This window comes from Parasteatoda tepidariorum, chromosome 12, assembly GCF_982258835.1.
Source record: "Parasteatoda tepidariorum strain Cologne lab strain chromosome 12, Ptep-v5.0, whole genome shotgun sequence".
NCBI classification, from domain to species: Eukaryota; Metazoa; Arthropoda; class Arachnida; order Araneae; family Theridiidae; genus Parasteatoda; species Parasteatoda tepidariorum.
This window is the reverse complement of record NC_141766.1, coordinates 24,031,481-24,301,480: the sequence shown is the minus strand read 5'-3', so window position 1 is coordinate 24,301,480 and position 270,000 is coordinate 24,031,481. Positions and strand designations below refer to the sequence as shown.

At 28.6% G+C, this 270,000-nt stretch overlaps 1 protein-coding gene across 2 annotated transcripts; it reads right to left on the bottom strand.

Moving 5' to 3' along the window:
• Positions 1-34,809: 34,809 nt before the first annotated feature.
• LOC107436206 (glutamate receptor 1-like) lies at positions 34,810-182,030 on the bottom strand. 2 transcript variants are annotated; one of them, XM_016047817.4, is made up of 16 exons: positions 181,756-182,030; positions 141,702-141,854; positions 125,453-125,704; positions 94,017-94,267; positions 88,805-88,969; positions 84,560-84,760; positions 76,868-76,975; positions 75,712-75,822; positions 64,403-64,618; positions 61,637-61,992; positions 56,463-56,661; positions 52,876-53,126; positions 51,029-51,137; positions 41,913-42,050; positions 39,661-39,735; positions 34,810-36,164 (listed from the first exon to the last, which is right to left on the bottom strand). In XM_016047817.4, the coding sequence occupies exons 1-16, from the start codon at positions 181,943-181,945 to the stop codon at positions 36,084-36,086; spliced, it is 2,856 nt and encodes a 951-aa protein (XP_015903303.3). In that variant the 5' UTR covers positions 181,946-182,030; the 3' UTR covers positions 34,810-36,083. The 2 variants fall into 2 exon arrangements, with proteins under 2 accessions (XP_015903303.3, XP_071044235.1); XM_071188134.2 differs by having other exon boundaries at positions 35,119-36,164; positions 39,637-39,735.
• Between the last annotated feature and the right edge of the window lie 87,970 nt (positions 182,031-270,000).

Here is a 270,000-nt window from a genome sequence, read left to right as displayed (position 1 = left end):
CTGTTAGAAATTCCATTCTAACATAACAATAACAGGCAGTAGTTTGTTCTTCTGATTAACCACAAACTTTACGGTTAGGTAGAATTGTTTATCTCTACATTTTGAAACCATTTTCTGATTGTTTCTAGAAATCGCGAATACAAAAATGTATGGTTCGTCACCATTTGCAACGAAATGGTTTAAAAAACGTGAAAATGTAATTTTGGTGGACATTCAAGTTGGGTTAAGCATGGTTTTTCGTAAGTAACAGACATCAGAGTTAGTGTTGTGATCGGGTTGTAGTTAGGAACCCTGGAATGTGGCTGGATTATTTTATCAGGTGATGTCAACTATAATGAGAGATGTGAAACACTATAAATTTTTTGTGTTGATTGGCTCTCTGGTCCTATCATTTACGCGTGAATATTATGTGAGTTTCCTATACCAATTGCTCCGGGTACCCAATAAATACTGTAGTATAAATGCTGAGGTTCAGCTGGTCATGAGAGCGACAGATTAGTCCTCTCGGCTGAAGTATGTACCGCGCTACATAAGGAACAAAGTGGCTTAACATGGTAAGCCTAATTGGCGCAAAGAAAATTCTAGTGTTAGGTAAAAACCATCAATATACGATTTATCTCACTGTTCACAGTTTTAATACCTTCTTTTTGCAGTATTTGACTGTCTGTGTTGAATATGGTAAAAATAAAAATTAAATAAATCATTATTTAACCATTTTTTCGAAAAATTATATATATATATATATATATATATATATATATATATATATATATATATATATATATATATATATATATATATAATGTATGTATATAAATGCAGTAATTAAGCGAAATAAATATTTTAGCATGAAAAATGCATATATTTAAGGCATTCTAAATTCCATTAAGAGTTATTTCATAATGAATTAAAGGTATAATAATAAATACTGTTAAAAATTTAAAAAATTAAATTCCTCTCTTTCAAATTAAGAAGTGAGACTTACTAAATATGCAATATTTTTCAGAAAAATTAAAAAAAAAAAATTCGGCATCGGAAATTTCTTTGCTATAAAATTGCATATCAAAAGTCTTTAAACAAATACAATTGAGTTTAAAAAAAAAAAAAAAAAAAAACAAGAAAAACATTCGTCGTGCTCGGTATTTTTTTTTATTTCTCTTTTCTCATTTTCATATTTCATTGCTCTCCTTAAACTAGATTCAATATTACTCTGCATCAATTTTTTTTTATTTAATATCAGCGCTGATACATTAATAAAATAGTCATTTGAAATTAAAGAAAATAAAATTTTTCTTATAAAAGGAGATCAATGAGCATTTATTCTAAGAATTAAGCAATAAAAACTGAATTTCGAATAAGAAAAAAAAAACTTTCTAGAAGTTGCATCACTTAAGTCATCTAATAATTTTTTTTTTCATTTTTTAATTAAAGTTCTTTTAATTAAATAAATATTTCGAGTCTTCTGTAAATTAAAATTTGGATTTACAAATAAAAAAATGACTTATTTTCGATACGCTTTTACCTTCAATATAACATCCCTAATCTAGTTTTCTACGGGAACGCAATGTATTGACTTATGTTTATTAGTTTGCAGCCATATTATTTGCTTTCCTATTTATTCTCAGACTTATATTTTTTTAAAGAATTTATTACAGCAGACTTGCACTTTATTATTTAAAAGTGTAATTAAACAAGAAAGCTTATATTTACAGAAAGCATAAAAATCAAAACTTAAACTATACAATAAAACCTAATTTAATAATCTATATTTAATTTACAATATTCCGGGTACTGTAGCTTAAAATAAACATATCGCTTTGAATTGTCGAATGCTTCAGTTTATTTCGTTGAAAAGAAAATAAAGAAAATAAATATTTAATTTTTGCGTCGGTATAGAACATCACAGAGAGCTAACAGCTTTTTACGTCCGTAAAGGTTTAGTGTAGAAAGTCCATGAAGTATTTGTAGAATAAAGAATAAAACTTTAATAATAAATAATTCTATACTTCCCAATAGGAACGGAGAAAAGAAATTCTAGTGCATTCAGAAAGTACTTTGAAATAAGTACTTCTTCAGAAAATTCAATGATTTCGAGTTTAATAACGTTGTTTGAAGTGCTTATAAGTACTAATGATACAAAGAAAGATGTAAGCAGTTTCAAAGAGAATTATTGAACATGGAATGAAAAAGCGAAAAGACTCATTATTGGTTTAAAGAAATGTGAGAAGTTAAAGTCAATTTTTTAAACGAACTCTTTAGGAGTTTATAAATTTTGTCATTATTGAACAAAAAATACTTAATTTGATGCAAAATTGCGAAAAGAAATGTGATTCGTGAAATTTTGAATATCCTAATCATTTTTGAATCAAAACCTAAGAAACTGGTTTATAAGAAGCAGAAAAGTTTGAGAGAAAAAACATATTTTTTATTCTAAACTGAGAAAACTAATGAAACATTGAAAGACAGAAAAATTCAAACGTTTACGTTAAAATTTTGTATGCCAGAATAATATTAATATAATATATATATATATATATATATATTTACAAATTACATTTATTTTAAACTCTGTTTATCCAAATCGCTATTTTTTTACACCCATTTCTATTTTGATTATCAGTTTTTTAATTTATATAAGGGCGAACAACGTAGTAAAAATTTTAGAAAATGGGAAAAAAAATTTTTTATATAGCTGTACCTATTGTGCCAAAATATTATTTTCTTAAAAATGTAATATATGTGTTATAAGTATTGTATAGTTTTTTTCATATCCTAATATCTCGTATAAACTTTGCTGTATACAAGTGGTAAAAATATATCGGAGAATTTTACCATAGGTATTGCACAGCAGAAGTAGAAACTCAAATATTAAAATTTTTTTGACAAAACCGTTTCCTAGTTTATACTCCGAGCAAAAATTTCGTCAAAGTAATGAAATAACTATCGTCATTTCTTCAAGGATACGAATTTCGTCAAAATTAAAGAAATATTTTGTCATTCTATTTTTTCTCAAAATAAATAAATATGACCTAGTAGTGCCCAATGTATTTAATTATTCCAATTATCACTTTATCGTGGTTACCAAAAAAAAAAAAAAAAAATTGATTAATTTTTCCCAAACAACACAAGGACAGATAGAAGAGAGTCAGTCTTCATCCGTCACCATTCTAGTTCATAATCTCCCACAATGCACTACGACGAGATTTGGAGTTGAGAATATATTTTTCCGTCATATATTTGAGAATTCGCATTTCGTCACAATTAATTAGAGACGAAATGATTCTCAAATTAAACGAAATACGACTCAAAGATTTGCTGAGTCGTCAAAAGGGAAAGTATCATTTCGGTGAGTTTACCCTCATAGAGAAATCCTATGGGTTTCTTTAATTTCACATCTATGACCTAAGGGTCACTCAAATCTTAGCACTTTCAGGTGCTGTTCGTTCACTATCACTATTTTTTCCAAACACTTAAACTTGCATTATATCATCAATATCGGCATTATTATCGCTTATTTCCGTCATTGTATTTTTCCCTAAAACGGAAAAAACGCTTCACCAGAAATTTATGCTTTTTGATCCCTTAGTCTGCATGTCCATGACTACTAGTGTAGGTTATTGTAAGCTAATTAGCGTAATCTTAAACAAATAACTTGAAACAGAAATAATCAACAGCACGTGTTTTTCGGGTTTGTACAACTCCATAGCCTTGTAATTTTGAACCATATCCAGAAGACTAGGGAGCACCTGGATCAAGTATTAGAAAAAAATTTACCCTCGTGGGGGACTTTTTAATGGAACTAACCAGAATTTGTGATGTTGAAAAAATCCATGAAAATCTCCCATGCTTAGCTTGACGTCAAGGGGATTCTAACCTATAACCCGTCTACAACTGAGGATATTTTACGTCAGCACTGTGGTCGGTGAGAGCCGGGTGAGTAATTCTTATCACACAGCCATCACTGGGATTCGAACCCCGTTCATCTCATTGGATGGCGAACGATCTTTCCTCTCAGACACCTCGTCCCAACAACACTTATTCTCAACGTCTGAATTGAGATGATTTCATACTACCTTCTAAAACAAGAGTAATTCAAATGGTATCAGCGAAAGGATTATTGAAGCGTTTGAGTCAATATAGTTTTAAATCGCATTTTTTTAAAGAGGTGCAAATTTTACATGAAACAAATCATTTGCATTGTTTCCAGATAGGTATTTAAAAATTTGCGAAATTCCCTTTAGGTAACACCAAAATAGACAAAAACACTTTAAAACGTACATGGAAAAAGGGATATGTTTCGTCTAACACGTTATTTGAAGAGCGCCTCAATAGTTTCTAAATGCTGCTTAGCATTATTGATCCTTTAATTTGATTTGATTTGATTGAAGCATTGCAATGCTTAAGCAAGGATGCTAAGTTTCAAGGCGTTAGTTTTCAAAAAATGGTGAATCCAAAGTTTGGGAGGCAACAACACTTAAGACCACAAAGTGTCAATACTTTCATATTTATATACATAGTGAATCAGTAATTTAATTTTTATTTCAATACTTAATCATTTACGTTAAGTATCATTGATTTAATGTATAAGCAGTGAATTATTAGAAAAGCAATTTAAAAAATTCTCCTCTATCAATGCTTCAGCAAATTTTATAACAAAATTTAAACGTGCAATGTACATAGAGAATACGTTATTACCAGATACTAGTCGCAATTTATTCGCTAAGGAATACTTAATTGAGAAACATTAAAATTAAATCGATTTAAAATTTATTTCCAGACTCAAAGGCATAAATTTTAAGAGTATGTTCCTTTAAAAGTACTGCATTTAATGTAACTAACTCAGTGGCGCGACAGCCCATTAAGAGGGCCAAGGCCGACTGTGCCCATCTCAGTTTTCTTGACCTTGGGCTCTGGGGTGCAGGAGCATATGTTCCGGTCAGGTGGTCAGCCGAACGCGGAACCCCCAGTGTTTAGTTCCCAAGCATGCTTGGTACTCATTTATCGACCCACTGAAGGTATGAAAGACTGAGTCAACCTTGCCCGGCCCGAGGATCGAACCAGGGACCTGTGGCACGACGGCGCGAAGTGCTACCGCTCAGCCACCGGGCGTGATATCTTTTATCACCTCTATGAATTTGCAGTGTCCTTTCTATTTGTTTCCCAGCGTGACATCAAAACTTTCATATTTATATACATAGTGAATCAGTAATTTAATTTTTATTTCAATACTTAATCATTTACGTTAAGTATCATTGATTTAATGTATAAGCAGTGAATTATTAGAAAAGCAATTTAAAAAATTCTCCTCTATCAATGCTTCAGCAAATTTTATAACAAAATTTAAACGCGCAATTTACATAGAGAATACGTTATTACCAGTTACTAGTCGCAATTTATTCGCTAAGGAATACTTAATTGAGAAACATTAAAATTAAATCGATTTAAAATTTATTTCCAGACTCAAAGGCATAAATTTTAAGAGTATGTTCTTTTAAAAGTACTGCATTTAATGTATTAAAACATTTTTTAGGAAATAATTAACAGTGTTGACGCTCCATTGCTAACATTTTTTTAAAAAAAATACAGAGTAAGTATTAGTATACATTAAGTATTCTGGAGAAAGAATTTAATCTTAGAATTATATAACTGAAGTGAAGCAAACAAAATCCCAAAGTCCCTTTCTATGTGATTTTTTTAAAAAACTTTTACTGTAATGTAATATTATTCATAATAAATTATTACTGAATTAGCTAAATTTAGAAGTTAAGACGTACATATTAACTCGTCTAATTCATAAAACGCTTTTACATATCTTGCTAGTAAAATATTTTTTTCTATATTTGTTAATGAATTAATTTAAAATTTATATTTTCTTTTGGGGTACTAAAAATTTTTCAAAAGCAGTTTACATCCTTTTTTTTGTTATAGTTGACAGTAAATGAAATATCTAAAACAGAAAAGATGATATTCTACAGGAAAACAATTTTAGTGATGCAGCTAGGAGAGTTGCATATGAAATTAACGTTGCAATAATATGTTCGTCTAATTATTTTTGATAACTTATTTTCTCACAAGAACGTATACAGAACAGTACTTTAAGCTGTTAGTGTGATGTAAAAAAAAATAAGATGATAGAAAAGCAAACAGTTTTATTACTTTTTTTTTAGATTTTTTTAAAAGCTCGTATCCCTCCTTTTTGTTGAATATCTCTGGAATAATTTTAAAAAGTATGAAAATTTCCATCGGATAGTATTTAATTAACAAACTGCTTTGCTAACGAAAGTTTTTTATTTTATCATTAAGAATAAGGGCGGCGCGTATTACAAAAATTTATATTTTAGTTTAGGAAGTTAAATGTGTTGGAGTTAAAAGAAATTTCAGTTCAGAAAGAGATTTTTAAGTGAGTCTAATAACTGCTTTATTTATAATTTGTAAATTTGCAGCGAATATGCAAAAATAAATTGTTGACCATTTACTGAGATATTATCAAACACATAAATTATAGATATCTACAAATTGTCATAGCAGCGAAGAGTTTGGTTTTCAAGGTAGATCCTTTTTTAAACTACATATTTTTCCAGGTTGACCATTTTTGATTTTCTTTCTAATTATTTAACTGAGCAACAGACGGATAATATATTATCCTTAACTACTGAAGCGTTGTAAATATATATATATATATATATATATATATATATATATATATATATATATATATATATATATATATATATATATATATATATATATATATATATATATATATATATATATATATATATATATATATATATATATATACAGAGAGAGAGATATATATAGATATAGATATATAGATATATATGTCATGCTTGTAAAGTAATGTATGATAAACATGAAAAAGGTTTAACGTTATTTTTCAAATGAACTAAATATAAGAAAGCGAAAAATTCTTGCCTCAACGATTATATTTTGAGATAGGTGTGCCATCTGTTGACTGTTGTTACAACTAAAATAGGAGAATTCCATAAATTAATATATTTTCTTATTAAAATAAAATATTATTATAGCAAGTTTCTTAGATGGTTCGAAGATGGTTCTTATAGATGGTTCTTAGTTTTCTAAGATGTTTATTTGCAGAGTTAGAGTCACTGCTAATAAGGTTTTTTAGTAGCTATAAACACTAATTATTTATATTAAGCATTTCAAAATAATGAACAATTAATATTTCAGCAAAAACTAATTATCTTAATAACTATTTCTTTGGAAATTATAGAGTGAATATCTTAAACAAATGATGTTTTTTTAAGTGACGTTATTCTTTTCTTTTGTGAATATGGAATAAAATAAAAGTTAAAAATTTCTTTCTTGATAGTCACAAAAACAACAAACTTATTTTAGGTTGTAGAAATTGTAGAAATTTATTTTATGACAACAATAGATAATAAAAGTCAACAAAATAAATCAATAAATAAAAAATTAGATAAACTATATTTTACGATTCTAATAAACTACACATTTTGTAAGAAACATAGAGGAATATATCTCATAAAAATAATAGGAAATATATCTCATAAAAATAATATTGTTACTCCCAAGAATATAATTTTTATTTTTATTTTGTTTGCTTAAAAAGAAATCGCTGTGCGTCGAAAATTCTCGCCGTGGTGTGTTGAAGATAAAATATATTTTACAATTATTAATTATGTATTCATTTTTAATAAGTTTTATTAAATATTATTTTTTTAATTTCAGAAATTTAATAGTTCAGACAAATATTGTAAATGCAGATGCAAATTGAAAATTAAGGATTTATGGGCGGTCTGGCACACATTTTTGTTAACTTATTTTTAAATGCTTGATTTTCTTTTTTACTTTAGAATCGCTCGGTTTCTATCAGATGTTATCAATGGAAACGTTGTCTTCGGTTGCATCTGTGAGCAGCTAAGATGATTGTGTACTTATTAAAGGTTAAATCTACTTTTTGAAGGGAAAGTAGCCCGCCGACTAATTAGAAATGATGAGAGTGTTTCATCCCCCACCCGGGGACGACACTTCCTTTTCTAAAAAAAAAGTAATAAACCTTTACTGGTAGCTTTAATCAAATGAATTTCTAATCTATCTGATATTGAACTTGCCTTGATTTACGAATTAATTCATTCTAATCATTTTCATTAGAAATGCTTATATTTAGTTTTATTGCATTGGTAATTTAGTTAACAAAAAAATCATCATTATTTAAAAAACTTCAGTTTATGGAAATTCCCTTATTGGGGATTATTATTTATATTATCCTTTTATTGGGGATTTTGTTTGTAAAAGGTGAGTTTTTACGATTTCAACACAATTTTTACATGTCAATTTTTGTCAGTGCTACTTCTCAGTTAAAGACATCTGCCTATTTCTAATCAATATCATTTATTTAAGAGATTAATTAATTGTGACAAAACTTGTCTCTGCCGCGACACCGTATATTTATATTAATGAAAATTTTCTAAAAGTGCCACTGTGAACTGATCGAACACAGTTCCTGGTAGATTATCCAAGTCAAGCATTACTGGGAGCGGTCAGTGAGCTTTTGGGTGACCACTTTTATCAGTCTGCGTAAAAATTGATTGTCCGAGGTATAGGTCCTCTTTAAACTATTCTACAGTAAAGTACAAATTCATTTTCAAGCAAATTGCTAGCAAATGAATTTGAAATTAATTTTCTAGCTTTTTTTTCTTGTTCATTTGTTTCAAAAACCTACTTTTTTATGGGTCAGGTATTTTACTTTATTTTGCAACCTTCACTGAACAGTCGAACCAGCTTTGAGTTTATGACGATCAATGTTTACTTCTGTAACCTAGTAATATTGAACCCAACCTGGATGAAGCATAAGTACTATCTGACAATCGTGGAAGACCTTTTTTTATGGAATTAACCCGCATTTGCGTTACATGAAGAGGAAACGTGCGAAAACCTCCCATTATTTGCCCGATGACAAGGGAATTCTAATCCATCTACCACTGAGGATATTTCAATTAACACTGATCGGTGCGAAATGCGAGAAAAATTTATATCTCTGTTGCCTTGTAATATTGAACCCAATCCGGAAGACAAAAGATCTCCTGGACTGAGCATTAGGACTATCTTGTCGTCGTATAAGACTTTTTGGAACTAACTCACTTTTGCGTTACGCGCAGAGGAAAAATATGAAAACCTCACATGATTAGCCTAACTAAAAGGGGATTCTAAACCATGATTTGTCTACCACTGAAGATATTTTACGCAAACACTGAAGTAGGTGTACCATTCGTAACAACCAGTCCCCTCTGGTATTCGAACCTGAGTTAACTCATCGCGAGGAGAGCTCTCTATTCCCTGAACCATCTCGGTTCTATGAGTCAGATATGTAAATAGGATGTAAATAATATGACAAAAGAAAAAATATTGAAAAATTAAAAATATATTAATTAACACAAAATTTAAACTGCGCCGTAATTATTATATGCCTTCTACGCTTTAATTGTTTTTAAATAATTTCAATTTTTTACGTAAAAAACTGAGGTAAGTGTACTATTCGTAACAACCAGCCCCCTCTGGTTTTCGAACCTGGTTTAACTCATTGGGAGGAGAGCTCTCTATTCCCGGAGCCATTTCGGTTCTATGAGTCAGATATGTAAATAGGATGTAAATAATGTAACAAGATGAAACATATTGAAAAATTAAAAAGATATTAATTAAAATGCAATTTTAACTACGTCGTACTTATTATATGACTTCGACGCTTTTAATTGCTTTAGAATAATTTCAGTTTTTTATAGTTATCAAATCATCAAAGGTTTGGAAAAGCTTAATTTCAAATCTGTAACTCAATACAAAATAACGTGTAATTAAAATTTTTAGCTTTGAAATATTCAAATGAGATATTATAATCTAAACAAAAATACCAATCCCAAATCAAAAAATTACTTTAACAATATAAACTAACGAACATACCAAACTAGGTTTATTTGCTTACCTATCTCAGGTAAAAGATTAAAGCAAATTTATTGTGATACAATGTACAAACTTAAAATGCTTTGTAGTATTTTTAAGGACTCTGTTTAATTAAAAGAAGAGTTCGAAAATCTTTCTACAACAGAACAAAACCATTCAATTGCTAAGCCAGACAAAGTAAAATAAAAGGATCTTAAAAGAGTACGTTTTCCCAAGCGATTCAAACTGATTAACTGCTGAAACTTTTAAATTTTAATACTTAAATTACTACTTGTTCAATGATAAAATATACAATAAATGGAATCTTCATTAACGAGAGATTTTGTCTAAGATATTAAAAGGTTCTTAGTTTAGTTTAGGTACTAGCAAACAAATATGTAGCGAAAATGGTTAAAAAATGAATTCAATAAAGTATGTCTTGATTTATTAATTAAAAATGCATATGTATTAAACTTCTCTACTATGTTATTTTTTGGTTTGCATTATATATCTCCTTAGCGATTATAAGTATTAGTGCAAAATAAATATTAAATCGAATGCTAAATGAATTTTTGATATTTAGATAAATGAACTAATCGCTTTATAACATAAATTACACAGCTAACTGTAATATAACATATAATTTATGAAAAAAAAATATTGTTTTTGTTAGATAAGTTGCAGCTTTTTTAGAAATCTTATGTTATTGACTTTGGGTTAAGGCATCAGATTTTCAAACAATATTAATCATTCGAATTTCTAATCTTAAATATAATAAATTGTTCATGCTGATGATGCTTAACCTTCAAAAATCAAACTTTTAAAGAGCATTATTTTTCCCATTTATTTGTCTTTTTACTTTATAAAATATGGTCCAAAAAAAACTTTTTTAAACTTACAAACATGTAGTGAAATTGGTTAAAAAAATGAATTCAATACAGTATTTTTTGATTTTATAATTAAAATGCATCTTTATTAAAATAAATTTAACTTCTCTACTGCATTATTTATCCGAATGTATTACATATTATGATTATAAATCTTAGTGCAAAATAAATAACAAATAGAATGCAAAATAAAGTATTGATATTTAGATAAGTGAACTATTCGCTTTAAATAACAAACTGTAATATGAAATATAATTTTTAAAAATTATTTTTAATTTATATTATTTCATAATTTTTAAAAATTAATTACTTTGGGTTTTGTCATCTGATTTTCACGCAATCTTAATACTTCGAAGGTCTAACCTTAAATATGAAATATGATTAAAAAATCAGACACTTAAACGTATTTACTCTAAAAAAAAACATGAATTTTTTCCCAATGATATGTTATTTTTTTACTCATTAAATATGATGAGAGCCACAATTTGCAACATATGTTGCTGTAAAAGAGTTAGGACTGTTAATGTAAATTTCTATCGATATTCCTCGAGCTATTTTAGTGAATCAAGAACTATGCACTCAAATATAAAATTCACTTATATAATGTTAATTTCTGTTTAAAATTAGTTTTTAATTAATTTTATCATAAAGTTTAGTAACCTTAAAAAATTTAATCATTAGACACACAACTGTGTATGTTATTTTAAATAACAACATCAAAATTTTGAACAGTATCGGTTGATGGGAAATGAATAGTTTGAAGTAAAAAATTTTCTTAAATTTTGTTATTTAGAATCTATTTGACCAATGAAGCTTAAATTTTGTGTTTTGTCATTTTTCTTGTTTTCTTTTAAATGATAAATGATAAAATTTGACTACTTTACAATATGTAAATATGTAATAAATATAACAAAATATCAAAAAACATATTTTGATTGAAATTATCATTGAAAATTCAAGTTTTAAAATCGTTTATAAAATTATATAGGTTTCTTTAATAGATTTACAGCTTATTTAGAGAAAGCCTTTTTATTTCGTATGAAGTAGTAATCCAAAATATAGCTTGCACATATAGTTCGTACCACCTGTAAATATAGTTCGGATTTTGAATCGTTAAATTTGCATCGTATTTATATGTACAAATAAGCTCATCATAGTTATTAAATTGCTCTGTTTTTTAGCATGCAAACTATACTTGATCATGCAAAAGCATGCTCAATTTGTTGAAATTATTTATTGAAAATTCTCGACAAAAATATTAAATCTATTGCTTTCTTTCGTATACCGTTGTGTTTGTTAAACGATAATAAATTTAGCATTTTCTAACTTTTAGCTTATCATTCCGTTCCGCATTAAAATAGTTTACAATAATCTGTAAAAAAATCATGTAAATAAAACTTGTCATGTATACGAAACAATTTTTATGTGAAACTTAGATTACTAATTACGTACATTGCATCTGATCCGATAAAAACAAGAATAAGTAGAGTTTTCAATTACCACCATTTTATCTGTTTCTATATATATAAGACAGTGATTTACTCATTAGAAGTTAAGGAAACATTTGAAATAATGAAGTTAAATACACAATTAATAATGAATTAAACTAAGTTAAAAGTTATTATATTCTATAATTAAGAAAAATCTTCCAACCTCTAAATCAAAACCTTTATTATTATTGCTTTATTGAAATTGCATATATTTGCAGGCTTGTGTGCTCCATTTGGGCTTATAAACCTTTGTCCAATAGAAGGACATCACGAAGAATATATTGAGGGTTACGGCGGGGTTCGAATCCGCTACCTCCATGCTTTGCACAGCGTTTGGCATGCAATGCCGCTTGGCCAGAGGAATTTTTTGGTTTATTAATACAACATACATTCCCTGGCTTCCGTGCTTAATTAAGGCTTATAAACTTTTGTCAAGTAGAAGGACATATAGTGCAATGGAGGGAAGATACATCCAAAGTAAGAGTTGGATTCGAACCCGCTACCTCCTCTCTACGCGCAGCGTTTGGCGGGTGATACTGCTGACCAAGGTGAGCCCTTCAAGATTTATTTCTTTATAGTTGCACATATATATGGGGCAATCCATACAAAATTTACACCTATGATACAAAAATTATATAATTTTTTTTTTATTGTTCTTTATTGAAAATAAATCGACACGTATTTTTGCGTTTTTGTTTAAATTGCATATTTTTGACTATACGAATTTTTGAAACTTTTGCTTTTTTGAGCACACGACTTTGCAAGTTATTTTTTAACGTATTGCCATCCAACAACAAAAATATTTAAATACACTTTCTTGAAGTGATTTTTCTCAAACTTAAGAAAATTAACATTAAAATATAAAATTTTTTGTTTTTGACATAAAAAAATTCAGTTTTTGAAAAAAAAAAAACTTTTTTTTGCAATTTGGACATCTTTGATTTTTTTTATATTTCGCAGCGTGAAGTATAATCAATGATGACATTAATTACAAATTTATGGAATGGTAAGACACTTTGTTCGAAAGATATAAACAAAACAGAGAATATGGCTCGACTAGTTATAAACAAAACAGAGACAGTAGAATATGGCTCGACTGTTCTCGAACTCATTCGCTACCTACTAAACTAGAGCGCGGCGTGCGCGCCGTCACTGTTTTGTTTATATCTTTCGAACAAAGTGTCTTACCATTCCAAAAATTTGGAATTAATATCATCATTTATTATACTTCACACTGTTGAAATATAAAAAAAATCAAAGATGTCCAAATTGCAAAAAAAAGTTGCTTCTTTCAAAAAATGAATTTTTTTATGTCAAAAACAAAAAATTTTATATTTTAATGTTGATTTTCTTAAAGTTTGAGAAAAATCACATCAAGAAAGTGTATTTAAATATTTTTGTTGTTGGATGGCAATACGTTAAAAAATAACTTGCAAAGTCGTGTGCTCAAAAAAGCGAAATTTTCAAAAATTCGTATAGTCAAAAATATGCAATTTAAACCAAAACGCAAAAATACGTGTCGATTTATTTTCAATAAAGAACAATAAAAAAAATAAATTATATCATTTTTGTATCATAGGTGTAAATTTTGTATGGATTGCCCCATATGCAGACTTGAGTGCTCATTGCAAACTGCGGCTTGTAACCCTTGCTCAGTCGAGGAACAAATAGTACGAATTTGAGAAAAATAAAGAAAGGGTTACGGTTACATTCAAACCTGCTACATAATTAATTTTTAATTGGAATATTCCAGAAATATATAAAAAATGTGGTTTTAAAAGACAAAAAATTAATCAAACCAGAAAGTTATAATGCATCATATATACTATTTGAATGAAATGAAATTGCCTTCTGTTTCAATCCACCAAATTTAGTGTAATTGATGATTTTGATAACCCAAAATTTTGTGATTATTGTTCTTTTAATTTTCGTGTCCGATATGTTTTAATTAAATTAATTTCTTGAGAACATAATCGTGATGATTAAATTTAATATATTTTCAAAAAAAGATTTTGTAAATATATTATATATCCGATAAAGGTAGTATTTCTAAATCCCTTCGATATCTAGAGGCATCGTTTTCAATTGATTAGGTCACTTTTCCAATCTACTTTCAAGAGGTACTTAGAAATAGCCAAACAACGTCTACTATTCTGACGATGAGGCAATTGAAGAACTCATTTGATTGTTTGTGCTTTTATTGGGTGGATCTTAGGGGGATATTTTCATTTGCTAATGCTAACAACATTAGCACAAGGGGAGTTAAGATGTGCAGAGGTAATGGGTCTTTAAATAGACACAAGGTGAAACTATTCGCTGTTTTTAATTTACAACGCTTCAGTAGTTAAGGATAATATATTATTCCTCTGATGCTCAGTAAAATAATTCCTTTTACCTCTCTATATATATATATATATATCGTTATCAGCACTATTGTATTGATATATTTTGCTTTTGCTATATTAATACCAGGGATACCAACTGATCCGGACACGTCAAAATAATTAAAAAAACGGTAAATAACTACAAAGTAAATTTTGTAAATATTTGACTCTTTTTGCTTGCTTTTTAAAAGGTATAACATGATATAAGTACTATAAAGAGGAGAATTATATGTGCCTACGAATTATTTAGAATAGTGGTGGATAAAAATCTACTAAATTGAATTTATTAAACCAAGAATCACAATTGATAAACTACCACTTTAAAATATATATTTGCTGTCCGGTAAAAGTTGGCATCCCTGTAATACAATTTTAGGTAGCACTCCCTTTACCGATACAATCGTGTGAGCTGATGAAGAGGGTATTTCTCCTCATTGCTCTACTTTCGAAATTTAATTAATTTTTAATTTTTTTTTAAATTATTAATATTTTTGTAAGTTTTATTTTATTTTCCTTTAAAAGTAGAAAATAAAACAACGAAGAGATATCTATCGTCATCAGATTATATCCGCAAAAATAGTTCTACTATTGTATTAATAGAGTCAAAGCAAAACTTATCAATGCAATAGTGTGAGGAGCATCAGAAAAGGAAAGAAATCGATTTGAGACTAAAACATTATCAAGCAAAAATTACAAGAAATCAATAATAATGCCAACTGAATCAAAAATAGAGACACATAAAGCGAAAAGTGAGAATGGATTTGTTTTGAATTTTTGAGATTTTTACTTGATAATGTTTTATTTCCAGGTGAATTTCTATCTTTTTTTTCTGGCGTTCCTCACACTATTTTTTACATATCGATTTCGATTATATTTTATTTTTTAACTACCGTAAAAAGGGACGAGTCTACCCATTTTTTCAGTTTGTCAACTTTCAAGTGGTCAAACTTTTGTAAATATTAAAGAAAAAAGGCTTTTAATAGGTGTTTCAGAATCGCTATTTATCCCTTTTTAAAGCTGTGAAATCGATTTTAGAAAATATTAACAGTTACGCTGTTACTGTATATTTTTATAGAACTGCTGACAAATCTCTGGTATGGGGCGAGTCTACCCATTCTACTAAAATGAATGTTAACATTGTAAATAATCAAATTTTACTATTAAATTGTTATTTTAGTTACTAAATAGGATATTTATGAAGTAAAATTCATAACTTTATTATATATTCCTTTTTTTTATTCATAAAATAACACAAATTGAGTATTTGATCGATTATCACATTTTGATCACAGTTTTGTTTTTATAATCATTAACATTATAAAATAAAAAAATTTTCTGATTATTGTTGATAAAAATAAATTAAAATTAATATAAATTTACAATTAAATAATTAATAAATAATAATAATTAAAGATTATTAACAAAATCGAAATTCAAACATTGGGAATCATGAAAAATCCTTTTCCCATTCTTTTGGGAAGTAATAATAATTTATAAATAATAATTTATTTAACTTGCATTAAATAAAAAAAAGTTAATTTTGTAATATAAAAATTGAAAAAATAGGTAAAATAAACATATTTAGTATTTACATTTATATTTAACCTATAAATTTTCTTATTAATGATAAATTTATCAATGCAGAATTAAAATAATATACTCAAATTCATTTAAAATGACTTAATTTTAATATAAACAAAGTTCTAAATTATATTATTATGCTTTATTAAAACTAAATACGAATGGGTAGACTCTCCCCGCGAATTCCGGCTTTTTGCTTACATCAGCAAAACTTACATTCTTTTTGTTTTTTTTTCATATAAAATTAATGTAATCTTAGTCTTAGATAAGTTTTTCACTTAACCAAAGTGAAAATAGAAATAATAATAAAATACTTACGGAGCACCAACTAAAAGTTTGCTGATTTTCAATACAAATCTCTCAAAAGACGTTTGAACAGGACGGTTAAAAAGACACCAAATAAATAAAAACGGATCAAACAACTACAGCGCCATCTTCCTTAGAGTCTGAACTAAGTCCTCCGTCGGTAAAAAAAATTTATTTGCAATTTAAAGTAGTTAAAATTAAATAAAACTAAAATGGGTAGACTCGCCCCGGTTTACGGTAAAAAAAATGGTACGGAAATTTTCCTATTTGCTAATTCCGCTATATTTTGTTCAAACTCAATAACAAGTTTATTTTGTGTGGTCAGTTGAAAACGAATGTAGTGTTTTACATTTCCAACAACATCACGTTTATCGTGTGACCTAGTAAAATATTTCCACCTACCTCTGCTTAATTTTCCCATAAATTTGTACTTAGGTTATGATCAAGATAGATTACTTTGTGACAACTTCGTTTCTCGTCGTACATTCTAAGAAAGCTGTTTTAAAAAATCTATTCGTATAGTAATTTCATGAATGAAAATATCACGTCGTTGAATTTCGCCTTAATATTCATGTTAATTACAAATGTTTTGCACAAACTTTAAATTAACAAACTGTAGTTATATTCCAGTGTTAATTTCGAGTTTCGTACATTGCAAAATCTATTGCAAAGTCTAACGAAATTTTTATGTTTTTCAAGTTTAGTCCGTAAAACTCTTTTGAAGATTTTCGGTTTCAGCATCGAGGGTAAATGTTCTTATCTTGCTATATTTTAAAATTAAACTTAAACATAGAGTTTATTCTCCCATAACATTTTATTATCGGACTCCCTATAATTATTATGAACGAATTAAACTTATATCAAGAATTACTAAAAAGAACTAACTTGATGATAACGCCGAAGAGTTTTTTTTGTTTTCTTTGAAATAATCAAAAAATTAATATTTTGGGAGACAGAAGTCTATCAAAATTTAAAATTACATAAGAATCCATTAAGAGAAATTCTCACAATTACCGTAATTAAAATGCTTGTGGAATGCAAGAAAATTTATAATTCAATAATTAAACAAACTGAATAATATCGTAGACATAGTTTTTGATCTCAATTCAGCGTAATTTTCTTTTTGCAAAATAAATACTGATATTTGAAAAAACTTGCGCTACCACTATTAACTTTCTCTCAAATTTCCAGAACAGTTAGGCAGATTAATTTGACTTAATTCTCACTTACCTCGATAATGATTCATCAGGTTTAGTCCTACCAGTTGGAGAAATTTCATTTTATGTGAAACACGTTGAAGCCGTTGCGCAATGATGCGTTATAATTCTCGCGTTTTTCTTTATTGCTTATTTAAACGGTATAATTCTTATCAATTTTTATTAAACCAATATAATATTTAAGATTTATTATCTTGGATAGTTATGCTGTCAATTTCATAAATTATTTATTCATTTTTCTCATATAAATAAATAATATAATAAACAACTATCATAAAACACAAGATTGTGTTTTAAAGTAGAATTTAACGTCCCCAAACTACAAGGATTTTTTTTTATTTCATAACCGTCGTTGAACAGCCGACCAAATTTTGGGTTTACGATACTAATATTCAGCTAGATAATCTTGTAGTTTTGAACCAAATCCAGACGACAATGGAACTCCTGGATCAAGTATAATGTAAAATATCCTTTCGTGGAGGACTTTTTGAGGGAACTAACATGCATTTGCGTCACATGGAGAGTGCATCCATTAAAAGCTCCCACGGTTAGGCTGACGGTAAGGGGACTATAACCCATGATCAGCCTGCACTGTGTTCAACGCGAACCTGATGCGGATTTTGTATCGACCAGCTATCGCTGGGATTGGAGCCTGGTTCACCTCATTGGAAGGCAAAAGCTCCAACCCCTGAGCCACCAGGGCTCTAAACTAAAAGGATTAGTAGGCCTGAGTAACAATTAACTTATTTTATCCAGCATTTCTGTGTCATGCATGACAGCATTTATTTATTTTGCATGGAGCGCTAAATTTGATTCCTGCCACTTTCATATATTTAGTTTCATTCAATTGTTTTTTCTTCTGATATATTTAATGAAATTTGTTTTCTTAGTTCTGAAATTTTAGAAGGTATGGAATTTCGTCTTTACTCTCTGAATCTTTTAATCAGTGTTTTTTTTTTTTTTTTTTTTTTTTTTTTTTTTTTTTTTTTTTAACCTATGGTATATAGATTGTAAAGAACCAAACTCATTGAGTAATTTTAAATTCGCACCTTCTTTTATATGAAATTTCAAAAGTAAGAAATATTTTTAGAACTTGAAATTATTAGCTCAAAATATATATTTAAAATATTAATTTTCAAATTTCAGAATCAATATTTTGTACTAAATTTAACTTTCTAATTTCCTTTAAATAAATAAAATTAAATGAAAATAATATTTATATTCAAAGAATAATACATATATATATATATAAAATATAATATCATTTTGAAACTAAATTTAGAATAAAATATTAATTCTGAAAATTGAAAATTAATAATTTGAAATTTATTCATTATATATTTATTAAATTCAATTCGATGAAACGAAAAAAGTCAAGTGATTTTCAGTTGATTTTGTGATGCCACGTGCTAGTTGGAATTGACAATTGTGCCTTTTCAAATTGTATTGAAACGCTTGTAATATATATATATATATATATATATATATATATATATATATATATATATAATATATATATATTATATATATATATATATATATATATATATATATATTATATATATATATTATATATATAATATATATATATATTATATATATATATATATATATATATTATATATATATATTATATATATAATATATATATATATTATATATATATATATATATATAATATATATATATATATATATATATATATGGGTCATTCTCACGAAAACTGTCATTTTTCAGTTCATAAAATCCCAAAAAAGTAAAGTGAATAAAAAGCTCTGAAACTTTTTATATTAATAGAAATATGTAATGACATTATAAAGAAAGTATATATCCTATAAATTATACTTAATATTTAAATTAATTAATTTTTTAAATAATTAATTTATAATTAATTAATTTATAATAATTAATAATTAATTAATTAATTTAATAAATAAATTAATTAATTTAATAAATTAATTTATTAATTTTTTAATTTATTTTTCAAATTAATTAATAAGTAAATTAATTATTTTCACTATTTAAAAAGTGAGGGAATGACACTAATAGTGAGGGAATGATATTTTATTTTAATTCATGTTTTTATCTAAGTTACATCTACCTAAAGTTTGAAAATGATAACATACTAAGTATATCTAATATTTATTATAATTTAGTCTTATATATTTAATAGTTTTTACAGGTTTGGGAAATAAAATTGGCTGGCATGATTGAACAAAAAAAAATTTAATAATATACTCATCTTGAATCATTCCCTCACTTCAGCGTCATTCCCTCACTTTATACACAAGTGAGGGAATGACGAATTCAATAAAATTTCAAAATAACAGTTAGGCCTAATGAATTTCTGAAGTCAATCGCATACAATTATATTCATACAAGAAAGCAACATATAATTATCCACTTTCTCGATGAAGTTGTATTTTATTTTACTCTAAAAAATGACATGAGGGAATGACAAATGTAAAAAATTTTACCTGGTTTGATTCATTCAAATTTATTCCACAGCAAAGCTTCTTTAAGTTGAAGATGGAAACATACTGCAATTTTGTTCTATGATGCCAGTTGTTAACTTCTGAAGTTTTTATTAAAATATTTTTATTCTAAGAAGATTGCAGGTGATAAGAACATTGTTGTGAGGGAATGACGCGAAACACTGGGGACAAAGTTTAAAATAGTGCTGTGTTAATATTTTTATCAGAAATTCAATTTAAAATTGATTTTCTGAATTCTCTATTTCAGTATTCTGAAATAAAAAACACGAATTTGTAAAAAAAAATTTTGTATTTCAGAAACAATTTTTTTCTTCTTTTAAATCAGCAGTGGGGACAAGTGAGGGAATGACATATTGGTATATTTTAATTACCTAAAATAAATAAAAAATAAAAATCGATAATTTTATTTCTATTCTTTTGTTAGCTTGCATTCTGAAGGACACTTTCCCTGAATTTTTTTTCTTCGTAAGCTGTAAAACAAACATAAAATATACAGGGGACATGAAAATGACTGTTTTTGTGAGAATGACCCATATATATATATATATATATATATATATATATATATATATATATATATATATATATATATATATATATATATATATATATATATATATATATATATATATATATATTTTCGCTGAAATAATTGTGGGACATGATGAATGGATTATATCTTGCTTTACCCCGGATTTTTATTAATTTCCTCTTTTCATTATTCTGTGATTTTCTTCCACGTTTTCTCGACATTTTGTAAGCTGAACAAATAGAACTATTAACTATGTTTGATACAGAAAAACCTGATAGAGCCTGGAATTTGTAAAACCGAGGTGTAAATCCCTGAAGATTTTTTGTTAATTGATGTACACGAATATATAATTAAGGACTCCTTGAAGGATTTAATAAAAACACTTTCAAGTATAAAGTGAATCATTTTGTAGACTATGTAGTTAACTAATGAATCCTTAGTTAAACGTGTAAAATAATCAATACATCAAGATTTAATATTCAAATTATTAAATATAAGATTAAGAATTAATTATCGGGAAAAATAATCATTAATAAAATTATGAAGATTTCGACTTTTTTAATAATCTTTTTGAGTAACAAATTATGCTCAACAATAAGGCTTAAAAATTGTGCAGAATTTAAATGACAAACTTAGATTAAAAATAGTTTTTCGACAATGGTAAAAATTTTCATCAGTTTGTAATAGTTTGAAAAATTATAATTCTTTGTGATTTATCCATCTCTTCTTATTTTAAATAATTTATTAACCACACAAAAATAAAAGAACTGAAAAAAGAAAAACATTTGGAAAAATCTGTATTTTGTATATGCAACGTTTAATAATATTACGACAGGGGATCAAAAATGTGATATTTTTGTTTCTTAGGTTTGAAGAATCTCTGCTACTATGCAAAAATTATGTTTGGCCTTGATTTCTTTTGCTTTTTGGTTTTTTTGCTTTTTATTTAAATTCCTGTTTAAAATATTACGTTTATAATGTTAATATTTTAGCCAACACACATAAATTAATTTAACAATATGTTATAAGACTAAATAATAATTCTCTAATATTTCCTTATTATAACTATAATGTATATTAATAATTATCGTGAAATATAAGAATATTTTTAAGCATTAAATATATTTTTATTTTCTCAAAATGTTCATAGAGGGTAGCACATATTTATAACTACTAACCCCAGAATACAATTAACTTTTTCTAAAAAAGAAAGAAAGAAAGAAAATGGAACGAGTGTTAAAAACTTCGGCGCAAGGAAAAAATAAACATGCAAATTAATATATTTAAAACTGAACTTCTTCTTATTCATTACAAGTTTTTTAAAAGACAAAGATTCAGCAATGGAGATCTAAGTAACATTGTAAATTTATATAATATATACTTTCGATTTCAAGGGCTGAATATAGATGGCAGCACAATTTTTTCTCTCAGATGCTTTCCTTCAAAAAGTATCTTATAAAAACTTTTTTACTGACTGGACTTCGCTAATGCTTCACATGCTTTTTTTAATTAACTTTTTTAAATTTCTTTCCAATTAAATTTGGTAATTTTAAATGCACCTGCTTTTAATTTTATTAAAATTAATTGTTCATTTATAAATTTAATTCTCTATTTTTTTTTCTTTTTTAAGTTTTAAATTTTTTTTCTTTTTAAAGTAGTAGATTTTAGATTTGCTTTTGTTTGCTTTAAAATAGTGGAATTAAATTACACAGCATTTTTCGAAAATATATTATTTCAAATTCCTAAAAATTGCATAAAAAATTATATTATTAAATAACATGCTTAATTGACGCAACTAGTATAAGTTGCAGATACCTGCACGTGAAATTTTTTTCCAAACTACATTTGATTATTTTACGTAACTCAAAGCATTTATTTTTATTTAGAAATAATTAATAAAAGTATTATAAATATTCAAAAAAATTAAAATTTAAAATCTCTGAATCACCGACTGTAATGCACTTAGTTTCGTAAAATCCAAATAAACTTAATTTCTTATGTGAAATGATTTTAATTATTAAACTAATTCTAGTCATAATGATTTCTTGGAGAATGTACATAGTGATATTTTTATTTACTAAATAACTTTTTATAACTAATCTTAGAATTTATTTAAAATAATATTCATGTTTAAAAATAAAATAAGGATTCTCCCTTTTAATAACGTCTGTAAAATTTTCTGACTAATTAATTAATTTTCGCGAACTACAGTAGTCATTAAATTTGCGAACATGCTTTTTTTGATATTTAAAGAAAAATAGCTAATAAACCCAATTTAATTTTCAGATAACATTGGCAAAAAATATCAAACTTATTAATTATATTAAACGTAAAATTATTCACGTATCATGACTTGTATTTTCAAATAGTACAAGACGCGTGCAATATTAAGTGACTTACAATCCAATGGCATAGCGGAAAAATCTTTTAATTACATTTAAAAGTTTTTACTTCTATTTAGCTTTTACATTTTCATAAAGTATTATTTTAATATTTTTAAAAAGTAAGTAATAAGCGCGCTTTAATCTTCCGAAATCAATGCTGAAAAATATTAAATTTCAAATAATTTTAAATATATATCTTATAATATACATTTTATAATATATATTTTAGAAATGTTTAACTTATTCAAATTATAATAAATTTTCAAATAATTAATAATATTACACGTGACTTTTACTTTTAAATAATACAAATCACGTGTGATATGAAGTGATTTATATTATTTGAAACCGATGTCTCTTCCTTCTAATACCAAGTTGTAAAATGGTAACACACTTTACGTTTGATTCGAATCTTTTTTTCTTCAAAAATCGTAATCAAGTATAGAACTGTACCACAAAACCTGTATTGTTTCAATATGAATATTTTATAAGAATACTGATTTTTTATATAAATATAATATTCTATAAGAATATAAAAAGAATAAATAATGATATAAATATTCTATAAGAATACAATTTTATTATGGCGCCATAATTCTTAAATTTGAATTGTATATGTATATATATATTTTTAAATTAGATAGTATCCGAATATTAAGATTCATAGAAGAGAAAGGGCGAAATTTTTAATATTACAGCACTTTTGAAATAAGTTTTAAAAATGTACACATCAAAAACTTTCATTTTAAAGAGCCGTAAAATCATTTAATATTCAAATGCCTGTTGAAATTTTAAAATGCTTCTATGAGCTTCTGTTGGATTTATGTAGAAATCGATATCTATAGCGAAAAACATAAATATATATTTTTAAAATTACACTTCAGAGAAATATTGTCTCAAATTTGTTTCGCAGAATCTACAATTTTTAAGGAACATACACACTATTTTATTCCGTCACAAAATTAAGGATTCAACACATTTTTTTTTAAATAGCCTCAATTAAATTGTAATTTCATTTTTGGTAAGCAAGGGACCTAAAATTATAAATTGAAAGTAGACTTTAGAATATTTTTTTTTTCAAAATAAAGGCTAATTTAAGCATATTTTTTTATATCACGCTTACACATCTACAACAAGATGTGATGACCCTGCTAAAAATAAACTGCAGTTTTTCTAAACACAGAACTAGTTACGTAGTTTTTCTGTAGTTAACTGCAAATTTTCTGTAGTGCAATCTTAACTGTAAAGACACAACAGTTATTTTTCAGCTAATAAGAAGTAATTTATCAGTAATTTATTTAAAAAAAAACTTTTAGCTATTGTCTACAAAATTACTGTAATTTAAGTGAGATCTAAACTACTGTTACTTTGTATTGTTGTAAAATTGAAAGTTTTCGATGTCTTCAATCTTGCTTTCCTCGTTAATAAATCAACTTTTTATAAAGTTTACGTCTTTTTTCTCTTTTTTTTTATTATATATTAATTTTTTACATTTAAGTAAAAATTCTAAACATATATATTAATAACGGATCTAACGTACACTGTCTATATTCAATAAATGTCAATATTGAATTCCCAAAATACATACTTGATTTAATTGTAAATATTTATAGTTCAGAATCGTCGACAACTTTTAAGTAAGATTGTGACACAATTATTTTAAAATATGCCTAAAATTAGTTATTTAAATATTTCTATGTTCTAGTAATTTAATTACTAAATTAAATGTTTCATAAATTTTTATTATTTATTTACTTAATTTTTGTTTTACTAAAGCAGCTATTGCAGAAGGTAGGGTGAAAATAATATTAATGGAAAGATAAATAGTTAATGCTACTTGGTTATTTTTTTTTTCGAATTCATACTCAACTAGGATTATAACAGAAAAAGAATTATACTTATTTTGTCTAATAAAAATAACTTTTTAGTTTAAATTTTAAACAAACTTATATCTAAAGAGTATACAAAATAGAATTTGAAATGGATATTTAATTCCAGATCCCTTAGCTTCAAACCACGCCTTTAAAAATTTATTAATTTCAGTCTGTTTCTGAAATTTGTCTTAAATAAGTTTAGATAATTTAAAACAATATGCATTTTTTATTGCTGGAATATAAAGCTTTTTAAACTAAGCAAATAATTTTGTTCGATAAAAAACGTCATAGTATTTTTAATTGAATCTAAATGAGCATTAGATTTATAGAACTATTTACTTGAAAAATTAGCTTAGAGCTCCTTGTTTCTAAAAATTAAACTTAAAAGAAAAATAACAAAATAAAAGGGAAAAAAACTGAAATCCACATTGTTAGGAATTCTTGGTAAGAAACGGTTAAATAATAATTCATTTAATTGCTATTTTACCGTATACAATCAAAACTGTAGATAACTACAAAATGATGCTATTCAAACTGTTAACTTTGAGAAATTTTATTAGCTGTGTTTTCACCTAATACGATTAATCAAATAAAAACTTAATTCCTACCAATAAGACCCAGGACTTAATGTGTCGACATAGTTACAACATGGAAGCGTCATTAGTGCTATGTTCCTTAATTAATACATGTGATCAAGTATATATATATATTGATTTAATAAAAAAGAAATTTTTATTTCTTTTTTTTTTTAAACAAAACTATAGTATTTCTTATTGCTCACCATAGATGGCGCCATGCTGATATTTTTGTATATTTACTGTAAAAAATTTGAGGTTGGTAATACCACAAAATTACTGCAGTTTACAATTTGCAGTGTTTCCACATCAAAAATTCTGTAGCGGAATTGGCCAAATCACTAGTTTTCAAACTGCATTTTTTTTGTAGATTTTCTGCAGTTTATTCTTAGTTAGGACATATATATTAAAATATTTCTTTGAGATCAATAATTGAGTTACCTCTGTTTCAAATTAATATCTTTAAAGCATTAGAACTAAACAATGAAACAGAACTAAAGAAATTTTTCAAGATTGATTTCTTAAAGAAACATTCGAAAATTTCTAACTCAGAGTATGTAAAAATTCAGGAGTTCAATTTTAGACCTAAACTTTTAGTTCAAAATTTAGCTAACATTATACAAAATTTATATAAAAAGTTTCTGAAAATTCTTCATCAGACTTTTTTTATTTTTGCAATGTGTATCAGCTTAAAGAGATTTTCTCAAAATCCACGTTTTTCTAAATATGCATATGAAGTAAGTAATTGCAAAAAAACCTCTGTTAAGTCATTTCTAAAGGTTCAAAATCATTCTAAAGAGTATTAATGATTTCAAAATCTCGGTTTTGAGTTAGTACCTCAAAATTATTTCACATTAACGAATAAAATTCATAAGCTAGGATCGGTTGTTTACGTTAAAAGTTAAGGTTTTACTAAGCTCCCTTAAAAATTACTTCACTGTAACGATTCTTACTTAGTATTTTGCAAAAAAAATATTAAATCTTAAAAACAAAATGGTGGCAATGTATATTCTATTACATAACTTGGTGTAAAACAGCAGCCACCATTTTTGCATTTTGTTGCATTAAAATTTGTAATTATTGTAAGAAAAGAGACACATAAGAGTCAGTAAACGTGTTATTGCGATACAATATAAAGTAAGAATCGTTAATGATATATGCGCTAAATTCAAAATCAATTTGTAAATCAAGCATTTGAGTAGCACAGAGAGAAAATGAAGACGAACTCGAAAAATGCTTAACAGAACGAAATGATAGAAATTAAACATGTTAAAAACATTTAATACAGTTCACAGAGATTTAAGTAAAATATAATTATCTTTATTACGCAATTAGAAGCGTACGTACCTATTCTACCGACGAACAACAAAAACTATTTAATCAAATAACAACAAATCACTAACAATAACAAAGTCACGCCAACTAATTTCCGATTTCAAATGCCAACTTCTGGTGATAAAAAACCCTGCCAACACTCCGGTGTTGGCGCAAAGGATAATAATTCCTGATTTGCGAGAATGATGGAGAATATGATACAAGCTGATTCTATTATGATTGTTTAGATTTAAATTGCATACTTCAAATCGTATAAGAACATTCAATTTGGTATTTATTCGGAATAAAGTGTTCCTTCACACATCTTTTTGGTGTTGTTTAACATCATATTCGGAGAGACAATATACCTCAGTTCTTACAGTGTAAAGAAGTATGATCCGGCAAGCAGTTGAAAGATATTAATTTGCTCTAGTAAAACTGTATCACCACAACTCTAACTTTGCTAATAAGTATGCGATGCTTACGTAAGAAATTTCTTTACGTAAGAATCTTTGTGCTACAGATCTGAAACAAACGAAAAAAGAATGTGTATTTTAGTAAGAGAGTTTCGATAGACGATTTTGGCAATTATTGCGACCCTGTAACATTGCTCGTATTATCATAAGGTTTAATTTCTTTTCTACTCGGCGATATTGAGGCTATTTTTAGAATTGAAGTTCAATTTGTTGTTTAGAAAGTTACGGAATATTTTTTTCAGGAATATTATTCATATTCAAGTTTTTGAATTAAAATGAAAGAATTAAATTGAATTCAAGTTTTGAATGTTCAAGTCTTTATGCCCTTTCCTCACTACGTTGCAGAAATGCTGCAATCAATATTTTATTGTTTTGCAATATGTTGCAGAAACGCAAACGATTTTTTTAAAAAATTGATATTGTAATTACTTTTTTAAATTTTTATGCTCTTAAAACATATTAACAAATGTAATAAAATGTATTATGCTGATGTCTATGCATTTTTTTAAAATTTCGGATGTCTTGAAATGTAAAGGGTTGAATCCATCTCCTGTAAATCCACAAACCTGAAGTGATATTTTGTTTGCAGTTAAGTGAAATATGCAGGTCCCCTCTTGAAGGCGCAGCTCCTAAATTACCAATCTAAAAAATTTTCAGAGCAGAAATACTTACGCATCAGGTATGTATAGTGTGCAAAAGAAAAAAAAAGCTGACCATTCTTCAGAACTTTTGATCTAATGATTGGATTACAAGCTCTGGGACTCAGTCTTAATGATTTGAGGGAGTGACCTCAAATTTGCTAATTAATTAGTGCATACGATATTGAAACCTTCGAAATCATTCACTAAAATGCCTTTTTCTCAGAATAAGTAAGCCTTTCCTTTTAGATTCAGAATTTTGACCCCCAAATTATAGGGATTAGCCGCAATCTGTGAAATATTGTCCCTTAGTTCGGTTAAGAGAGAGATCAAAAGTTTGGACTTCCTAATGTTAGTTTTATTTTTTACATATTTCGACAGATCTCAAAGACTTTTCAAGAGAATTCAAAAGCTTTTGCACGCAATTATAAAATTCTTTATCCAAAAATAGTTCCATGCAAAAAAAAAAAAAAAAAAAAAAAGCGGTTAATATTTATTATTTTTTATCATTTTATTCAATAATAGTAAAAAAATGTTGAATTTTAATGTATAAAATTTTTTAGACCATTTTTAATACGTAATTTTATATGGAAAAATACAAAATTTGAGAGAAATCGGACAAATAGGGACCATATTTCTCTGATTGCGACTACCTCCTATATTTTGGGTTTTTCAAATCTTAATCAGTCGTAAAAAAACCTTGTTTATTGAAAGAACATTTTTACGCCTGTTTTCGTTACTTAAAATATCGTCTTCACTAATTAACTAGCATATTTAACTCCACCCCCTCGAACCATTAAGATTGAGTCCAAGAAAGTGAAGATCCGACCTTTAGATCAGAAGTTATTTATCGTAGTCAATTTTTTTATTTTGCTCACTATAAATGTGAAAATAAGTGTTCACCATTGAACCATGGCTGTTGGGAAGAAAGTTAAAAAATATTCATGATATGCCGTACATACAGCTTTTAAGCATTAGAATTTCAATTTTAATGAGTTTTATAAACAGAAATGTGACTACATTTCTGTGTTACAAAGGATACTTAACAAATTGAATTCATAGATTTTCACCACGAAACTTACATTTTTAGAAATAAATAATTTTGATGACTTCCAATCTTTAAAATAGTGTCATACACTTATGACATTTTCAAGAAAAATATAAATGAATAAATGCCTATATTTAAATAATTAAAAGAGTTTTAAAATTGTAGAATTTGTCTCATTGCTTTAAAAAATAGTACCAATTATTCTGCTATAGTTCTAAGAAAATTAAGCCTAGCTCTGAATAAGAGCACTAGATAAGAATTGTTTTAATATTTTTCTACCTATTAAATTTTAAGTGATACGTTTTTCTCAATGATCAATTATCTCAAGTTTCGTAACATTTTTAACAATATATCTCAAAAGATGAAAAATATAACTACTTGAGGGATGGAATAGGCTAATTTGTGATATTTTACGATAATTTATTTTTGAGAACTGGAAATTTTGTTCATTTTACTTTCAGGGGAAAAAAGTCTAATACTGTTAATTTTCTAAATAATACATATGTTTCACATTTTAGCTCTTATTATTTTAATTAAATATGACAGTAAAATGGCGAATTATAAGAAGAAATAGGAGCAACCACTCAAAGTTTGCAAAATGAATTTACTGTTTGCACTCTTTCCATATAATGCCAGAAAACCAGCAAGTACAGTGGTCGCTAAACATTAACCCTTTCGCGCCGACTGTCACAAATACGTGACAGCATGAAACTGTATCAATCAGGATAAAAAGATAAAACTGGTAATCAAAGTAATTCATTAGCAGTTTATTTGTGGGCGGAGTTATAATTGTTTGATTTATTTAATTCACCATTACTTTGTTCAAAATAAAACTATTTAGTTATACTTTGAACTAACATTGATTATATATATGATTAAACTAACAATAATTAAAGAAAAAGCAAAGTAAGTCTGTCAAATTAGCAACGACTACATTTAAGTTACCGCTTTTTATTTAATTGCAACTTGATTCTGATATTGTACAAATGCTTTTCTGAATCACCCGTCCCCAAGGGGTTAAGGCGCAAAAATTATAACATTAGTGTGTTAAAAAATTTAATGGTAATAGTGGTATCTGAGAGGCACCTTTGGAGTGATAAGGGTTACATCTAGGATGAAGCATGAGAAGCTTTTGTTTTTGTCACTATTAGTATCCTGTAAAACTGTTTCACCGCACTGATACTTGCTATGCAGGATTGCGATATATTTTGACTGACAAAGATTCCAAAGCTATGCAATATTTTTCAATGCGGCTTAGAAATTTATTTACCGTGGTTTAGAAATTCATTTAATGTGGTTTAGAAATTTATTTAATGTGGTTTAGAAATTCATTTAATGTGGCTTAGAAATTTATTCAATGTGGTTTGGAGATTCATTTATTGTGGTTTAGAAATTGATAACAAATAAGAAATTGATGAAATAAATAAGCAAAAACATATGGACAATAACAACAAATTATTCTTATTGGATAACAAATAACTTTTTGATAGTTACATTCACAAGTTAACGGTTGTCTACGCAAAATTTAGTTTTGGGCAATGATATCGATAAATTGTTAAATTCTCCAATATCGCTTTTTATTTTTGTCACTAAAAAAAAAAGAAAAAAAAAGAAAGATAATTGTAAATTTTGTAACAGTTTAATTTAGGACAAATATTAAAATTAATTTAACATGTACTGCAAATGCTGAAAGTTGCCACGATTACTTAGAGACTCGAAATCAGAATTATAACGTAGACATGACGTTAGTGTGGTAAATAATTTAAAGGTAACAGTGGTATCTGAGAGGTACTTTTGGAGTGATAAGGGTTAAATCTTGGATGAAGTATAAGAAGCTTTTGCTTTTGTCACTGCTAGTATCCTGTAAAACTGTTTCAGAGCATTGATACTTGCTATGCAGGATTGCACGATATTCTGACTGACAAAGATTCCAAAAATATGAACTATTTTTCAATGTTCTTTGAAAATTTATTTACGGTGATAAAATAATCAAATAAAAACACATAGACAATAACAACAAATTATTTTTATTGGATAACAAATAACTTTTTGAGAGTTACATTCACAAGTTAACGGTTATATACGCAAAATTTAGCTTTGAGCAATAAAATTGATAAATTGTTACATTGTTCTACTTTCCTTTCTATTTTGTTTGGCACTCCAAGGCTCTAACTAACGAAAAAAAAAGCAAATTCTACATCTTATTAAAGTTTAATTTAGAACAGATGTTAAAAATGATTTAACATGCACAATAATTGCTCAAAGTTAAAGTTGCGACGATTGCTTTTATTTTTGAAATCAGATAAAGAGCGTACAGCGAGATGACAATTGAAAAATATACTATTGCTGATAAAATACACGATTAAAAATTCGTAAACCAGCTTTACAAATAAATGCCTTCCGTATATAAGTACAGTATACAAAATGGATAGCATATTATCTTAAAATTAAACTCGTGTTACCGTTTCTAGTAATATATATAGTGTAGCTCTCTGCGTAGTTGTTTACATAGTGTGGATAAATATATAAAAGCACCAAGTGTTCGTGCAAGTATAACAAGCGTATTGATGATTAAAAAATAATAGTTGCATATTTATGCAGTTAATTAAGTTCCTATTTACGCACGCCGCAAAAAATTAAAGGATTTGCGTTTGCGATGAAAAAATACTACTATTCACTCTACTATTTACATGAAGTATTTACCACAGGTAAATAAAATTAAATTAATATGAAAAATCTGAGAATTGCTTTAAGAGAGTGCTGTTAAATAACTCTAAACTATTTATTATTTAGCATTTTAATACATTATTCAGATTAAAATAATGTCACAATTGTTAAAAATGGTTATTTAATAAATAACGGTAAAAATTACGTTATTTTCAAAACATTTTTGGTCAGTTTTGTTATAAAAAGCTCTCTTCTTGTCATTTATTGTGTCGCCATCTAGTGAGTAGAAAGAGAAACATATTTACAGCAAAATTTTATATCATAAATAATACTATATTAGTAATTTAAATGAGAGAGCAATTAAATAAATCACGCAATAATTCCGTTAAAACAAAATATTTCGCTCTCTTATTTAAATGATCATAATAATTAAAACATTAATTTATTTTTTATACATTATACACATTTTCTTTAAAAGTTTAATGAAGTGAGAACAATGACTTAACAAATAAATGAATTTAAACAGATTAATACATTTATTCATATAGATTAATCTTTTCATATTGATTTTAAACAAGTCAATAAATTATATTTAAATAATTGCAATTATTATTTTTAAAAGATTAATTAATCATAATACGTATACCTGATGCTGAGATGAAGATGAATAAAATGAAAATATAAGTTTGTTATAAAGATGAAGAATACATTTTTGAATATTAGGATTTGTCGAAAACTGAGAAGCTTCCAATAAATTTGTTTTCCATTAAACCAACAAAATATTAGTTTAATTTAAGAAAAGATCTTACACAGTTTGTTAAATCAACGGGATAAAAATGTTCTAAATCATTCAATGGTGTTAAAACTTAATGTGCATAAGAATACAATAATTAATTAAGTTGCTCACACGAAAATTTTACTGTAATAAATGTTTCAACTTTGATATCGTTTAAACATCCCATTCTTTAATAGAAGAAATACTGCATATTCTATCTGTGGAATTTCATATGTTTTATCACCGTACAAATATAAGCTACCAGGAATAAAAGTGCTAAGCAAATTGTAAAGAGAAATCAAAGCTTCTAATGAGTAATTTGTTTCATAATGTAATTAAAAACACAGTTTTGCTGCAGATACAGTGCACTATGAAATCATAATTTGTTACATTTAAGATATAACTTAAATATTTACACTAGAAAAATTAAGATTAATACATAGCAGATATTATTTCTAATTATTTTATTACTGTTTGGATAGAAAGTAGTTTGCCTTTTTCATGCTAGAAATTATTAGGGGTGCCGGAAAGTAATGACGTTTTTTATACATTAAATACAACAAATAAATTTCAAACAAACTTCTACTTTTCAGTGATAATGTAATTACCATACACACATAAGCCATTCAAAGAGCACATTTCCAATGCTGGATCACTAAAAATTAATACCTGGAGATGGCATTTTGAACTCTAACGATAATTTCACGCTTTTTGCCAACTAATCCATAGGCGCAATATCGGGTGAACATGGTGGGTGAGGTAATGCCTTCCACTTTAATTCAGTAACATTTTACAGGGTTTGGTTCTTCAGATCGATACGAGTTGGATAGATCAAAACCGGAATTGAACTTAAAAAATTAGCGCATTTACGAACGACTAATGCACTTGGATAAGCATCTCAAATGATTTTAGTAGCAACTGTAACTTGTGACTCGTTCGCGTACCTCTATGTACCTTCTTCTGATATTTGACAGACCATTATACCTTCAACTGCAGAAAAAAAAATTAAGATTTAGTTGTTTTGAGTCAACAAGTCATTCGTACCTCAAAATTTAAATTTTACGAATTTGAAGAGCACAATGAGCTATTAATTTGAAAAAGAAAGAAGAAAAGGAATTAATTAGAAAAAAAAAGATGAAACAAAATCAAAATGATCGGAAACGACATTACTTTCCGATACCCCAGTACTTAAACTTGAAAACTTCCTCGAAAAACATATTAAAGGTGTTTCAAAAACATTAGTATTTCTAGATTTAAGAACTTAAAGTCTAATGAAAGCATAGCACGTAATATAAGCTTTTTCCTCTTCGAATGCTTCGAATGAATGTTTCGAATGATTTTTGTACTATGCAATTTCGATGTTTTTTTAATTAACATTCTTTTCAATTTAACATATTAGTTTAATATGTTTTTCAATTATTATTTTGAATATAAGAGTTTTTCTCCTATTTTATGTTTTTTAAATGTCTTTCTTACGCATTTCTGATTCTATTTTTTAAAATTATTATTATTTCTTACAGAATTCCTTAAAACAACATACGAGAAATAAGGAGATGATAGTTTTTTGAACAAATTCGAAAATAAATTTAAAATTTCTATGATCATTTTTTCATCATAATTTTTATTTCATTTTACATTTTGATTTCTAGCAACATGCATTTTAAGGCATTAAAGCATAAAAAGGAGCTACAATAATTTTTGAAAAAAATTAACGAGTTATCTTATAGCAATTCAATTCGTAACATAAAACAACATAAAACGCATTTTTGGTTTGCAATGCAATTTGGTATACAACAATAAAAATGAAGTTAAATTGAACAAAACAAATATTTTTAAAATTTTAATTTTTAACAAAATAATTGAAATATTATTTTTAATAAAAATAGACAATAAGTTATAGTTTGTGTTTAAGGAAAAACAACAGAAAAGATGAGAAAGCGAATTCTTAAGAATACAAGGAAGTAATCCGAATGATTTCATTTTAATCCAGGCTCAAACTCTAGCAATAAAATCCTATTGTAGAAGTTTATGAAAGCAAAATTTAATCAAAATAAAAACGTATAGCATGAAATCAAAATAGGTTCTCAAAATCTAGCCGGATATAAAGTATTCATAAAAAAGATTGTGTGTATTAGATAAATCCAGTCTTCTATTATAATAAATGCTCGTAACATTTTCTCTTATTTTGCGCTGGTGTGTTTCTAAGTTTATAGAGTAGCACTATTGCTTTTTCGTCTTTGGGAGCTTTACTCGATGAATGTGAGGAAAATATTGATTCGGTTTTTTACGACACTCTTCGCAGCTAGGTCATCGTTTTTGCTTCAGTCATAAAACAGAAGATATGGTTTAGTGAGTTGGCGTTCATTATTTGCTCGTCTGGCTAAATTTACTTGTAAAGAACTCTTTTAGTTCATTTTAATAAAAAAATTGAAACGGATTAATTTGTCAGAGAAAATTACAACTAAAATTACGCATCAATTTAAAAAGAAAAATAGGTAATAATATTTTTTTTTACTTTAATCGAATATGAAATATGTTTTTTTTTTTTATCATTGACTTGTTTTTACTATGCATTTGTGAAAAAGCAATAAATATAACATGAAATATTTTTCGATGCTTTTGAAGTCTTTTTAAAGTTTATTTTTTATTTTCGTCCTTAAATCATAAAACTTTTACTGAAGTTTTATGATTTCAGTACTTAACCACATTTGCGCTACGATTTAAGTTTTTATATTTTCATAATTTGAATCAGATAAAACTGCTCAGGCAATGAGACTTGCTTTATGTTTAAAATATATAAAAATCCTAAATGAGCAATAAGAAGTTTATTTTGTTAATACTAGAATGAATTGAATTGCCATTTTCGATAAGTCAACCTATTTATGTGAGCATCTTTTCAATTATGTTTCCATGATTTTCAATGATTTTTAATATATTGATAAAGTTATTAATTAAAAATTTATTTCTATTGATCTCACTAACTTTATATTTTAATTCAACAGGTACATTAAAAATAACATTACTTTATACATTTTAGCAAAAAAATGAGATTTGTTTGGAAGGTAAAGTTTTACGAAAATTGATAAATTATGTTTTTCAAATACAGTGAAATAAGACAAAATGTTGCTTCGTGTTACTTTTATGTGTTTGGTAGAATAAAAGAAGTGCTTTTAATTGAACGAAAAAAAAATAACTAACGCTGATATAGCATCTTTTCCTTAATTCAATAGTATTTTATGCATGATATTTTCATACGTATAACAGCTGTATTAATTTAGTAAGAATTTTTAGCTGAAAAGTTAAATTTGCAAAATTTTAATAATAATAACAATTTGATTCCTCTAATAACCCATATATTCAAGAAATCTTTAAAAAAATAACACTTCTTTTTTGTCACTTTCATTTGACACTTTTCTCTTGATATAAATCCTAGGTTACTGAAATTATTCATTTAGGATTCATTTTGCAGTGATAACATTTTTAGCGCATTTTAAGCTTTCTTCACACTTGAGTATGGGTATTTGAGCTGGGTTGATCTGATAAACCTTCAGCTGTTATCAATTGTGTTGCAGCTTGGTAAAACTGAAAAAAGAAAATGAAAAATATAATAATTAGCTTTTTCGTGATAACTAATGTCATTTTTCGAGCATAGGAAAATATCGATACATTATAATGAAATTGCTTTCCATTTGTGCTCCAAATTAAAATAAACTCTTTAAGAAATAATTTATTTAATCACTTCAATTGTTTAGCACCATTACTAAGAAACTAAACGTTTTTTGTTGCTCTTAAAATAAATACTAGATTAAATAATGGTGATTTATTTTGGCATTATTAACTGATTTTCAAACTGAGGAAAAAATATGGTTAAAACAATTAGAATATAGTAAAGTTTACTGTGTTTCTGGCTCTTAAGGAATATTTAAAGCTCGGTAATTTTTACTGAAACGAATTGGTTTTTTTCAGAAAGAACAATAAAACATGCTTTCATAATATGAAATAATTTTGGAAAATGTTATAAAATATGGTAATATTATCGTGATACCTTAGAGAATTGTATGAAAAAATATATTTGATTAAATTTACTTTTCAATTTTGTATTCTTTACCTACTGTATGGAATTAAGAACTATGTTCTTGTAAACCTGAATTTGCGATAAACCTTTACCAGATGAGCGGATAAATTACCTAAGGAATGATTGAAAAACCGTATATTTTGGTTTTATTAAAAAGAAATGTCATTACCGTACAAGACGGCAATTTTACCAAAACTTCTGTAGCCGTGCAGCTACAAATCTCCATTTAATGCAATTTATTTTGTGAATTACCTTTACAGATATGTGGATAATATTTTTAAAAAAGTATTCTGGGTTCAAATCACGGGCAATGCATGGATGCTTTGTTTTCTCCTTCTCTGTACTATCTGTCCTTAATGTGGGAGCAGCGTTGGCCCGCCTAATATGGTGCCCCTGAAAGAGTGGCCAACAAAACTGCCCTTCAGATGCCTGTATGTCGAAAGGTTATTCTCCAGGTGAGCATTGGAAAATTATATTAAAAAAATATATATTTATGAAAAAAAAAGTTTTAACTTATAAAATCTTTTAGGAGCATTTTAGGAAAAAAAAGTTGTTTCCAAAGACGTATTGCATTATTCAAAATAAAAAAACTCGTTCCATATTTCCCCGGATTACACTGTCAGCAAATATATTATTTCACCAGGTTCTTCTGGCATTATTTTTACAAATAAATTAGAGATCTGCTTCATTATCATTAAGTTACTGCAACCGGGATGCCAGTAGTAAACCAAGTTGGATTATTTATTATATAAGCATTTTAAAATTTGAGATGGTGGAAAATACCGCTTAACAGACATGCAATTTCACTTTCCCTGACTGGAAAAAAGATGCAACTCAAAGAACAGACACTGATTATAAAGCTTATTGTTAAAGTGACATTGAGACCCAGAGAGTTTAGAATAAAAAATCAGTCCAACATGCACCTTTATAAGGAGTTTTGTAACTTAGTCCGATTTGAATAAACTTAAATAAAAAAAATGAACCATTCAAATCCATGCACTTTTTGGCTTGTGACCTTAATCCTGCTGGAATCTGATGTGACAACTAAAAACTGAAATTCAAATAAATAAATAAATATGTAAAAAAATGAAGCACTCAAATTTATGTACTTTTGGCTTGTGACCTTTCTTGCTGAAATCTGATGCGCCAACTTAAAACTGAAATTTAAAAAAAAAATGAAATACTCAAATCTATGTAGTTTTGGCTTGTGGTCTCATTCTTGAAGGAATCTGATACTCCAACCAAAACATGAAATTTATCAATTTATCACGGTCTAATATGTAGCCTTACTATTCAAAATAAAAATAAAAATTAGACTAGCAAAAAAGTTTCAAAGAGAATGAAACTTCTTGTATACAAATACAAGAATGTGAGGATTGACTTAATGTGAGGAAGTGTTTTTATTATTTTTTTAAAATGATCAAAAATTATAAATAGCTGCAAACATTTATATGTTTTGTCAAATATTCTTTTGCCTTCCTTATTTCTTGTTTTTTTCTTAATTTGTCGTAGTTCAAATGTAAATTCATTTGTTTAAAGAAAAATCGTGGTTTCAGTTCATGCCGTTTACATTGAAGATCTGGCAAAGTCATCATGTCTATCATTATTTATCCATTTCAACTGGTTGTCTAACAAGATAGTAAGCTGAATGTCTGAAAATATTGTAATTTCTCCGATTGTGTCTTATTGGTTCAAAATCAATTTGCAATGTCCCCAAGGATTTCAAAGCTTAAAAATTCCATGATATGATCTATTAGGTGGTTAAGAAAAATTGTATCGAAACAGCGTTGTTTCGAAAAGCCCCCCTTTGCTTTCAATTCTAAATAGACAACGTGTGATGACAGAGAATTCTTAACTGTCGCATTTTTAATGAAATGGCTTAAGTAAACAAAATCCGGTTTGATTGTTAACAGTAATAAATTTCAATCCCTCTGTGCAGTATAACACGCCAATATTATAGCGTGGTTAATATTTACGATGAATCCTAAATCTTTGAAATAGCATATTAGTGTAGGTTTAGGGCGACATGTACATTTAAATTTGGCTTGCATAATTCAAAAATTTGACTAGGTTCTTGAAAGCTAAATACCATTTAGTATGCTTGCTCACTGTAATCCATACTATCAGTTAAAACTGACGATTGTCCTTTATTGGGCGGGTAAGCTTGATAAATAGATCACTTTTTTTCTCGATTTATCTAAGGTTTCTTGTGATACCTTTCTGATTCGTAAATTGTCTTTATATTGTACTTTCTAACTCTTCGCACTAAACTGTTAAATTAATCACTCTTCATTTATTCAAGGGCTAGGTGAATCATAGGACTCCAATTGTTCTCTAGCTAAACCTGGCTCGAAAGTTATTTGGATACGAAAATCGAACAATAAGAGCCTATGCAGACAAATACAAATTTGTTTAACTCGGAAATTTTTTACAGACGAGTTTGTCTCTTTACTTAACTCGTTCCTGTGAAAATGATGGGGTGAGGTTTCGCCCTCTATTTCTCGCTCCCGTTATATTTCCGGGAGGGAGTATTCAATAGTAACGTGCCAATAAGAATAAAACTAATTCATTTCTTTTGACCGGAAAACATTTTATTTCTCATTTCACACACCAGATGGCAGTACCAGGATATTTTTAAGATAATTGTCGATAGTTAGTTTATTTTAAACTAGATGTCAGCACTAATCAAATAATTATACACTAAACGTGTATTAAAAAATATGCACTTTTATGACAGTTATCTTGAAAATTAACCGATCGTTAAGGGGTTAACTCAAGATGTTATATCTTCAGTTAGGTTCAAAATTGCAAGAATGCATTTGAGAACGTAATTGGGATAAATACACGAAATAGATATGCTGTTCATTAGGGGTGAATAAAAAAAACAGTCATTTAAATATTTTTAGATATTACTACTGTATTTTTGAAATATTTGGAGTGTATATGATTTAAATATCTATTATATGAAGAACTAAGTACCAATCAAAAAGAGCTGGTCCGTACCCTGGCGTGGTTAAGATCAGATTCTCCAGTAACGGATGTATGTAGTTTGCTAAGCATTACCTCACAAAATGAAACCTGAAAAAGATGTATTTAATTTAATACTTTTGCTTATGAATCACTGTGAAAGAAATTAAGAATTAAAAAATTCGGTTAATTCAAGAAAGCAATTATTAATTTATTCATTATTCTACTTTCTTAGTTAATTTGAAAATATTGTTCTTCTGAAAAAATTCACATGCAATATATTTATGTTTAAATAAGTGTTTTCTCTCAGCGACCACATTTGTTTCCAAAAATTATAGCAAATTAATAATCATATGTAGATTTTATTATTATTTATACATTGGCTCACTTGTTAATTGTTTTTTAAAATGAGTGCTCATAATAAAAGGAATTTTTTAACAGTTGAATTTTATATATATATATATATATATATATATATATATATATATATATATATATATATATATATATATATATATATATATATATATATATATATATATATATATATATATATATATATATATATATATATATATATATATATATATATATATATATATATATATATATATATGTTGCTGGCAAAGTATAAAATACATCTCCGATTCGTCAAAATGTCATTCAAAAATGACAAATTCAAAACGTCATCCGATTTTATATTAATTTATTCGTGGGTATAATTACATTTATTCGATATTTTAATACTTACTGACGATAGATTACATTTATTCGATTTTTTAATACTTACTGACGATAGATTCGAAGAAACATCAGTGTTGGGAGTATCGGGCAAATATATACCTGGCAATGGCAGTGGACCTTAAAAAATATCAGTGTAGGGCATACCGGGCAAATGTATACCGGACAGTGGTACTGAACCCTAAAAAAATATTAGTGTAGGGTATACCGGGAAAATGTATACCGGGCAGTGGCACTTGACCTTAAAAAACATCAGTGTAGGGTATACCGGGCAAATGCATACCGGGCCGTGGCACTGAACCTTCAAAAAACCTCAGTTTATGGTATACTGGTCAAATGTATACCGGGAAATGGCACTTGACCTTAAAAAAAACATTAGTGTAGGATACGCCGGGCAAATGTATACCGGGCAGTGACACTTGACCTAGTATATATTTCGGACATTTACCGAAGATCTAGTCATACTAGGTCTAGTTAAGTGCCATTGTTCGGTATACATTTGCCCGGTATATCCTACACTGATGTTTTTTTTTTTTTTTTTTTTTTTTTTTTTTTAAGGTCAAGTGCAATTGTCCGGTATAGATTTGCCCAATACTCCAAACACTGATGTTTCTTCTATTCTATCGTCAGTAAGTATTAAAATATCCAATAAATGTAATTATATCCACGAATAAATTAATATCAAATCGGATGTAATAAATATTTCGGACATTCACCAAAGTGACTATGTGATTGTCAACATTCACCGGTGAATGTCAACAACCACCGATTTCGGTCGTTCACAGTAACATGCACATCATTTGCATAATAACCTCATCAGGACGTCTATTTCCTACTTTGCCTAAAAAGCATTTGGCATTCTATAGAATGCCTAGGCATTTTATACAATGTTTAGGGAAAGTATGTAATACTTCTCACATTTCATACTTTGCCTAAAAACATCCGGCATTCTATACAATGCCGCCGTTTCATACTTTGCCGGTAACATATATATATATATATATATATATATATATATATATATCTATATATATATATATATATATATATATTGTCGTGATTTCATCCTTTTGCCAGATAAAAAATTTTGTCTATTTACTGATTACACAAATCTTGAGAATTTAAAATATTTTCATCTCTTCAATTCACACAAAGTTGCCTTAAATGTAGCGTGCATTCTTCTATAGCTTGTGTGTCGAATAAAGAAAATCTTAACTTTAAGAAAATCACAGTGGAAGAATTTTTTAAAATTTTTTTTAATAATAAATCATTATTGTATAAAAATATATGAATTTAATATGTGTTTTTTTTTAAATGTTATATCAAAATATTTTGTTGTTAAAATGAACTTTCCATTAGTTTTTTTAGTACACCACTTTTGTAAATGTTTCATATGCTGTGTTTGCGCGTTTTTAGCAAATAAATAATTATGACATAGGTTTCAAGCGCAACAACAGCTTTTAGAACATTTCAGCACATTTTATTGATAGTTTTCTTTGATTATTTTACTCCCTCTATCTATAAGTATTTAATTAATCATACACTACCTTAGTTCTGTTAGCTTCTACTTTTGACTTGTAACAAAATTCAAGGAAAGAAACCATTAGAGCTAGAGCACATCCTCCAATTAATATGTAAAAGCAACCAGCAACATTGCTTAGAGTTAATTCGTTTTGAGAAGATTCCTAAAAAAAATATTGTATAATTTTTAACACATTGCTAATTGAATGAAAAATATGAAATAAAAATAATTTTATAACACAACAGTGATAAATGATTTTTTTTAAATTTGTATTTTGTTAAGTCAATTAATTGTGAAAATATGTTAATGTTTTACTAAACCATTAGCTTTTTGTTGTTACTTTTAAATAATATACTTGTTTGAATAAAACTAAATCTGAATTGAGGACGAACATTGTCGTATGTACAGACGAAATAAAGAGTTTGGTTCAGTTATAAAACCACCTACAGTCTCAAAGTACGGAATGAAATGAAAGGGCGAAACGCAGAGACACGGAAAAATTACAAACCTGAGACAAACAAAAAGCGAGGATTCATTTGTAGGTCTGATAAACCATGTGGAAAAAGATAATGATGAAAAAGAAGGGGAGAACGAAAAGAGAGGGGTGGGGAGAGGGTGAGAATCCCAGACATTTCAAGAGGTAGAAATCAAAGGAAAATAGTCTTCTGAACATTTGAAAAGAATGGGACTTTAATTATTAGAATTTTTTTAAAATTCAAAATAACTCCCAGAAATCTAGATCCGTTGCTAAAGAACAGTGTTTGATTTTAAGAGATTAAGGCTCAAATGTTTGATTTTAAAACCAGCTATGTATGGCCATTGGAATAATTTAATACTAGCTTGGTTTTGAACATATCTTACCTCTAAGTAATCTCACGGAAAACAACGTATAGTGCGCAAAATAAAAATTTAACCTTCTTGAATAACTTTTCATCTAATGATCGGATCTTCAGGTTTTAGGACTCAATCTTAATGGTTCGAGGGGATGACCTCAAATCTGCTAATTAATTTTTGAATAAGATATTTTAAGTTGCGTAATCAGTTAGAAAAACATTATATGTTGAAGAAGACGTATTTTAAAAATTCTATTTCTCAAAAACTATTCACTCGATTTAGCAAAATTTTTTTTATTTTGTAAAAATAATGTGTTAATATTGAAATTTTATTTTGTAAAAAAATAATATTTTTTAAAATGATGCAAAAAATTGTGTAACTTGAGATTGAAAATTTCTTCGACTATTATTAAAAAAAATAATTAATATTCTAAAATAGTAAAAATTTATTTTTTGCATGAAGTTATCTCTGGCTAAATGAATTTTATAATTGAGTGCAAACATTTTTCAATTCGCTTAAAAACTTCTCGAAATATGGCGAAATACACAAAAAGTAAAATTAACATTAAGGGATCCAAACTTTGGACCGCTCTCTTGACTAAACTATTGGGACCATATTTCACAGATTGCGGCTACCCCCTATATCTTGAGTGTCAGAAACCCAAATCGATCTTAAAAATGATATGTTTATTCAGAGAAAGAACGTTTTTGTGTCTGATTTCGTAATTTAAAATATCGTCTGTACTAATTAATTAGTACAATTGAGGTCACCCTTTCGAACCATTAAGATTGAGTCTTAAAACGTGAAGATCCTATTATTAGATCGAAAGTTGGTCAGGGTGTGATATTTTTTACTTTGTGCATTGTACCTCTGAAGTGAGTTCTAATAGTATTTTTCACAAAATAGTGTTTCTTACCGGGAAGATATTGCTGTTCATCATGGATTTCCTTCTAAAGGATTTGATTCTAACTATGGAAAATAAATCACGCAAGCCAATATACTCGATAATCAGAGCTTTAATTTTATTGTTTTATATTATCCCACAAACATTACTCGAATTATTGCAATTTCGAATAAGTTTGACCTTAAAATTTTTTTTCTTCTGCTTACAAACTTCAACCTTAAATACTCCATTGCTGACATTAATTACTGGGGTATTTACCAAATATTTTGTCATTGTGATTTTGCATACATTAGCCAAACAAAACGCACCCTTTAACTTTGATTTTATATCTTAAAATGTATGTTCTAATAAAGACACTGAATGATAGTAAGTGTCTAGTAAGATTTTTGTGTTTTTCTTTGATAAACTAATAGATCATTGCTCCTCTAACCACTAACCAACATTTCTGCATATCATTTTATACTTTGAAATAAAAATATTAAATTAATGAATCATTTTTCTAACATCTCATTCTTTTTAAGCGATTGCAAGTCTATTTTCTTTTAATTTCTGCATCTTACCATATCTGAAGTTCTAGTTCCTTAAGAAAATATTGCATTTTAATTCTTGTTCAAGTTATTTCTTGTCTCAAAATAAATGATATTTTTACATTATCTTCATCCCTGATAGCAGATTAATGATATCATAGTTTGGAGATGTTTATCAACTAAGTCTTGTGGCATTTACTGGCAATAAATTAAAGTACTGAAATTATAATAGTTTTTTTTTAAATTATGAGATTTTAATAAAACTTTATAACTTTTAACTTTTAACTTAAAACTTTATAACTTTATAACTTTTAAATATAATTGCTTCGATTGCTTCATTCCGGATTTGATTGAGATGACCATGATTCCTAATTAAAATTTTGGTTGATATTTTATCTCTTGATTAAAATTTTGGTTCATATTTTTCTTCCCCAAAAGGGGTTGACTATGTTTAATAGATACCGATGCTTTAATTTTTGGCCAAAAGCCAGATGAAGGGCAACAGTTGAAGCGTTATAGAAAATTGCTAAAAATATTCCTTAATTGATATTGGTTATCAATAAAGGGGATTTATTTGTATGCTTCTGCTTTTGTGCGCCTAAGAAAAATAATATAGAATCAGTTAGTAAACCGTTTATGTCTGCAGTATTGGCACCAATCTGCTTTTACACTGATCAAATACAACATACACTATCTGGCCATTAATGACCGGACACCCCTCATTTCGGATACATGAGGTGCTAGTATGAAGTCAGTAGGGTTTAGGGCCGCCACGCGCCCGAATCACAGCTTTAACCCTTCTAGGCAGGCTATCCATTAGGTGTTGGTACACGGCGGCAGATATTGCCTACCATTTCTCCTGTAACATGGCGATGACTTGAGTGGTGGTTTTGGGACGTTGTGGTCCGGCTCTCAACCGGCGTTCCAACTCATCCCAGAGATGCTCAATTGGATTGATGTCTGGACTTTGGGATGGCCAGTCAAGCTCTTGCACCCCCATTTCATCAAACCAGTCCGTGATGGCATGTGCTTTATGAATAGCAGCGTTATCGTGTAGAAACACAAACTGGCCATTACCGAATTGTTGCCACAAGGTGGGAAGCAGCGAATTGTCCAGGATGTCTCTATACCCTTTTTCGTTCAGGGTTTCATGCACTAACACCAAAGGTCCAAGGCCAAACTATGAGAAACAGGACCACACCATAATTCCTCCACCGCCGAACTTCACATTGGGGACAATGCACTCCGGTAGGTACCGTTCTCCGGGCATTCGCCAGGTCCACAGCCGTCTATCAGAGTGCCACAGCATGTAGCGTGACTCATCACTCCGCATAACGCTTTTCCATTGCTCTTCTGTCCACTGGCGACGTGCTCTGCACCACTAAAATCGGTGGCGGGCGTTTGATGGAGAGATGTTTGGCTTATGTGCTGCTGCTCGTCCATGGAATCCTTGTGCAATCAGCTCCCGACGAATGGTACGTGTACTGGCAACACTGCCAGATGCAGCCCGGAAGTTGGTAGCGACAGTGTCCAACGACATTTGTCGGTTTGCCTTCACTACACGTCGAAGAGATCGTCGATCCCTGTCGGACATTATTTTGGGCATGCCGGGTCGGGGCAGCGGTTTTATCTCTCCCTCTCGTTCCCATTTCAACACGACGTCACCAACTGTTGACCGTGGTATCTGAAACTTGTCGGAGATGACACGTATGGAATGACCAAATCGGTGAGCGCCTATGATCATGCCCCTTTCCGCCTCATTCAGCTCTCGCCAGCTACTCATTTTCACTGTTAACGCTCGTATGGCCGTCGCCTGCTTGCGAATGGTCATTCCCCCACCACAGGTTCCGTATTTATTCCGCCAGGACGAGTCCAACTGCCGTTCCAGGGGTGTTCGGTCATTAATGGCTAGATAGTGTATTACCCTCAAACAAGGCATATTGCATTTTATAAGTTATGACACACCGAACTTCCAAAACTGCTTTTTACAGAAAATTTGAAATTTCCTCTTCTCTAAAGAAATTTATTTAAAAATTGGTATATAGACAATGGTTATTTATTACAGTATTGACAACAGTTAAAAGTTTATGCATCCATTTCTTCATCAGAGTTGCAAAATTTGCAAATTTGACATTAAACAATGTTTTCTCAAGAGAGTCATGGTCAGTGCACTCTCAAAAATAAAACTCACTTTTGATGACTCAGCAAGCCTTTAGCTGTATTTCGTTAATTTTTGAGAATCATTTCATCAAGAAATAACGTGATTTGTGTGATATAATGTTTAAAATATATGACGAAAATGTTTCCTCATCTCTTAACTTCAATGCCAGGCATTGTGGGAAATTGTTAACGAGAATTTTGACGAAATTCGTTTCCTCGAAAAATTTATTATTTCCTCGAAAAGTTATTATTAGTTATATTTATGTCATATCTGTAACGAAATTTTGGATTGGAGAATATACCACTAAATAGTTTTGTCAAAAACGAATAAACTTTTTCTATCTATTTGAGCATCCATTTTTTATAGTGAAGGCATAAATTTTTACAGTGATGAAAACGGCAACATCTGGTTTCTGATCAAAAACTGGTTTATTAAGTATTAAATAATTGCTTTCGATTAGTTTTTCAATAAAAATAGTTCTCATACATGAACGAATAAAATGTAGAATCTTTCGTACTAAAATGAAGAAAATATTGGGAACAAATAACCAAAAATATTATAAAACACGATTCTTGAAACACTTTATCCATAAAATGAGCGCTAAAAGCTTTTCAGTCATGAAATCGTTTACATCCACACTATTGGGACCAATTTACCTTTACACATGTTCCTTCAAATAAGACATATTGAACTTTATATGTCATAACCCACCGAACTTCCAAAACTGCTCTTTCCAGAAAATTTGCGAATTCTTCTTCTCTAAAGCGACTTAGTTGAAACTTTCTAAGACAGGGATTATGACCTGTACGTGTTCTATTAAAAGAAGTTTAAGTACTTCCAGGCCATTTTTTTCTGAAAGATTCGATGGAAAAAGTGTTTCTGCTTACGAATTGATTATTTTTCGAGTTTGACTGAAAAATATTTTAAGAAGTTTTGGAATTTTATGTTGCTTTTTTGAGCTTGTGTATCGATTGGTGATGTGGTGTAATTATTTTTATGTTTATTTTGATTGATTTATTTTAAATGGTTTTTCAAAAGTATTTTTTGAGAAATTAATAGTAAATAAAAAGAAATGAAAAAAAAAGACTAAGACTATTTAAATTATAAAAATTGTCATTAACAAATATGAAATATATTTATTTTTATGAATGAAAAGATTAATTTTTATAAATATTTCAATCGTCTTCACTAACTTCTTCACACGTATGAAATTGAGGTATGAATTTCCTTAAGGCTGCGATAGACCTTCAAAATAGAAAAAAATAGATGAAATTTTAAATTTTTTAATTTTGGCGCATTTCGATAATGTGTTGATTACTTTGAACACTTTAAAATCTATATATTTTTTTGAATTTTGATTGCATTTTTGAGGACTTATGAGCTAGTTTCGTTATCTTCATTTAAACCACGTCTCTTTATTTGCGTTTTCCAACACGAAGCGAAACTGAAGCACAGAAGTGTTTTTACCAACCAGTAAGTTTGAATTCATATCATTTTATTGAAAGGATTTTCAAAATTTAATTATTGACACGAAAAGTTTGTTTGAAACAGTATCCTAACCGTGTCTGAATTGTTTTGATTTCCTAACTGCATTTGTTTGTTTGCGTTTTCAATGCGTTAGTTTTGATATTTTTATGTGATATTTATCACACTTTCAATAATAAAACAAACAGGTTTTTTCAAAGCTAATTATATTTTTAAAGTTTACATTTGTTTATTTTATTATTGCTAATTTTTTATTTTCATATTTTATTTCTTCATTTACTTTTTAATCATGGATATGTTATCTTCAAAGAGGAGGAAAATAAAAGATCGTCGTTCTAAAAGGCGAAGGACCGCTATTGCCAATTCTAAGAAATGGTTCAGCTTCGAACAATGAAATGTTAAATGATTCAATAAGCCCTGAATCGTCTGCAACAGTGACACCAGAAGCCAACTAAAAGTTTACATATAAGTCTATGTAGTCAAAGTTGCTTCAATAAATTCAGTGCACAGCGTGAGGACAATGTGCATTAGATCTCAAACAGAACAAATCACAATTCATTGGTCAGTAAGCAGGTGTGTGACAACTTTGATCAGCCTGGGTAGTGTCCAAGGGTGGGTGGTATTGGTCCTCCTTTAACTGTTCTACCGTAAAGTGCTCGACTCCGCTTGCAGGTCATCGGGCTACCAAAGCAGGCGAGCCATCCTCTTTGCAAAGGATCAAAATTGCGATGGAATGTTTTCGGATCATCCTCAGGGATGTTTCCCTGACCGTCGCCAATATCTCATTGTGCAGTTCTACAGCGACGCCAACCAAGTACGTACTTTATTATTTGGCTTCTCAGTCAAATTAGATTTGTGCAATTCTTGGAACGAATCATATGGTACTACTTTTTCAAGTGTACAGAAAGACATTAGTCGTAGTTTTTACTTAAACTAAAAACATGATCAGGCATTTTTTTCTATGGGTAGAGGTCATGATTCCTTGGAACAATTTTAAAGCGTGCTAAATATGCCTTCTAAGATTTAATGACTAATCGATAATAATAACATGAGTTAATTAATATAATAGTTAATATAATCCAATAAAAGTATTGCATATTTTAGGTTTGATAAATGTTAAGTTTAAAACATGTATGATGAAAAAAGCAAAGGAGAATATTAATTACATAAGAATAAATTGATTCATAACATTATATGTTTGAAACAAAAATTAAAAAGAAAATATGTAACTAATTGAAAATGTTTCTGGAATAAAAATCTGAATACTAGTTTTCAAGAGAAAAGAGAATATCAGTACCTGGAATTTAATATAATCTAGCAAACATTATTAACTGCTTAACAGCTTGAAAGAATAACATACATACGAAGAATTCTTCGAAAATAAACCAGCTGTTTTCAGAATATTGCTTAGGAGAAAATAAAAAGCAAATGTTATAAAAATAAATTTTGTATGCGTCAATATTCGGTAACAACTTATCGTTGATGTCTTAGAAAGTAATTTTTAAAATATTTTTATATTTTAGGTTGTATGGGAAAAGTTAGTTCACATTATCTATTTTAACATTACCTAAATTTGGAACAATTTACAGACTGTTTCAATCCTGAAAATTTTATTTCAAATTACTTTTCGATTACTTAATTTCATTTATTGCAGTTTTAAAAATATTTTTTTAGAAATATTATTTCAAGAATTTCAAAAAATATTATTTAATTTTAAGTAATGCTTTAAATTGAGTGAATGAAACTTGTGTAATGAAACTTTTCATAGAATTGGTTAAGCAAAGGTATGGACAAAAGTGAGCAAACGAATATCAGAAATGTGAAAAAATAAATATTTTATATTAAATGTTTTTGCTGAATTAATACTGTTCTTGTTTTGGTGAAGTATTACTCTCATTGTTAGAAGGTTTGATTAACCGTTATGTTATTTAAATTAGTGGTAACCTTAGAGTTGTGCTATTTTAAACCATATTATCATGCATTTTTCCCTTGATTACACTATATTTTTCTTCAAACTGAATGGGAACATGGTTCAATTCAAGACGCTATTAAGATTGTAAAATAGCTGTACCTTATCATGATTGAACAATGAACTGGTTTTTCCGGGAGTGTACGGGAAAGCATATCATCAACTGCCACTATGTGCGAGGGTGGTTATAGATGTTAAGGCTCCTCAATTTTTCAAACAGCAACAGGATAGGAGCAGTTTGGTCAACATTACTCACCAATCGATTTCACTTCCCACACAAGCAGTTACCTACGGCTATAAGGCATCGCTGGGATTCGAACTCAGTTCACCTCATTGAAAGGCGAGTGCTCTATCCCCTGAGGCACTACGACTCTCTTAGATATATTGAAATCAAATATTCAAGCTACCATCTGGGATAGAACCTCAGTCCCGAACAATAGCAGCTCAGTACTTTAATCATTGCGGTTTGGGGCTCATTTTCTGGGAGAGCGAGAGTAGAGGCACTGCACATCTCATTCCGGTAGAAAAGGTCTATTGCTGAGTTCAACTGGCCACATTTCATTGAAATAATTGTAATTTATAAGGATGTATATTTCATTTTTAGGGGAGTATTATATTAATTTAATACACATTTCTCACTTTTGCAAAGGTATTTTTTTATTTTTACCTCAGTAAAATCAGTGGACTGGAAAAGATTAAAGTACTCGTTTGTCTTTGATATATTGAAGTCAGATTACAGCGCAGAATTAGTGACTAATCATAAAACTAATTTGTTAAAGCAATACTGAAATCTAATGTGCTTTAAAAGTCTTCTTTGTGCTAAAAATGAAAAAAAATATTTGTATTTGATTTAATTAATGTATAAATAATAAAATTTTTATAAATAATAAATTTTTTTTTCGTTTTCTGCATAAATTAGGGTGCGTTGTTCTTATGTTTATTTCAATTTAGTTGTGTCTCACAGTCAGTAGTGTAATTTTGTGATTGGACTTTTGTCTCAAGTAAGCTTTTGCGCGTACTATTCTTATGTATTTGTCTTGTGTTCATACTTTTGTATTTGCTTTATGTATTTTATATTTGGTATTGTATTCTCTTCTTGCTTTAAATATTTCGAATTCTTTCCTTAATACAATTTTAAAATTTTATTTTAATTATTCTTTATTTTATTTAATATGTTGTAATATATAAAATAAAATTGCATTGTACTTTGTTTACGCTGATAAATATATTTGAATAAATTTTCTTAACATTTTTAACTTACTTTAGATTCTCCATTTTTACATTCACTTCTATCGTACCACCATTTATTTTCCAGGCGAGCCAAGTCACCATTTTCCAGCATTGTCAAAACAGCAAGATTTAAACGGTCCCTGAAATATGTAGAATAAAAAAAAGATTGAAGTTTGGGAAAATGATATTCAACTTTTAATATTCAACAGAATGAAAAATGAGAAGAAATGTATAATCATTCAAATTGCGGGAAAAAGAAGAAATTGGATGCTAATTTTCTTGCTCATAGCGGTGTTGAATTATTTCTCGCAATTTTTAAAAGAGGATTTTTTTTTCAAAAAAGATTGAGTTGAATACAGAGTGTGTATGCTGCATTACATTTTCTTGGTTTGCATTAAATCAATCTTTGTATTTTTGAATAATTTTAGTTACATGGAAGATAAAAGGAAAATGTGAATCAAGTGTTTACCTCATTTGCATTAAATCTTTTGGTTCTGCTATTTCGCTTTTGCTTATTTTAGTTCACTTCGAAACTTGTATCCAAATTTTGAATAAATTTATTTCCGAATAAGAATAGGGGAATTAGTCTAATTTTTAAGCTGACTTATTTTAAGACATTTTTTTGAATTTTATATTTTTGTGCTCTTTTCAGTTTGTTTAAAATCATTCACTTGTAAAATTCTTATCTTAATTAAATTAAATTTATTTAAGAGAAATAAACATTATCAACTTGAAAATCTTTCTTAAAATAGATGGTGATTCAAGAATTTGCTGAATGATATCTATATTAAAATTAATGCGCAATCTTGAAATGTTATTTTTTTAATGAATATGTTTCTGAATAAGAATAGGGGAATTAGTCTCATTTTGAAGCTGGCTTATTTTTCAATTTATTTATTTTCCAATTTCATTTTTCAATTTATTTAAGATCACATAATAGCAAAATTCTCATCATAATTAAAATATATTTAAATAAAAGAAATAAACATTATCAGCTTGAAAATCATTTTTAAAGTACATGGTGATTCAAGAATTTGTTGAATAATATCTATATTAAAATTGATGCGCAATTTTGAAATATTATTTTCTCATAAATATATTTCTGAATAAGAATAGGGGAATTAGTCTCATTTTTAAGCAGGCTTATTTTAAATATTTTTGATAAATTTGCGTTTCTTTGTGAATTTTTCAATTTATTTGAAATTATATATATGTAAAATTCTCCTCACATGAAAAATACACTTTTAAAGGAAATAAACGCTGATCAGATTGAAAGGCATTCGTCAATTACACGGGGATTCAAGAATTTATGGAATAATACATTTATGAAAATTTATATGCAATTTTTGAAAGTTATTTTTCAATAAACTTAATTCTGAAAAAGAAAAGTGAATTTGCCTCATTTTTAAACGGGCTTATTTTAAGATATTTTTAAGAAGTTTGTGTTTTTTGTGTACACTTTTCAATTGATTTGAAATCACGTATTTGTATAATTCTCATCATAATTAAAATACATTCATTTAAGAGAAATAAACATTATCAGTCTAAAAGTAATTCATCAAATACATGATGTTTCAAGAATTCCACGAATATTACATGTATAAAAATTGATACGCAGTTTTAAAGCGTTATAAAATTTTGTTCAACAAAGAAACAATAAAAATAAAATGAAAGAAATTATAATAAACGAGTAAAATTCGAAAACATGAAGTTTCCACTTAAGGTAACACCTCATTCAAATTCAATCCCTAATTCATAAATCTAGTTTCAAAATTCAGTTCATAAATTTTATCTACTTCTTTTGAGAAAATGTTTGATAAATTAGTTAAATCGTTCAATATGCAAAATTATTTTCTCATGCATGAAAGAAATATTTACCTTAGGTTTGATCCTACGGGTGTTGCAACACCATAACCTTTAGCATCTAAATTCCTTCCCACTTTCATGGTATCACATGGTTTTCGTTCGTTAATGTATTCATTCTTGGTTGATTCCATTAGAAAAGCATATTTTCCTTTTGATTCTCGAACTCTTTGGATGCCTTCTTCATAGGTGCGCACAAATACATGTTTTCTGGAGTTCATGAATTCCCACATGCGGGCATACACAGGAATTTTCCCACTTTGTAGCTTTTAATATGAAATTAAACCTTAAATTTTCACATTTATCATACTAAAAAAAGATATGGTATATAAAGTAAAATATTTTATTGCTTAAAATTAATTTCGTGTCATGTTCACCTGTTAAGGTTTAAATTAAAAAAAAGGAAATTCATTTGCCAATTTAAACCATACAAATAATTTTTTGCAATAAAAAAAATTTTTTTAAACCATTTTATAAAGCTGTTTTGGGAATTAAATGGAAAGAAAAGTATCGACTAAAAGGTTTGTTGCAGTAAAATGATCAGCAGTGCTTTTGTAAAGATGATATTTTTGAATCAAATTTGCTGCAGATTTATTACATGTGTCAGTAGTTTCCAACTAACGGAAAATACACAAATGCATGTGATTGCTTACATAAAACTCTCTCCAGAAAAAGTTGAAACTATTGCTTTTTATTATATTACCACAAGCTCTAGATTAAGTACTAACTGTCTGAATCATTTCTTGTTAAAAGGAAATCATTTTCGCAACAGCCCTTTGTAGACCAAGGTCATCATGGTGGTTAGAAGCTATATATATATATATATATATATTCTTTTTTAATTGCATGGAATTCGAAGTACAGAACTATTTTTTTATTATTTAGTAATTAAATTAAATCCTTTAAAATTTATGCCAGTCTCATTAAAAATTTCACATCACTAAATATTTTTTTCTTATCGTGGTAACCGTGTTGATTTCTTAAGTAGTAGATTATATATATTTTAGTTGAGAATTTAAAACTTGCAATAAAAAGAAGATATTTATGATAATTCTAGATACATTTAAAATAAAACATTGAATATGAATATAAGTAACGTTAAAGGACAATTTATAAAAAAAATACCTAATCTAGTTAGTTTCACAATTTGCCTTTTTCTAAAGGCATAAGTAAAATAATTTTTTTATAAAAATGTATGCAGGTTTTAATATTAAGCGCTCTTTACATTATAGTCAGATCTTAGTTGAATAAAATACGTAAAAATTAAACACATTTAAATGCATTGTAAAATAATACTTACCAAGTTTTTTGATAGGTCTTTTAATTTTTAAAAAGTGGTGACGAAAGCAAAATAAACGTCGGCATTTTAACACATTTCTGACAAATGCGCAGTAATTTGTTAAATGTACAAGAAGTATATGCCGCCATATCTCAAAATTTCAAAATGGGATGGTCAAAAAATATCCTACAAGTATCAACGTAAATTTACTACCACTATTTTAAATTCCCTAGATCTTTGGTAAACCTGTTTCAATACGTGCAATTTATTTCATTCATTTAGTTATGTGCGAAAAAATCCACAGATAAACTTAGAAAATGAAAATATATAACATAATATTTCTTTTTACGCAACGTATACTTGCACAAACATATCAAATTCTTCAAATTTGCGCTTGAAACAGCACACATAATTTTGAATTATGAACTAGTGAAGCATGCAAACAAAATAAAAAATAAAACTGATTGAAAACTGAAAAGAAATCTCTTGATTCGAGAAGGGCTGAATTTGAGAAACTTCAATTTAGTGCAAAGGAGTATAAAGGGAATAAATTTTCCAATTTTGTGCGCTTAAAGAGTGTTATTTTCAGCATCTCAAAGAATTCCAACGAAGAATAAACTCCTGACATTTTCCTATCTGATGGCAATGGAAGAAAATCTGCAGGGGGAAGTCTGTGAGATTTCTAGATTAACAGTAATCCCACCTTGAGAAAAATAGTACAATATAAGACGACAGGAAGGTGCATCAGGAAGAAAAATTCTTTCAACTGTACGCACAGAGCACCTAAATATATTCTTCTATTTACTTTAAAGAAGAAAGGTTATTTTCCTTTCTATCTATAAATAGTAATTTAATGCAGTGGAGTGATAAAAACATTTTTGTTGCATAATTTGTTTGACGAAAAACGAATTCTATTTTATTTCTAAACTATCTCCTATTTTAATATTGTACAGTGTGCCAAAAATAAACGGATCACCCTGAATGACTTTTTATCTAATGATAAATCAATTTTGCAGCATTTTTAATACAGTAATAAGAAATTAGCGATCTTATCTTGCATATTGATCATTCTTGAACTTGCATCTATTGCATCGAATACATTGCATCGAATATATTGTATAAGATATGTATTGATTGCTTTGTAAGTACTCAAATTTAACATAATGGTTTGATTTAAAGCTTTAATTAAATTGTAGAAATGTTATTCGATATCAAGGAGTTAAGATTGATTAGATTTGAGAGTGTATCTACTGCTCAGTAAAAAAAAAATTCAAATGAAATTGCAATAAAAAGTTCTAGTACCCAGAGAGCAGCCTCCATAAAATCTATTTTCACCGTAAAATTTTATATTGTAATTTTTACAGTAATATTTATTTAATTACAGTGATTCTGTAAATATTACTGTGAAAATTACGGTACGGTACTTAATTAAATTGTAGAAATTTTATTCGATATCAGGGAGTTGAGATTGATTAGATTTGAGAGTGTATCTACTGCTCAGTAAGAAAATTCAAATGAAATTGCAATAAAAAGTTCTGATACCCACAGAGCAGCCTCCATAAAATCCATTTTCACCGTAAAATTTTATACCGTAATTTTTACAGTAATATTTATTTAATTTCAGTGATTCTGTAAATATTACTGTAGAAATTACGGTACATCAGATTTCTTTTGTTCCGTAAATTTTTTTCTTTGGAATGGATTTTACGGTGAAATGTATCGTTTTTCAGAGTGCCAGTACTTTTTACCGTACATTGATTCGGAATTTTTTTACAATGTGACTGTAATCGGTATTTTACATGGGGTGGCATGATAAATGTTGAACTATCAGAACAATAACTAGAAAAACGATTAAGACCGAGTGCATATTTTTTCTTCCAATATCACCTTTTAACCAGTAGTAAAAAGTAATTGCAGAACATACTAGTATTATTCATATCAAAGCTATGTCCATGAATTTTATAAATTTTATTACAACTGAACTATCTATTTTTTACGAAACTTATAATTTATTAATTAATATGTCTATCATCTCAGATAAAGGGATTCCATATCAGTGCCCAATCAAAATGTCCGTCAAAATAATACAAGATCCAGCAATAGCACACGAGAAACTAAAAATAAGTAAAAACATAAAAGATAGGCAAAATTGAAGTGTAAAAATCACGGCCACTTCTAGGTGAGTCAATAGAAATGTTTTATCAATAAATTCCAAGATTTTGTCAGTGATACGTGTGGCGATTTCAATTGACATAATTGGGAATAACCTTTTAATGAAAATGTGAATGCCCTTGATAATTATCTATCTTTGATAAATACTTACCCTGAAAAATTCCTGTGTCGACGAGTGCATTAGGGTTCCATATTCAACTTCTGTTTGTTTTGCTAAATCATCAGCTGAATTAATTGGAGTAACCATACGTTCTACAGTTAAAAAAGCCGCCAAGTTGGCTGTATAGGATGAAATAATTATAAGAGTAAAAAACCACCAAACACTTCCTACGATCCTGCCCGCAATAGACCTGAGAATAAAATATGACATTGCATAATCTATTTTTAATGTCTTTTAATATCTTAGTTTTTATAAATCTATTTGTCTTTTTACATCAAACAAAAAAAATCATTTGCACTTTGTCTCAGAAGAGTTTTTCAAATTTAGATTGCTATCAGGTTTTAAAATAAAGCGAAATATTTTCATAATATTTCAACTTCTGATTAAATGTAACTATCACAATTGAAACAAAAATACTAGTCTAAACTGCTCTAGTATAGAAATGCAATTTATTTCCGTTTGTTTTATGCTGATTTGGATTTATTTCCCCATGGCATATAAAAGAAGAATTATGTAAAAAAAAAGCATGTATATTTTTCTCATATTCGAGGATAAAAAAAAAAAAATTCCAATTTAATTTCATAAATTAGAAAAAAATTAAATCTGCATAACATCGATTGGTTTCTCATTCGTTAAACTGTAGTTATATGTTATACTTAGCATTTGGAGCGTTAAGAATTTTAGTTTCCTCATCATTAAATTAAAAAGATTGATTATGTCTTGTAGAAATATTGAGAATATAATTAAACCAACAAATTGTCTGGCTTTTGCTTTTATTCTGAGTTCAAAAGGAAATTTTTTTTAAATATAATTTGCTTCTATTTTGCGCAACATTTAGCTGTTTTGGTTAGAATTTTTGTATAATGGGGAAAAATTGATTTTCACTTAAATGATAATTTTCTTCTAAATGTTCAAAAAAATGATTCTTTTTGATCTCTAACATTTAAAACAAAACAAAATATTTCGTTATTTTTGTGTCGTACTTAATTCTAAAAATCTAGAAACTAGTACTCAACAAATAATGTTCATTTAATTCACTTTTGTTAATTAAATTCTTACAAAAATAGCTTCTTCAGTGCAAAACATGAAATTGCAAGTTCGGCTAGTTAACTTTTTTTTTAAGATTCTTTATGTTTTTGTAATAAAATTTCTGCAAAACAGCAGCAAATAAAATTTTTCCTCAACAGAAGCCTCAAAAAACCGCAATTTGTTTTCCTATAAATCCAATTAAATTAAATTATTTTAATTGAACTTGAACAACCAGATTAATTTCTTGAGTCTACTACGGATATAATTGCTTAAGTGTTCTTAATGTTAAAACTAGTTCAACGCTTCTAATTTTATGATCATTATAACACAAATAGGATAATACGACAACCAATAGATTTCATACCATGAAAATATTTGTAAACATTATTTCTATGCATAAGTTATTTTAATAATTTATGTTTGATAAACCTGTTTCTCAGATTCCATAAAAAGCCTACCTTTCCAGGTATTTTTGTCGACATTTCCTAAACAGTTAAACCAGTTAAGCTCGTTTGACGTATATACACGTCTTACCAATCTCTATTGTGGTGTGTTTGACGTCCATACACGCCGGACCAGATCTCTATTGTGATGCGTTTGACGTCTATACACGCCGGACCAGATCTCTATTGTGGTGCGTTTGATGTCTATACACGCCGGACCAGATCTCTATTATTGTGTGTTTGACGTCTATACACGCCGGAACAGATCTCTATTGTGGTGTGTTTGACGTCTATACACGTCAGACCAAATCTCCATTGAGATTCGTTTGATATGTTTACTTATTGTGTAAAAAAATACCATTGACTATTAAAAAACTCGAATATTGTTAATAAAAAAATTTAAAAAAATTATAAAAAGAACAGTTCTAAATTTATGATAAAACTGTTAAAAAAATCTTTTATATATTATATAAAAAAAAATTATTAAAAAAAAATTATTATAGGAATTCTGGCCTAATGTTCGACTTTCAAATACGTCATTGCTTGATTTTAATTTCGCACCGTGTGGGGATTTCATAGAATTAAATTCCGTGCTTAACTGGTTATAGATATTAATTTTTCAAGACAAATATTAGTTATAATGCAAAGACGGAGTTGCCTTACCTTTTGTGAACAACGATGTTACATTTAAGTGACTTATTTAAGTTATCACGCTGCTAAGTTTTTCAATTATACATGTTGTTCATTATTTTCAGTTTAAAATGTTCATTTTCTAACCTTGAATAATAAAAGAAATGCCTTTCTTACCTTTTCGGGGAAATAATTATGGTCTGATATATCTGGGTTATGATTTTAGAAATAAAAAAAAAATTCAAACCAACTTATCGCTATGACGCCATGACTGTTACATATTTTAAAAGACGTATGTGATAAACCTGTTACGTAAATAAAATTTTAGTTTAAAAATTTTAAAAAAAAATGCTCCCTCCGTCCCAAGTTAGGTCAATATTTAGATAAAAAAAAAATCCTAAATTAGTTGCTACATTTCAAGTAGATGGAGTCATAAATAATTTCCGATGCAGTTTAGAAAATCGACGCGAGTAAAATCATGCTACTAATGAAGTCACGATTCATTAGCTAGAAGATAGTTTTATGCGATTACTGGCGGAAGAGTCTTTACAAAATGGGCGTGGCTTAAGGCTGTGCGAACTCTGGATTTCTTAAACTAATTTGGTAATGATTTAGGATGAAATGGAGGCAATATATGGTAAGTAAATACTGTTGATTGATAGAATAGCGTTCTAAAATCTCTGATAAATATTCAAATAAAATCAGAAAATCATCAGTATCAATAATCAGTACAAAAGTATGAAAATGTAGCAACTAATTTAAGACGGACAGAGATGCCAAGTTGCTCCGGACAGCAAATATATATTTTAAAGTGATAATTTATTAATTGTGATTCTTGGTTTAATAAATTCAATTTAGTAGATTTTTATCCACCACTATTTCTAAATAATTCGTAGTCTTATATAATTCACCATTTTATAGTACTCATGTCATGCTATACCTTTTAAATAGCAAGCAAAAATAGTCAAATACTTGTAAAATTTACCTTGTAGTTATTGACCGCTTTTTTTAATTATTTCGACGCGTCCGGAGCAGTTGGAATCTCCGGACTGAGGGAGTGCATTATTAAATATGACTGAAATAATAAACCCAAATGAGTATTCTTTAAACAGAACTAAAAATATTTTTAATATTTTTTAAATTATATCACCTTTCTTTAGCATACTTACCTTTTATGCGCCGCTATTGATATTAGAGAAAAAATATTTTTCAAAGTGAGTGATGAATTTATAAAATGATACAACTTACCTGAATTTACTATAAATTTCATAATAAAAATTATTACACATGATTAAAAATAGTGACATTTGCAACATTCTCGATCTTCTTAAGACGTCAACACGTAACATTGAATGTGACGTCTACCCCATCAATACATATGGGAAATCTGCGATTGACACAATTGTGAGGATGATGTGCTAGGTTAAGAAAGCTGAGAGGGAAAACAGCAATTTTGAGGGGACAACAAAAAATGACATGCAAAGAGAGGGTTCAAAGTTCATAATAAAATAATTATGCTTTAAATATTTGTTTAGAGTTTAATTTGCTGCATAATGTGCAACGTTCTGTTGATTTGCCCATACGTGTATTGTTATTTACTTAAAGGAAAATAAAAAATTTTGCTTTTTTCGTATGTTTTGGATTTTAAAAATATTCAAAACTGTTTTTTAATTTTTTTAAATCTCGGGAGTGATGAAAAATTTGAAAAAAAAATTGTTTATAATAATAGTTAACGTTATTAAGAAATTTTAAATTCTATTTTGTTTTCGAAAATGAAATGCAACAAAAATATTTTCTTTCCGTTCTATATTAATTTTTTCATAAAAAGATACTATTTTCATTTATACTACTCAAATTCAGAGTGAAGTTTTAATACGCATTTCACTTTCTTTTTTGCAAAATATTTTAAAATTAAAAACTTTATCAAAAAAGAACTTTTAAAGATGACATATCTTAAAATTTAATTCTTTATTGAGACCAACACTGCCGCCGATCGAACAGCGCCGATAGAAGTATTTGTGCAAGGCACAAATTCTTCTATCGGAAAAGCTGTTGTGAATCTTCTTTTAACAAATTGAATGCGCAAAAGTAATTTTTTAAATTACATTAGATGAATTTTAATGCGAAAATTCTTTTTTAAATAATTATTATTGATGACAAAAATATGTTGGAATCATTTGTCTCACAAAAGCTTACATTAAAAAAATATAAATATCTACATTATTATGCTAGTGTATTAGAACTCTATTTTCGCATTTTTGCAATGGAATTAACAGTTGTGTATGGAAATGAGTTACATTATACAATTTTCTCCAAATACTTTCGTGCTCAGTGCTCGCTATTAGAGACGCGTTTGTTTTATTAATACTTCCGATAAATGTCTCACGTAAAACATAAGCGACGAGCAATGTTGATATTGAAACACTAAACTCAGATAGCTCAAATATTTCCTTTTTAGTATTTATGTCCGATACGCAATGAATTCGTGTTCACTTCCACGCATTATTACATAAAATATCATTACTGGGGTTAATAAAATTCTTAATCGAATTAACTCTTTTTAATGTATGCATCTTTATAGATTTATTGTTGTTAATGGTATACATTTAATATAACTGATTATTTCATACATTTTATATCCCGTTTAAGAAACTAATTTAGCAATTCTTTAATTACAAAGGGCATTTTTATATAACATATAAATTTATCAGGGCTATTTTATATCTTACTTGCAGACAAAATTTCCCTTTTTGAGAAAAATGTTTTAATTTTAATTAAAAAAAATATATTAAATGTAAACATAAGGGGATTGATTGATTATATATATATATATATATATATATATATATATATATATATATATATAAGGAGGGCACCACATAAAAAATAAGAAACAAAAACTGAGATGAAATTAAAAACAAATAAATTTAACTAAAAATGTCTTATTATATTTATCAAAAAAAAGCTTCAAATGAATACATCGAGGATTTACTTCAGAGATGATGAGGAAAAGCACAAAAGGTACACCAATACACTCATGCCTAACATCAAATTCCCTTGTACCTGGGGCAAATGTCACAACCCTGTTGCATGAAGGCGCCTAGAGAAAACCAAAGACTGTTATGCAAAGAAAAATCATTAGAAGCTGATGGACCCAAGTAGTTATCTTCATAACGCCATTCATGGGGTGAAAATCGGCTAACAAGAAATAGTACAACAGATACTCCTACATAAGCGAAGATGATACACATCCAGATTTCTTCGGATAGTGGATTCATGAAAGAAAATACACCTGGCTCCCTGTTCAAAGGTTTCTTGATCATTATACTGATTCCCATGGACATGAAAGGTTTTGTAAAATCGATTACATTCTCTCTGGCTGATGTAATTGTCAGAGGAGCTATTGCCATGTCTGCATCCTGAAATAGGAAAGAAACGGTTTCTCGGAATTAAAGTATACTATAAAATGAGAAATAATAAGAATAATAAAGGGATCGTCTTAAAAGCTGCTTTTAATGCAAAAGTAAATTAAGCTTTTAATTATCAAAGTTAATTAGAATGCTTATTGCGATCATAGATATATTTTTCATTTTTTGTTTTCTATGCGTAGTATAACTCATTATCACACGTTAAGTAGTATAACAGTATTTCTTTTTGTTATTATTTATTTTAATTAACTCTTACACTGGTGAAATTCCGGTTCAAATATGGTATAAGGAACAGAAACTTTGGTTGCACCATCCTTTAAATCCACTTTACCGTAAAATCTATTTTTACCCTAAAATATTATACCGTAAATTTTACAGTAATGCATATTTAATTAGTGTGATTCAGTGAGTTTACGTTAGCTATTACTGTAAAAATTGTGGTATAGCAGTTTTTTTGTGCCGAAACATGTTCCGGTAAAAATGGATTTTGCGATAAAAAAGTACCGGCAGCCAGAGTGCTGAAATTTTTTACCGGAATTTGATCCGGAATTTCTTAGAGTGTACTAGATTCTCCATTTTAACAAACATTAGTTTTTTTTTCAAATTTTTTAATTGTAAAATCCAATTTTCCATCTACTTAGTTTTATTTAAATGTTACGTATTACAGACGTGGGAAGTACTGAAAAAGTGACATAATGATAGAGAATGCTTGGATCTTCATGATTTTTTGCTAAACGAGCTTTGTACCTTTAGGGAAGTTTTTGTAGTACAATTCCTATACCATGGTATTTTTTTAAAATATTTTTGGCATTAATTATGTAAATTTCTTATAGATACTTTGGTCATCACATATTACATACATTGTATACATATTGTACTATTATGAGTAAAATAATAAAATAAATTAACTAGTTAGTAAACGCTGTGTAATGGCATCAGGCAATTTTTCTTGATTGATTTAAATTTTTTATTTATAAAAAAAAAAAGGAAAGAAAGAAAATGTAGTTATTTTTAACTTATAACCATGAGCTCTAAGCAATGAATCCTCTATCTATAAAAAATATTTTGTTGTAAGTCAGTAGGTTAGTATCTATTTTTGAAGTTACGTGATTAAAACTATTTTTTTAACTGAAATAATTCAATATAATGTGTATTAAGTATTTAACATAGAGTTACGTGCGTACTAGTAATGCTCCCTGGTGATTACTCTATTTGTCATAGAGTCGTCTGGCTGCCTTGCATTATTTGAGCTTTTGGATTGAGTTCATAATGGCAAGGAAAGGGCAGCAAATTTTGAAATGAAATCCCGGTGACTTTTACGAATTTAAAGCTGATCAAATTATAATTTCCACGATCTGCTGCTGTTGAGTAAGTTCGTGTTTTGACTTTACGTGATAATCTGCATGCTAATCTTTTTTAAAATCAGGTAAACTCAATCATCTATCGGGACTATGAAAAATTCCGGATCAAATGACAGTAAAATGTAACGAATTTCAGGATGCCGGTACTTAATTCCGCAAAATTCATTTTTACCGGAACATATTACGGAACAAAAAATCTGATATACCGCAATTTTTACAGTAATAATTACTGTGAAATCCCTGAATCCACCTAATTAAATAAATACTTTAAAAATTATGATACAATATTTTACGGTAAAAATGGATTTTGCAATAAAGTGGATTTTAACGATCAGGCACCTGTAAAAGGTATTCATTCTCGGGGAAATAATCACTTTTAAATTACTATACCGGTTTTAATAACACAACTTCATTGAGACAAAACACATGGAGAACTAAACTACATAATACATAAAATATAAAATAAGCATTTACTAATCACGTCACTTTGTGCTGCCATCTATATTTCATTTTGAAAACTACATTAAACAGAAACAGTACCCCTTGTGCCGGTACTTTATGCCTTAATTTGATCCGGAATTTCTTACAGTGTTCCATTATGTCACTTAATTCATTCCATGGATAAGAAGCATATTCTTCAGCATATGCACTACACTATTATCTCTATATTCCATTATTCGGAAATATTGGGAAGCCAAATTAAGGCTAATTGCTTAGTGACGAAGTGTCTGACCTTTGAATAGATGAATCAAACACATAAACACATTGAATGAGAAATTTCACAGTCACGTAGGGGACTCTCAGTCTGTATATTTTCTTGCAATGTTTGTTAAAGATGCTTAAAATTTCTCATAAATCTTAACGAACTTATTTAATTAAATCATATATTTCGGGCCAAGATTGAATATTTCATAAGAAAATCTAATATTAGGCACCTAATATCTATTTTTTTACCTGTACGTGACAGTGACATTACTCAGGTAACATAATTATTCATTTTTAATATTTTATATTTATAGAAATGAAATGAATTATTGTACCTTCCTTATGAGCTCGCCAACCATTCCATTCCATCCAACATTAGAAGTAGGGTCTTTTCCACCGTAAGCAGAATCATTTACTAATTTTATTATAAAACTGATCTTTAAGTTATCAGCTATTAAATCTGCTAAATCTTTACAATAACCTTCAAACATGTCATTGCCTTCTAAAATTACACCTGATTCCGCCACTTTGTACATCAAATATGGCTCTTCCTAAAAAGGTTTATCAGTTATGAGAAATTATTCAAAGAATATATCAAATATAATTTTAAAAATTGGTCGCATTACAAAGTTTCAGTTATTATTTCACATTTTGAACCTATAACCTGAAGGTCAAATAAAAAAAGGGACACAGTACTCGCTTAACAATAATGTGCCCCAGGTTCGAATTCCAGCTTCGACTCGTCACACGAAAGCTGTTTTCGACTCGCAGCGACTACAATCCTGACATAGCTATCTTATAGAGTCCTTTTTATTGAAATAACATAGTTTGTTTGTTAAAATAACAGTACTTGTCTGTTTAAAATAGGCACCTGTTTTTAAATAACAGTATTTTTCTGTGAAGTAAACTGTTTTATATTTACACACAAGTTGACAGTTTTTCTTTACTAAATTTAACAGATATTTCTTTTGGTGAGCATAATATGAGCTAATTAGTCAAAAATTGTCTAACGATACATTGTGGAAGTTTTCTGTTCTTCGATATTTAAAAATGACAATAAAAAATGATAAATTTGTTTTTAAAGTTCCACCTCATTAAGCTACACCATTGGAGGATTGTTAGAGAAATTTTATTAACAGATAAAGTAGTTATAATCAATTTGCCACCATTTAAACTCAATCCGTAATCTTTGAGTACGATTTAACTTTTTTTTTGTTTTAACTATCAATCTGCCATGGTCCATTTTGGAGAATCAAATTCATATAAATATGTTATAGCAATTATTCTTTCAGATTTGTTTTTGAGCAGTTATTCTTACAGATTTGCTATTGAACAGTTATTTCTATACGTTTCTTTTTATTCAACAGTTATTTCACATATTTGTTATTAAATAATCTGCTCTACTGATTTGTGACTCAATATTTTTTCTTTCAGATATGTTCTGCAACAGCTGTTCTCCAGCAGTCCAACAGTTATTCTACCACAGTTGTTATTCTACTATGTTTCCTGCTTATTGGTTATTCAAAATATAAAAGTATGCGTGTTTTGTATTTCGAATGACCAATAATGCGCTTATGTTATCGTGAGGCTGCCTATAACACAATTAATCATTATTATTATTTTTTTTTTTTTAATGGTGCGAAAATAAAATAAACTTTTGTTTCCATTTTGAAACGATTAAAAATTGAAGAAAAAAAACTTTATTTAAAATGGAATTTGATTAAAAACTTAATTGATACTGAATCTGATAAAGGTAGAATGAAATAAAGCAGAAAAAATTGAATCAGCGTTTAAAGGTCTTTTGTGAAAGATATATTATATATTTAAAATAACTTCACTTGGAAAAAAAAACTTCAGTATCTTTTTATTCATAGTTACTTCTATTCATTACTCTTTGATTTATGTTCGATCAAACGAAACACAACTATTAAAAAATTTAAATCTTGGAATATGCTTTGCTTCATTTTTCATTCACTCAATTTATTTCAATCATTTATTTCATTCATTTAGTTCTTTCAGAATTAGATCTGCTTAAAGTATATTTTAAATATTTTCTTATAATTAAACTTTTGCTTCCTTATTTCTTTTCTGATTATTTTAAATATTTAATTGAACTTTAAAAGGAAGAATGATTTAATTAATTTCATCGAAAAATCAACTCGTTAGTTCGTAAATCGAGCATAGTGGTTTTTTTAAAGGTTTCAGAAAACTTGAAAAAAAATTATCACTAGAAGTAAATAATGTTTTTGATTTAAAAAATGGAAAATTATATTTTCATTATTCTGTAGAGAGGTTAGCAAACTTTTTTGCTGACCTACGCATATGAACTTCTGTCTATTTATTCTACACTGTAAGAAAACTGCGAAAGTTATAGAAGAAATCCAATTTTTTACAGAAAAAAAAAACTGTTCAACCCTTTGACGGTTATGAACGAGTTCAGCTCGCAATCGAATCGTGCCTCATAATGCGCGCAAACGAGTTCCGCTCGGGTGCAAGATTTTGACCGTAATGAAGTAACGAGCACTACTCGCGTAGTGAAATTTTTCCCCAATGCGCGCTGACGAGTTGAGCTCGTTCGCCATTATTATTCTGCATTGACTATGTTAAAAACGAAAAGTACGTGAAAACTGTTATTTATATGTACTACGAATACTTTAAGAAATTTTTAAAACACGTGAGGCGAGCTATCTACCGCATCCAGAGAAGCCAACTTGCTCCGCTTTGTAAAATAGTATTTCCTAGTGATGGCGAAAGTCAAGTTACTTTCAGTTTAGCATTTCTCCTTTTAAGTAAGATTTTCACCACTAAATATCAAAAACTATTAGTAACATATAAAATGCACCGTTAAAGCAACAATCTACTGGTTACTCTATTAAAAAGTAGGCGTATAACTGTCCTTCTCCAACGAAATTTACTACATAATTTGCTTCCACTTTATTATAACAATTCCAGAAGACGGAGCAGTTGGCATCGCCAGAGAAGGGTGACATTTTCGGAAGAACGGAGGTGGAAAACAGATGCCACTTTCGACTACTGTTTGCACGTAATACTGTGCGAATTAATGAAACGAAAACTGCTCATTTCCCTGACCGTCAAAGGGTTAAAGAAAAGTACAGACGTTTTTTTAAAATATTTTTACCCATTATCCACGCACTATAAAAAATTTCCATCCTTCTTACAGACTTTCTCTGCATATTTGACGCTTTAAAGCTGTTTTGTTAACAAACCGATTAATCTCAGTTCTTCATCCCAATCATAAACAGATTAAAACCGTCATTTAACCTTCTTATCCTTTTTAGTTAGTCGCAGTTTTTCTTAGAATGCGATAACTCTACACATTTTTCAAATCATTTTACGATTATTACGAGTGTGGCTCGATTTGATTATCAAAATGATGCTCTGCTTGATTATTATACTTCTTTAGATATACTTTTTTGGCAAGTTAAGCTGCCGGAAATTTTTATACGGGTGAACCATTATTGTTTTAAACCTCTTATCTCTTAAATATTAAATACTAAATAAATTTAACTTTGAAGAAAAAAACTATTTTAGATTATTCTTCTTACTGAGACACTTGAGCTGCGGTTTTTCAGATTACAGAGCCCTCGCCTTTCAATGAGATCACCCAGGTGTGAATTCCTGTTTCAACTTGTCGTACAAATGCTACTCTTGGCTTACACCAACCACAAATCTGGCATAATTATTTAATGCCAGAATTATATTACTATTCATAATATTCACAATTATTTTATTTACAGTACTTATCTGCGTAAATAGGCGTCTGTTTTTAAATAACAGCATTTTTCTGCGAAATAAACGATTTTATACACAGTTGAATTTTTTTTCCGTAAATTTAACAGATGTTATTTTTATACACTGTAAGCTAAAAGAAATTTTTAATTTCAAATGCATTTTTAAATATACTTAACGTGATTCGATATGAAAAGCCAAGAGGGTGTATTATAAAAACACCTACCCAAATAACAAGAAATTGCAAGTTTAATCCATGAGAAAAAAAAAGCTTCAGCAAATTTATTCAAGGTGAAACTTTTTTTACAATAAAATCAATAGAATGCGCGAAAATCGCACACAAAAGGTTTAAGCTACTTTGAATTTCCAAGTATTTTGTAAAGAGCTTGTTAAAGTTCCTGAAAAGAACAATTTGTTTTTAAAATGTTATTCAAAAAAATTTCATAGTGAATATTAAAACCTGAAGGTGTTAAAACATAGAAGTCCTGAAGCATATTAACATGTACTACTAAATAAGAAAAATAATATTTGATTTTAATTACACATTATTTTAATAAAAACAAAAGATTTAGTTTTCTTTGTTATATATAGCTGTTAAACAGGCAGGCAATTGATCTCTAAAGCGTCTAATAATTTAAGAAAACGGAGATGAAGTAATTACTGCTTTCTATGATCAGATTTTTCTTACTTGCCCTCTACATATTCGAATTCACTCTTAAACGGTGAATATCACACATTATCACCAGTTCGTTCGTTCGTTGTAGTGGAACTGGGCGTCTGAGGCCTTACGCAGAGATGCCAACTTGCTCCGGACAGCGAATAAATATTTTCGAGTGGTAGTTTATTGATTGTGGTTCTTCGTTTACTAAATTCAATTTATTTGTTTTTTATCCACCACTATTTCTAAATAATTCGAAGGCCTATATAATTCGCCACTATTGTAATAGTTATATCATGCTAAACTTTTTAAAAAAAAGCAAATTTAGTCAAATATTTGCAAATTTACATTGTAATTATTCACCGTTTTTTAAATTATTTAGGCACGTCCGGAGCAGTTGGCATCTCTGCTTACGGCCCTTTTCCCATACATTTTCATCAGTATCTAAAAAGGTTAGTCACATATACTTTTATTGAAGTTTAAAGCTGGTAGCATAAAAAATAGTCCTTAAATTAATAAAAATTTTATTTTATACACAATTTTAACTATTATGAAAGTACTTTAGGTATTTCATTTTGCATGATTTAAATGCAATGAGATCTCTAAGTTCAAAATGACAAACTTAAGATCACATGCTCCTTTGACCAATTCTGTGAAGCATATTTTTAAAAGAAAGTTTCGTCAAGAAGTACCTACTGGTAGCACAAGTATTTGATTATTATTATATTATTATTTGTTTTGAAAGAAAAACGATTGTAAAACAAAAGTATTCCATTTATATTAAAATATAAGCAATACTTTTTATTCCAATGCCCACCTGGGGAATGACCTTTTGTCAATACAGGCATCTTAAGGGCAGATTTGTTGGCCCCTCTTTCAGGGGCACCACATCAGGTAGGCCAACGTTGCTTCCACAGTAAGTACAGATAGTACAGAGAATGAAAAAGCATCCATTCCTTTGTCCGGGATTCGAACCCAGAACCTTGTTGACTCAAGGCCAGTTCTCTGACCTTCACACAGGCCGATCGGCATATAAGCAATATAAATTCCTTATTTCGAAGTCAAGGAACCGAAGAATGTCTGACCCCAGCTAGAATTGTTGGAGACATATCCACACAGCATAAAAAATATGTACCAACACTTTGTCTTAAAGGTACTTTTTACTGTTTTTTTAATATTTGTGATGGTGCATTATGAATTTAAAATGTTGAACGTTTCTGAAACACTAATAATTAATAACGGTGAGGTATGTTTAATCAACACAATGTTTTGGTGCGTATATAAATTTTTGCGTAACCTTAAATTTAAACTTTTTGAGTATCGTAATATCGTATCTAAATTTATTGAAATTCTCACCATTGAAACACGAAGAAATAATTGTTTTTTTCGTATAAAGATGTTCCAAATTACATTTAACTATTTTTAAATCCTCTACAATTTGAAATAGCATATACACACGAAACGAGTTTAAAAAATCTAGTTCGTAAAATACTAAGTTTTCAGCAATATTTATATGACATCCTATGGTGCTTAAAATCATCAGAAAACGTAGAAATTGCCTTCAGGTCTGTAATTTAATTTTATTAATTTAAAACTGGGAAAAAATATTTATGAAATAATGAAATGTTTTTTTTTAAATTTTTCTCATCAAGCATTGGACGGATGAATTATAAAAATATTCATTTCAAAGATTAGACTATAATTGCTGAAATGAAAAGTTTTACAAATTATATTTTCCTAAGAAAGCAATTTTAAACATAACTAAAATTCGTTCAAATATTTTCAACACTAATTACTTCTTTTATATTACAATAGATAAGTTAATCAAAATTTGAAACAGTGTTCGTCACTATTTGGATTAACTTTTACTTTAATTTCTAAATTATAAGCTAAAATTAAATAGTTTCACAGAGTTTATTTAAGCAAAATAGAGTTAAAACTGAAGTAATCATGAAGAAAATAATTTAAAATGTATAGTTCAATATATCATTCAAAACTCGCTCCAAATTTCTTGGTTGCGTTCTATCTTTAATTACTGATTTCAAGGAATATAATCTAATTTTGATTTAAAATGGAAGAAGAAACCATATGCATGAAAAATAAATTAATTCCTTTTCCGCTTAGAACTCATTTATTCACGTTCATATTTTCCTTCTTTACATGAAACTAATTTAATTTATTCATTTACTTTAAGTCCCAGGGTTGTTTCGAATGTAATTAATCTAAGATTTGCGCAAAGAGTTGCGGAGAAGTTTGACGAATTGAAACTAATTTTGCACTAAGCTAAATCCTTTGGAATTTAAAACTTTCATTCTATTTTTAACTGCAATGTTATCGAGAAATATTTTGAACGAATATGGATCCATTTGTTGTAAATTTAATCTGAAAACTTAAAGTATGTAGCTATTAATTCCGCTAAAATGTAAATTATTTTCAGTCTGGACAACGTATAGAGTATATGCAGGGATTAAATTTATAAATATGTTTGTTAAAAATTAAATTAAATAAAGGGGACAGAAGAATTTCTAAATTAATTTTGAAAATCATCACTCTTATTTTACATTATATTACTTAATTTTTAAACTCATTTTGCACTAAGCTAAATCCTTTGGAATTTAAAACTTTCATTATATTTTTAACTGTAATGTTATCGAGAAATATTCTGAATGAATATGAATCCATTTGTTGTAAATTTAATCTGAAAACTTAAAGTTTGTAGCTATTAATTTCGCTAAAATTTAAATTATTTTCCGTCTGGACAACGTATAGAGTATATGCAAGGATTAATTTTATAAATATGTTTACTAAAAATAAAATTATCTAAAGGGCTCAGAGAAATTCTAAACTAATTTTAAAAATTATCACTCTTATTTTACATTATATTACTTAATTAAAGACAGACAGTAAAGAAATTTCAATAAAAGAAACGTTTCTGATATAAATATGAATATATGTTTCTGTATATAAATATTTTCAAAGGAAATTAAGAATCATAATTAAAAAATGCAAATTTATCAAATTTCTAATGTACGACAACTTTTTTTTTAAAGAATTACCTTGTTTGAATATCTTTTTTATCTTTTTATTTACATAGTAATAACCAATAAAAAAGTAAAGTATATATTTTACATATTAAAGTGAAGCATATATAAAAGTGAAGAATATATATTTTTTCAATATTTGCGATTATATTTAGTCAAAAAAAGGCACGTGATTTTCTTAGTTGAGAAATTTTATTTTAAATATAGTTTTCAACAGCTGAAGTTAAAATAATTATTCGCTTATTAAATATAATATGCACAGATTTATAGCAAAAAATTTAAAGTGCAAAGAATAATTTAGGCAAAATAAGTTTAATCTACTAGAAATATAAGAGCATGATAAAAAGTAATAAAAAATAACAGTACTCAAAAGAATTAATTTGAAAAGAAAAAACTAAGTGGGACAACGAACAGCCATATTCAGCACTTATTTTATTTATTTGATTAACTTTCTCATTTTTGTAAAATTGACTGCTTACTGAAGCTTTAATAAATTTTAAAAAATGACATTTTTGAAGCTTGGATACTCCATTACAGTAATTTTCGCCGGAATAAGCAAAACTGCACAGCGACTACTTTTATTAAAGAGCCTCTTCTAATATTTTACTTTTTTTCATTTCTTAGCTTTTTTTCTAAATTTTTCAGTTAAATATAAATAAATTTTATGATGCTTAAAATATTTTTAGCGAAAATTTAGTCTGACTTTTTTATTTCAGAAATTTTATTTTAATTGTATTTTAACAATTCAAATTCACATCATGCTTATTAATTTTGATATGCATTAATTTATAACAAAAAGTTTTAAATCTGAAGAATAAATTTAGCGGAACAACGTTAAGCTGCTTAAAGTACAAGAGCAAAACGCAATGAAAAAAAAATAATAAAGCGTGCAGAACTTCAAGAACTAAAGAGAAAAGAAACTACTTGGGATAAACTAAAAACCAAATTTGGAAGTCTTTTTATTTATTTAGGATTTTCTATTTCTTTTCTTTTTCTTTTTTTAAGTTTAAGTGCTCACTGAAGCTTTAATGAATTTATTAAAACATGAACTATTTTATGTTTAATTTTTTTAACATCAATGAAATTGTTACATTTATTGGCATTTATTGTATTAAATGACATGTAGTGTAGATGTTTCTTTCACTTCAAAAAAATCTCGTAAAATAAATTTTTGAATCATAATAACTCAATTTAGTTTCTTATCTGGATAAATTAAAAAAGATTAAATGAATAATTAGTTAAAATGTGATTTTAACGTTATAATAAATCCATGACTCAAATGATTTATGAGCTGAATCGCTTAATGGAAGAAATTGTTAAATAAAAATTTCGAAATACTCGATTTTAATGTTTCAAATACATGATTGATTGCGTTTATCATACCACTAACTGATAAAGTAATTTTCAATGTTATTTCCATAATAGTTTTAAGACATTTTGATGTATACTGAATCTGCTGCAATCAAGCTCATCAAAATATTGTTTTATAGGTTTATAAGGGAACTTTATAAGGGTTATACAAATACTAATAAAACGTGAATGACAGTGTTGAATAAGCGGTATTGCTATAATTCAGAGATTTAGAGAGATGTTGAAATTTTGCATGGCAGCACTCTAAAGTCAATTTTACATGGTTTTATACTTAGCTGTTTAATTTAAAAATTATATCTTAGAAATACTGCTGTGATTGCAGCGCTGTCATTGGGATTATAAATGAATGTAGGAATTAATTAATCATTACAAGTGACAGATTTTATAATTTTTTATACAGTTCTCCAGTTTTTAATATGTATAATAGTTACCCACTTGCAAAGGGTAAGCAAATGGTAGTATTAGAAATACCACAGTGAATGCAGTGACGTCATTCGAGATTATAAATGAAGGTAGAGACTTTCTTAAGCAGTTTGCCTGAGAGCAATTTCAGGTGAAATAAAGGATGCTAAAAATTATTGTCTGGGACAGAAAAATGTGCAAGATTACTGTTTCAGTAGCCGTGATTCTGAAACATGCAGGCAGATATCACTATATGAGCAGTTACGGAGAAAAAAGATTTTTTTTATTAATAGTGGGTATCACTACTGCCCCTAGACTAGAACCTTCCAAGACCAGAACAAGCAAACACCCTGGTTTCCAATAAGGCCATTTTAGCTGTAGATGAAATTAAAAGAGATACAGCTGGTGACATCTATGCTGTAATCTATCTGAGCAGAAAGATGACACTGCCAGCTTCTACTGTCCAAAACCGTACTGGTTTTCTTTTAAATGCAATATTACTGCTTCAGTGGTTGTGGGAGAGAGTAATACCCAGTTAGTTATCGCCAAACTGTTTATGGAGGACAATAAGTAGGACTTACGGCTGTGAACAAAGAGTGAGAAAGATTTTATTTAAAGCAGATATTAGTACTGTGCCAAGACCAGGAACTTACGAAATCAGGACAAGCAAACACCGTGATTTCCAATGAAGCTATTGCTGCTGTTGATGAAATTATAAGAGGTGCAAATTGTTGCATCTGAAAAGCAGAGGACGTCTGAGAAGGATGACCCTTTCAGTTACAAATCTGAATATTTTGTAACGGTCTGTTACAAAACATTCGTTTTGGATGTTCTGTTTTGTGCGTATTTATCTTTAGCAAGGTTTCGCATTCACTTAAATTCTTTTTCTGATTTGAACTAGCTAATTAGTTGCATCAGCGTGCGGTGAAATTCCTCTGTTTTCTTTATGACTATGGATGATGAGATTGCTATCATTTCAATTCTTCCGAATTTGTCACAGATACACACTTTTTATTTGACCCATCTTTATATAAAAAATTTTTTGAATTTTATTTAACTTTGATTATTGAAGGAATCTAATGATCTTTTGAACTGCGAGAGTAAATTTTGTAGTAGGTCATATTTCGCAAACACAAGTAATGGTCAATAATTCAAGAAAACCATCTACACCATGCAGGAAGACCATCCACTTTGTATTCCAGAACAATTAAACAAAGACATCTGAGTTATCCCACTGTTATCACACTCACTGTCAAGTTGTTGAAAGGGAGAGTAAGTGATAAGAGAAATACAATTCATGCTTAATTTCCCATATGGGGCCCAAGGAACAGTAAGTTCACTATAAACTACTTACAATGATTTTTTTGAATCAGATTTTGACAGGTGACATGTAATTATAGTGAAAAATGGTTTTAAGGATTACATTCCACAGAGAGAATCTATGAAGAGTCATAATTCTTTTCATTATGCATAATTTCATTACAAAATTTGAATAATTTATTTATTCTCATAAATTAATATAAGGTAATCATATTTTATATTTAGTGATACATTAAATAAATTTAAATTAATTAATGAAAGGGAAGCTGTAAAAAATAAAGAAAAGTTGCTCTTGTAAAGAGAACACACTCAGATATAAAACTTTCACTTTTGGCAGTTTAGTAATTCCTGATCTGCATTTTATTTACTTTGAGAATCATTTCGTCACGATATCATGCGATTTGGGAAGAGGCGAAAACTCTCAAATATATGACGGAAACGTTTCATCAACTTGGAACCTCATCACAGTGCATTGTGGAACATAGTTAACTAGAATGACGGAGTTAGAATTAAGACTAGAGAAACAAAATTAGAAAGATGAATGAAGCTGATTGGCTATATAGGAGTCAAGGATTTAGCTTCATAACATTGAAATCCAGAGTTCGAATCCCGCTTTGGGCGTGGAACAATTCATCTCTCTGTTCTATCTGTCTTTCTTATGATGTTGGGGCAACGTTGATCCAACTTTACGCAGATCAACAATACAGTCCGTTAGATGCCAAAAGTCTTTTAAAGTATTCTGCTTTTTGAAGGAAAAAAAGTAATGAAATATTTCTTTACTTTTAGTGAAATTCGTTTCCTCGAAGAAGTGTCAATTGTTATATTTCGTCACTTTGACGAAATGTTCACTCGGAGCATATGCCTGGAAACGGTTTCGTAAAAAGGAAAGAGAGTTTTGTGAAATTTGAGTTTCCATTTTTTACAGTGAACTGCTGCAAAATGGATTAAAATATATTCAATTCAAGGTTTCTATTGTGTGTTTCAAACGCAGTTACAGGCTTTCAGAAAACACTTGCTTGTTACTTTCAAGCAAAAAGTTTTTTCAAATCATTGACTAAAGTTTGTTAGAAATGATATGGATTAAAAAAATTAAATATCTTACCAAAATACTTGTAACAATATACGTTTTGTTTTCGAAACCAGTATTTTGAGGAATTCTCTTGTAGTTAGGAGGAACTTGTTGTAATCCTTCGTTATCCGACCAATACGCAATCTGGAAAGAAAATTATCACTCGCTTAAAAATTTAAATTTTGTCTGATAAGTTCTGCTGAATTAAAATATGAATTTTAGATGATGCACCAGCCATATGTATTTTCAAGTTTTAGCATTTTCTTTTAAAACTATGAATGCGTTATTAAATGAAATAATTCTGAGAAAAAATTCTTATCAAGGAAATAATTCTTAAAAAATTTAACTATAAGCAATTCAATGCTATTTAAATAGCATTTCAACATTAATTTGTTTAACAATTTTAGTTAGAATTTAAAAACCTTAGTTAATAAAAAAATACAGATTACCCATCCTGTCACAAAACTATAAATTGAGCACCATGAGACTTTAAACCATAAATTTATAACATATTTATTTAAGGGACTTATTATTTCTATCACAATATCTAATAAAACTAATTAATGAACTGCTTTACACTGAAAAAAAGGGGCAAATAAACCGGAATATGTTAAAATTTACCATGTTTCTGATTGCATGGGGATACCAAAAAACTATATTTTTTACTGAAGCGCCTTGGTATTGATTTTGGCAAAATTAACAACAAAATTTGGTCTTATAGTAAGTGATAAAATTTGGTAATTGTTGCATAGTTTGGTAGTTTTATAATGATACCTTAAAGCATGACATAAAACTATTTATTCGCTTAAATTTATTTTTCATTCTTGTAATTTGTACTAAATTTGTGGTAATAAAAACTATGAATTTAAAAACCAGAATTTCCGATAAATCATACGAAGTTTTGGTATGAATGGAAAGATTACCAAAATGAATGGTTCAAATATTGTATATTTTGGGTTTTATTATCAGAATTATTGTTTTTTTTTTAAATTGTTTTTTTTTTTATCAGAAACGTCGTTACCACACAGTAGGGTAATTTTACCGGATTTTGTTCCTCCGTGAATATTTCTTTCAAACAAGGTGGGAGTAAAAGCTAACAATTAAAAGTATAGCTAATTATGCAACAATGGAACATAAAATAAATATATTAAAAGAATCATTCAAACACTTGGTATCCATTCTCACTTACTTTGACCATTTCACTGTTCATTGACATTTCCACGACATTTACTGTGTAATTTTTACGCCATCCGTTGTCGTCAAATGTAATATTTCCTGTTAAACCACTTAAATCTGTCTAGAAAGACAAAACAAAAGAAAATAAATCATATTTCCAATTATTATTTATAAAATAATTAGAATAGGTTTATTTGTAACGTAGATTTTATTATTTATTTCAGAACAAATATGGTTTTAAGTAGAACTTCATATTCATTCAGACGAATTCAGTGTAACTTGCAAATTGTTGACTAAACTTTAGAATTCTGAATTATTAAGATTTTATAAATAAAAAGCAATAAACAGTCAAATTAGTACGTATTAAAAATGAACAGATCATATAATGAAAAGAAACAAATTTCGAAACCAGATATATTTTCAGAAATTTTAAAATCAGTTCCTGCAAATTTAAAATTAAAATCTAGCTTTATTATTTTCTTATTAAACTGTCATCATGTGCGAAACATATCAAATACAGGAACAGCTTAAAAAAGACATTAGATTTAAAAATAATTTATGTACAAGTATACGATAAGCAAGGACGGTTTATACATGAATATATATATATATACTAGCTGACCCGGCAAACGATGTTTTGCCATATATATATATATATATATATATATATATATATATATATATATATATATACTAGCTGACCCGGCAAACGATGTTTTGCCATATGAATTATTTCTAGAGTATGAAAATATATCTTATTTATTGTAAATGTGTGCGTATGTGGTATATGAGTGGAAGAGGCATGGAGCGCTGTGAACGATGACGGAATGTGAAAGTAACAACACACCAAATAATATTTTTTTTAAATTTATTGCAACTTTTTCTTATAAATTATATATACAACGAATTCTGAAAACATTAGTCAACAATATTAATCTCTTAGTGCAATGGAGTGTACAATATTTTTTGTCATTCCATCTTTAGCTAACACAAATAAGCTGGATGGTTTGCCCACTCGAGAGTATGCCACGTATCTGTGCGAAAAACATGGTGTGTTCAAATCTAAGACGCAAACAGACATTGTTTGGCCTTATCATTGCGAACGCCAATCTAATGTGGAACTGAATGAGTTTAATTTGAATTGGCACATCTGTGGGGGCATAATAGGGGGTATAATAGGGATTGGCACATAATAGGGATTCGTGGAAGAAATATACTTTCATCCCGGAATTTGTCATTTATAATAATGACTTCGATGATGTTGTTCATTAATTTTTTAATGACTAATCGCGTGCCGTTGCACAGTCAAGGTGGGTTCAAATTACGAAGCAAAATAACCGGAGATCCAACTTTGAGTATTAAATTATGCGGTGATATGCCAGGTAAATCCAATGAGTTTAAAAACTCTATTGGATTTTTACTATTACTTTTATTACTTACGCATATTTACTTTTAGTAGAACTTTTTCAACATTACGCCAAAGTGGAGATGATCTCAAGAAAGCATTAATCTTATCAGCGTACATTAAACGCGGAATGACGTGAAGTGTTTGTCTGAAATCACCTGAAAGGAGTAACAGAGTGCCGCCAAATAATTTGTCATTATTTTTTTATATCTTTCAATGTCCTGTTCAATGCCTCAAGCGATTTTTGTGTTCCATAGTGCAATCATCCCAGATGATAATTTTACTGTGTTTTAACACTGTGGCCATCGAAGAAATATTTGTTATGTTGCACACTGCATCTGGGTTGTTTTGAATATTTAGTGGCAGCTTGAATACTGAATGAGCTGTTCTGCCTCCGTCCAATAAAATTGCCGCAATGCCAGATGATGCAACGGCCAACGTGATGCCATTATTTGATCGTATTTCACCGAGAATTAGCGAAGTAATTAATGTTTTGCCAGTTCCACCTGGTGCATCAGGAAAATAATCCACACTGTCCTGCTGAAACTGCGAGCATAATGCGGTCATAAATGCTCCTTTGTTTCTCATTCATTAGTGGAACATTGCGAGTAACAATCGCTGCCATTTTTATCGTATTGTATTGAAGTTCACGATCCAGGTCAGTGTTTAATAAATCAGGTGCACTTCGATTTGGCAAAAGCATACCGAAATGACTGAGTGGCAATTTGGCAATAATAATGCGAAGATCCTCAATAGCAATCAGTGCTTCATTGTACATAGCATCGCTGAATACTATCGTTAGATCGTTGCAACGTGTGCGATATTGATACCGTATATCATCAGTCATCGAATCTTTGTGATATTCTCATAACGTTTCTATACGGGCCGGGAAACATGTAGCTAATACTATAGCAAATAGTAGACGATTTTGCATTGCAGTACAGTTCAATGCTGCTTCAGCAAGCACACATTCCCACTGGTTGTCGTCTTCCAGCAAGCCGAGTGCAAAGCATGCATCTTTATACGTTGGATGCTGATTTCCATCGACTTTACGTATGTCTTGAAATGACAATGAGCCGGTGTAATTAACCAACAACAGTCGAAAATTAAAGCACTCAGTCTGCCTTGGATTGACTGTAAATATTCTCCCCAAGGCGTTTGATTTGAATAAACCGGGACATGCATCAACCGGTGTGCCTTGCTTGTGGGGTGTCCAGTTTTTTTTAACCCATGTGAAATAGGGTGGTACTTCTGAGTAGAGTAATGTCCGTGCAAAGACGCCAAAAGCATCCGTACGATTACCCAATTCAAAAAATTTGGCGAGTGTAGTTTTTGGTGGATTTATAGCTCGGTCAATCGCTGTCTCGTTCGTGAAATATACGCTCTGACCGTTTTCAAGATGGACGGCTAAATGAATAACAATTGGATCCCGTTCATTAATTGGGAAACCAAAGATACGCCAAACAACTTCATTGCAGCTGATGTACCGGCCTATTTGGTGCAGCGTTATTTCTTCGTTGTTATTCACTGGAAGAGCAGTCACATTGGTATTTTCAACTCGAAATACTGCTATATCATTGCCTTTATTCACATACTTGCAAATATATTTGATGCTCTTCTTTTAAGGGCATGCATAAGTATTAGAGTTTAATATGACTTGTTGCAACGTGCGTGAATATTATTTTTGATTTATTATGTTTCAATGTCTAGTTTGGATCCAAATACGATTAAATAAAGATATATTTAAAATATACGTTAAATTTGTCCAAAAAATGAAAAAAAATTAGATACAAACCATTCTCGAATCCTTCTGAAGGTACACAGAAAATTTCATTTAAATCGGTCCATCCGTTTAGGAGGAGTTCAGTGACATACACACGAACAGACGAAATATATATATATATAAAGATATATATATATATATATATAAAGATAAAGATATATATATATATATATATATATATATATATATATATATAAAGATAAAGATATATATATATATATATATATATATATATATATATATATATATATATATATATATATATATATATATATATATATATATATATATATATATATATATATATATATATATATATATATATATATATATATATATATATATATATATATATATATATATATATATATACTCTCACTAAAATTCTGATACAAACTACAAATGTTCAATACATTCATTTATATTTCATGTTTTCCTCACTTTTCGCCTCAACGGCAGATGTAAATTCCTGCAATGTTGTTGACTTGGAGAATAAGTTCAATGTAAAAAGAGTACAGAAAAACGGCTTTTAATGTCAAAACAACTATTGCATCATTAGGTGGAAGTGGATAATTATTGGGTTGTGCTCTCACAGACCAAGGGCACATATATTGAAAATTTGTAGTATATACCTGAACTTAGTACATCTATATGAAATGTTTCATATATCGACCACATTTTCAGGTTTTTAATTTGTAAACAAGTGGTTCTTTTAGAACTGCTAATCCATTAAGTCTAATTTTGTTTGTCAATCCACCAAAACGTTTAGTTAGTTATTTTCACAAGAGCATTTGTGGTTATATTGCAACTACAGCCATGTATATAGATATTAGTTTTGTTGCTTGATAAAAGTTTATTTAATGAAAGAAAACCAATGTCTTTGAGGCATCAAAAAATTTGATTCCTGAATTTGTAAAGTAAAACATAAGTTTTAACTAATGTTCTTATAATAATGTTAATGAGTTTTAACTAACTCAAAGTTTTGGTATTAATTAAAAGTCTTCATAAGTTACATTGGCATTAATTAACTGACCATTAATTAGCATTAACATTAATTAACTTAATCTGATTTACGCGTAATTTCAAAATGGTTTACAGTAAATGACTTAAATTTAAATCTAAATAAAACTAAATATATTTATTTCTGTTTAAGAAAATCAGAATTTAACTTAAATTTAAAATTTCACTCTCTCTCCCGTAAAAGTACTAATGATAATTGTCAATGCTATATTCTACAATCTGTAAATAATATCAAATATTTAGGACTATATATCGATTCTAATTTGAAATGGAAAACACATATTTACAATTTAGTTGAAAAATTGCGTTTTGTTTTAGTTAAATTTTATCATCTTAAGAATAAAAGTAATTTTATTTTTGTGAAAGCACTCTATTATTCCTGGCTTCATTTTTTAATTAATTACGGTGCAATAATTTATGGCGGTGAATATAAAACTAATTTACTTCCTTTAATCTCAGTTCAGAATAAATGCTTCAAGATTATTAATTCTCTAAATATAAATAATTCAAGTATAACTACTACCAATATATATACAAGAATTAACCTATTACCATTTCGCCATAATGTATTTTTTCGTATTTTACTTTATTTACACAACAATAAATTAATATGCAAATTAAAAACTAATGTGTCTGAAAGGAGACCAACTAATATATAAGAGATTCCCCACTTTATAAAAGAAATTTCACGAAAACAGTTTTTTTACTTAGCACCTAAATTATATAATAAATTACCATTCCAGTTGCAAAATATCCAAATATATTTTTCTTTTAAGCGTGCTTTTTTTCAATTTATGATGAACATTGACGATTTAGATCTCTATTTTTCACTTAAAAGGAAGCATTTGATATTTTATACCAGTCTTGTGCCAATCCAAATGAATTTCTTATGTTACCTTTGTTATTTATTTTATATAGTTTCATGTATTTTTTTCCTTCTATTATTACAGTATTCAACAATATATGAAGTCTTATGATGAGCAAAATAATTTATGATTGTAATATCCCCCCCTTTTTTTTGAATTTCTAATTTAAATTTATTGTATTAGTTTTCTTTGTCGCCAGGACAGGATTTTCCTCTTGACGACGAATATATATTCTTTGTATTTATGTGTTTGTTTTTGTTCTCAATAAAGTTTCATTAGTTTGTTAATAAAAAAAAAATATTGGTAAATGTTCAAAAATGATTTCACTTAGTACTACGTTTAGCGGTTTAAATCCACTACCATATAAGGGGTATTTGACATCATAATTGAATCTAAAGTTTTATTTATACAGCATTAGATTTTTCATAAATATGAATAAACGAAGTTTTATGCATTTTCATTTGATAAAAAATACATTTAAAAATATTTTTTCCATTAAAATATATTATTTTATTTGCATGTAATGATTTAAATATTTTATACGTGTAAATTATACTTTTTTATACCAAATATCATCCAATACGTCCTAGTATGCAATACTTATTAAATAATGTTATTCCCTTTATTGCAATCTAGCTATTCAAAATGAATTTCAGTTCAAAAGGTTTAGGATAATATTAAAATGGATCTCGTTATTTTTTTTAAACTTTCATAAATAAAACAATATGTTCAAAAAATATGTATTTCACTCAAATATAAAAATTGCTTACATAAATTTTGTCTTTCAAAAAAATAAAAAAGTAAATTTTAAACTGCAAAAAATAATACCAATAGTTTTTTGCAGGAATTTTAATTCAGAAAAAATATGGTTTTGTTCAGTAAAGAGTATTTATTAAAAAGCAATTCCTGTTTCAAGCGTTTCCTAGTTATTAAAATAAACTTTAAATTATCTTTCATATTGAATTTCAATTTCAATTCATAGAAGAAGCACTCCAATATTTCTGATGATATAAATATATTAAATTTGTTTCTAAAATAGCAAATAGATTTACTTTCTCGCTAAGCTGATTGCTTTTCCATTGTATATTGATTAGATAAATATAGTTATAGTGAAAAGAAAAGTTTTTAATACGTTGAACAAAAATACGAGATATATGTAACGTCTGTAGAATACTTAGGCATTCCCAATACGTTTTATGCACTGAATTGATTAAAAAAGGTTTCTGATTCTATTTCAGAGAATTAAATTTCTTGCATTTATTTTATTATTAAATTAATATTATGTAAATTGAATGCTCTTTATTAATTGAATTTCTATACTACTGAATATTTTTATTATTTTTCATGCAAAGATAAGTTAATTCATTAGGTTAAATAATCTTTTTAAAATTTGGTCAGAGATGGAAAAGACGGAGAACTCATACAATTGTATATTGTATTGATATATTGCTTTATTAATACAATATTAGAAAGGAATATTTTTTGCGGATATAATTGTGAGAGCTGATGACGAGATTATATCTTTTTATTTAGTTTGTTTCTTGAATTTTTATTTTTTTAATTTAAAATTTTGGAATTTTATTTTTTTTAAATTTTTTATTATTTTTAAAATATTTTATTTATTATTTTCTTCTCTTGAAAATATATTTACTTTTTCTTTGTTTTTTCGCATTATTAATATATATATATATATACATATAGGGGAGTGTCGGGTACCCCGGCCCACTGTCAATTTCATTGTATATAGAATATTTTTTCATGTCAATGGGCCATCGGACGTTAATTGTAATATTAAAGAAAGATTATTTCCAAAGTTTCAAGTATTTATGCAGCTAGTAACATAGTAAATAATAGTTTTGAAAATATGTTGAATGCAGTAGTCAAATTTTTTAAATTTCTATTTTTTTAAGTTAAACTATTCCTTTTTCGGTTTATTCTTTTTGCATTACTTAATTGGATGATAGAACAATAGAGACATACAAAAATATTGATTATTACTCAATATTATACAGAAATATAAGCAATACTCCTTAAGTGGGCGGGGTTACCCGACTCTCCCCCATATATATAAGCTTGTCAACTACTACGTTATATTGCACAGTATTTTATAGAGTGGTAGATATTTAAAAACCAAAGCTTTTATAATTTTTAGTAATTTTGGCAACACTTTAAAAGCATCAGCATAGTTGGAGCAGAGTTGGGTTGCATATGAACTCTTAAATCCTTTTTATGTAGTGGTGAGGAAAATAAGTTGAAATAAATAAAAAATAATGCATGAAAACATTAACTTGGCTACCACTAGAATAGAGTTTTACAAAAATCGATGGAAGTTTGCTGTCCTATATATAATAGGACATTTCAGTAATTCGTTGTAAGGATAGATAAATTATTCTAATTTTTATCTGAGACATTCTTCCTGCTTAAATATTTTAAATTATTTTTTTTTCAAAACTTAGCACTCTTTTTATTTTAAAATATTTGTTTAATTTAGAACATGATATAAAATACTTACTGATATGGAGAAAAATTGACAAATTTAAATAGTTTTATTAGTTTTATTTTTTCCCCTTTATAGAAAATCATTTTTTATTTGACATTTAATTTTAAAAATAAGAAAGAAAGTTTACTTACCTTTTTTAAAAACCTATTTATCCGTTCCCCATGCTCCCAAGCCATTATTGGCGTTTGATGACAGTTGATGCCTTTGGTGCCATTATTATAAACCTCTCCCCTTCGAAAGTTGTTTCGAAAGATGTCAGGTTTTTTCTTGAGAAGGCGGTTAAATGCTTCCAGCATTACTCGAGTTGCATCATACATTTGTGCAATGGCAGTCTGAGTCAAAAAAGAAAATAAAAATTGTTTGAGACAGTGAAAAATTGTAAACATTAAAAACGAATGGATTTTTATTTCATGAAGTTATAAGTAACACTTGGAATTTTTACATTGAAATTACTTATTGCAGGGGTTTTATTCTAATTGCACTACATAATGTCCGAAGAAGTTTTTTAGATGAAACATAATTTTAAATTTCTCAGTTATATTGGTCTTAGTATAACAACATAGACTAACTATACGTGTTAAAAAAAATGCGTACGTCCTTAATTTTTAATTAGTTTTTATTATTAAAATAAAATTATGAAAAAAGTGTATTTAGTAATAATTAAATAGTACTACGTTTTTGGAAAAGGTTTTTTAATTTTTTTAGAAAAAAGTTCTTCATTAAATAAACTTATTGTAATTAATTCAAATAACATGACGACAATATCGCTATTTTTGCACATATTTAAATTGCTTTTAATGTTTGGTTCAATAAGTAAGTTTTAAGAAGAAAATTAGCTACAAAAATTATGTAGATAAAAATAATATACAGATTTTAAACTATTTTATTTCTAAACTTAACTAACCCATTAAAACTTGTTGCTCACATATGAACAGGAAGATATACTTCGAAATCGTGGTATATTCGTAACATAAATCTTCATCATCATCATCAAATTTTATCTGGGCGCCTGAGGCCGTTAGCGGCCCTTTTCCTATTCGTCTTTAAATGCTGTCTTTAAGGTGGCTCTTTCTGGTAATTGGAATGCAAATTGGCGTGAAAGGGAAATTAAATATTTTGTATTTTGGATAAGATTACGTTAATACAATAGTAAGCTGCCATCGGCCTGAGATTAATGTCCTCTCTTAAGTTTTCAAATTTAAAAATTTTATTGAATCCTGCGGTGTCGCAATTCATGGTTTTTTCAAAAAATTTGTTATTTAGCTTTTTGATATGATAATCTAAAAAATCTATGTTGAGATCGTGATGTATGTTCTTATTTCGAATAAACCATCTTGCTTGTGTTATTTTTCTGAGAATTTTGTTCTGGCATCTTTTGTGTTTTTTCAGAAGTGATGTGGTGATGTTGCACTAAGCACATAAATCTTCCTATTTGGGCCTGTAATCATTCATTTGTGATTTGTTTCAAAAGTACATGGCAGCAAAAAAAATACGAATTGACTTAAATAGTAAGTACTACCAGACTTTTGTAATAGCATTTTTTGCAAAAGAATAAGAGTTATATGCTGCATAAAATTTGTAAAAATTTAAGTGTTAATGGGTAAAAAAAAATTCTAGGAATATTTTTTCGCAAAGTTTTAGCTAGAAACTAATTATACTACCTTGTTAAAAAAAGAATTTGGAATTTTAAATGGACAAATATTTCAAACAATTATAAAATTATTAAAAATATATAAAAGAAAATTCACAAATTTTGCCACTCAGATGCAAGAATTAATGTTAATGAATACACGTATTATTTTTTGAATAATTTGTGAGGTCAGCTAAAATCATTTTTTCAAATACTAAGACTAGTGGACAAATGCATTTAATTTTTTTAAAGAAAAACTCTGTCCTTGTTGTTATTCCTACACAGTATATACGAGGTTAATTAGAGATTGACTAAACATAACTTAGCAGTGAAAACAAAGCTGTTTTAAAATCACAAATGTTAAAAAATAGTATATCATTTGTTTAAAAGCATTTTTTTTATAACGAAAGATTCTTCTAAAACCTCAGTCATTCTGCTATGAATAATTGTCAGAACACTTAATACTTAATCAGACCTAAAGTCTGCAGAAAATCAATGGACATTTTAAATTGAAAAAAAAAATATGTAATTCAGTATTTTTTTTTAAAAGTTTTTGTTCTCTTTTTCGTTTGACGAAAATGCAAATCACTGTTTCATATATACTAGTCTACATTCTAAAATACTGTCTGAGCTATCTATTTGTTTCCATGACAGGCGTAACTAGATACGCATTTGACAAAAAATTTGATAAAAAGCTTTGACAAACAATTTTTACTTAAGCAATTGAATTATATCACAGTTTCTTCGAAAAGTAAAACACTAATTTTACTTTCGCAAATATTTTTTTCAACACTTAAGTACATGTTCTACTTCAATTTTAAACAAATTAAATTATTTTTAAAACAGCTCATTTTGTGTAATGAAGAATGCTAAGAGTTTCCTAGTAACAATACCGTTTATCAAATTAACTCTTCAAGGACGTAGATTTCTCAAACTTTAATGCTTAAAAGCTTTTTACTTTTCAAATTTTTGTGCTGAAATAAGTTACATTTATCAATTAGTATTTAAACGTTAATGGATTTCCATGCGTATCAACGAAAACATTTGAAGCCATTTTTATTGATGTGATTTAATATATTGTTAGAAAATCAATTGTTATGAAACTGTATTAAATTAGCTTTGTATTAAGTTATTATTTCTCAATATACATAACACTGGTAAGAAATTCATAACAAACAGTACACAATATATACATTTTAAAAAAACAAAAAAAAAATAGTGGGTCATTAATTTGAAGAAGAAAAATGTAGATCAAGTCTAATTTGCTTATTAAAATTTACGATTTTTTTAAGCAAAACTAATTTAAGCACATATTTACAATAACAACTGTCTGATGTCAATTTCTTTTAAAGTTAGCTTAAGGAATAGCAACTAACATAAATAATAATATTTTAGGGTAAGAGAGGTTTTACTTTTGCAGTTTTTTTGTTGGCTTGTTGCTGCATTTGTTATGAGAGTCACATGTCATTAATATTTACAAAACAATTTGAGAGACAATTATTTTAAATATTGTACCGTTTTTTTATTAAATGTTTTACGTAAATATTCTCGCTAAATTTGAAAAGTAAACTTTTTTTTAATACATTTTAATCTTTTTTAAAATTTAAAGACAGATTAAATATTTTAATAACAATTTACTTAGAATGATAAATGTGATATACTTATATGAATGAAAGAGATATAAAGTATTTAATTTTAGAAAAAAAGAACAATTAATTAAAAAAATACATAAATGCTTTATATTTTAATAAACTAAAATAAATAAACATTTATAAATAATTTGTAATTGGGCAGAATATGCGGAAAAAAGCTAAAAAAAGCAAACATCGAATAATTAAGCAAGAACTATATTATACTGATGCAAAAGATGAAAAATGTTTTGTTAAAATGCCAACTTTTATTTTTTTAAAATAAAGATTAAAGACATTTTTAAAATAAAGCTAAAAGCATGCATTTTGTTTAAAATTATATTTTAATTAATCAGAACAATTTCATTGTTTTGATATATTTTATTAAATCAGCCGAATTTTGCATGTATTTTATTAAATCAACCTAAATTTTTTTTTCATATTTTAGTTTAAAAGAGACAATCAAAAGCACTTATCTGCACAATGTAAATGTAGCGAGGTAAGAAAATAGCAATTGAAAACTATATTGTAATCATGTAAAAGTCGAATTATGAAACACAAGGTTTTGTTAGAACGTAAGAAAATGCTAAGTTTCAAAATTTAAAGGAAATAGGTACTATTTTAGTATTAGTTTTTTATTATTTATTTATATATTTTTTATTTTTTTGTTTTTTCTTAAGAAAAGATCAGAAAAATTCTAAAATAAAAGGGAATGGAAAACATATTAGTTCCGATAAAATAATCTTATAAGCTTATATTTTTTAGTAATGAATGCATTTTCATTGTTTTTATCCATATATTTTGTGAAATTAGTCAAATACTATCTTTCATATTTAATTTTTTAAAAAAAATAATCTAAAGCCCATCTCTACACAGTAAAACAAAAGGTCTAAAATCTCTGACAAAATTTATGACTTTCCAAAAGAAAGTATCACAATATCATATTATTTCGTAGTCGCTGCTCCTTTATATTTTAGAAATTTTCTCAGTCAGAAAATCTACCTCACTAAGTGCTTGAGGCTTGAATAAAGAAAACCATTCACGAAAGAGCCACAGAATATCTCTTAAAAAAGGAAGAAAAGATAAAAATGTCGCCAAAGAAAGGAGAAAATTGTCACCGTAATGTGTTGAGTTCCTCCTCCAGGCCATCTATAAGGATCTAGTGACTTCCAAGCTGCTAAGAATTCTCTCACTTCAGGCCTTGTCTCTTGGAGCATTTGGAATCCAGTGATATTGACAGCTCCATGTGAGAGTAAAGCTGAATTCCAGTCATCTTCAATTATCTAAAAGGGAGACAAGTGTCAATATCTTTTGAAGCCTAAAGAAAATTTCTTACAGAGAACATAATTAATTGAACTAGCTTTAACTTCATTGTTTTCCCTTTTTGTTTAAGTGAATGTCTTTGTTTGAAAAGAATTTCGAAGCAACTGGTACTCGACGTAAATATTTATGAAGTTTAACTAGAATTTGTATTCCTGATTGGAAGATAAATGAGATAATGCTCTTGGAGGTTTTATTTACCGACAGAAATATTCTAATTGTTTCTCCGATGTAATGATACGTGCACGAGTTTAATTAGATAATTATTGATTGCTTGGAAAACATATTTGACTAAACTGTTTTATTTAAAAATCAATAAAATTGCAATTTTAGCAATGATTATGAATCAGTTTCTAGCTAAGTAATATTTATAAAAGACGAATGACAATTTTTTTATGGATTTCTGTACATTTTAAAGGAAAAGGTATGCATATGTGTTAATTTGAATAGTTAATATACTACGGGATAAGGTAATTGAAGCAATGCGATGTCTTACATTTGCATTTTATTTATTTTTTTAGATGGGCTTTAATGTAAAAATGCTGAGGTCACTTACTGTGAAAGCTTCAATGGTAATATTTAGTAACAACATCAATATCTTAATAAAGTATTAAGTAATGGAACTTTATTAAACTTTCATATCCATCAAAAAGGTTATTGGGGTTGTGTTGTTTTACCAAGACTTTTAGCAAAAAAAGAAAGAGAGAAATATGATTTTCACTAATTTCGATACAGCATTACACTCAAAAGCAAAAATATTACATATAAAGAATTGCGTATTTACAATTTGATACTAGTATATAGCAAAACTTTGAGATGTTGCATCTTTCATTAAATATAGAACTTTATGCATTCTAACATTTAACTTTTAAGGAAAAGATTTTAAATAACCTTGGATTCGGCATTTTATTCAGGCAAAGGAAAATTTGCTTGCAGTTTCCAACTTGCACAATATATATTTTTCAGAAAGAAAAATTTAACTATTCAACTATCACACTTCATTTGAAGCTCAAAATATGGTTCGTATCTGAGTGCGTTTTATGAATTCAGTTAATTGAGACAAGATTTTTTTCCCCGATTTTATTTTCTAGACAAAGTAATTATGTTTTTTTCTTAGATACAAAGTTATTTTTTATTAATGTTCTGTTATAATAGTTTACTTTTATAAGAAGGCAATAAAAATAAAATGCTTATTAGTTAAAAAGAAACAAAATGCTATATCTTCTTAAGCATTTTGAATGTTCAACTCCTTAGTGTTTTATTCATAACTATATGAAATTATATTCAGTTTAATCACTGAAGTGTAGGATTATAACTATTCCTCTTCTTCCTTTTTATGAAACAAAAATAAATTGATATGAATTTTAAACATTCTAAAAAGGCTCATCATGAGAATTTAACTACTATATTTCGAGAAAAGTGAAGCATAAAAAGTTTTTTTCTTCAAAATATTCTTTTATTTTGTATTTTAAATGGAATTTTCTTTATAAGTTTTACTTTCTTATACATTATCATATTACTTCTTTGCAAAATAAAAATACATTTTCAGCACACATTAATCTAGTTATTTTGATGCTGCGTCATTTTATAAAATAAAATGCTTGTTAAAAAATCACCTAAAATTTAAAAACGTGTCGACAACATTATTTTAGTGACATTTAAGCTTTTTAAGCTTAGTTATAGTTTCAAATTTAATATTTTAGTTCAGGTATAAAAATGCATTTATGCATTTTCTCATTTTATTGTTGTAAAACTTTTTTCCCTCTCAGATTATGCCCGTGAAGTTGATTTTTATGCTAAAGTGATTAGTTTTTTGAAAATATTACTCACTCTTGTATTTCCTTTAAAGTTAATTTAATTCAAATGCATATTCTTATTTTTTTTTGTTGCACTTTTTTTATGTTATTGTTAGTGCATTTCCTAAAACAAGCTTCTCAGTAAAAGAAAGAGGTAGAGAGAGGTTCAGAGGTTTTCAAGTCAGTGAAATCTAATCAAGTTAAGTTGTTCTTTCTTTTGTTTTTCTTTCTTGAAATCTGTTGTTAGGTAATTTGCAAACTTCAAAGAGATATATCATGTAAAACTCAGCCTATAAAAAACATTGAATTCAGAATTTTTCTCAAAGTTATTTATAAATAAATAAATTTTTCGGTGAAAAAAATAAATTTAATTCTTTTATGCTCTTTAAATAAATTTATGTACTAGTATGGCGGAAAAAGAATGTAAAAGTAAGAAAAAAATTTTTAATTTGTAAATTAATTATTACTATTAATTGTATTTTCATGCAATTGTAACTATATCATTGCAGATTTTTAAGAGAAGATAATGTAATTTAATAAAGAAATTTTGAGGTATTTTTAAATAGAAGTTCTCAATATTTGAATTTATTTTTCCTTATATTATGCCAGTTTTCTTTATGCTAAAGCATATACTTGAGTATATTTTTTGAAAAAATAATAGGAGGTTTCTGAAATAATCAATAAAATGCAAACAAGTTGATTCGACTTATATTTTCATTTTTCTTTCTTAAAACCTGTCGTTAGATAATTTGCAAACTTCAAACGGGTATATAATGTTTTACAGAGACTTTAAAAAACATTGCATTTAGGGTATCGTTTTTTCTTTTTACTAAAATTAATCTTTTACAAGTTTTATTTATTACTTAGTGTCATGCCATTGATAAACATTGCATTATTTCAAGATTTTAACGTCTTTAAACTCTAAGATTTATGTTCCATCCTTTTATTCTTTCTTAATAAATATATTTCTATAATCCATTTTTCAGAAATAAGCTCTTTAAAAAGGAAACAGTTATTCTTTATTTCGATTCCAACTGCATATTACTTATTAATGAATGTAATATAAATGTATGTAGTGACAGATGAGGCTTAGGTTTCTAGTAGTATGTTAGTTTTTTAAATTACCCTTTATGTTTTATTTTTGATCAAATAATTTAAATTAAACCATCTTTCTTAATCAAATTTGACCTACGTTTTGTTAAATAACCAAATGATGAATCTAACTCTTCGATGAGAGTTAAATATATTGATCATGATATTCCTTCCGTTTTCTCAGTTTTTTTCTGAACTAAAGAATAATAATTTTTTAAAAAAATAATATTTATAAGGAAGGTCATAGTAAAAAGATCTTCATTAACGATGCTAATGTAGCCTCAAAATCTGAAATAATAATTATTTATTTCGGAAAAATATTGTCATCGAAAAAAATGGCATTTTTAACATACTACGTAACTAGTGAATGAGTTCTATTTTCGAAGCTTTATGCTTTATACGATAAAATATGTTTGAAAACAGAGTAAGAAAAACCTATCTAATTGAAGAATGAATAAAAATGCAATTTTTTTCTACACAGTATGATAGTACAAGAAAATGAATATTTCCTCCAAATAGTTATACAACTGTCGGGTAAAATAGCTCTACAAGCTCCAGATCTCCGAAACAAATTAGGAGCAACACTTCTTCCTCACTAAATAACAAAACTTCTATATTACTAATTAACAAACTTCCAAACCAAATAACAAAAAATTCAGAAGAAAACAGTAAGAGCAAAGTTATTTTTATTTTAATTCGTTTATCTTTTTTTGTATTTTGATTAAGCGACACAAATTGGAATGGATTTGTCGTTTGTTTTTTTGTAAAAACTCTGGTTTCACAGTCCCTTTAAGGCCTTTACCTCACATGGTCTTTTAAAAATAATTCGAAATACTTGTTTTAAATATTTATATATGTACAGGGTCACAATGACATATTTTATATCTGAACTATTATAAAATACTAGTAGCAGAATATTGATGAAAATATTACATAGCTCTGGCTGTTATACTTGTAGTAGTAGAACTGAGGACATTTTCAAATGTCAACACTTGCTTTGCATATATAGGTGCTATTCTCACAAAAAAAGCACGTCAATTTAGAAATTTATAAGTACACTATTATTCGTATTAAAAATATCGATCCAACTACATTTCAGATTTTTTATTGTAAAAATGTTATCTCAACTAAGAAAAGGATTAGAAAATTTCACAATTCCGAGTCTAAAAAACTGTAGCCATTAACGAGAGAGCTAGAAAAAAAGTTTATAACATTATGCTTAAGCCTATAACCCTTAATACATTTGAAAAATATTTTATCTCACGATATCTAACAGAACGTTCACTAGAGAATCACATTGGCGAAAAGTAATCTTCCTAAGTACAGCAACCTAAAGTAATGTACAGTAAGCCACCCTCAATACATTTTGTTAGCAGTGTTATCTCAGGGAATAGAGCTCTCGCCTCCCAATGAGGTGACCCGGGTTCGAGTCCCATCGATGACTGCTCGATACGAATTCCGCACCCGGCCCACATAGACCACAGTGCATGCATAAAATATCGCCATCGGCAGACGGATCATGCGTTAGAATCCCTTTGAAATCAGACTAATTGTGGGAGGTTTTCATGGTTTTCCTCTCCATGCAAAGCAAATACGTATAGATTCCAGCGAAAAGTCGTCCGCAAAGCAAAATTTCTCCCAATACTTTATACAGGACTTTCCATGTCATCTCGATTGAGTTCAAACCTACGAGGCAACTGAGTTGATGATTGGTAATCGTAAACTAAAATTTGGGAAGACTGTTCAAAGATGTTCATTAACCCCTTCCTTCTCGCTCCCGTGGAAATGACGGGGTGAGGTTTCGCCCTCTATTTCTCGCTCTCGTGAAATTTCGGGACTGGAGTGTTCTGTTGTAATGCGTCAATAAGAATAAAACTAATTAATTTCTTTTGCCCGGTCTTTTTAAGGTAATTGTAGATAGTTAATTTATTTTAAACTAGATGTCAGCACTAATCAAATACGGGTATTTGGCAAAATAGGCACTTTTATGACCGTTTTCTTGAACATTAACCGATCGTTAAGGTTAAGGGGTTAAATAACTTTTGTTCTAGAGATCAGATTTTCACATACCAAGAAAAATATTAACAGTTCAATGTGTTAATAAAGGCTGTAAGATACTTACAAGACTCGTGACAAGAAAGTGATAATTTCTTCTATTAATATATGTATCTTTAATTTGTTGAATAACAATAGCTTTAGCTATTTCAGCTTCGCAGTCTAATATAACATATTTTTCTCCGTGTCTATCTTGGTCCTCTAATTTTCTAAGAAATTCACTGGCATCACTGGAGTTGGTAATTCTTCTCACAACTCTCATATCAATTTTGTCTTTTTCTGTTGTTAGATGAAAAATTTGTTGCAATTTTAGAAGGCCTGAATGAAAATAAAAAAAATATTAGTTTGATATAACAAATATAATATATTATTAAAACAGATCATTATATTACGTACAAGCAAAAGTTTGTATGATTAATAAATAAAACGAAGATGATGATTCATGTGGCCAAGATTCTGAATTATTGTCTATATACAGAATAGAATAACACAATATTAAAAAAAAGATAGAACTAAATTAAACTTAGTGGCATGACAGCCCATTTATTGCCAAGGCCTGCTGTACTCAATCCAGTTTTTTTGCCGTTGCACTCTAGAGTCTCTGGTGCCGTTTGTACAGTTTATGTGGTGCTCCTAAGGTGTAAGCACCAGTGCTTAGCCTCCAAGCAGTTTTGGTACTCATTTAATGAACCACTGAAGGGATGAAAGTTTGAGCCAACTTTACCCGGTCAGAGGATTGAATTCCGAACCACTGAACCTCCAGGCTTTGAATAGTAGACAAAGATCTTTATGAATTCAAAAGGGAAGCTAATGAACTTGTCCATTTAGTTTCTTAATCTACAATTTATAAAAACTGAAGCATTTTTTTTCACAAATAAAAATAAATACTAAATATAGAAAAAGATTTTCTTACAATTAAAAATATTTCCCATTTTAATTTTGAGTTATAAAAAAAATAATATTTAAGCATATAAATTCACAATAACGTGCCTAACTTTTACAAAATACTAAGTTAAATTATATTGTTGCGCAAGTTAAAATATAACTTAATTCAAATTAAACCTTATAAATGTTGTAAAAATTGTTCAGAGAATATATGTATATATATATATAATGCCTTAATGATGAATATATTTCTTTCAAATGGAGGAGGAAACAATAAATAAATTATAAAACTAATGCGTAGCTATGCAGAATATTTTTTATAAGCGTTCAGTTATACTTTTCAATTGCTTATTACCAGATGTCCCAAAAGTGGCAAATGGATTTTGAAAAAAAAAATAATAATAAAGCGAAAATAGAGTGCGGTAGAAATGTTTGGTTTGCGGCCTTATGCTTTGAAAAATTAGGGAATTTCATCCCACTACATTGCAGATTTAGTTAACTTCCCTTCGAAAGATGGTTGTGCAGGTTTGCCTGAGTTGCAGAGAAATTGAATCCGCAGCATCCCCAGTCGGTATTTTGCAACGGAATCAGTTAATGAGTGCATAATAAGACTAATATCTTTTCCGTAAAGTTAAAATTAAACGATTATTTAATTACCCCAATGAGTTATAAAATGCATAATTAAATAATAAGCTTTAATGAGTTGGTATTTTTCTTTCTCATTTTTTTATTTTTTGTTTCAATTTGATTTAAAAATAAAAGTATAAATAAAATAACGTGGAATAATTTAAAAAGTGAGCTTAAGATATAACATTAAATTTACAATTTAGCTTAAATGTTAGCATTTCCTAACATTGTAATGTACTTTTTTGGTTGATAAGGAAATTGGAAACTCTGAAAAATCAACGTTCCAGTATTTTTATTTGAAAAATGCAATTTTTCTTCCTTATTCTTTTTTTTTAAAGAAAAATAACTTAATGTATTTTTTGCACGCAACTCATAACGCTCAGCTTTCAGTATATGAAAGTATCCAAGAAATATATTCAATAAAAACCGAAAAGAATTTCAAATATAGTGAAGTGACGTAAAAATGTCGAAGTAAGGATGCGTTGAATTTTTTCTAACAAAATGCATTTAAAATATTCTGCTAAAAGCATATTTTTTTTATCTATTTTCTATTTTTCTTTTCAACTGAGATGAGAATTGAAATATGTATCTATTTTTTTTTGTCTGTTGGGGTGCTCAATTTTCATTTTTTGTCGTTGTTTTTTTGACAGCAAAAAGTTTGGCGAACTTGTGAGAAAAGAAAACGCATTTCTAGAGCGCGTGATATATGGAAAAGCTTCTATAAAAAACGAAAAACGTGAAAGTTTAGAGAAAATTCAAAAGTAAAGACAATAAAAAGAAATGAAATGGATTTTAGATTTAGAGGAAACATTTTTTTAACAAAAATATGGGAAGGAAAAGCAAAAAAAAAACCATATTAAAGTAATATTTTAAGCAGAGGGAAAGATTTATGTGGTTTCGCCGACATTTTTGACCTTATTTTCTTATGAAATATTTATTTTGTCGCGTGTTGAATTATCAGTGGAATGTTGTTGGCCGACCAATATTTATAATACGTAAAATGCTTCATATCTGCATTTTAAATACATTTTTTTCTCGCAAAATACCTTTCTGGGTTATATATATATATATATATATATATATATATATATATATATATATATATATATATATATATATTATCTAATCTGTTTTAAATTGATTTTTATGTAAATTTTATTATGGAAATTGCTAAATAATGCCTTATTAATTAGACTAAATCTGAGAAATTAGAATATGAAACGAAGAAATGGGAAACTAAACACGGAAAGTCCTAAAATCTCGAAATTTTACTGTGATTTAATATTTTGAGTTATAAGTATCCAAATAGAGCTTTTCAAAATCTTTAAAAAAATCCGTTATATTTTACTATAAAATATCTGTTTTGCAGTGATTCGTTAAACTCATATAAGTAATTGAGTTAAAAATAATATATTTGTTAAAAAAAACGACATTTAATTTTTTTAATTTGGTACAAGTGATAATACTGACGCCATTCTTATTATAATATCATTTTATGAACCAGAGACAAGAAATTAAGAAAATAACAGTGACTTATTGGTCCATAAAGAGCTATGTTTCTTGGTTGGAGTTTCTCTCACTAATCTTTAATTCAAGTCTGATTTGTTTTATTCCATTACTTTTTATGAATATCTAGATTTATATTGGATATTGTGTTTTAAGTACATGTTTAACTCTAATCATAGTCATGCTTTGTATATTACTCATGGATACAACCCTAAAAAAATTTATTCAATACATATTTGTAGACTTACAAGAATATTTTGAAATGTTTAAGCTTTTAACTTATAGGCACATTTCCTTTAATTTATAAATATACAATTTTAGTAAATATAAAATTGTTTATTTCATTTTTCTCTACCATCATAAATTTTTTTTCAGGTTGTGACGATACTACTAACAGTAATATTTATTACATTATCCTTTCTTTTATAAATACAATATTGTTTTTTGATGTTTTTTTTCCATATTATAATATTTTAAATTAAGTGTAGCTTTTTCATTTTATTCATAATTTTATTTAAGTGATTGAAAACCACTTATATAACTTAATTGGATATTTAGTCATACACATGTAAATAATAATAAGAAATAATTCTCATTGGGTCTAAGAGTATGTCTCTCAAATGCTCATCAAACATTTTTATGTTAAAAGAATTATATAGTAACGGAATTTTAGGCAGTTTGAGATAAAATTTCCAATTTTACTATTTTTTGCTAATTAAATACAATATTCTTTATTATTTATTATGCGACTTTTTATTTAAACTATTTTTGTTTGGCGAATCAGACGATAAATTTCATTAATGAGTTTTGCTTTCCAATAAATTTCAAAATAATACAAACATTGGAGTAGTGTAGGAAAATGTTTCGAATTTCATTTGATTCAACATACATTGTCTAAACAGAAAAGTCAAATATCAACTAAATAACAAAACGGTAGGTATTTTTTGTAGTTAACTATTAACCTCCTTTTGAGTTTCAAATATTTTAAGTATTCTCAATTTTTTTATCCTATTTAAATAGTGACTAATTAATCAAATGGTAGTAATTGCTTGTAGTCGCTATTTGCATTATTTTTTATTTTCAAATGTTTCAAGTATTTCTAAAATATAAATCTTATTCAAATGGCAATTATCTAATCAAATGCAGTAGCTATTTGCCGTTAATTAATTGCATTTACTAAGTTTAAAATATTTTAAGCATATTCAAAATATAGATCTAATTCAAATAACATCAAATTAATCAAATAGCAGAAATAACATTAAATATCAGAAATTGGATGCTTGCATAATTTTAAATAATTTAAGTATTTTCAAAGTGTAGATACTAATAAAATAAGAACTAATTTATAAAATAGCAATTATTGGGTGTCCTGGATTTAGAAAAAAAAATTAAGAAAAAAAAATTAAGAAAAAAAAAAGTACGGAAAGCTCTTAAAATATATGATTTCCAGAATATTTTATTCCACATTTTTGCAATATTTTATAGCAAAATTCAATATTTTATTGCACATTTACTTAAACTTCTCGCTAATAGGCGGCGCTGTAGAATAGGAATGATTGCAATCGAAACATTTGAAATTGCGCCTCGTATGTACACAGCTTTGATCCAGGCTGTGATGCTTCAAAACGATGAATATTTGCTGCTCTAATTTGCAAACCATCATCAAAATTCTTCAGAAGTGCTCACTAACTGATTTCGTTGCAGAATACTGACTGGGCATGCCACGGATTTAATTTCTCTGCAGTTCCCGCACGAGAACCACGCCACCTGTTGTCGGGAAGTTCAACTAAATGTGCAGTGTTTGTGATATGAAATTCTCCGTTTTTCCAGACATAATACCGCTAGTCATTTTTATCGCATTCCGTTCTTTTTCTTATTGATTTTGAAAATCCATCGGTCATTTCGGGATACTCATTATTTGTGGTTAAAAAATTTAACCATTAATTTAGTTTCAAATATTTTAAGCATACTTTTTTTAAATATAGGCTTAAATCAAATAACAATTAGCTAATCAAACAGCAGATATTGTTTAATATTGTCATTTAGTAGAAATTCAGCATCAGCATTTATTTTTCAAATAATTTGGAAATTTTCAAAATATAGATCCGAATCAAATAACAGCTAATTAATATTAGAGGAGCAAATATTTGTAGCTAACTATTTCAATTATTGTTTAGTTTCGAATGTTTCAAATATATTAAAGTATATATCTTAATCAAAACTAATTAATAAAATAACATCAATTATTAATAGTCAACTATTTTTATTAAGTTTCAGTATTTTTTAAAATAGAGACCATTTTTCCTTTTTAAAATCACAAAATACAAATTTTGTTTTCCTTAATAGCCACTAGAAACAAAGAAGTAAACCAACTGGGAAGGAAAATAACTTATCAAATAAACATCCGAAATAACTTATCAAATTTCATTAATGAGTTTTGCTTTCCAATAAATTTCAAAATAATACAAACATTGGAGTAGTGTAGGAAAATGTTTCGAATTTCATTTGATTCAACATACATTGTCTAAACAGAAAAGTCAAATATCAACTAAATAACAAAACGGTAGGTATTTTTTGTAGTTAACTATTAACCTCCTTTTGAGTTTCAAATATTTTAAGTATTCTCAATTTTTTTATCCTATTTAAATAGTGACTAATTAATCAAATGGTAGTAATTGCTTGTAGTCGCTATTTGCATTATTTTTTATTTTCAAATGTTTCAAGTATTTCTAAAATATAAATCTTATTCAAATGGCAATTATCTAATCAAATGCAGTAGCTATTTGCCGTTAATTAATTGCATTTACTAAGTTTAAAATATTTTAAGCATATTCAAAATATAGATCTAATTCAAATAACATCAAATTAATCAAATAGCAGAAATAACAATATCAGAAATTGGATGCTTGCATAATTTTAAATAATTTAAGTATTTTCAAAGTGTAGATACTAATAAAATAAGAACTAATTTATAAAATAGCAATTATTGGGTGTCCTGGATTTAGAAAAAAAAATTAAGAAAAAAAAAAGTACGGAAAGCTCTTAAAATATATGATTTCCAGAATATTTTATTCCACATTTTTGCAATATTTTATAGCAAAATTCAATATTTTATTGCACATTTACTTAAACTTCTCGCTAATAGGCGGCGCTGTAGAATAGGAATGATTGCAATCGAAACATTTGAAATTGCGCCTCGTCTGTACACAGCTTTGATCCAGGCTGTGATGCTTCAAAACGATGAATATTTGCTGCTCTAATTTGCAAACCATCATCAAAATTCTTCAGAAGTGCTCACTAACTGATTTCGTTGCAGAATACTGACTGGGCATGCCACGGATTTAATTTCTCTGCAGTTCCCGCACGAGAACCACGCCACCTGTTGTCGGGAAGTTCAACTAAATGTGCAGTGTTTGTGATATGAAATTCTCCGTTTTTCCAGACATAATACCGCTAGTCATTTTTATCGCATTCCGTTCTTTTTCTTATTGATTTTGAAAATCCATCGGTCATTTCGGGATACTCATTATTTGTGGTTAAAAAATTTAACCATTAATTTAGTTTCAAATATTTTAAGCATACTTTTTTTAAATATAGGCTTAAATCAAATAACAATTAGCTAATCAAACAGCAGATATTGTTTAATATTGTCATTTAGTAGAAATTCAGCATCAGCATTTATTTTTCAAATAATTTGGAAATTTTCAAAATATAGATCCGAATCAAATAACAGCTAATTAATATTAGAGGAGCAAATATTTGTAGCTAACTATTTCAATTATTGTTTAGTTTCGAATGTTTCAAATATATTAAAGTATATATCTTAATCAAAACTAATTAATAAAATAACATCAATTATTAATAGTCAACTATTTTTATTAAGTTTCAGTATTTTTTAAAATAGAGACCATTTTTCCTTTTTAAAATCACAAAATACAAATTTTGTTTTCCTTAATAGCCACTAGAAACAAAGAAGTAAACCAACTGGGAAGGAAAATAACTTATCAAATAAACATCCGGCTGTGACAGAAAAACAATCTAATGCGATTATATGACGATAATTCACAAAGGGAACAGTTAATGAGCTACGATCGATACTAAATGTCAAAATAAGCGAAGAAAATACCCCTCAAAAAGATAAAACTAATTTAATGGAAGAAAAAACTAATTTTTATGTGTCAAAAACGAAGCGTGATAAAATGATGGAGCGTTTTGTCGAAAATTATGAAAATATTCCGCAGTATAATGCATCAAAATTAAATTTATTATACTTTTTATTCGGAAAAGATAAGGTTTTCATCAGTTTGTAGCTGCAGTTCGTCGTTGCATTAAGAGATTAGATACGAGATCTATTTAATAGATATATTTTTGAAATATATTTCCATCACATTAATGTTGAGTTTTTTAAATAAGTTTGGTCTATTTATGCATGTTTTTAGTTACAATAAATGATTATATAATATAATATTTTAGAATTTCAGCATTATAAGTGAATTGATTTTTAAACGTTGGCTCAGTTTAAAAATTTATTCATTTATAAAAATTTGAAAAAAAATAATGCTTAATGGATATGAGATTAATTGCAACAATAGTAACATAAAATATCTAGTTTAATTTCTAGTGTTATTATCCCATTTGCGTCTAACCCATTTATGTCTAATTATCCATTCATGTGTGGAGTCATTTTTTAAAAAAAAGTTTTATTTTTTTTCAAAAATGAGAAAACGTGGAAGAGCAAGAGCAAAACTTTTATGATTTTGTACAAGATAGATAGATTTGACAATCATAATACGATAATGATATACAAACATTGTGAAAAACTTAATTTATTCTAGGAAAAGGAAAAAAATCAGAACGAAAAATTTTTTCATGATAATTTTAAATTTTAGTATTATAGAAGATAAACAAGTAACGAATGACGATAACTGCAAATAACGAATGATCTTATGTATGAAGTAATGAAAATATATGAAAGGAATTTTGGAGAATGTTGAATGATGATATCCTTCTAATTTGTCCAGTTTCGGGAATTATTAAAAAAGCTTTATTTCTATGAAAAAAAAATTATAGAATGTTGATTAAACAAAAAACTTGATATTCTAAGGCAAATTTTTTTTATTATTGTCATGTTCTATCCCTATTTTAAAATTCTTATCTACTTATAGTTATAGTTACTACCTATGTCGCGCTGCACGATTAAAAAATTTGTGAAAACCTTGGAAAGTTTATTATTCCTTTATACTCCCGTGAAATTTTAATACAATAAAAATTCTAAATATCCAAACTAGTATATATTTTAAAAATATTCCTTAATTTATGAAATTATTTTCGTTATAAATTTCTATAATTGTTAAGGAAATTCGTAGTTTGAAACGATTCGAATATTTATTTTTGAATTTCGAACTTCAGAGCATTTCAATCTATCCAAAAATCGCTTCCGACAATCTTGCTATGCTTACAGTACTTTTTAAAATACCTATTTAAGCATTTATAGAAACTTAGAATCTTTATGCAAAGCGCGCTACATAGTAGTACATTTAAAGTGTGGAGCACATTCTCCTGTTTGCAAAATTTATGCAAATAAATTCGAAAAGAAGCAAGCACATACGTGAATTGAAAATTAATCATAAATTATGCATTTCTGAGGAATCTGGATTCTAAATTAGAGTTTGAATACATTTCTCATGATGGGTTATGAATAGATTTACCATTAGATGATATCTGTGTTGACTTCAATAAAGTTTCATTTAATGAAGACCTGCAGAGATTTCAAATAATGCTTTTAACCTGTTAATTACATTAAAAAAAACCGCAAGCACGCAATTTAAAAATCATCTCGATATTACACTATTTATAATTTTATTCAATGAAGTATAATAAAAGGAAAATTTATACTGCAATGCTGATAAAAATACATTTTTAAGATAGAACGATTATTCTCTTGAAATGAAAGTTATCTTTTAATTCGTGAGATTATTTTCCACAAATGATATATTTACATTCCACTTTAAAGCAGCGACTTGAGTTAAGTACATAATAAATAGAAGGTTTAATGTGATGAAAGTTTCGAGAATGAGAAACTAAAGTAGATTTAGTTTTGACTTCTCCGTTTAGAGAATATGTCTATAGCTGTTGTAGCTGCGGCATTTACATAGGATCTGGATATGCAAATGTGAGATCTGTTTACGGATTCAAATATAAATTTTTAGACTCTTTCGTTGAGGATTTTGAGCTACATTGCGAAGTTTGCCTTTCAATTTCACTTACCAAGGAGAACTTCGAGTTCAAAGCTTAGTAAACAGATTAAATGTGAAGAATATTTAGAGAATGAGTAATTTAATTTTTATCAGCCGTTATTGTTGAGAAGATATCTAAAACTCTTGCAGCTAGGACATTTATTCAGATTCTTGGTAGTACTAATAGGAGATTTATTTGTGTGTGCATATATATATATATATATATATATATATACATACACACACACACACACACACACACACACACACACACACACACACATATATATATATATATATATATATATATATATATATATATATATATATATATATATATATATATATATATATATTTATATATAAGTTCAAAACGTAGGGAAAACAAGGGAAAAATTACAGAACAATGAAAAAAGGGGAAAAATAATAATAAAAATAACGAAAAACCGGAAAAAAAAGAAGAAAAAATTCAAAAAAATTTTAACAAATCCGGAAAATAAAAGATGTAATCTTTTCATCAGCTCACACGTTTATATCTGCTGAAAAGAGTGCTTTCTGATATTGCATCAATGTAGCCAAAGCAAAATATATCAATACAATAGTGTGAGAAGCACTCAAATAATTTTACTAAAAAATTACAACAAATAAAATAGAGCACAATAAGTAAAAATATCTGGTGAAAACAGAAAATGAAATATAAAAAAAAAACTGAATAAAACATTAAATGAAATCTATAAATCGAGTAGCGAATTCAAATGAACTTACATGAACGGGAAATTTTTCAAGAATGATTTATATTTTCGTCGCAAGATTGCCAGATTGCAAAAAATGACAACAAAAGCATAAATTGAGTTAAAAGCGTAACTAGGGGAGTTTTGTATTTAAGTGCGTTCTTGCTGCATTACTGAAGTGCGTTTGATTTGTTATTGTTAAACTTATTGTTTTTCTTAATTTCCTTCGTGTGTTTTGTTTACATTTATTATGCTATATATATATATATATTGTGTGTTAGATATAAAAGTACCTTATTTTTGCAAAATATAATTTATTAAATCAGATTATGGCTAGATTTGATATAACAATTATAGAAGTAATCAAATAGACTATTTCAATGTAATAAGATACATCACAATAGAGATATTACATCATGTAATAAGCTACACTGCGGAGCTCAATTTTTATTATAGTTAATTAGGTACGATTTATAAGGATTTCTCTGTTTTTTCCATTAATGCCCGGACACAAATATTGAAATGATGTAAAAAGAGCCTTCGCGTAAAAAGTGGCAGAGAATGCATGCATAAAACAAGTAGACATTTCCTTAAAATTTCGACCGCTGTTGCTTTATAAAGGTATTGTACTATTTTCCTTTGACTTCAGATCTGGATATAAATATATTTATTATATAATGGTAGACAAAATGTCCAGTGCCTTCAAAATAAATGCTAATGAAATATTTTCACTATCACTTTGTAATTTTTTTCCTTAAAAAAATTTTCTTCATTTTTAAAGGACACTACACATAAGCGGGTTGTATTATAGTTTTTTGCTCTATCGAAACTTTGGCATTGTAATTTATAAATTCGAAACAATTTTCAAATATAACAAAGCTGTTAAATTTCTCCCTCTGGAGTCAGCTTACGTGGAAAAACCAGTTTTGCTATGTGGAGAAGACTGCAGTTTAAAATACGACTTTTTATGCGCAGAATCGTCAGTGGGTAACATATTAAAAAAATATCAACATTTTATACATATTAGATCAATATTTATCATCTTAAAAGCAAGGAAGTTAAAGCAATTCATACTTAAGCTGCTTCAGTGGAATTAAATTTTTTAAACTAAATATAATACTGATGACAGTTAGATCAAGTTTTGCCTAGCTAAAGCTAGCGCAGTCTACTGTACTTTTAAAAATAGCGCAAAACGTCAATATGGAAAAAAGCCGCAGTTTTTTTAAAAATGAAAAGCATTTGTGGTCTAATTTTTTAATATTTAAAAACTTACTCTGATGCTGCATTACCTGGGCACTTAAAAATTTGCAAAAACTGAATAAGGTAGTGATTTTGATAATTCTCATCTTGGTGGAAAAATGTCACCCAATTGGCGATTTTTAAAAACGTTTGATAACTTTAAAAATATTTAAATTTTTTGTCCATTTTAAAGCCCTGATAATTCTTCACCACTAGATTATACATATAGTTCAAAATCATCTTATTCTTCAAGTACAAGGCACTTAAATTACAGGTTTTTTTTTAATTTTCCTTGGCGACAGACCTTCGAAAAGCAGTGTTGTGTGAAAAGTAGTAATATCCGCAAGTACTTTTTTCGAAAAGATGACGGCAGGCAACCCAATTATTTCATTGTGAGAATTAATTTTGAAAAAAAAAAGGTTTTTTTAAATTCACTATAATATATTAATATCATAAATAAGTTTGTTTTTGATTATAAATAATCATGCTTACTATAAATTGGCGAACCAAAACTAGAAGATATTAAATTAGTGTAATCTAGTGGACGGCAATCTCTTTCATAAAACCACGCTCGATCAGAATTCAATACAAACAGATCTCGAATTGAAAATACAACTCTTTTTGAAATAAAGATTTGTGATAATAGTTAAAATATTTGTATCCAAGAGTTATATAAGAAAACCTAAAAGTTAGTACCAGAAAAGTTTTATTCAAAACCACGTTAGATGACGCAAAAGTACATGCCTTCTCTCTAATGGTTGTGGTTTTTGAGAAATATAATTTACAAGGACTTAAAATTTAAGAAAAATATCAGTTTTAAATCTTATTTGAAAATAGACTTTAAAAATAATTTTCACGATCACTGTGGAAAATCTTTGAAAGTAAATTTCTATACCAATCAAATGCTACTTCATAAAATGTGTTACAATAGGTGATAATAACCTATCTATTAAAAGTTCGATAAAACCGTGATATATCGTCAAGTATTCATTCACTCATTTCAGCCCTCGACATGGAAACTAAATGCAAGTTAATTTTTCGTCTGTCTTTATCTATTCAAATTTCTGGAATAATAAGTAGAAGATTTTGAATAGTTCTTTTGGAAATATGTTAAATGTTTTCGTTCTTTCCTTTGTGACGAAAGCAAGAGCTTTCTGGAAATATTTTCTCATAGATTTGAAGAGAAACTATCTCACTCAAAATGTCGCATTTTTTTAGATATATAAACTAACTAGATATATAGACAAATTAGTGGCAAAAGTAATGTTTCATTTACTTATTACTTTGATTTTTGAAATTCCGGGGCAAGGCATGGATGTTCAATCCTTCTCGGTGCTATCTATGCTTACTGTCGGAGCAACGTTGGCCCTCCTAATATGGTGCCCCAGAAAGAGTGACCTACAAATCTGCCCTTCAGATACCTGTATAACCTAGGTCATTCTCCAGGTGGGCATTGGAAAAAAAACTTTGATTTTTAATTTGTTCATTTTCATTGAACCACTTATAAGGCTGTAGAAAGTATACATACTACCAAATTTATTGACATTTAATTTTCGACGTGAAGCTATTTTACCACTTATCATTTGTGCTACCATCTGTTGGCAACTTCAGAAAACACAAGAAAAAATAAATAAATGGTGCTTTATTTACGTAAGTGTGGGTAACAGTAAGGGTTTGCGTTGGACAAAGAAGATTGGGTAACACCAGGAAGCTATTTTCTCCTGTGCGTTATTCGTTCATCCATTTGATCAATTCTAATCAGGCTTATTTGTATTTATAAACGTCTTATTTATAAATTTGATTATTCGTAAGCTCAGAAGTTCAAATTTATGGTAAACTGCTTACAGTAGGTAAAATTTTGAAAAATACTCAAACAAAATCCCATAAGAAAATAGTCTTAAAAATTGAACTTATGCTAGGTAAAAATCAATGTGAATTCCTTTCCATAAGTCAAACATAATCCTCAAAATAGTAGTTTTAGTAAATATGGCAAAAAACTACGGATCACAACGAAATCTTTTCTTCCTAAATTCAATTTAAATTTTTATTATTTGTTTTAACATTAAAAATACTTATTTGAATTTTCATTAGAACTTTCCTGACATCCAGGGTTGCCATAGGCGACTATAAATGTGAACAGTGGCAACTAATAAAATTCAAAATCTTATTAACACCTTGAATGCCACACTAATTTTACATGGTTCTCCCGTCTGGCCAAACGGTAAATAACTACAAACTAAATTTGCAAATATTAGACAGATTTTGTAAGTTTTTAAAAGGTTTGGCATAACATATCTGAAGAAAAAGTGGCCGACGAATCGTTTAGAAATAGTGGTGGAAAAAAATCTACCAAATTGAATTTATTAAACCAAGAATCACAATTAATAAACTCAGTGTATATAAATAAAACTATTTTTGTGCGTTCTATATTGCATTAATTTCTTCAAACCATTTCAGTAACGATAATAATATTAAAAAAAATAAAAATTTACTCGAATTATGTGTTTCTAATAATCTTGAATTCGCCGGTCACCGGTGAACCCCGTGGTGCTACGAACAAACTCAGTGACGGTCACCGGTGACTAACATGGCATTCGTCTTGTTAAGAGATTTAGAAATTAATAACTTTCTCTAGCATATATTTTTTAGCTTACTTTGGAAAATGAATGAGGGTAATGTCTTAGTTTTAAGTATTAATAATATGAAATGTAAATCCTAGTGATAGTTCCGAGAGGATAATGAAAGAGATAATAAATAAACAAAAGTGGATTAAGTTTCAAACAGTTTTGGCAATCAAAGTCGAAGGTGGCATTCCTATAAAATCTCATTTTTACTTTAGTTTACTAACAATTTACTCAATTTTCTTTTGCTTTCTTGTTTCTTAAATCATGACGTAAATATTTCATTTAAACTCCATTGGTTACATTCGTCTCGTTAAAAATGCAAGAAATCTTAAAAACACGTAAACAAAATGAAAAAAAAAACAGTTGCGAAAAATTTAGGTGATACTTTTTCCTTAACGTGACTAAGAAAGTCTCGAATTTTAAGTTTTTTTCTTTAAAAGGAGTATCAAACGGTCTATCTTTTCAAGAATAAAGTTAGTAAACGCATTAGATACGTAACTCACGTGCTCTATTTGATATAGACAAAACTGTATGAAGTGGCAAATACGAATAAATATTTCAGCTCACAAAATAAAGAATTTTTTCATTCCCTTACGTAGGACAGAATCACGTTATGCACTTTACTACATCTAAGCGTAAGAACTTTGCTGTGAAAACTGCTTACGTGGGTCTCTAAAAGGAATTGATGGTAGAAATGTAACGGAAGAAAATCCCTTTTTATTTTGAAGAAAGTTTCTTTAGTTTACATGCAGAATAGTTGTACTATACTTTTTGCTATAAATTTAAACATATGAATTTAATCTGTATGTTTACAAAACATTACATATCTCTAAAGAGTAGTTTATAAATTAGGGAAAAATTAACGCTTTAGGACAATTTTTTTTTAGTTCCTGTTGCATGAGATTTTTGAGCGAATTAAATATTTACACGTCGCTTATTTCATCACTGCAATCAGTTTCTCCGTACAAGATTTAGTTTTTATGCAATTTAATAACGGATAACTAATCTGGATATTTTTTTTAAAAATTCATTCTCGAAAATACAAAATGTCTCCACTTCTCTGCAACGAAGGGAGTGGTGTGAAGAAAGAGATAATGCATTTAAGTTTATGATACGTTAAGGTTATGTGTTTTTTCAAGTGTTATTTTCAAAAGAGGAGACAAGTGTATATGTATGCTTATAATATTAGTCGTTCTCTGTAAACTTGTACAGTCACTCAAAATTAACTAAAACTATCATTTTCATTAAAATCTATACATTTCCGAAAAAAATTTATTTAAGATTTAAACTTCCCATATCCGAATTGGTAAGATCAAGTACTTGCACCAATGCATTATTTACTCCTAAGAGATAAATAATATCTACGAAACACTCTATATCATTTAGGACAAAATTATAAATTACAGGCAATTTACACAGGGGAGCATTCTTTCTTAGCATGTGAGTTTTGAAGGGATATTAGATATTTTCATGTAGTTGATTTCAAACCTGCAATTGGTTTCTCTATACAAGCAACTGTTTCTATGCAAGTTAATAATATATTCCTAAGCAGGATTTCTTAATTCACTCGAGTGAATACCAAATATTACCACTTCTCTGCTGCGTAGGGAGTTGTAGGAAATAGGAGATCATTTCTTTAGATTAAGTGCAGTATAGATGAACTATACTTTTTATAAATTTTAACATATGGATTTCATTTGAATGTTTACGAAACATTATATATCTTTCAGGAATAAATTATAAATCAGAGACATATTAAACTAGTTAACCATTTATTTTAGTTTCCTATTTCCAAGGAATTTTTGTACGGATTTTAGATGCTTTCAAGGCACTGCTTTCATATCTGAAAATAGTTTCTTTATAAAAGATACATTTTATATGCAATTTAATAATATATCCCTAACCAGGTTGTTTTGAAATTCAATCTAGAGAATAAAAACTGTTCCCACTTCTCTGATACGTAGGGAGTGATAGAAAGAAGGAAATCATTTTTCTAGATGAAATGCAGAATAAAGGAACTGTAATTTCTTATTATTTTAAACATATGCATTTCATTTGTATGCTTACGAAACACTATATACCTTTTAGGAATAAATTCGAGACAAATTAAACTGAGAAAAAAAAATTGTTTCATGTTGCATGAGATTCTTAACACATATTAGTTATTTTCAGGTCCCTGATTTAGAATTTTCAAATTCGTTTTCTCTCTACAAGCTACAGTTTCTATGTAATTTATTAATGTATACCTAACCTGGACTTTTTAAAATTCACTCAAGTGGATACTAAATATTACCACTTCTCTTATACGTAGGGAGTGATAGAAAGAAGCAAATCATTTTTCTAGATTGAATGCAGAATAAGGGAATTGTTCTTTTTATAATTTTAAACATGTGCCTTTCAGTTATATGCTTACGAAACATTATGTATCTTTTAGGAGGAAATGGTAAATGAGTGACAAATTAGACTGGAGAAATTTGTTTTTAGTTTCCCATTGCATGGGATTTTTGTTCGGATTTTAGATATTTTCAAGTCATTGATTTCAAATCTGCAAATGGTTTCTTTTTAAAATGCACATTTTCTATGCAATTTAAAAATATATTCCTTACCAGGTTATTTAGAAATTCGAAGTGAATACTAAGTGTACCCACTTCTTTGCTACGTAGGAAATGATAGGAAGAAGGATATAATTTCTTTTGGTTAAATACAGAATTATTAAACCATAATTCTTAAGAATTTAAACATATAAGCACTTATTCACTCTCATATAAGGGAACACCACCCCATAGACTGCTGACTCAAACTGTCTTTTATTTTAACTTTTTATACTATTTCATGATGTATGGTATATGGGCCTTCTGCGTGGTCCAGGTGCCCAATTTTTATAAATAAGGAAAAAAAAGATATAAGGGAACACTATTCAGAATAAGGGAACTGAACATTTTTATAATTTTAAACATATGCATTTTGTTTGTATATTTTCGAAACATTATATATCTTTTAGGAGTAATTCATAAATGAGAGAAAAACTACACTGAAAAACATTTTTCGTTTGTTTCCTGCCCCATGAGATTTTTGAACGAATCTAAGATATTCTTGCGTCGTTCATTTTAAATCTGAAACCGTCTATCCTTTACAAGCTACAGTTTCTATACGATTTAATAATGTATTTCTTATCAAGAGTTTTTAAATTCAATCGAGTGGATACTAAGTGTTCCCACTTCTTTGATGCGTAGGGAGTAGTAGAAAGAAGGAAATAATATACTTTAGTTCATGATGTGATGTATATAAGTCATTTATATACATATATATTTATATTTATCTTAGGTGTTTTTTTCAAAGGAGAAGACAAGTGTATATACATGTATATAAACCTCTTCGTTCTTTATAAACTACACTAAACGTTCAAAAATAAACTACACTAAATGTATCATTTTTAAAATCACCTTACCCAAATCGGGTGAGATTAAGTACTTTTATAACTGCAAAATTTTTTTTTTCCTTTGTGTTACTCTAGCTATTTACTTTTTCCTATTGGACAACAAACAGCTCTAGATATTAATCTTATACGATTTAATCTTTTTGAAGCAAGTTAGAAATGAAATAGTACAAACAGCCACTTCCTTTTCCTGACATGATTCTAAAAACTTTCAGTTTTGATTATGGGTTAACATAAAGTTTGAATTATTTTTCTAATGTGTTTAGTAGAAATGGTTTTGCTTCAAAAAATAAAAAAAAGATTAATATTGCCTTGATTATATCTAAAACTTTTTCGAAATAATGTTACGAAACTTTTTCGCACAAATCAAAAGAATAGTTTAGGAGGAAATGTTTTTCTTAACAAAAGTTGATGGCTAATTTTATCTCCACTGGATAAAAGTAGATTTTCGCTTCACTACTTAGAGCTGATTCCCTATATTTCCCCATCAACTACTACCAGAATGACAACTTTCATATTTCTCATTTCCGGGCGTAACACTGTTGCCATTTCCAGCGAAAATGCGATAGAAATCAAATCAGGGAGCAGAAGGAAAACGATTTCCTAAATCAGTCGTGAAAGTCACATCGTAAAACCGATTCTGACTTTTGTCGAATTCTGAATCATAGTCACGTGAATCCTTTTATGAGAAAATTGAGTTGGTTTTTCCCTGATAGTTATTTGAAATTCTGTATTTTTGTAAACTATTTCTTTTAAATAACTTTCCTCAAAACTGATTTATTTTTTAAAATTGCATTTATTGGGACAACCCTTTTCCTGTAAAAAGTTTAAAATTAAGTGATTTGAAAACACAGTTATTGTGAATATGTTTTTAACATTTGTGCGTTAATTTTTGATAATTTATCATGCGTTTAATATTGACAACACTGGGAAACAAAATTTTTGTTGCATTTATTCAAGCACTTAATCTTACCTAATTTTGATGTGAGAATTTCGAATCTGACAATAGTTTTGTTCCGAAAGCAACATATTTTTTTATTTATTTATTTATTTTAGTTTTGAAAAACGACATTTTTAGTTCAGTTTATTTTTGTACAAATGTACAAGCTTGTACAAGTAAATGTACTGGTTTATAAAGAGTGTATAGGATTATATACACAGTATGCTATGCATATAATCCTATACATTTATCCGGTCCTTGGAAAATAAAACTCACGAAATGAAACATATGACCTTAACATATCGCCTTATAAGCGACGCGAATACATCTAAGATCCATTCAAAAATCTTATGAAACAGAAAGCCAAAAACAAAATATGTTCTCTAGTGTTTTTATTTGTAAACCTCCACCCTTCTTTTCTGCGAATTACTTATTTCCGTGGCAGTATTGCCACGGAAGACTGAATGTAAAATGTAGTGACTTATAAAATTCAAAATTTTATTAAAAAAAATCAAAATTAGCAATTTTTCCCAGCATTGTTTTTCAGATAGATCTCGAGCGGCCCAAAAATCAAAGAGTTTCTGCCTCGGGTGGCCAAAAAATCAAAAGGTGGTGACTAATAAAATTCAGAATTTATTAAAATTAGCAACTCTTTATATTTTCTATTAATAGTCAATGTAAAGAACGTTTCTGCATTAAATGGAAATAATAATTCGAAATGTAAGTCATAGAATTAGTTATGATTGAGCAATTAATTACATAATGAATAAATAAAAATGAATTTGGTTTCTACCACTCTTAATATTTTTAGTCGACAATGGCATCCTTATGAATACGAAAAAAGCAGGAGATAGATGTTGGTGAGGGCTCGGTATTTGGCGGGATGCGCCCACCAACCGATTCATCTATTCTAGTTAATTATGTATTTACAGGTCATGAAGTCTACTAATCCAGAGATGCTAACTGCTCCGGACACGCCAAAATAGTTAAATAAACGAAAATAACTACAATGAAAATTTTGGACATGACATGAGCTATGGATATGAGCTATGTCCATTTTTTTCTTCAAAAATGCATTTAAAGACCTTTATGAAATGCTCAATTTATTTCTATTTAACCTTCTTGCATTGTTACACTTTTTGTGAAATGTTCAATAAATGTTAGAATCTTTGGCAGGCTTGGTCATCTATTATTATATTTGTCCATATTATTTAACTTGGTGTTAAAAAGTTAGATGTATTTTAACGCAAAGCTTACTGAATATTAAAATTAAATTCTTTTCATATGTTAAAAGAATCTTTGTAGTTTTATTATTTCGATGAAGATTAATTGAGCATGAATTAAACTTACAAGCAGTTTTAAAATAATTTTAATTAAAAAGTTAAAAAAAACAAACACTAAAATGAGATTTCTTAATTATAAACCGAAATCAGCTGTTAAACACTAGATGAAAAATATAAAATAATATTCTGTAGCATCAAATCGAGTAGAAATGCTGAACAAAGAAGAAGATAACTATCCAAAAATGAATGTTGCTCTTATCGCAGCAAGATAAACAAAACCTTGGAAATCACCAGAAGCCAAAAAGTCTATAGGAAACCTTTTCTGCGTCAGTGTAGTAAAAAAACTTACTGCTGACACTTAACAAATGTGGAAAAATAATGAAAAGACTGAGAAACAAAAAAAACAAACAAAAAAAAAATCGAAACAAATCTATGCAGAAAATAGAAAAACTTCTGTCTTCTAAGTGCTCTTTCTTCAAGTATTATTCTTAAAGTTATATAAGTATGCTTTCTATACGTGTACTTTTTTTCAAATATCCGTAGTGCTCCTACAGATTTGCTTTTCGTAAAAAAGTTATGTATTAAAACTTTTCAAAAGATATTTTTTAGTGATTAGTATAAATAAAAGAGTTATAAAGGAGATTTAAAAGACTTATTTTATACGGTTTTTTATTTTTTGAAAAGAAAGGTTTAATTTTTTTTAATGTTTCAGAGAAAATAATATGCAGGATTTTAAAGATTTTTATTTATTTAATATGGATTATTTCAAGCTTAAGAGAAAGTCAAAACGAAAAAATATGCTCATATTTTGTTAAAAAGTATACAATATTTTTTTTTTGTTCTAATGTTTTCGGAAACATTAACTTTTAGGATTTAAAAGCATCTTATAATACGGGAAGTTCCTTCGACAAAAATTTAAAGACTGATAAATCAATTATTTTATTTTTAAAATTATAAATGAATAACAAGTTAAAAAGATAAATATCTATACTCTATCAGAAACTATGCTTCCGTCAATTTTTTAAATTCAAGTTGTAGTCAACACTTGGAATTGTTAAATTGTCTGAGTTTAACGGCTTACTACTTCTTTCACAAAGGCATTTTTATGTCACAATAAAATTTTACATTAGTATGGAACATTAGTATAGAATTAATTAACAAGTTGATCACCCTACGGAAAGTTTAAAAAGATACTGGTAGAAAAAATTGTGATTATTTCATCTAATTCATAAATACAAAATTTTTCAACACAATAATTTTTTTCCTATTGGTACTTAAACATTTACAAAATATATTTATTATTTTTTTCAATGAAAAATATTTCAACTGCATAATTTCAGTTCAATTTATTACCATTTATATTACTGCTATATTTTATGGAACACAAATACATTTTCACCTCCAAAATTTACCCACCGTTTAGGAAATAATAAAAAAAAAACTGGTAGAGAAAGAAAGAGAAAACTATATCTATAAGTACTAAATTTTTTCTGGTTCTGCACAAACACTTTTTTTAATGGTTCAAAAATATATACAAAATATATTTACCTTTTCAGATGAAAAAATTCGAATGCAAAATTTAAGTTTAATTTATTACCACTTATACTGATATGTCATGCAAAACGCGAATGCGTTTTCGTCACCAAAAATTGCCCCCCGTTTAGAAAACACGGTAAAAAAATATCAAGAAAGCTAAATTTAACTTATAAGTAACAACCTTTTTGGCTCAACGCGAAGACTTTTATTCTAGTGTTTAAAAATTTATACAAACTATATTTGTTTTTTTGATGAAAAAAAATTCTGAATGCGACCTTTTAGTTGAATTTATTACCATTATTATAATTAATACATTTGACCTGGATGCCTTTGCTCCCCAAAATTTTCCCACTGTACGTAAATTTTAAAAAAGATGGTAAAAAAAAGTTCGAAAAACCAAAGTGTTTCATCTAATTCATAAGTACCAAATTTCTGCTTCAATAATTTTTATACAAAATATATTTATCTTTTGAATAAAAAAAAATTCAAGCGTACAATTTTAGCTTAATTAACACGTTGAGCACCGCGTCAGTCATCGGTGGCTGACACTGGACTTTCCTTTTAGGCCGCGTCAACCACCGGTGGCTGACACTGAAATTACATTTAGGCTGCGTCTGCCACCGCTTGCTGACACTGATCTTTCACATAGGCCGCGAAAAACAGCTGGCTGACAGCGTATAACATGATATAGAACTATAAAATTTGCACTCTTTTATGGAATTGCAGAAAATTTATTCGATATTTACTTAATTACTGTGATTCTTGGATTAATAAATTCAATTTAGAAGATTTCTATCCACCGCTATTTTTAAACAATTCGTAGGCATTTATAATTCACCTCTTTTTTCAGTTATGTCATGCTAAACCTTTCATAAACTAGCAAAATCTGTCTATATTTGCAAATTTAGTTTGTAGTTATTTACCATGTGGCCAGACGAACAAGCCCTGTAAAATTAGCGTATCATTCAGAGTGTTAATTAACCCCTTGGGGACGGGTGATTGAGAAAAGCATTCGTACAAAATCAGAATCAAGTTGCAATTAAATAAAAAACGGTAACTTAAATGTAGTCGTTACTAATTTGACAGACTTACTTTGCTTTTATTTTAATTATTGTTAGTTTTATCATATATACAATCAATGATAATTCAAAGTATAACTAAATAGTTTTATTTTGAACAAAGTAATGGTGAATTAAATAAATCAAATAATTATAACTCCGCCCACAAATAAACTGCTAAAGAAATACTTTGATTACCAGTTTTATCTTCTTACCCTGATTGATACGGTTTTTTGCTGTCACGTATTTGTGACAGTCGGCGCGAAAGGGTTAATCTCCATCTACATTACTGATATAGTTTGATGACCACAAATGACTTTGCTTCACTCGAAACAAATTAAAATATTGAAACAGTCGAATTACCAGTTTTTATATTTAAAAAGAGTATATGACACAGAAAGACAAAGCAGTTAAGAGTTAACAGTACCTTAGCAACAACGTTAAAAGTTAACAGAGAGAAATGTTACCTCATTTCTCACTGACGTAATACAAAGATTTAATAAAACGCTCTGTTTATGCATAAACGTGAATTTATTATCTTGATTCCTTTACCTCCTACATCAAAAAGCCTCCACACGGTCTTTTATAAGTAGTCCGCGCAGACTGTTTAAAAAGTGAACCAGTTGTGCGCATGAACCCAAAACCTTTTATAAAAGTAATTGAGAGAAATTTATCATATATATTTGAGTATTGAATCTGTAGTGGTTGGCAAGTGAATAAGGCAAACCAATAATATTCATAAATAAAACAAATTTTTAGCCATATACTTGCTACCACTATCTTATTTTAACTAAATTTTGTTTTAAATGACTCGTTCGGAAAGTGGATGTCCTTCCCAGTGGTCTGATCGGACTACCTATAAAAAACCGTGTGGAGGCTTTCAGTTATAGGAGGCGTTGAATCAGCCCTTTAACCATTCATCATGAATTTTACATTAAGGTACTAATGCATGCACCTTAAAAACAATCTGGAATGTTTAAATGTGAAAAACGCAACAAGAACATTAGTGGATGTGTGGTGCAGACACAAGGTACCCGTATTGTTGTTTTAAATGTTTAAACATACCTCTTAAAAATTAAACACAATAAAAAATCACACAAAAGATGAGATTATAAACAACAGTAATAAAGTCTCATAAACATAGCTTGAAGAAATTTATTATTTATTATTTTCACTCAAAAACTCGGTGAATCAGGAAATTAAATAAGAATATCAACGAAACCAAGTTTTGAAAAGTTAAATTTCAAACAGTTGATTTCCCACATTTTTCAAAAATCGCATTTTTATACCATTTTAAAATAGAGCGTGCATTTTAAAATAGTACATTTTAAAATAGAGTCAATTCAAGTACTTTTTTCAATGAATATTAAACAATGCATCAACTAAAATACGAAAAGAAATATATAGTGCATTATTTTTCGCAGAACAGTGTTACTAGTTCATAGAAATTATTTTTATTGTCTGTTACTTTTAGAGTCTCTTAGCACTCTTCAGGGCTTGATCAGAAGTAGTGTCAGACATTTTTGAAAACTCATGAATTAGAAGCATTCACTTTAAAATCAAAATTTATTTGCAATGACTTTATTTAATTCAAAAATGAAATGACTTATTACATGAACAAAAGTTAACTCAGAAGAAAGGGATACCTTATTTTTACTCAATCTTGATAAAAATAATGAACATGATGCGCAAAATAATGAGCGAAATTCTTCCAGCTTCTTGAGAGCCTCTACCAAGGATATAACATCTGCAAAGGCTTACCAAAATTTACGATCCTCGGTTCTAGCGGCAAGCGCATAGGAAGAAGGAACAATTGATTTCGATGAAAAGATCATTATTCTCACTCAACAACTGGGTGATTTGTAACCAGTCGTTGTAGAGACACTCGAATAATTAATCAGAAAATGAAACAAAAATATCAAAGAATTCAAGTTTCATTCGCTGAAGCTCGTAGAGTTAAAACGTAAATTCAGCTTAATAAATGACTTGAGTCTTTGACGAATTTTGCTTGGCCGATTATTTTACTTTAATTCAATGTACAGGTTTAGTTTGTTGTAAGCTTTAATTACATAATGCTAAAGAATATTTTTAGAAGTTTAATTTTAGCGTATTAAAATTTGTTACCTATTTTAAACTCTAGATGCCTAGATTATAAAAATACTTATTTACTTTAAATTGCACGTGTAACCCTTTATATACTTAAGACACCTCCTTAATATTTCTATAACTAAGAGAAAAGTACTTTTATCAAAAAATTAAAAGTACTACTTAGATCAAATTCTACTACACTGCCATTTTTATCAAAGGCATTATGAACATATTTTAAAAATGAAATTAACTCGGTAAACAAAAGATTTTTTTTCTTGCCATTGAAATAAAATATATAGCATGTTTTATATTTGATAGAGGCAATAGTTTCAACCTAAAAAGTAAAGCAATTCCGCAACAGTCCGTTGGGGGCCAGGAGGTCATGTAGGTCGTAAGGTTACCTCATTTCTGTAACCTTACGACGTGAATGTGGTAATGTGATCAGCAGTGATAATCAGCAATAAAATAATGCAATTTCACTACCAGTTTTTTACTCTTTTGAGGATAAATAACAACCCTGATTTATATTGCATACCTGGTAACTACTCCGGATTTTCCGGAGGATTTTATTTTCATATTTAAAGTGGTAGTAATTATATACTATTTTTTTTTTATAATCTTAATTTTTAAATGATATTGATCACCACTATTCTTACAAAAATTAAGCACATATATTAATATGCGTTACTATCATGGTTGTCAACTTAAGTTTTCTCAAATACAATGTATTTGTTTGATTAAAATTGAAGTTTTAATTCCATTTTAATACCACTGGGAAAAATGATAATGGAAGGGATTAAAAGTTACCAGGTATGATATTGCTTAAATTGACTCGTAAAGAAATATAAATACCGTAACAGAGAGAAATTATATTAAATGCTGCAACTATCTTGAAGAGTAAAAAATCTTATTTTGATTCCCCTGTTAATGTGCCATGGAAGTCACATATAATAAATAAAAAATTTTCCCGATAATCAGCTATAAATAAAACAAATTCGCTACCAGTTTTTTTACTCTTTTGAGGATAAATAGCAAACCTGATTTATATTGCTTAAATTGACTCGTAAAGAAATATAAATACGGTAACAGATAAAATTTTTTTTAAATACTGCAACTATCTTGAAGAGTAAAAAACCTATATTGATTCCCCTGTTAATGTGCCACGGCAATCACACATAATCAATTTTTGAATCGATAATCAGCTATAAATAAAGCAATTTCACTACCAGTTTTTACTCTTTTGCGGGCCCTGATATAGATATTACTTAAATATTTTAGCAGTCCTGATTTGCATGGCTATAATTGACTCTTACAGAAATATTAATACTATAAAAGATAAAAATTATTTTAGATACTCCTACTATCTTGAAGATAACAGTGAATAAAAACATATATTGATTCCCCAGTTAATATGTCATTACAATCACATATAATCAATTTTTTTCCCGATAATCAGCTATAAATAACGCAGTTTCACTACCAGTTTTTACTCTTTCACGGACCCTGATATATATATTGCTTAAATATTTTAACAGTCCTGATTTGCATGGCTAGAATTGACTCTTACAGAAATATTAATACGATAAAAGATAAAAATTATTTTAGATACTCCTACTATCTTGAAGATAACAGTGAAAAAAAAAACATATATTGATTCCCCAGTTAATATGCCATTACAATCACATATAATCACTTTTTTTCCCGATAATCAGCTATAAATAACGCAGTTTCACTACCAGTTTTTACTCTTTCACGGACCCTGATATATATATTGCTTAAATATTTTGACAGTCCTGATTTGCATGGCTAGAATTGACTCTTACAGAAATATTAATACGATAAAAGATAAAAATTATTTTAGATACTCCTACTATCTTGAAGATAACAGTGAAAGAAAGCGTATATTGATTCCCCTCATTTTCTCATCCACAAATTATGCGAAGAATTTTCTTGAATAAAAAGCTTGAACGTTAATTATGTGGAAGAGGTTGAAAAGAGGTTCGCTTCATAAATTGGTACTACCATTAATAGAGCCTTAATAGCTGTTAAAGAGTGCTTTGGAGTTTTTATGACGTGAAAATTTTTATCTCCATGAAGCTATTAGTGTAAAGATTTGATGCTTTCACCCACTATATCGTTAATGATGAGCTAATTTTATGTATCTAAAATTATTTCACATGAATTAAGGTCTCATAATATCCATGAAGTACTGGTAACATAATTATTTTCTCTGCATCCTTTTCTGCCAATCAGTTTAATGGTAGGTTATTTTATAAATATTCATTGCCGGGTGATGCGAGTTAGATGTGCTTTCATCTTTACGTAAATCTTGAAGCACATTTTTTTTTCCTTTGACGAATCCATTGCTACAAAAGCTCTGGAACTAAATTTTTCAGAAATTTCAATTTGTTTTTGTTTATTAATGTCAAAAAACAGCTCTAAGATTTTGGATTAGAGGTACTGTAAAACAAATAAGAATGAAAAATGATAATTATAGGTTATTTTGTTTATGCTGTAGAATATATTGCTGCAGATCTTGTAAAACTTGAATTTCTTGAAATTCCAGTCTATTTTTGTTTCTAAATATAAAACGAAAAAAAAAGCAGTTTTAAAATTTTATGGAGAACAGGTTCTAGAATTCAAAAAGGAAAGAAATAGTAATCATTATTCATTAAGTTTTATTTTTTGTTGTAAATTTGGCGTCCACAACTGTCGTTCCAGTAACTAATTTTCCTGAAATTTATAAATTCTCTTTGTTTTTACATGCAGAAAAAGAGCAGTTTTTTTGATTTTTTAGGTAAAAAGTACTGGGAAAAAACGCAGTTTTATATTTAAATATGCATATTATTTTATTTTTGCTGAAGATTCTGTAGATACAAATGTTGCGGTGCTTAATTTTCCAGATCGTTTTAATCTGTTTTTGTTTGTAAATTTTAAGAAATGGTGCTAAGATTTTTCAGAAACGATTTATTAAACCAAAAAAGAAAAGTAGGTTAATTAATTTTTTTCATAGAATCTGTAGCTACATATGTTGTGGTACTTAATTTATCAGAAATTCCAGTTTATTTATGTCTCCAAATATAAAATAACAAAAGACAGTTGAAGAACGGGTACTAAAAACCAAGAAAGAATAAATAAAAGAAATAATGATAATTATGCAAAGAAACGTGTTTTTTTTTTTTGCTGTTGTAGAATCAGTAGCAACTAATAAAGTTCCAGTGACAAATTTCCCTAAAATTCATAACTTCTCTTTGTTTTTAAACATCAAAAAAAAACTGTTTTATGACTAAAAATAAAAATAAATATATACTTTAATATGTTATTTTATTTTTGTTGCAGAATCTGTAGTATCAGATTGATTAATGATCTCCGGTTTATTTTTACTTCTTAAGATTCTGTTTGTTAATATAAAAAGAGAATAAATAATTTCTTTTGAAGAATAGGTGCTGAAAACCAAACAAGAAAGAAATTAATCATAAATATTTAAAGATACATGCTATTTTTTTGTAGAATCTGCAGCTACAAACGCTCCAGAGGTCAACTTTCCAGAAATTTATAACTTCTTTTTGTTTATAAAAGTGAAAAATAGGACTTCTTTTGGAGAATAGTTACTGTAAAGCAAAAAAAAAAAAAAAAAAAAAAAAAAAAGGAATAGTTGTTTAACCCTTTCGCGCCGACTGTCACAAATACGTGCCAGCATAAAACCGTACCAATCAGGATAAAAAGATAAAACTGTTAATCAAAGTATTTCTTTAGCAGTTTATTTGTGGACGGAGTTATAATTGTTTGTTTCATTTAATTCACCATTACTTTGTTCAAAACGAAACTATTTAGTTATACTTTGAATTAACATTGATTATATATATGATTAAACTAACAATAATTAAAGTAAAAGCAACTTAAGTCTGTCAAATCAGCAACGACTACATTCAAGTTACCATTTTTTATTTAATTACGACTTGATTCTGATTTTGCAAGAATACTTTTCTGAATCAACCGTCCCCAAGGGGAAAAGGAAACATGCTATTTTATTTTTTTTGCAGATTCTGTAGCTACAAACTTTCCGATACTCCATTTTCCAGATTTCTTTTAAAATTTATGTTTGCTTAGAAATGTTAAAAAGTAGAGTAATTTTTTTTTGTAAAAATGGTACGGTAAAGAAAAAAAAGCATCAATGATTATTTAAAGACAGAATTAGATTTTTAACCCTCTAAGTAGGGGCCGGTATAGCCTAGTTTGTAGGTAGCTGGACTCACGTTTGGGAGAACGGGAGTTCGAATCCTGCCTGCTGAAGACTTCCCGTGTAGTAAATGGGGACCGGTGCACGTTAAATATGTCGAGTCGCAAAGTCCTCCATGTTTCCATAACAAATTATACTTATGGGGGTACTGAATTGGAGATTGATAGTTCTCTGGTTCAGTTCCAAGTTATGATTTGTATATGAATGAATGCTTGTACGAATAGGCCCGCCCAATAAACGGCTGTGACGTATGGATGTGGCAGAAGTCGAATTCCTGGCCATAGATGGTGCCTCTGGGAAACAAGAACAATCATTCCCAGTTGCCTTAATGGCCGAGAAAAACAACAACTACAATCCGCCAAAGTATAAGGAAAAGTTGTAGCTTTAGTTTCAACAGAGACTTATCCTGCTATCAGACCTATTTATGTTATATGAGGTGTTGATAGCTAATTTAATTTAAGTTACATCCAAATGTAGTTGTGTTGAAGGAGTTAGTTATGTTTGTTTCAACCCTTCGCATTCCGAGTACTTTAAAATGCTGTAATTTAATATAAGCACTAAATCATTTAAAATACACAATACAATATTTTTATATAATTTTTAACAATATAGAAATAATGTGGTTCTTAGTTATTAATCCCTTGGGGACGGGTGATTCAGAAAAGCATTCTTACAAAATCAGAATCAAGTTGAAATTAAATAAAAAACGGTAACTTAAATGTAGGCGTTGCTAATTCGACAGACTTACTTTGCTTTTATTTTAATTATTGTTAGTTTAATCATATATATAATCAATGTTTATTCAAAGTATAACCAAATAGTTTTATTTTGAACAAAGTAATGGCGAATTAAATAAATCAAACAATTATAACTCCGACCACAAATGAACTGCTAAATAAATACTTTGATTACCAATTTTATCTTTTTACCCTGATTGATAATGTTTTATGCTGGCACGTATTTGTGACAGTCGGCGCGAATGGGTTAAAGGGCAAAGAATTTTAATTTTAGAGGGGCAACTGTAGATTGCGCCTTAGAGGTGACATCAGAGTGCAAAGGGTTAAGAACCTAGTCCTTTTCAGCTTTATGTAGGTCATATTTAAGAAGCATCAATTTGCCTCAAACAATTCATTAATTATTCGAATATAACCCCGAAATTTCCGAAAATATTTTTTCGGAAATTTCGAAAAAAATTTAGCAGGATAAGTCTCAGTTTTTCGGAAATTTCGGAAAATTCGATAAAATTTTAGAAAATATTTTTTCTTGTGGCAACGAAATGGTAAATATAGCAATACTTTTTTTAATTAGAAATAAAACTATTTTGTCCACCTCTACATATAAATAATTTCAACATATATTGTATATGAGATCAAACTGTCAATTGTCTGGAGTTCTATCTAAATATTAATAGAAATTCTATTAGATTTAGAAATATCAGCGGAATCCGTATCTCTAGTAAAAAATGTCTTGATAAAAACGTTGGTGTTGAAGGGTATCACTTAGATCTTTAAGATCAAAAGGTTTCATAAATACTTTTTTGCCTTTTCTTTCATCTATAGGAGATCACGAGACACAACGGAGTAGTCGGCAGGAGTGAAGTTCGATGTCTTTTGTTGTCAAGGAAATGAAGCTTTCAAGCGGAAATGAATAGAACTAGACCAACATGTTACTACCAACTGAATCCATATTAGATTAGATTTCTTGAAGGATGGCGTGCGTGATTTCCGTTGAGTATTTTATTGCTCCTGTATTGTAACTTTTGATGATTTTATTACCAAAGTAAGGTACACTTACTGGGTAACATTATAAATATAGTTAATAAATGGTTAAATTATATTTATTTGTCCTTTACCCCTTAACTTGGGCGCTCGAGTTAGTTCGAGAACTCTAAACAGGCTAAACTGTGCACACTCGAGATAATTTGAGCGGAGTTGTATTTTATGTTGTTATAATTTTTCTCACTCGAATATAATCGAGAATTGAAAATAACAATGTGAAAGCTAAGACAAAAAATCGTTTTATTGATATTTATCATTTACATAGGATTGTAAGCTATAACACTTATTTATTCACGGATAAAATATACAGAGATGCCAACTTGCTCAGGACAGTAAATATATATTTTAAAGTGGTAGTTTATCAATTGTTATTCATGGTTTAATAAATTCAATTTAGTAGATTTCTATCCACCACAATTTCTAAATAATTCGTAGGCTTATATTATTCACCACTGCTATACCTTTTAAAAAGTAAGCGGAAATTGTCAAATTACAGCAAGTTGCTCTTATTATTTTTATTTTCTTTCAGTTATGCAAGCAAGGTGCTTGTCTTCCTGTAACAGTCACCCCATAGACTGCTGAACTCAAACTTATTTAAACTTTTTATACTATTTCTTGATGTATGGGATATGGGCCTTCAGTGCGGCCCAGGTGCCCAATTTCTTATAAATCAAGAAAAAGAAAGAAAATTATCAAATATTTGCAAAATTTTCTTTGTAGTTATTTACCGTTTTTCAATTATTTTGGCGTGTACGGAGCAGTTGGCCTCTCTGAACATAGCTTTTTTCCATAGAACAAAAACGCAGTACCGAAAGAAAAGACTATGTTCTAAAGTGTATTCTTTTGCATAAAAAAACTGATTTTGTTTGTTTGTTTTTCTTCAAAAAATGTCTGCTTGAAGGGGTTAATGTTATTTAACATTCTCTTACAAAATGTTTAAGCTACCTGAAGAATTTTAATTTAATGCAACTATTTCAATTTAATTTTCCAATTATGATCAAATCTGACAACCATTTCAGACATATCTGCCCATTTTATACTGCATATCAAACAATACCCACAATGAGAAACCATTCTTTACCTGAATACTTTTGTAACTTATCGTGCTTCACCAAAATTTAATCCGATTAATTAACTTTGAATAACCTGATTGAAACAAATCCAAATGAATGGTGAACGGTTGAGGGGAATTCAACTGTATTCAGTGGTACAATTATCCAGAGAATTATTCATAACCTCCCATTTATTTTAAATTACAAACGCGAGCAATGATTAATAAATTACTTAAATACTTACCATTATCGGAGTCATAAAGATAGATGATCGTTTTCCATTTGTAGAAATTGATGATATCTACAACTGCTCTTAGATATTTAGGCCTCAAACTAACCCCAATATTGGCTGGTCTGTCGGAGCTCGTTTGTTGCGGAAATGCTGGACTAACAAATGGCATCTGGAATGTGTTTGAATAGGCAGCAAATGTGTCATATGAAGGATCACTTGTTGGTGCTATTAATGCAAATATACCTCTCTCCATTTGTAAGCACACTAAAAGAGAGAAGAGTACTTTTAATGATATCTATGTTCATGTATATTAGTGGTACAAGATTTATGAAATAAATCTGATTTTAAATTTAAATTAAAATAATTTTTTAAATGGCGGGTACTTGGGATGTATTGTCCCATTGTCCAGGAGAGCCAGAACTGTTACTCTTTTCTCGTTACCCAGTGGGCACCTGTGGTGAAGCCATGGCAGTGGAGCCGCGTCGCCCACTTCACACAACCACAAACCCGTTTATAGGGCGGGTCACATTCACACAATCACACAAAGGAGAAAGGACATAGAACACAGAGAGAAGGAAACATCCGTGCCCTGAGCGGGATTCGAACCCGCAACCATCGGCTCCGCAGTCAGGCACGCTAACCTCTCTGCCACCTGGTTGGCAATTAAGATGAAATAAAAAAGGAATAGTAATAATTACACTGGGAAACAAATTTTGTTAAGTTTTAAATGTCAAGATTTGAAATTTATTTTTGCAGAATACTCTATTTTTAATAATATTAGTTCGTAATTTTAGATGAAACATGTCTAGAATTTTAAATGATTCGGTTAAATTCAGATTGAGAAAGAGAAACCTCTGAGCAATAAAGCTGTGAAATGAGAAAAAAAGCACAAATAACAGTTTTGCTTTTGTAATGAATAACCTTCATAAATGTCTAAACTTAAAAATGTACAGAAATATTTTTATGTTGGATTGTTAAGTAAGAATATAAGTTTTTATGCTCACGAAAATTACAATACAGCATTTACTGACCCAAATCCCCTGGGAAATTGCATAAGAACTAAAACTGTAACTCCAGAAATATTTCACAAGACATAAAAGGAGGTATATAACACTGAGAAACTAGCTTTTGTTGCATTTATACAAGTACTTGATCCTATTTAATTCGAGTATGGGGTTTTCTAATCTGAAATTAGGTTCGCTTGGAACGCTAAAGATTTCTTTTAAAATGATATTTTAGTTAAGTTTATTTTTGTTTGAATGCAAGTTTATAAAGAAAGTATTGGTGTATACACATTCATATACACTTATCTGCTCCTTTGAGAATATCACTTAAGACGAAAAAACATATGACTATAACGTATCGCGTCATAAACTAAAATATATTATCGCCTTCTCCTTACTACTCCCTATGTAGCATTTAGTAATCACTCGAATAAATTTTACAGAATCTCGGTTCAAATTATGTTATTAAATTGTATAAAACAGTAGCTTGTTGAGTGAAACCAAATGCAGATTTGAAATCAGCAATGCCAAAATATCTGAGATCCGTTCAAACATATAATGCAACAGGAAAAAAAATGATCCCCAGTGTTATTATAATGCTCTATCCTTGTATTGTGTGAATTACATTTATCTTGAGTTAAAATATCGCTAGATTTCAAAAATGTTATACTAAGCGATTGTTATTAATGATATTTTTTGTAATTAAAACATATAGTAATCACTCGAATAAATTTTATAGAATCTCGGTTTAAATTATGTTATTAAATTGTATAAAACAGTAGCTTGTTGAGTGAAGCCAAATTTCAGATTTGAAATCAGCAATGCCAAAATATCTGAGATCCGTTCAAACATATGATGCAACAGGAAAAAAATGATCCCCAGTGTTATTATAATGCTCTATCCTTGTATTGTGTGAATTACATTTATCTTGAGTTAAAATATCGCTAGATTTCAAAAATGTTATACTAAGCGATTGTTATTAATGATATTTTTTGTAATTAAAATATATAAAAAAAACTATTGTTACTAAAAATATAATTACATTGATAAAAATGTAAGTGGTATACTTGATAAAGTAAGAAAACAGTTAAAATTCTGTAAATCATATATATGCTGCATATGTTAACAAAATGCAGCGCAAGATGCTTTAACTAAAACGCTCCAAAAATTTCCCTCAATTTACACTTCTAACCTCTGCGCTTCAATTTTCATATTTTGAAATCCGGCGAACTTATTGCAAAAATATTTTAAATTATTCTTGAAAAATTCCGGAGCGTGTAAATTTATTTTAATTCGCTATTCACTTTATAGATTACATTTTATATTTTATTTTGTATTTTTTTTACACTTATTTTCTGTTTTTCGCTTGGCATGTTTTATTTTTTTACTTAAAATGCTCTATTTTCGCTTCAATTTCTAAGTTGCTCCTCGCACTATTGTATTGATATATTTTGCTTTGGCCATATTAATACAATATTCAGAAAGCACTCTTTTTTGCTTATATATATATATATATATATATATATATATATATATATATATATATATATATATATATATATATATATATATATATATATATATATATATATATATATATATTTATTTATATATATATATATATATATATATATATATTTATTTATATATATATATATATATATATATATATATATATATATATATATATATATATATATATATATATATATATATATATATATATATATTTATTTATATATATATATATATATATATATATATATATATATATATATATATATATATATATATATATATATTTATTTATATATATATATATATATATATATATATATATATATATATATATATATATATATATATATATATATATATATATATATATATATATATATATATATATATATATATATATATATATATATATATATATTTCAAGTTTGTAAGAATTTATATAATATTTTGGAATATTTTCCTCGAGACTTCGACCTTACAACAACTTAGTATTTTGTTCCCAAGACACGAGTAAATATGTGTAAGTAATCTATCATCATTAAATTCGGATAAAGCTACCAACTCATCATGAAGAACTGAAGCATTCAATGAAAGGAACGTTGAAACAATGATAGCGTCCGTGCATATTATAATGAGATAGATGTATAGAAATGTTTGTTACGAAAGTTATTATGTGAGTTTTATATTATAGAGCAAAAAAAGTTTAAGTGAACCATTTCTGAGATTTGATGCAAGTTTATTGTTCAATAGACATTGCATTTTTATTTATTGTTCCTTGAAAGAAACATGTGCAGTTTAAGTGTTCGATTTACTAGCACGTTTTAAAAACATGCTCTTAATTTCATTTAAGGCAACATAAGCCTTCAAAATAGTTTTAGGAAGAAATATGCCTTTTTTGTTTAATTTTCTCTTGATAAAACTTTTTCGTTAAAATAAAGTAAGAATAAACTAAAGCGTGGAACTATTGACCACACTAAACCCTCCCAACACATTTCTGTCTCATAACACGGTCCTCTATTAGAATTGTTTTCTTTATGGTGCACGGAGTTATTTCCATAAAAGTTCTAACAAATGCTGATGTATGTATATAATTGTATGGACAGTACACTCTCGATATCTATCTCGAACTTCGATAACTCGAAAACCTTATTAGGTCAATAAAATAGTTTCCTCCTTGGCATTATGCATCCACCTAATGTTAATTTGAATTCCAATGTCAATGAGTTTCTTCTCAAAACCCTGCTTCGGACCTTGAACCTTGTTTCTTGTAAACGAATTTTTTTCGAAATAAATTTGACTTGTTTCGGAAAAACCACAACGTAAGTTTCCCGTAAGCCAATTGTTTTCTATTTAATGCATAATTATTTTTGTATTACTTTTAAAAAAGAAATTATATATATATATATATATATATATATATATATATATATAAATGAATATATAGTTCAAAATGAAGATAAAACAAAGGAAAATTACAGACATATGAAAAAGAGGATGTGAAGATAAATAATAATAAAAAAAAATAACAAACAACTGGAAAAAAAGGGATATAATTTTTTTTAAAAATCCGGAAAATAAAAGATATAATTTTTTCATCAGCCCGCACGATCATATCTGCAAAAAATATCAAAAAGCACTCTTTTTCGCGGATGTAATCGTTTGGGCTGATAAAAAGATTATATCCCTTATTTTCCGGATTTTTTAAAAAAAATTTATCCTCTTCTTTTTTTCCAGTTGTTTGTTAATTTTTTATTATTATTTTTCTCCCCCCCCCCCTATTATTTTCATATGTCTGTACTTTTCTTTTGTTTTATCTTCATTTTGAACTTATGTAATGAGTTCTGTTTACTTGAAGCTTATGCGTAATAAATGAAACTAATTGTTTTTCTTAATTTTCTTCGTGTTTTTTTTAGGAAAGTGTTATGATTCTGAGTCTTTTAGTGATTAGTGTTTGAGTGAATTCAATAATTTTCTGAGTGAATTCAATAATTCTTCTTCAATGATATTCAATAATTTCAATAATTCTGTAATTTTCTTTTGTTTTATCTTCATTTTGAACTTATGTAATGAGTTCTGTTTACTTGAAGCTTATGCGTAATAAATGAAACTAATTGTTTTTCTTAATTTTCTTCGTGTTTTTTTTAGGAAAGTGTTATGATTCTGAGTCTTTTAGTGATTAGTGTTTGAGTGAATTCAATAATTTTCTGAGTGAATTCAATAATTCTTCTTACATGATATTCAATAATTTCAATAATTCTGTAATTTTCTTTTGTTTTATCTTCATTTTGAACTTATGTAATGAGTTCTGTTTACTTGAAGCTTATGCGTAATAAATGAAACTTATTGTTTTTCTTAATTTTCTTCGTGTTTTTTTTAGGAAAGTGTTATAATTCTGAGTCTTTTAGTGATTAGTGTTTGAGTGAATTCAAAAATATTGGCAATCATCAATTGATTTAGGTGAAGTTGTTAATACTTTAATATTGTTAATACTTTGGTGAAATATGAAAATGCAACAACATTAAAATCATAAAAGAAAAAACAAAATAAACTATCAATTTTGACACAAATATTAACGGAATTAACTTTAAAAAAAGGCTCAAGTAATTGAAGTCCTTCCAATATAAATATTGCTTAAATTATTTACATGATGCTGATATATGTGACAAATCATTGTGAATCAAATTTAGTAAGAAAATGTAATGAAACATCATGAATGAAACATCATGATTAGTAATGAAACATCAAAATGCAACAATTATCATTAAAATATTGAGAAAAGAAAAAATAAACGAAATTTATTTCTAAATGGACTTGCTTTGCTTAAACGACTCAAATAATGTAAGTGACCCAACAAAGGTGTCATTCCTATACAGTTATTGTTTAATTTGTTTTTATAATATTGGTATATATTACTAATAATTGAAAATCAAATTTAATAAATCAAAAATGAAATGATTAATTTTTACCATTTTAACGTGCTAGATAGTTTAAAAATATTAGCAGTTCACAATAATTTTAGGTAATGTTTCTAACACTATAAATTTATGAAACCTTAAATTGTAACAATTAGTATTAAAATCATTAAAAGACAACAAAACAAACTACTTTTTAGCTCTGAATGAACTTATTCCACATTAAAGAAACAAAAATACGGTAAGTGATCCAACGAAGGTACCTAACCAATACATATATTGTTTAAAATGTTGAGACAAAGTGTATATAAGTCACTAATCATTGAAAATTAATTTTAATAAATCAAAAGGAAAATGAAAAATCATGAAACTTGCTGCAGTTTTAAAGTGATTGGGAGTTTAAAAATATTGACAATGGATAGTCAATCAAGATGATGTTTTAAACACTACAATTTAATAATTTGATGAAGCATCAAAAGGAAATAATGACTATTAAAATGACATAGAAAACTAAATAAGTAACTACATAATTTTTTAACTCTAAATTGACTTATTCCACTTTAAAGAAACAGCTTAAATAATGGAAGTGACCTACAGGAGGTACCTTTCTAATACACATATTGCTTATATATTAATATTAATAAATGTTACCTTCCTTGTAAATCAAATTTAATAAATCAAAAATGAAATGATAAATCGTAAAATTTTCTACCGTTTTATAATGATTTTAATCTATGTTATTATTGTAAATCAAATTTAATAAATCAAAAATGAAATTATAAATCGTAAAATTTACTATCGTTATATAATGATGTTAATATATGTCACTATCATTTTAAATCAAATTTAATAAATCAAAAATGATAAATCGTAAAATTTACTACCGATTTATGATGATGTTAATCTATGTTACTATCATTGTAAATCAAATTTAATAAATCAAAAATGAAATGATAAATCACAAAATTTACTACCGTTTTATAATGATGTTAATATGCGTTACTATCATTGTAAATCAAATTTAATAAATCAAAAATGAAATGATAAATCGCAAAATTTACGACCGTTTTATAATGATGTTAATATTTGTTACTATCATTGTAAATCAAATTTAATAAATCAAAAATGAAATGATAAATCGTAAAATTTACAACCGTCTTATAATGATTTTAATCTATGTTACTGTCACTGAAAATCAAATTTAATAAATCAAAAATGAAATGATAAGTCATAAAATATATTGTTTTATAATGATGTTAATATAGGTTACTATCGTTGTAGATCAAATTTAATAAATCAAAAATGAAATGATAAGTCATAAAATATATTGTTTTATAATGATGTTAATATAGGTTACTATCGTTGTAGATCAAATTTAATAAATCAAAAATGAAATGATAAATCACAAAATTTACTAATGTTTTATAATGATGTTAATATGCGTTACTATCATTGTAAATAAAATTTAATAAATCAAAAATTAAAAGATAAATCGCAAAATTTACTACCATTTTATAATGATGTTAATATATGTTACTATCATTGTAGATCAAATTTAATAAATCAAAAATGAAATGATAAATCGTAAAATTTACTACCGTTTTATAATGATGTTAATCTATGTTACTATCATTGTAAATCAAATTTAATATATCGAAAATGAAATGATAAATCGCAAAATTTACTACCTTTTTATAATGATGTTAATATACGTTACTATAATTGTAAATCAAATTTAATAAATCAGAAATGAAATGATAAATCATAAAATTTAAAGTTTTATAATGATGTTATTATAGGTTACTATCATTGTAAATTAAATTTAATATATCAAAAATGAAATGATAAATCACAAAATTTAGTACCGTTTTATGATGATGCTAATATATGTTACTATCATTGTAAATCAAATTTAATAAATCAAAAATGAAATGATAAATCGTAAAATTTACTACCGTTTTAAAATGATGTTAATATATGTTACTACCATTGTAAATCAAATTTAATAAATCAAAAATGAAATGATGCATCGTAAAATGTACTACCCTTTTATACATTCAAGAAAAATGTATCGTAAAAATGGTAGCAGTCGTCATGTATATTGCACTAGGTCACTAGTTGTATATTTGAAATGCTCTTTACTTGTTCGTGATATTATGTAACGGGTGAAGTCAATATAAGACGCTTATACTCTTTGCATATGTTAAATATTTTTTCTCTACATACTTATGTGTACGATGAAAACTCAGAAGCTCCCGAGATGAGACATATTTATGTGTATACTTTTAAGCAGTTTATTTTTTATTTCTCAAATATGTTTTGCTGTCGACAGTCTATGTTTGTAAGCAAGTAAACAAATGTTTTATTCATGCATTCATAAAAGTTTATTTCGGATAGAAAAAAAAAAGAAATATCGAATAACAAACACAATTCATATGAAACACATTTTGAGTTTTCGGATTCTATTTTTTTTTCAGAATATTCGCATATTTGCATTTGAATCTAAAAATATACTGATATTTTTTCTTACATGGATAGCATTACCTTGAAATACTAAAAACACTGTTTTAGTTGTTCTTATTTTTAACATTGTAATATAAAAGCTGGATTATTTTTTTATAACTTTTGATAATCGAAACTAATAAAAAGACGCATTATTCATTAACGCGAATTAAATTTAACTAAAAATATAAAGCTTTACGTTTCTTGCAGAAAAAGACAGTATTGTTTTGGTTATTTTTATAAAGAAAATTTCCCTTTTAAACGAAAAAGAGATTCATCATTTTTATTTCAGTTTTATTTTAATCCATAAACGGTGAATTTTTTCGATTAAATCTAATAAAAACATTGACTTCATACTTAATAACGGTTGTTTTTATTAAAATATTACCGATACTGAAATTTTATGATATGTTCTTAAATGCTTTTATAAATCAAAATTTGAATAAAGAAATCAGAAGAATATTTTTTTTTTCATTCTAGTAAATATAAATTTACATTATCCGTATTATGCCAAAGTAATACAAAGCATAACGTATCCCAGTAAAGTAGTGTCTATTTCGAATCCCATTATAATATTTCATTTTATTTTATAAACGTTATTGAACAGCTGACCCAATTTTTGGGCTTACGACTACTAATGTTCACCTCCTTATCCTTATAATTTCGAACTGAATCCAGAAGACAAGGGAACTCCTGGATCTATTGGTAAGGGGAACATCTACTGTGTAAACCCTAATTGAAAACAAACATCCACATTTTTAAACATTTTGACTGAAAAGGTATTTTTTTAGATTAATTAAAAAGACCGGTTGCTAAAATATTAAAGTAAAATACTTTATTTGTAAAAAATACCCATAAGCAACAGCTATATCTAATAATATTTTTTAAATATTTTTTTTATAATTATTGAGTTTACTAATTTGCTTGCAAGACAAAGCAAAATATGTTGGATAAAAAATAAACTGTTTTATTTTTTCAACATGTTCTGGAGATTTAAGGTTTAGTGAACAGTTAGTAAACACAAAAGAGCATTCTGGCTTCTACAAAAAGAACTCTTAAAACGAAAGACTTGAGCAACCGCTCTTTTTTTTTAATTTTAAGTTTCAGAGTGGTAAATTTCGATATTCCATTAGAAGGAATATCGGAGACTGAAATTATCGAGTTTACTAATCTGCACGTAAGACAAAACAAAAGATATTGTACAAAAAATAGTTTTTTTTATTTTTACAACATGTTCTGGAGATTTAAGGTTTAGTGATGAACGGTAAATAAACACAAAAGAGCTTTCTGGTTTCCGAAAAAAAAAATCTTATAGCAAAAAACTTGAGCAACCACTCTTTTTTTTCATTTTAAATTTCAGTATGGTGAATTTTGATATTCAATTAGAGGGAATATCTGAGACCAAAAAGTTAAAATCTTAGGTTATAAATATCATTATATCTCTCATGGTTTTTCCAAATACGTGAGATTAAGCTAACTTTCCAAAAGATCGTGACCTGAACTTATGTATTTCGAAGATGATTTTTTGTTGAGTTAAAATGTTAGCTGTAAAAAAAAAGAACTTTCTGCGTTCCTCCAACATAAATGTTTTCGTATGGATGTTTAAAATTGAGTAGAAAGTTTGCAACAGTTTTTCGTTTACCTGTGAAATTAAATGTTCGTCTCAATCTTTTGTAACTTCTAATCCGTATATTTTTAATGTTTTAATTAAAAATATATGGATTAGAAATTTAATAAAGTAATAAAAAGGGAGCATAATTTGAAAGTATCAAATTTTAAATTTTTTTATTAATAATAGAACAACTTATATTTTCACCTTCCTTAAAATACGTTTAAGTTCAAACAAAAAGAAATGTGTAGTTACATATGCATGTAAACAGTACTTTTTAATGAAAATATTGTAATTGAAAATTAAAATACGATACTTTAAATAGCTAAAAAAACCAATAAGGCATCACGGTAGCTAGATTTTATAACATTCGTTTTTTACGAAAGTACATGCACTATACAGAGTGTCCCAGGATTATTTGGAACAAACTTTAAGTGGAGGTAGGGGGCATCACAAAGGATTCAGAAGATTTGCATAACATCTCAACTTCGAAAAGGTCTTCGTTCACCGTTAAGTGGTGGATTGAACGAGGTAGACTGCTTTCCTGGCCACCACACTCTCCTGATTTACGCAGAATGGATATCTTTATTGGGTTGTACTGAAAAATACGGTGTACATAACACCTCTGAATTCCGAAATATAAATGTGGTGGCAAAAACCACCGGTGCTGTAGCCAAACGGGTACCCAACGAAGCTCAGGTGTATTTGAGGAAGCCCGCCAATCCATAACTCGACGGTTTAACACATGCATTGCTCACAATGGTAGAAACTTTGAAAAATTTAGTGACTTGTTCTAATATCATCTACCACAGCAAGTGTAATATTTTTGACCCATAAATATTTAAGATGATCTCTGCTTTCCCAAGTAAAATTGATGACATCAACGTCTATATAAAAAATTTAAACCAAAATTTCTACGATGAAGCAAAAACCTGTACCACCAGCAATTTTAACTCACTCCTAGATATTGAATTAATTGACGACAACACTAAATTTGGCCCAATCTCTGCCTTTTTCCTCAGGGATATGACGTTGCCCTAGCACACGAAATACACTCTCGATTTTTGGTGCTGAGCTCCACCTCTTCCTCCCACCTCCATTCCACCTCACTACTCCTCATCATCGAATTACTATTAAAGATGAATCAGTTAATGCCGCTTCGCAGCAGCGCACCGAGATGTATATGATTTCTACCATTCTACCATTCTGTTTTCCCAAGTCAAAACTCTTAATGGTAACATCAAAAAATTTTGATGATGTACGTTGGTTTCAGTGCGATTCATAATGGTGTCTGTAGATTTCTATGGAATTTTAATTCTGATGAAATGCTCCCATGATGGTTTTTCATTGATTGACTAGCATATATGTGATGGTTACCATCTTGAATTTCCATCAAAAACCATCATACAGCTTGATGAGATTAACAAATCTGCTCAACATCCCAAATTAGAAATTAGGAACTTTTCGTGTTGGGCCAACATAGCATGACCATCATGGTAGGATGGATTTTTATAATGATGAAGCATATTTTACTGGTTATTATTATAATTTTTTCAATACAAACTCACATGCTTTTTGTTGGGACCATCAATACTGCCCAACGCTTTGATATTAAAATTGGCCTAGCTTTCTGGTCAGCCAGTCACACTCTCTTCACTTGGGATTGATGGTCAGGCTTACATCAATTCAAAAAGTGGATCTTAGTTTTACATGGTACGTTAACCAGCGATGATCTTTTAACTGTTCACCGAAGCAAGCGAAGGGAGCAACTTTTATGCCACCTCTGCTCACGCATAACTTCTTAGCTTTACTCTTTTTCTTCCTTCACAGAAAAAAGTAAAATTTTTCTGGCAGTTTTCGTTAAATGAATTTTCAATTTATTTAACCGACAATTTGTATTTATAACCGAACAATTTAATATTCGTAAAATATAGTTGTTATGTAAACATTACTTCATGTTGAAAAATATTCGACACAAAATATTGTCAACATGACATGAAGAATACACCATTTGACATCAATGTGAAATGGTTTATCATATTTGAGTTTATTATATCATGAAATAAAAAATGAAGTTCCATTATTAATAGCAAACAATACTTGATAGGTAACTTGTCTAGTAATGGTAAATCAATACGTCCCATCATCAGATGATGGGTGTTGTTGGTTCGCCAATACCAAAAATCATTCGATGATTGCCTTCATAGTACTAGAATATCAAATCCGAAAATGATGGAAGTTGTTGTCCTAAGAATTTCAAGCATAACCCATTGATTGACCATCATAGTACTGAAGCAATATTTTTCATCATAAGATGATAGAATTTGTTGCTCAAAGAATTTCTGACATAACATGTTGACTGACCATCATATAGTTAAATATCATCCTCCAATATGAAATGATGGAAGATTGTTGACCTATTGAAATCCATTACCACCTGATGGGAATTGTTGGATGATGGTTACCATCAAATATTGCTGATAAATCAAGAAACCAACATAAACAGTTAAAACATCTTTATGGTCCCCTCAAGAATTTTTTCTTGGACTCAAACTCACATATAAGTTTTTCGGTAGACTTATGAGACCGCTTGTTACATATAGCGTTTTTAATCCTAATTCAACAAAAATAGTAAAAAAAAAGTGATTTTTTTAAAAAAACTTAACCTTAGAGAGATGAAAGTTTGCTGATTTGAAATTAAAGACGTGAAAATATCCAAGATTCAAAATATTTCATGGAACAGAAATGAAAATTAGTGTGTACTTTCTACTGTTATTTTCATTTTATTTCATTTTATATTTTTACCAGTTATAGTCACGAATACCTAAATCATAAATAAATTATTGCGGTACAAGATCTTTTAATCGAAAAACAATATTGAAACCTTTAAAATAGTGCAGTTTAAGAAGATAATGGGAGAGTCCTATCGGCTCCTTCCTCTTTTTCTCGTAATTCTAACATCAACGGCGAATCACTGCAGAGTATTCGAAATCAACAGCATACCCAACAACTGCATAATCAACAGATCCCGATCAAAATCGAACCATTTCAAGGAGGTCGAGGACCTATACAATGTTACAACTGCCGAAATTATGGACATACACAAAGATACTGCAATGCAACTGCAAGGTGTGTAAAATGCGCTGAAAACCATTGGTCTCATGAATGCAACAAAGACAGAACAACACCTCCAAAATGCTGTAATTTCTACACCGGCCACACAGCCAACTATACTGGGTGCGAGACCCGTCCCAGTAGAAGGAGCCCTCGGGCAACATCAAATTCGACGCCTAAACTTGCTCACCGATTAGTGTCATTAATCAACGAATTACAGGAATTGCACAAAAAAGAAGAAGTGCTCCGCCTTCTGCGGGGATCATCGGGGAAACATCTCAATCCCAGTGAGTTCTATTTTTATTTTCAAGAATCTCAAGTTAAATTCACTGAACTTTTCACAGCAGACTTTTAATTAAGTTAAATTAAATTACATTAAGATTTATTTTCTGATAATATAGCCAATTTATGCATACATATTTATCAACTTATGCACGATAAATTCTTCTGAAAATTCTATTGTATTTAATGAGCAATACTTCTCTGATAAAATATATTTACTGCATTTTCTCCAAATATGTTGTTATTTTATCATGTATCAAGGTATGATTTATCTATATTCATCAATTATGTGTTTCATTTTTCAAAAATCAATTATTTTACATACAAATCATGTTTTATCTTTATTTTTAATTTAAGTCTACAATCAATATTTCTAATGTTATATAAAACCGTCTATTTGACATATTGAATTCTTTCATTAATTTATTATTTCTCATGCAAACGAATCGATTTTTTATGGCAACCACAATGTTTACCAAATCAATGTATTTTACCTTACTGTATTGTTAATGATGTATGGGATAGGGGCCTCTTTGAGGCCCAGGTGCCCCGTTTATTTAAATAAAGGAAAGGAAAGATCTTTTAATTCTCTAAGAGAAGTAATGATTTTGAAAAAGAAATTTCTACCACATAATACGTTTTTTTTTTAAACAGCTATAAATGAGAAGGTAGGTGCCAACCTGTTTAAATGCTTTCAAAATCTGTATTTGCATTTCAATTCATTAGAGAAAGTACTTAATTTCGAAACGAAAGTATTGTTTCTGATCATTTATCTAGAAAATATTTGAAGCAAAATATTATATCATTAACATAAATGTCGGGGAAAAAAAAGCTTTCATAAGTTGATTGTAAAACAAAACAAATAAAGTCCAAGAGAGACTTACTTACTCCGGAAAAAAATATAGTTTTTTTCAAAAAGAGGAAAAAGTATGTTCTTTTTTTCAGAATGAATAAAATACGTTTTTTTCTTGTTGCAGTCATCGCATTGCATTTGGATTTCAGCCAACCGAAAAGATTAAAGAAATACATTATTGAGTAGTGCTCATTTAATAGAGTCTATTACTTATTCTGTCACTTGCTGTGCCAATATTCTTCTGTTTATACGAAAATAATTCTTAGTTATATACCAAGAAAAATAAACATATAAATATTCTCTCAATTGTTGGCAATTGCTCTTTTACCGTTTAGCAGAAACATAATTTAAATATTGGTGTAATTTTTTTCCAATCCGAATTTTTCATTTTAAATTTATTTTTAAACTCTATAAAATGTTTTGAACTCAACATTAAAAGTTTTTGACAATCTTAATGATTAATGAAAAACATTTTTAAGTAGTGTTCATTTAATAGAGTCTATAATTTATTCAGTCTGTTGCTGTGTTATTATTCTTCTGCTTACGCGAAAATGATTCTTACTTATAGAACAAGTGGAATAAATGCTTTAATTTGAAATTCTATTTAAATATAATTGTTAGAAAAAAGACAATTATTTAAAGGAATAAAGCTACTTAAAATTTGTGCATAGGAACAGAAGTAAATCTTATTAATTCGAGCAGTAGCACGTGTAAATTAGCCAACCAATAATTAGGAACAAAACTGTAAAATAATTTCGATGAATAAAATGTTTTATAATTTTAAAGTTTCACTTACAAAAAGTCAACGAAGAGGAAAATTTTACACATGAATACAGCTATTATCTAGTAAAGTATTACAAATAATTTTATCATAGCAGTCGAAACCAACATACCAAACATTCATTTAATTGCACTTGCTTAAAATAAAGCGAGAGTTAATTTCATACTTTGTTGAGTTTCAAACTTCATTAACCTGCGCAATAAATTAAATTTTGTAGAGATACCTTCATCACTTTCGCATTCGAACAATTCATTTTAGTAATGTGAATGTTGCTTACGCATAATAGAGCATGAAGAAGGCTGCTAGTAATGTAAATAAAACTTTTAGATATTTTAATTATTGAAGATTTTATCATAATTTCCATAGTTGTGCTTCATAATTAGCACTTAGAGTGTTTCAATAACTTTCCCTGTTTGCTGCTTACACGCAGGACCATCACCTCCTACATTAGAAATCCTCCACATGGTTTTTTATACGTACTTTGCGCAGGCTATTTAAAATGTGAGCCAGTGGTGTGCATGAAATTGAATTCTATATTAAAAGTAATTAAGAGAAATTTATCACTTACATTTGAAAATTGAATCTGTAGTGGTTGACAAGTAAATAAGACAAATCAATTATACTCATAAATTAAAAAAAAATTATAGACATATATTTGCTACCACTTTCTTAGTTTTACTAATTTTTTTATTAAATGGCTCTTTCGTTAATTGGTTTGCCTTTATAGTGGTCTGATCGGACTACCTAAAAGAAACCGTGTGAAGGCTTTCAGTTATAGGAGGCGTTGGCTGGACACACATAACACAATAATGAAATCTTACCTATATGAAAATGTGGTAACTCATCTGATTAAATTAAACATATAATTTATGCATTTAACTAAGTTTAATTTCATTATATTATAAGGATCAAGAAGTCCCCTTTCCACCAGGCTAACCGTGGGATATTTTTGTAGTTTTCCTCTCCCTGTAACGCAAATGTGGTTTAGCTCTGTCAAAAAGTTCTTCACGAAGGCAAATTTCTCCCAATACTTCATCCAAGAGTTCCCTTATCTTCTGGATTGGTTTTAAAATTGCAAGACTACGGAGTTGAACATTGGTAATCGTAAAAGTTGTCTAGAACCAAATATTAAGTTGACTGTTGAAAGACAATCATAAAAGAAAATAGTTTAAGCATGCTTAAAGAGAACCGGATGTTTACCTTGTTGTGTTTCAGGTAAAGGTGAGAGGTGAATTAGGAATTTACCTACATGAATGCTTTAATACTTATTTCACTACTATTGGAAAAAAAGTTTTTTTGAAGCACGTAAAACCTAAAGGATGTGAAAGGTGTAGATTGAGAAAAAAATCTGTTCCAATCATTTTTACCGTTTCTGACATACATTTATTGAAATAATACCATACTGAAACAGTGGTAAAAAATAGGTAGGGGTTTTATCTGTTATGAGTTATCTATAAAACTAAATATATTTAAAAATCCAATTGAAAAATAATAAAAAAAAAGATTTACAGTTCCATTTTAACGTCACACTGGCACATTAAAAAGGTTTATATGCGTTATAATTATTCCTTTGCAAATAAAAAATGGAAAAAGGTAATAAGAGTACAGATAGAGAATTATGCTAAATAATTTAATCAATTAATTTTTAACAAATATTATTTTTAATCAGAAAATTATTCTACTTACATGTTTGTCCAATTTTATAAGAATCATCACTATCTAATACTTCAACAACAGGCTCCACTTTAAACCTAGCTTGAGAGTCATTATTGTTGTGATATGACACTGCGTAATTAAACGCTGTTTGCATTTCTTCAGAGCCAGGAGTAAAAATAGCACCTAATAAAAATAAAAATAAATATTATTATCATCATTATAAGCTTTCTTAAGTGTTTTGATATTCATAATTTTTCAATTATCTCATTAAGAAGATGCGTGTAACATGGATAAATATTAAAATGACTTTTGTTTAACACTAGGTTTACGGACGTTTCTTATATACCTATCTCTACGAACACACGTCAATTTGACGCATGAACGAATACATATAACAGCAATTAGAGAGATGCCAACTTGCTCCGAAAAGCAAATATATATGTCAAAGTGGTAGTTTATCAATTGTGATACTTGGTTTAGTAAATTCAATTTAGTACATTTTTATCAACCACTATTTCTAAATAATTCGTAGCCTTACATAATTCAGCACTTTTTATTTGCAAAATTTACTTAGTAGATATTTGCCGTTTTTTTTATTATTTTGGCGTGTCCGGAGCAGTTGACATCTCTAAACTTAGAAAGGCTGGTAAGTAAATGCGACTGTCGGAGCAAAAGAGTTAATAATTAAGTAGCAGTACTCGGAAAATCAACCTACAATTCCGCAAAAAAATCCTCTAAAAAAAGAAGTTTGGAGCATAGAAAAAAAAGTTTTTCAGATTTACTTTTGATTGACATATTTTTGTTTTTAGCGTGCTTTTGTAGGCGGAGTCGTCACGTTCTTTCAAAATGAAAATTAACAAAGAAAAATGTGTGCTACCACTTAAACTTTTTTTTCAAAAAAAAAAAAAAAAAACTTCATTTGAAGAGAAAAAAACCCTAGGGACAAAATTAGGTTCCTATTTCGGTTAGTTCATACCCTCCAACTTATGAGGATTTTGAAAATAATTCTTTCTAGTGGTAGCAAACCAAAGTAGAAATTTTTAAAGCAAATGGATCTCTCATAAAACTTTTATCAGAACTTAAGAATCTAGCCATATAGCCTGCACTTTTATAAGTAATAGTGGACAAGTTACGCTAAAATTAATTTTTTTAAAATATTAAGACATTAAATTTGCTACCGTCAGAAAAGAAGATTTCTGAAACTACTGAAATTCCGCAGCAGTTGGAGGGTATGAGTATAATGATAAATTAAAACTTTTTACCTGTTACATATTTTGCTTCTTTTTTTATAGGCTTAGTTAGACAAAACTACTTTTCTACATAGATTTCCTTTTTCACAGATTGAAGAAATCTGTCAAAAATCATATGTTAACCATAACCTACTAGTAGTATTGTATAGTTTTTATAGTTTTTATATAAAATAAGGTAAATTACGAAAAAAATCGAAAAATTTCCTATTCTGATTAAATTTTCTGATTTAAAGTAATCTTGAAAATAAAATCGTATGAATTTGAATCAAAAACATTGACTTAGCTTTCACATTTGTTACAAAGTAATTGTTATTGGAATGAAAAGAAATAAACATGGTTAATGTTTGTACCTTTTGCAATCATGGCACTTATGTCAGGTTTTATTGTCTCAGTAAAAGTGTAAATATCACAGAGAAAGACAAACTGCTTCGATTTGAATGAAAGCCTTAGATTCAGCGTTAATCTATTGAAATTGATTTTTTCTCGACTTACAACAACATTTTATTATCAAGTAAGACTTTTTTCTACTACTAATGCAGAGATGCCAACTTGATCCGGACAGCAAATATATATTTTAAAATGGTAGTTTATCAATTGTGATTGTTGATTTAAAAAATTAAATTTAGTAGATTTTTATCCACCACTATTTCTATATAATTCATAGGCTTATATAATTCACCATCTTAGAGCACTTATGTCTTTCCTATCCGACGGAGTTTTGCATACCTGCCAACTTTTAATTCCTTCAATTATGGTTTTTCCCAGTGGTATTAAAACGGAATTTCAATTTTAAGCAACGAAATACGTTGTAACTGAAAAAACTTGAGCTGAACAAGGTGAGAGTAACGCATAATAATATATATGCGTAAGATTTTTAAAAATAGTGGTGATCAAAATCATTTAAAAATTAAGTTTATAAAAGAAAAAATAGCTTATAATTACTACCACTTTAAAGGTAAAAATAAAATTTTACGCCAAATGCGTAATATTTGCATAATTTATTTTGTACTTATTTACCGTTTTTAAACAATTTTTTCCCCTCCGGAGCAGTTGGCATCTCTGCTAATGCTAATTTTGTCCGCAATACCATTTCTTTTGATATGTACCGTTTGGCCACATGGGTGAAAGCGGGAAGGAAAAGAAGAAAAACTGGTAGTAAAACCATTTCAGTTAAAACTGCTTTTTTGGAGAAGTAAATCTATTCTCTTCTATTAAAAAATATCTACTTTTTCTTTAGAAAAAAAGGCATATTCATATGCATACTATAATTGCAAGAAAACTTTCAGTAGCTACAGAAATTAAATTTTTCTGGTAAAAATGCTAGAATGAAATGTTTTTCGTACCAGTTTTTTGCTCTTTTCCGTCTTGGTGTATGGCCCGTGTCACACTGATAGAACACGTCTTTTTTTTAAAAAAAAGAAAAGCAAATCGACTGTTAGTATCGAATGGATACTACAGCTGACTAAACATGTAAAAAGTGGTGATTAATAAAAGACACAAACCTATTGAAAGTGATTAAAATTAGCAACTTTTCTAGTATGTATCTTTTAGTTTATTACTGAAGGAGATTGCAGAAACATAGCTGCCAACTCTTCCGGTTTTCCAGGAAGATTTTATTTTCATATTTAAAGGACTAGCGAAGTTCATGTTATTTCACAAAACTTTCTGAATTACAATAATAATTTTAAATCAGTTTGACCACCACTACATGTAAATAATTACAACAAATATATAAAAGCATATTAGTCCTTACGATAGTGAATTTCAACTTGATTTGGATATAAATATATTTTTGAGGAAGATAGTTTTTCGGTAATTGTTTTACTACCACTTGGAAAATCCATTCTAGAAAAGAGTGAATGTTGGCTGGTATGCAGTTATTTTTTTTTGCATAAATATGAATAATTTTCAATGTATGTCATGATGGTAGTTACAATTGAATAATTAAATAAATTAAACATGTATTGAGTTTTCCCCACTTGTTAAATTTTTAGTCGCCTGTAGTACCCCTGACATTGCATATTTTGTTTTGGAAGGAATATTTTGCTCCAATGTCAAATTCTACGAGATATTAAACTTACTACATTTCTTTTTTATAATTTAACAAATACTACTATTTTTTTAATACTGCAGGACATCAGTAACACAATAACAAAAAGAAGACCGACAGTCTTACTTAGGAATGGCACAGATGCCTAAAAATGTAGAAAGTGTTAAAAACGTAATTCATTTTTATTTATTTAATTCAATAATCATTCAATGGTAACTGCCATCATGATGTACATTGCAAATTAGATATTTTCAAGCATATAACTGAAGCGGTTAGTACAGTGGTGAAGGGGGTATGCAACATTTCAGCGAAAATAAGCTTCTTGTTGATTTTGGAATATCAATCACCGATTATCAAGTACTAGGCAATTTTCTAGACTGACTAACGAAGAGAATCCAACAATTTGGAAGCAATTAAAGCAATCTTTTCACAATTGACACAGTTTTAGTTTTTCTCAAAAGTGCAGATTTGTAACATACCTCTTTTAAACATTGACCGTATCAATTAGAGATAATGCAAGCAAGATAAAAATATAGCTTGCATTCACTTTCAATAGTAATATGAAAGACATGTACTAAAAAGGTTACTAATTTTAATCTCTTTTAATAGTTTTTTAGTTTTTTATTAGTTACCACTTTTTACAATTTTAGGTGCCATTGGGACCCCTGCATACTTTAAGAGCTAGTAGAATGTAGAATAAAAGTTCTTTCAACATCAATTTAAAAGTTACAGAGAAATTTTCAAATGAAATTGTAGCATTTTTTTAGTATGGTAAGTATCTTAAATAAACAATACAATTCGAGTCATACAAAAATAAGTAATGGAATACTATTAATTTGGATCTGAAATTAGCTAGAGTGACAGTTTGCATTCGAGGTTCTTTCAGAGGTAAAAAAAATTGAAAGCAACCACTAAAAGTATACAGGAGGAATATTCATTATTTACACGCCAACCATGTAATATCTGAAGGCGACCAAATAGTCATAAAATTTGTAAAGGCTTTTAGACGCCGTAGATGTCTTTTCCCAGTGATATATTGGATCGTGTCATATATTCATCACGATTTCTGATGAAAATAAAGAAAAATAAAAGGAAAAATGAAAGGATACTATGATCATGAACTAGAAATAAGTTGCTGCGACCACAGTGCCTATAAAATCTAACGGAGTTTATACTAAGTAGACTGCAATGAGATTTTGATTGCAAAGGGTTACCTAATTAAATCAAATAAAGTCCTAAACCAAAGCATCTATCCAAACATTGTCCAACGCAATTACTTACCTTAAAAAGCAACATTGAAATTCCAAGAGACAACCGAGCGTCTCTAGATGAAGGTTATAAATCGACCAGACACTCTAACCAGACGCTACAAGTTTGAGATAATTAATAATAGTGTATAACAATATATAATAGTGGTAATCATGTAGGAAAAAAATAATTATATGAAGTTAACAATTTATATAATTATTTCCTTTTCCTTATGGTGAAAACTAATCTACAGCTTACGTTTTAATACAGTATATACCGATGCCACTTCTTAATGAATAAAACAGGCTAAAATTAATTATACTAAAATTAAAGTAGCTAAAATTAGAATAAAATTAAATAAAATATAATTTATTTTGAGGAAATTCAAAATATTTTTTCTAATTAAATATTAGTACACATACTTGATTTCCCGGATAACCGATTGCTACTGTGTTTGAAAAATATATTATAGAGTGGAAACAATTATAAACTACAGCTCTTGAAAATTTTGATAATTTTGCAAGCATTTTAAATGCCTTACAGAGATAGATCTGGAACAAAGTGGGTTTCATATAAACTTCTTAATTATTTGCATGCAGTGAGGAAAATAATTTTAAATCAAGGTTTCAAAACAATAAATAATACATAAAGACATAAAATTAGCTACAATTGGAAGAAATTTTCTCAAAAAGCACAGAAGGTAAGCAGCCCTGTGCTTCTGTGGATCATAATGTTTGTTTTAGTATGAAATCTTTTAAGCTATACAAGAATGCGAACTAAAACAAATTTTAAAGGATAGACAAATAAGAACTGAAAATAATACAGAATTTGGGTTATTATGCCAACAATTTAATGGACTCAACCTGGTATAGCTGGAACCACGTAAACGTGTATATTAGCCATCGTATTATTTATATGTAGTGTGAGTAAATACACTTTAAGCCATATTTACTTACCAAAATTATACATAAAAACACAAATTTTCCACCGCTATATATGCCTACAAAAACGAGGTATCTCTGAATATATGGTTCATTTATTGACATACATAAGTATGTCAATAAATGAACCATATTAAGGACTTTCGTGTTAAATACAAAAAACGACTTATAAATCGGAAACTGAAAAGATCATGTAGACAAACAGTGAGCAAAAAAGAGATAAAAACAAAGCAATGATCAGGAGTCGATGGGATATGAACCCGCTATCTTCAACCTTAAGAGTGCCGAATGTATGGTGTTTCAAGATTGAAATAAAGATTTTTATAATGCAATATGCTATGGGTAATACAAATTTTTTGTTTATTCTTGAAAAAATGTCTATATGGGATTGCATGACATACATACTATACAATATCAATTATACAGTAATATTACTATAACATGTAACTAAGATTAATGTGTTTCGTATTGGGTTTGTGATGCGACGAAGAAGCCAAAATTATGTTATAACCGCAATATAACTGAGAAATAATATCTCATTTTATTTCAGTTCAAATTTTTAAAAAAATATAACAAATTGGCTTTTCGCGTCATTTTTTAAACGGAGGTAAAAGTAGTAAGATGTGTATGAAAATGTAACACAACAGAGATTAAAAAATTCGAAGCACGACGAAAAATTCTTGGGGGTTGCGTGAATTGAACCTAAAAAATTGCATACCTGCTAACTTTTAATTCTTTCGAGGATGATTTTTCCCAGTGGTTGTAAAATGGAATTTAAATTACATATCTGCCAACTTTTAATCCTTTCAAGGATGATATTCCCCAGTGGTAGTAAAATGAAATGTAAATTACAATTTTAGGCAGAAGCATTTGCTGTATTATGAACAAGCTTATGCGGATTACTAGAACAGTATTACATATTAATGTATATGCTTAATTTTTTTAAAAATAGTGGTGAATTAAAAATATTATAAATTAAGTTTACAAATGCAAGGAATATATAGAAAGCATACATTTTACCACCACTTTAAACATAGAAATAAAATTTTACACCAAATGCGTAAAAGTTGTCAGGTATGAAATTACAATTTTAGGCAGAAACATACGCTGTATTTTATAATAGCTTATGCAGACAACCTCAAAAGTATTACATATTAACATATATGCTTAATATTTTGTAAAAATAGTGGTGGTCAAAAAAATTATAAATTGAGCTTATGAATGCAAAGAACATTTAGAAAGCATACATTTTACTACCACTTTAAATATAGAAGTAAAATTTTACGTCAAATGCGTAAAAGTTGGCAGGTATGAAATTGTCATGTTTTAATGTTGCCAAATGGCGATTCGTTTGTTACTCGCAGTTCTATTTGGTATTAAGTTTGAATTTTAAATAGAATTATTAGCCAAATATGTAAAGCTATAAAAAACGAGTAAGAAATGATTGTTAAAGGTACTCGATTAAATAATTTAAAAAATGAAATTCAAAAGAAAATGGACAAGGTCTTATTTAAATTTAATGTAGAGGCGCTTTAAAAATAGGCATATTTTAGGTTTAAGTGAATAAATATGTCGAGATATTATTTCAATGCAATAATATGCATATGCTTATTGATATGAAATATACATATATTTTTATACTTTGTATATAAGGAGTGCATTAATTAGACTTTTGATAATATTATGAGTAGAATTATTTAATGAATTAACAATAGTGATGAATATTTAATGAATAATGAATATTATGATAATGAATAATGTACGATAATGAATATTTAATGAATAAACAAGGCACTGAAAACTTATCTAATAATAAATATTTCTGCAAGAACTTAAAATTTAATAATGAAGACATTGCCTTGTAACATAATTTTTATTCAATAAGAACATGCACTTTTATTCTATTATTTCCAACTTCACTACAAAACATTTTGCCTTTCAATTTACTCCATTTTATGATTATTTGATTTTAAATTATTCAATTCCCTTACAAGAGACTGAATGAGAGGACGAAAAAGTAAGAAAAAAAAATTGAAAGTAATTTCGAAAGGACTTATGTTCTTTTTCTTGTTAAAGCCACCCCTAACAAGTTCGTTCCTTTAACCCTGAACACTCCTCTTTTTCTCCAACAGAAGCTCATGAATATGTAATTGTTTCAACCCAATTGATAAAGCAACGTGTTTTTGTAACCTTTTCTTTACTTTTTCATTGCAACTCAATAGGATGCTGGTTCTCTGAAATGCATTAATCACATTTAAATTTTAATAAACGGTTAATTTATGTTTATTATTTAGTTTTCTATATTTATATATTCCCTGCTAGAGGTTAATGTCAAGTTACAACAAATTTATAATATAATTTTACTATCAAACAGTTTTGATGACGTGGTCAACACCCGATCTGTTATCTACTTCTATCTTACACTTAAAATTAACACGTTGAATGCCGTGGGGGTCACCGGTGACCGGCAAAGCCAAGATTATGGGAGACCCATAATTCGAGGAAATTTTAATTTTTTTTTTATTGTTATCGTTACTAAAATGGTTTGAACAAATTAATGTAATATAGAACACACAAGAGTAGTTTTATTTATATACACAGAGATGCCAACTTGCTCCGGACAGCGAATAAATATCTTCAAGTGATAGTTCATTAATTGTGATTCTTGGTTTAATAAATTCAATCTAGCAGATTTTTATCCACCACTATTTCTAAACAATTTGTTGGCTTACATAATTCGCCACTTTTTTTTCAGACATGTCACGCTAAACCTTTTAAATATTAGCAAAATCTGTCTAATAATTTCAAATTTTGTTTGTTATTTACCGTGAGGCAGGGCGAGCAAGCCATGTAAAATTAGCGTGGCATTCAATGTGTTTACAAATTTCCACATTATATAACATTTATATTACCGAGTTTCTATTTCTAAATAATGTTATAATATCATTATGCTGACCAGTATTCCATGAAGTTTCTAGTAGTTGAAGTAAAAGTTTCTCAAATAACATTTGAAAACCCAATATTTTACCTTTCCAATTATTTATTTAAGAAAATATGTTAGGTATGTCAGCAAGAAAATTCTGCTATTAGAATACTGAATTAAAAGAAATTAAGATATTTCGAAAAACCTTTCAGAAAATTAATTCCGAGATATTTAGATACACTTACCGGGGCTCTGATCAACTTAAATATAGTTGGAACTTTAAATTCTTTTAGTTTATACAGGGGATGATCAAAATAATTTAAAAACTTCTATACTTACTCTTTGTAAACAATTTCTTTTTTTTTTGCAACAAACGTTTTTAAAAATATTTCATGGCAATTCTGATGTCACAATTCGAAACTTTATGCACGAAGCTTTTAGAAATGATGTAATTTTTGTCCATGTAAAATTTGGAGTGACCAAAACGAATGCTTGAAGTTTGAGCTTTATTACGTTTTGTTTGTCTTTCTAGCTTTAATCCCAGCAAATTCAAAATCATTCCATAGGAATGTTTTTTTTACTACAGTGGTAATGAAAAAATAAATCAGCAATTAATTCCGAACCTCATTTTGGTCAATGAAAATTTTGCATTGGTGAAAGAGACACCATTCTAAAAGTTTCAAGCATGATCTTTCAAACTATGCCAACAAATTTGATATGCTAAATCTTCCAAGAAAAAAAAAAGCGCTTGCTACTGAATTTTTTTTTTGCATAAAGTTAGTATACATGTGTTTCCATAGTTTCGATCAACCCTTGAACATTTGATTAATATATATCAATTGTACTTTACTTCCACAAGATTAAAAGGATTACCAAAACCTGCAAAAATTTAAAACGTGGTACTTGACTGCAGAAAAGTATAGAAAAATTTTGCATACAATTCATCACAAAAAATCATGATTTTTTCTTCTTAAATGAAAGCAAAGAAAATATCATGTTTGCCTTTTGTTAACAAAATTGATATTAGTGTTCAATTTCTGGTAAGAACTATACCTACTCCTTATTACTTTGGTCATATTTATTTATTTATTTAACGGCTGGCACTGAACACTCGAATTACCGAACGTCAGAAGATGACGGAAGTGCTACTCTTTAATGTTACCCGGTGGACATCTGTAAACCTAAGTCATGGAAACGAGCAGCATTATCCACGTCACACTGCTACAAATGCCCGTTCATACAATGAGCCAGATTCACCCATCACACAGAGCAGTATATAGAGTAACATCTATGCCCTGATCGGGATTTGAACCAACAACGAATAGCTTTGTAGTCAGTTACGCTGACTGCTTAACTACCCGGCCGGCGCTTAGACATTGCCCTATTCAAGGTAACAAAAAAAATTTGATAACTAAATTATCATGTGAATTAATTAAATTATTATTTGATTAACTAAATTAACTAAATTATTATTTGAAGCTAAGATTAAAATTGACAAAGAACTGTTTTTTTTTCGCTACCTCTCGCTACCTTGTATTCATTCTCCACCCCTGTTATATGTGTCTACTTTTTATTTACGAACATTTAAGGTTTTTGAGGAAAAAAATTGTTCTAGTGAAATAAAACAGAATGTTTTAACTAACTTTTATCGTAAATTTTTATCAAATTTAAGACCATTAGCCTAAATGTGTAACTGGCTTTTTATACAAATTTTTGAATTGTTTTTGTGTAGTGGAATGCAAAATTGTTTCGATTCCTATTTAATAAAATAATAATACATTAAACCTTCCAATGGAATGAAAATTCTTACAACACGATACTTCTGTATCTGTTGGTGGATATGGCATTATAGAGCAAAACAATAAGGGGAAATCAAGTTTAGTAAAAATTTTATAGATTTTGTAAATAAAATTATAGCTTTAAAAGCAGATTCTGGGGTTGGGAAAAACCATGTAAACACTTCCACACTGACTTATTAAAAACATTTTTTTTCTTTTAGAAGCAAATGTTTAGAAAATTTTAAAAAAAAAACGGTTGGCCTAATTTTTTTTTTTTGGACAGCAATCAAACATGTCTTTTTGTTCAATACACTTGCCCTCTTCTACTCTGCTTTGTTTGATTTGAAAAGTGTCTTCCTCCAATGCGCATACTTTTAGCTTTCATCTATGATAAGCTTTATAGCTTTCATCTTTCTGAAAATAACGATTAAGGGTGGCGTTTATGGAACACCCTATCTACCAGTGAATAAGATACGTAGTTTATATACAAATACGCATATAAACTACGTATTTGTATATAAACGTACTTGGCTTCATACGTAGTTTATATACAAAATCGCAATATTCCAGAATTGTTTTGAGCAGTGTATAAAAGTCCCGAAAAGCATACTTAAAAGTTTTCAAATGGTAGGCAGGTCTCCTTTTTTGTTTTTTATTTTTTAAGTAGAAAAACGGGAAGGCATTATTTAAAAAAATTACAACGGTAACTTTCTAAAATTCTTTATTTCTTTGGTTTCGTACCTTTATTCTTTTTAGTTACTTCATTTATTACTTTTATGTTAGTTGTCATACACATGGAGTTGATTTGAAAGAATAATAACTTGATAGTAAAATTTAAGATAAATTTGAGAAATTATTTGAACTAATTAATGTTACATAGTTATTCCATACGAGATTAAGTGGTGTATCTACAATTTTGTCATTAAAAAGTGATTGATTGTGAGAAATTGCAACATTAATTAATCATTTACTCTTCGCAGTAAAAATATTAACATTTTAATTTAAGACTATGTCACTAATTGGACAATTTATGCATGTTTGAGGTAAAATTAAATATTGTATCTAATATTATTAATTCATCTTGAGCAAATTTAGTATTAGAATTTAAAGTCATGGAAACTTTCATTTATGTATTTATGTTTGTGAAAGTTAAGAATGTTAAGTTGTGAAGATTTTATGAAATTTAAAGGCGGAAAATATTAATATTTTTTTAAATTTATTTATACTTTCGTTGCAAGGCTGTACCATAATTATTGACTCATAAAAAATTTAATTATACTCATTGAACTTTATATTAGTTTTTTAAATTATTAAAGAATTAAAATCCATTGATAAATAAATTGAGTTTATAAAGCTTTTTAAAAATTCCTTTCTAAAAAATTATATTCGTATACTAAAGTTAAAGTAAGAGTTATTCTAAATAAAGGATAATATTTTTTAATTGTCAAACTATTAAAATTTCATCACACTCATATATTAGTTGACAATAATATCGAAGATAATTCCACAATTCTAATTACTCGGAAATGATATGTAAGAAAACAATATAATTTTATTATTTGACAGTAATCTAGAGAAGAGTTACATAAATTAAATTATTTGATAGTGACACGAGGGAGAATTGTGTAATTTAAGTTATTTAACTACGATATAGAGGAGAGTAGCTTAACTTATATTTGAGAATGCTGTAAAGGAGAGTTAAATAATATGCAGAATTCACATTACTTGGAAAAGATGTGTAGGCGAATAACTTAACCCTATTATTTGGCAGTGATATCAAAGTGAGTTGTATAAACTGAATTTGGTGGCAGTGGCATGGATGAGAGTTGCATGATTAATTTATTTAGCTTTGATATGAAGAAGAAATGCGTAATTTAAATTGTTTGAGAATGATATAGATGAGAGTTGCATAATATTCAGAATTCACGTTACTTGAAAAAGATGTCTAAGAGAATAACTTGATCTCATTTTTTGATATTGAAATGAAAGGGAATTGCATAAACTGAATTTGGTGGCAGTAGCATGGAAGAGAATTGCATTATTTAAGCTATTTGGCTTTAATATGGAGGAGAGAGGAGTAATTTAAATTGTTTGAAAATAATATAGATGAGAGTTGCATAATATTCAGAATTCACGTTACTTAGAAAAGATGTTTAAGAGAATAGCTTGATCTCATTATTTGATATTGAAATGAAAGGGAATTGCATAAACTGAATTTGGTGGCAATAACATGGTATAACATAATAACATAATAACATTGTATATATGAAAGAAAAAAAATTTCACGTTAGAATTCACGCTACTTGGAAAAGATGTGAAAGAGAAGCACTTAATCTTATTATTTGACAATTATATGAACGTGAGTTACATAAACTGTTGATAGTGGTATGGAGAAGAGTTCCATATATGGCTGAAAGCCCTTATATAGCTGGACGGAAAAGTGCAATAATTGGTACGAAAGACATTTTATTTAAGCATTTTTTGGAGAAAAATAAAATATCTGTAACTATCAAGATTTCTTTTATAATTTTAGTCTATATATAAAACTGGTTATTTTCGAAGGATAAAGTAGATATTGTTGAATAGTTTTAAAAAGAATAAGTTAACTCCTCCCGAAAACTAGTTATAACTGAAATGGTTTTACTACCAGCCATTCCTCTTTTCCGTCTCGCTTTCACCCCTGGTTCCATAATTTGAATTATTTGACCATGATAAGGTGGGGTTTGCATGTGTGATAGTTGCCCTATTTAAGTTACTTGGCTTTGACATGGTGGAGGTATGCATTTTGAATTATTTTACTGTAATAAATATGTGATTTGCTTATTTTGAGTTATTTGGCAAAGATGTGGAGAGGTATGATAAAAAAGGAAGTTCCGGAGTTTAAACTATTAACCAATGACATAAGAAGAGTTGTATACATTTTTACATTGTTTTGGAAATTATATATAAGAGAATTATTTAATAATATTATTTAACAGCTACATGACTTTGAGTTACATAAACTGGATTCTTTGACAACGGTAAGGAAAAGAGTTGCATAATTTGGATTATTTGATAATGATATGGATGAGTTACTTATTTTCGAGTTACTTATTTTGAATTATTTGACATTGCAGAGGAGATTTTCTTTATTTGAATAACTGGATAATGAGATGGTAATAAGTTGTATAATTATTGAAAATGATATGGAAATGGGTTGTATAATTTTAGCTGTCAATTAAAATGTTCTAGTTCTATTATATATTTCTCAAGTTCTATAGGATTATTTGTAGATGTGGTCAATTATAGGGGTAAGCAAAATAATTTGCGTACGTGTAAGAGATTTTGCTTGTAAAACATGCCCTGTAGATAATACTTTTAAATATTATCAATTAAATATTCAGTTGAGGAAAAAATTGTATTTGTATTGATAAAGAAAAGGATGTTTAGAATTGTATTGCTGCTGGAGTTAAATCTTTTTAAAATTTTCTATCCGTCTATTAATTATATCTATGGGTTACTGAAGTATACTTATTTCCCAAAAAAGATTTTTATACCATATTAAAATATATTAATTAGAACTTCTTTCAAGATTTTCTTTTTACTTGTCTAATTTTTAGTTTTTACGTAGCTAGTTTAAGTAAATTTTTATAGGTCGAGAAAAAAAATCCACCATTTCTGTTTATAAGTTTCCCAAGATACTGCATTTAATATAATTAAAAATTTGCAAAACAGGTGTTTTTGTAGATTTCTTTACCTAGTGAAAGAAAATTTATCGTAAAATAATAGCTTATTTTTTCCTTCTTACTTTATTAGTTATTTTCGAAGTTTAATGTATTAGTATTACTACTAAATTACACTGAAAAATAGTTTTCTGAGATTCAGGCAATTTCTTTTACTGATCTTACATATCTTTATCTCCCTGATTTCAAATCGGTAATCGATTTCTTCTTCCAAGCAAAATTTTTTTTCAATAACATTTTCATGAAAGCCGTGAATGCTCAGGGGATATAGTGTTCATCTTCCAAGGAAGTGAACCACGTTCGAATCTCAGCAATGGCTGGTCGATACGAATTCCGCACTCAGGTCGCACTGACCACAGATCATGTGTAAGAGTCCCTTTGTGGTCAGACTGAACATGGAAGGTTTTCGTGGTTTTTTTCTCCCTGAAACGCAAACGTGGGTAAGTTTCATTAAAAAGTTATCCGCGAAGGCAAATTTCTCCCAATACCAGGTATGTCGATCCAGGAGATCTCTCGTCTTCTGGATTGGTTTCAAAATTACAGAGTTACTGAGTTGAATAATAGTAGTCGCAAACCAAAAATTCGGCTGTTAAATAACGATTTCAAAAGAATAATAATTTTAAATTTTTTATTGAAATGCATAAGTTTAAAATCGTTACGTATAATAGGGAGTTGCATAAATGCCGCAATAAATTTCTAGGAGAGTTGGGGCACATGATCATGATAACGATTGCAGAGAAACCCATGTTCGAAAATGTCACCATGCGTTCCTACGAACACTTTCCAATAATAAACCGTTTCTTTTTATGCTTTTAAACAATTCATAATAGGGGAGGACCTCTAGACGCGTACAGAGATGTTACCAGGAATGAATTCCTCTGCAATTTTAATTCTTGTGATGTTATCTAACGTCCTTCAAAGTTTGTTGTTGTATTTACAGAACACCCTGTTACATTTAACGTATTAAAAATTGTATATTTCAACAAAAATTAACTAAAAAGGTGATCTAAAAACCTGTAGCTTTAAGAGCAAAACTAATTTTAGAATTGAAATCCCCACATTCGAATTAGGAAAGATCAAGTATTTCCATAAATACAACCAAAAAATTGTAATCCAGTCATTATTTTTATCAAGACAAATAATGTTACTAGACAATGTCTATTAAACACTAGTTACATTTTCTGTGCTATTAATTTACATGATAATAAAGCCGCATTGCAAATTCCTTACAAGGTTTTTTTAAAACCTCTTCATAAAAGTAACAGTGAGCTTTAATTAATTACGAACCTTCAGCATTTTGTAAACTATGTTTTAATTAAAATACGTTTAATTAAAATGACAAGTTTGGACAAAAGTGTGAAAAACCCATATGAAGGTAAAATTTAACATTTCAGTTAAATGACAAAGTATGAGTTAGTGCTTTGCTTGTCTGTCGAATTCGAAAATGGAATGTTTTTAGTCACGGAAAAGAACATTTTTCTCGCTGGGAATTGAATTATAAAATTGCAAAATTCTTATAATGACTGCCCTCATGTTTACTCGTTATTTAATTTCGACATGCCGCAAATCATTTATGAAGGTTTTCACTTTTTCTAATTTAATTTTGACTTTCGAATTCAAAAGATGAAAATGAATTTCGAATAACTGGCAACAGTCAGAAGCGATCTAGAAAATGGAATTCATTATCTCATTCCGCTTGACTGACTTTTAAACGATTTTTGTTTCTTTCTGCACCTTTCAATCAATATTTGTAGAGAAATATTAGAGATAAACTTTGAAAAGAAAGAAAATATTAGTTTCATTAACATAAAGTTATTCTTTTAATCTATCGTTAACTTTGTTTCTTTCATTTCCTACATTCTACAGTAGGATATAGTTTTAGAAAACAAAAATTCATGCTATATTGCATTATGGAAGTTTAAGGAATTCTAAACGTAAAAAGTATTATTTAAACAAACAGTTTCCTTTAAAATATCTACACTCAGAAAAAAAAATATACCGTGTTTCTGGCTCCATGGGTACATAAAAAAGCACGATAATTTTTACCACAACTCTTCCGTAGTCATTTTGGTAAAATTAACAATAGAATATATTTTTTTAAAATATAATTTGTTTTTTTCGTATAATATTATTTTATAATAAAATTTGGTAAAATTTTGTTTTAAAATATATGGTAAAATTCAATAAATGTGGTAAAATTTGGTAATTTTATTATGATACCTTACGTCATGGTTTAATAAACATTTATTCGGTTTAATTAACTTTTCAGTTTCTTTAAAAAAAAAAATTCTGCTATATGTGTGGAAATAAGATGCATAATTTTGAAAACCAGAACTTCCAGTGAAGCATTATTATATGAACGAAAAATTACCAATTGAAGTTTTTAAATATTGTGCAATTTTTTGGTTTTTACTACCAGAAATAGGTCTTTTTTTATTTATTTTTTTCATCTGAAATGTCTTTACTATAAAGTGTGGTAAGTTTTCCAGAATATTCTTCTTTTCGTTGGAAGACTGGAGAGGCCAGCGCACCTAAGGTATTTTAGTAGGTACTTAATAACTCCAATTAGATTTTATTGCAAGGTACCCTTTGGTGATTATAAGGTATACCAGTTTCATTAAAAAACCAACAGTGTTTCAGTTCATTTATAATTAAAATTTTCTAAGAAAAGGTAGTTCAATTGTCAGATAAACCAATGTAGAAGAACTTATTGACTCTCCATATATTTTAGTAAATTAATTATGATTATATTTTTAGATTTTATCTTGCCATGCTTATATTTTTACATATTTTACTACTACATTAGCGGTTATGTTTAAATTTCCAATGATTACATTTAATTCACAACTTTTTAACTCAATCTCCACCAAACTCCCTCATACGCTTTTCCTTCAAAACAATTTTAATTTTATGCGTACAAATTTAATACAACTGTTTATTAAAATAGTCGCTTCAAAAAGTGCATTTTAATTTTTAATACATTTTAAAGCTTCTCCTTCCCAATCATTTTATTTTCATATCTTTTTTTGTTACACAATAATCAATTGGAGAAACTTTTAAGACTACACAGTACAAAAAGTCTTTGAAATAGCAATTACTTGCCTAATGATATAATTTTTTTGAGTTCTAGAGGCGACCACAAAGCAAGAGACCAAAAAAAAAAACCCATTTGCAAAATAGAAAAAAAGTCTCTTTCGGCATGATAAGAAAACTCATCTCTGAAACTTTTATTCGAAAATGGAAAAGTAGCTTACAAAGAGAGATTGTTTGAATCGTTATTGGGCAAAAAGTAATCAGAAGTAACAATAAAACTTATCACGTACAAATATTTCTCGACGTTCTTATTGAAATGGGGTTGAAAAACAAGACTAGGTCACAAAAAATAAACGAAAAATGTTATGTTTTTTGTTCAGTTAATAGTTTTGTAATTACGAGTGTATTAATTCAAAATTATTTTCCTTAAATTATTTATTTTTATTATCCTATTTTTGATTAAAGAGTATTTTTTGTATGCATTTATATTAGCATTTATTAAATAATTTTTTTTAAATGTTAATACCAATTACATATTAATACACAATTATACATAATAATACCAATTACATATTAATACAAAATTATGCATATTAATACCAATTACATATTAATACACAATTATACATATTTTACCGTTTTGTCCCGAATTTATATATTGAAATGATACAAGAAGTGGTTTTATAGAAAAAGTGGTATAATATATTATCGAAATTAATTGGTTTTTCTACTGTTGGGGCATTTAAAAAGTCTTTGACAGATCAAAAAGTACTTGCTCCTTATAATTCTAGATCTAATCAGAAATAGCTAAGTCATTCTGGTATCTGAGAATCTTTTAATTCACCCAGATGAATGGAAATGCTGAAAAAAGTTTTCCACCACAATTAATGTCTTTGAAAAAAGGAACTGTCCTAAATATATGACGCTGGGCGTTAACTGGTTAATACACAATTATATATATTAATACCAATTACATATTAATACACAATTATACATACTAATACCAATTACATATTAATTACTGTATTAATACAAAAATAAAACCGATTATTGGGGAAAAATAAATCTAAATTAGACGTATCTAATTAGCATTTTCATTGCTAGAAAAAGAAGCATTTACTCATATGGAACTATCTAAATTCTTTTCTTTTAAATCAAAATACACTTTTTAACATATAATTTGTCCTTAACGGGTGAAACAAAACACTCTGAATGTTTTGACGCAACGTGGGAATGGCGCGATGCTGGAATGATTGACTTTGATAACTGAAAAAAAGTTCGTTAGAGGCATGATTCCAATAGAGATTGTAGCAATATAATTAATTCTATGTTCTGTAATATATAGTTTTTAATATATCGTTTGATTTTAACGGGTGAAACAAAACACTTTCAATGTTTTGACGCAACGTGGGAATGACGCGACACTGGAATGACATCGAGACATGGTTATAATAGAGATTGTATGTAAGAATATAATTCTATATTCTGTAATCAGAATGATTAGTAAAATCTCTTTACACAATAATCTATTGCGTTGTTGCAAGCTATGCAAAAAATCAGCGTGGCTTGATGTTTCGGGTAATTTATGCAATGCATCCATATGCGTAATTTTCTTTTCAACCTATGATCTTAGTAACGGATCTTAGTATGATCTTAGTAACAAAGCTTAGTAATGGACCGAACCCCGCAGTAAACATCAAAGGTACCCTTTCAACATTGCAAATTCAATCTCCTAAGCATACATTGAATCATACTTTGAAAGCGTAAATAAGAACTTCTATTTGTAAGAATTATTTTTAAGATAAATATGAATTTTTCATAGGCAAATATAAATTGCTTTTAGATGTCAAACATTGGTAAAATCCTTTGATGCTTCGCTACTGCTAAATCTCAAATGATATCTTTAATCTTTAATGTTATATTTTTTAATGTTATATTAATAACAAAACTCACAATAATCAAATTTCTCAAAACGCAATACTTTTATACATTATTTTCTTAAATTAGTGAGCAGAGTTTTGACCTTGGGACGAATTTTCTTTCCGTTTGTGTCAACAAATTATTCATGGGCATAATTATTTTGTTCGTAAAAGGCAACTGGTCTTCTCTAGAAATTCTATCATTATTATTACTCATTTTTACAGCTATAAATTTTTTACCAAACTAAGAGGAAAACCCTCAAAAGATTTTTAGACAATTGATTGAGGATCTTCAAATCAGTACAGTTGAAACTAAAACGAATGATTTAAAAATGGTCTTCAAATGACAAGTAGTTTAATTTCTATAATTATAATATTATGTATGGGAATATATATGGGACATATGACAAAAAATTATATGTGTAAATACTGTTAGGAACTCACGTTTCAATTTACGGAACATCCAAAGCTAAAAAAGCAATATATGTGAATTAATTCACTATATAATATTAATAGTAAACACAGGTAACGCACTTTCGACATATGTAATTCTAATGAGTAAAACATTATGTCTGCATAAATTCATTACAACAAATGACTATCTAGACAGGGCATTTTCAGAAATAAACGATTTCGTGGAATCATTCAAATGACAGAGATTTCATCTAAATTACGAGTGAGTGTTCCATTAGTCGACTTCCTGCTTTCTCCTAAAGTCTTACTATAGTAAATTGTGAGCTATTAATTAAAGCGGTATCAGGCAATACGGGAATAAATTATATATATATATATATATATATATATATATATATATATATATATATATATATATATATATATATATATATATATATATATATATGTATATATATATATGTATATATATATATATATATATATATATATATATATATATATATATATATATATATATATATACATATATATATATACCTATATATATTCGAATCCCGTAGTGGACTGATCGTTAAGACACGGTTCCCAGCAGATCACCAAAGTCAAGCATCCATGGCTGTGGTCAGTGTGCGGATGGGTGACCGCTTGGATTAGTCTGCGTAGGGACCGAGGGTGTGTGGTATTGGTCCTCGTTAAACTGTTCAACCGTAAACGAATCTTCCTTCGGGCTACCGAAGCGGGGGTGCCATCCCCTCTGCAGAGGATCAAAATTGTGATGGCATGTCTTCGGATCATCCTCAGGGATGTTTCCTAGACCGTCGCCAATAGCCCATTGTGCAGCTCTAGTGCGACGTAAATTAACTACAACAACAACAATATATGTATTCGAATTTCATTTTATTCGATTCAAGCTATAAGCATAACTTTAAAGATTTTACCTCATTGCAAATTTTGTTAACTGTTTAATTAGTATATTACTTCTAAACCTACACCGCATTTCTTACACGCCGGTAAGTTTGGTTACTGCTTTCTTTTATTTCATGCTCCTTCTCATCAAAAAATTATTTTTGCGATATCGACATGATAAAGAATAATTTTAATCTAAGGATAATTTATCTTTATTCAGAAATAACGCATTAAATTATACCAATAGATGTGTTCTGAGGAAGACTGTTGGTTTTTCCCCATTTATAGTTTTCTTTTTTATTTTATTTTATTATTTGTGTTTATATATATATATATATATATATATATATATATATATATATATATATATATATATATATATATATATATATATATATATATATATATATATATATATATATATATATATATATATATATATATATATATATATATATATATATATATATATATATATATATATATATATATATATATATATATATATATATATATATATATATATATATATATATATATATATGTGTATATAAATTATACTGAATTACATTAATGAACTAATTCATGAATTTGGATATCAATGTACTTAGATGATATAATTGTTGTATTGTGGAACAATCTGCTTTTTATATTGCACGGAACGATTTGACGTAAAGTGCTAGATAAAAGAAATTGCTTCCCAAGAAGTTTTTTCTTTGAAAGTGCATGTATTTGAATTTTTTTTTTTTATATTTTCAAATATAAACAGTCGAAGTTTTAAAATGCGACTTTTAAAAATAATGAAATTTTACTTTTTTCCAATAATTGACTAATGTTTTCCAATAATTGACTTATTCCTATACTATAGAGAAAAATGTGGTGTAATATAAGAATTTGGTGTTAAAAACTAACAATTAACAAAACTAATAATTGTGTGAATGATTATTTCACTTAAAGTAAATACCGAATAGAGCGTTCATACACACTTTATAGAGTGTTGTTTAATCTTAACGTCAATTAATAACCATTGACGTCAATTAGTAACCGATCTTAACGTCAATTTTGCTGTATAATAAAGATATTTGCGCTTGCATCAGTTTTACAAAAATATGTGAATTATATTAAATAATTTTATAATCTTTGACTTTTATTCACTTTGACTTTTTTAAGCGTAATTCAAATTCATATTAATATTTCCTCTACGTTGTGTGCATGTTTGATTTAGAAACTAATTTTATTTTAAGAAATATTGTATGTATGAAAAACTAAATTAAGGATTTTTACTATTCATTGTATCATTAAAATAGCTTCACTGATACTTATGTGTATCATGCCTTACAGAAATTATAAATTTTAGTGGTATTGAAAAACAATATTGGTAGCTGCTCTAAGTGGACTGAAAGAAGATTTTCGGCGCTTTACTACTCCAAAAACAATCCTTGGTTCTCGGAGAAATGGAAAACTTAATGGGACACCACTCTGGTGTGTTTAAGTTGGACCATTTTTGACGTTGAACACTTGAGTTTTTTGCAGTGTTGGAGTTATATACAGATAAACAAGTAAATACGCGTAAATGAAAGCCCATTTCTTGCAGGTAAACTTTTAAATTGGTTGAAGTTGACTTTCTGGTAAATTAAAGCACTTTTAGCAATTAAAATGTAGTTTGATTTGCTGTTGTACTTAGAGTTCTATTTGCCATCTTGATCAATTCAATTAAAAATATATTTTGCAAGCTGATTTCTGCTATTGCTTTATTTTCTAACTCTGAAATTTTTTGAAACGTAAGATCATCACTTAAAATTTTTAATCCATAATACGCTTAAAATATAAATATAAGCCAGTGATAAGTCTTTTCAAAAATATTTCCCTAAATAATTTATTTTAATTTTCCACACCTCCTTTACTCATGGTTGGTACTTTGTTAACTTCTGCGCTACCTTATCTTAAGCTTCATCTTAAAACCATCAACTCAGTTTAGTACCTTCATTTCGTATACTGAATGGGATCATATTTCTAAATGCCTCGGAATATCATTAACGTGCACCCAATCCCCGTATAAAAATCAATACATCGAGAAATTCGATTAAATATGAAATCTCTTGCTATCTCACTTACCATCCATTTGCATGATGGAAAATTTAAGTGCATGTTTTCCATAAAAAAGTATTTGTGCTACGGAAGGAGTGGTTAGATACATTTTGAAATTTCTCTCACGCAATGCTTAATGTATCTACATATATAAAATGTATCGGTATAAAAATGTTTTTAAAACTTATGTTTACTGTATTTAAAAAAATGATAGACATTTTACTCTATCGATAAAAATTAGCTGCTAGACAAATTTTTCGTGCTATTAGCAAGAAATATAAAACTATTTTTATCAAACGATTTAACAAGCAAGCAATAAAATCATTGCTAATTCACTTCATGTGTTGATATATGCGTGGTTTATAGTATAAATATTTTTTTTGAAATTTTTTTTATTTATCGTATATTTATCAGACGTTATTTATACTCCAAGAATTACTATAAGGAGAAACTTAAAACTACATATTATCAAAAGACTTAACTATTAATAAATAAAGTCATTGCTAACTACCTAACTATATAAGCATGATTGATAAAAACTAAGAATGTTTTTTTTTTAAGTTTTATTACCCGTTGCTTCATTAGGCGCTATTTATGCCAAAGAATAATACACTGCTAAAATTTTCTTTCTGAAATTGCGATAAAATAGCTGGCAGCAGTTTGTCCCTCTAATTTAACGTCACGTAACGTAAAGAAATTTTTTTTTATCTTTACGGTTTTGAAACCGTTTACAACCAGTATGGTTAAAAAACCATAACCATTTACAACTAGCAAGTATTTAAAAACCATGAAAAAAAAATTAACTGGGAATTGGAACAAGGCTTTTATTTAGGTAATGGGCATTTGAGTTAAATAGTGGTTAAGTTGTGATTTATTAAATGAACCGTGGATTGTGGTTTTATTAGTTTATGTAGTTATTTTAACTTTTGCAAGAGACGGGAGATACTAGACTTTTTTGTGTTAAGCAGCTTTATGGTGCTTTATGCGTGAACGAGAATATCATTTTCTAATAATCCAGAGTCACAAATCGGGAACTGTAAGACACAGGAAACTCATCCTGTGTGACAATGGAGGAAATATCGTAGTGTCAACGCTGGAACTCGAACCTCAGTTCTGTCGGTCATGAATTTAACAGATTACACCTCTCTAGGCTGTAATATGCACCTAGCTGCAAGGAACTATGGGGGTTTATTAGGCAGGCCTAGTTGGTGCTATAAAATTCTGATTGTTTTACCGTATTAGGTCAAGGTAGTTAGCAAACGGATTTTCGCACAGTAAACTGTTTGTATGCGATCTTATTTATGGTTATTTGACGGTTTTGTTTTAATATGGTTAAATAACAAGTAAATAAATTGTTAATTAAATATTTTTTCCGAGAATTTCGTAACAGTGTATTGTCAAACAGTATATTATCAAACAATGTAATAACCAAGAAATAAAATCATTGCAAATTCACTAGTTATATTTTGATATAAGCATGTTTGATAAATATTATGATTCTTTTCATTGTTTTCCCTTTTTATAAATCATTAGGCACTATTTATGCTCTATATATAATGCTTTATCAAGCAATTTGGGACGCGAATCCAAAACCTTATGTAAAGTCAAAATTGTGGATTTATTAAGATTATTTTAAATTATTTATGAATTGTTTCTTTACTTTTAATTCTTTTACGTTTTGTTTCAAAGAACCAGATGCACGGAGTGTATAAATCAAGTAAAATTACAGTACAGCATGGCAATGACATTTCTTGTAAAAAAAAGAAAAAAGAAAAAAAAAGTGATATTTAGAAACTTTTATTTGGTAATACTTCCATTCCTATGGTAACTGTTTACGCCATATACTGATTTTCAAAATAATAGTTCTTATTGCCAAGCTTTTAATAAAAACATACAAAACTGAGAATTATATTTAACCAAAACAATGGTTTTCATGCCATGTTCTAAAGAACCATGATAAAACTACCAAATTTCGGCACAGATACCAGATTTTATCTCAGATTATATTTCATATTAACAGATTTAATCCTATATTCATCTATATTTTATAATTAATTTAACTAAAATCCTTACCAAAGCATTTCTTTAAAATTTATCGAGCTTTTTGATGTTACAATAGAGCCAGAAACACGTTAAATGTAACAATATTCTTGTAGTTTCGATCATACTTTTTTCTCAGTGTGCTTATTGCGAAAATACTCCAAGTCTAAGTAATACTCCAAGTATGTTATTCCTTCTAATGTATTGTTAAAACAGTAACTGATGTCACTAAAATAAGCAGAATAAAATCAAAATAATAATAATATTGCTCAAATATGAGCAATAAAGTAGCGCAATTTCCTTTAGAAGTATTTCCAAAATATAAAATTAAGTTATTGCAAAAATGCTGGTTAAAGAGCGCTTTAGTAAATCAAACTTTTCAATATGTATTCTTTTTGAGATGTTCTTCAGTTCATAACAAAAATTTATATCAAAAGAAGCTTAATGGCTTATGTGAGCTGAATAAAATCTCATTTCAAATCATTACTGCGGAATGGAAAATTACCATTCAGAACGAATTCCCAATGCATGAATTTCATTAAGAATGAGAATATGAAAAATTAGAATGAAGTCTTAAGATCTCATTACGTAGTCGAAAATTGGATTCGGTTCCAGGAAATATCTTCTTTTGTTCCTTTATAGCTTTGATCTGAATAGTTTATCTTTCAGATCTTTGATGCAATTATAAGCGTTCTTTCTGTGATACCCGGAATTCATTGCTGTAATAATATACTTCATTCTGTTGAATGTACTGCACAGTTCAATTGATATGAAATGCAAGTTTGCACTCAGAACAGCAGCGTGGGATTTCGCCTTTGCAATTGCAGTTCCTTACGCATAATTGCGTTACGTAATGTACTAATTCGCAATTTCAACTCTGTATATCAGAAGTAGGCAAGCTAAAGGTACACTATGGACTAAGTTTCGGTCCAGACACAATTTTGAAACTTAAACATATGGAACACTGTAAAAGACATTTTGTCGACTAAACTTATACTTTGAAAATATAATACATCTCAAAAAATACTTCATACACATGTACATAATCTCAAATTACAATGGACATCTATACAGCAACGGTATTTAGAATTGAAGCAATTCGGACTGGATTTCTTAGCAACAAAATTTAAAACAGTTAGATATTTCAAGCAATCACTGATTAATAAGTCAATTTGAAGGAGACAGGAGAGAAACAGCCATTGGCTCCTCACTTATTTATATGGAACTCTGTTCCATTGAAAGATTCAAGATTAATCTATTGTGGCGCATATCACCTATACACCACTGGTATCATAGGACATTCCCTGGTACCCTGTTGAACATAAAAGCGACCGAAGAGCCCAGACTACTTTGCCCAGATTTGCAAGTGATCATCTTAAGTGCCTTACTTTTGAGGGATGCATAACGATCTTCCCTACTTGCTAAAAATGTTTCGTTCAACCACATGCACCGGGACATATTCTGGTTTTCCTTGAACTTTTTTAAGGTAGATCTTACAGTATCTTTTTGTTGCAGATTTTCTTGTCATCAGTGGAGTCCTGGAGCTTATCTGACACATGTCAGATTAAATGGATAAGCAACAACAATAAGTCTACTTGTATGTTACTTATTTATTCTACAACGTACATTTTTGCAATCCTTCTTTTAATTGATGTAGTATAGCTATGTGGTTTGGAAGGGTTGTGGTACATCCACAGATTTCGGTAGGATTTATTTCCAATACTTCGTAGCAAAACAGTTGTTACATTCTTGCGAAGTAATTTTGCTGCGAGTTTAACTAAAATTTGCTAAGATATGACATTTTTTAAAAAAGTTAAAAATAAAAACACTCCTAGTCAAATCCTACTATCATGCTAGTTTAATATGATGACGGGTTGAATTCTATTTTCTGCTAAAGAGCAGAACTGAAATCTACTAGTCAAGCATAAAGCCTGCTCACATGATGTTCTGGAATAAGTTTTTAGCAAATTTGCAGAAGATTACAGTTACAAGTGCAATTCTACTAATAATTCTGTTAACTCTGATCCTTAGTAAAAGGCTGCTAGTAGAACAATAATATGATGAATTTTTAAACTATGTTGAATATTGACTTGATACCAACTTCAACTTCACTTCTTAACAAAATTACAGCAAGTTTGCAGTTTACTGCCGAACAGAGTATAAAAATAACACTTGAACCGGTTTTTTATTATTAAAAATAATTATACTGCGAAAAATAGTTTTTGAACGCTGATTTTTTAATCTTTTTCGAAACAGAGTGAGGATGAGGTAGCTTCTCAAATAACGAAATAAATTATTACAGAGATTCGTATTACTTAGGTCAGAGGGAGGGAATATTTTAGATCAATACCTTCATTAAAATTAATAAGTATACAAATGCTTAAATTCACAAAACGAGCAATGATCGGAATTAGGATTTTCGAATTTGTTGAAATTTTATATTTTTGGAAATAAAAAAAATATTTCGGAAATAAAATGCTTTCAGAAGTAATGTTTTTTTTAAACGAATATAATTAAATGCTCAATAAAGGAAATAGGAAATTATTTAATTAAAGCTTTTTCTTCGAGCAATTATCTTTGTATTGCACTTTCGTTTTTAAAGTTTTCACCCTCGATGAAGTTTGGTACTTTTAAACAAATAAAATAAATTTATCAAATCAAATAGTGGAGGAAAAAAATATTTTTTCGTTTTGAGTAAAAAGAACAGAATTCAATAGCTAATCAAAATTAATTTCGATAGTTCTGGGAATTCAGCTTTTTTATTTTTCAACAAAATCATTTTAAAATAAAAAAAATATGTTTGAATAAAAATTATTCCAAAGAACAAAACTTGTAATTGTTAATTGCTCTATCATTCATTCTTGTAAAATTTATGAAAATATATATGAAGAAAAAACTATTAATAAGAGAGGGCTTTTCGTCACTTTAACTAGAGTCTAGACAATTATTGCGAAAAGAGTCTAGAAATAATCAGTAATAAAGATATGAATGAAACAAAATATGATGCATATGTTAGACAGTTACACTTATAAGGACATAATATTACTTAAATTTTGAAAAAAAAAATCATTGTTCTTCACTTTATAAGTAAAAATACAATTCAAGACCTTTGAATTTTTTATTGATCTTCTCTCTTTATTTCGCGTTTCCTTATTTAAATTCCTTTTTGATTAAACTAAAACATAGTTTCTAACACCATTCAATCCTATTACATTGGGTGTGAAACATTAAAACTTTCTTTGGGTGTAGTATAAAAGTATAAGGTACTAGGGTAAACCAACCCGTGAAGGAACACTACCCAGTGAAGGAACATTTCATATATATAAATTAAAAATAAGAATTTGAAAGTTTTTCGTTAGATTGATTGGTAACAATAGCTTACTGCCAAACAATAGGAAGTCATCTAGCAATGTTTTGGGTTACCTGGTCAAATAGACTTCTCTGGAAAAAATTTTTAATTTGTTATTATCTCTGCAACACCTTGTTTCTTTGAAAACATTATAAGGTGAGTGTTCGTATTGATATGTTTGAAGTGGAATTAGTTGCATGTATTAGTTTAATTTTTCTCACTGTGAAAAGGAGAATTCAAAATATAGTTATTGAAGTTACGTTTTATTTTTTTAAGCATCATAGCATAATAAAGTACTGAGATAAGACGGTGTTTATTCACTGGATCACCAAACGATGAAAAACCAGTGAAGGAACAAGTGTTCCTTTACCTGGTTTTTTTCTAAGTTAATGAAAATAAAAGATAAATTTTAATTTTCTTGTTTCTTTAGTGACGTTCCGCATCAAAAGTATGTTAAAAATACGAAAAACAACTTCTAACCAGTGAGGGAACAGGCATGCTCCTTTACTGGGCATAGAGTTCTTAGTGAATGAACAGTAAGTGTTAATATGTTGACACTTCAATTTTCATTTCATGATTACAAAAAAAAGTTAACATTTTTCGAGTATTTATATGTTATAATTTCAAAAATAGGCTTGTTTTTAAATATTTGCATGGTTTATAAATTCATAAAGAGCATTACAAAATGACCAAAATTAAGTGTTCCTTTACTGGGTGTTCATTCACTGATGGTATGAGCTGCTCCTTCGCTTGGTCTTCTTACTACTTGTTATTTGAACCTCCAAAACTTTAAAACAATGTTATGTAAGTTTTCTACTACAATTTTTTACATAATTTGCAATTATCAACAAATATGTTGACACTGTCTTTTAACTAAAATTACGAATTTTGAAGTTAATATGACTTGTTAAAAAGCAAGCGAAGCTTAATTGTTCCTTCCCAGGTCAGTTTACCCTGCTAACAATAAACACTATAATTATCTAATTAATTAGGAAATCTGACAAAAAATGTTTATTTCTCTAATAATAATTGCTATATTTAACTAACTTTCGGCTACAAAAGCAATACGTTTATCTAAAAATTTTACTTTCAAAGTGTAAATAAATTTTTGAAGAGCAGAAATTAAGGTATTATTTGAGTGAAATATTAAATAAAGATGATTCTACTTGATTATTAAGGTGCGTTGCAATTGAAACATTCTCAAAATCTTTTTATAGGTTTTATAAGAAAAAAAAATATATTTAGAGTTTTGGATTAGACTTGAAGATTTCATAGCAAAATTTAGAGCTTAAATGGCAAAAAGAAAAAGGGAGTTTTGATGATGCATATTTAATGTAAAAAAGATAAATGCAGTATGAGAATATATTTAGCTTACAAACAGAAATGAAAGCAAACAAAAAAAGGCAAATTAAGGAAAATAAATCCTTCATCCTTGAAATCAGTATTTAAAGAACAAAAGTGATAAAAAAAAATTGATTTAAAACAGGTTGTGAAGACGTTTTGACGTAAAGTAAATATTTTCAGGATCATGAATGCATGAATATTCCTTTTCTTCCATACCTATGCTTTAAACATGACAGTAAATTATGTCTAAACTCTCTTAATTGCATCGGCATTGTTGAAAAATCTTTTAGTTCTACCATTTAGAAAACTCTAAACGAAAAAAAGCTAACTTAAAATGAATTAATTTCCGTTTTTAATAAAAATGTTATCAAGGAATCAAGAAATAATTCATGAGTTAAAAGTTAACTAACAACTACATTATTCACGAAATATATTACATTATGAAAAAAAGTCTTAATACTTATTCTTAAAATTTATTGATTGCTACTTATTATATAGATAACAGTAACCTTACCTCTTTGTTTATATTCGGGATTTAGAGAATTGACGACTAATGTTGATTGATGTTTCAGGGGCGACAAAAAGGATGGAAGTAATATGTGAGCAAATGGTGGGTAATGTTAATAGTTTTTCGCAGAAAATTACATCATAATGTCTCCTGCTGTGAGTAATATTGCATCCTTAATCTTAATGCGACTCCTTCGTGTGATAAGAAATTAACACTTTCGAAGGCGGACTTAACCATCACCTCCTACATCAAAAAGCCTCCACACGGTCTTTTATAAGTAGTCCGCGCAGACTGTATAAAAAGTGAACCAGTTGTGCGCATGAACCCAAAGCCTCTTATAAAAGTAATTGAGAGAAATTGACCATATATATTTGAGAATTGAATCTCTAGTGGTTGACAAGTGAATAATTCAAACCAATAATATTCATAAATAAAACAAATTGTTAGTCATATATTTGCTACCACTTTCTTATTTTAACTAAAGTTTGTATTAAATGACTCGCTCGGAAAGTGGATATCCTTCACAATGGTCTGGTCGGACTACCTATAAAAAACCGTGATGAGGCTTTCAGTTATAGGAGGCGTTGACTTAACCCTTAAATGCATAAATTTTTATTTTTAATAAATTATGGTCGAAATCAACCGGGAATTGGGTGCAGTAAATGGGAAAATATAAAAAACTTCTTTTTTCTAAATTGAAAAAAAAAAAAAAACATTAATGCATTTTAGCATCATTATGAACAATCCACCCTTGAGTTTTACAGTTCCATGGCACTGTAAAAGGTGTTTTGTAGCATCATACATAAAATCCATTTTTAACGTCAAATATTTTACCGTAATTTCTCAGTAATATTTATAAAAGTAGATTGATTCAGCAATTTTCCGGTAATTATTAATGAAAAATTTACAGTATAATTTTTTTCTGTAACACGTTCCGGAGAAAATGGATTTTACGCTAAAAAAGTACTGACAACTGGAATGCCGTTACATTTTACCGTAATATGACCCTAAAGTTTTGACAGTGTGCGCACAATAGTATAATAATTCAAATTTAATTATTTTTTACATGAATAAACATAATTGGTAACACTCTCTGAAATGAAATTGTACTCATATAGCACACCATCAATGAAAACTGTAGCTGGTGAAGAAATTAACTGTCAAAGATTTTAGTTGCGTTCGGAAACGGTAAAATAGTTTTCGTAAACCTATCACTTTTAGGGTTAAGGGTTGTATCGTTAACATGTATTTTTCGTTTTCTGCTGCTAAAAGTTTATCAAATATCAACAACTGAAATACAAAAATAAAAAGTTTCATGATTAGATACGTTCTTGCCAATTTAATATACATTTTTTTGGTAAGCTTTTTCCGTTCATGAGAGTTTTGATTGAAACCTCAATTGGCTGCTGTTTTATTTAAATATCTTTTATAAGTAAAAATTCAATTTCTATAAATATGAAATATTCTTGGGCTGTTTTAACATCTTAAAAATAGTCACTATTTTTATACACATTATACATTTATTTATTTTTTTAAAAAAATTAAGTGTGCTCTATCATATACCTTTGGACATAGCTAATGGATGATTTTCCGCAATAGTTGTAATGGTAATCATTTAAATTGAAAGTGTAAAATGAAGCAACAGTATAATGGTAACAATAGTAACAGTTGCAGTAATTAAACTATAGCCTAATCCATAGCCTATATTTTATCTCAATTACTTTTACCATTATTTTCCATTAGTTTTGCAAACATTTCAAGTGCCAAAAAACATTAGAATTACAATGACTCATAATTTTATAATAGAAATTGAATAAATGCACTCTTATTAAAAGTCGATTAATTAAACAGCTTTAAAATCTCGTTTAACCAATCTTATTTCATAAGAACAAAATACAACCAGTATAACCATTTTGTGAAATCTTTAATATCATTAAACTGCTTAATTTCTAAAGCTGTTCTAAGGGAGGATTTTAGACTTCTAAAAATGTCGATTTATAAAACATTTAGTAAAAAACATTATCTAAGAATTGTATTCCTCTCATAAAAAAAAGTAAGTCAAAAGATGCAAGAACAAGAAATATTTTGCATTTTTGAAAAGCAAAAACAAAACATTATTTTATCTTTTAGCCATCGCAGGAATTATGTATGATGTCTTTCAAGGAGGCATTCAGTTAAATACCTATAGATTCTATTAATGTTACAATTCTAAATATATAATATCAACATAGGCAAAAATATAACTCAATATTTCACAAATAAAATGCAGATTTTTAACAAAGCTTAATTTGATTTAGGTATTGTGAGGAATTATAAATTAATATAAACCTTTTAATTTTATTTATTTGTTTATTCATTTGTTTTTACATTGAGTGTGCTAGAGATTTAAAATATTTATACAAATTTCAAAACGTGTTGAAAAACATTGCAAATTGCTTTTCAAAAAGCAAAATTTTAAATGACAGTTGTGATGAGGCCTAATTTTAATTCAATTAATTTGAGTTTCAAAAGTTTTAATGAAAATAGACGTAATTCTGTCTTTTTTTTAGAAAACTTATTTTAATATTTATTGCTAAATCCTTTACTTTCTCAAAGTAAAACAAAAACTACCCCTAATTCTTCTGTTTCATTAAATGAGTACGGTTTTCCAATTTCCGATTAACCATTTGAAATCCCTTTCCATTAAGCGGGAGATAAAATATTTTTCACAATTCCACGTTAGGAAAGAAAATTAGAAATCCAAGTCAAGCTAAATGAGTTTATGAGTTTATTCATTTCCGCTTTGAACTGGGAAGCGCATCAGTTATTCGAATTGCACATCACTCACAGATCTCATTTCCATCCCCCTACATCTTCCGTATCTTTCTGGCTAAATGTTTCTAGATTTTACATTCTTTGTTAAAGCGAACTCTCTGATTATTGTAATTTCATAAAGTCAACCGTAATAGTCGTTGATAAATGGAGTTTATTTTAGACAAAAGAGCAAAAATGTGCAATTTCTGCTAAATGGTACGACATCAGTGGCATAATGTGTGTTTTAAAATAAGTAGTAACGCCATGGATAAAAATTTTCTTTTTTGTGAAAGAAAAATGGTATGAATCCAATTTTATGCTGAATTTTCAACATGAAAAGAATTTATTATTGATTTCTCTTTTTAAAGAAATTATAAGTAAAGAATACTTATTCTCGATTTTATGAGTATGTAAACTAAATGACATTGAAAAAAAAGTTGAAATGAAAAAAATAATTATTTATATTTTGAATGGAAGGAAGGCTACATGGCACGAAAGAGTAGTAGTTGCGGAGCAGGAGATATAGTGTTCGCCATCGAATGAGGTGAATCAGGTTATGGATTAGAATCCCCTTGCCGCTAGGTTAACCAACGCCACCTGTAACTGAAAGCCTCCACACGATTTTTTACAAGTACATACCTGCCAACTTTTACGCATTTGGCGTAAAATTTTATTTTCATATTTAAAGTGGTAGTAAATATATACTATTTTTTCATTTATAAACTTAATTTTTAAATGATTTTGATCACCACTATTCTTAAAGAAACTAAGCAAATAGATAAATATGTGTTACTATCATGGTTGTAAGCTTAAGCTTTTTCAAAAACGACATATTGTTTTGCTTGAAATTGAAATTTTAATTCCATTTTAATACCACTGAGAAAAATCATAATGGAAGGGATTAAAAGTTGGCAGGTATGCAAGTAGTCCGATCAGACCACTGTGAAGGATATTCACTTACCGAACGAGTCATTTAATACAGAATATAGTTAAAATAAGAAAGTGGTAGCAAATATATGACTGAAAATTTATTTTATTTATGAATATTATTGGTTTACTTTATTCACTTGTCAACCACTACAGATTCAATTCTCAAATATATAACACAAATTTCTCTCAATTACTTTTATAAAAGGTTTTGGATTCATGCGCACAACTGGCTCACTTTTTAAACAGTCTGCGCGGACTACTTATAAAAGACCGTTTGGAGGCTTCTTGATGTAGAAGGTAATGGGTTAACTGTGGGAGGTTTTGGAGGTTTACCTCCCCATATAATGCACATGTGGGTTAATTCCATCAAAAAGTCATCCATGAAGGCAAATTTCTCCCAATACTTAATCAAGAAGTTCCCTAGCCTACTGAATTTGGTTCAAAATAAAAGGATACTTAGTTGAACATTAGCAGAATTGTGTCGGCTGTTCAATGACGGCTATAAAAAAGAAGAAAAACGGAAGGGTAGTTTAACAGTTTTAGTTGTACGCGTGCGGACACATCAAAGCATAAGGAAAAGCGGAAAACACATCGAACACAAAATACGTCGTATAAATCAACACACGGAAATCCTACTAAACTTTATTATATATTTGAAGCAGTTTATGAATTTCAAGAATAATTTTCAAATAGGAAGTTTAACATTCACTGTAAAAAAAGGGCTTCTCAAAACTGTGAAAAAATGTGTCAAAATAGCTCCGAAACACGTATAATTAAAACGGCGAACCTCATGTACTCATTATTGAGTATGGCGGCATGCTCAACACAGCATTTGCGAGGAAAATGAATAGTATTCAAATTGATACACCATGGACTCATTTTGAGTGATTTGTTCCTTAACCCCTTGGGGACGGGTGATTCAGAAAAGCATTCGTACAAAATCAGAATCAAGTTGCAATTAAATAAAAAACGGTAACTTAAATGTAGTCGTTACTAATTTGACAGACTTACTTTGCTTTTATTTTAATTATTGTTAGTTTAATCATATATATATTCAATGTTAATTCAAAGTATAACTAAATAGTTTTATTTTAAAGAAAGTAATGGTGAATTAAATAAATCAAAAAATTATAACTCCGCCCACAAATAAACTGCTAAAGAAATACTTTGATTACCAGTTTTATCTTCTTACCCTGATTGATACGGTTTTTTGCTGTCACGTATTTGTGACAGTCGGCGCGAAAGGGTTAAACGAGAGTAGTCTCAAAATAAGTATATGCTGTTTTAAGCATGTCACTATGCTCAATAATAAGTACGTGAGGTTTCCAAATATTAAATTTGTTTCTGAGTTATTTTGTCAATTTTTGCTTAATATTGAGAAACCTTTTTCTTATAGTGTAGAATTATGCAAATTGATAAATGAAAAACGTATAGAAATAAAAAAAAAAATATTTGAATTGTGAAAAAAAATTTAGCATTGAGCGAAATGTCATCGTGTTATAGAACCTTGCAACATGAATTAATTATAATATCGCTTATTAGATTTTAAGACCTTAGATTCTTTCACTAAATTAAATTATTTAATTAAAAAGTAAATTAAAATAAAAATTAAACAATAGGAAGCACGTGTCAACAACTGAAGCAGAATGATTTTTCAAACTACATTGCCACTGACAAATAAAACATTAAATGAGTACCATAAAACTGCCTCAACTTATTTTCTTTTTCTTTGTCATTTCAGAATCTAAAGCATTTATTCTTTTTGAATTTCAAGAAACTCTTTTAAAAATAAACAGTCCTTTATGTTCACAATACTAATAACATCAACTACAAATAAATAAAAAAATTTCCGACCAGCTTGCTTATGGCTTCGTAAATTTTTAAAATTTATTGCAACATTTGCTACTTTAAATTATATAAATGTTTTTATTTTTTATTACTTTCACAAGCTATACTATCACGCATTAAAGCTGGTTGAATTAAACTTCTTCACAAAAATAAGAGTTTGAGACGAAGGAGGCTTGATTCATTTTCGAACTCACATTTCCACAGACGAATAAAAACTTCAATGAGCAACAAAAAACTGTCTTATGTTTATTTATATTTCTTAGTCCTGTTAGAAGCTAAAACGCTTAATTTATAAATTCCAAACATCTTTTTCTTTTGAAAAAAGAAGCAGCTTGCACGTTCATAACACATGTACAAGAATTACAAATAGAAAATTTCTTCTGTACGCTCGCTTTTTGCATCAACTATTTTTAAGGATAAATATAACATTTACTATTTTTTTCATTTTGTTTTCAAATTAGGAAGCGTATTAAAGTTGGACGCGTTGATCTCATTTATGAAATAAATAAAATTGTTTGAGTTTTGCGATATAGTCAAATTCGTTTTATTTGAATAAACATTGCCGCATATCTACTCACTATCTTATCAATTGCTATTTTTAGAATTCTTAGAAGCTAAACTGTTAATTTTTTTAAATTCCACGAAATTTATCTTAACGAAGAATTCGCTTTTATCTTCATCAGAAAATACTCTATATCAAATCGCGAAGACTATATATATATATATATATATATATATATATATATATATATATATATATATATATATATATATATATATATATATATATATATATATATATATATATATATATATATATATATATATATATATATATATATATATATATATATATATATATATATATATATATATATATATATATATATATATATATATATATATATACACCGAAGAGCCATTACTTTATGACCATCCTGCTTTTATAACATGTAGGACCACCTTTTACCCTCAAAACTGCTAGCAACCGCCGTGGCATTGATTCCTCAAGGTGCTGATAGGTTGTCTGTGGTAGCTGGTGCCAAGCGCTCACCAACTGGTCCTGCAATTCCCTCATATTGCTAGGGGGTAGCGTGGCAGCACGAATTTGGCTTTCCAAGTAGGACCACAAATGCTCAATTGAATTAAGGTCAGGTGAATTTGGGGGCCAAGACATGACTTGAAAGTCACGGGAATGTTCCTCGACGATTCAACCCTTTTCACAGGGTGCATTATCCTATTGGTAAACACCATCCCTCGCGGGAAAAACTTTTGCCGTGAATGGTTGAACCTGGTCTGCAACTATGTTCAAGTAGCTTACAGACGTCAGGGCTTGTTCTATGCGGATTATGGGTCCAAATATGCCCATGAAAACATTGTTTCTGGACGAGAAACCATGAAGACCTGGGTAAACCCATTGTTATAGATGGAGGGTGATCATAATGTAATGGCTCTTCGGTGTATATGTATATATATAATCCATCTACAATGCCTACCTTCATCTATTAAAAGGTACCCCAAGATTGAATCAAGTTAGAATGCCTAGTCTTATATGCTAGAGAATTGAAGCAAAATAATCGTAGTGGTAGTTCTCGTAGTGGTACCACTATTTCATGTTTGCTGCATAGCTCTGACTACATTCCTTTAATTAAAACACAGATAACGTTACATGCTTATTTTAGATGTATGTTCAAAAATTAAAAGCTCTGAACTTTCTATAAATTTGCATTTCTACTGTCAAGTCTTTGAAACGTAAGTTGGAAATATTGTGGAAGTAAAAGTTTAATGGTCTGAAAAAGATTAATATTAACATTGAAAATTGCTAAGAGGGCTGAAATGCTTTTCATTAAAATATTTGAAATAAATTTTGAATGTCATTTTTTTAAAACACAACATCATGTTATTTCAACATGTCATTTTAACTTTATAAAAACTATTAATAACTATTAAATTTTACAAAAGTTGATATAAGAAGCATTTACATGTTTAAGTTATAAGTCGCTGTCATTTTTACACAAATGGTTTAAATTTTTTTATGCTTTTATTATTATAAATGACATTAACCAAGGTAAGCAGCGAAATGAAAATTCATTTCATATTTTCAATTTTATCCACATTTTGCTTTTTAATACTTTTTTAAAAGTCTTTGACAGTTTATAGTTAAAATGGCATTTTTTAAGAGAAAATAATACTACGTCGCACAAATGTAAACTACAAATAAATATTAATGAGTTATTAATGAGATTTTTAAAAAAAATAAGGAGCAATTAAATGGAAAAAAAATAAAATAAAACCAATTCTTTGCGTTTTATGTATAAGAGGCAAAATATACCTCAAAAAATACTACTTTTTGAAATGTAATAAAAACAAACGTGTTTATTAGAATACAAATTTTCCATTGGTAACAAAAAATATATAAATAAAAATACGAGTGCAAGATGAGATAATTAAATTTAATAAATATTCCAAAAAATCAGGAAAGAATGGGATATTAGACAGGCCATTAACTTAATTATTAGAATTTCTTAAAATATAAAACGATTTCCATAAGTCATGATCAGTTGATGAAGATCAATATTAAAGAATTTTAGTAGAAATAAACTAAAAGTATGATTAGAATTCCAGCTGTAAGTAGCAAGTTTGTGGAAGATCGTTTAATATCCTGATCCTCCACAAAAACTCATTGTGGGCCAGCAGAGTCATGGGGATTAAGTCTTTCCTAGTTTGTGACCAATGGAATGATTGAAACAATGTGTTCAGCACTGAGCACTGACCACTTTTACTTCCCAGGCATCTATCTGAACCCATCGATCTCATACTAGTTGGGCTTAGCGTTGTTATTGGGGACCTCCAGCTCACCACAGTAGCAGTCCGGTGTCTTAACAACTAAGCCATCAAAGCTCTGCATTTCTTTTTATTTAGTCTAAATTTAAGGTTCGTTTTGATTGACCTACATACACAAGATCACACTAACATGACATTCGATAGATGCCCCAGATGACGGGCCTGGATAGAGCGCTGGACCCATGTCCAAGAGGTCGTGGGTTCTATCCCTGCCGGTCGAAGACTCCCCGTGTAGTAAGTGGTGACTGATGCACGTTAAATCTGTCGAGTCTCAAAGTCCTCGATGTTCTCATAACAAATCATGCCTCAGGGGGTATTGATTCAGGAGTTTCCTTGTCTTCTGGATTGGTTTAAAATTACACGACTACGGAGTAGAAAATCAGCAGTCGTAAACCCAGAATTGGTTCAGCCGTTCAAAGACGGTTATAAAATAAATAAAAAAAATTACCCTGATGCTAGTTGGAGTATCATCAACTTTGGCTTTAATGAGGAAATCGAATTTGAAGTTAGAGATCATTCATAGAATACTTTTCTTTCCCAAATATTTCAATTAATTTGTATGGATATCAAACTATAAAGCAGAATTTTCTATCGCCTATAATTTTATTTATTCTATATATATATATATATTTTTAATTGCAGCATTTGACCTGGTATAAGGATCATCTTAATTAAAATAAAGCACAAGAAAAAGGAAGAGCAGTTTTTTCGATACAATAAACAAGTCACATACTTAATGCCGAGACAGGAAATTAGTGTAGATAAGATCTCTATGTCCCAAAACAATATTATGTTCATTTAATTATCTGAGCTTTAAATTTTTTATCTAAACTCATCAAAACTGTAAAAAGACTTTCTGTTTGATAAGGGATTATTTAAGTTAATTATACGGAAAACTGTGCCACAAAAGTTGCTTGCATTAAAAGTAATTTGTTTCCGTTGATTAATTTTTAAAAATGATTTTAACGACATTTTTGTTATTTTCAATTAGCATTTAAACACTTTACTATTAAAAGTATAACTAATTTAAAATAAAATTTTCATTTTAATTCAGTACTAATTCAAAAGAGATGATTTAAGTTAGTATATCAGATACAATCAAATTAAGTTCATTTATATTAATAAATTCTACATTTTTGACGATGCATGAAAGATACATTTATGCTTCTTCATCAAAGTAAATAAATTAAATTTAAAATAAATATATGCTATTGAAATTAAATTTATCCAGACTAATAAAAATACGCATCCGAAATTTTATGAGGTATCTTTTTTCAGTAAAGCATACAGTATATAGAGTATATAAATACAACACATTTTCACTTTTATATATATATATATAGTATGTATTATAAGTGTGCGTGTGAGAGTGTATGTTGTTGTTGCTTGTTTTCATTAAATTATTTATTATCAAGAAATTTTTGCGCCTTTTATGTTTAAAATAACTAAAATCTGCATTTTTTATTAGATCTAATTTTTCTCTTCTCAATTATTTTGAATGTAAAAATTTTAAATAAATTATTTTAGTACTTCTTTATTTAAATAATTGAGGTCTAAGTTAATTGTTTGATCTCTGCTTTATTAACTTTGTTATTGTAAATATTGTTATTTCAAGCAACTTATATACGAAGTATTTTATTACGTCTTTTATATGTAATATAATTTATTTTTTCTATTATTTTAAAAGTATTTATGAGGAAATTACGATTTAAGATATTAATTTCAATATATTAATTTTAATACTTAAATTTTTAAATATTAATTTATAAAAACAATTAATCTTAAATTACTTATTCCAGAAGTAATTTTCTACGACTTTTGATATTAAAAAATTAATATATGATTTTATTGTTCGAAAACATTTTTAATCACTATGTTATTTCGAAAGCATAAACAAAACAAGTATTAAATGTTCAACTACTGAAAAAAAAATTATTTTACATTGAATATTTTGAAGAATATTCCCAAAAGTCAAACAGCTATCATAAGCGCTTCCCAATCTTTTTAACTCCGAAAGCCCAACTGTTATTTTAATTAAAGAGATGCATTCTTTCAACCGTCGAGTTGATTAACTTTCTAACTCAATAAAGGGTTAACTGTCATTAACCCCCAGATCACCCCCTTTCCCCTGTCGAAAATGAAACACAACTCACCAATAGGTATCTTCTCCGGTACTGGTCTTACTAAGGCTAGAATATAAGTGAAACAAAGCAATTTCCAGATGAGAAATGTTTCCTGCATGATATCGCCACCGGAACTAACACGGCCAGTTAGCCAAACAATTATCACATCACTCCTGGAGGTACTATACACCCGGTGACTTGCTTGCAAACTCCAGTTCATAGAAACCACGAGGATTGTTCCCGCTGAAAACACATAGCCGGTTAAGTCGGATCCCTATCTAACTCTCTTTGAAGTGAGGTTTGGGAAGTGTGTGGCGCTCAGATCGCACATGCGCAATTGGCGCTCTTTGGCTTCAACCATCCTTTTTAAAGATAGAAATGGACGAAAGAAGCAAGATGTTTGGATTAAGGATAAGAAAAAATATAAGTGACTTGAGATTTCTCTGTGCTGAAAAGTCTTTGATCCGTTTAAAGGTTTATGGTAGTTGGAGCAAAATGTGTTTTAGTTCAGATACATGGTCAATTTGTTCTATAGCCGCAAGAAACATTTCTTTTTTTTTATTTTAATTCCTTAATCCTTTTTTCATTACATTAGGATTTGCTGGTTTTAATTTGTGTTTAAATGGAAGTTTTTTGAAAAGATAATGAATGAAAGTGCAAGAATTTCAACTAATTATTGCTTGCTCTTTTTTTTTTCTGGAGAGTGTGTGTTGGAATTTGTATATGTTTAACCCCTTAACGATCGGATAACTTTTAAGAAAACGGTCATAAAAGTGCCTATTGTTTTGGCTTTTGTAAATAGTATTTTCTAGTGGTAGCGAAATTTAAGTTACTTTTAGTTTAGTATTTTTCATTATAACATACCTGCCAACTCTTCCGGATTTTCCGGAAGATTTTATTTTCGTATTTAAAGTGGTAGCAATACTCAGGTTATTCCAATTAACTTTTAGAGTTATAATGATAATTATAAATGAGTTTGACCACCACTACATATAAATAATTACAATAAATATATCAAAGCATAATAATCTTTAAGCAAGCGAATTTCAACGCGAACAAAATACAATTATATGTTTGAGCTAGATTGTTTTTCGCTTATTGTTTTACTACCACTCTGAAAATCCATTCTCGGAAAGAGTGAAAGTTGGCAGGTTTGTTATAAGTAATTTTTTCACCACTAAATATCAAAAATTATAAGTTTGATATAAAATGCAACGTTAAAGCATCAAACTACTGGTTACTATATTAAAAAGTAGGCGTAACTATCTTTCTTTAACGAATTTTACTATATAATTTGCTACCACTTATTAAAACTATTCCAGAAATTTGAACACTCCAACCCGTCAATATGACGCGAGCGAGAAGGAAGGGGTTAAAAAGTAAAATTTTATTTTAAAAGTAGACCGAAAAAGGGTAGGGACAAAACTACCAAATAATGGTGAAATTTACCGTTTTCCTGCTGTATGGGAACTTTAAAAACCACGGTAATTTTTACCGTAAGGATCTGGTAATGATTTTGGTAAGATAATTATATATAACTTTATAGTATGTGTTAAAACTTGGTAAATGAGGTAAAGTTTGATCTATTTATAGTTATACCTTAAAGCAGGGCATCGAAACCATTTATTTCAGTTAAATTAACAATTCAGTTTTGGATTTTCACTAAATGTGTAGTATTTTTAATAAATGTTCATTTCGGTTACCGTATGAACGGAAGTCATTACCTTATGAATGGATTAAATAGGTTAAAATTTCGTTTTATTGCCAGATTTGTTTTGGCCAAAAATATCTTTACGATACTTTATGGCATTGCAAAAATACATAATTATAATCAATTCTTTGAAATATATTTTGTCTGCTGTTAATTAATATTTTGTTTTGATGTTTGGTTTGTTTATTTTTATACAGCAACAAAAGAAATCAGCAACGCCACTTGCCATGCCTCACTTGTTCTGCCACCGACTACACGAACATGCAAATTTTTAACATGTTTTACAGTTGAAACATTCGCGATAAAAAATTAGCAAAATACTAATAATCAATTAATAATAATTAATTAATAAAGTAAATAATTTGTAGTTGGGCGTATTATTAAGTGCTGTTAACACGATAGTAACAAGTCGATTTTTATTACGGAAATAATGAATTTTTTTCTGATAAATCCTCCTTTTGTATTTTATGGTTATTAATTTAAGAATAAAATATTAGTCATAACACATCACGTGATAATTAATGTATATTTTAATGATATTTGTATTCGCATATAAAGAATATTCATATTTATATCTGCACAATTAACTTATTTCAGAAGGAAGTATATTCTAATAATTTTCGAAATACGAAATGATTACTAAATAGGCGTTATAGCATCAAATAAAAGCTCTATATAAAAAAACGCAGAAAAACGAAGTAATAACATATTTAAAAAATGTTAATGCTCGAAAAGTCATAATGTCCTGTGATGTGTTTTAGAAGATGCAATTTTTAATATTCTCAGGAAATCAAGTTTAAAAAAGCGAATGAATAATTTTTATGTTATGGAAGGAAAAAAAAAACGTCATAGAACTTTAAAGAATATATGAGACGCTTTTTATTGAGTATTGTAACTTTCGATTTTCTAAAATTTTAAATTTTGAAAAACAGTTTTGCCACATAAATGTACATAAATTTTTGAAAATGAGACAAATGTTTTGTTTTTTATTTGAGTTATCAAGACGGTCTCTTAAAATGAATCGATTGGGAAGCTTGTCGAATGGGATGCTTCTGTTTTAATTATAGTGGTAGCGTAAAAAAAGTTGCAGCATGAGTGTTCAATTACACTGGAGTAAAATAATAAAAATTATTCTTTTGTTCTCTGCCACGTGAGATGGGTGAAATCTCAGCACCGCCAATTTCAAAGGAGCAGACAAGAATATATATATATATATATATATATATATAACGCTAACACAATAAAGAGATGGAAAAATAAAATAAAAGAGAGATTAACAAAGAAAATTAATTAAAAGAAAGAAAAATAATAAGTTATATTTATTGTGGGCCATACAAGCTGCAATTACTTTTTTGACTTTTGCGGATATTATCGTGTGAGCTGAAGACTCTAGTCTTACATATTTTCAACTTTTTATAACTTTTTCTTACATTTTTTTCAAATTTTTAATTTTTTTTAAAATTTGTAACTATTTTTAAAAAAAACATGTTATTTATTAATAAACTTTCTTCTTCTTCTGCTCAAAAAATATATATTTTCCTTCTTTTCATTGCATTTTTATCTTAAAACATAACTTGGATAAAGATGCAAAAAAGAGTAACCAGTGAAATATATTTCAAATTAATTCTCGTTCGAAGTGATTTTACAAGTATATGCTGTTAAAAGTTTAGTTTTTACAACAAAATCACACCAGATTTTCGTTGCACTGCCTAAGAGCACGATTAGCAAAATTTATCCGTTTAACTTCCGGAATAATATTTTGCAATGATGAGAAAAGTGACTGCTTTAAACGATAACACACAATGGCGAACTATAAAATATTATTTTTATATAAAATTGAAACATATTGTGTTACATATATCTAAAGTTTAAAAAAATCATTAAATTCCTTATTTTTCCTTTATAATCTTGCATATTATGCATTACTGCTCGTTCAACGAAAATTAATTCCGATCAGCGTGACACCTATGCATAAACTTAATACTATCACAAAGGGTTAAATTCCAATATCTTTTTCTTTCAGGCTTTTTCAGAAGGAAAATGTCAAATTTGCACTTGAGATCTTTTCAACAGTTTTAAAAATGGTCACAATCACTGAAAGTTTTTAGGAAACATGTCGTTGATTACACATTTTTCATATAATAGCTAGAGAGCACTAACTAAGGTGGTCGCCAAACATTAAGAGACGTAAAAATTGTAATCGTAGGTTAATTTGAGGTAATTATACGGTATTTTTAGTATGGGTAATTATTGGTTATTTCAAGGTGATTGTGGCACCTAAGAGATACCGTTCGAATGCAATAATATGTCACAAACATATTTAACAAAATGGTTTTGACTTTAAGTGTCTTTATGTTCAGTATAAATAAAAATAAATTACTAATTTCTAAATTGAAATGTATTGGCGATGTTTAACGAAGAATTTTGAGTTTTTTCCAATCATCTTAAGCTTGCTCTAGTGAGCAAATTTTTATTCGATCATAAGAAAAACCCTTAAATAATATATTTGAATTTCAAAATTTTAATAATAATAAAAAAAATTGTAATACAATAGTTTTATTCACCAACCATGTTTTCATTTGCAATATTTTATCCACACTCAAAAACCAAAATTACTCATTTTAATAAAGAAAGATATACACGATTTATCTATTAATTTCAAAAATCTTTTGCTTAAGGATTTTTAAAACTGTTATATAATAAATTAAAAACTATGTGTACTTTTTATACAGTTTTATAAAAAGGAAAATAGGATAGCTAAAATTATTTTGGAATTAAATTCTCAACAAGTCACAAATTAATGTTATGAAAATTTTTAATATCCATAAAATATACATACAAAATACTGGATATTAATATCCATAATAATATCCAGAATTTTGTATGAAAAATACCCTACAGAAGTATAAAATGCAAAATATAAAAAAAGTATTATCGATGATTACATTTTCGCAGCATAATTTTTTATCGAATAAAATATTATTCTACAACAACAAACAATATTAGATACTAATCAGTAAATTATTTAAATACTTAATCCCATGAAACTGAAGAGGTAAGATATTACCTTCTAGAAAACTTCATATGCTTTAAAATATACAAAATTGAAATAATTGTAGATATGCTTCAAGCGCATCAAAACTATGCGTTCATAATCAAGTTGTAACAAACAATAATGTAACGAAACAAAAATAATTTGAAAAAAATCATCTATTTTCTTTTTCGGCTTCCAGTTTTTTTATTTCCTTTTTTCTATTTTTCTGTGGTAAGTTTACTTTTTTTTTCAAATCATTTTCATGTCGCGTCTGTCAAGTCTTGGAAATTGACTCCTACTTTTGATGTGCTTGAAACATGTCATTTCAATTTTCTATATTTTAAAAGCGTATAAAGTTTCTTATTAGACGACAAGTAAATTGCTTTTTTAAGTGTTTTTTTTTTCAATTGTAAGAAAATCAAATATTTAAATCATTTTATAGAACTAAAAAATTTTTGGCGCTGATCCATAAGGCCAATATCTAATAAACTAATTTTACAAATTAGATGAACCTAAAATAATATGAATTTTAATCGTGTTACTTAAAAGTCATATTTTATCATTATGCAAATTACCGAAGATAATCCGCAAAAAAAGAATCATGAATGAATGTTAGATATGATTCCTCATTTCGAAACATACCATCGATGAAACCTTAAATATAGTATTCACACAAACTAGAATGCTACCTAAATCATCCAGAATACCATTGCATAAGCTTGGTGAAGATTTAAATGCATTCGCAAATACGAGAAACTTAATGGAATTTGAAATGCGAACCAGTAGTCATTCCCTTCAACTGATCTTCCTGATAGTATATGCCGAATATTCTCGTGGGTATAAAATTATAAACCTTGAATTCGCAGCTGTAGAATTTAAGATAAGTGAGAAATATTGACTCACACTATACCATTTAACCTAAATACGCATAATCAGATGGAATGCTACCTTATAGGATATATATATATATATACATATATATATATATATATGTAATACAAAAATTAAATACTTTTGTATTAATAAAAGCATTAAAACTTCATTCCTTTTCATTAAATATCTTTAGTAAAGGATAAGGGTAGAAATTCTATTTTGGGACTTCAAGGCTAAAAACATGCCAATGAATAATAATTAGATTAATACTTCAAAAGAGAAGTTATTTTAAGATCTTTCACTTCCATATAAGGAAAGATTAAACGATTTGCTTTGAGTAATAAATAAATTTGATGAGGCGTAAGAATACAGAAAAAGCATATGGCTGGACTTTTTACTCTTTTTAATCATCCTATATAACGCAGAGCACAAGTTTTTGCGTGGCTTTTTGTTGTTTATCATGCTTAACTAAATTCCGTCTGCTGAGACGGGACATGGGTCTCCCCCCATAGCCAGCGAGAGGAGGCTAAAATGTGTATGCTTTCACCATAGCTTCTAAATAAACAGATAATGCACAACTGGACTCTTTAATCATGCTGCTTCACAACTAATTTACTAAAAAATATCGGTGTGGATACACCGCATATTAGATATATATATATATATATATATATATATATATATATATATATATATATAAGCTAAAATATTGAGAAAATATGGAAAGTAATAAAAAATAATGACAAGAGAAGAAAATTATTAAAAATATATTTCAAAAGTATAAAAAAAAAGAAAAAGATAAAAAATTTATTTTTTTCTACCGGCTCAAGGTGCCATTACCGCACACACAATCCTATACGAAATATGCTTATTTAGGCCCCCTTTACCTACCTTTACATTTTTGACAAATATTTTCGGACCACCCTGTATATATATATATATATATATATATATATATATATATATATATATAATATTTCCCTGCAGCGGCCGAAGGCTTGGTGACAAATAACGTAGCGCAGTAACTGGCAATAGGAATGGAGGTTTCTCGTTTGCATGAAAAAACTTTCCAAATGCGCCAGCACCTTTGCGTTCTGTTTTCGACCATGCATTCTTTGATAAAAATTGTTTGTCTGGGTGCGTACTATCACTTCCTAAAATTTTTCCCATCTTCTTAGAATCACCCTGTATATATATATATATATATATATAACGCAGAGTTGTAAAATGTGTACTTTACTTTTGAAATGCTATTGATTTACATAGATACTAACTGATCCACTTTCGGCGAAAAAAAATATATATAAATCTGAAGTGGTAAGGAATTTAAAACTAAAAGTTGTATTATTTTGTTTCATCTAATCAATAATTTAATCGACTTATCGTTAGTGGTTCAGGGAATGAAGCGTTCGCTTTCTAATGAGATGACCCAGGTTCAAATCCCAATTGTGTCTGGTTGATAAGAATTTTGTTCTCGCACAAACCACAGTGCTGACGTAAAATATTGTCATTAGTAGACGTTCCCTGGGATAGAATCCCCTTGCTATCGGCTGACCGAAGGTGATTTCCGTGGTTTTCCTCTCCATGTAACTCAAATATGGGATACTTTCAGCAAATAGTCATTCACGATAGATAGTTTGTCCTAATTTCTGATGTAGGAGTAATCAAGTCTTCTGGGTTGGGTTCAAAGTTAATATGCTACGAAATCCAACAAGTCGTAATCTCATGATTACATATCGGCTGTTCAACGCCAGTTATAAAGTAAAATAAGCTCATTGTGAAATGATCGAACTATATAGCAAGTTATATGAATGTTTGGATCATTTAAATGCAGTGGTGAGAAACAGAAGTGTCTATCAAAAAAGATTCTAAACCGAGAATTTTATTTTACTGAATAACTGTCGTTGAACAGCCGACCCAATTTTATGGGCTTACGACAACTAATGTTCAACTCCGTAGACTTGTACTTTTGAACCCAATCCAGAAGACAAAGGAACTCCTTTATCGATTATTGGGAGAAATTTGCTTTCGTAAAGGACGTTTTGATGGAGCTAATCCGCATTTGCGTTACATGGAGAGAAAGACCCCGAAATCTTCCCACTCTTATCCTGACGGCAAAGGGACTCTAACCCATGATCCGTCTTCCACTGAGGATATTTCCCGTCAGCACTGTGGTCGGTGCAAGCCGGATGCGGAGATCGTATCGACTGGGATTTGAACCCGGTTAACCTCATTGGAAGGCGAACGCTATATCCCCTGAGCCATCGCGGCTCAGGCCGAGAATTAACATGAATTTTTTTGCCGCTAGTAAATTGTTTCCAGAACAGAAGGTAGTTAGTATCCTTTTTTTTACGGCTGGCTTTTGTGAAACAACTTTGAAACATTTTTCTTCTTAATCAAAATAAGAAATGCACTTTTCCTTTAATCACATATTTTTTAAATAACTTCCTTTACATAATTTTAACATAGTTTATTTATTAGTCATAAAGTCATATTGGCATAGATAGAAACTCAAAAATTCTAGATTGTTCCAATATTTATAGACGTAGTTTACTAATATTTAATATAAAGTATAATTCGCTCTATTTTAATGGCACTTAAAAGCTTAAATATGTGGTTCCTTTGATCAAAATATTTGAAAAACAATCTTGTTCATTCAAAAATCAAGCCTGAAGGCGTAAAGTTTGCTTCTACTTTAAATATTCAAGAATATTTTTACATTAAAGTAGAAAGCATTTGCATTGTAATACTAATTAAGTCTTAACATTAATTAAAAAGAATTTCTTCGATTATTTACTTAAGGCTGCATTTTTAATTAAAGTCATTCCATTTTGAAGCTTCTTGCTCTTTTTGTAATTGACAATAAATTAGAAAATTAATTTATGACCGGTGTACAATGAATCTATTTCATGTTATAATATTGACAATTTTGAAAAATATGCACCCTAATTAGCTTGTTCTTTCTAAATGAGGACAAACGTTCACAATTTTAAAAACGAAAAGACTAAATCAAAATTGAGCAAGATATTTTTTTGAGAAACGTCCTCACTAGCCTGCTCTCCTTTACAATGTAACTTTTTAAGTTAAATGGAAAAATTCTATTTGTCTAATAGTTTAGAGCTTATAACATTTTTAGGTATAAAAAAGATAATTTTCGATATTTTGAATTCACGAATATGTCCTTGAAATCATTAGCACTATTGATAAATATTGAGCAAAATTTATTTAACACGCTCACGCCGGGGTGACCCACCGGTGGGTCACGCTATATTGTCTCATCTTAGCAGCGCACCGGAGTAAAAACTGATAACAATAAATTTCATTTTTTAGTTTTTTTCAGGGAATAATAAAAATACATAACTACCAATTGTTTTTAGCGGATGCAATTTTTATATTGAATTGCTTCTTCGCCGTGGTAAATTTCATTACAGTGAATTGTTATTGTTGAGAATAGATTAACTCCACCCGAATATTATCTAATATTGAAATAGTTCTTCTACCAGTATTTTCTCTTTTCCAGTACCAGTATTTTCACTTTTCCCGGCGTGAACGTGTTAAATACTTAAAGTGCGTAGTGGGTGAAGCAGGCAAGGGACGTATTCTGGGGTATTTATTACTCAAAGAAAATAACAAACGGTGATAACATCAATAAGCAGGAGTGAAAAATTTCTACTCATTTTGAGAAAATTTCTTGAAGACTTATGTTTTAGTTTATTATTCTTTGTTTTGAAAATTTGCTGCAAACTTATTTTCCACAACAGTGCACGTAAATAATTAGAAAAGAAAGAAAAAAAAATCTTTGTTCCTGCTCTTTCAAGGAGAGCCTTTTGAAATTTTGACCAAATTAACATAAGTAAGAAAACTTTAGTCTTAAAGAGCCTACCACTGAGTAAAATATTTTGCAAAAAGCGTAGTACTACTTTGCAGTGCTGATGTCATACTTTTTTTCTTCTTATCCTGATTGCTGCTACTCTGAAAATGTCTCTTACCTAGTTCAATAACTTAGCTATTTATTTAACACTAGGTTTACGGGACACGTCATTTTGACGAATTTCAACTTTTGCAAGAAAATTATAAAACCCGTTTGAATTTTTATTTTATCTCTTGTAATGACTATTAACCATTGATCGAAGTAAATATATATTAAATGCTATTTACCTCAAAAGCGTTGAAATATTGAAATTCTCTATGTGGTACACCTATTTCAACGGATATGCGTCAATTTGACGGAATCATAATTTAGACAAATGTTAAAGTAAACAAGCAATTATCACATCAATAATAAATAGAAATGCACCGATAATACTCCGATTCGTTATCTCAAATAAAACAAGTGATAAGCAACTGTTGCCGATAAGCTATAATTGAAAGAACAAACGCAGAATGTCAATGGATGTCAGAGTGTCAGATTTTGAAGGTTTCAGTTGCTTAGTTCGAGTATTCGAACATAAAATACTAGAATATTTCATAAATATATATCTCATATCTTCATTTTTTTTCTTATAGTATACATATACATTGGTTTCTAAGTGCAGAGATTCCAACTGCTCCGGACACGCGAAAATAATTAAAAATATAGTAAATAATAACAAAGTAAATTTTGAAATATGAAGTGGTGAATTATATAGGCCTACGAATTATTTAGAAATAGTGGTGGATAAAAATCTACTAAATTGAATTTATTAAATTAAGAATCATAATTCTTTCATACGCCAAATTGACGTGTATCCGTAGAGATAGGTATATAAGAAACGTCCGTAATCCTAGTGTTAAGAAAATATATCCCAAAAAGCAATAGAAATTGGGAAGCATGTAACGAGTTTACCTGTCTCTCTGAATCATTCTCAGACTGCAAAATCTTGCAACTAATTTGGATGTTGGAAAAAAATAAACATAGTGGTAGTAAAATAGTTACTAAAACAGGTTATTTTTCTGGAAATTAAGCAAGTTTACAAATGCTGAAAAAGCATATTTGACTATATTAGATGCGATATGAATATATTTAAATTATTGAACAGTCAGAGTTAATAAACAATTTCCTTTCCTTCAAAACGGCGCATATTGCTACCTTTATTTAAATGTACCATAGATAAATATTACCACTACTTAAAAAAAGATGAAAGCGTTTCACGTCCTCTAACTGAGGTCATGAAGGCTACAGCTCTATAATCTTGTAACGCACATTAACCCTTTCATGGGCCCTTTATTTCTAGTAAAAGTAAATTAAGCTATTTTTGGAATTGAAAATGTTTTTAGAACAGTAATTGATATAAAAATAAAAAAAACTTATTTAGTTTATAAAAATGCCATTTTTTTGGAGGTGAATATATTTAACATGACCTATTAGGAACCTACTGACTTTTATTTTTCTTTATTTATAAAATTAATTCCTTAATTGCTACATACTTCAAAAGGAATTATGTATTTTATAAATTTTATGCGCTTTTTATAAGTGACAAATGGTTATCAATTTTATTCCAGCTCACTTCAAGAAAGCGGAAGTTATTGAAAAATGGAAATGTAAATTAAAAGTGGTTAAACGCGGTGGTAAGTATACTTACCACGGCCTTCAAAAGGGTTAACCACTTGAGGACGGGTGACTCAGAAAATCATTCGTACAAAATCAGAATCAGGACGTAATTAAATAAAAAACGGTAACTTAAATGTGGTCGTTTCTGATTTGACAGACTTACTTTGCTTTTACTTTAATTATTGTTAGTTTAATCATATATATAGCCAATGTTAATTCAAAGTGTAACTAAATAGTTTTATTTTGAACAAAGTAATGGTGAATTAAATAAATCAAACAATTATAACTCCTCCCGCAAATAAACTGCTAAAGTATTACTTTGATCATCTGTTTTATCTTTTTACCCTAGTTGATACGGTTTTATGCTGGCACGTATTTGTGACAGTTGGGGTGAAAGGGTTAATCTTTTTTTTTGATTGCAGTGCGAACACGAACCAGCTCACACATTAATTTACGGTAACAGAAGAAGCCATATCCAGTCAACTAAATGGTTTCGGTTAGAATTTATAAAGTAGTTGTACTTTATAAGGTAGTGGTAACTCTCTTTCTATGAAATTAAAAATACCTGTAGAAAAATATGTTTCAACAACGCCTCCTATAACTAAAAGCCTCCGCTCGGTTTTTAATAGGTAGTCCTATCAGACCACTGTAAACTTAAACCAGTTTACAAAAGAGCTCTTAAATAGAAAATCAATTAAAAATTAAAAAGTGGTAGGTAACATATGTCTAATAAACTATTTAATTTATAAATATGATTGGTTTGCCTTATTTACTTGTTAACCAATTGAGAGTCAATTCTGAATATATATATATATATATATATATATATATATATATATATATATATATATATATATATATATATATATATATATATAAATGATAAATTTCTCTCAATTACTTTTAAAACAGAATTTGGGTTCATGCACACTACTGGTTCACGTTTTAAATAATATCTGCACAGTCTAGTTTTAAAAAAAAAGCGTGTGGAGGCTTTCTGACGTAAGAGGTAATGTTTTTAATCATATGTATACCTGCCAACTTTTACGCATTTGGCGTAAAATGCTATTTTTATATTTAAAGTGGTAGTAAATAAATATATATATTTTTTTCTTTTATGAACTTAATTTTAAAATGGTTTTTATCACCACTGTTCTTGAAAGAAATAAAGCATATATATTAATATGTATAACTATCACGGTTTTCAGCTAAAGCTCTTTCAAATACAACGTATTTTTTTGTTTACAATTATAATTTTAATTCCATTTTACTACCACTGGGAAAAATCATAATAAAATGGATTAGGAGTTGGCAGGTATGCATATGGTGGTTTCACAAAGCTAGTCACAAGTGCAAGAAAGTGATATTTTCATATCCTCCAACACTAGAGATTCTTGTAAATTATTTTTAACACAAGTAGCATATCTACATAACTTTAATCAGTTCTTAAGATTCGCAGCATTTGTCTCTAGGACCTTTTATATGCTTCAATCTTGCGGTAATTTCACCCTGCTAGTCAAAAGCGTAAGAAATATCCTCAAACAATCCTCAACATATCCTCCATCATATCCTCAAACAATAGATATTTTTGTGCATCATTTTAACACAAATGGCATTTCTCCATAACTTTAATCAGAACTTAAGATCTTTAACATTTGTCTATCTGACCTCTTATATAGCTGTTTAAGTTATTTAAGTGTAGTGTTTTGGTTTTCTAGAACCTAAACTTTAACAAAAATACAGCAATAATAAAATAAGCCATGCATTGTTTAATACATTTGAGGCATCACTATATTTTTTAAATTAAACTTATCCGCGTAAAAAATTTGACTTTCCAGATCTCTAAATTCTATAATGAAGTCTTACAAAGAAAGACAAAATATTCGCCTTTTATGTCGATTTACAATCACTGATACTGCGGACAATTAGAGTTGACAACTATTACGCATTTCGAAAAATATTATTAAGAGTTGTAAACAATTTAAAAAATTTGAATTTTTGATAATTAATATATATTTTATAAGCCTATTATATTTATAATTAATATATATTTATAATTAATATATATTTTATAAGCCTAATTAATATATATTTTATAAGTGTCTATATTTTAAAAGCCTTACCACGTGACATCGGGAACAAAGAGTGCTTCTTGTAAACTTCAGAGTCATTAACATGTAGTGGTGTCAAAACATATTTAAATCGCATATACAAAACAAAGATTATTACATAAAAACATAAATTTAGCCACCATTAGAAATAAGTTTTCCAAAAAGCGTAGAAGGTTCGAAGCAATGCGTATAATCGGTATTAGTTTCTATCTTTCACACAATTTTGTGTCCAACGTCATTTTAAAAAGCAGGCACCCTTTTTTTCAAAAAAAACTCTTTTTCTTTGGAAGTGACTTGTGAGAGACTTAAAAGTCATATGAAAAAGAAAAAAGATTAAACTAAAACCATTATAATTATCACTGGTTTATGAGGAGCTAAATAAACTCTTACTATTCTTGATTGTATTCAACTCATCACTATTTCTTACATACTAACTACTGTCTGTGAAAATTGCAACGCTATGAAGAAATTGTCAGAAATTAATGAACTTCATTCCACACATACTGGTAGGGGTACAAATAAACATGTGTAATCGCTGCACATGCGTAATTGCTTTATAATTCTAATCTTCCACATGCCGTTCATTTTTTTCCCCATTTAATGCAAGTTTAATTCAATTTGCCTAATTCCTTCATGGTGTAGCTATTTTTCACAAATATTAATGTTTGCATACTTAACGTATTTATAATGATGTGAAATCTTAGTAATGATGCATATTTAACTTTTTTCAAAGAGAGGCTAGAATAAAAATACAATCTTAATAGGTTTTGTTTTTCTTTCGTCTTGATATACATAAGTTTATAGCCCTGATTCCATAGTGATATTTAATTTATAGAAAAAAACATAAACAGAATTTTAATTTCTGAACTTGATTTTCCATTATTATTGTTTCATGTTTTACATTTAGCAGCTTTATATATATGTCAATTGAAAAGGTGTTGCAATTCTACGTAAAGGTAAAATAGTTTGTCTGATTTCCTTTAAATTGGAGGAGGCATTTCTTGTAGATAACTGAAAACTAAAGCTGTCAGAGCGCTTGCTAATCTTGACAAAATTTGGAAGACCTCACCACGAAAGAGCAGGAAAAAAGCGTTTCACATAAACCTTTGAACCATTTACAAGCAGTGGTGTGAAAAATAACCTTAAAGCAAATTTTAAAAGCAGAGAATCATACGTATAAACATAAACTTAGCAACCACTAGAAGACATACCCCCCCCCCGAAGAAAACGTAGAAAGTTGAAGGTCCTGAATAAGTGCAAAATAATTCAATTGATTTTAAAAAACAAGAAACTGTTATTACTCATAACGAACATGTAGTGGTGAACATAAAAACTAATCAACTTTTTGGTTTCTTATTACAGATGAGGAACTTTGATTCATATGAATAGACATACCCCTTTTGAGATTTTAAATATATCGCAGAAAGAATGTAAAGACATTGTCATATGGTTGTTCAAGGCCTTTGGGCTCTTTGAGTCATTTTAATTCACCATTGTGTGTTAATTTAACTTTAAATTGTTTAAAAGAAAGCAAATTTAACACGTTCACGCCGGGAAAAGTGAAAATATTGGTACGAGAAAAGAGAAAGTACTGGTAGAAGAACTATTTCAATATCAGTTAACATTCGGGAGGAGTTAATCTATTCTCAACAATAACAATTCACTGTAAAGAAATTTATCAAGGCGAAGAAGCAATTCAATATAAAAATTGCATCCGTTAAAAAAAATTGGTAGCTATGGATTCTTATTATTACCGGAAAAAAAACTAAAAAATAAGATGTTAGCAGTTTTTACTCTGGTGCGCTGCCAAGAGGAGACAATCTAGCGTGACCCACCGGTCACCCCGGCGTGAACGTGTTAAATTAATGATATAAAAATTGACTTGTGATTGAAAATCATAAAATAGATGGTGGAATGTAAGGACCTGCTCACACACACATGTTGGAATTTTAGAAACACAGAAAGCCTCCACACTGTTTTTTATAATTAGTCTGCACAGACAATTTAAAAATTTAATCGGTTGTGCGCATGAACCCAAATTCTATTTTAAAAGTGACCGAGAGAAAATTATCATACATATTTGAGAATTGAATCTGTAGTGGTACACAAGTAAATACGACAAACCAATCGCATTCATAAATTAAACACATTTTTAGACATATATTTGCTACCACTTTCATATTTTTACTATATTTACTATTAAAGGGCTCTTCGAAAACTGGTTTACTTTCACCAAACGGCCCCAGGTGCCTAGATAAATATTGATGATGATGGCTTACCTTCATATGATCAGACTACCATTGAAAAACCACGCGGAGGCTTTCAATAGTAGGAGGCGTAGCTGAATTAACTGATTCCTCGGTTAAAATTAGTCGATAATGGGAGAATTTCGATGAGGAAATAAAAGTGCACACGCACATTCAGGAATATATCCTTTTGACTGAAAAAAAAATAAGAGTGGTAGATAAATTATTTCCGTTTCAGTATTTATTTTGTTAAATTAAGATGCTTAGAGTTGATAATGAACAAATTATTTAATTAGAGTTTTCACTTTAAAAAAAAATGGAAATTAAATAGTTTTACCACCTGATCTTGAGGTTAATAGCAAAGTTACTTAGGTAGTTTAAAAGTATTTCTTTATATAGACGTTTTTTTATATACTTTTTTTAATAGCCGATACATTTTTCTGAACTATTTATAATTTTTTCGCTTGTTAAACTTTTACTTTGCGCACATCAAAACTCATGAAACCCTGTGAAATGGGGCATAAGCTAAAGCAATAACTTTTCTTTGCACCCCAATAAAGTAGTTGTACGTTTTCATAAGGGAATAAGTAGAAAAGCATCGTAAATTTGGGCCATAAACCACTCTAAAGGCCTTGATGTTGCCATTCCAAAACTCGAGTTACTGCTACTTTTATTTTTTATATTCAAGGTATTTCCTTTTATTACGCTCGTCACAAAATATGAAAGTTTTGAAGATTTCATATTTGATTTCGTACAATTGCATTCACCTTTTGCCGGATAGTAGCATTATTGCAAAACATTCCAATATTTTCATGTTGCTCGCTAAATTGTTTTCCTTCTTATGCATGTAGCATTTGGATTTTTATCTCAAAACTCATAAATTCTATAGGCTATGTTGCAGTCTGATCTCATGCCAATATGTACGTTGAAAAATTGGAGATTTATTCTTACTTCTTTTCCCGTAAATATAACATCTTTACCAATTTTCAAAAATTTATTTTGTTTTCAGTTAAAGGAGATTGTAGTTACTTTCTGTAATAAAATGGCTATTCTAAAAGAAATAAAATTGTTTAATGTTACTTATTTTTTTTTTCAATTAACAGAAATTATTTTCATTGAATTTTTAAAAAAAAAATTATTTGTCCATTAGTAAAGTTAAAAAAAAGGAAAATATTATGAATTCAAGGAATTTTAAATATATATTTATAGCATTTTACTAATACATCGAATGAGCAAAATCTACCTTGATAAATCATGAGAATGCTTTATTAACCCATTTATGCTTTACGACCTTTAAAAAGGTGGCAGAAATTTAAAAAAAAAAAACAACCGAAAAAAAAACTTTTTTTTTAAAGTTAAAAAACACACTTTAGAACATTGTATTTTCTTTTGGTGGACAATTTTGATTTACTGCGCTCTTGTTCCATGGAAAAAGGCTATATTTAGAGATACCAACTGCTTTGGACACACCGAAATAATTTTAGAAAAAACGGTAAATAGCCACTAAGTAAATTTTGCAAATATTTGTGAAGTGGTGAATTATATAATCCTGTGAATTATTTAGAAATAGTGGTGGATAAAAATCTGTTAAATTGAATTTATTAAACCAAGAATCACAATTCATTAACTACCTCTTCTATCCATTTGCCGTCCGGAGCAAGTTGCATACCTGCCACTCATACTCATATGTGGTGGTTATCTTAGCATCAGCCCCGCCAGGGGCTCTAACTAATTCATCTGAGTTGGAATAAATAATAAATCGCCGAAGCGCAAATGAATGATTGCATACCTGCCAACTTTTACGCATTTGGCTTAAAATTTTCATTTTATATTTGAAGTGGTAGTAAAATTTATGCTTTCTATATATTCCTCACATTTAAAAACTTAATTTATAATCTTTTTGACCACCACTATTTTTACAAAAATTTAAGCTTATATAGTAATATGTGATACTGTCCCCATATTCCGCGATAACTTTTCCGAAGTACAACGCATATTTCTGCCTAGAATTGGAATTTAAATTCAATTTTACTACCACTGGGTTAAATCATCCGCAAAAGGATTTAGAGTTGGCAGGTATGAAGTTGGCATCTCTGTATATTTTATTCTTGAATAAATAAGTGTCATGGCTTACAATCCTAAGTAAATGATAAATATCAATGATATGATATTTTTTCTTAGCTGTCACATTGTTATTTTCAATTCTCGATTATATTCGAAAGTGAAAAATTATAGCAGCATAAAATACAACGCTCGAATTATCTCGAGGGTGCACAGTTTGGCCTGTTTAGCCAACACCTCCTACATCAGAAAGCCTCCACACGGTCTTTTATAAATAGTCCGCGCAGACTATTTAAAAAGTGAACCAGTTGTGCGCAAGGACCCAAAACGTTTTGTAAAAGTAATTGAGAGAAATTCATCATATATATTTGAGAATTGAATCTGTAGTGGCTGACAAGTGAATAAATCAAACCAATAATATTCATAAATAAAACAAATTTTTAGTCATATATTTGCTATCACTTTTTTATTCTAACTAGATTTTGTATTATGTGACTCGTTCGGAAAGTGAATATCCATCACAGTGGTCTGACCGGACTACCTATAAAAAACCGTGTGGAGGCTTTCAGTTATAGGAGGCGTTGGTTTAGCTCGCTCGAAATTACTCGAGCGCACAAGCTAAGGGATTATTAACCCCTTGGGGACGGGTGATTCAGAAAAGCATTCGTACAAAATCAGAATCAAGTTGTAATTACATAAAAAGCGGTAACTTAAATGTAGTCGTTGCTAATTTGACAGACTTACTTTGCTTTTACTTTAATTATTGTTAGTTTAATCATATATATAATCAATGTTAGTTCAAAGTATAACTAAATAGTTTTATTTTGAACAAAGTAATGGTGAATTAAATAAATCAAACAATTATAACTCCGCCCACAAATAAACTGCTAAAGAATTACTTTGATTACCAGTTTTATCTTTTTATCCTGATTGATACACTTTCATGCTGTCACGTATTTGTGACAGTCGGCGCGAAAGGGTTAATGTAAAAGTTTATAATTGCATATGAAAGAAGACTAATTACCATTTGAAATTAAAGTGGCAGGTAACAAAAAGAAATATCCCTATTTTAAAGTTAAAGTGGCAAGTAACGAAAAGAAATATAGAATTGATGCTAACGAATATTTACAACCAATTTCATTCGGAAAACAGTTTTTCATAAGTAGACGATTTTTTCTGCCAAGGCATAAATTTGCAACAAAAAGGGATAATATTTTATGACTTACCTGCTGATTCAAGAATTCATATATCCGATACTGCTAAAATAGGGTTCAAACGCAACTGGAAAATTAAAAAAGTGGTAGTATTATTAATATATTTTGATATATTAATCTGTTTGTAGTTACCAAAATATTCCATTTTCTCTAGAAATAAAGACACACACACACACAGATACATATATATATATATATATATATATATATATATATATATATATATATAACGTACGACTCCTGATTTCATTGCGTAACAGTCTTAAAAGACCTCCAATATTATTCTGTTCATCCCCTTCTGAAATGAGTTAATATCTCTTTTATCTTCTACCCTCGCACATCATAAGTAAAATTTAAAAGATAAAAGAAAAATATGACTTGAAAAAAAAGGTTTTTAAATACTCTTCAAAATTTTATGACTGGTATTTTAATCAGAAAAAATGTAACGTATAAAGGTTTAAATCACAGTCAAGTCGTATTTTTAACATACTTTGGATAACACAAATTAAATAATAATCTAAACGCTAACAAATTATAAATCTATACCATGTTTATTCACAATCTCTTATTTCTATCTAAAATATACACACAATAAATATTTTAGTCATTTAACCGTCGTGGGCTATATTTGGTAAACATTTATGCTATGTTTGTGGGCGTTATATACATTTTGACGTTCGGAAAATAACAAGCAAAAAAGTGAATCTTAGTAGCTTAGATGATATTTAACAAATATATATGCTTTATGAATTGTTAAATAATAAGGGCTATGTTCTCGGTATTGACAAATTAGGCTTATTTTGCGTCACAGGAATATAAATTTCTTTGCTATAAGTAAATGTATCTTTAAATTTTCAAAATATGACTTTGTCATGCATTATTTAACCTCTAAAATTAATGTTTAGTAAAAATGGATGCCATGTTTATAGACGTTATACAAATATAATGGTTGACGTTCTGCAAATAACAAAAAAAGAGGAGTAAAGTTTAGCTACTAAGAGTCCATCTAACAAAAATATATGCTTCATGAATTGTTAAATAATTTGTGATACGTCCTCTTAATAAACAAATTAGGCTTATTTAGAGTAAAGAAAAATTGCAATGCTATAAGTAAATATATTTTTAACTTTTTAAAACATATGAAAGTTTGGAAGTTTCAAAAACATGACAAGCAAAACAATATTTTTGGAAATACATTTCTAAATATCCATTTATTTCAAAAATCTAAAATTCACTTTTATAATTAAATTTTCCATTAACTTAATTTAATGTAAAAATAAAATAATGAATATCCCAATATAAAACATAACATTAAATTTACTAATTTATTATTCGTAATAAATCGTAATGCCTTAATGAAGCACGAACTGAACTTTAAGAAAAATACATTTTCTTAAGAAAAGACAATTTCGCTACTAGATATTTTAGGAACAATAATTCTTTTTTGAGAAAATAGAAAAAAAGTAAAACAGGAAACGAAAATGCTGTGCGAAGCAAGATTTTTCGGAAATGCATTTCGAAATATCTATTCAGGCAAAATTTTTCTGGAGAAGAGTTTAAGATAAAATCAAAAATTATTTTGCTGGAATGAGAGTAATTCAGGGGTGAAATTGATTTCCCCCCCTAACTCTGTATTCCAATCAAAACTTCTCAAACTCGTTTCATTTATCAGTTGTGTCGTTATTTCTGTCAAATATAAAATAAAGAAATGCCAGCAGCATATCTTGAGAAAATCTTAAAGTTTTATAAAATTAATTTTTAAATGTAGAATAATATTTTGCTTTTCAGAATAGTTTTAAATGAATGATAGAGTTATTGTCTGTATTGTGTTGACTCTATGTTACATTTTTACATAATTTATTCCCAATTTTGAATAATATTATCAATTTTACAGAGAAAGTAATTTATCTGTGACTAGCATTTATTTTCAGTCAATTTATAACTATCATATTATTTCTATCAATTTATTTCTATCAATTTATTTCCATCAATTTCTTTGATCAATTTATTTCAATCAATTTATTTCTCTCAATTTATTTCTATCAATTTATTTCTATCGATTTTATAGCGAAAGTAAGCTATCAATAACTATAATTTACTTTTATCAATTTTACCGAGAAAGTAAGCTATATGTGTAACTATCAAGTTTTTTCTATCAATTTATATTTATCAATGTCACAGAGAAAGTAAGCTGTCTGTGACTGTCATTTATTTTATATTAATTTATTTCTATCGATTTTTAAGAGAAAGTAAGCTATTTGTGACAATCATTATTTTTTTCATTCTCGTTTGATAATTATATAGAATGATACAATATGTATTGAAAACTCAAGAAATTTCGCAAAGCAGATACTCAAAAATTCCGAATAAAAATAGATATTGTTAGAATTTATGTTCTACAAACTTAACCCTTTCGCTCCGACTATCACAAATACGTGCCAGCATAAAACCGTATCAATCAGGATAAAAAGATAAAATTGGTAATCAAAGTATTTCTTTAACAGTTTATATGCAGGCGGAGTTATAATTGTTTGATTTATTTAATTCACCATTACTTTGTTCAAAATAAAACTGTTCGATTATACTTTGAATTAACAATGATTATATATATGATTAACCTTCCGTTAGTCGCGCACTTATTTTCGACATGGTTAATCGCGTTGCACCTATGAGGTGTTTCTGATTTTTTGAAAGCCAAATGAAATTTAGTCTAGTTTAAATAGTTAATTGTTGCCAATTTAAGACTCTTTAGAGAGATAAATATCAAAAAACTTATTTAGCGAATAATTTTCCCCCAATGCGCGCTGACGAGCTGAGCTCGTTCGCCATTATTATTCTGCATTGACTATGCTAAAAACGAAAAGTACGTAAAAACTGTTATTTATGTACTACGAGTACTTTAAGAAATTTTTAAAACACGTGAGGCGAGCTATCTACAGCATCCAGAGATGCTAACTTGCTCCGCTTTGTAAAATAGTATTTCCGAGTGATAGCGAAAGTCAAGTTACTTTCAGTTTAGTATTTTTCCTTTTAAGTAATTTTTTCACCACTAAATATCAAAAACTATAAGTAACATATAAAATGCAACGATAACACATCAATCTACTGGTTACGCTATTAAAAAATAGGCGTAGCTGTCCTTCTCCAACGAAATTTATTACGTAATTTGCTACCACTTTATTATAACAATTCCAGAAGACGGAGCAGTTGGCGTCGCCAGAGAAGGGTGACATTTTCGGAAAAACGGAGGTGGAAAACAGATGCCACTTTCGACAACTGTTTGCACGTAATTCTGCGCGAATTAATGAAACGAAAACTGCTCATTTCCCTGACCGTCAAAGGGTTACAGTAAAAGCAAAGTAAGTCTGTCAAATTAGCAACGACTACACTTAACCCTTTCGGGCCGACTGTCACAAATACGTGACAGCATAAAACCGTATCAATCAGGTTAAAAATATAAAACTGGTAATCAAAGTATTTCTTTAGCAGTTTATTTGTGGGCGGAGTAATAATTGTTTGATTTATTTAATTCACCAATCCTTTGTTCAAAATAAAACTATTTAGTTATACTTTGAATTAACATTGATTATATATATGTTTAAACTAACAATAATTAAATTAAAAGCAAAGTAAGTCTGTCAAATTAGCAACGACTACATTTAAGTTACCGTTTTTTATTTAATTACAACTTGATTCTGATTTTGTACGAATGCTTTTCTGAATCACCCGTCCCCAAAGGGTTAAGTTACCGTTTTTTATATAATTCCAACTTGATTCTGATTTTGTACGAATGCTTTTCTGAATCACCTGTCCCCAAAGGGTAAAAAACATTCAAAAAGACCTTCATTAGACGTCTTTAAAGACCGTCAATTCTTGACCCACGAATATCTGAGGTCTGTGGGAAATCAGCAATGAAATAATAAGTTTTCAGTCAGATAGTTCCAAATGCAGATAGTTCCGGATTTCCAAAAGAGTTTATATTTATGTGGCAGCAAATTTCATTCATTGACACTATTTTCTTCGTTGAATAAATGTTATTTAACAAATGCGATTCTGGCTTCCCTATAACATTTAAATAATTAAAACATATACATGGTATATGAAATCAGCTTATAATCTCAATTAAAAAGGTGTTTCCCTACCAGGAAGAAATATAAATTTAAAAGCGTAAAAGTTGGCAGGTACAAAACGTTTCAATTTATTTGCCTGACCTTTTATATACCTATTTGAATAAGGCAATATACATTAGAAAACAGAGTTTTTTTTTTGGTTTTTATTTAAAAAAATAATAAAAACTTCACTGCATTATTCTTTTTTTCTTTCTTCCAGAGTTCCAATTGGAAAACATGAGTTAGGCATTGCAGACAAAACATTTTAAAATATTGTCTCACCTTTTTCAACAACATAAATTTATACCATTCAGAAACCAATTCAAATAATATTTTAAAAATTCATGAAAATCAAATTTTTCTTTCATAAATCTCAAACATATAAAACATACTATTTTTATTAATATATTTTATCTATTGAAACGGACCGGGATAGCCTGGTTGGCAGGGCACTGAACTTATGACAGGGAGAACACTCTTCGTGTAGTAGATGGAGATTTTTGCACGTTAAATCTTTCGAGTCACAAAGTCCTCCATGTTTCCATAACAAATTATAAATCTGAGGGTACTGAATTAAAGATTGATCGTTCTCTGGTTCTGGTCAAAATTACGATTTGTGGATGAATGAATGGATATATGAATGGATCGGACCTATAAATGTAAGTGACAGAAATCAAATTCTTGGCCATAGATGGATCCACTGGAAAGCCAGAACAATCGCAACACTCACCTTAATGACGTGATACAATAACAACAACATCTATTGAAATATTTTTCATTGATGGAAAGAACTTAACTTAGGGCGATAAAATGTCTTCATTGTTTAAATAAGGAGTCAACAAAGTAATTAAATAAGAATGACACAATAGCATATTTAACACACTTACTGAATTCTATGTATAAACATATTTAGAAAGGAAAAGATGAGGACAAATTAATTACCTAAGTGAATTAATCTTAAACACGATAAAATGTCTCCATTGTTTAAACAAAGAGTCAACAAAGTAATCGAAAGTAAAAACGACACAACATTTTTAACACATTTACATAATTCCAGGTATAAAAATATTTTCCAAAAATGGGAAAGATTAACTCTCTAAACTAACTAATATTTAGTACGATAAGATGCCTCCATTGCATAAATGAGTCAACAAAGCAATTCAAAGTAATAATGACACAACAACATGTTTAACACAATTAACTCAATTCTATATATTTAAATAATGAGAAAAAATTTAACTCTCTAAATTATCCTATCTTAAAAACGATAAAATGTATCCATTGTATAAGTAATGAGTCAACAAAGCAATTCAAAGTAAAAACGACACAACAACATCTTTAACACATTTACTTAATTCCATGTATAAAAATATTTTCCAAAAATTGGAAATATTAACTCTCTAAACTAACTAATATTTAGTACGATAATATGTCTCCATTCCATAAATAATGAGTCAACAAAGCAATTCAAAGTAATAATGACACAACAACATGTTTTAACACATTTAACTCAATTCTGTACATTTAAATAATGAGAAAAAATTTATCTCTCTAAATTATCCTATCTTAAAAACGATAAAATGTATCCATTGTATAAGTAATGAGTCAACAAAGCAATTCAAAGTAAAAACGACACAACAACATCTTTAACACATTTACTTAATTCCATGTATAAAAATATTTTCCAAAAATTGGAAATATTAACTCTCTAAACTAACTAATATTTAGTACAATAATATGTCTCCATTCCATAAATAATGAGTCAACAAAGCAATTCAAAGTAATAATGACACAACAACATGTTTTAACACATTTAACTCAATTCTGTACATTTAAATAATGAGAAAAAATTTAACTCTCTAAATTATCCTATCTTAAAAACGATAAAATGTATCCATTGTATAAGTAATGAGTCAACAAAGCAATTCAAAGTAAAAACGACACAACAACATCTTTAACACATTTACTTAATTCTATGTATAAAAATATTTTCCAAAAATGGGAAATATTAACTCTCTAAAGTAACTAATATTTAGTACGATGAGATATCTCCATCGCATAAATAATGAGTCAACAAAGCAATTCAAAGTAATAATGAGACAACAACTTGTTTAACACATTTAACCCAATTCTATATATTTAAATAATGAGAAAAAATTTAACTCTCTAAATTATCCTATCTTAAAAACGATAAAATGTCTCCATTGTATAAGTAATGAGTCAACAAAGCAATTCAAAGTAATAATGACGCAACATCTTTAGCACATTTACTTAAATGATCTAATTATTTGATACCTAGCAATTACGCTTATGCGATGAGTCTGGCTTTCCCATGTAAGGCTAAAAGCATTAGAGAAGTTGAAATGTTCCTTCTGGGCCTGACAGTTCGATTTCGATTGCAAATTGAGCTCTCAGAAGTCATATGCACTTTATTGGCTTTCTCAGAATCATTCATTAATGATATTACCTCCAATAGAAGAAATATTATCATCCGATTTGATTGAATTTGATCCAATTATATCTTCCTTTTAACAAATAAATTTCACATTATAATTGCATGGCATACGTCTTTAAAAGACTTTCGATTGCTTAGACCGATATAATTAAGAAATATTTTAGTGGAGAAGATACAAAATAAGAATTCCATATAATTGAATCATCATGGCGTAATGTAAATTTATTTAAAAATCTAAGTTTGATGCTTTACATAAAAAAGTCAATTTTTATGAAATCCAGTTATATCATCGTTTGAGACAAATTGAACATTATAATTATTAATTATAAATTGAATATTACAATTATTATAAAACAAATTGAACATTATAATTATTAATTATAAATTGAATATTATAATTATTATAAAACAAATTAAACATTATAATTGTGTGACACACTTCTATAAATGACAATCGATTGTTTAGACAAAATTAGTTGTAAAATAGTTTAGTATAGAAGTTATAAAATAACAATTCCACGTTTCTATACAAGGTAAATAATTAAATTACCTTGGAATTTTTATAAAAATGACCTAGATTTGATTTCTGTCAAACAAATTTAGTTTTAATGAAATCCAATTCCTTTGAGACTTTAAAAAATAAATTCAGCGTGGTAATTGTATGACACACTTTTTTTAAAAGTCATTTGATCGTTTGGACGAAAATAGTTGTTAAATAATTTAGTTGAAAAGTTACAAAATAACAAATCCATTTTGTTTTATGTGGTATATAACTATGCTACCATATCGTAATGAAAATTTATATAAAAATCCAAATTTGATGCTTTCCATAAAAGTGAGATTTTATGAAACCCAATTATATCCTCTTTGGAGAAAAAAAAAATTAAAAATAAATTTAACGTTATAATTGCATGCCACACTTTTTTAAACAGTCATTTGATTGTTTGGACAGAAATAATTGTAAAATAGTTACGTGTCGAAGTTAAAAATTACAAATCCATTTTGCTCTATATGGTAAGTAATTAAACCACCAACTCGTGATAAAAATTTATATGAAAAGCCTAAAGTTTGATGCTTTCCATAAAAAGTGAGTTTTTATGAAATCCAGTTATATCTCCTTTTAAGACTTTGACAAATAACTTTAACAACCTAAGTGTATGACACAGTTCTTTTGAGAGTCATTTGATTGTTTGGGGGGAAATAATTATAAAATAGTTTAGTAGAGAAGCTACAAATGAAAAATCAATTTTGCTCCAAATATTAATTAACCAAACTACCATGTCGTAAAAATATTATAATGCTTAAAAATTAACCATTAAAAATTTTCATTAGGAATTTTATGTTACGGTTATGGTTCAGGCAATTATTTTTATATTGCTAATGGTGTATAATATTTGTTGAAGCAGTGCCACCAGACTGACTACATTGATTGATTGATTGATATGTGTGGAATCTCGGCGCTAAGCACGAAGCGCTTCTAACCGATTCATCTATACTGGTTTGGCATTTGGACTAGAGGTCATATGCAGTTCAAAGTTCTAAGTTAGGATCAGATAATAAGTCCATGATGAGGTGAGGCATGAGTTGATTCAGTAGTACATCAGTTGGATGGGGAATTCCCCTGGATTAAAGTTGTGAGAAGATGCAGCACGTCTTGGTCCTTCAGCAAGTCATTAAGTTCACTGATGAGACTAATAAGTCTGTGGGCTGTAGAAGTAGGCTTGTCCTTGGTCGTTTTCCTCGTTCGACTGGGGCGGGCGTCGCACCCAGTGAAATTTGAGGTGTGGTTTTGCATGCAATTGCAACATTTAGCTAGGGAGTCTCGGCTCTTTCTGCACTGGAATGAATAGTGCCCTTCGGCACATTTCATGCATCTTAGGCTGGAGGTGCAGGAGCGTTGGGTGTGACCGAAACTCTGACATCGAAAACACTGCAGTGGCCAGCTGCCGCCGTGGTATTTCTCTATGCTGATCGGGATCTGCTTGATGCTCTCAATATGGTAGATCATCTCGTGATTGGCTAGCATTGGCATAACGATGAGGTTCAGGGGGAGGGGCCTAAAGGCTCCACCCACTTTCTTCTTAAACTGAACTATTTTCAGGATTTCAATGATCCGCTTCCCTAATTCAAGGGATATTTCATCTGTACTAAAATCATCAGGAAGGCCACGGATGAGGACTTTAGCATTCTTTACTGACTGAGCTTTTTCTACTGAAGTGGAAGGCTCTGTGGCTTTGTTGGTAGTCTCCTCCGTAGGTTCTGATGCAGTAATAGGTGTGGGCTCCGGATTGAAAAGAGATTCCGAAGGAGTGCAGCTTTTCTGGGTCATGGATGGGTCAACATTTTCTGTAGCTGCGGCAGACTTTTTCTTCTTCTTTCTCTTTTTAGCTGGTGGTTCTTTGTTGTTTCTATTTTGGATCTCAGGTTCAGAGGCTGGTGTCTCTTCGTCTATCTCCATATTCAGATCTTTACTGGAAGGAGTTGTGATATTATTCGGAACACTGTACTCGGAAACGGGCTCTGTCTCTATTTGGTTAGTAACACTACTTTCTGGGATGGTCACAGGGATTTCCGCTGTCTCAGTGATAGATGTCTCCATTGTAGTTGAGGCAGTTGACTTCTTTTTACTCGACTCAACAGTTTGAATTGCGGACACCGCTGCGTTAAAGAGTTCATTGTAATATCTACTTGGTGTTGAGGTAGAAATCTCTCCAATGGAATCTCGCAGCTTACGAAGTTCCACGATATCAGTAGTTTGTTCTAGAAGAAACTTTGAGTAAAATGCGTAGTTCATAGATCAGGCTGGTAAAAACCTTTTGTCGATCGAAGATGTCTCTTCTTAGTCTGATGTTGGCATGCGGCCGGAAGGGAAAACCTTTCCGCTGCGGGCAGTTCGGTGACACGTCTTGTCTCTAGCAAAGCTTGAGCTGGCCCCCCACTCCAGAATGACTACACATGGCTGAAAGCCCTTATATAGCTAGACGGAAAAGTGCAAAAACTGGCACGAAAGTAATTTCTCTTTAGCATTTTTCTTGAGAAAAATAAAATATCTGTAACTATCTAGATTTCTTTTATAATTTTAGTCTATCTATGAAACTGCTTACTTTCCAAGGATAAAATAGATATTGTTGAATAGTTTTAAAGAGAATAAGTTAACTCCTTCCGAAAACTAGTTAAAACTGAAAAGATTTTACTACCAGCCTTTCCTCTTTTCCGTCTCGCTTTCACCCCTGTGACTACAAGGAACCGAGAAAGGTTAATACCAGAGTTGCCTACTCCTCCAGATTCGACAAAATATCTTAAACTATAAATGAAAACTGCAAACTAAAATTTGTAGATTTTCAGTGAATTTTGCCAACTTTTTAACCTCTTCGAGGCGGGCGAGTCATGTATGCATTCTCAGAGTGTCGGCTATTTATATAGCAGTTTTATTTGTGGACGGGGTAGTAAGAGTCGGCTTTATTTAATTCATCACTACTTAGTTCGAATTAAAAATTGTTTAGTTACACTTTTGACGCACAGGGACTGGATGTGTTAATTTAAATGGAAAGCAAAAACAGGTCTTTCAGATTAGCTATGCATCAACTTTAGCAACCGCTTTTTATTTTTACTATCCTGATTCTGATTTCGTACGAATACATTTATGACTTATTATTTCCCGAAATGGTTAAATTGTAAATACCGTATATCGCTATCTTTTATAAAAGATCCTTTTGCACCATTGTAACAAGGGGCGTATACATAACCATATTCTATAACCTGCTGAAAGATATTTCTCATTTTAATGCACAGCTTTATAGTTAAGTGATAAAGCAGCTGGGTTTTTCATGCATATTTTCTTTCTTTGAAGAATAATTTTTAGTGGTGGTTACACAAAAATTTAAATATCGACTTATGTTTTATTTTCCTTACCACTTTCAAAACTTTTTAAGGCCCCTGGGAACCCTGCATAAAGGTTAAGTCTTTTATAAAATAGCAAATGTCACATTAAACATGGTTCCTGTGACGGCGCTGCTATATTGTACTTCCTTTGAATGAAGAGAACTGAAGTAATACTGAATTTTCTCATATAAATATATGACGTCAATTTGCTGCTTTCTTCATCTTTCAGCTGTACGACAGCTGTTGATAGATAAACACGTTGGTCGTGTATTTTTTCTGAAGTTTGATTAATAAATGGTTTTGTTTTATCAAGAGATTTATCGCTAATGTTTAACTAGAAACATTAAACAGAACCATTTAACAAGAATGTCAACTGCTCGGTTTTCTGCAAACGTTTCAATAAATTGATAGCAAATTAAATAGTTAAACTTGTAGAATAATAATTTCTCTCACTCTTTAAAAGTTTCACCTCGAGGCGACAGCAATAAAGTTATCTAAAAAATCATATGATACTTATAATTTGTGTAAAATGCAAAATCTAAACAAAAAATAACTTAAATTTCGTCATCACAAGAATATGTATATATTATATATATATTTGTTTAATTTATGAATATGATTGGTTTGTCTTATTTACTTGTCGACCACTACAGATTAAATGATCAAATATATATGATAAATTTCTCTCAATTACTTTAAAGTAGATATCTTTCCTATGTATGTTCCCGTCATGGGATATTTCAAGATGAATGGGAAAAGGGCCATTTAGACCTGAGATGCCCAGTTCTACAACAACGAACGAACGAACTTTAAAGTAGAATTTGGGTTCGAGTGCACAACTGGCTCGCTTTCTAAATAATCTGCTCAAACTACACTGGTGTGCAAAACTTTAGCAACAAGTGGTTTTTCGACCACAGCTCCCCAACGAAGTACAAGATAGCTATGGAATTGCAGTATAATATGCACGTAATTCAGTAGAAAGATTATTTGTATGTAAATTTTAGAAATAAAACGTCGTAGGTGATGTAAGTGTACGTAAACCTTGTGGGTCGGCTCGCGCAGGTCAAAGCTGTGATAAAAGGATGAAGAGCACCGTAGTTAAAGGCATTCGAAAAGATCACAGAAATAGAAACCTGGTGCCTAGACTGGAAGTTTAAAGTAAACGGCCAAAAATCGAAACTACTAATCATTCAACATAAAAGAAAAACGATCCTCCCCAAAAATCAAGTTGTACTCTTTAACGAAACGATACCCATAGTCAAAACAGCAAAATATCTTGGTCTGGTCATAAACAGCAAATTTAATTGGAAAGATCACGTCAAAACAGTCATAAACAAAGCACAAAAATCCTGCCACAGATTACAAATCCTTCTTCAGAACCCTAAAATGGAACTCTGACCTAAACGTTTACTTTACATCTCGATGATCCGTCCCATCATGACTTATGCATTTCCAGCTTGGTGTAACATCTCTACATCGCTCCTTAAAAAACTCAAAATATGCCAGAACAAAATCCTCAGGAAAATAACAAAAGCAAGATGGTTTATCCGCAATAAAAACATACATAGCGACCTCAACATAGATTTTTTAGATCATCACATTGCAAAGTGCATATATTGTGACACCGCAGGATTCAACGAAATTTTTACTTTCGAAAACTTAAGAGAAGACATAAACCTCAGGCCGATTGCAGCTCATTTTTGTAGTAACATAATTTTAACTAAAATACAAAATATTTGATTTCCTTTTATTCCAATTACCAGAAAGAACCACCTTAAAGATTAAATACAAGATGAATGGGAAAAAGACCGCTAACGGCCCCAGGCGCCCAGTTATATTTCGATGATGATGATAAAGGCATTCGCTGCAAGTGCAAGTGATTTGTTTTGTGAAACATGTCTTAAAGAAATCATTTAGACGACTTTATTCGAGTAAGAATGATTGGGAAGCTTGAGGAGGGGCGTAGTGTGACCAGTGTCGCCGAAGAGTTCGGGATCAAAAAAAGTGTTGTTTCTCGTGATCGGAATGCTTTTAAAACTACAGGTACAGCTGTTCGGAAGGTTGGTGGTGGCCGTTCAAGGAAAACAACACCAAGAGATGACCGTTACATTGTTCTCGAGGCGAAAAAAAACCGTTTTCTGTCAGCGAGCGCCATATCTCAGCAACTGTGCACAGCCACAAGACAACAAGTATCAAGATTTACAGTGGCCAAACGCCTCCACAAAGGTGGCTCACTTGCTAGACGTCCTGAACGCTGCATGCCTTTCAAAGTTAGACATCGGCGGCACCGTTTAGAGTGGTGCAGAGAAAACGATACATGGACACCTCATCAATGGAGTCGCGTCCTCTTCACAGATGAGAGTCGTTTTAGTGCTACAAGCGATTCTCAACGTCAGTTGATCTGGAGAAAAGTTGGAGATCTATTTCATCCCAATAACATCGCGGAAAGAGATCGTTACGTTGGTCCTGGAGTTGTCGTCTGGGGTGGCATTATGTTGAACGGGCGGACTGAGCTTCAGATCTTCGACGGAGGTTCTGTAACTGGAGACCGCTGCTGCAATGCGGTAATCCTACCCCATCTGCGTCTGTTCTGAGGGGCCATTGACCAGACTTTATTTTTATGGACGACAATGCCTGGTCACACCGTACTGCTAATGTTCAAGAGCTACTGGAAAGTGAAGATATCACACGAATGGATTGGTCAGCTTACTCTCCAGATCTAAATCCCATAGAGCATGTGTGGGATGCATTAGGGAGACGTCTTGTGACACGACAGTATCCTCTTGGTAACACCCATCAGCTGAAAGATGCGTTAAAGGAGGAATGGAGAAGTTTTCCCCAAGAACTCCTGGATAATCTGGTGCTTAGCATGGAGAGACGATGCCAAGCAACAATTACAGTAAGGGGAGGGCATATCCCATACTAGGGAACATCTGCCAGTTGTACTTACGTGTCTTTAGGCAATCATGTGTAACGCCACTATATGTCAATTAAAGCCTTTTTTTGTTCCATACCCTACTTTAATCTTTATACTCATTTCTGCGCCATTATTCTTTTACCATCGTTTAAGCACAAAATAATGTACATCATATTCAAATTTCATGGCAATCGGATGATTTCTTGTAGAGTTATGACAAAAAAACGCACTTGTTGCATAAGTTTTGCACACCAGTGTACTTATAATATCCCGTGAGAAGGCTTTCTAATGTAGGAGGTGATGGCTAAGTATCGTAGAGTGTCTACCACTACGATTATTCAATTCCTTGTTGGGGTAGCTACTGGGATAGGGACCCAGATCCGAAAACAAGACAATGCTGGATTCATAGATGAAGCCTCTTCATTGTCGTTAGCACTTACCACAGTTTCCATCACCTGGAAGTAATAAGTGAGTTATAGCTAAGATTTCGCAAGAGTACAGATGATGCCCAACTTCCGCTTTTATTTGTCAATTAACACATTGCTGACCGTCAACTTTTCTGAGAATAACCCCATATGCCCTGCTGTTGTTCAGAAAGCCGATGTGGATGTAAAACAATATAAACTTTAAAAATTTCGAATTTTTAATGCCGTATAATAAAAAGTATAACAATCACCTACGAGTAATGGTACACCACAAGTTTTGCAAATATATCGGGTTTCGTAAAGTTATAATAAATTGGTAGATAATTAAATAGTAAAACTTGAAAAGTAAGGAAAATTACGCCCACTTTTAAAAATAGTCACCACGAGGTCACTGCTAATATGATTGCTATGACTCGTGACCAGTCAGTAACGTGTTAATAAATTACTTCAGAGTTGTTTTTTAGTGAATTATATCTATTTTCTTTGACTTAAAAATTTATTGGTAGCATTAAACCTCTATATTTATCTTACTTGAGTAACCAAAGTAAATTTCAGATCACGGGAATCCTTTCTATCTGTTGATTCGTAAGAATGATATGTTTCATATTATCTCGATCTTAAAGAAGCGGTATTGTCGATTTTTAAAAAGCAATGAGTGACGTTTCAATGAAAGTTGTAGCTCCTCATATTATTTACCGGATCAACGTTGCACTTTCTTTTTTTAAAAAAAAGAGCTGAATGGTCACTTCCTTTAAGAAGAATCTAGTACTTTTTTTTTTAACAATATTTATTTTTCTTGACAGACTAAAATCAGGTAAGATCCATTCAAAACGCTTTTTTACGTGTAGAAAAATATCAAATGTAGCACCTTTGAACTATATTTTATGACGGAACAACGATTATTCGTACCGCAGCATTGGTTAAGGTGACAACGAAATATAAATCCGGGCTTGCTTAATTTGTTTAATTTTGCCAGAGCTTAAAAACTTTGCAATAAAAGCACTTGATCAGATTTATTTGATTAAAGTTTTTATATATAGTAGAGGAAAAACCATCCTAAATAAAATCTATTAAATAAAAATTGAAATGGTAGCGATTAAAATTCGAAACATAACTATCACATAAGATATACTACTGCATGAAATATTGAAGAAAAATACCTTTTTACTCAGAAGAAAATGTTGTGCAATGAGCAAGTGATCAAGAGTATTAAATTTTAGTTTACCCAAACTAAACTGTGATTTAAATTGCATTTGGGATACATAATAAAGAAGTGAATTTTGCATACTACTTCTTCGAATTTATATTTTTTTAAATCATTTTTTTGGAATATTATGACAACAGAACTAAGTATCACATGATAGAGAAATAAATGGCCTCGATGGATCCTAAACGCCTCGAACAGCCAAAAATAACTATGACTATTACATAATTCTCCCCTTACGCTTGTTAATATTTATTTACGTTTTAGATAAAAAGAAAATACCACATCTCCTTAAAACTTTGATGTAGATGTGACTCCGGTGTGCCTTCAGATCTAATTAAAAGTAAAATATATATTTTGGTACTTTTTTCAATTATAAGAAAACAGTCTAATAGTTACTAAAAATGTCTGCTGGATTATCGGAATTGTATTTGTACTAAAATCCAAAATTACAAAAAGAGTAATTTGAATTTTTTCTTATATCATTTAAAACTGAATAATAAATCAATTTGAAAATTAAAGAAATTTGAATAACTGATTCTCTCGGATCTAATTAACAGCAAATAGGTGCTAATTGAAGTTAGCCATGTTTGAAAGATTTGGCCTTTGACCCTTTCAAAGATCGTGGAAAGTATACTTCCTACCACTTTTTTACCACTTTTAATTTAGGTTTCCATTTGTTAACAGCTTCAGCTTTCTTGTAGTACGTTTGAGTAAAATTGAAAACCATTAGTTTAGAAAAATCGTATAAAAGTTATAAAATACATAATTCTTTTTGAAGTTTGTTTCGTTTATAAAATTTATTTTATTAATAAAGAAAAGTAAAAGTCAATTAGTAATATATGGTCGTGTTTGTATTTTTAGTGCTTCAGAGATGCTAACTGATCCAGATTCGAAGAAATATTAGGAAGGAAAAAAAACTATGGTAGGGAACTGCAATTTAAAATGTTCAGATTTTTAGTTAATTTTGTCACTTTCTTAAAAACCTAAGCATGCCTAAGCTGTAAATACCCTAGAAACATTTTTACATTAGCCTCAGTTGGACTCAAAATTGGCTCAATTTGCATCCTACATGAACATGCACCGATGGACCAATTTTAGGATGTCTAGATTTTTTAACACGTTGAGGTCTGCCACAGCTTGCTGACACTGACCTTTCACATAGGCCACGAAAAACAACTGGCTGACAGCGTATAACATGATATAGAATTCTAAAATTTACACTCTTCTATGGAATTACAGAAAATGTCTTCAAAATTTACTTAATTATTGTGATTCTTGGTTTAATAAATTCAATTTAGTAGATTTTTATTCACCACTATTTTTAAACAATTCGTTGTTTTATATAATTCACCATTTTTTTCATAAATGTCATGCTAAACCTTTTAAAACTAGCAAAATCTGTCTAATATTTGCAATTCCAGTTTGTAGTTAATTACAGTTCGGCCAGACGGGCAAGCCATGTAAAATTAGCGTGGTGTTCAACGTGTTAATATTGGTCCTATATAAGGCCAATATCGGCTGAATAAGGAATAAAAAATATGGGATGAATCTGACAATTCTATATAGGGCCGCTATTTGTCACAAAGGGACTGCAAAATATTGGGTGAATCATCAATTCTATATAGGGTCGACACAGGAAACATATCGGTCTTTAGAACCCTTATGGAGCCAGGGTTCGTAAATATTGGCCCAATGAAATTCCAAGCAACGCCTCCTATAACTGACAGCCTTCGTACGGTTTTTTGTAGGTAGTCCGATCAGACCGCTATGAAGGTAAACCAATTCCTAGTCCTAGTGTTTTGATTTTATTGGGCACCTGGGCCGCAAAGCGGCCCCTATCCCATTCATCTGGAATTTTAGAACAGTTTTGGTTGAGCAATGAGGTAAGCAGGCAATGGAGTTGCTTCTATGAATGTTTCAAGCTCTTTGCTTGAATAACTAAAAAGGATTCAAAAATAAATTGAGCAGCTTGCTCTAAACTGTGTTTGTTTGATTTTGGAGTTGTTCAGAATTGTATCAGCATGAGTAAACGTTATTTTCAGAAAGGTTGATGAAATTATTTGTTTTGATAGTTATGATATGAGGCGTCGGAGGTGAAATGTGCTGCTATTGGTCTGTAGTTTTTATCTTATAATTTTCAAATGTAAAGATTTCATTAAAATTTGCTGTTTTACATTCTATGGCTTTATCGAAAAAATCTGCGTTTAGCTTGTATATATGCTGTGATAGAGTTGGTATTTTGAGGTCTGCATGTAAATTGGTATTCCGGATGAACCATCTTGCACAGGTTATTTTTCTAAGGATCTTGTTTTGGCATTGGTTTAATTTCTTCAGTAGATGCTGAGGTATCGTTGTCCAGGCAGGTGAGGCATAGGTAAGTATTGGGCGGATCATTACTGTATAAGAAAGAACCATTTAATATGAAATCTGTTAAAAATTAGAAAGCAGTAGCAAATATATGTCTAAAAATTTGTTTAGTTTGCGAATATAAGTGGTTTGTTTCATTTACTTGTCAACCACTACAGATTCAATTCTCAAATATATATGAAAAATTTATCTCAAATGATTTTAAAATAGAATTTGGGTTCGTGCGCACAAGTGCATACCCTCCAACTTATGAGGATTTTGAAAATAATTCTTTCTAGTGGTAGCAAACCAAAGTAGAAATTTTTAAAGCAAATGGATATCTCATAAAACTTTTATCAGAACTTAAGAATCTAGCCATATGGCTTGCACTTTTATAAGTAATAGTGGACAAGTTGCGCTAAAATTAATTTTTTTAAAATATTAAGACATTAATTTTTCTACCGTCTGAGAAGAAGATTTCTGAAACTACGGAAATTCCGTAGCAGTTGGAGGGTATGCAAGTGGGTCACTTTTTTAAATAATCAGCGCTGACTACTTATAAGACACCGTGTGAAGGCTTTCTGATGTAGGAGGTGATCGTCCAAGTCATTTTGCTGCTAGGGTAACGGCTGTATCAGATAAGCATTTGAATTATTTAGAGGTGGTAGTTGGTAAAACCCCTATAAAGCAAATTTACTACGCCTAGAATCATACCTAAAGGGACTACCACTTGGAAATGTTTATATATTACCCCGATCAAGTTGACATTGCTGCAGTTTATGATGATTGATTAATACATGGAAATAATTTACACAAAGATAAAAGTTACTACCCCTTTGGAACACCTTTCCTCTGCACTTATACACTTCGTAATCCGCGTAACAATTCAATTCCGACGACTTGACTGAAATATTCACAAGGATATAAATGCGTTCAGATATGATCTAACTCTTTAAGCACTCACAGTGTATTACATGACCACTGTGCTATGTAGAAAAAAAAGTGATACCTTCAAATTTTCTTATGAAACTGCTTATCAGATTGTACCATTTTATTGAGAATTTTTTTTAAATACTGTTGGTAGTTAAGGAAAAAGCTATATTTTAGCAATTTAAATGTTGTTTTCTCATTCATACTCATATGTGGTGGTTATCTTAGCATCAGCCCCGCGAGGGGCTCTAATTTATTTGAGTGAGAATAAATAATAAATCGTCGAAGCTCATCTGAAAGGTGAAAGTTGGGGATCAGTAACATTTACTGAGGGTAAATTAAAATGAAGTAACGAGATTAAGCAAACAAATTTATGAGAGAGAAAAGGTTTTTGTGGCCGACTGCCTCGTCTCCCCTGGAGGTATCACATCCGAGCTGCTCAGGTGCACAGTAGCCACATAGCCTCAGAGAATAGGAAAAATACCTAATAAATGCGCAAAAATATATAGGAGTGTTTACAGCTATTTACAAAATGTAAGGGACAAAACTCCGTCGGGTAGGAAAGAGGCGGTTGCCGGGCTATATTTTATGTTATCTCTGATGAGCTCAAAATCAAAGTTTTTAAAGTAGTTGCGCGTATGACAGGAGAGTGCATCTCTGAAGAAACTTGCACATTGTTCAGCTATGAGTTCATCTAATTTGTTGATTTTTAAATCTCTTCTTAGTTCTTTCGTTCTCATGGATCTGAAGTCTCCAGTGATGTATCTGAGAAATTTATTTTGAGTACTCAGTAGCAGTGGCTGTGCTCCATGCAGGGGCTGCGTAGCTGATGATCGGTCGAATGCATTGGAGGTATAGTGTTCATTTTGTTTTAAGTGTATTGTTTACAGAGATGCCAACTTGCTCCACTTTGTAAAGAAAATATATTCTAGTGGTAACAAAATTTAAGTTATTTTCAGTTTAGTATTTTCCGTTTTATGTAATTTTTCCACCATTAAATATCGAAAATTCAAAGTGAAATGCATCTTTTTTTTAACAGTTATCTCGTGTTGAGGTGCTACATTTAAAGAGTAGACGTGATTATCTTTATTCTACTAGATTTACTATTTAATTCCCTACCCATTTATTGAAACTTTTACTGAAACTTGATCAGTGGACATCCCTGCGTTTAGGTGCCAAACTTCATAGCTTTACATTTGCAAAAAAAGTTTAATCCTTTTAATATTAAATTCATATATATTTGAAATTTTTCCCAGTCTATAAATTCTACATTTATCAATAAATTTAATCTTTTTTAAATATTTAAAAATTAATGTACCCTCCATTACATCCATACCATAGAAAATAGTTTCTGAATAAATTATATGAGTAAATTAAATATTTATCATCCCTAAATTAATATTCATTGTTGAACCATTGCTAAACAAGCTCATGTAGCACCCGTATCTAATGAGAAAATTTCGTTAGTTAATTAGCGCTATGTTAAATGAATGCTACATACCCCTCGAAATATACTGCAACCTCTTCGAATTGACGGTTTAAGTATTGTTTGGAAAGTTTGATTAAACATTGATATTTGTTATCTATTCACTTTCACACCTAATTAGGAGTTAAAATTAGAGATATTTTTGCTCGATAGGGTCATACGATCTTCAAAATTTCATGTTTTTCAACAATCTCTATTAAAAAGGAAATTCAAGTATGAATGTAGTTTATTTAGTGCAATTAAATCTGGTTTTAAAGTCTATTTTTATGCTACCACATATTAAAATTAAAGATCATTTTAATTTTACCCGTTCTTAATCTACTATAAATTATTAAAAGTAACTTAACTTATACTTAAGATCAAACTTATTCCAGTTACGCATAATATATAAAACATAAAAATTAAATATTAGGAACATTTTAGGAACAGGATAAATAGCAAATGTTGCAATTATTAGACGTTTCTCTTTCTATATTATTAGAGCAACCGAATTTTTTAGGAAATATATTTATCGATATTTTTTTAGGAAATTTAATGGATAATAATTTATCCCGAACTTCAACTGGAATAAATTTTTAAAGTAACTTTATGAGAATGGAAAATAACTTCCCTTATGCAAAATGAATAAAACTTAAAAAGCAGGAAGTCATTATTTTTAATGGATTTTAAAACAATTCTAAACAAAACAGAGCATTCTAAACAAAACATAGCTAACCATGTACAAGGGCGCATTACATCAATAAGCATTGATAATGGAATTTTCCGTGTTAGCATCGGTGCTTGCTTTGTTTTCAAAATTCAAGCCACAAAGCTGATATTTTCTTTTATTTTCCATCAAAATAATCTATTTAGAAAGACGGAATAAATCAAGCTAAACTTGAACAACGATTCTTCCTTACAAAAAGAGAGAATTAATGTAATAGCTTATATTATTTTTTTTTAACAAAACACTACATTTGTGTTTTGTTTTCCTCTTTAAAAAAATAAATGTTAGATTTTTCAAAAGCTATGAGTATATAAATATTGACCAAGAATATAATTACGTGTGAAATGCTATTTCGGTCAATATTTTTACCTTATGTTCAGGATTCTTAAAAATAGACTACGCTTAATATTTCCAAATTAAGCATACTATGCTTACCCACTTAAGCATACTATGCTTACCCACTTAAGCATACTATGCTTACTTACACCACTATGCTTAATATTTCTAAATGAAAATATACATTCGTGAAATCCTCGCTTGCTTACTTTTTTTTTAAATAAACTGGGCGCCTGGGCCACGAAGCGGCCCCTTTCCCATTCATCATTAAATTACATTCAGTAAGGTAAAATACATTGATATGACAAGCATTGTGGTATCCATAAAAGTGACTAAAAATTTTTAAAGTGATGATTAATGAATATCAAAAATCTTTTAACCCTCCGCGTTCGGCTCAGTTTTTATACTTTCTGGTCCGGAAATACGGGGCGATTTTTAAGTTACTTTTAGTTTAGTATTTTTCATTTCAAGTAATTTTCTCCCCACTAAATATCAAAAATTATAAGTATGATATGAAATACAACGTTAAAGCATCAATCTATTCGCGCTTAACGGCGAGATTCCACTCATATCAAGCAAGCAAGCAAGCATCAATCTACTGGTTACTATATTAAAAAGTAGGCGTTACTATCTTCCTTCAACGAATTTTTCAATATAATTTGCGAAATTCCCGAACCCTCTAGTGCAGGGCTTCTTAATCTGTGGTTCATGAACTCCTAAGGGGTCCATGAGTTATATTTTGGGGGTCCGCTGACTACTTCTAATTTTTAAAACGTTTGGAAGCCTAACCGTTACTTGTAAAGTGAGCTATGGCAGCTATAACTCCGTTTGCCACTGTGCATCTTTGCGAAGCGAGATTTTCCACACTTGTGACAATAAAAACATAACATCTTAATCGATTGAATGTTGAACATGATATACACGTTGCTTTGTCGAAAACCATCCCCCAATTCAATTTATTAATTAAGGAAAAGCAGCAGCCATCTTCACATTAAAAATTTTAATTTTAAAAATTTTGTATACTATTCAGGGGTCTGTTTAGAAGAAATTTGGGTCCGTTAACGGACCCTTCACAAAATATCTTTTCATAAAAATGGTCCCTTCACAAAATATTTTAACATGAAAACGGACCCTTCAGAAGATGATTTTTCTTTTAATCGGACCTTTCACAAATTTGTTTATCTTCATTATTGTTTTGTTAATCGATTAAACCTTTCCCAGGGGGAAAAACAAGAAAGATGGTTGTAGACGAATTAAGTTTTGTCTTCGGCAGACGCTTCTTCAATTATTCGCCCGAAATGAATATTCTGTTTTCAGCAGCAGTATAGGCTAAATACCAAATATTTGTATGTTGCATCTCTAATTTTAAAGCAGCAATTGCTGTTTATCTTTCAAAATTTAATTTTTTTATTATAATTTAACAGTGCTGAGTATAATCTTGTATCTATTTACAATTTAAAAACTCCTTGAAAAAGTTTTTTGCAATAACTGGACCCTATTTGCACAAATTCATAAAAGCAGGACCCTGGATTAAAGAATGTGACTTAACGTTTATTTTATATTCACAAATTACGAGTAATTTTTTCACAATTTTACAAAAACAGGACCTTTTACAAAATGTCTGGACAGACCCCTGCTATTAAAATAATAAAATTAAATGTTTTCTAATAATTGATGTTTTTTGCAGTCTTTTTTTTTCACAGGGGGGGGGGTGGTCCGTGACTTCTTAAAATTTTTTAAAAGGGGTCCATTATATCAAAAAGATTAATAAACATTGCTCTAGTGCAACCTAGTAGCGAAAATAAGCATCAGATGATGGTTTTGGATGATGGTCGTACACGGGGAAATGGCGGGATCCGTATTGAAATCAGGGGAAAAATTTCTTCGCCCGCGATTTTCACGTGACCCGTATTAAGCGACGAAACAGATACCCCGGTCAAATCGCGGGAGCCGTACGCGGAGGGTTAAAAGAGATTAAAATTAGCAACTTTTCCTAGAATACTTCTTCCAGTTAACTACGGAAGGTGATGTAATTCATACATTTTCAAATTTTTACTTATAATTTTCTCTACTGGGAAAGTTCATATATAGCAAGACGGAAATGAGTAAAAACTGGTAACAAATAAATATGATTTTTAGCTTTTTTTTCGGGAATAATACAATATCTATAACTACCAAATTTTTTTAGCGGAAAAAATTTTAAATTTTGAATTGCTTCTTCGCCGAGAAAAAAAGAAAGGCAGTCAATTATTTATTGTTAAGAATAGATTTACTCCTTTCGAAAATTATTCATTATTGAAATAGTTCTACTACCAGCATTTTCTTTCTTCCGTTTCACGTTCAGGTCTAGTGAGATCTGAGGCATTGAAGTTTGATATAGCAAATTTAGCAATATAGGAATTACGAGATCAAATATACGAAATAGAAGACTGGTGTGTAAAATGGAAAGTAGCTGCAAATGCAGACGAACCTCAAATCTTTATCATACAGAAAAGAAGAATAAAAATACAATCACAATGTAAACCAAAAATGTTCAACATACAAATACCAATAGTCAAAAAACTACCACGGCCTTATAATAAACAGCAAAGTCACCTAGAATGTTCATATTAAAAATATAATAGATAAAGCAAATATAGCAACAAATAGTAATCCAATCATTCATCTACTACCAGAATGCATCATTAAAACTAGAAAAAGCTGCTATTAGACTAATTCTCAAATATGCCTCGTCTTCCTGGACAACCATACCAGAATTCCCCATGAAAAAACTCAACCAATGCCAGAACAAGAAACTAAGAAAAATCACCTGAGACAGATAGTTCATCAGAAATACAAATATTCATGAAGAACTAAAGATCCCACCCTTATCACCTATAATCACAAACTAAATGCAGATTTCTTTGACAAGGCTGTAAAAGGCAATAAAGCTAACATCAACCAAATATTCAACTTCGAAAAATACGAAAAAAATACAAAATTCAGACCAACAGCCGCTCACTTTACAGCCGACATCTCATATCACAATCATCAAAATAAATAATAGCCTTATTGTTGTTGTTGTTAATTTACGTCGCACTAGAGCTGCACAATGGGCTATTGGCGACGGTCTGGGAAACATCCCGGAGGATGATCCGAAGACATGCCATCACAATTTTGATCCTCTGCGGAGCGGATGGCACTCCCGCTTCGGTAGCCCGACGACCTGCGCGCGAAGTCGTGCACTTTACGGTAGCACAGTTTAACGAGGACCAATACCGCATACCCTCGGTCCCTACGCAGACTGATCCAAGTGGTCACCCACCCGCACACTGACCGCAGCCAGTGATGCTTGATTTCGGTGATCTGCTGGGATCCGTGTCTTAACGATCAGTCCACTGCGGGATAATAGCCTTAACAAATTTCTTAATCACAGGATCCACCTACTAGCATCAGATTCAACAGCAACAATATTGAAAGATCTATCAAGCGTTTCCCCACGTTGATCATCATCCTGCATCTAGTTTTACAGAGGGGGATTCAATCCCCCCCCCACAGCTACCACACTGACTGCTGACCACAAAAAACTCACACAATGCTAAATAATTCACGATGAATGAGATATGGGCCATTTCGTGGCCCAGGTACCCACCTAGCATAACAAGATGAGATGAGTTGTTGAAGTTTAAACCTTTAAGTGAAAGCTAAGAAAGAGAAACTAATTTACAAATTCTTTGTTAGAATATCAACAATGTTTTTTTTTTTATTTTTATTATTTTTTGTGTGAATCCTGCTTTTATATAATGTGCATACTATGTAAAAATAAAATCAAAATTTGCCCGTGCCTAGTTAAAAAATATTTTTTTTTTTTTGCAATATATTATATTTTGGTCGGAATATTTTTTTTATTGTTGCGCCTTTAATAACATAAGTAAAGCTTTAAATAAGTCAGAACATTGAAAACCTTTTTACTGTTATAACTATCTTATTTTAAATGAATTACTCAATGGATAAAGAATTTCTCTTGAGCGCAATTTACTTGACAAGTATTTTTTTCTATAAGAACAAGCCTTTTAAAATTAGGTGCGTTGTTTACAGGAATGCAACAGGCGACTAAAAATGTGAGAAGTAGTAAAAAACTCAATTCATATTTTTTATATTTTATTTATATAATTATCCAATCATAACTACCACCTAAAAATGCATTGTAAATTATTCATATTTAAAGCAAAATTCAACGAATTTGAACTGTACCTCACAAATTACTCTTGTATTACATCACCTTCCGTAATAAACTGGAAGAAATATTCTAGAAAAAGTTTCATATTTTAATAGATTTTTGATTTTTATTCATCATCACTTTATACATTTTAGTCACATGTGAAATTCTTCTCCCTTTCTTAGGGTTAAAATGCACATTTTGTGCTATTCGTCTTTATCTGCTCGTTTATTCGAATTTATTTATTATTTAAAGAGCTCAGGTCCAAGTCAATTTTCTTTGACACGTTCACGCCGGGTGTAGCGCCTGAAAGCGGGACGGAAGAGCGAAAATACTAGTAGTAGAACTATTTCAATATTAAATAATATTCGGGAGGAGGTAATCTATTCTCAACAGTAACAATTCACTGTAAGGAAATTTATCACGGCGAGGAAAATATTCAATATAAAAATTGTATCCGTTAAAAACAATTGGTAGTTATGGATTTTTATTATTCTCGGAAAAAAACTAAAGAATGAAATTTATTGTTACCAGTTTTTACTCCGGTGCGCTGCCAAGATGAGACAATCTAGCGTGACCCACCGGTGGGTCACCCCGGCGTGAACGTGTTAACGTGCATCGCCTGATTTTTAATAACGGGATATCACTTTCTAACTGAGAAAAAAACTTTATGCAATTTGAAAGATAGCACTTCAATTTTTTCTTTTTTCGCATTTATACAAGTATTTTATTTTACTTTAATCATTTGAGGGTATTACGATTCTGAAATTCGTTATGTTAAAAATAATAAAAGATATTTTTTGTTAAATTTATTTGTTGATGGAATGTTCAAGCTTATAAGGAACATATAGGAATACGTACATACATATATATTTTTAAGCTCCCTTTAAAATAATGCTGTAGACAAAAGACATATGACCTTAACAAATAGTATTATAAACTGAAATGTATTAACGCTTTTTTCTCAACACTCTCTACGTAGCAAAGAAGGGGAGAGCACTTAGTATTTACTCGTGTGAATTTTAATAAAAATTATATTGCATAAAAATTACAGCTCGTAGAGAGAAACCAATTGAGGTACGTTTTCCTGAAAGTAATCGACAACGCGAAAATATCAAAAATCTGTACAAAAATGATCAGAGATAGAAAACAGAAAACAGTGTTCTCTAATGTAGTTACTTGCTTTATTTTTGAATTAAGAAAAAAGGCCAGAAGTTCATTAGAATTTTGCATTTGGAACCTTTTAACATTTACTAGGTGATAAAAATCTTCTCATTTTTTCAGTTTTCGGACTTTTCAAGCAGTTAAAAATGTTTCAGCTTAGTTCCTACTTAAATTAAATATCTCTTAAGGTTTTTGTTTTTAGCCTATATAGCGTCAATTTACACTCAAACATGCAATGTAATAATTTCTTTCTTTTAATCTTTCCGAGGTTTTTTTTTTACTCTGAACCTAAATAGCGTCCATTTTCACTGAAATTTGTTATGTAATTACTACTAGATGTTAGCACGTAGATGACCGGCAACTTTTCAGAAAATTTCCCCATGTGCCTGGCTATTGTTTTTGAAAGCGGATGTGAGAGTAAAACAATATAAACTTTAAAATTTTTTTATTTATTATTCAACTCTTAATATTTTTTTTTTCGTATGATAAAAGGTATAACAATCACCTACTTGCAATAGCACTCTACAAGTTTTGCAAATATATCAGGTTTCGTAAAGTTATAATAAATTGGTAGAGAATTAAATAGTAAAACTTGAAAAGTAAGAAAAATTACGCCCACTTTTTAAAACGCTTGACCATCACCTCCTACATCAAACAGCCTCCACACGGTCTTTTATAAGTAGTCCGCGCAGACTGTTTAAAAAGTGAACCTGTGGATTTAACTCACAAAGCAGAGTTTGCTAAAAATCATGACGTACACAAATAAACTGGAACACATTTATTATTACTTTCAATGGTTAACTTAAATCTAAAATTCTAATTGAATATACAAATATAAATATCGGATCATCATACAATCGGCCAAAGACTCAAACGATGAGTTGGCGGCTCATCCCTCTCCACCAGCATGAAAGAAGAAATTGTTCGTTCTTTTATAGATAACGATTTCGTACGTCACATTGATTGAATGCTTGTTTCTTGAATTCCCTTCACTTCCTTCCTGGAAACGAATCTGAAAAAATAAACTCAAACACTAAAGTTTATAAATGGAAACTACTTATTTCCACAGAACCAGTTGTGCGTATGAACCCAAAACCTTTTATAAAAGTAATTTAGAGAAATTTATCATATATATTTGAGAATTGAATCTGTAGTGGTTGACAAGTGAATAAGGCAAACCAATAATATTCAGAAATAAAACAAATTTTTAGTCATATATTTGCTACCACCATCTTATTTTAACTAAATTTTGTATTAAATGACTTGTTCGGAAAGTGGATGTCCTTCACAGTGGTCTGATCGGACTACCTATAAAAAACCGTGTGGAGGCTTTCAGTTATAGGAGGCGCTGCTTGACCTCGAAAACACGAGTTAACTCATGACCGGTCAGCAATGTGTTAATGCTTCCTAAGGTTTTTGCCGCTAAAAAGTGTCAGTTTTAACTGAAACATTTTTGATAAATGCAAATAATGTAATATTTCTTTTTTCATTTTCACAACTTTAAAAAAGAATTCCAGATTTTAACAACCTTGATAGTACTAAGGGCAATGGTACCAAGAAAAAATAACACAACATCTGTTAAATTTATTTATTTTTTCTTTGTATTAAAAATTGAGGCAAAAACGGAGGTCTTCGTGACCAGTCGAAGGAGAAGAGAATGGAAAATCGTAACCCATTTATTAAGTGGTAAAAGAAATTTGTCATGATCGAAATTCTGTAACCACTACATTCACAACATCTTGTGAATGTGGCCAGTGTTTAAAAGCATCACATCATTACTGAGCTCTAATAATTATTTCCGAGCTACGAACGACACATACGAAGCCGGATGCATACAGATGCAGAACCAGAAGATGCAAAAGCGGCTTCTTACACATGCCTGCCTTTCTACTACTACACTTTTTACAAAATATTTTATAAACGTAGATAGTAGTAGACGATTAAAAATCAATGATTTCATAATTTTTGATAATTTTACCAACACTTTAGAAGCCACAAAACGAATGAACTTGCTCAAATTGGCGTTGAATATGAACTTTTAAATTACTTATATGTAGTGGCATGGAAAATAAGTGCCAATGAATAAAAATAACACATTAAAATATGAACTTAGTTACCTCTAAGATAAATTTCTGCGAAAAGCGTAGAAAGATGGCATCCTCACATATGCGGTTCAGAAAGTTGCTTTTTTTATTTGTTTATCGTGTTTATATATCCCTCACCTCCTACATTAGAAAGCCTCCACACTGTTTTTTATAAGTAGTCTGCGCAGACTATTAAAAAAGTGAACCAGTGGTGCGCATGGAACCAAATTCTATATTAAAAGTAATTGAGAGAAATTTATCACATGCTTTTGAAAATTGAATCTGTACTGACAAGTAAATAAGACAAACCAATTACACACATAAATTAAACAAATTTATAGACATATATTTGCTACCACTTTCTTATTTTTAATAGGTTTTTAATAAATGGCTCTTTCGTAAATTGGTTTACCTTCATAGTGGTCTGACCGGACTACCCATAAAAAACCGTGTGGTGGCTTTCAGTTATACGAGGCGTTGTTTTATCCCATTCATCTGGAATTTCATCACTATTTTGATTAGTCATTGAAGTAGGCTGACAGTGAGGCTGCTTTTAAATTTATATACCACTTTGCTTTCTTACTTTATTTATAAAAAACGGCCCCTATCCACTACATCTAGAAATTTACATAAGTTTAAAGTGATAACATTTTGAATTTAGCACTCGATGTGGTTGCTAATACAAAATTGCAAGCACTTTGCTTGGGTAAATAAACATTTGATTATCGAAACTAAATTTACACACATAAATATAAACATAATTTGAAATATACATACATAGGTTGACATAGTTAAATATAGTAAATATAACATTTGAATATCGAATCTAAATTGACTTATGTTGACGTATATAAATATAAACATAATTTGTAATATATATTCATAGGTTGTATTTATATACAGCGGTTAACGATATCACTGTAAGTGAAATTTACATTATTAAAAAAGCTGGAAAGCTTAATATTTGCTACAGTTTTAAACGTGAAAAAGAATTCCTTTTAAAAGGGCATTATTCGCAAATGTTAGCCCTTCCGATTAAGAATCTTTGCTGTTTTCAATTAATTTATTTGGAAGCAATATTTCTTCAAAATTCCGTCTTTTAGAATAGGCACGACTCTCCTTAATATAATTAAATTGTCATACATTTTTGACAACCTAAATGTATATTTTTGTCATTATTTCATAACAGGCCAATCATACACAGCTGAGAGCTTAAAAAAAAATGGTACTTACACTTTTCTTTATCATTTAGAGAAAGTAGACAGTAGTATGTAATAAATTATTAGAGTGCCACGATTTTGTTACTTTCTGTGATAATTTTATAAATGAAGAACCGAGGGAGTGTCAAAATCTTTACTTTTGATTAATTTTCTTTATATATGGATGATTAATGCTAGCTTAAGGGAGAATCTGTGACAGATAATGATTGATATACTCCTTCGACCAACTAATCTTTTTAACATTATGTGTCCTTGAATGATAGGTAATCCTTGTTCATTTTTCTTGTAGGTTTTGTGAGATTAGATTTTCTTTGGAATTAATTCCTTTTCAAAAGGCAGAGATGAATAAAAGATAAACTAAAATGCTGCTGTTACTAATAAAAATTTCAAAAGTTGTCGTTTTCATCAACTCAAGAAAAAATATGAAAATAAATTGTAAAATAAAAATAATGCTTCGATCAGGGCTGTAAGCCTATGTATATCAAGATGGAAAAGGGTAAAAACTGGTAACAAATGGATTTCATTTTTAAGCTTTTTTTTCGGGAATAATAAAAATCCATAACTACCAATAGTTTTTATCGGATACTATTTTTATATTGAATTGCTTTTCGCCAGGCAAAAATTAATTTCAGTCAATTGTTTATTGTTGAGAACAGATTGACTCCTCCCGAATATTATCTAATAATGAAATAGTTCTCCTAGCAGTATTTTCTCTTTTCCGTCTCGCTTTCAGGCCTAGAATGGATAGATGTTATTTAACTTTAAAGTTAACCCTTTAATGGGCCATTTATTTCTAGTAAAGGTAAACTAAAGTATTTTTGGAATTGAAATTGATATAAGAATAGTAATTGATATAAGAAAAAAAAAGTCATTTAGCTAATAAAAAATTAGTCTAAATTTTAATGCCATTTTTCTTTTTGGTGGTAAGTATATTAACACGAGCTATTAGGAACTCATTGACTTTTATTTTTCGTTATTTATAAAATAAATTTTAGGAATGATAACAAATTTCAAAAGGAATTATGTATTTTTTTAACTTTTTCTACCTCTTTTTTAAACTAAGAAATGGTTACCAATTTTATTCAAACGCACTTTAAGAAAGCTGAAGTTATTAACCAATGGAAACCTAAATTAAAAGTGGTAAAAAAGTTGTGGTATATATATACTTACCACGGCCTAAAAAGAGTTAAGGCTACTTCCTTTACTAAAATATAAGGCGTTTTGAGGTTTATTTGAGTTTCTTTTGAGGTGTTAGGGTTGATTTGAGTTTATTAAAAATTTATTTGAGAAACAACCTTGAAAATCACCCTTCAATGGCATATAACCAAGCTGTATGACGTTGTTTTATTCACACTCTAGGTTGTTTTGAGGTTGATAGCGAACTACCTAAGAGAAAAAAGCTCAGAGAGGTTGATTTTGCGGTGTACAGGTTATTTTTTCTGCACTTCTAGCAAATAAGTATATTTGAAGTGTAAATATTTTCACCCGATTATTACTAAAAATACTACTGGGCTATATATGAGATTTATTTTTTGAGGTGTAATTAAAGTTTAAATTAAAGTTTTTAATTAGGTTGTTTTAAATGTAAAACAGATCCTCCCTTTCTATCTGAATCATATTTTTTACAAGACTGTCAATCCCAAAACAATCTCAAAAATACCTTATCTTTTGTATTCCCATCAGATACACAGTATACTTTGGAAAAACGTACTCCAGAAACTACTAAAAGTAAAATTATTATACAAATTATATATATTTTATGTGTCTTTATTTAAACATAAATAATTTTGTGTAAAATTAGATACTGTTTGAAATAAATGATTTTTTTCCGATCAAAATTAATTATAGTTAAGAGCACACTACTTTTATACAAGGGACATATAAATCTGCTATAATTATGAATAGTAAAATACAAAAAATAAATAAATGATATTCCCTACCAGGTCTTTGCTTCCAAGAAAATTTCAGAGGGGGCAGGATTTATTTGATATAATTAACAGTTTTTGAAAGATAAAAAATTAACAATTAACACATTGAAATATTGAAAATGGTTGAATTCAGTAATTAATGAAACTTCTATTAATACCGTAGCGTGCTTGCTTATTTTCTTTTTATTTCTCAGAAATTTTTAATGATTCATTAATTGAACTTCAACGAAGGTTCATGAACACCTGGAAATACTTATAGGGAGGTTTCAATTTTATTATGAAACTACGGAAACTTTCTCAGTCTTAACTTTCACATTTGAAACCAAAATTCAAATAAGTGGCTTTAGCTTAAGGTAATATTTATGTAGAATAATTAAACTATTTTATTAGTTGCAAAAATAATAAAAACAGTTTTCTGTTGACTTTTCAAATCTACTATGCCTTTCTTGGTTTTCAAGCATTTTTAAGATAAAAAAAGAAGAAAAATTGAACTTTGTTACTCTTTGAGCACTACAATTTTTATTTATTTATTTATTTATTTTTTGCACCAGTATTTATTTTTCCTTTAAAGTGGAAAATTGCTTGCAAATAAAAATAACTCAAACATCCATATTTTTTAACACACCCTTAAAGGTCTTTTTCGATAGTAGGAATCCTGCTGAAAGTATAACTTATAGTGCGTAGAAATAATCGCATAAATTTAAATTTAAAAGCAGTCTACAGAAAATGTAATGTGCAAAATGAAATGTGTCAATTTACACGGACCGTTACTTTACGCAACAATTAAATACCATGAATTTACGGTAACTGTACAGACCAACCGATTTCTCCCTCTTTCAGCTCGAGATTTTACAAAAAAATTTAAAATGGTAGCTTACAAAAAATTACAGAACAATGAAAGAAGGGGGGAGGGAAAGAAAAATAATAATAAAAATAAAAATAACAAGAAACCGAAAAAAAAGTAAATATAAAGGAAAATAAATTAATGAAAAACGGTAAAATAATAGATACAATCTTTTCATCAGTTCACACGATTACATGAGCAAAAAGAAGTGCTTTCTAATAATGCATCAATCTTGCCATATATCAATACACAAGTAGGAGAACCACTAAAGAAAAATTTTACAAAAAAATTACAACCAAAAATAGAACACAATAAGTAAAAATATCACGTAAAAAGCAGAAAATAAAACATAAAGAAAAAACAGAATAAAACTTGAAATGAAATCTCTAAAGCGAGTAGCGAATTCAAATGAACTTACATGAACGGGAAATTTTTCAAGAATGATTTAAAATATTTTCGTAGCAAAATTGTCAGATTGCAAAATATGAAACCAAAAGCTCTAACTGGGGTAAAAGCGTAAATACAGGAGTTTCGTATTAAAGAGCGTTCTTATTGCGATACTGAAGTGCGTTCGATTTGTTAGTTGCCAAGGAGGGACCCGTAAATGGATGTGCGCAAGATAATATTATAATGGATAATTTGAAGAAGTCGACAATTAATAATTTTAGAAAATTAGCATTTAGCATAAGAAAAAATAATAAAATAGAAAAAAGAAAGAAACATGAATTGCCTGTTTTGCATATAATTTTAGCCACGGATTTGCCCGAAATGGATTTGCACATTGTAAAAAATATATAAATTAACAACGAAGTACTTTAGTAAATTTATTTATAATAATTTACAATTAACTCAATGATTTTATGTAGAATTTAATTACTTTAATTGGGTATTCATTGTTTTTTTTATCAAATTTTGAAAAAGTGTATCTTTTTTTTTTAGATAAATAAATATTACTACATTATCCTTTATTTCCATTCATTTCATTAAAAGTGGTATTTAACTAGATGTTCCTAGAAACAATAGAATTCCGAGTAATTAGTTTATTTATATTAAGGTTAAAATCATTTCTTTTATCGTATTAATCAATAAAGCAGATATGATTATGCTATATATATATATATATATATATATATATATATATATATATATATATATATATATATATATATATATATATATATATATATATATATATATATATATATATATATATATATATATATATATATATATATGTATATATATATATATATATATATGTAGATATATATATATATATATATGTATATATATATATATAATATATATATATATATATATATATATATATATATATATATATATATATATATATATATATATATATATATATATATATATATATATATATACATATATATATATATATATATATACAGGCACAAAAATATGTCAAAAACATAAGCAGTATTGTCATTAGGGGATAGTGAAATTTAAGAACATTTTCTTATTTAATTATTTATTAACTGCGACTTTAACTAACTTTGAGAACTAGAACTTCCGAGTTGGCAGTTATGTATTGTATTAGGTACAATCTGTGATTAGGTAGAAAAAAATCACTTTTTTAAGAACAATTATGCTGCAATTCATTTCAGGAAGACATGTTCAAGTCACTGCAAATGATGGATGTCTGCCATCCACATACCTGCCAACTTTTACGCATTTGGCGTAAAATTTTATTTCCATATTTAAAGTGGTAGTAAATATATACTATTATTTCTTTTATAAACTTAATTTTTAAATGATTTTGATCACCACTATTCTTAAAAAATTAAGCATATATATTAATATGTGCTACTACCATGGTTGTCAGCTTAAGCATTTTCAAATACAACGTATTTTTCGTCTTAAAATTAAAATTATAATTCCATTTTAATACCACTGGGAAAAATCATAATGGAAGGGATTAAAAGTTGGCAGGTATGCATCCATGAGAAAAATGGCCATTTCCAGCTTGTTATGACTCTTGAAAAACATGGATTGATCAATATAATGGAAATATTTCTATACTAACTCCATGTAAAAAAATTCTTTAAGCAGCAAGTGGTTTGAAAGATTTTATGTGGCAAAAATGTTTGCTCAGTTTGAAAGATCATGCATGAATCTTTTAAGAATGGTGTCCTCTTCATCAATGCAAAATTTTACCCAATTGAAAGCAGGAAGGGAATGGCCTTTTTTTTTTCTTATTACCACTACATATAACTAAAAAAAACTTTCTAATAAATATATGGAAAGCGTCTAGAGAAATTTCAAAATTGCTGGTATTAAAGCTAGAAAGAAGTTATTAACTCCTATCACATATTTTAGTCAATTTGAACTTTGTTAAAAATGTTATTTCTAAAAGCTTTAAGTAAGATATTTCAAATTTTGCCAAATGATTTGTTATCCAAAATCGTCCAGAACACTTTTTGCTAAAGAGAAATTATTTGCATAGAGTTAGTATAAAAGATTTTCCTGTATTTTGAATTAATCCCCGTGTTTCCCAAATTAGTACGTTTAAATAGATAAGCTAATACTTTTATTTAAAAATTCCATGGAGTGTTAAACATCCATGTGCTAGAATACAGAACAGATCATCTTCAATCGACATACAGAATATGCGGGAAAAGTGTTTAAGCTTCCAAAACACTGCTGAAATCAGTGGTAACTTCGCCCATTCGAAATTTAATAACAGATCATTTTATATTGAAAAAGCCATCCCTCTTTTTTAACCTATACCAGAGATGCCAACTTGCTCCGGACCGCAAATATATATTTTAAAGTGGTAGTTTATCAACTGTGATTCTTGGTTTAATAAATTCAATTTAGTAGATTTTTTAAATCAATGGAGTTCTTAATCATTTATACAACAATCGCTTCAGTTACTTGGGAATATATATTTAATGTAAAGATCATGTTTATGAATAATAAATCTGTTAAATAATAAAGCACTTAATAAACAGGGTTATTCATTATTCCCTTAGGGAAGGAACTGGACTATCGCATTGATATATGCCGTGTGACCAAGGGTTTGCACATAGAATCACAATTCATAAACTACCACTTTAAAATATCTATTTGCCGTCCGGAGCAAGTTGGCATCCCTGTAGCCTATTAGGATCTTATTGACTTTTATTTTTCGTTTTTTATAAAATAAATTTTGTAAATGCTACAAACTTCAAAAGGAATTAAATATTTTGTAACTTTTATAGGATTTCTTAAACTAACAAATGGTTACCAAATTTATTCAAGCCCACTCTAAGAAAGCTGGAGTTATTAACAAATGAAACCTGAATTAAAAGTGGTAAAAAAGTTTATCATGGACTTTAAATAGTGGTGGTCAGCATACTTACCACAGCCTTCGAAAGGGTTAAAGTCCACACCACTACATCTAATCCACACCACTCATGTCTTCCACACCATTACATGTAAATGATTCAGAAGTTCATAGGAAACGCTAATTTTTTCTAACTCTCCAGTATTGCAGCTCTTAAAATATTGACAAAATCTCCAAAAATTCTGAAAGTTATAGTTTTTAATTGTCTACCGCTCTATAAAATATTTCACAAAAAGTGTAGTACTTGGTATCCCTGCAAACGAATTATTAGAAATTTTTTAAAAAGAAGTAGTTAAAATATACGCACCTTGTTTCTCAGCAGTATCGGAGATCAACTTTGACACTTCTCAGGGAAGAAGCATGAGGCTAAAAATGTAAAATGTGATAATCAATAAAAACAAAAGTCGTTTAAAAGGGTTCATTTCCTAATATACTTCGTTTAATTTATGATTAACCCCTTAGCTTGTGCGCTCCAGTTAATTCGAGCTCGCTGAACAGGCCAAACAGAGCACACTCGAGAAAGTTCGTGTGTCGTTGCATTTTATTCTGCTATAATTTTTCACACTCGAATATAATCGAGAATTGAAAAAAAACAATGCTAAAGCAAAGAAAAGAAATCGTTTTATTGATATTTATCATTTACATAGGATTGCAAGCTATGACACTTGTTTATTCAAGAATAAAATATACAGAGATGCCAACTTGCTCCGGGCAGCAAATATATATTTTAAAGTGGGTTTAATAAATTCAATTTAGTAGATTTTTATCCATCACTATTTATAAATAATTCGACAAAAGAAAATAGTAAAACTATAAAAAGTTCAACATCTCCTAAGTTTTTTATGGTTCAAATATTTCAATTAAAATGTATATTATCTTGTTAAAATTATTGAACAGCATTAACCTCTTTAAAATAAAGAAGAAATATATGATACAATGATAGGGAAAGTTAAGAAAATAAAAACAAAAGTGGAATGTAGGTTTAAAAAATATTTATATAAAATGTGTTGAAGAAATAAATAAAAGATAAAAAAAATATAAAAAAGAATTTGAAGCTTGATAGTTTTGAAACTTAGTGATAAGGAGTAACTTTTGAGTTTTATGTCCACTAGGTTAAGAAATATTGATCTGTCTAGTGCTGTGATTTTTATGTGATTTTATTTTACTTGCTTTTTGCTACAACGGGAGGTAGTAAGTAAAGATAAAAGACTTAAGAAAATTTGCTGTTTTTGTTAATTAAAATGAAGAATAACATGATGTTATTTGATGATTTTATAAGATAAATAATGACATCCGTATTGGTCGTAGATAACTATATACTTGTAAAATATATATCTTTCATAAATCAATTCAGTAAAACTTAGGTGTCAGCACAACAACTTTAATATCTACAAAGAATGAATTTTTGATTTTTGTAACTTATCTTTATTTTAATTAACAATTATTATGAATCTATTGCAGTTTTGCTTGAAATAAATAGATAGATATAAAAAGCTATTCATTATTAATTGACTGTAAATAAGTTTAACCCTTTTCGGAAAACTGAAATTTCAGACAAACATAACATTGAATGTGCGACTTTAACCCTTTGGAGCCGGGTGATTCATAAAAGCATTCGTACAAAATCAGAATCAGGATGTAAATAAATAAAAAAAGGTAACTTAAATGTAGACATTGCTAATTTGAGAAACTTACTTTGGCTTTACTTTAATTACCGTTACTTTAATCATAGATATAATCAATGTTATGTTAGTTCAAAGTATAACTAAAAAAATTTATTTTGAACTAAAGTAATGGAGAATTAAATATATCACACACTCATACCCCCGCCCACAAGTAAACTGCTACAGAAATACTTTGGTTACCAGTTTTATCTTTTTACCCCGATTGATACGGTTTCATGCAGGCACGTATTTGTGACAGTCGGCGTGAAAGGGTTAAGTAGTACATTCTCAGAGATGCCAACTTGCTCCGGACAGTATATATATATTTTAAAGTGGTAGCTTATCAATTGTGATTTTTGATTTAATAAATTCAATTTAGTAGATTTTATCCACCACTATTTCTAAATAATTCACAGGCTTATATAATTCATCACTTCGTATACTTATTTCATGCTACACCTCTTAAGAAGCAATCAAAAATAGTCAAATATTTGCAAAATTTACTTCGTAGTTCTTTACCGTTTTTTTAATTATTTTGGCGTGTTCGGAGTAGTTGGCATCTCTGCATTCTAACGGAAGCGCTATATTTAGGCAAGCCTACATGCATAATACATATATACATAAATAATAGTGGTTCCTAAACGTTTAAAAGCAATTGTTTTTAGTTTCCTATTGGTTTGTAACAATTGTTGAATTAACCGGTTAACGCCCAGCGTCATATATATAGGACAGTTCCTTTTTTCAAAGACATTCATTGTGGTGGGAAACTTTTTTCAGAATTTTCATTTATCTGGGTGAATTAAAAGATTCTCAGATACCACAATGATTTTGTTATTTCTGACTAGATCCAGAATTAAAAAGAGCAAGGGCTTTTTGATCTATCAAAGACTTTTTGAATGCCCTAACAGTAGAAGAATCAATTAATTTCGATAATTTATTACACAAACTTTTCCATAAAACCATTTCCTGTATCATTTCAATATATAAAGTCGGGACAAAATGGGTTAACTCGTTCACGCCCGGGTGACCCACCGGTAGGTCACGCTAGATTGTCTCATCTTGGCAGCACACCGGAGTAAAAACTGGTAACAATAAATTTCATTTTTTAGATTTTTTCCGGGAATAATAAAAATTCATTACTACCAATTGTTTTTAACGGATGCAATTTTTATATTGAATTGGTTCTTCGTCGTGATAAATTTCCTTACAGTGAATTGTTGTTGTTGAGAATAGATTAATTCCTCCCGAATATTATCTAATATTGAAATAGTTCTTCTACCAGTATTTTCTCTTTTCCCGCACCAGTATTTTCACTTTTCCCGGCGTGAACGTGTTAATGTACTCAGACTGGCTACACTAAACTAAAAAAATTTTTAGTTATCAAAATCTAGTTTTTTGCCATCAATGGATACAGGGTTATTATTTTTATTGACAACAAGATGTTTGTTTAGTTTTCCTCGTAAGTTAAGCATTGATTGAAATACTCGTAATTAAACAATTTTAGAAAATGACTCCAAAATCGATTTCAGAATTGCTTTAATAAATAGAGGAATTTTTAATTGTAAAATATTGAAACTTTTGCATCTTATTATTCTGTTCTTAATAATTATGCTTCGCAATTTCATCTGAAACAAGTTTAAAATTTCAAATGATTAGATTAAATTCTGATTAAAAAAAGGGAATCCTTTGCGCTATAAAAGCTGAAAAAAAGTGTAAAAAGCACAAATAATAATTTTGCTTCTGCGATGAATAACTCAGAAAGTCACGGAAATAATTCTTTGTTGAAATGTTAAGTAGGAAATTTAGGAAATGACTTTAAAAATATTAAGCACTTTTTTCTTCAATAAATAGAAGAATTTTTAAATGTGCTAAGTATTGAAACTTTTGCACCATATTATTCTGTTCTTAATAATTATGCTTTGTAATTTTTCATGCAAAAGTCTAAAGTTTTAAAGTCAGGTTAAATTCAGAACAGAAAGAAAGACCTTCGAAAAAAGCAATAACAATAGTTTATTTCTGTAATGATACATTCATAAGCGTCTAAACTCAGAAACGTGCGGAAGTAGTCCCATGTTGAGTTGTTAAGTGAGAATATATGTGTTTCACTCTCACTAGAGTTAAAATTTAACACTTACTGATATAAATCCCGTAACACATTGTTCAGTTATAATTGAAACTATAACTCCAGATATGTTTCGCAAGGCATGAAAGGAGATAAATAACATTCAGGAACAGATTTTTTCTTGCAGTTTTGCAAGTACTCTAACCTATATCGGATGTGGGGATATCAAATCTGAAATTAGTTTTGTTCGGAAAGCTGCAGTTTTTTTTACAATGATAATTAATTTTAGTTTAGTTTTGTCTTAATGGGTAAATTTATAATTCGCGTATAGTTTCATAAACATTCATATACACTTATCCACTCCTTTAAAAATAACTCTTAAAAAACATATGACCCTAACGTAATGCACCATAATCTGAAATGTATTATCACCGGCTTCCTACTGCACCTTACGCGACAGAGAAGTGGGGATGGTAAATATTAACTTGAATAAATTTAAAAAATAATCTTGGTAAAGAATATATTATTGAATCATATAAAAACTGTAACTTGTAGCGAGAAACGAACTGCAGTCTTGAAGTCAGCGCGGATGATCATAATCCATAAATATCATAAACAAGAAACTGTAAGTAAGTAAATAAATGTCCACCAATGAAATTTTAGGGTACAAAACTAAGAAGAGACAGAAAACTAACATATTGGAAGTAACTTTTCAATTAAGTATTATTGGATTTTTTTCTTTACTGGATTAGTTACCAAAACTCACCTGATAACAACAAAAAATGCATTTTAATTTGAAAAGCTTTTCCGGATGAAACAGGTAAGTGGTATTTTTAGGAGTATTTATTAATCTTCTTCTTCTCTTCTCATTGGCACGATAGCCCAGGATGGGCCTTGGCCTTCTCAACAAGCCTATGCCAAGACATTCTTCCCTTAGCCAAGGTTCTCCAGGTAATTATCTTCAAAATTTGTAGGTCCTTTTCAAGGCAGTCTAAAAATCTTAGGTTTGGTCGTCCTCTTTTTCTTGCACCTGTTGGCCTGGCACAGAAAACTTTTTTGGTTGTCATGCTATCCTCCATTATTATAATGTGGCCTGTCCATTTAATGCTTTGAATTTTGAAGTATTTATTAATCAGGGTAAATTATATTAAGTCTTAGCATGAATTTTATGCATATATAGCATATTTAATGCATATATTTAATGCATTTATGCATATATAGCATATAGCATATTTAATGTGACCGATTTATTTTTGATTTCACTTTAATTTAAAAACATAACTAATCCTCTTTAGTTTTGAGCATGCTTACTAAATTTTTATTTCAAATAAGGCATTGTTAAATAAAGTAAGACAAAAAATTATAAAGCCCTGTTTTCGAGTAAATCTATTATAAAATATTTCGGAAAAAAAGTAATAAGTAAAAAGTAAAACAAATAAATAAAGCAAGTGAAAAAAAATAAGAATAATCTAGAAGTCATGAGTAAAATTTATTAAATTTCCAAGGAATATTTTAATTCAAATGTAATTCAAAACTTTTTAGTGTAGGCAGTAAAAGCACATTACAAAAAGTTTTAGTAATTATAGCAATTAATCTAATGACTTCTTAAATAGTTGAAAAAGAAGAACTAAATCGCAATTATGTAAAATAACACAAACGTATTTGAATTCTATTCTTCTTTTACTTTTCTACAAAATAACTTGTATTTACATTTTAAATGAACAATCACTTGTTACTCACTTTTTCAAACATTGCAAATAAGTTTTCACTTTTAACCCTTTCGCGCCGACTGTCACAAATACGTGTCAGCATAAAACCGTATGAAGCAGGGTAAAAAAGATAAAACTGGTAATCAAAGTATTTCTTTAGAAGTTTATTTGTGGGCGGAGTTATAATTGTTTCATTTATTTAATTCATCATTACTTTGTTCAAAATAAAACTATATAGTTATACTTTGAATTGACATTGATTATATATATGATTAAACTAACAATAATTAAAGTAAAAGCAAAGTAAGTCTGTCAAATTAGCAACGACTACATTTAAGTTACCGTTTTTTATTTAATTACAACTTGATTCTGATTTTGTACGAATGCTTTCCTGAATCACCCGTCCCCAAGGGGTTAAAGGACAAAAGAAAGGGAAAATAAAGCTTTGAGGCTACAATTAAATCTATAACGGCCATTTTTCGTTTGTATTGATTCAAAATAAAAATAATAGTAAAATCGTAAAAATAAGCAATTAGTGGATTCGAAATTAAAGATTTTCCTTAAAGAAATACGATGACAGCAACTCGAAAAGATAAGAGGCATTTTTTTTAAAATAAATATAATAAAATAAAGCGCTTTTAGCAAAAATGATGTACTTGCTCTTCGTCCGGTCTTTTTAATGATTAGAGAATTTATTAGCAATTAAAGGAATTTATAAGCAATCAAAATAATAGGAAAAGTAACAATAATTAATGGAAAGATGAATGCTATTATAAATCACTTATTATGCTCGAAATCTAAGAAAATGACAGTAATTTAAAACTGGATTTTTTTTCTCGTTTAGCTCTATTGAACAGGACTACCATTACTTCCACTTTAATATGTGCTTCAGATAAAAAAGTAAAATAATTAATATTTTATTATTTTTTTTGGAACTAAAGCTTTTGCTTTTTTGACAAGAAAGAAAATTATCACCAGAACAGGCGTGTTTTGGAATTACCTAAAACAGCCATTTGAGGTCAATTTGACCCTGATTAGAAATTGAGGTTTTTCCAAAGTAAATGATTTCTAAAATGATAAATATTGTTATAAAATTAAAATATTTAAGAGTATTTAAGTTTTTTTCTTTATTGACATGATGACAATATTATGTATTATTGTATTACAAATTATTCTTTCGCAAGTAATAAAAAAATAAACAAACAACATGAATATAAATAATACACTTCAGCCCACAACATAATTTTTAAGTCCCATCATTAGTTACGCATTAGCGTAAGCTCATGTAGTATATCCGCGTGACGTGAAAGTGACAATAAAAGATCTACAATTTTTTTTCCATCAGTTCTCATAGTCATAGCTAGGATTCGTTTTATTCTGTGCCTTGCGATGTTAAAAGGCGCATTTCTCATATTTCAAAAATTGAATTTTATCAAATATGGCCGATCTGATTCGCGAAGTACTAATTTGTGGTTCCCCAACAAACTCAAGAATGAATTCGCATTGAGGAATTGGAGTGGCAAGGATTCTTTGAAAGCAACTTAAGCATTGAGGACAGTAATATCACAAATGTTGTAAAGAAATACAAGAAATCGAAACTTTCACTTTTTTCAGAATAATTCCACAGCATCTAGTCTTCTAAGCCTGCGTCACAATTCGTACTATTTTTGTACTTTATTTTAGTACGTATTTTTTCGTACTATTTCGTACTATTATTTGTACTATTTTAGTACGTATTTCGTACTTTATCTCTGAGCAAATAAATACATTCGCATGAATACTATTTAGAATTATGGTAACTCTTTTTTTTTTTTGCATCTATATAGTAGGAATGTAGTTTTCAGTTATCAATGCAAAAAAAGGAATGTCATAACAAAGAAATGACAGAGAAATTAGGAAGAAAATTTCGTTTGTTCAAACGTAGTATCCCTGTAACGTAGTTTTCTTTCAATGCAGAAAAAAAATCATCTGTAAGTTTTACTAAGGCAAAAGGCAGTCATCCCTCTGCGCTTGGAGTTTAGGAGTGGTTTCATAATTACAGAACTATATTTCTCCCATGTTGTAGTTCATTTGTCTATTTTTCAACTTGTATCAATAAAGAAATCAATAATCTGCAAGTTTTACTGAGGCAAAAGGTAGGCATCCCATTGCGCCTGGAGTTTAGGAGTGGTTCTATAATTACAGCGCTATACTTTCCTCAGATTGAAGCCCATTCGTCTGTTTTTCAACTTGTACAAAGAAAGATAGCTATTCACAAGCATTAATTTTTGGATTTTTTATTATTGTAAATAAATTCACGTGGCTTGAACGTTATACCATAAATTTTCATTATTATATACATGACAATAATTGTTCCTTAACAATTTTCGTGTTCAGGATTATAACAAATGCAAGTGTTTATAATTATCATGCACATGGTTTCTTTCAGACGCAGTAACGAAATTAAAATTCAATATGAACTCAACGAAGCTTCTTTGGTTATCGAATTTAAGATAACATGAAATTTAATAAAAACTGTTGCGCATGATATTTTTTAGCATCGTGAGCCCTAATTTCCGCATTATAAATTCATATTATATATAAGGAAAAAATCCCCGGTTTTTACCTATTGGTTTACTATTCAATTTAAGAACATCAAGTACATACGAGTGATACTCATTAAAAAATCTTGCTTTAAATCAAAAATTTCAGATATTTTACACTGTTGATGTATTTACGCCTCTAAATTATTATAATAAAGCTACTTTTTTTTATAAAAAAAGAAGGTATTAAAGTACTGTTTAAGTCATGCCGCTAATTCCGAAGTCTTTCTTTGTGCATCTAATTCATTACGTAATGGTAAATGAATGATTCCAGATAAATATATAAATATTTTCTGGGATGCAAACTGATCGCTTTCTGCAAAAGTTTTAATAAATTGGTAGCGAAGTAAATAGTACAACTTGTAGAATAAGGAGAATTATGATTACTTTTTAAAAGTGTCACCATGCAAACACTGCTATAAAGTGGCATTCCAAATAAAATTTTGAATTTTCGAGTAGTAGAAAAATGACTTAAAATGAAAATTATTAAATTAAAAAAATAAATAAATTTCTTTACCACTAGAAAATAGTATTTTTACAAAATGGAAAAAGTTGATTCTGTCAGTTGATTCTGAAAGCATCTCTGTATTTAACCACTTGGGGACGGGTGATTCATAAAAGCATTCGTACAAAATCAGAATCAGGATGTAAATAAAGAAAAAGAAGTAAATTAAATGTAGGCGTTGCTAATTTGACAGACTTACTTTGCCTTAACTTTAATTACTGCTAGTTTAATCGTGGATATTATCAATGCTAGTTCAAAGTATAACTAAATAATTTTATTGTGAACTATGTAATGGTGAATTAAATAAATCAAACAATTATTACCCGGCCCTCAAATAAATTGCTAAAGAGCTACTTTGGTTACCAGTTTTATATTTTAACCCTGATTCACACGGTTTTATGCTGGCACGTGTATGTAACAGTCGCAAAGAAAGGGTTAAATTATTAGTGTAGTTTGCAGGTCAAGAACATATATCTTTCATCACGATAAATTTTGAAATTGAATTAATTGAGTTACCATTCTTTATCTTTCTGGAAAAAAAATGCAAGGGTTGCGCATACATTACAACTTTCACTCTTTCCGAGAATGGACTTTCAGAGTGGTTGTAAAACAATAAACGAAAAACAATCTAACTAAACAATATATTTATATTTTGATCCCGTTGAAATTCGCTTGTGCAAGGATTATTATGCTTTCATATATTTATTATAATTATTTATATGTAGTGGTGGTCAAACTCATTTGTAATTATCATTATAATTCAAGAAGTTAATTAGAATAAACTGAGTATTGCTACCACTTTAAATATGAAAATAAAATCTTCTGGAAAATCCGGAAGAGTTGGCAGGGATGGTTGCGTTTAAAAGGTTAAAAATTACGATTAGCAGCCAATTACAAATTTCTCCAACTGACGTTGCTGTTGACAGAGAATCTATAAAGCAATGTTTTTTGCCGTACGTCAAGGCAAAGAATGTTAGTATATTTTAAGCATTTTTACTTTAAAACGCTATTGCTAATAAAAGTATTTAGTTACTAATTTTGAAGATAAGAGAAAATAAATTACCCACTTCCTGAAACAGGTAGCAGGTGATGAATAATAAGGTAAACTTTCAATTTATCTTATTGTTCTTCAAACATTTTTAAAAATTCGGAATTTTTGACAATGCAATTTTTAAGTTGCTTTCGTTATTCTTTTTAATTTTTTTCTACTTTTTACATTATAAATTTCAAAATTTCCATTAACAATTTATTATAATAAGATAAAAGCATAACTTAAATGAATTTTTAACCTTCAAAAATTTTTAAGCATTCAGAATTTTTGACAGTACAATTTTTAAGTTGCTTTCGTTATTCCTTTTTTTTACTCTAAAAGTTTCAAAATTTCCAATGATGATTTATTATAACAAAATAAAAATATAAGCTCACTTAAATAAAACAATGGCAATTAATTCGAATATTTTACTTGAAATTTCAATATCAAATCATACAGAAATATTTTTAACCATCCATTTAGCAAAAACTCCATTTTTATTAAAATCAGTTTAGGTAAAGGTTATCTAAAAACTTTGTGTGGTCTAAATATCCGAGAACTGACATTTTTCCCCAAAAAGTGTTTCCTTTTATTTCTTCACCATGATGTTAAAACATACTCTTTATGTCTTTTATCTCTAACGCATTTTCATGCGCCATTTATCAAAAATATAATAGGGAGCCTCACTTTTTTATTTTTCATTCAAAGAGAACTAAAGCTTTCTTTCTGTATATGAGGATCTTATTTGCATTTTTTGACGCTTTGAACAATTTATCACTCTTTTCTAACTTCATGGTCGCCGGAATAAAAGTCTCCTGGAACCGCTTAATGAGACTAAACTCCCTTGAAACTATAGAGGGAGCTTTAAAAAAAAAGATAAAAATGCCTCTCTGTTGATAAGCCTAAATAAACACAATAACACTTGCTTTGACCTTTAAAGTTAAGAAATTAGAATGAAAAATGAATTGTTTATGATATTGCGTAATTCCTTTATATTTTTAAATACGTTAAAAAATTTATAGAAATATTGTTGTTTTATGGGGAAGTGTTGTTTTCTAAATTTTTTTATAAACTATGCAATTTCCAATTATATTTCAACAAAAACGTTTTGTTGTTGTTTTTTAATATCCACCTGTTTTTTAAATGTATTTAATATACTGTTTCTGATATTGTTCAATCTAAGCTAACCTGTGTCCCTTCAAAAGAAAAAAATGCTCTCTGTTGATAAAGCAAAATAAACACAATAATGATTGCTTTGACTTCTAACGTTAAGAAATTTGAATGAAAAATTAAATGTATATGGTATTCCTCCATGTTTTTTGCTAATTATAAAATTTTCAATTATTTAAACAAAAAATTTTGTTATTTTTACTATAAATATGTTTTTAACCATATTTAAAATACTGTCTTAGATAATGTTTAACATAAGCTGACCTGCGCCACTTCAACAAAAAAAAATAAATAAAAAATTAAACATTTAAATAAAAATGCTATTTTTGATGAACCAGAATAAACTCAATAAAACACTTGCTTTCACCCTTAAAGTTAAAAAATTAGAATGAAAAATTAAATATTTATGATATTGCATAATTCCTATATGTTTTTTACTAACTATACAATTTAAAATTATTTAAACACAAAATTTTTTCATTTTTACTATAATTATAGTTCAAACCATATTTAAAATACCGTCTTAGATAATGTTTAGCATAAGCCGACCCGCGTCACTTCAAAAAAAAAAAAAAAAAAAAAAAAAAAAAAAAAAAAAAAAATTAAAAAAAAATAAATAAAAATGCTCTTTAATGATAAACCTGAATAAACTCAATAACACTTACTTTGACCTTTAAGGTTAAGAAACTAGAATGAAAAATGAATTGCATATGATATTGCGTAATTCTTTTATATTTTTAAATATGTTAAAAAATGTATAGAATTATTGTTGTTTTTTAAAGAAGTGTTGTTTCCTGAATTTTTTTTTATTAACCACGCTATTTCCAACTATTTCAACGAAAACGTTTTGTTGCTGTTGTTTTTTGATATCCACGTGTCTTTAAACATATTTAATATGCTGTTTCTGATGTTGTTTAATCTAAGCTAACCTGTGTCCCTTCAAAAAAAAATGCTCTTTGCTGATAAACCGAAATGAAACACAAAAGCGATTGCTTTGACTTTTAACGTTAAGAAATTTGAATGAAAAATTAAATGTATATGATATCGCATAATTCCTTCATGTTTTTTACTAACTATACAATTTTCAATTATTTAAACAAAAAATATATTTTTAACCATATTTAAAATACAGTCTTAGTTAATGTTTAACATAGCTGATCTGCGTCCCTTCAAAAAAGAAAAAAAATAATAAATAAAAGTAAAAGAAAATAAAAAAAATGAAAAATATATGAAAGTGCTCCAGAATAAACTCAATGAACATTTGCTTTGACCCTTAAAGTTAAGAAATTAGAATGAAAAATGAATTGTATATAATATTGCATAATCCCTCTATATTTTTTATTTTGTCAAAAAATTTATTGAAATATTGTTGTTTCCAAAAAAAGATTTTTTCTAATTGTCTTTAATAACAATACAACTTTCAATTATTTTAACAAAAAATTTATATTTTTTTATCAAATCCATATATTTTTAAACATATATAAAAAATTGCTTCTGATAATGTTTAATAGAGCCAACCAACATCCCTTCCAAAAAAATAAAAATGTTCTTTAATGATAAAACAAAATAAACACAGTAATACTTGGTTTGACCTTTAAAGTTAAGAAATTAGAATTAAAAATCAATTGTATACGATATTGTATAATTCATCCATATTTTTTAAATATGTTAAAAGAATTTACAGAAATATTGCTTTTTAAAGAATTATTGCTTTCTATATTTTTTATAAAAATGCAATTTTCAGCTATTTTAACAAAACCTTTTTTTTTTCTTAATATACACGTATTTTTAAATTTTATTTAAAATACTGTTTCTGATAATGTTTAATATAAGCTGACCAGCGTCTCTTCCCAAAAATAGAAAGAAAAAAGGATAAAAATTCTCTCTGTTGGTAAACCTAATGAACTCAGTAATACGTGCCTTAACCCTTTCGCGCCGACTGTCACAAATACGTGCCAGCATAAAGCCGTATCAACCACGGTAAAAAGATAAAACTGGTAGTCAAAGTAATTCTTTAGCAGTTTATTTGTGGGCGGAGTTATAATTGTTTGATTTATTTAATTCACCATTATTTTGTTCAAAATAAAACTATTTAGTTATACATAAAATTAACATAGATTATATCTATGATTAATCTACCAATAATGAAAGTAAGAGCAAAGTAAGTCTGTCAAATTAGCAACGACTACATTTAAGTTACCGTTTTTTATTTAATTACATCCTGATTCTGATTTTGTGCGAATGCTTTTCTGAATCATCCGTCCCCAAGGGGTTAATCTTTAAGGCTAGGAAATTAGAATGAAAAATGTATTGTATATGATATTGCATAATTCCTCTGTATTTTTAAACTATGTTAAAAAATATGTAGAAATATTGTTTATGAAGAAGCATTGTTTTCTATATTTTTTACTAACAATACAATTTTCAATTACTTCGCAAAATTGTTTTGCGGATGTTTAAATCTCCACATATTTTTTTAAATATATTTAAATACTATTTCTAATAATGTTTAATATAAGCTGACCAACTCTCTTAAAAAAATAAATAAATAAATAAAATAAAATAAAGTAAGAATTAGTAGCAAAATTAATAAACGAATAATTTAAAACTCATTGCTTTAACTTAACAATTTCAGAGTTCTGCTTTAATTTTGCAATTTAATGTTCAGGGAATTCCTCTCAGAGATTTTTTTAAGTAAACAATTTAAGGGAAATATTTTTTTTAAATAATTGTAAAAGTAAGTCGGTAAATTTTAAATTGCTCTTTAAGAAATTTTGGTAATTTTTTTTTACAGTTTTGGGAGGACGCTGGTCAGTTTATTTAATTCCCAATGTTTTTCTTAAGATTGTCAAAACATTGTATGTGGATTTGCAGAGTGTCAATTACCAGAAAAATTTTAATTGATGGTGAAAACATATTACAAGTAGATTGAAAATTTTAATGGTTATAATTAACTTTCAGAATAAAGTTAATCAATTTTAACATCAAGGTATATTTCACTTAATTTACAAACATATTTTGATCCAGAAAAAGGTTAAATTATTTTTATGCCTTCAAGGTTTAAAAATTTTTTAATCAGCTTTATGAAGCTGTGAAGTCTTTCTAAATGTATCTATTTTTTTTAATTTTAAATGAAATTTGTAGCTAATCAAATAAAGTTAAATGCCAAGTGAAAAAAAAAGAATGCCAGAATGCTAAGACATTAAAAAAGAATTATAATTTATTGTGTTTTGAAACCCAGAATGCTTGAAAAGGGTACCGATGGAATACTTTTAATTCATAAATTGAACATCATACTGGGTTTGTATGGTGCTTAAAAATAGAAAACGTGGAGACCGTTATATTGTGGGTATAAATTGCAGGAAGAAATAATGCTTCTAAATTAAAACCTCACAATCCGAGATATTGATTGTGTGTTTATATACTTAAAGTTATAATATTATAATAGTTATTACGAAGAAAGCTAATGTTGTTTTAAGCATATTTATTTTTACCACCACTTTTAATTTTTATTAGCCATTCTGCCATAGTGGTGATGGCACTGATTCGCCACAGTGTTAAAATAAGGTTCTATTCTCGGTGATGGTACAGTGCATAAAATATTCGACATTTACTCCGTGACGAGGCTGAACGTCCATTTATATTTACATAAAATCACGAATATTTTTTAATTTTAACACGGAAAAGAGCAAATCTGTTAATAAAATCATTTAATTACAGCTTGTTTTCGTAAAAAAAATAAAATTTTCGTGATACAATGAATGATTACAACATGTATTTAAGAAAATTTTTTCAAGAGGAAAAGTAAAAAGTGTTTAAAGCTGTATACAATTGAGATTAGTAATAGCTCGTCTTATTCCTTTCGATATCAATATATTATTGAAATAGTTTTACTACCAGTTTTTTTTTCTTTTCCGCCCTGTTTTGTGGAAGAGCACTGGAAGATCGATATCATTTACATATTGCGATTGAGATAGTAGTGCATAAAATGTGGATACTTATTACACTTTCACAATTTAAAATTTATAAATAGCTTTCATTTGTTTATTTTCGCCACACTTTCCCAGATACTGCACACAAATAAAACAGTACAAATAATAGTATATACAATGGTACGTTTATTTTTCAATATCCAATATATCCGCTTTATTTGTGTTATTTTTTTTTCTGTCAGTAGAGAGAAGAATTTTAATCTCAATAATCGACAACAGATGGCGATAGTTTTGGAGAGATTCCACGAATATCAAAATAATATTTCTAAGAATTCATAATTCTTAATATTTTTTAATTAAAAATATTTTGTGTTTGCTTTTAATTAAATTAGTTTTAATTAATTAAGTAGTTTTTGCTAATTAAATTAGGACATATAGGCAATGAAACTGTTGTAGCTTTCTAAGATTAGTTCTGATAAATCTCGTAATATTTTTTTTAAATATTTTATTTAATTTTTTTTCACCATAAGCTTTTTTATCTTAAGTGTTGCGTAGTGTACAGTAATGAAATATGTTAATTCTTCACTTTTTTATTCAAAGCAGTGACAGTTTAAACGAAAAAAAATATCATAACTGTGACAAAATTAAGATGAATGAATTTTTATAAAACATTAAAAATATTAATATTTAATTTGCTTAATATTTGATATATAAATCTAAATTCCATTTTTCTACTCCAGTCCTAAATACACACTAGCCCGATTGTTCTCTCATAAATGAATGTACTTGTATCAAAAAAATGTCAGTTTCTTCTTTAATCTTTCGTTATTTTTACATTAAGCATAATTTTCATTCTTTAATGAAACTTACATGTCACTTTCTTTTAATATGCATGTTTTAATTCAATTATATGCAATGCGAAATTTAAAGAAAGATTACGTTTTAGGTTGAAATTCTTGTCTAATTGCAAGAAATTTTAATAAGGGAATTTTTAGGACATTTTTGCTATTCTTAAATGCATTTTAAGAGATTTTGTTAGGTCATCAATATTTGGGCTCTAGTAATCATCTTAATTTTCCTTAACTTGTTTTCCGAATATTAAATTTATATTCTCCCTGCGTAATTGCTCTAAGAAAATCAAAACTTTAATTGTCACATAAAAAATACTTTATTTTGCAAATAAACATTAATTTATTTTACAAACTATTAATTTTGTAAGGATCAAAATAAGGAAGAAAATTTCAGAAATTTATCAAATAATTCTTTAACATACTTCAAATATTTCCTAATTTATCTTTGACTAAAATTTCATAAAACAATTACTCGTCTTAAAAGTGACATTTAAATTACAGTTGCTGTGTATATTAAAAACATCAAAGCACAGCATTTGCTTGAAAATTGTATATATATATATATATATATATATATATATATATATATATATATGTACACAAATTAACATGAAAAACATGAATAAAATAAAAAACTAAATGGTAGAGAAACAAGAATGGTAAAAGCAAATAGTCGTTGTCAAGACACATCTAATTGCCATAAATAATGCGATATTTCTGAATAAAGAATAATTATCCTAAGATGAAAATTATTCTTTATATGTGTCGATATCGCAAAAAACCTTATGTTTTAAAAAATCATGAAATAAAAGAAAAATGCAAAAGGAAATCAAACTTACCGGCGTGAATTAAAACGCGGTTTAGGTTTAAAAGTACAATAATAAAACAGTTAACAAAAATCGCGAAGATGTAAAATATTGCTTATAGCTTGAATCGAATATAATAAAATTAAAAAAAACAAAAAAACATATATATAAATATATATATATATATATATATATATATATATATATATATATATATATATATCGTTTTCTAATGGAAGGAAAATGGGAACAGTCCACTTTTCATAAAGATACAATTTCTATTATGGCTACTAATACTTATTAACAGTTTAAATATGTTGTTCTATTTTTGAAAATCCCCCAAAACTATCACGCGCTACTAATAGTTGCGGACTCAAAACTTCTGTCAAAAAAAGATGGAACGTTTTGACGATCAGCAGTAGGTGTTTTTCGAAAACTAGTAATTTTAATTGAATGTTTTGTGAAAAAAGTGGAGTTGTAGGCTTAAATTCCATCCCCGTTACTATTATCCCCATTTTTTTTATTTATTTGTCAATATTGTTCTCACTTTTTTGTATTTAATTTCATACAAGATGAAAAAAAAGTTTGTCAGATTTTGTACGATAAAACCACTTAAATCTTTACCAAAGACAACTTTTAAACGAGTCACATTAACAACCTAAAAATCTTAACATGTTTTGACAGAAAAAACTTTATTTTCAACACTACCTCCAGATCGTGTGGGCATGTTATGGGCGTGGCAAATCCGATGACATATCTCTTTTGACTCCTTCTAGCCATTGATGATGCAAAGAGAAGATCCGTGGATGTGTTACCATGGTTACGCCCCTTTCATGCTACATAAAGAGAAGGTAGGAATTTCTTCAGAACCAATCCAATGTCGTGATTATTTTCTTCTCAACGCTTCTAGAAGTATATCAGGTTATTTTCTTTCTCTTAAGGTCAAGTAGATTGTCTAAGAACATACATGTTTTAGTAAGACATAATGGATAACTAATTTGTCTGTCAAAAACTATTAATTATTTCGATTTAGTGGTAAGAGACTTTTTCGACTTTTCCTTCAGTCTAGAAATTTTTTTTCTCACCTACTTCAAACTTAAATATACGTTTATCCCACTTGCAAACATTAATGCTGTCAGAGTTACCAACTTACTACGCTTTCTTGGAAATTTTCTTCTTGTGGTAGCTAAGTTTATTGTTCAATGCATGATTCCTTGTTTTATAAATTTGATTTAACGTTATTTTCTACACTACTAAGGGAAAGTAATTCAATAGTTAAAATAAAACGGTATTTCCAGATCTCTTGTGGTTAGGTGTCTAAAAAATTGGAAAAATTATCAAGCACTCAGAAAGCTCTAATTTTTAGTTGCTACCACTTTATTAAAAAATTTGTACAGGGCGTAGTGGTTAGCAGCCGCATGCTCTTCATCAAAATATTTTCCTATTGGTAGGTGAATACTTATTGAAGTGATAGTTATGTGAATACTAATGAATTTAATCTATGATTATGAATTTAATCAATAGTTATAGTGAATAATTATGAATTTAATCAATGCTTAACCCTTTCGCACCGACTGTCACAAATACGTGCCAGCATTAAACCGTATTAGTCAGGGTAAAAAGATAAAACTGGTAACCAATGTAGTTCTTAAGCAATTTATTTGTGGGTGGGGTAATAATTGTTTGATTCATTTAATTCACCATTACTTTAGTTCAAAATTAAATTATTTAGTAATACTTTGAACTAACGTTGATTATATATATGATTAAACTAACAATAATTAAAGTAAAAGCAAAGTAAGTCTGTCAAGTTAGCAACGCCTACATTTAAGCTACTGTTTTTTATTTATTTACATCCTGATTCTGATTTTGTACGAATCCTTTTAGGAATCACCCGTCCAAGGATAAGGATACTAGGAATATTAGGATAAGTTACATTTATTAAAACAGTAATTAAGCATGGATGCAAAAATTCCCTATCATATTTAATGTCGCCATATGCTATGTGTAGGAAGGAGGTAGCGGGTTCAAGTCCCTCTCTTTCCCTAGATGTATCTTCGGGCTGTCCATCTCTGTATTGGGCTACTACCGGTCCTTTAACTTAGCAGGGGTTTATAAATTTTAATTGAGCACACACGAATATGAATTTAGGAAGTTCCGAAAAATAAATAAACAAATATTAAATGCAAAAATAAAATCTTCCTCAAATTTCGGCAGCATTTGCAAGTATAGTATTCTCTTATGTGATTTCAGGTATGAATCGACACCAATAAAGTTATACTACTCAGGAATTCATGATTCATTAGCCAGAAGAAAGTTTTATGTGATTTTTTTAATTTGAATAAATGTGATTCAGAAAGATTTTGCATACTATTACATTGGAATAATTTAATATATATATATATATATATATATATATATATATATATATATATATATATATATATATATATATATATATATATATATATATATATATATATATATATATATATATATATCTATCTATCTATATATATATATATATATATATATATATATATATATATATATATATATATATATATATATATATATATATATATGGGTCATTCTCACGAAAACTGTCATTTTTCAGTTCATAAAATCCCAAAAAAGTAAAGTGAATAAAAAGCTCTGAAACTTTTTATATTAATAGAAATATGTAATGGCATTATAAAGAAAGTATATATCCTATAAATTATACTTAATATTTAAATTAATAAATTTTTTAAATAATTAATTTATAATTAATTAATTTATAATAATTAATAATTAATTAATTTAATAAATAAATAAATTAGTTTAATAAATTAATTTATTAATTTTTTAATTTATTTTTCAAATTAATTAATAAGTAAATTAATTATTTTCACTATTTAAAAAGTGAGGGAATGACACTAATAGTGAGGAAATGATATTTCATTTTAATACATGTTTTTATCTAAGTTACATCTACCTAAAGTTTGAAAATGATAACATACTAAGCATATCTAATATTTATTGTAATTTAGTCTTATATATTTAATAGATTTTACAGGTTTAAGAAATAAAATTGGCTGGCACGATTGAACAAAAAAATTTTTTATAATAATATATATAATTTTTTTTCATCTTGAATCATTCCCTCACTTCAGCGTCATTCCCTCACTTTCTACACTAGTGAGGGAATGACGAATTCAATAAAATTTAAAAATAACAGTTAGGCCTAATTAATTTCTGAAGTCAGTCACATACAATTATATTCATACAGGAAAGCAACATATAATTATCCACTTTCTCGATGAAGTTGTATTTTATTTTACTCTAAAAAATGACATGAGGGAATGACAAATGTAAAAAACTTTACCTGGTTTGATTCATTCAAATTTATTCCACAGCAAAGCTTCTTTAAGTTGAAGATGGAAACATACTGCAATTTTGTTCTATGATGCCAGTTGTTAACTTCTGAAGTTTTTATTAAAATAATTTTATTCTAAGAAGATTGCAGGTGATAAGAACATTGTTGTGAGGGAATGACGCGAAACACTGGAGACAAAGTTTAAAATAGTGCTGTGTTAATATTTTTATCGGAAATTAAATTTAAAATTGATTTTCTGAATTTTATATTTCAGTATTCTGAAATTAAAAGCACGAATTTGAAAAAAAAAAAAACAATTATTTCAGAAACAATTTTTTTCTTTTTTTAAATTAGCAGTGGGGACAAGTGAGGGAATGACATATTGGTATATTTTAATTACCTAAAATAAATAAAAAATAAAAATTGATATTTTTATTTTTATTCTTTTGTTAGCTTGCATTCTGAAGGACACTGTCCCTGAATTTATTTTTTTCGTAAGCTGTAAAACAAACATAAAATATACTGGGGACAGGAAAATGACTGTTTTTGTGAGAATGACCCATATATATATATATATATATATATATATATATATATATATATATATATATATATATATATATATATATATATATATATATATATATATATATATATATATATATATATATATATATATATATATATATATATATATATATATATATATATATATATATATATATATATATATATATATATATATATATATATATATATATATATATATATATATATATATATATATATATATATATATATATATATATATATATATATATATATATATATATATATATATATTTGTTGTGATATTTTTACTTTATATTAAATTAAATTAAAAAGTTATAACAATAATTACATAAATAATTCTAAAAAAATAATAACAATAGTATAAAAAATTTGCATTTTTATTAAACTATTTTATTTACAACAGGTCAAATATTTAACATATTCTTATTCGTATTTTGTAATTAAATAAATTAACATTTAAATCTTAGATTCCTCGAACCATCCACCTTTTGCTTTTATTATAGCCTTACATATGCATAGCATTCGTTCTAATAAACCATTAATCACTTCAAGTGATATAGAGTTCCATTCCTGTTGTAAAATGTCCCATAACTGACTTCGATTCAAATATCAGAGCATCGTTTGCAAGAACAAACAAATTTTAGATGAAATGTGACATCTATGAGATATTGTTTTAATTATATTCATAATAAGTTCCTTGTAATAACAATAATTACAATAATAAATAAGAATATTTGTTTTATAATCAATATTAATTATTTGAAAATATAGAAAACATTAAAATTAAAAAGTTCTTTGGTCGAAGATGTATAGACCAAAGGACCGCAAATGTGGAATGCTTAAAAATCGAGAAAAGTACACATGTTTTTCAAAATTCTATAACTTCGTCAAAAAAAATCAAATCGATTTAAAATTTTGAGGACTTACATAGAACTGTTCAAATAACTATTTTCTATTAACAGAAAGTACAAAAAAATTTTTTTGCTAGTTTGGCAAGTGTTCAAACTTAACAACTTTTTTCACCATAGAAACAACTCATGATGAAAAGGTGGATTCAGTTCGCAAAAAACAAAGTATTGCAATTTGATCATATGTAACTAACTGTAAAGAGTTCACATTAGAACATATCAAATTTTCATGCCATTTGAATGATTTTTCGCAGTTCTATGAACATTTGAATTTAGAACTTTTTTTTGTAGATTTCAAAATTTTCGCAAACTTTTGACCGGTAGTGTATATATATACATATTTATATATATACTATTGTATTAATATATTTTGCTATATTATACAATATCAGAAAGCACTCTTTTTTGTGGATATAATTGTGAGGGGTGATGAAAGGATTATATGTTTTATTTGTCATATTTTTTAAAAAAAATTTATCATTTTTTTCCCCTGTTGTTTGTTATTTTTTTTCATTATTATTTTTCTTTTCCCACCTTTTATCATACGTCTATAATTTTGCCTTGTTTTATCTTCATTTTGAATTAAGTTTAATTAGGTTTAATTTTCTGAACCTTAAAATATAAGGTTCAGCTAGCTGGGAAATGTGATCCCCATAGTTCGGCTAGGAGAGCGGTCCAAAGTTTTGATCCCCTGATGTTAATTTTACTTTTTGCGTATTTCGCCATATCTTGAGAACTCTTTTAGCGAATAAAAAAACTATTGCTCACAACTGTTTGACCAAAGATAAATTCCTGCAAAACGAAAAGAAAATTAGCAGATATTTATTATTTTATAATTGTCAAAACATTTTAGGTTTGAATGGTATAGTAATTTTAACAATCATCTTAAAGAAAGCAAATTTACATAGCAAAATACAAAATTTGATTGAAATAGGTCGAATAGTTCCTGAGAAATTGAATTTTTAAAATATATTTATTTTTTTAAAAAAAACATTTGCATTTTTTCTTATTTACCATTTTTGAGCTTGCAATGATTATTTTAGAAACATTCAGAAATGACTAAACACAAAGATTTAACTTAATTTTGAAAAAAGAGTTTTATAATAAAATTCGTAAGCTCTGAGACATTTTTGAATCATATTCTGTAAAGACATTAAAGAGAACCCATCTTTTATCAGAGTGCTTTGAAATGTGAGAAAAAAATATCATAAATACTAAAAAAAAGCCTTGTTTTCTGCTTCTAGTATTCTTTACTCTTTTGCAAAAGGTAAAATTTCTAATATATTTTTCACTACTAATATATATATATATATATATATATATATATATATATATATATATATATATATATATATATATATATATATATATATATATATATATATATATATATATATATATATATATATATATATATATATATATATATATATATATATATATATATATATATATATATATATATATATATATATATATATATATATATATATATATATATATATATATACTAGGAGGCGATGCCCCCTGCTCGCTGTCACTCTCCAACCCCGATGATTGTTGCATCGCCATTATTGTCGTTTAGGCGTTAACAAAAACGTAGTATTTCTAGCAATCTATTGTGAAACAAAGAGCTGATACACAGAATATAGCTTGTGTCAGGCTCAATTAAAAATTTGAAATAACATGTTTGTCATTTTCCAATTACTTGATCATTTCGAGACAAGCTAGTTATATATGCATATTATATATGCATATTACCAAACTATTTCCTTTTAAGTTTATTTGTGTGCTGGTAATAATTGTTTTTCTTTATTTAATTCACCACTACTTAGTTCAAAATAAAAAAATGCTGAATTACTTTTGGAATTAACATTGATTATAAAATAAAAGGCGAAATTAAAAAAGAATAAAAAGTATTTTGCCGAAGATAAAAGTGGGAAATTACAAAAAAATAACCATATTGCATTTAAATTTGGCAAATACCATTTTATATTTGGCACTACTTATACATTATTATAATTAGCACAAGTTCATGCTTCTTGTAGATTTTTCGTAACCAAAGATGAGCTAAATAAAAATCCCAACTAAATCGATGTGCTCAAAATCCATAATATTCCCATGTGCTTTACTAGATACAAATGTCCGAGGCTCCTAATAAAAATCTATTCTGTTCCATTTATTTGACGTATCATCATACCCTCAGGAAATACATAAAACTTTCCCAAAGGGGGGTAAATGGAATCTTATTCTTTTTCCTACTCTTTGGCATCCTGACTTTACGGAAATACTTCTTTTAGGGCAATATACATAGGAAAGAAATACGTCTTATAAGGAATTAAACACCAAAAGCTATAGTGCTCTGAAATATGTTGGCTTAAATGCAATCATCTGTGTTCTTTGGACTGTTTTACTTCCTCTTAAGACCACCATTTGATTCTTTCAAACATTAATCTACATGTTACACTTTTAATGTACTTTCGGACATGCCTAGACATGTTCCATTTCCGTAAAAGAAGACCTATTCTGAGAAATATATAGAAAAAGGTTAATGTGAAGTGAAGGCCTTAATGTGCGCAAAAAACAAGGGAAAAAAAAGGAAAGAAATAATGTGGACACAGAAACGTTGTAGCAACTTCGTAATATTGTGTAGTTTATTTTAGATATCTAGCTTTATTTAAGTTAGAAATAGAAATAAGTACAAATTTTAGCTTTTTTCTGTTTTAGTTTATAGGTAATTTTGAATTGTAGCATTTTTTAGGTAATAAAATTTGACCTAAATTTTACATAGTTTCTTCTCTCTTTTTTTCCATATTTCAAGCCATATACGATCATACGATCCTTTTTCAAGCCATATACGATCGAAGGAAGTTAGAGTACCGCAACGGTAACAAAAAAAACTCTGAAATTAATAGTATTTTATGAATAGTTAGTAAACACATTATTTTATGATTTTTTTTCAAATTATATAGAAATACTGTATTGTTAATTTTAAACCTAGTGCTTATATTAGTTCAAACAGCTTTTAAAAGTTCTCGGAGTGCAAAGGGCTAAATAGGGATTAAAAAATCCCAATTTCCAGGTAGTTATTCGCCGGTAAATGATTTTGAAATCATCTATAGAAAATACGCCACAAAAGTAAATATAAATAATTGAAAAAAGTGAGGTATTAAGTAAAATATTAAATACTTTTTTAACCCATTGGGGACGGGTGATTCAGAAAAGCATTCGTACAAAATCAAAATCAAGTTGTAATTAAATAAAAAACGGTAACTTAAATGTAGTCGTTGCTAATTTGACAGACTTACTTTGCTTTTACTTTAATTATTGTTAGTTTAAGCATATATATAATCAATGTTAATTCAAAGTATAACTAAATAGTTTTATTTTGAACAAAGTAATGGTCAATTAAATAAATCAATTAATTATAACTCCACCCTCAAATAAATTGCTAATACTTTGATTACCAGTTTTATTTTTTTACCCTCATTGATACGGTTTTATGCTGGCGCATATTTGCGGCAGTTGGCGCGAAAGGGTTAAAGAACGCTTGAGAAGAGGATAACAAAAATAAAAAATATTTTTCAAAAAATTTAAATAATGATATGAAATTCATAAATTTTTTTTTCTGTAGGTAGAGATCAAATAAAGAACCTATAAATAGGAAAAGTTATTCCCTATTGATACTCATTAATAGGGAATATTACTTCCCAAGATACTAAGTGCTGCAGACGTGCAGATAGCGGATTTTATATCCTGCCGTAGCGCCGTAAACTTAGTGGTGTCCTTCTCTAACTTGTGTTATCTGAACTTATCTTGACAATGGCTTATAAGCCATATTTTCAATGAACTTACGGGTCTGCACATGTATGCGTCACCCTATATAAATTAAATCCAAATACTCTTGGTGAAGTCATTAAAATTATAACAAATTATGCAAGCTTTAATAACTAGTCCTCTACCTATTAAAAATATAAGAAGTGGAGCAGTTCGCATCCTTGTTTTGGCACCCGTGATAAGGAGTGAGTTTAAAAGGCAAAAGAGTGACAGTAATTTAATTCATTATTACGGAAATTCTCAATTTAACTGTTTTTTCGTTATGATCACATGCATTGCATTATGTTTATTTAAAAGAAAGTCTTCCCTGTATATCTTTTTATCGATAAACTGATATAAATGTGTTTGATAGTTTTGTTACATTTAAAGCCAAGAATCACAATTGATCAACTAATTGAATTTATTAAATCAAGAATTGCAATTGATAAATTACCACTTTAAAATATTTATTTGCTGTCCGGAGCAAGGTGGCATCTCTGTGTTGAAGACATCTGAGACACGTCAATTATTGCTCCGACATAAGAAACAAATGACGTCTGCCAGACGTCTTCGTATGTCAAGGGGTTAAACGTTTTTTTTTCTTTTAATAGTCACCGAATTTCATAAATTGTGGTGAGGAAACTATAGGCATACTCAGAATGGAGGCACATTTGTCTTCATTCAGAGTATGCCCATACTTTCAAGATATCTTCTTTAATCAGATTATGCTCGGTAGCTTAAATATATTTCATTCACTGTAAGAAATGGATAGTCAAATTTCATGAAAATTTCTTCGCTTTTGCTGAACCGGTTTCCTAGTATATGCTCCGAGACAAAAATTTCGTCAAAGTGACAAAATAACTGTTGTTACTTCTTTGAGGAATCAAATTTTGTCAAGGTTAACGAAATATTTCGTCATTCCATTTTTTTCAAAAAAGTGTTAGCACCTAATGTATCTAACTTTTTCAATATTCACTTTACTATAGGTGTTATATAGGTGTATCAACGCCTTCCAAACAACGCAAGAAGGCAAGAGAGCACTAAGAGATAAATTTCGCAAATGCCAGAAGAGGGATTCGAACCCTTGATCTTCCTGAGGCGAGATCAATTCATTGATCAGTGATCACCAAACAAGCCGGTCACCTTGTTCTGTCGCTTTATTTTCGATTGCCCAGTCTTCATTCTAGTTAATAATTTCCCAGAATGCGCTACGAGGAGGTTTTGATAGGGTAAGAGGATTATTTTCGTCATATATTTCGTTTTTCGTCACAAATCATTTGATTTTGCGACGAAATGATTTTCAGAATTAATGAAATACAGCTTAAGAACTGCTGAATCATCAAAAGGGAGAATTTTATTTCTGAGATTCTTTCGAAAGTAACATCCCTCTTAGAAAGCAATAGCGTCATTATCATCAAATGAAACAAAAATTCTGTGATTCTGAAGATTATTAGTTAAATTAATATAGATTACAATTGATGCCCTTGTCCAACCTGGTTAGAAGCAAATAATTTTAGATTCCTAGTCGTTCGTAATATTTTTGGATAACGAACACTGGCAACACTTTATCAAAAAATGTTTAAAAAGAGTTAACGCCTGAATCATTGCCCACTGCATCTTTCGGTTTTTGCATAGTTGAAAGTATTTCAGAGGTTTCTTGGTATGGAAACATAAATAAAGCATTTAATTATTTTAAGACCTTAATTAAATAAAAAATAATTTAGCTTCTGTTGGAGTACTTATACACATTTGTTTTTCATGGTTATTAATACTCATGTATATATCCGCGAAGTTCGAATTTTTTTCGAACCGCAATATGCAATTGAGAGTCATTCGTATATTTAAAAGTGATAATTTCCTCTATTTCGTCCTCGGAAACTTTCAACGGCTAAACTAATTAAGAAATAAATGAATTACTGAACTTCGTGCTAATGATGTTTCTTTTTTATTCATTAGAGTTTGCTACCATCCACGAAAATTTTCGTTACCTTTATTAAAAATTTCTAAGATTTTCAAAAGTTTTTGTGCTTAATTTTTAAGATAAAATTTACCTAACGAAACTATTAATATTCAGAACTAGGAATCAGTTTTTAAAAAGAAGAAGTAAATAACGCAAGAGTGGTAATTAACAGTTTGAGATAGTATGAATCTTAAGAACGGTCAAGCCGTTCTTTGCCAACATATTGCCAAACATTAGACTGCTATAGCTGTCATTTAGTTACGTATTGCCAAGTATCAGATATATATATATACATATATAAATATATATATATATATATATATATATATATATATATATATATAGCCATCATTTGCTATAGCCACATATCGCCAACAATTTATTGATTATAGCTGTCATTTGTTTACGTACCACCTAAAATTCGATAGCTATAGTCACCATTTGCGGCAACGCGTTACATAATATTTAATAACTTAAAAGGTTTTACTTATTAATTCATTATCGAAGGTGCGCATTTTTAAAATATGCCTTTTATATTGTATAATTGTATTTGCAAATCACATTTAATTAATTTACAGTTATCACATTTTTTGATAAATCCTAATATTTTCCGTAAAAGAATTATATATAAAAATATAAGCTTAATAGCGCGCATTAAAATCTTTTAAGTATTCAAAAGGTATTATTTCAGTATTCTTTTAAGTATTCGTCGCAAATCTGCATTTTTACAAACGTAAGACATATATCTTTTATGTTACCAATGCCCTTAAAATTTCCGAACAGGAACTTTTCTTTCGAACAACTAATTAAACGAAATATTAAAATTGATTCGATGTAATATTAAGCTAATTACCAAAGTGGAATTTCTAAAACTTAAAACTTACTTAATTAAAATAGGAAATGAGATGATTCCTCTCCACAATCCTCTCTTTATTACTTCCAATCATAGTTTTTTAGTTGATTTAACGCCAAATATATTTTGAAATTGCCTCTAAAAAATGAGTAGTCAATTTCGAAAAGCATATGAGCAGTTCTGCAGTACTTTCCTGGTTCTGGGGAAAAGCAATTAAATTAAGGACTGCGCAATAAAGACAATTTCATGAGCTTACAATGCATCCCTTGAGGACATTCAAGCAGTTTTTATTTAGATAACTCCTGCCTTCATTTAATTTACTTTAAGGGAAGGAATTTATAATAAAATACGAAAATGGTGTATAATTTTCAAGTCTTATTCAGTAAAGGTAATTAAAGAGCAGTTAGCTTTTATCAAAGAATATTTAAATGATGGAAAGAAAAACTAAAATATTCTTACATAAATAGATTTTTTCGCTAAGTATTTACCTTCTAATTAATTTCGTTAAAATTTGTGTTATTTTACTTATTGTTTGCATTAAATCTTTAATGACATATGAAGGTAATCATTTTAATTTTAATAAGTATTAAACTAAAGTTAAAATGAATTCTTAAAAAAATTCATTCATATCTACCAATCTTGGTAAACAGTAAGAGTAGCTAACGACTGTTCCATCCCGAAGGGAATAGAACTAAACAGAAAACTCTTGGTGTTCGGACGATGCTACCCAGGAGGGAGTCGAAGCAACCATTTAGAGGTAATCACTTCAGATGTTTAGAACACAGTATTATTGCGGTACAGTGTATAGTGTGAAAAGAAATTAGACCACACTGAATACCCTTTGAACTATTAGTGAGACTTCAGATTAAGACCTGATTTAATTGGACTAAAGTTATTAGATTTAACATTTATCATTTTTCTACATCGGCATGCAGGTTTAAATATACACTCTATAACAAAAAAATCAACGCACCAAGAAGGAGTTGTCCGATTGAAACGAAAATTGGTGGATAAGACGACAATGTACAGAATAGTAAATGATTAAATTTTCAGAACAATTAAATAATTTATTGCAGAGTTACAGTAACTAGTTCAATAAGGTGTTGACCCACCTCATGCTTGGATACAAGCTGCCACACGGCGTGGCAAAGACCGATAAAGCTCCCGGTTGGTCTTTTGCGGTATTTCCCGCCAAATTTGATCCAATTGTCGAACGAGGTCATCAACATTCAGTGCCAGATGCAATCGCCTTCCCATCATATCCCAGACATGCTCGAAGGGAGAGAGATCTGGTGATCTGGCAAGCCAGGAAAGAGTTTGACAAGCTTGCAGACAGTTCATAGCAACACGTGCCGTATGTGGTCTGGCATTGTCCTGCTGAAAAACCAGCCGAGGGAGCTGCAAAAGGAACGGTAGCAAAACAGGTCTTCGGACATCATCGACGTACCGCTGTGCAGTAAGTGTACCTCTAATGACGACCAAAGGGGTCCGGCTGTCAAAGGAAATGGCACCCCAGACCATAATGCCTTGTTGAGGGCCGGTGTGGCGTGCAATAGTGAACTCAGGATCCCCTCTCTGCCCTGTGCGTCTCCAAACACGTCTTCAATGATCAACACAGTTGGAAGCGGGATTCGTCGCTAAAGACTATACGTCCCCAGTCGGCATCATTCCAGCCATATCTGTTCAAAACATTCATGCATGCGAAATTTCAAAGCAATCGGATGATTGCTTCTTGGTGCGTCGAGTTTTTTGTTACAGAGTGTAGCTTAAAACCATTAATAGTATTTATGTACGATGCGCATAAAAATTAAATGCACCACCCTGAATAATTTTTGATCTAATAATCGGATCTGGGACTTAAACTTAATGGTTCGAGAAGGCGACTTCAAACATGCTAATTAATTAGTGCAGACGCTATTTAAAACATGAAAGCGTACTTTCTCTGAATAAACAATCCTTTTCTTTTTTTTTGATGGAATCAGATTTCTGAGCACTCAAATATAGAGGGTAGCCACAATCTGGAAAGTATAGCCCCAAAAGTTTAGACAGGACTGCGGCTCAAACTTTTCCGTTTTACCAAATATAATACCATCATATAAAAAATTACTTTTAGTAAGTATTTATTATTTTTTATCATTTTATTTAATAATTTATAGTTGAAAAAGTATTGAAAAGTAAGGTATAATGCTCTGTAAGGCATTTTAAAGAATGTAGTTTAGCATGGAAAATAAAATATTTGAGCGAGGTCGAATGAATAGCTCCTGAGCAAATTGAATTATAAAAATGCCGTATTTTTGAAATTTGATTTCGTGTTCAATAAAAGTAAACAAAGAAGAGTTAGTTTCAACAAAGGGTATTTAAATGGAGAAAAGGAAAACCATAAATATACTTATAAAAATTGATTTTTTTTCTCACAGTAATTATTTTTTGATTAATTTTGCTCTTATTTGTGAGACATTATTTATTCTTTACGTCAAATTTTAACCAAAATATCAAGATAATTACTTTATTTTGAATCATAGATATGAAAATAAATTTAAGACGACCTAGTAAAAAAATATTACCTTGTAAATAGGTGCACACATTAAAATAAATCATGATAATTTACGGTAAAAAAATAATGGCACTGAGGATGCAATTTTTTTTTTTAAAACTGCAAAAAAAATATTAGTAAACATTTAGTCATCCCCAGTAATTGAACTCAAGCGAACTATTTAAGGAATGAACACATAATGACCCTTGTAACATTCTGGCATATATTGTACAATGCATGAAAAATGGAACTAATTATGCGAAATATAACGCATAATTACAGTAACTGAATTCATTATTAATGCCAATAAATTATGCCTACGATATTTTAAGTTACGTAATCAGACACAAAATTGTATTTTCTCCGAATAATTATAGATTTTTTCGATGTATTTTGATTGAACCCTAAAATAACTATAAGGGGTTTTCGATATCTGGGAAATGAGGTCCTCATCGTTCGATACGGTCCAAAGTTTTGATCCACTAATGTTAATTTTACTTTTTTGCGTATATATATATATATATATATATATATATATATATATATATATATATATATATATATATATATATATATATATATATATATATATATATATATATATATATATATATATATATATATATATATATATATATATATATATATATATATATATATATATATATATTTGGAAATTTATAGTGAATTGATTGAAGCTAGAACAATTTTCTTACATTTGAATTAAAAATTTACTTTTTTATATTTGTTACAAAATATGCTAGATAAGCACGAAAATGTTCATCCCTTTTTTGCCCAAAGCCCTTTTAAAAAGACAATTCATTAAGAAAAAAAGAGTGAAAAATCAGTATCGGATTTATTTTGCAGAAACAGAATAATTTTCTTGCAGAAAATATTTATTATATTAATATTTGCAGAAAATATTAATTATATTATATTTGAATCAAAATTCAAGGAACAAATTTTTTTAAAGACGAAATAGCAGGTGATAGGAAGAACTGTACTTTTTGTTTAACAAATATGTACTACCACTTTTTTCTCGAATGTGTTTACTAATATATTAAGACCACTTAGAACAACTAAGCTTTGTTGCGTTAGTTGACCTTTTTTGTGAAACAAATGAGCTGATACACAGAATATAGCGTGTGTCATGCTCAATTAAAATCTTGAAATAACATGTTTGTCATTTTCCAATTACTTGATCATCTTGAGACACGCTAGTTATATATCATACCTGCCAACTCTTCCGGTTTTCCTGGAAGATTTTATTTTCATATTTAAAGTGCTAGCGAAATTCATGTTATTTCACAAAACTTTTCGAATTATAATAATTGTTTTAAATCAGTTTGACTACCACTACATATAAATAATTACAACAAATTTATGAAGGCACATTAGATCTTACGATAGCGAATTTCAACCTGATTAAAAAATAAATATATTTTTGAGGAAGATAGTTTTTCGGTAATTGTTTTACTACCACTTGGAAAATCCATTCCCGACAAGAGTGAATGTTGGCAGGTATGATATATGCATCTGACCAACGGTATCTCACCCATTGTGGTGGTCCTGAAAGAGTGGATACCACCTCTGGAGAACGCACTAGGTCTGCTCATCGGCATGACCGATAATGCAGCTCATTGGAAATAAAAAAAAAATGATATATGCATTCTCAAGGTGGCCAAACTATTATTATATAACTTAACTATTCCCTTTTCAGTTTATTTATGTGTTGGTAATAATAGTTTTTTTTACTTAATTCACCACTACTTAGTTCAAAGTGAAAAATGCTGAATTACTTCTGCAATTAACATTGATTATAAAATAAAAGTTGAATTTAAAAAAAAAAAAATTGCCTTGAATTATTAATTCGCAATCGTTTACAATAGTGAGGTGCAGTGCTTTAAAATAATGCTTTAAAAAATAGTTTGGAGCACTGAAAAGTATTAAATAAAATATTTTATTTCGAAAATAATCTGTTTCTTAAAAGTTTGTAAAAAAAAGAAGTATAGACCAAAGAAACTCGCATTGCATCTATCTTGATCTGCCTGTAAGATAGAATTTCCTCATGGGTAGCAAATTTTAGCTTAAAAAATAAAGTACAAAATCATTAAGCATTAAGTTTTAATTCGCTAATATCATTTAAAGATTCAGTGTTATTATTTTCGTAATTCCCAAACAGTAATTTAAAATTGAAATGAAAACCATTGTTCAGTACCTATACAAGCCTTAAAAACTAATCTAGATCATTATGAGAAGCACAATAAGCACTAATCTCATCTATATCATTTTTATACGCTTTTATCATTTTTATACACTTACATCATATTAAGCTACAGTGGTAATTATTTCGTAATTCTTTCCTAAACAGCAATTTAACATTGAAATGAAAACCATTGTTCAGTTCCTATACAAGTCTACAAATGGATCTAAATCATATTGAGAAAACGCGGAATGAAAGAAAGCTACATGTCATCAGCATTCATTTGATATACTCTAATATCATCTGACACTACAGTGGTAATTCTTTCCGTAACAGCAATTTAACATTGAAATGAAAGCCATTGTTCAGTTCCAATACAAGCCTAAAAATGAATCTAGATCATATTGAGAAAACCCGGAATGAAAGAAAGCTATGTGTCATCAGCATTCATATGATATACTCTAATATCATCTGACACTACAGTGGTAATTCTTTCCGTAACAGCAAATTAACATTGAAATGAAAACCATTGTTCAGTTCCTATACAAGCCTACAAATGAATCTAAACTATATTGAGAAAACGCGGAATGTAAAAAAAGCTACATGTCATCAGCATTCATATGATATACTCTAATATCATCTGACACTACAGTGGTAATTCTTTCCGTAACAGCAATTTCACATTGAAATGAAAACCATTGTTCAGTTCCTATGCAAGCCTACAAATGAATCTAAATTATATTGAGAAAACGCGGAATGAAAGAAAGCTATGTGTCATCAGCATTCATATGATATACTCTAATATCATCTGACACTACAGTGGTAATTCTTTCCGTAACAGCAATTTAAAATTGAAATTAAAACTATTGTTTAGTGCCTTTACAAGCCTTACAAACTATGCTAGATGATTATGAGACGCACAATAAGCACCAATCTCATCTATATAATTTTTATACGCAAAAATCATGCACTATCATCATCTGAAACTACAGTGGTAATTTTTTCGTAATTCTTTCCTAAACAGCAATTCAAGATTGAAATGAAAACCATTGTTCAGTACCTATACACGCCTTACAATTGAATCTAAATCATATTGAGAAAAGGCGGAATAAAAGAAAGCTATATATCATCAGCGTTCAGATGATATACGCTAATATTTGACGTTACAGCGGTAATTCTTTCGTAATTCTTTCCTCAACTGCAATTTAAAATTGAAATGAAAACCATCGTTCAGAGCCTATACAAGTCTTACAAACTAATCTAAATGACTATGAGAAACGCTATAAGCGCTAATATCATTTTTATGAGATTATATAAATTTACGCACTAATATCATCTGAGGCTAGAGTGGTAATTCTTTCCTCTACTGGAATTTAAAATTAAAATGA

What these genes read in the sequence shown, in the direction of transcription:
- LOC107436206 (XM_016047817.4), bottom strand. Translation starts at nt 181,945, where the DNA reads ATGAACTGGAGTTTGCAAGCAAGTCACCGGGTGTATAGTACCTCCAGG. An exon ending in TCTTTATGACTCCGATAATG is followed by an intron (nt 94,268 to 125,452) that starts GTAAGTATTTAA and finishes ATTTTCATTCAG; the next exon opens with GCCTTCTAAAATTGCAACAA. An exon ending in GAGGAACTCAACACATTACG is followed by an intron (nt 84,761 to 88,804) that starts GTGACAATTTTC and finishes TTTTTGACTCAG; the next exon opens with ACTGCCATTGCACAAATGTA.